Source organism: Syngnathus acus, chromosome 21 (genome assembly GCF_901709675.1).
Source record: "Syngnathus acus chromosome 21, fSynAcu1.2, whole genome shotgun sequence".
NCBI lineage: Eukaryota > Metazoa > Chordata > Actinopteri > Syngnathiformes > Syngnathidae > Syngnathus > Syngnathus acus.
In genome coordinates, this window is record NC_051105.1 from 2,554,961 (window position 1) to 2,838,103 (window position 283,143).

Sequence of the window (283,143 nt, forward strand, 5' to 3'; positions counted from 1 at the left end):
ATAACAATACAATAACACCAACAAACTGTAGTGTGAATAGCTCAACTTTTTAGATTGGTCATTTCGCAACTTTCACCAGTTTCGACAGAGACTGCGGTACGGCTAGCCATTGTGGATAGCGCCAAGGTTTAGGTACCCTGCCACATTGGTTAGTAACCCAACAAAAGGTGTAAGAAGTGATGATAAATACGATTTGCCTAATTGTAAAAGTCATTTTGGAACGTCTTCGGAAAATGAGGGTTAACAAACACCTTTAACACACAAACAGTCCGGTTTTTGCAAGCACTTTGTTCTTATTTATTTATTTATTTATTCATTCATTTATTCATTCATTTATTCGTTCATTTATTCATTCATTTATTCATAAATTTATAAATGTATTAATTTATTAAATTTATTAATGTGACTGTGTCAAAAATGACCTGGGCAATTATTCTATTAGGCTCAGGATATAGTTTTTTTTTTTTTTACTTTCACTTTTGGTAGTGTGTCAAGCTCCATCCTTCAAGTTTTGTTCCAAACCACACTGCTTGGTGGAAACAGGACTTCGGCATAAATAAAAGCACCAAATACATTTGAGCCCATTAGTTAAGTGCTCAATATTGAGCTTTTCTTGTGGCCAAGATCCTGAAGTTTCCTATCGAGCAAATAAATTGCAATAGATGGTGATTTATCTGCCCATTTTGTCCTCAGTAAAAGTGGACATGTGGGAGTGGTCATTTAAAACAAGTCACTGGGACAGTCTTCCAGCTGCTTGCCATGAAACAAAACAATCGTGCATGCTGAAACGTACTTTGCACATAAACCACGCACAAGCTATTCTATCTGTAGTTCAACACTTCAGGTTTATGTGTGTGCAGTGTTTAAGTGAACAAAGACAAGAGATTTTCTAAATAAAGGCTCGAGTTGAAACACCCCACTAATCTTTTCAGGGATTTAGCTGCCTGGGAACACAACACCAGGTTAAATGTGTGCAGATTCGCCAAGTCAGATATAGACTCGTATCACCACGATGGCAGCGAGAGCAGACTGTGAAAATCAGGCTTGGTCAATATTTGACTCAACAAGAGGTGACAAATCGCTATGATAATCTTGAGAAAAATGCTTTGGGGTCAAGCGTATGCTCTGGTGTTACAAATGATGTTATTAAGATTCCTATGAAGGCTAAAGACTACAAAAAAGTGAACCTGAGGAACATTTGATCTTAGATACATTGGTTTGATGCTGCTTAAAGCCGTTAGTGGGTCAAGGATGGTGTTGCTACACCGAGGCTGGTGGGGCATTTATAACCCAGTCAGAAATCTCTGGCCCCCATTAAGGCCCTTCAGCATTATACGTATGTGTAAATATATGGGGGCAGCCGTGATCAAGTGGATACGATCGTCACCTATCACCCCAGGGACCCCAGGTCAAGACCATCCACAGACACACAGCTGTTGTGTCCTTTGAGCAAGACGTCAATCCCCCAAACTGCTCCACCGGGTGCTTAAGCACCCCGTCCCCCCCCGAACATATTTTGTTGCAGCCTTAATTCCAATTTGAGATTTTGGTGTAAAATATATTTTCTCATGGAAACAGTGATTTGATGCCAGTCATTAAGCTTTTGTTTGTTGGCCTAGATTAATGATGCTTACTGACATATTTGGGCCTTCATCAGTCTTATGACATTCATAAGAGAAATTGGTGCTGTATTATTTTGAGCATAATTAAATTAAATATTGGAATCCAATCACATGTTGTCTTCCGAGTTAGTCAAGTTTAATTGATTTGGAGAAATGGTTAGGCTACTTTAATAGACACGGGTTTTTCTGTGGCGACGCCTGAAAGTCGGTACCACTAGAATAAAAGTGCAAACATTTGTGTAGATTTGCGTATTTAATCCGATTTCAATCCAATTCTTGCTCTGGTCACTAAGCGGTTCTCTTGTCCCATGAGCCTAAAAAAAAATCCATCCTCCATCAGATACAATTGCCCTTTGAGCGACCTTCGTTATGACGCTCAAGTTGGTCCCGGGGATCCATTTCCTCTGTTCGTAGTTTTTTTTTTCAGGATGCTCATTTTGGTCCTCGGATGAGTTGCAAGGATTCCAGTGCAATTGGTCTCCTGCATACCAATGATTAGCAGTCCAAAAAAAGACAACGGGGTCCGTCTTTCCTGACCTTTCCACGCGGCCTCTTATGTTGGCAGCGCAAGGACGCGCCGAGCTGAAGCATCACGAGACAGCTGCACTTTTATCCCTTGGACTGCGGAGCTGAGCTAGACACCAAGGAAGGGTCATTATGGGCCAGCTGGATATAAGTAATGGGACATTTTGCCAGACCTTTCTGCAAGACTTTGTCGATAGAATCTCCTATTTGGTATAGGCCACGCGCTTAAACCCTAAATATTTTATTTTTTGCTGATAAATGGTATAAACAGTTGTCAACTAACGTCTAGGTCATTTTGATATTCAGTGCATGTTTGGTGAAAGCTTGAATTTGCTCGAAGCTTAACGCTTGAAATCTGTTTGTGTGGCGATATCCTTAAGTTAAACATTGTACATGAATTTGTTTTTTTATGGCCTCTGATTGGACGAGCAGGGATTCCCGACATCACTCCCGGAGTCTTGCTACCATGGGGTATACTGGCAACATAGTATGTAGTGGCGTTTGCGAACAATTTTCAGATGAGTGATTTGTTAGCATAGCATTTGGTTCGTTTCTTTAGCATAGCTTGTCTTAATATAGAAAATATTTTGGTCGGAGTTTCTGCTGCTGTCAATCACGGCTGACCCTCTGACCCCCATCCAAGTCAGGTAACACCCCCGTTGTGTGCCATTTTCAAATTTTAGTGAAGGGTGGAGTAAAAGTTTGGTAGGGGGTCTTCTTTAAATAGTTCACAGCTGAGCCCATTTAAACTGTGTTGCAAGCATGTAAGAAGCACGTAAGAAGATAAAACAGCATGTTGTCTGTGACACACTTTTTTGAAATACCCAAAGAAAAACGACAACATGCTTTTGACACCATCGCATTTCCTCCATTTTCTTGTTTTACTGATAATACGCAAATTTGATTTATAATTGTATTTATTATTTTATTTATAACATTTCATTGGGAAAAACAAAACCTTTTATTCCTTAGATTACAAATTCTTTCATGTGTTTTTTTAATTCGTAATTTGTATTGTTAATTCATATGTTCGATCGTATGTTCATGATTAAACATGATGGCTTGGCTGTAAATACTGTAGACTTTTTTTCCCTCCTGTTTAGTACTTGCATAGTCAAAATACCTTGTGATTTTCTTGTTTAACAAAGACATACAGTTTGCATGGAAAATATGCCCCATGTCTGTCACAGGAAGAGTAATCCAATCTATTACTAGTCATGTTCTCCTTAATAAGTACAACATGCTGCTCTGTCTTCTCTTCAACCATCTGCCTTCAATTAGGGAGTCAAAAATATTGAGTCAAAGGACATGGCATCCTGTTTGTCCTACTCTCCACATTTGAGTATCATTTTATGATGCATCACTTATTATACACTGTCTTACTTTCATTTCAAGCATACATTGTATATAATCATGGTTTGTTTGGAAAAAAAAAATGCTATTAAAAGTGACAGCCATAATTAGCCCACCCACGAAAACGTGTTGATTCCAAAAAACAATGCCGATTCTGCAGAGAGCAATTCTTGATTCCACGGCTTGAATGTTGATTTTCCACGGGCATTGAAAAAATAACCTTAAGTGACTTGCAATAAAGCACATTAATGTAATAGTGAATATGAATTATGTTAAGAAATCATTCATTCATTCACTCAATCACTCACTCGTTCATTCGTTCATTCATTCGGTCGTTCATTCATCTTCTGAACCAAACACTGTGAAATATTGTGGTTACAAAATCCTCAAAATTCAAATTGTCTTTGCCTCTCTTCGGCAGATGTCTTTAATAGCAGTAAATTAATTTGAAATGTTTCATATCAAAAGTACTTGTGGTATCGGTACTTGGTATTGGTATCTGTGACGAGTCAAGAGCTAAGTACTCTTGCTGGTATTGGTCTGAAAAAAAAAAGCATGTAATATAAGCAAGCCATCGATCAGTCAATTCACGTACATAAATACGTACAATGAACACATTCAGCTGTAAAGACCCCGTTTTTGTCTCCTCACACGAACTAATCTCTCCGAGGTGCACCACAAATAGAGCACTCGGAGCTTAGTCGAGCACTGCTGACGTGTTTCTCACTGGAGGGAATCCAGGGCCCATCGGGTCAGGAAAACCTGAGAGAGAGCCATAGAGGCTTTGGCTGAAATAACGAACTGGGATGCGTGTGCACTGTGCATGTTTCAGCGAGAGGGTGAAGAAAATAGCGCTATAATTTGCCACCATGCGGGTGTCTGTCATCACCAGGCCTGAATACTATATCCGATGCGTTGGAGGTTTAGGATTGTATGTGTCTTCCCCAGTGAGTGGAGGTAGAGACAGATGAGACCTATGAGTGGAGAGAGGGGAGGGGAGGGGAGGGGGGTGACAATCCTCTTGGTTAGACCCTCGACGCTTTGGATGGTGTCCTGTTTCATGCAACAAATAATGTGAAGTGCCGTAATAATTTGCAGGCGTTTGCGTGTTTGGATCATTGCCATCATTTTTCGAGAAAAAAGATGAGAAAAGCTGAAATACACATTTGATTAAAAGGCTTTGCAAAGATTAGGGAGAATATATTGCATTGTGATGGTGACCGTAAACTATCCGAGTGACCGTAAAAGGCCACATGGTTGACTCCGGGAGTCGGTGATTGAATGGGCGGCCTCGGGTTTATCTCTGAGAAGCGCTGCTTTATTTATAGATCTTAAAAAAAAAAAAGAAAAAAAAACCCCAACAACCACCGACCCACCCACCCACCAACTCTTAATATTGCTCCTCCCCCATTTTCAATTAGCCCTTCCTGGGTGGAGTAATGCAATTGACTAGCGATCTCCCAGAGAGTCTTGCCTCAGTCTGATCCAGACTCCGCACAGGCACAAACTTCTCACACAAGAAGGTAAGACCGATCTATCCATCATCTGCTCATCCCCAATCATCATCTTCATCCCCCCCATCAATCCTTTCATCCCACCTCTGTGGTCTTGTCACTATTTGACCATCTTTCTCCTTCACCCGCCATCCCAGCTGTCGGGCCTTCGGGCAGCAGCCTCTTTGATTTTTATCATCCTAAAAGTACTCAACCGAGAGGCCGCTGTCCACCTTTAATTCCCAACATTTTCGCCTCTGAAGGCATCAGGCCTTATTTTGTCTGGTACAGATCGTGATCTCATGGACACGTTTGATTTAAAGTCTTTCACTTGATTGATCATTTAGGTTATGCCATTCATGAGGCTGGAGATCAGACCGCTGCAATCTTAGGGTTGGCAACACACTTTCTATGGCATTTTCATATTTCCTGCATCCTGAAATGTAGAGGTAATGGAAAGAGGGCAGACATGAATGACAAATAGATTGGGATAAAAAGAAAATGGATATTGCAATGTTACAATAACGATACCGTAAGTTTCGATATCAATGCTCTTGTTGACAGAAACATGAGGATGGAGATTTGTTTTTGATAGTAATATTGTGAAGTGAAACATATTTTTGATTGACTGTATTATATTTATCTCCAACCTATTTGGCAATAATATCATATCGTGAGTTATGGTATGGGCAGTTATTTTTGTGAGGGAAGCGTTTAATTTGGGATTTTATTGTAAACGTTTTTACAAGTACACTTTTGGTGAAATGTTTGGAAAAATATGTCTGGTATAGAAAAATAATGTCCTATCATATGGCATCAGTTTTCATGGTCATTTGTTTTTTCCTTCACTTTTTTGGATTATTATCATTATTCTTTTGAAATAATCAGACTATTATGATTAGCATTGGAAAAATATTGTGCTAATATCGTACTGTGATTGCCACCCGTAGTATGCAGGCCTTAAGAACAGTTGGCTGGGATTTGCAGGGATAGACCTTCAGGACCCACATGATGGTTCATCATCTCACTGGCTTTAGTTTGTCCACCATCAAAGGGAGCCCAACTATCTGGGAAACAGCTGCCCATCGTGTCGAACCGAGCCCGCAGACTGTATTTGTGGCACTTCAGATTAGCTGTTTTTATTTTTAGGCAGTAGATAAATTCTTGTGTAAGCTAGGTGAGTCATGGTGGGCAGTGATAGACAATAAGAGAATGTGGGCGGGGTGAACGGAAAGAGAATACCATTCAGCTTTTGAATATTTTCAGAAACATCTAGAGTGTTTTTGATGATTGAGTAGGACAAATTTTATCTGGAACAAACACTGCGGAAGAGTTGGGAAGTTATTTTCTTGGATCAATAGAGAGATGGGATGAAGGCTGTCAAGCTCAAAGCAGGACACCGGATAACTTTTGATCGGGTCCTAACGGCCAATTTGAAAAACCTAACTTTTATCTTTGAAAAGAATATCCCACCCTTGATTTGAATCCATACTGCTCGCCGAATGACAAAAGACACAGGTGAGAGACCCAGGGTGAGCAGCTGTGGTAGTGAGTAGCCATTCAAGCCACTTATACACACAGTGACAAGGGATACTGCAGTGCTGACAGCTGGAGGTTAGCTGATGGATGCATACAGTATAGTGGGGTGAGTTGGTGGTATGCAGAAGTTGTGTGTGTGTGTATGTACGTGCGTGGACCCTCGCTCGCTCACACACACACACACACTAAGTAGACTGATAGGGCTTATTTATAACCTCCTCTTTTGGAGCCAGAACAAAATAGGAGCCTGCTGAGAGAGAGAGAGAGAGAGAGAGAGAGAGAGAGAGAGAGAGAGAGAGAGAGGGAGCGAGCGAGTGGGGAAACATTGAGAACATTGAAATGTTTAAAAGCGTGCCCAGTAACAATAGATGACCTTTCACTGTCATCTCTGTGTTTTTCTTTATAATCCTAAGCGATCAGTCGTGGGTGAAAATGACAGACCGCTACGACTGCCACTACTGCAAGGAATCCCTGTTTGGGAAGAAGTACGTCCTGCGAGAGGAAAATCCCTACTGTGTAAAATGTTACGAGAGTCTGTACTCCAACACTTGCGAGGACTGCAAGAAACCCATTGGCTGCAATACCAGAGTGAGCATGCATGTGGAAACACATACTAAGTCTGGTCGTTTTTCGATGGGGAGGGCAATATCCACTCATGAACAAGCATCCCCTGTCCCGGCAGGATCTGTCTTACAAAGACCGCCACTGGCATGAAGAGTGCTTCAAGTGCTTCCAGTGCAAGCGCTCCCTGGTGGACAAGCCCTTCTCCACTAAGGACGAGCAGCTCCTGTGCACTGAGTGCTACTCCAACGAATACTCCTCCAAGTGCCACGAGTGCAAGAAAACCATCATGCCCGGTGGGGACGGAAATAAAAACACTGTATCGACACCCTCCTAGGTTCTCTTTCTCATCTTGGCGGTCTTTGTTGTTGCTGCCCTGAAGGCTCCAGGAAGATGGAGCACAAGGGCAACAGCTGGCACGAAACCTGCTTCACCTGCCAGCGATGCCAGCAGCCCATTGGCACCAAGAGCTTCATCCCCAAGGATAACCACAACTTCTGCGTGCCCTGCTACGAGAAGCAGTTCGCTATGCAGTGTGTGCATTGCAAGAAGGTAGGGGGGGCAGAAAGTTTTCTTCTCAAATAACATACCGCCAGTGCCATAATGCCACACGATGCTCTATCTCAGCCTATCACCACTGGCGGCGTGACCTACCGTGACCAGCCTTGGCACAAGGACTGCTTCCTGTGCACCAGCTGCAAGCAGCAGCTGTCTGGCCAGAGGTTCACCTCCAGAGACGACTTTGCCTACTGTCTCAACTGCTTCTGCAACCTCTACGCCAAGAAGTGTGCATCCTGCACCACGCCCATCAGCGGTAAACAAATCAACTAAATACATCCTCTCCTCCTTTTTTTTTTTAAATATAGCTTGTCCTCATTAAGTTGAGCTGGAGTCTCCACAGCTCCTCCTCCTTCTTTTCCACAGGTGCCCTGCAACCATTCTCACCTCTTCTCACACACTGAACAAAGGGGCTGCACGATATTTGTTGGCGTGCTTATTGTTTGTCTGACTCTGAAGAGAAACATATGATTGTAGTTGAGGAGTAAAAATATAAAATGAATCCTGATTCATACTCACACATATGGACAATTTAGTGTGTTCAGTTAGCCTAATGTGCATGTTTTTCTAATGAGGAAGGAAACCTGACTACACGGATACATAAAACTCACAAAAGAGTCAAGATATGAGATTTGAACCCATAACCTGTGACGGGGGGGCAAAATAGGCTATATTTCAAAATAAATCGATTTTTAATCCTACTCTGAAAACTGCAGTTAATGAGCAATTTTACGTTTAGCCAAGACTTTTTCATCATTATATTTTTAGAAAAACAGGAGAATTTCTTAGGTCTAAAAAGCTAGATTGATTTGATTCTGAAATATTTCCCATAGGAAATCATGTTAATGGGAATAATATAAAATAAAGGGGAAAAAATACATTCTTATCTCCACAGCAAATCCATTTTAAAAATCTCTTTGAAGGGGAGAATTTTCCCAAAATTTTCATGGAAGTCTGCGCCAATGGAATCTCTGAGGTCCCAAGAAACCTTTTCGTTGCTGATTTCTTTGCATTTAGCAAAGAAAATTTAAAAAAAGACTAACTCGTCATTAAGCAAGACTTAAATCATTGGCAGGTTTTTTTGTATAATATGCTAATCGTTCAGATGGTAAGTGAAGACATTTTTTGTAAAATTCAGATTGATTCAACTTGACAGGTTCCACTACATTGTTGGACATTTTACATATTTAACTCATTAACTGCCAGCTCTGTTAAAATCAATATTTGACGTCCATAGCCCTCAATGAAAAATGATTAAAATCAAAATTGTACTAAAAACAGATTTAAGACATGTTTTTATTTTATTCAAAAACAAAATCAGGTTGAATAAAATAAAGCATGACTCACCTGTATGTTCCCTGTTCCAGGCAAACCTCCCAGCTACACTTTTTATTGTATTCCCATTCATTCCTTTAAGTTCCCATGAGTGCAACTTTTGTTTTTTCAGGCCTCGGAGGCAGCAAGTACATTTCCTTTGAGGAGCGCCAGTGGCACAACGACTGCTTCAACTGTAAGAAGTGCTCAGTGTCCCTGGTGGGCCGCGGCTTCCTGACCGAGCGTGACGACATCCTGTGCCCGGAGTGTGGCAAAGACATCTGAAGGACGCCGCTGCACGCATAATTTGCATACACACACACATAGAAATGCTCATTGAGCATACGCGGCACCACGCTGCAGTCTCGTTACTCCATTCTAATGTTCAATGGGGTACGGCATAGCATATGACAAGAACCGAAGAATAACGCTAACAATATAACTACTTGCATGAATGTAGAGGACATGTTTGAAAATATGAATTATTGTGTAGAATCGACATGAACTCAGATTGCATGCTTCTAATGTTACTAATCTCTTTGTTGCATGGATTCGCCTCTGTGCCATTTGGTGTTAATGACTTGTGTAAAATTTAGAAATGCATGGAGTCAGATTTATGAATTTAAGAATGATCCAAAATAAAGTGTTAACAAAGGCATAGCGTCGCTCGTTCATACTATCCATTTTGGAGATTTTCATACTGCCTTCCGCAAAAGACAAGTGTGCAATTTCTTTCACAATTCAAAACAACCGAGAATGAAACACTAAAGCAAGGTTTCTTATTTCAGGAATTGATCAGCACAATTGCCAGGCAAACAATCAATTCCTGGGAATCAAACAATTGGGAACCAGTTGATTTTCATCCTTGACCGCGACTGTCATTTAGCCTCACGTGGAGCTCACTACCGACTACTGTTCATGGTCATAAATGCAAAATTGATTTCCCCTTCTTTAGTAAAAGTAACGCTGATCATTTCATTTGTCACACTTGATTGATTTTAACAAAAAAAAAAGTTGTGGGTAAAAGTATGAAGTTGGCATCTCTGATCTAAAAAGAAAGTCAACAGTCCACAGAACAAAAAAGGTTGTCAATGTTTATAGCTCATGCCTGGTGCCTTAAAAATGTAATCCCATTTTTGTGAAAAATTTAAGAATGAATGTTGACAGTGAGCCATTTTATTGTTAATTCCATTTGAGCTACTTGGCTGTGAATTATAAAATGACAGCGTTATTACACTAAGTCACCACATCACACACACAAAACAAAAGCTTGCAGAAAATGTCAGTACAGAAATATATAAAGTATTATATATACACACACTCGCCAATAACACATGCTAAACGTGTAAAAAGCTACATGAAGAACTACGAGATGATCTCAAGTGCAAAGTTGTATTCGCCCCACCAGCATCACATAATAGCGCATTACCAGTGAGATGACCGATGAATGAACATTTTTAAAATGTTTATTTGTAGCCAACCTGTGAAATCACACTTAGCGAGTCTTGAAAGGGCTGACGTCATGGCCATGTCACATGCTGAATCTTTTTCTTCACCTCTGGAGACATTGAAACACCCTGAAGACAAAAATGATAAACAATGAAAGAGCAGTCAAGAAAACTCACAACCATAAAATGACTGACTGAACCAATCGTGAAGAATATTTCAAAATACTATGAACATTCTTAATTGGTAATTAATAAATAAATAAATATTTTTAAAAAATCAACACACTCCCAATGCAGTTCTTTTTGTGATTTGTAAACACGAGACTAAAACATAAAGCATTTAAAAAAATTTAGAGTGTGTAGACTTGTTATATCCACTGTATGTCTGGAACGACTGGAATTCCAAAACACGAATAGTCCAATAGCATAACTTATGGTTCTTACAGAGCAGTTTGCCTCCCGCTTTAGGCTTGCTGTGTCAGGGCAGCGTGAAAACCTCTGGTTGGAAGAAGACATTGACGACGATGATGGTGGTGGTGACAATGTAGATGAACTGCCAGATAAACGACGAATGGGGTTGGCCAGATTTAGCGCCGGTGGGGGTTTTAGCCTGTCGGCCACTCCTGATGACGACACTGTACTCATTTCCGGCTTCTTGATTTTTGCTGAGCCATAGGAAATAGAATGAGAGGACCTAAAGTGGTCCCTGGAAAGAAAGGAACGGCACAACCAAGCATTAGAGAGAAACAGTAAACTGTAGCAAACGATCACAGCTCAGCTAGTGAACGCCATGACCAAACTTAGAAAGCTGGTGAACCGTGAGCTGGCGTATAAAAAAACAAAACAAAAGCAGCGAGTTCATATAAACTGGGCTATGGTCTTATTTTTGTCTTCCGGTGAGGTACCGCTAAATTGTAAAATTAAAATTCTTGTTCGATTCATTCATAGTTTATTTTGCATGTTATGATAATTGGTTATTTGTGTATTCATTACTGACACTTTTTGTCATTTCATTGTTTTGAATGAGATGGTGGCTAGTTTGAAATTCAAGTCAAGTTTAAGTGTGTCTCTGGAGATATGATCCTAGCGCAATTCTGTTCCCAGACCTTGCTACACCTCAGTGTGATCCCCCCGCTTGAAGGTGCATTGGTAGGGCGACTCACCTGTCCGGTCGCAGGCCGGCTGGGGCTTGTCTGCCTCGAGTCTTCGCCATCCTCTTTCCCCAGCGGTTGTCGGGTAAAGTGCGCTGAGGTCGCGGGATAACGTGTCGTACGTAGAGGTCTATGAGTTGGTTCCGACTCCCGCAATCTTTGGAACTTATCTTTTTCTAAGCCATAAAAACTGGTGAGACCATCTTTTAAGTACGAACATGACCAGAGGAGATGCATTGAGTTTTTTGACAAGTATGCTAACGCGACTGTTTCGTTCCTCGAACTAATTCATTAATTGAATTGTAATGTGAATGCGTCGTTTTGATATTATATCTCACCTCATTCAAAATCAACTGAAGAAAATCTTGAGACAGCAATTCAGGGTGTAGTAAAATATCCACGTCCGAAGCGTGAATATCTTTGCCGGCTAATTCACAGGAGGTCGCCATGTTGGTATTACCCAGCATGCTCCGCGTCACCGTCGTCTTCTTCTTTGATCGTTTTAGGATGAAAGACTGCCATCTTGCGGTAGCCAGTCAAAACAGCGGCAGAAAACTGAGCAGTCCATAGTCCACTGAAAATTTTAATCATAAGATCATTCTCAAACAAGGGTGGGCAAACTTTGGAGCTCAAGAGCCACATTTGTTTTGAAAATGGACAGATGCCGGTCATTCTTACATGTGGTAATTTTTTTCAAAAAATCATATCTAAAATACTTTGTTTTACTGTAAACCAATACTTTATTTACGAATATAAAACCATTTGTAAAGTTTACATTTGCCCATTATTATTATTATTATTGTTATTATTATTATTATTATTGTGGTCTTTAATGTCAGATATCTGTCATTCAATATTTGTTACTGCTTTGATTGCACTACTCGTACTAAGTTTGGAGTTAATTTGAGGACTTTTGATGTTATATTTTATCAGTGGAATGGGCACAACCCTTATCTAAGGCTTCCATCTATCCCAAACGGAGCCCCCACCACTTATTGGATGTTTAATCCTTTTAGAGTCCAAATAATATCGTTACTCCCATGTATAATACAGAAAGTACATGTATCACAAAATGTGATGTCTGTCCATTTTTGTCCAATAGGAAATCAAAACACCATTTCAATGTATTCACGATTATCCTCACTCTGGTAAGTTCACCTGCCTCAATAGTTTTCAGTCAAGTGGACACCCGTAGGAAACGTAGGTCTATCGTATCCCAGCAACATGGCAATATATTCACATCATATGACAACGACACTGTTTACATTGTGCAAGTGGATGACCTCAATGTTTTGTTGTATTTTTGCCATGACGTTCACCATCACTCCTTTAAAAATCATCTTTATTTGTCTGTTTCTGTTCTTGCTGATACATTATGTATCCAAGTACATGTTTACAGCTTAATAAATGACATTGTTTTCCTGCACAAATGTTTCAGAACACCATTGGACAATAATCACATTTTTCCCCTTATTTTTCATTTGAAACATAACTGACATTATTATGATCGCACTTAGAAATGGGCAAAAGAACCAATAAATTGAGTACATATTATGAATTTTCGCAACTCTGTGGAACTTACTGTTGAGTAATTGTTGGGGAGACTTATCATGGAAACTGAATGTTTGATGGTATACAGGTAGTTGACTTGATTTTCCTGTAATCAAGCAGCCAAATGAATCTTTTGAGAGGCACTAAGTACAGCCAATCCTAGCTTCAGCCAAGGATTCTTTCTTAAGAAGGAAAACGACCCTGAAATTTTCTTTGTGCTAAATTTAGGTTCTGTGCAGACCCACAAGTCAGAACACAGTGTTCAGATTAATATTTTGTTGGTGAAATATGCAATTAAACGGGTAAAACTCACCTGTTTTTATCTATCTCAGGGTGTTGTTGTTGCTGTTGACTTCCCCTTTAACATTGGGGCCAGCAGTATGAAATATTCAGAGACATTCATCCGTCCGTTCATTTTATTCTATTTGTGGGTCGTGTAAGTTGGAACCTATCTCAGGGGACTTTGGGCAAAAGCTCGACTTCACCCTGGACTGGTTGTCAGTCAATCATGGGGTGCACACAGAGACACACAACCATTTACAATCACATTCATACTGTATGTACGTATCTACAACCAAGTCAGTGTCTCCCAAGCAAGATTTTCCCAGTAAAAATAACCATAACCAATACTAAAAATCACTCTATTAATCTAATACTCATCCCTTACCACCACTGTGACTCAACGTACAAAACGGCAGCTCATCAACGATTGTTCACAAACGAGAGAGAAATGTTTACATTGGACAAGATGAAGTTGTTTTGCTTCACATCTGTGTGAAGCTGCCAATATGAAGGAAACATTTTGGACTGGGCTATGTTGTTTGAACGTACTGCAGAGACGTTAGAACGTACTGCAAAAGTCACTCAACGTCATTTGAACGTATTGACAAAGTCGTTCAAACATACTGGTGAAGTCGTATTTCGCCTACTTTTCACCAACTCGTTTTGAACAACTTAGTAGTACATCAAATATACTTTTCGATCGAATGACATAGCCCAGACCATTTTTTTGACTTCACACTGGCAGTTCCGCACTTCTGTAAATCTGAGACAAAAAATCCCAGGACAATTTGTGTCCTTCATACAGCCGACTGAGTCTCGCTGCAGACATAGATGTTGCTGGGTCGCACTCTCCTTCGGCTGCGGCCACCGACCCTGGGACACAGGCGGCAGCTTTTGGGAAAGAACTCCTGGCAGGCTTCCCGGAACTTTCGGATCCTCCAACAGTAAATGATGGGGTTGAAAACTGTCTTCAGGTAGCTGAGCCACAGAGCACCGATGCTGATTGGGTAGAAATTGGGGCTGAAGTAGAACTGGCGGCTGAAGACAGCCAGCAGGCTGACCACGGTGTAGGGCAGCCAGCACACGGAGAAACCCACAAAAAGGATGAGGATGGTCGTGAAGGCACGGGTCTTGAAGCTCATGTCCACCTTAATCTGCGGGGGTCTCTGCAGACCGATGAGTCTCATTTTGCTGACTTGGTTGAGGGCCGGCAGGCAGGAGGGCTCGCTGGCGTGGCTGTGGACGCGTAGGGTGTTGCGTCGCACCGTGTTCAGGATACACATGTATGAGTAGAGCATGACCGAAAAGGGGGCGAAGAAGACCGCCACCGCCAAGAGGACGGTGTAAGCCCGATCGGCCACCGACTCGCTGTATCCCAGCACGCACTGCGGGACCCAGACCACCCCTGCACCCGCCGTGCCCGTCCTCCAGCCCACGATAGACGGTAAGGACACGCACAGACTAAGCAGCCACGAGCCTGCGATCAAAACCTTCGCCCTGTGTGGGGTCAACTTGTCCTGACGCTGCACGATGATGAGGAAGCGATCCACGCTGATGATGAGAAGTATGGAGACCCCCTCCAAGACAAAGAGCCAATAAAGCATGATGGAGGCGCGGCAAAATCCGCTCCCGAAGCTCCAGTCGGTGCTCCCCAGCGTGACGGCGGTGAAGGGCATGCAAAGGAGCGAGAGCATAATGTCGGAGAAGGCCAGCGTGGCCAGCAACAGGTTGATTGCGGAGCGCATGGCCGGTTTCTGGTAGACGATCAAACACACGATGGAGTTGCCCAGGAAACCAATGGTAATCATGAAGATCATAATAGCCGCCAAAGTTACACGCAGGGTGACCGATATGAGAGGAGTTCCAGGTTCGGATGGTGGACTACCGGTGGCCTGATTAGCATCGTCCGGCTCCATGAAGTCACATCCTTCCAGCAGGCTTTCATTGCAAAAAGCCATCGTGGCACTTTATCAGCAAATACTAACGTGGGTGAAGTGTGAGAGCTCCGTCAAAGGCATAGCAACAGTTTGTAATCCATCTGAAACACATCAAGAAAATAGACCACACTTAGATTAGTCGAGAAACTGTCATTGGTCATGAAAGTCAAGGTTTAAAATCAGGTGAACCATGTGATGTCTCCCAGCCAATCAATAAAGACATCTAACAAACATACCCGCTTGACTATACAAAATATGGTTCTCGTTACCTTGACCAAACTTAAACATCATGACAGCCCCAGAAGAAACATATATAGATATAGAATACAAAAAAAGCAAGCTGTTAGATTATTTTGTACAAAACTGAAGAAAATGTATTGTCACACGAGACAGATGTGCATCTCAGTGGCTTTAATTCGGTTGATTATTAACAGTTGAGCCAGCACCTTCCTTCCTCCCACCCGTCACACAATACGTGTCATTACTCACACCTCCAGACAATCGAGGATGCTTCAGGATCAGATCAAATCCGGATGAGACGTAGAGGCGGAGCACAAACAGGACGTGTCTGTTACCATGGTGGATGCCAGCATCTGGGAGGGGAAGGAAGGAAGAGGCGCTTATAAATATGAACTGTTAAGCACATGTGTCAAAGTCAAATTGTCATAATGGCAAGGAATCCCACCGCCAACCTATAAATGTATCGATGTTATTCCTTATATTTACAGGGTTGTACCCAAACTAAGGTGAAAACTGATGTATTATGTAATAGTTGAACAAATCCCCAACCTCAATATTAGTCATCCTTATTCACACACCAGAACAAAGAATAAGCATTAAAATAACATGACAAATAACAGCTTTGCTATTGCGACATTCTTACACAAAACCCTCTCCAAAAGCGCTGCATAGTTTTGCTGCTGTTGCCACGGCAACAGGATTAGCAGCTCCATGGCAACAAGCATCCCATATACTCGTGTTTCCACGACCAAATATTTTCTATAGCACAGCCTACTACTGCCAACTTTATGATTACGCACAAGGTCACCTGATCTTGTTGGACTCGAACAGTAACTAAATTTATGTATTTATAAATAGGAAGCGCTTGCTTATCATTCATAGGATTAAAATAAGCACGTGTGAAATTGCCTTAAATTAGATGATATCTAAAAATCCGAGATAGTATCTAATAACTGTGCCTACATAAAATGAAGTCAAACACAATAATGCAGGTTTTTTCTCACGATGGCCTTGGGGGGCCTATTTTGTCTCCGTTTTATAATTTCACCTGGTGGGGAATATGGGGGGTGCAATAGCACCTACGTGGACAAATGTGTATTCAGTATATGAACAAATAAAATAAAATAAAAATAGACCCACCTTGAAGTGTTCACAGTGGAGCCCTGGTGACAGCATCCTGATTCGACTCCTCAGTAATACGTGAAGTGACTGGCCCCCACTCCGTTGCATATACCTAAAATCTAAATTAATCACGATGAATAGAAATATCCCGAGGAGAACATTTCGGAGCGGGCTCGGTCGTCAGCCTGCCGCCTGCAGACGATGCAGACGCCACACAAAGCAGGTGGACGCACATTTAAAGGAACAGTGCGCGCATGTCTTAAAAAAATACACACACACACCAACACAGCCACTTGGTTTGTTGTTGTTGTTTTCCTTCTGCTTTTCGAAGTAACTGAGTAAGTTTGGATTCCAAATCAATGTATGAGCACCTCATATTATATACAGTAAAAGCTACAAAACAAACTGACAAATAACTCGTTTTCAAATCAGACGAGTAAAAACTGGTCAAATATTAAAAAAAAAAAAAAAAAAGATATCATTAAAAGTGAAGATAATTTGCAATTCTAGTAATGACACGCGAATTTGATGCACAATTTGTCTTCACGGGCCACATAAAATGATGTGGCGGGCCGTATCTGGCCCCCGGGCCTTGAGTTTGACACCTGTGTTCTACAGTGTAATATGTTAAGTGTTAGTAGTTTCGTTGCAGTAATTACTTTAATAAACATGATTAGTGACCATACATTTGTAATTAATAATTCATTGTAATTAATTAATTTACTAAACAAATTGGTTTTAAAAACTATCACGTCTTATAGTCGGGATTTGTGTAGTAATTACTCATTGTAAGGATAGAGTCCAAGTGATAATGTTAGAAACGGTAAATAGAATAATGGAATTAAAATAAAGCCTAGATATTTAATGGCAGGCTCAAATATTAGTGTAGCGTAGTAAAACAATTACTTGCTGTATACTAAACGGCCACATTTTAATTTGTTGGTCTTTAGCCCACCTTTTTAGAACTAATTTTCTTGTAACCTGCCTCTCTGCTCTCTCATCTATCTGTCAGTCTGTCTGTCTGGATTTATAGCTAGCTGGCTGGCTCGCTGTGAATTATACTTTAAGATATAATTTCTACCTATCACACAGTACTTATGATAAAATATTTTTTAAACTCACATGCTATGATAATTTTGTCCAATAGATGGCAGCATTACAACATCCATATTTAGTTCTGCAAACCCCTGACGACAGGTCACATGTGCAAAATAGCATCCACAAAGATGTTTTTAGTAATCTTTGACAATCTTATGAATAGTCTTGTTAGTGTTTTTCCATTTAGCTCAGGCACCAGAATATAGTCCTGTATTATCTTCTCTTCAGAGTGTAAATTGGCACGGTGCCCATATGTTGAACGTGCCCACCTCAGTTCCACTCCACTGATGTGACGCAAGCATGCATATCACGTCCATTGGCAAGCTCATAGGGAGGGAAAATTAATTTCTTTTATTCCACCCCTCTATCGAGACGTTGCCACTCCATCATTCGGCTAAAAAGCAAACACTCTAGCCTGCCTGCATGAAAAATGTTCCTCTCCTTAAATCAGAATATTGAGAGTAAAAAGGAAACACACACACACACACACACGCGCGCGGAACAGAGAGTTACATTTAGGACATTTTGCACAACATCTAACTTAAATACACCTCCTGAATCTTGTATTGACACACTGCTGCTTGTGACTTCAGCTCGCAGTTATGAGAGTCAATTTAGATTCCGCGAAAGGTGTTAATCAATGGTAAAACACTCGAGGTGGTCAAACATTCTGGGCAATGTGAGAATAATTAACAACATTGGGGAATGTGCAAACCTCAGTGGAATTTTAAGATAGGTGTCTGAGAAAAAAAAAGGCCTGTTTCACAAAATAGTCATCTAGTATAGAGACTACAGTGTACTACAGGGGCCACCAACATATTTGAAACTGAGAGCTACTTCATGAGTACTGATTAATGTAAAGGGCTCCCAGTTTAATACACTCTTCTGAAAAAACAAACTTGAATAAATCGTCTTTGGTTGTGTTAGCGTCATTCATCTATGTGGAAAAAATAGGTCATATTTATGTTTTCTCACTATAATTATCAACAATAATTCAAGAAAGAAGGAGATAGATCCATCATCGATATATGCAGCACTTTATTTCTATAAATCTCTCAAATTCACACTTTTACAAAATCCCCTGGAAATCATAATGTCTCAGCTTGTAAGATGACTTTACATTAGGCCCACGTGCTATTACCTGCTGCAACCGGACACCGTGTTGTTGAACCCAACTATATTGCACAATATTACTACAGTATACAAAAATGAACATGTAACCACTTATGTTGTGGCTCCGAGTCACGAGTCACGACGAGGGGCAAGTTTTGGCTTTCAATGGTGTTTTCACTCTTCAACTACACTCACATAGAGAGCCGTCTCCTCCACATTCAGGTACTTCCTTTCCTCTTTCCCAACGCAATACTGATCGCTGTGGTGCCTTTATTGCCAGTAGGAGAAATCAATGCTAAAAAAAAATACATCCAACCTAGTTAAGAAATGACCAGAAAAATCACCATGACGATGATTGTGAACACACAGAAAGATAATAAATAAATGGAACATTACTGAAATATCTGTGAGCCCGTTGAGACTCTCACACTTAAGACCCAAAAAATTGCCAAAGGACAGTGTATCTTGAAAAAAATTCACTCATTGGCTCACTTGTACTGTATGTTAATGTACTGCTGCAATGCAAATTAGTCTATTCCCGGTTTATGAAGACTTTTATTTGGCCAAGCAATGTTTAATTAACATTGTATCATTCCAGTGTATAAGAAAACTAAAATAAAATGACAGAAATTAGAAGCGGTATGATACAATGCGGTTTTGCGCAACACTTCTTAAAATACACACTATGGCATACTGCATTGGAGCTACAATACACTTGATAGCCTCACACTACTGAATATACTTTTAAAAGGTGCATAACAGGCCAAGGAAAAAATGATTCATAACCTGATGGTTATTTTTTACATGTTGTGTGAGTTTAGTGTGACAGCACAAGTGAAATATTAACTTACAGTATTGTTTATTCCTCTTTAGCAGAAACCCTTGCTTCTCGTTGGCTCGACTTCCTGGTTGTCATTGGTAAGTTTCTTTCATTTTGTTGTGATTAGTGTGTGCACTTAGAAGTGTGTGTGTCTGTGTGCGAGTGCGTGCATGTCTGTGTGTGTGAGACTGTGTGCGTGTGAGTGAATATTGATTGGGGTGTGGAAGCACGCACCGCCATAATCCATCATGTGTGGCCAAAGATCTGCTGCCTGGTGTCACTCTGTCACCTTGGCAACCACTTGTGCGTTGACCTGCCAGCTGGGAGCGCTGAACTTTGCTGGCTGGCACAGGAAAGTGCTTGAATGCAATCAGCCTCACCTCAAAAGGCTGAAAAGACTAGAAGAGCACATTGAAGCAATGTGGATAGCTTTTTCAGTGCATACACAGTGTTCATAAACATAGTACACATAGCACGGTCCAACTGTGCGCATGGATGACATTTATTTTCTTTGATATTTTTTGCACGCAGAAAAAAACAAAAAGAGCGTTTGCGCCGTTGTGGGAGTGAACACAGCCAATTTGCTTCCAAGCCAATGGAAACGGCTCCTCTCATTCGCTTTGAAGTCAATGCAGGAGAGGTGGCCGGTCTGCATGGCAAACCAATCCATGCAGGAGATCAATGCGTTCATTGAAAAAGAACGATCACCACTTGCAGATGGTCTAAAGTTGGACTGAGCACTTGGAGACCCTCTTCCACCTTGATCGTGCATCCGGGTGTGACCCCCCCTCCCACTTTACGCTTTACGTTTCCACTGATGTAGCCACTCTAATTTCCCCAGGCATTCCAGGCTACGAGAACCCGAGTAGAGAATACTCTCGAACCTGCTGATTTCTTTTGAGCTCTCTGAGTCTCTGAAGGCCCAGCTCGTTATGACAGTAGGCCAAACTGTGTGCACAACATTCTGTATCTAGTGTATCTGAATATTTAGTACATAGATGCAGTACAGCATGCTCATTTCAGTTTGGGGCTTGCCACCACCAAAGCACATGGCTAAAACAAGACTGCCGGTGTTGGGGTCACTATTAGGGCCCATTTTATTTTCAGTGGTTGAAAAAAATGATGGATATATGTGCATTGCGTTTTTCTGGGCTTGTTCTCACTGTTCATCTGAGGTATTATTTGTTTTTCAAATTGCATAGTGGGTCGGGTTTAATGTTGAGGTCAACAGTCTGTGCTTCCAGCCATTGTTTTAGACTATGTTCTCAGCTCTGTAATTTGTTTGTTTGTTTGTTTGTTTGTTTGTTTCCACTCACTTTATATTTATGTATCTGGTAGAATTAATATGTTGCAAAGAAACCAATAAGTTTGTTATTCTTGTGCAGTACAAGTCTTACACTGCTTAGTTCTGCTTTAAGATAAGAAATAATTGTTTTTAAAATGATAGGCGGGTTGACCATACCGAATTGTGCGTGGGTGTGATTGTGAGCGTGAATTATTTTTTTTGTCTGTGTGTCCTGCATGCGATTGGTCGGCGACCGGTTCAGGGTGTACCCGCGACCCATAATGCAGTTCAGAAAATGGATGGATGGTATTTACCACATTACACGATACGTACGTTGAATATATGCTCACATGCATGCTGTACAATATCAATATATATTTAATTTGCTAGTTTAATGAAATGCAAACTTTAGTATTTACGCCAATGAACCAAATTCAAATAACATAAGTAGTGTTACTTTGCTTTTTGCTTAACTAGACTTTTTTTTTTTATGTTAGTACTCTTGTTGTCCATTTACAGTACATGCATAAAAATGTCATACATACTATGCGATTGATTGATTTTTTTTAACACTACGTAAAGCCTTGACATTCACTGCAAAGGCTGGAAATGATACCTCTTGCTTGCCAAATATTGAGCTCACATTGAGTCCATTTTCAAGCCACTTTTTAAAGTCTTAGTAAATATGCCATGTTGGGATGTTGTGCCCTTTTGAAAGTTCCAAATGGTAATTCAAACAAATGGCTCATTTTGAAACAGAGCCACTGAAAAGATAAACTACTAAGAGTACATTTTGCTCTCAATAATGTGCTTGTGAGTGTTGTTGGCCACAGCTGACACAAAATTGTGGGACATCATCAGTAAGGATTTTTTTTTGCATGGTTACATCTGTCCTTTTCACGTTACAGTTTGTGAATTATGGTTATAATAATTATTGAGCGGTATGAATGAAAAAAAAAGCATTTGTACAGCTGCATATCGATATAAATACAGAAAACCTTTCAGTCGGGTCAGTGCACGTGCGCGTGCGCACGAGTGTGTAATAATGACGTTGAACTCATGTGTCGTCTTTCATGTCACTCCAATTTATTAAATATTTCATTTCTTCACTGCAAATACTGTAAGAATAAGGGGGAAATAAATAGTGCAAACACAATAATACTCATTTAACTTGGAGATGTAAAGGAATGTTTTGAACTAAAACAAACAAACATGTATTTTAATAATAGATGGAAAAACAATTCAAGAAGTTGCTTCCACTGTAAATCTACTACCACAAAACACAGTTATAAGCAACTTAATGGGGTTACGTATATTAATTATTGCTTTCGGGAACAAGTCAGTGCTAAATTAAAGCGACAAGCCTGTTTTATGTTTTCAATATGATGCATAAAACGTGACTTATGTGTGCTGTTTTGAAATGACACTCGCATACTCGCACGCCATAGCGGATTACAGGACACACGGGAGGGAGCTTGTAACAAAACGATGAATATTAATCGTGAGATAAACAAAGACAAAAATGAAGCTTGGATCATTTGGTGTCGCGTTCACGTGTCGCTGTACATCCTCTTGCAGTCTATGGAGGGTGGCGGCGTGTCCGCGCCCATGCTGCCCACCTGCGAGTACGCGTTATCCGGGCTTCGCGGGAGCCCGGGCGGCGTCATGCGCTTTTCCTTCTGCCTGCGGTTGCAGAACCAGACGCGTACCACCTCCTTCTCCAGCTGCAGCGTGTCCGCCAACCCGTTGATCTCTTGCGCCGACGGCTTGGGGCACTTGAGAAAGTGGCTCTCCAACGCGCCTTTGACGCTCACCTCGATGGACGTGCGTTTCTTCCGCTTGCGTCCCTGCGTGGCGATCTTATCGATGCTGGCCGGGCTGCCGGTGGTCGAGTCGGCCTCCTCCAACCACTTATTCAGCAGCGGCTTCAGCTTGCACATGTTCTTGAAGCTCAACTGCAGCGCCTCGAACCGACAGATGGTGGTCTGCGAGAAGACGTTGCCGTACAGTGTTCCCAGGGCCAGACCCACGTCGGCCTGCGTAAAACCCAGCTTGATGCGACGCTGCTTGAACTGCTTAGCGAAGTGCTCCAGGTCGTCTGAGGTCGGCGTGTCCTCATCCGAGTGCGCCTCTGGGTGATGATGCTGGTGGTGATGCTGGTGCTGATGGTGTGCGTGCTGGTGATGAGGATGATGATGATGGTGAGGATGGTGGTGGTGGTGGTGATGGTGGTGATGAGGGTGGTCCAGCTCTGGGGAGTTCCCGCGTACGAGCGCACCGGCGTGCATGAGGCTCTGGGTGCTGAGCATCCCGTTCACAGTGAAGGCGGCGGGTTGGGAGTAAACGAGGCTCTGTTGTTGCTGGTGCTGCTGGGTCTGACCCTCAGTAATGTTTATGGAGCCACCCCAGCCACCGGGGTGTGCTTGATGACCCCCTAAATGGGAGCCGCGGTGGTGCAGAGCGGCGCCCGAATGGATGTCCTCCCTCCCGCCGCCGCCGCCGCCGCCTCTCTTCGTCTCCGGGGGCTGGGAGCTGGCCGGCCACGCGGCACCAACTTCTGCGGCAGCTGCCGCAGCCGCAGCGGCCGCCGCGGCTGCGGCGTGGGGCAACGACGTGACCCACTGGTGGGCATGGCTGAGCATGTGCCCCCCGTTGCTGGACACCATGGTGGCCCCTTGCATGAAGTCATTTTGCACCATCTTGACCGACGGGTCCCCTCTGAAAGCGCTGGAAGACACCGAGGTGACCACACCGTTTGCCGGCTGCATGCTCCCGCCTCTCCGGTCAGTGTGAGCGACCGGGCCGGTTAAAACCCTGCTGCTGGCTAGGTACGGGCTGGAGGTGGCTGTAGCCATCCCCCAAATCATAAATCTGGATTTCTATTTTTTTTTTCTTTTTCTTGACAGTCGATTCACTCACAAATGCACTATGTGGAAAAAGAACAAAACAGTCCTTGGAGCAAAAACAGCCATTAAAAATGGTTGCAAGGGGACAGCAAAAGTTTCCCAAAAAAAGTTTACCCAGTTGTGAATAATCCACAGAACACTTTACAATTTGATCCGTGCCTGATTTTGGATTTGGAGTGTGCGTAAAAGTCTGCCCCTCGTCTATTTTTTTTCTTTTTCCAGAACGCGACGAAATGATAAGGTGGAAAACTCCCCGCTGAGTCGAAGCGCATCCTCCACGGAGCAAAGGAGGCGAACATGTGTTTAACTGAGACCACGGCCGAGCTTCCCTCTCCCCATCACCGGCCAATTAGGTGCAAACTAGCCCGCTGAGTCCTCGCTGATTGGACGCTCAGCCTGAGAGGAGTGCGTATGTACGGAGGGAGTCTCATCTGGGTAGTGTGCGCTCAATTTATTATATACATACAATAACATCATAGTCTGAAAATCTTATTACTTACACACCCAGTGACCATTAAAATATGTGCACTTGTACCTTCTGATAAGTCTATTAAAAAGTCAGCCTTTGATTGGAGGCATTCATTTAACAGCTTGGTTATGGTGAGGTTGACTTTGCTGTGGTGTAGAACCACAATTTTGCAGCGAACTGTTTCTAATATTTTGGCAGAAAACAAATGGTAGACTTTAATACATTGCAGCATATCCGACCAATCCCTGGTATCACACAAATGCCCACTTGAGGTTGTTGGGAAAAACAACATCATGACATGATGTTTTATTTACTTGGTAATTTCTTAGCAATGGTGGTGCATTATTTTCCCCCCACTCATCTTTTGTTGAAAAATGTCCCATCGATTAGTGTTGAGATGGGGGGGGGATCACCTGTGTTGAATTATTGGACCCATATTTTTTTATTGATTGAGTTTGAGGGGTCGAGAGGTTATGCTGCTAAAAATGTGCACGCCTGGAAGAAAAGCTCAAAATTGCACGTATGTAAATTTTGATGACTCCTATTGCCGACCTAAATGTTTTTCACTCATGACAACATACAATAGCAAACCCGCAATATCTCGGCCCATGAGTAGCAATGTGATGACATCTGAGCAAATGTGAGGCGGATAACTGTAATAATAATTTATCATTTATATACTTATATATCCATCCATCCATTTCCTTTCCTATCATTCAGTTCTTTTCTCAATGATTCGACAGAACATTTTCAGAAGTTCGCAAATGCATGATCATGTTGCGGTTGTGAGAAAAGCACAAAACATGCCCAAAGAAAAATGCATTTTGTTTTGATATTGTTGAGTGAATGTGTGGGAAAATGAAAAGAAAAATAGACTTTTTATGACACAAAAGCTGTGTGAATGCTTGTCTCGCAGAATAAATATACAAATATATAGAAGAGATAGCATAATAGCTGGAACTTTTCCCAAGGATCTTCAGCTTTGGACACAAATAAGGTGTGCACGCCTTTCGCATGCTAATGTGCTCTGCCTTTCAAGTTGGAAAGAAAGAACACAGTTGCGCCTCGTTGCTGAAGTGTAAAAAGAAAGCAGTTTGAAAAACCATCTCGGGGTGGGTTTTCCAACACCGGTCCGGTTTACGGGACGATCTGGCGCGTGAACATGCTATAGGATCTTTTTTTTCTCTCAAAAGAAAAAGCGAAACGAACACACGATGCTGCAAATGTTTTACTTGCATGGTCTTGGGTCGACTTAAAATGTAGCTGATGAATTTTGCCTCGACAATATCGCCATAAGATGCCTTTGAGACATTTCACCTCTACAAATTGAAACTGAACTTCAAATTAATTGTATTCAGTATGTTAGCCATTAGAAAGGCACATCAATCACGTTCCCAAATTGGACAATGTACATTCCACTATTGTTTCTTCTATTTCTTCATCTACTACTTCTTTGGAGGGAGTCATGGCAACCAACTTTCAGTTTGGGCAACTACAGTCCAAGGATTTCCAAGGTGCATTCATCTACCGAGATCGTACCTTTGGCTACAATGTGACGCGGGATTCTAGTTAGACATTTTAAAAGAAAAAGAAAAACTTTAACATAGTCGTTAGCCGATGTTTTGTCGTCTGCTGCCAGGGTGCACAACGTGCTATGCTCAGCCGCTTACTTGCTTGTCGTAAACTGTTTACTTTCCTGTTTACTTCCTACACTGCTGGGCTCAATTTTGGGGGGCACTCTGAATACCAAACAACACATTTGAAGCACATTTTTAGTTTCTGAAAGGTCTGAATGAAGCAGTGCTGAGTGTATTCTCAAACACACCAATGATAAGGGAAGAGGGGCGTAACGAGCTTTAGGGTGCGTTGAGAAATATTCTGCGACCGTGCACTGCTTCACGCCGACTGTTGTTGAAATGTGCCATTTGGTTATTCAGCGTACACAAAAATAAGGTGCCGCTGCGCATTTCAGGCTCGCCAACTGGGGTCAAGGTGCACCAGTGTGTCAGGCACTCCAGATGGAAACAGTTCAAGCAGGAGCTGCTGATTTGTATAGAACATAGAAAGGGTCCTGCGTTCTGCCTCTCCAAACAACATTCTCAGAGTAGTGCATGGACATCAGAGTGAATTTTCCAATAAACCTTCAATGTTCATAATCTTGATTTTTGTAAAATGAATTTCCCCTGAGAAAAAAAATCATAATTTCTAGACTGGTCCAACTTAGAAGAAAGAAATATAATAAGAAACCTTGAAAGGGGCCATGTAAAGCTTCAGTAGATGAAGATATATATATATATATATACACAATTGTTTTTGTTTTACAATTGTAATAATAAATGCAAAGTGTCTCAATAGAACGCTCATTCAGTATATTGACATTTGTTGAGACAAATTGACTGAATTGCTGCCATTTGGACAAAGTGAAAAAAAATAACCTTAAACAATTCAGTTAATCCATTTTACTTTATTCGAAGTTTGAAAAGTAACAGTTAAGTAAATGCAGTTTCCAACACTCACAATTTTCTCTCACAAAATGTTAAATGATCAAAATAAATGTTGTCCAACACACAACCTGAAGTCCTGTACATGTATTTCATCGTACAAAAAACAGCAGCTGAATTCTTTTTAAAACTAGTTTGAATGACTTTAAAGTAGTCTTCAAAATAAATTATTCACCAAGCAATAAAAAGAAAAAGAAGAGTTGCAGTTGCATGCACTTCTTTTTGAATCCTTCAACTTGAATGATTGATTATGCTGTGAACATGTTCCAATACTACATGTTGAAGTTGTGAAATAAAAACAATGATACAAACGGTGCGGCCGGGTCCAAAAGCAGCAACCCAAGTTCCAAGTTCGGCGGCAGAATGTTGAGGAAGCCAGATGAGTGTGGAGGGACGCGGTAATGTTTTGCATGTGTTGTGCTGGCTGCCCGTCTTATTTGTTATTCATGAAGGAAGCTGGGTGAAGAGGCCGACTTCTGATGCGTGTTTCTTTCTCACTGCACTCTCTTCTTGCGGGTGTTTGAGTTGCAATGAATTTGGCTGTTAAACTTTGCTTAATAAGCACAATATCGTCAGCTAATTGGCATTGCTGTTTATCAAAGATCATCTTCAAATCAGTTCAACTCTCTCTTACGTCTTTTTGCTCTCGGTTAAATCTTTACGAGGCGAGCAGGCCACCATTTTAGCCCCCAGGCTATTTTTTGGGGTAGACTTTTGAAATATTTGAATGTTAAAAAAAAAAAAGCTAAGTCGGAAAGGGCAGGAAAAAAAATCTTCATCTCGTCTCCTGGAGATTTCGATCAAAAGAAACAGATGTATTTTTTTTTCCTTGTTTGTGCTTTTGTATGTGCCATCAGCCAGTGTAATTAAGAAACACTGTAACGCAAAACACAGAAAAACAAATGTTTTGGATTATTACAGGCCTGCTAACCTCAGGAAAGTTGGCATAGCGTTACACCACTATGTTAGTTGTTGATTTTTAAGTGGATGTCGTGTATTCGAAACCTCTTCTCGTGACAATTTTCCTGAATAATGCTCACAAATGAGCTGTAATGAATAGAAATGATCGTAGAGCTACTTAGAGCAACATTGCTAACACTTCAATTTACATGGCATCCATCACAACACATTTTGTTGTTATCAAATGTACTATGTGGAGCTTATTTAAAAAAAAAAAATAGTATGATAGCCAAGAAAAATGAATGGTAGTAGAACAGTGACAAGTTCTACAATGGAAATTCAACCAATTCACCAGTCAAGTTAAAATTACTTCAAAATTACAACATATGTATTTACATTTTTTGTATAATTTTTTTTTGGAGCATTTTCAAATTTTTGTTGAAGAATATTTGTGAATTTATTCAGGAATGTTGCACAAATGGCTGCTACACAATATTCGCTTTTTTGTTAGTCTGATTGTTTGTTTTCATTTAATCTTTTAATTTTCAAGGTAGTAGGCTACCTCATTCCAGTAAATCGTAATTCACAGAAAATGTTTTGGTGAAAATTAATTGAAAAAAATAATAAATAAATAAAGATGATTCAGTCATACAAAGCAAATATGTTTTTCCTTTTGGTTTTTAGTCAAATTTTTGTGACATTTTTCAAAATTCCACTGTGTAACAGTGTCAAAAAAGGAGAATTGTGATGCTCACCATAGAACAGGAAGTAGATCGACGCAATCGATAGTGTCCCCGGTGTGATCAAATGTGGTCAATTTCAGATCTGCCATCATTGTCTTTAATTCATTGCGGACCCTTATTGTCTGTTTGCAGCCTTGGCTAACAAGCTACTATAATATCCCTGGTGGGAGTTCATATACATTTTTGCGAATGTTGTGTTTAAATAAAGAACTTAACTAAACTGCCACCAAGGGGGAACTCCTTGGGTTTCATCTAATTCAGCCCGCCGTGGTGTCATCCCGTGGTTGCCATCACGAGTGTGTTTTGACCTTCAGCTGTAGCGAAGCTTCACAGCGTGAGTCTCTCTCCACATGCCCCCCGCTGGGCACTTTAAATCAGAAGCAGGCCCCGTTGCGGAGCACGAGAGATGAGCTCAGCGGGGCCAGTCGTGCTCAGACGGAGGGGAAATGGGGGAAATGGAGGAATGGCCAGGGTGGATGTAAATGCCAGGCCCTTATTTGCAGAGGTTAGGAAACACAGCACGAATAGTAGGAAGTCATATGAAAAAATTTGCCTTAGACTGGATCATTTTAGACATATTTTGGTTTATCCTTTTGCCATATGCAGCACATAAACAATACTGGCATCACAGCAACAACCCCCACGAAAGGTCAACAATTTTAATCTGAATTGCATGTTTTGGAATTTTGTCAGTGAGTCACCGAATAATTCTATGTGAAATCAAAACAAATCTTTGAAAAAAAACAACTATTCTGTGGCATGAAATTAAAAAACCTCAAAATTGTAATTCGGCTAACAAATAAACTAGCGATGATAAAGTTGAGAATCTTGGGTTTGTATGCTTGTAAAAAGTGCAGCTTCAAAACCTGACTCGTATTCTCTCCTACGGAAGGCTTGATTCGCTCGTTTGAGAATTCATTCATCTCTTGCCAACATGCTGGGTGTTCCAGCGTACCGAGGGACATCTGTCACCCTTGACAATTTGGTGCCTGAACAGAAACGAAAAACGACCGCAATTTCAGGAATGTCTAACTATTGGCATAGGGAATGGAACACGATTTTAGTAAATTTAATGGAGGTCCCGACAGACAGTTTCTGTACTCCGGCAAAATGACTTTGCTGTGTTCTCGCCCACACTGGTGCAAAACACCCTTTTTAATATGCGCCACGCTGCACCGGTTTACACGGGTCTCTTATTTTTTTTGAATGTTTTCTTTTGAATAATTCCTTAAAATATTTTTTTAATCTGGAAAAAAGAGCAAATATATCGCTGAAAAAGTTCCAGTTGTTCACATTTGCTGTACTTTTTCGATTAATTTCGGATAAGCGGAAGAAGATGGATGGATAATTGGGTTCTTACTAGCGTAGTGTAAAGAGCACAGTAAGGTTTTTCTCGGACACTCTGCCTTAAAATAATCTTGAGTGGTCTTGGTGGAGTGACTTACAGGACGGGCAAAACGAGTGGGTGCAATCATGTTTGCTAATTAGGAACAATTGCCAATTACGTGCCCCTGCTGGGATGTAAGTAATGACACCCGATGGACAGATGTACTGCACAAACTGGTTGGCGGGTCCCCTATTATGCATGAAAGAGGGAGCTAATGTGTGAAAATTACCGCCATCAATCCCAAGAGATAATTTGAAAAGGGCCAAATGGACAAGAAATAGCAAGAGGATATTTCCAGTGAGGGAACGAGAAGAACTTTTCTGTGTGTACCTGTCTTTGCAGGTGTTCAGAGATGCCTTAGTTGGCTCTAAGTGTTTTAAGGTAATGGCGGAACATGCATATTGATGCTGGCGTGAGAGAATTCAGAAAGACGAAAGAAACATCTGCTGCATCAGAGGACAAACTTGGTCTAACGCTAATGCCAAAGAAAGGGTCTCCCGATGCATTTAATTGTCTATCATTTTATTTCAGAACCGATTTTAGGCAATCAACATGTGATGGCTCAACCTTTCCAGTTTTTGTAAATGTTTTTTGCATCGAACGCGGGACTATGTCAGTGTGAGAAGCTTTATGGCTGTCACACTTCTCCCATTTGTCGTCGAATAAAATCGAGCTAGCTAGCTGTGGCTCATTTTGCAAAACAGGATTTCTATCAGCTATCAATTCAGCATATGTACTACAAGTTACAAGTTGTTGCTGTTGTTTGTTTTTTGTCTTCTGCTGTAGTCTTGATTTAAAACAGATTTTGCTTCGAGAAATTTGCCTAGAACAGCATAAATTCTACCATGTGTCGTAGCAATGTGACAATGCGGCTTCTAAAATTGGCACTGAACTTTTTGCCTGATGGCAATTTTGCAACACTGCTCCAATTTCAGTTGGTGTGACTCGGGCTAGGGGAATGATATGCAAAAAAAAAGATCTTAAATGCTGATGGTATAGGTATGAATGACACCTGAAACAAAATAGAAAAAACGTATCGTGACTTTTGAGAAATATAAATAACAAGCTAAGTCAATTCTTAACTAAGTCATTTCACTTCAAGCCTGCCCACGGGCCATACTTTGCCCTCGCCTGCGGTAGTGTTTGCTCACATGGGAGCTGGACAGGAAGGTACATGCTAAAACAGCACTAAAATCACATTGTGTCTGCATGGAGGAATGTTGTCTTCTCGTACTTGCATCTAATGACCGCTTAGCCGTCTCTCACCTAACTTGCATAGTGTATGAAAGAGAAACATTTCAGGAAATACCTGCAGCTCTGCAGCTTGTGCCCACAGACAACTGCAGGCCTGTGTAGGAGTGTGCGGTGGAGAGCCAAGTCAAACAGCAGGTGTCCCCCAGGGACCTCCTCTGGCCAGCTCAGCGCCATTCGTGAAAGGACAGAATTCTCTGTGAACTGAGGTCCATTTGGTCACAGAGGCCCTCTGGCGCCCACCGGGTTCAAGTCATGAAAAGATAGGTTGGTATAAGTGCGGAAAGCTTGGTGGCATTTTGAATGATCATTTGGTACACTCTGGATTGGTCACCAGTCAATTAAAGCAAATAACCTTCACTTTAAGGACAAGCATTTATTTACCCATGTTTTGCGATGTGGGAGGAAGTGCTAGAGTACTCGGCCATAACTTGAACAAGCACAGGGAGAACATGGAAACCTCACACAGGAGTGCCCAAGCTGAGATTTGAACACTGAAATTCTCAACTGCGAGGCAGATGTGCTGAGGTAAATCACAAATAATAAATGACAAATGCATCTCACACACGCACACCTCCACTTGTTCAGATGCTCCCTCTTGGCCCACAATCTATGGAAGTCACATCATTCATATCCCCTCTAACCCGTTTTCGATGCTGCGCCACAAAGTTCTGTCTTCGGCTCTGTTTTCTTTATCACCTCTATTTTTCCTCTTGGTAATATTTACACTTCAAATTTGATCCCGATGACAACTCAGCTTTACCCACCACCACTCCTCCACCTTCCCCTCTGACCTTAAACTGTAGTTTCTATCCATCTTTTTACAACTTCACAGTGATAAAAGTGAAACCGTATAAGTCAACACTAGCTGACAGTTCTATTCTTACAATTAAAGAGGAAGTCAAGTAAAAAAACAGATTTACAATAATATGCTTTTTTTGCCACTGGTTTTGTGATTACCGTATTTTCCACACCATAAGGCGCACTTTAATTTTTGCATGTTCTCCATGGGCCAGCGTGGGTTTTGCAAGATTGGCAAGACTGCAGACACTGTTCGTGGCGCTTGCTTGCTCCCTTGCTTTTACTAGCATCTATTTGTGTTCATATCAAATAAATGTGCAACTTTCAAAACAAAAGCACCTAATATTCAAAGATGGGCCGCACGCCACCATACTAATTGCTGTAATCCACCATAATTCACCTAAAAGAAGACTAATGGCACTAAGTGGCACGATCAAAAACGTCTTCATCATCTCCACAATGTAGCTTGTTAAGTAGTTGTCTCCTGCTCACTTTTGACCCCAATGAGAACAAAGAAAATGATTGGCTCACTTGCTTGATGGTCGCATTCAGAGGGTCAGTTTGACCCATCAGGCACTTGCCATGTGCACAATTTGACTTCCACTCTCCGAGGATGCATCCCGCAGACCCCGCAGCTCACCTTCCGCCATGGAGGCCCAACACCGACGTGCCGACGCCACACAAGTGGGATGAGAGACGACCTTGGCATGTAAAACGCGGTCCGATTCATCGCGTGTCTTTGATGTACATCATCAAAGACCGTCCTCCTCCTCTCCTCCTTGGACCAAAGGCTACTGTTGTTTTTGTTGTTGTTATTGATATTGTTTTTCCAGCCATACTACACAAAGGAGTCTGACCATGACTCTGATGCTAAGGCGGAGGTGGAGAGGGTGTTTTAATTAGCTGCATAATAGATCAGAGGAGCTCGGGCGGGGGCTTAGAGTAGGTAGGAGCCGACATCAAAACATGAGCTTCTGTTTTCCTCCAGCCATGACCTGCTCGTGCGGCAGCAGCCGCTTCGACATTCGACATGGAAAGTTTTGACGCAAGGTTAATCATTTGGAATTTAAAGAAGCACAAGAACAAAACTGCACACACAATATTAATAATGATGATAATAAGTGCAAATGGTTTCTTCATCAACAAGCTTGCTCTTGTGCAAAAACGTTGATGTTGGTGTATTACGCCAACACATGACTGTACATCTACGGCATCGATCAGGAAGGTGCAACTTAAATGTTGGAGGAGGGAGCCCCAATTTTTCATCAGTGCTACTCGTGGGCCATATAGGACCACACCCTTCCTAACTGACGAAAATGCTATTTTGAATATGAACAAAATATATGTGCAAAATAAATGTTCTCAAAATATTAGATTTTTGATCATTCATTCAAAATTGTAATCTTTTTGAGGTACTATGTTTGTCCTGCATATCAAATCAATCTGCAGTAAATTATTACTCCTACTCATATTTTGCTTAGCGTAGAATAAGACATACCTACCTACCATCTAGTGGTGAATGGTGATATGACAACTTAAAACTACAATCGCACCCACACACACAGTTCACGGATGCAAGAGTAATTATAATTCGCCATAAGGCTCGTTATATGCAAATGCAATCATGGGACCTTTAGCTAAGTTTGGACCAAAGTGGTGGCCTGACTGGTACAGAACGTATGTCAACCTGCATTTGCAGATAGCATCAAATTGGCAAAACTTGATCGGCGGTCTCAAAAGTTCAATCTGAAAAGTCGACTCGCTCGAGGCCGAGGAGCACAAGACTTGTTTACCTTTGCTCCCCTTGTGGGTGGAGGTGGGGGGGGATTCATTAGCGGCTGTGTAAATCAATCTGCTTCTCCTTAAAGACCTGTCAATTTGGGCCTGATGTCTGGCAGCCTGACACCACTCACTGGATATTTAACTTGAAAGCCAATTAATCATCATGATTAATTCACTGACAAACCACACGGAACCGTTCAACTTAACCTTACGGAACCAGAACGGAATACTGAAGTGAGGGAAAAGTCTCAGTTCTGCTTGCTGCTGTTCAATACACAAACATGAAAACCATACCAACTTTCATCTTTTGCCTCATTACCTTTTGCCAACAGCCCACAGTTACTTACTTTGCGCTTTAAATACTGCATATAATGCTCTCAGCTGCGCATATATTAAAATAATTATGTATGGGGAAAGTGATTTTCGTCTATTATACTTCTGGCTGCGTTCTGAGAAAGTGGAAAATATGATTTTAATTTCACGTTATATTCTGTGAAAATATGCTAAATCATCAAAAGCTGCAGAAAGAAGATTTTGTTAGCTGCGAGAGAAAAGATGATGTCCCTCCTAATCATTCAATCATCAAACAGTATTTCAAAATTCATAGATGCAAGTGGAATTTCATCCATACTCTTAGTGTTCCGTTACAGTCGTGGCCAGTGCAAATTTGACAATTCAACACCGCTACGCAACTTCCAATGTTATTAAGTGCAAATACAATCAAGAGTTCTCTCTTTGGAGCTAAATGGAAACTTAGTGACATTTTCTAATGCTGCGCTTATCTTTCGATTATGTTTGCTTAAATACTGTTTGAGTCAAACCTAATTCACTCTTGAACAGTTCGCACAAGCTTTTGAAATGTCCGATATATAACGTGGAACATTGGTGTAATATAAATGTAAATACATTCCCTTCAACTCTTTGTCCAGGCGATTTTACCGATACAATAGTTAGAACCGATTTGGGTTTAGAGTAGTGCCCCACATCACATTAGTTGTTATTGATGCATTTTATGGACCAACGTCAAAGCTTCTGTCAAAAACAGGTGAATCGGAACACAGTTCAGTGCAGAGGTCGATTCTCAGTGACTGGAAGGTCAGAAGCAGACGGAGTTGAAAAGGGGTATATTCCATAAAAAATAAAATGTCATTTAGATTTTTATTTTATTTTTTTTTAGATTGAATTAAAAATTGAAAACCAGCCGGCACAGTGACGCACTGGTTAGTACGTCCGCCATACAGTTAGGAGGGTGCGGGTTCGATTCCACCTCCGGCCCTCCCTGTGTGGAGTTTGCATGTTCTCCCCGTGCCTGCGTGGATTTTCTCCAAGGATGGATGGATGGATGGATGGATGGAATTGAAAACCAACAAATGAATGCATTGCAAATGATGGATTCCATCCAGCAATAGCTCCACAAGTGTCAAAGTCCCACCCGCGGTATCATCACATGTCCTCTCTCGACGCATTTCGCGCAATGGGCGAAAGCTGACTCGACAAAGTAATCAAGTCAAAGGTTGAATGATTCATGGCAGCGGATGGCTGACTGAAGACTTCTCGTCGCATGCGGCGCTGCTCAAGCAACTCTGTGAGGACGCGAGTAGCCGATCAATCAATCAATCATATTATCCGTGACAGGAGATTTCCAGCGAGAGAACGTTCTGGAGTTGCCATCTAATCACTTTCAAGGCGGCGAATGATCACTGTCACTGCAAAGTGAGTATACGCGCTGACAGCTGACTCAGCATCTTGCTTGGGCAGCAAAGAAAACACTTTTTTAGTGTGTTTGCAAGTTGCGGCAGTGCAAGCCAGGTAAAATGGAGTTTCAACTCCAAAATTGGGTTGTTGTTTTTTATTTTGTTATTTTGTTAGAGCTGTGTGAAAAAATCATGCTATTTTAAATTGCTTGTCCTATTAAATAACATGTTTTGTGCAAATTAAACATTCTTGTTGAGTTCTTAACTGTGCCATATTATCCTCAATCGAAACATACCTGGATTATTTTGATGAGATTCATCATGTCTTCGTAATAATATAAACATTCTTTTGTTCAGACGATGAAAATGTTCACCTGCTGATCGTTTCGACTGCTACTCCAGTCTTCTTCAGAGCCGTCGGCAGTAGCAGTCGAAACTGTCAGCAGTCTGAACAAAAGAATCTGTTTATACAGACCTGGATTGTTGTTTTAAATTGCAATGGACAAAGTAGTAATAATCTGAATCGGCGTAGTCCCAGACACCTTCTATTCAACTTCTTTTTCCTTTTTATTGGATTTGTCAAATAAGTTAATCAGTGCAACCTTAGTGACCATTGTTTGGGTTTCCTTTTCACTGGCCTTGTACTGCCAATCAGAGAGAACACAAGATGAAGAACTCTGCTTGCAGGCAGTTTATTTGCAGTTAATTTCAAGTTATTCTCACTCAGACAGTATATTTTATGTTGTGCCACAATAATAAACAGCTAGCTGGTAGATACAAAGCTCAAACAAAGCATAATATGACTCTTAGCGTAAAATGTCACTGTACACAATAATTATATGAAAATAACTGAAATCATAGAATAGTATCGATACTAGCCGTTTAGTAATCGATGCTATGCGGATACTCACTTTAGTATGAATTCTATCTTGGATCTCTCTGCACAGCCTTGTCCTGTTTGCCAGATTGTCACTTGTGTTCTGCAGTACTCTCCTCCTTTTAGAACCTGTTTTTGGATTTACCCGAACTTCTGATCTTGCCTGATTACCCGACCGCTGCCTCTGCCTGACTCTTGTTTTACTGGCTTTGGACCTGGGTTGGATTTTGAAATCAGATTTTTGGATTGCGGATCTTGGTAACCCTCCTCGGTCACTTACACTCACCTATCTGCACTTTGTGACCCCTCCAGCACACCCGTTTGCCTTTGTGTCCTCTCCAGCACCCCCATTTGCCTCAGCCAGTGCTCCCTCCAGCAAGGCTTCCCTCTGAGCTTCCACCTTAAGATGGCTTTACCCTGAACTCTTCTGTGAGTAAAGACTTTTGGACCTTTCATTATTTCTCTACTGTTCTCTTCGGAATTCCCGCCCTCCCTTGGGTTCAACTGCCAGTCAAGGATTCATACCACTCTCACTCACCCTCAAAATAAATTTTTTCAAACATTATTTTTCCAGAATTTTAACAACTTCATCCTTGGCCTATGCGCCTACACTATGTAAAAAAAAAAATCCTTGGCTGTGGATTTGCTGGTATTAATGAAAAATCTTTCTGTGGAATAAAAAGGAAATAGTCTTGTTTGGAAATGTCATGTTCAGAGTTTTCCACAAATTGGATTTTGTAGGAATCATCTAAACATTTTCATCATTCCTTTTGTCTCCTAGTCTAGAGTGACTGTGTCATACTGACAATGGAACAAATCCTACAACAATTTGTCTTCGCTCTTCCATCTGTCACACTAATACTACATTGACAAAACATCTATTCAGAACATTGTTTTGCAATGAATTTTGACCCCCCATTAAAAAAAAAAAAAAAATTACAGACAACAACCTTGTCACAAGCTTCTGAATATGGACCAGCAAAAAATGCAAAAGTACTGCATTATGCAGGCCTGTCTGCTAGTTGCTAATTAAAGACAGACTATAAGAAGCTCGACTAGTCAAGGTCTGTTGAGGCGCTGTTGAATAACAACAATACAGTGATCCCTCGCTACTTCGCGTTTCGTTTATCGCGGCTTCACTACATCGTGGATTTTTTTTCCAAATTAAAAAAAACATTTAAAAGTCAAAATAAAACTTCTAAATTGAGGAAACATGTGTCTAATATTTAGGACAATCTAGTATTGCTCCAAATGTTCGTTTACATTCCTTTAGAAGTCCGTTTTCGAGTTTTAGCACGATCGCGAATTAGCATCTCTCCGCTAACTCGTAAGCCTGCCCAGTACTTCCCGTTGGATTTCACTTATCGCGGGTGGTTTTTGGAACCAATTATCCACGATAAACGAGGGATTACTGTATTCTAAATATAAAAGTCTATCTCAAGTGATGTATTTAGTGTGAATTTAAGTTTAGTAATTTGATCTGAAAAATCTTCTGTAATTAAAAAAAAAGTTCTCTTTAACATGCGTTCTGACAACAAAATACTGTTATCATGCAGGCCAACATCTAAAATATTTCTTAATTTTAGAGTATAATAGTAGCCATTTTGAACACGGAGCGAACTTTTGCACCAAAGCGTTTTGATGCGAACCTAGCATCAGCCTCCATTTGAAGACGGGCACATGAAAGCAACCACTCCACGTGGGCTCCTATCGCATCTTAATTAAAAGGCCTTGCATATTATTTGCTGTAACAAAGGGACATTTTTGGGCAGGGGGGGTTCATTTAAATCCAATTAGACCAGTGCTGATGTCCCGGGAGATGAGACAGTAATTGCTGTTTGAACATGAAGGTCTTTGTTCAGGGCTACAATAGATGGATAAAGGCGATACAAGGCTTACAATGTGGAGCAAGGAGGTCCAGCCCGTGGACCTGTCTTAGGACTTTTAACATGGTAACTAGTTGACTATTGCCAACCTGAATAAGTACATTTTAACAATGTCATTTTCTTTCTTCTACTGCAGTGTTTGCCGAGGTGTTTCCCTCACGCTGACCAAATATAGATGGAAGTTGTAATTAATAACCAACACACACACACTAATAGTACTAATACCTTAATTTTCAGAGATAAATGCATTAGTAAAGCTGATATTTGCTTAAGGAATGACCATCAGTCAACCAATGACCCTGACCTTTTGCCTTTAACCTTTGATATTAGTATTGAATACGTAATAGTAGAATCACATTCGAAAGACAGTAATGACAGAAAGTAAATTCTAACGTTTTTTTCCCCCTGAATTCTATGAGGGTTTTTTTCCCCAGACAGAAGTTGCAGATTGTCTTCACATTGTTTTGAATTTTGCTCCACTCCTTTTCTTGACTTAAGCAAGAAGTCACATCTGGCTCCATTTCAAGAGCTGCCCGACGAAGGTCAAAGTTCAACTTTTTGGCTCAGGGCCAACGACAAGGCGGCAGAGGTCAGCGTCTTGACACGTCAGCTTCCTCCTGCCCTTGGCCTTGATCCGATCAATAAGAGCATGTTCTCGGTTTGCCTCAACCAAACAATCAATTAGCTCTGGTAAGCTAGTTGCCAACAAGCTAGCCGCTAACCCGGGCATCTTGTCTGACACAAACTGATGCGGTGATGTTTGGATTGGCTTTCCTAGTCTTCCACGATATTCACACATGGTGCATTTCAAGTCCCAGAGCAATTATACACATGACTACACATGGAGCCCAAAGAACACTGCGAGTGTTTATCAGCAGCCAAAGTGCATCAACGCACGGCAGTCCAACACAGCTGCCCGTCCTCTGCTTTCATTCCCAAGTCAAGACGCAATGTTACGTTCCTTTTAGATTTTTAATCATCCTGACCTTACTGTTCTACGCTGGGTCATTTGCAACTTGTATTCTAAATAAGGACACCGACATACACTCAAAGTAACATAGCTTCAAAGTAAGACGATGACACTCGTTGACTTGAACAAACAGATACATCATTGCGATCCAGTGCAAGAATTTCAACAAAAATTCTATTTTTTTAATGATAATACGTATTTTTGATTACCAATGACCGAGATCTCTATGAACCAAAAATGCTGTTAAAAGAATACTTTGAGGTCTTCAGCATACTACATCACACAGAGATCTGCTCTAATAGAGTGGCAACATCTCAAAAGTTGTAAAACAAAATGTAGGTATACAGTATTATAGTTGATCTTATTCTAATTTAGAGAGCAACGCCGGTGTACTGCTTCACTGTTCAGCAAATGAGGCATGGCTGACATGCTCTTTAAACCCTTAAGTGCCTCCCTGATTTGTTCTTAACGGAATCCCGCAATCCCACGATAAAATGCTCTGCGGCGCTGCCTAATTAATTAATCTGGAGTTTACCGTGTCGATTTCACTCACTGTCATTGATTTGAATCGGTCTTTTGTCACAGATCAGAATGCAGCAGGGCGACAAAGTGCAGCTTGGACCAGGGTCTATTGAAGGGAACAACTAACAGACTCGGCAGACTGACGTAACTTACTAACAAAACCAACAACAGAGACGTGAGACAAAAGACATCAAGACATTGACAACCGACAACAACAATGATCCGAAGGGAGTGAGGGGCAGACAGGACTTATATACACGACAGGTAACAAGCGGAAGGTGAAAATAATCAAACTCATCATGGGCACACAGGAGGGGAGGGGCGAGCACACAGACAGAAACCATGACAACAGAGACACACAGTAACACGGCTGGGGACGAGACGTGACATCTTTAAGTAATGTCACGTACATTAATTAGTCTATCATTTTTCATTTGTAACAAATTCCTTACATAAACTAAAATTAATCTACCTTTTGTAAGAAATTTAAGATGACTGCTGACGGTTTCCCTTGATTGTTGTGGGCCAAAGATAGTGACTTGATTTTTTTTTTTCTTTGTTGGAAGCAGTGACAGAAAGAGTCCAATTGCCTATATTCACCTTCCGTCAGGTAAATGTAAATCTGAGTGTCGTCTGTGTATTTCTAACAGGCAGCACAACTCCATGCTAACTGGCCAAATGGCATGTACAGAATTAGCTAAAGGGGTCAAAGGACACAGATTCTCGGGGGACCCCACAAGTCACTACAATTTGATCTGACCGAGGGTTTCCGATCTGAAAAAAAATATTTCCTGTCCTCAAGTAAGGTAAGTAAATTGAAATTGCACTAACTACCAGATAAGAGGCTCAGGTTTTTATATTGTGGGGATGAGGCAACTCAAAATGTGTCACTCTGTGTTGTTTTAGTCATGCCCCCACAAAAATCAGGTGAAAAACATTTTAATACTGCTATATCATCAAGTACTTCAAGTCATCACCACTTAGTTCTTTGTCTTTTCATTTATTCTGCAACTATCTGCAAACATGTATAGGCCTACTGTATCTACAAGCAAATTTTTAAATGCACACTACACACTCGTAAATACATTTTAATTTGTGACAAACAAAAGACCCTCAAACTAAATTTTGCCCTATCAATCCACATTAAAGAGACAAAATCCTCAGAATTGTCTTCCCGCAATTATTTTTCACATTTTCATTGTCCTGGTTAAGGGAATCGCTGGTATTAATTTGACCACTAATAACATTGCTTTAGTAACGTCTTCTTGTATCTTGCCTAACCGGATTAATCTTGAGCGAACACTAATACTTGCTAATGCATCTTCTCTGAAATCAAAAGTGAATCGTTAGTATGTAAATGTTAAACATCGTCTGCGTACGCTCGTCCACGTGTGATTATTCATGTCTCTCGGAAGACTTGATTAAATATTCCTCATACCCTCGGAGCGTCGGAACAAATGAAGCACGGCGGCACTCTAACAGGAGCTGACATGTCTTTTAAATAATGTTTATTTATCGGCGGTAACATTTACCAGTCTTTTGTGTGGTCCCCGTGGCCCACGATGTCACCGCCCGCGGGCCCGATGCTAGTTCCTCATGCTATACGTGCTGAAACTTTTGCTAAAACTTTCCAGAGCAAAATGATGTCTTCTTCTTTTTAATTGTCCCACTTGTAAGCATTGAGTATGTAAACGGAATCAAAATAAAGGTATTAAGGTATAAGGGCAAGCTCAATTGCTGTATGATAAGTAAAAATGAATACATGAATACGTGAGCGTTAACCATCTGCATGGAGATACATTATTCACCGTGTGCGCTCGTCCTGGGCGTCCACACTTGGGGTATCATTATACTTCAATTAATACAAAGTATACTTTTACCATTGCAAAACTCGACAGTTTGATTTGACTTTCAGAGAATGTCAGCCTCACTCGAGGTCAAAGGTATAATTTTTGCACGTTGAAAGCCGTATATAAAAAGCATGCGGGCAGCAGCCGCCAGTTGAGCAGGAAGTCTCTTGTTTGCCGAACTAACGGCGGATGACCTCACTCTCCTGTTGGGAAAAGTCGACCAAAAGAGGATTTCAAGGGAAACGGCCAGGTTTGTCTTTATTAACGATTTGTTTGTAATGGAACTAATTTCATCTTGTCTGGCGTCGATATATTTTAAAAGCGCTGTAATGACGTTACAATGTACTTTTTTTTTTTTTTGCTTTATCAACATTTTGACCGTACATTTTCTATTTTTGTGTATTACCTCAAGCCACACGCAAGAGAGTTCACCTCCTTGTCAGTGTTGTTTGCATGCAGGAACTAAGTTTAAGCCACACATCACCGACATTACAGCCCGGGCGATGCGACTCAAATGTCAGCAGCGGCGTAGTTCAGTTGTTAATAATAGGGCCCGTATTTGCTTTGCAATCATTTAAATGCCTAATCCGCCATTTTCATAAATGTTGCTCTAATGAAGTGAGTCCGCCACTCTTATGAATACACATGAAGAGCCAGACAAAGGGAGTGGGAGTCATTTGAATAGTTACATTAGAGTTGTACATAATTTCTCTCTATTAAATATGGTAAGCTGTTTTCTTTTTTTTCACTCCCCCAACGTGTTTATACGCAACGACATGCGTAAGACAAACAGATATGACAGCGCCCTCTTGCTAAATGGCATTAATAAACATCAGAACAGTCTGAGGGCGTTCGGGTTCAACACAATGGAAGACCAAAGGTAACATTACAATTTAATTTTTTAGAACAGTTTGCCTGTTTTTAACATTTTACTTGCACGTTATAACATAAGGAGTAGAGCAAATCTTAAAAGTTAATTGTACTTTTTGAATTTTTTGATTCTGGAAAGTTGATTTGTTAAATAGCACTATTCACTCCATGCAAATCTAACATTTTCATTACTGGCAAGGTTATTTTCCTAATCTGTGATTTTCTTTTATTTAAAACAAAACTCTTAAAATATGGCATTATGCAATGTATCTTTATTGAAGGAAGCAAAACAACGTTCTGAAATGTTTATGAAATATATGAAGACCTGTGTCACGTATTTATTCTACATTACAATGTTTGAATATAAAGATCTTTCATTTTAAAACCACTTTACTTATCCATAAAATACATTTGTTTAATATAAAATGATCATAATTAACAAGGAAGAAATTAAAACGATATAAATACACGACTAAAATTATTTAGCAAGTGTACTAAATGTTAAATGGATTACTTGAAAAATAAATACAACCAATATAAAGTTTGATAATATATATATATATATATATATATATATATATATATATATATATATATATATAATAATCTATGATGTCAAAACAAACTAAACATTCTTTGCATTATTCCACAGTATTAATAAATATCAATCAAATATGACAAGACCCTGTTGAGGATTATAACTTTTTTGACTGTATAGTTTTAGGCCAAATAAGAAATAATATGCAAGAAGTATATTTGAATATTTATGGCAGAATCCATCAGCTGTTTGCACCACTGCATTAATGAATTGCCTGAGGTGAGCCTTACGGTCCAAATTAAGAGCAAGGGGCATTAATGCTGCCTGATCCGCCGAAACGAAACATTTGGAAAAAGTGATGAATGTTCAACTCGGCGCAAACTTTCTGTGCTTCTCTCCAAATGTCAACTTTTTTTTTTTTTTTGCAATGAAACTAGCCCTTGATTTTTAATGAGGCGACTTTTTAGGGGGGTGTTGTTAAGCATTTGTGGCTAAATAGTAAAACGTGTATGAATATGCAAGCGGAAAAGCCGGTTGAAGAGTCCAAATCAACTCCTACACTAAAAGAGAAAGACATTAGCATGCCTTTGAAACAAGAGACCTTGACTATGAACAAGAGCCATCCATGCACACTTTGGAATGTCATTTGTATGCACAAAGTGAGATGGGAGGCCAGAGGATGTGAGGGTGCAAGTGGGGGGTTGGTTGCAGGTGGAGCGCTCAGTGGCTCAAATGGAAGTTTTAACACATCAAGGAGTTGCTGTGAACGTGCAAAAGAAAAAAAGAAATGGGAAAAACATATGGTCACTGAACAGTTAAACAAAAAAAGCATCTCCAAATTAGAAAAGCTTCCTTTCGTATATGTCAATATCTTGAATATTTATGATTATTACGATATATTACGATAGCGTGTCACCCAATTTAAATTAAAGGATTTTTAAAAAATATTTTAAGTACACTTATACATTATACATGTGTATATATATATATATATGTATACACACACACGTATGTATATATATATATATATAACCTGTCCACTGTTTACCGTACTGCCATTTAATGAAACACATTGCATGTCAGGTATTGTAATGCTGTGCCTTCAAGTATTTGCTCTATTTTGTTATGACAGATTAATATTGTTAAACAATAACATACATACATTGGTAAACAATAACATACAATGATTTTGACTTATATATATATATATATGATGTTTAAAAAATATTTTAAGTTCACTTACTATACATTATACATGTGTATATATATGTATATATATATATATATATATATATGTATGTATATATATATATATATATGAGAGAGAGAGGGAAGATTTAGCTTTCATTGTCAGCTGTCATTGTCAGATTTCAATCTATGTGACATTTCCCATTTTAAAAGTCAAAAGTATAATTAGGAATACAGTCAAAGCAAAACTAATTTTCACAAAATGTGGCTGTGCACATATTTTCAACGGACAAGTGAAGCATTGTGTCAGAATGCAGTGTTAAACTGTCAGTGGTTTTGCACTAATGAAAGTGTTGATTTCCAAATGTTTGTTTGGTGACCTGAGTTTCATTTTTGGTGAAGCGGGGGATGCAGGAGCACACCCCACGCGCTCCACTCTCTGAATTATGCATGGTGATGACACGATGATGGAGTCCTCTGAATTGTAAATCCTCACAATTATACAGCCCATTGTCTATTCATGATTTCAGTAACCAATGGGGAATTATGTAAAACTATCTCCAAAGAGGACCACCGCGTGTAATGTGACTTGCCATACTGTTCATGCAATGCAAATACATTGGCCGGATGATGGTATTTAAATGGAGCCTGACCTGCGTGTCATGTGGGATTAGGACAGATTTGGGAGAAGAGCTATGATAACTCCTAATTCACACTCACGGCCAATGAGTGTATCCTCATGAACTTAAACAGCCAACATATCACTACATATCATTTGTTTTATCTTTAGTTTTTCCACTGGAAGTATCAATAAATGGCCTCCTTTAATGAAGAATTGTTCACTAGTTGCCAAATTGTTGCGGAAATACGCTGCCAACACTCTGTGTGATAGGCCTTTATGTTACATATACATTTCAATGGAGGTTTGAGGCTAATGTTACATTTGTAGTGTGATGTTACTTTATGTTTCCAATCCTCCTGCGCCGACCTTTCATCATCATGTGTCTCACCTCATCCTCTATATTCTCCTCGCCTCTTTCCTGTCCCTCCGACGGCGCTGCCGCTTCACGTCAGGTATTTGTTTAGGAATCTCTCGGTGGAAATTACACTCCATCTCCGGCGTTCCCTATCAACACACAATTATCACGGGCAATCATGCAGAACAGTGTTCAATTCAGCTGGAACTCCCACTCTGATGACATGGCGGAGTGGAAGGCAGCATGCCACACGGCAGCATTAAAAGCTGTGGATGTAGCGAGACTTTTTTTTTTTTTTTAATCTTATTAGGATTTCATTCAAACCAGGAAGTGAAACAGATAAGGAATATCATCCCCGAGAGACTTTTTTTTCTGCAGGTAAACCCTGAGCAAATCATGTGATCGTATCTTACATTATTTTAGCATCTAGCAACCTTGACAGTCTGATTTGTAGTGACCTGAGATACTCCTCTGCAGTATATGTTGCATTCCATTTTGGATGCAAACTTCGGGCGGCCTGGATTTGTGGCTTAAAAAAAATCTGAAAAATCTTAAAATATTAAAAAAATAAAAAAACATGTGACTATATCTTACATTATATTAGCATCTAGCAACTTTGACAGTTTGATCTTTTTGTGACCTGAGATACTCCTCTATAGTCTATATATGTTGCAATTTTGGGTTGCATTACATTTTGCGTCCAAGCTCTCACCAGCCTGGATTTGTGGCCCACTGCTAAAAAAAAAAAATCCTGGCCCGCATACCATAAAAAATGTAAGTAGTTTTCTTTTCACCATGCATGCATACGTCTATTTTTTTGCATGCTTGTTGGCACCCATCCACTAAAGTTGATTTTAAAAAAACATTTGGCAGAAAACCACTGTATGTTGATCCAGGCTAAATCAAGAGATTGGAACACCACTGAGCAGCTCGCAGAGGTCAAAGTTGTGTGCTAGTTTTGACTACCACACCTTTGTGATTATTTTGAAAGTAATTACTCATCGTGAGAATAACCGGGTTGGAGTCATCACACTTGTATCTCAAGGTACTTCTGATAAACAGTATTGATTATTTTTGGGCATGTCTGGACCTACTAGATTGGCTTGAACATGTTTAATAAAGACAAATATGTGGCACGTCAATATGGCTCCCCCACATCTTTCCGTTTTCCACATATGCAGTCCCTTGGTGGACCTGTGGACTATACATCCTCAGTTGCTTTTGGAGGTGTGAATCTTCTTTTTTTTTTGTCAGCAACACCGACATATAAAAAGTATATTACTAGATGGGAATGAGACGCACAGTTGATTGAGACACATACGATTCAACGGCGGCATCCATTCATTCCTGATCAAATGCTCCATTCATGAGTGAAATTAGCATCCGTCTGTCAGCCAGGAGGTGTGAATTCTTTCATCTTCCTCTCATGCTGCCTCTCAACTTGTGATGAGATGCATAACACCACATGCACTTCATATGGAGGCTGCAGAAGCAAAATAGGGCGTCTGCCTCGCTCTTAAAGGGGCCGCAGGGGAGGCTCAGATGGCACTATACTGCCCTCTTGTGGCGATATGGAGGCATTTTCTCCTCATTTTTCTACATATCAATGTACTTTCTATATCACTTGTCCTCATTAGGGTCATGGGTGGGCTGAAACTTAACGCAACTGACTTTGGTTAAGTGGCAGTAATTTGTAAACAAATGTATTATTTGTATCCACAAGGAGAATCATCCTGCCAAACAAGCTTCATACAATCCACATAAAGCGTGTACAGTTTGGTGTACATATTGCAATACTTGTGCAACCAAGTACTGACTTTACTCTCCGTTGGTCTACCACTTCACAATAGTCCACCAAATGTAATGAAAGTCGTATAAACATTTTTAATTTAGGCAATAATGATGTTATAACAGCTTTGTAAATTAATAAACAGACATAAACCAACGTTTGGTGTTCACTGTGAGAGGCTGGCATCACGTAAAACACACATTTGAAGAGAATCCTTTGGATGCTTACTGACTTCAAAGGTTCCATTATATAACAGTAAAATGAAATGAAACACACGAGGTATAACTGAGATAATTGCGTGGTTAACCACCAGTCATCACGCAAGCTCCAGATGACTACAGGAGTTTTTTTACGACAGGATTCCATTCCATCAACCAACGTAACTTGAATTTGTATGCACGCGGCTAGTCTATCACTAACCTACGATAATGCTGTTGTAAAAAAAATATATTTATATTATTATTATTATTATTTATGTGAAAAACGTTACTAGGCCATGAATATAAAGACATCAAGCATAAAAGGGGAAATACGGTGGGTACTGAACGTGTCTTATTATATCCTGATATAATAAACCAAGAACCATGTACTGTACAAAAGTCTTGGGTCAATCCTCACTACTAACTTTGTTTTAATTTTTCACATCAGTTATTTTGACTTACTGTAGATAGCAGCTAAAATGTTGATCAAAATTTTAAAGAGCAAGGGTGGGTGGGCAAACTCTTGTGCTTAAAGGCCTAATTGTCTTTTTTTAAGGAAAAAGGTTCTATTTGTGAAAGTGCATATTGCACACAAAACAAAACATTAAAAACTGAAAGAAAGAAATGATTCAATGTCCTGAATGAATTGACAAAAAAAACTACATTGGGATGAACCATTTCCAAGCAATGGATTTCAATTGATGCAACAAAATAGAGACAACTCACAATAACCGTCCGGGGAGCAAGATTAAAATTGGAAGCAATTGTTTGCCCACCCCTAGATTGCTGATAAATGACCAGATACATTTGAATAAATAACAGTCATTGTAAGAAGTGAAAGTCCACCCTCAAGAATCTTAATGATCACCATTCAGACCTGTTAAATTATACCTCTCTAACAGTGTCAATCAATCAATTAATTTCTGCTTTTACTTTTGGACTTTATTTTGTCATAAAAAGGCTAAAGAAAACTTTATTCTGATTATTTTTGTTGAATTTTTTAAAAATAATATAAATCTATAAAGATGTATCACAGATTGAAAAAAAATAATACTGCTTTTTTAGGCCTGCCACACTATCAATTGACTGTCTTTGACTCCTCCATGAACAAGGAAGTAGCACTGACTTTCTAGCTCTATATGTCTTTTGCACAGTACTGTAGTTCATGAACTCTAAATGGAAGTGTTTTGAGTTTCACGCATTTCCCTTTTGATTCCCCACAGTTAGTGGATCCTGATGGCTCGGCCAATCAAGAGGAAGAGGAGGCCGGCCAACAGAGAGAAGAAGATGCCGATGGGAGCGAAGATGAAGGAGAGGCCGTAGTTGATGATCAGCTGGTAATCTGAACACACGGTGGAACGCTGGTAGTTCACGTAGACGTCCACCACGTCCAACACCTCAGTCCAGATCACGTCCATCACCACCGCACACAGCAGGAAGAAACCTAATAATGATGATGACCATTGAGTCACTATGCAGCAGGGGTGTCAAACTTATTTTTGTCGCGGGCCGCAACATAGTCATAGTTTGCCTCAAAGGGCCATTAAAATAATAAATGTATGAACGTCTCATATTGTGTATAGGCTACACAACCAACTGATGAATAACTAGTTTTCAAAACAGAGACTAATAAAAGCAGTTTAAATATTTAAAAATGAAATATTGAACTAAAATCAGTGATTTAAAAATAAAAAGTATTTCAAAAAAGGAATGGTAATAAAAATTGTTAACAATATCTCCATTTTCTAGAAGTAAAAACAATTTGAAATTTTGATATTGACAATTCGATGCACAATTTGTCTTCGCGGGCCACCTAAAATGATGTGGCGGGCCGTATCTGGCCCCCGGGCCTTGACTTTGACACCTATGCTAGACAGTATAGAGAAAATGTTTTTGCCCACGTCATTTTTTTTCTTTTTATGACACATAGATTTCAGATTATCAATCTAAACGCAATACCTCACAAAGACAGCCCAAGTCAAATCAGTTTCTATTTTAAAAACAAATTCAAACCTGTCAGCCCTATCTTGGAAAAAGTCATTTTTGCATGCATGGCTTGTCTTTGAATTTAAAATGCTGTGACGATCCAAAAATGATGGAATCTGGAAAAAGAGCACATTTCCACGGCATTATACAGAGATCAACAAGATCCTGTTGAAATTCTCACCAGATACCAGGAAGAAGCCACCTCCTGTTTTGTACAAGCAGTGGCTGGCAAAGGGGGCAGCGCAGATGATGATGAAACCAGCGAGCACCGCAGCCGCCACGCCGATGAGCATGAAAATGCTCCAGAAGCCTCTGTAGACTAAAAGAAGAAACCATATTTATTGCACATGGATCTGCGGAATAATCATGGAATGAAATATACCAAATAGAAATAGTATCTACTTATGGCGGATTCATAGGCCGTGGCGTTGTGAGTGTGATGGGACACTGGGAATGGGAAAAGGTAGGCGTGGATGCACACTTTGGAGTAAGGCTGATTTGCTGTGGAGGAAAAGTAAAAAGGACATTCATGAAAAAATGCATTAAAAAAAAAAAGGCAGAACATGACCATCTTTACAATGTGCAGTAAGACTCAACACTTTCAAAGTCTCCAATCAGTCATACGTGTGAGATTCAATATCACTTGAGGAGGTAAATCGAAACAAATTAAAAGTGAACCGTATTCAACAAAGTGAAAAATATTCAACGTAATAACCCAATTTGTGTTAACCCAAAGTAAAAATGTGACCTTTGGGGTTTATTTTATGAATTTGTTTTGTTATGACTGTACGGCCGTACGTAAGAATGACGATTGAACAGTGGTTTGGGAATTGTAGCTTACTTTACTTTATTCCACAATAGCACTCAGTGACCCTTTTTTGTCTTGCACTTGGCAAATACTCCATATAGTTCAAAAATTACTAAAGTTATGCATTTTTGAAATGAAAAATAAACGAATAAAAATGAGCAAAATCTCTACAAAAACGAATTAAAACTGACCGAATGTTTGGAAAAAAAAAGTCAAAACAAATGAAAAACTAACTATAATAAAAAGTCCCCAACTGTTATAACCTTGGTGAGGTCCAAAACCTCTTGAGTGTGAGCCAGATGTGCTAACCACTTCCGAACCGTGTAGTCCTGTTGACAATTTTAGGTACATTTCTGGAAGTTTTTCTTCACAGGTTTGGCTAAGATATTTGAACATATTCTAAGTTGGGGACTAGACGACTGTCACGCTCTTATTGATTAAAACAACAGCATGAAACGGTCATAAAATACATACACTAATCTTTTTTTTTTTTCATAGACACAACATAAAACTGAACATGTCGCCAATGAGTAGCATGCATCGACATGCCGGGTTTCCAGTTTTTCACAAAGTTTGACTTACTGAACCAAACTGTCCATTGCAAGTCTTCTTCTTCCACACTGCCCCCAAAAGAGCACCTCCAGAAGAAGCCCTCATGGTAGAAAGTGACCCAACTGGTGACGTTCTTTGCCCAAATATCACCATGCTGGAGGGGGAAAAAACAATTTCGCATTATGAGGTGTTCCGTGTCATGGCGGGCAGGTGTGCACCCAAAATTTCGACATGGTGGCCAAAATCAATCAAAAGTGAGCATTATTATCTTTGAATTTGTGACAGTCTTTCCATTGCAATCGTTGGATTGTTTATGTGTCCCTCATGTTTTAGCCATTGAGTGAGTTACACTCACTAACAGCTGTGGCCATGGGTGTATTTACGGTATACAGTATAACCCCATCTTTATATATCTCATAGCTATCGTTGAAAGCAAAAGCAAGTGGTTCTAAAGCGAGACGTGTTCTCGTGATATTTAATCTGACATCATTCCACCGCTGGGACTGCCGGTATTTGTTTTTCTCTCGTGCTGAAAGCTTTGCATAGCTGCACACACACTCAACTGTGAGTGTGATTACATGAAGAAGTCCCATGGCGATGCCTCTCTGCCATGCATTTCATCTCCTGATTGGACATTCCAGACTCGGCAAAACCGCAAGCCTACATGGTAGAGCATCCAAAGTTGAACACAATCTGTTGAGTGATGCAGAAACTGATTGTTTAGATTTTTCCCAGTATAGTATAGACTATAAATTTGTTGCAGTCCTTTGACATTTCACCTTTTTTTACACTTTCTGTTTGAATTCAATGTGTTTTTTATTCGAGTATGCGTGATTTGGCTACCTGGGGGCAGTATAATACTAGCATACAAATTCCCATGGACAGTCTCAGCTCCTCAGTAAGCCACTCTACAGTAATAATACGCAGATAATATTCGTCACAGAAGATGAGTGAGTCTGAGTACTGTTTGTTATGTATGTCTACATATGTTGCTCCACTGTTTGTGTTCACATACTGCCACTGACAAGTATATGTTCAAACTTTACTGATGAACAACAACCGGTAGATGATAATCATGTTCCATTTTAGCGATGAGCACAGCTGCCTTTTTTCTACTACTGATTATTTAAAAATAATAATAATGATGAATAAATGAAAAAATGTTTTTTTTTCTCTTGGTGACAGGAGAAAGGCTATTCTTTCAGTTTGGTGTATTTGTAATCGTTGACCACACTTTCCTGTGGGTCTTGAAAAGAGTGAGTTTTAAAGCAGCACCAGTGCTATTGCCTGTCAATGCCATTTCTTATTATATGTTAGCATAAGGCTAGCAGATTTTTACGCAAAGTTATGTGGTTGTTTGTACGACACAATGCAGTGATTCTATTTCTGGACCCCAATGGGACATTTGAACAACTTTTTTCAACTCATCTACAATATATGGGTGTCATTCGTCTATTTGACAAAACAAATGTGGCCCTTGAGCATTTTCCACCATTGCTGTGGAGGCTCGTTGAACTTTCTCGTGATGTTTCCTGATGTCATGAATGATGATGGTTTGACAGGTTTTGTTTGACATTGGAATCACAAACCCTTTGACTCTCACTCATTTAACACGGGACGAAAACAATACAGTAATCAATCTGGTAATCACTGTCGCTTTATCACCTACCTCCCCAGCGTTGCGATCGTCATCAGAAGGTGGATGGCAACTCTCGGAGGCCAGCAGCCAGTAATCAGTTCCGAATGAGAGGAGGATGAAGACCACCGCCAAGGCCCCAAACAGACCCGCAAAGAACAACGCCAAGCTGAGCTTCATGGCCACACTGGGGGGAAATAATGCGTCAGTGGTTCAGGAAGTGTGCACAATCAACTACACTAGTTGACGCATGTGACAATGTTCAGATGCTGGAGCACATCCACACCAGCGTGTCAAGCTCTATGACAGTCGACTGTTTGGAGCACATGACTCCTCTCTGGACACCCCTGCCCACCCATCACACAGCCCTCTGTGCTATTTTGAGGCCTGAGTGAAGGCGGCTGCTGCCCAAACACTCCAACTGCTGCGGAAGTGTGTAAGGAATGGGACCAGCAGCAGCAACTGGACACCCAGAGTGACGAGGGAATGTCAGGGTGAGACCGTGAGGACGCCACATTCTGCCCCAGCAGCAGAATGCACGTAATTTAGGATATTATCAGTGGTGGGATGGCAGTGGTCTAAAGACCAGAAGAAGCACTGTCGTACATAACATTTGTTCCACAAAATTGCACTAATTTATCCCCAAGAGTCAAATCTCTTCTTTTTTTCCAAGTATTTAGCACTGCTTCCAGTGTTGTTGACCCTTTGTCCAATTAGTGTTGCAATGGTAACGGCAATTTAATCTGCTCAAGGCCTTCAAAATCAGCAGTACACACCGATATTAGTTTCCGATTTCACATTCGGCACTCAATAACATCATGCACGCTGAGATAATTTCAGCATCAAAATGTTATTTATTTATACTATATTTATTTATGTATATTACTATTGTTTATTTTTACAGACAAATGTGTCTTGACCTTTTTGAGCATTCCAGTGGGAACCATTGGTTGTAGAGTATAACATATATAACATAGTTACTCATTTGTCAATACCTGATCAGGATAAAAGGTACAAGATAACATGAACCAACTGGCCTGCAGGCTAAGTAGCGTCTCAGGGGAATATTTAGCGGTGAACCTATATGTAGACGCTTGACTCATTTACACACTGGTGTGACCCGACCACACCCAACACTTGCCCTTGCAGTTATAAATGACTGAAAGACCAAATGCTGATCAGCTGGTTAATAGTCTTCCCGTAACAATTGTTGAGCAACACATATTAATATCAAGTTTCCAGGTAGTAAGGTAATTTTCCCATCCATCCATCATCCATCCATCCATTTTTTTAATGAACATTTGTGTCAAACATACAGTATATGACAATGGCGTGTATCAAAATGAAACACAAAATACCAACAATACATAGTATACACTAGCAATTAAAATACAGGAAAAAAAAGTGCAATATATAAAAAATAGAGAAAAAAAATCAGCTAGGGCTTTTCACACATGTATTTGTCAATTATATAAACAAGATTAACAGAATTTGTATTTTTCATAACTCTTTGGAAAAGAAACAAACTCGTTGTGAAAATGGAAAAAAAATTGTTCCACCTTCAAAACTTTGCAATTGTGTAGAAAAAAAGTCCCAAGGGTATGAATCGTGTTCGTTTGTTATTTTAAAATCATTATTTGTTTACGAAAAGAAACACTTCCGCTTTTAGACGTGACGTCAAGGATGATACCAACCGTTCATGTTAACATGGGGTAGTCGAACTGGTCTACCCGAATTTCTTTGTCCGTACAAAACAAGAACAACCACGGTCTCGCCATCTCGGTATGAGAGTCGAATATTTTATGTTGTGAATTCCGCTTTTTTAGCGGCGAACTTTCCTTTAAAGAAGAAACAAACCGGATTGTTTGTTGGTCACCCCCTTTCAGAGACAACCGCCGAATCTTTGACGTGAAACTCCCAAGTCGGATGTGCGCTTCCGCGTTGCCGTCAGGCGTGCGGTCAGAGACGGAGGATGAGCAACCACAAATGTAGCACTTTGTATCAGAAACCACGAGGACGGACGAGAATTATTCAATCTATCTATGTGGTTGGCTTCATGGTGAGTAAAGTGACAGCAGCTAAAACACACTAGAATGTTTTGTGAACTCTGCAGACACACTTCAGTGTGTAAAACCGATACAACTATCTTATGGAAACTCGGCAAAGAAAATGATCACACATAAATGTACCTTGAAAAAAACGGTCATGCTTATCTGAATAACAGTATGTGCTTATTTGCCTTTTGTTAATTTGACCAAACTAATGTGGTCATGCAGGTGACAGTCAGGTGCATATTTCAGGTTGCCATGGCAACACAGAATGCACTCTGAGGGTCTCCTGTTCCAAAGCATCCCTGTCACTAAAATCTGTTGCAGCATGAGGCAGTTCTGCAATCCTCTTACATTAACACCATGGCAAAACACGATAAGAACAATTCTATGGGTTGACGACTAACTTTTTACCTGCCAAACCTGCTAACCCTGTCTTCATCTAATTGAAAGTGGGGAGGATAAGAAGAGCCACTGGGCAAGGTAATGTTCTCAAAAAACATTAAGCAGTGGCTTCAGAAGACATAATGACTTGCCTTGAGCCTTATATCAAGAGTTTGGCAACAGTTGCTCTGATCTCCGCAATGGAGAATGAATAAAAACAAGGCAGAGCTTCCTTTTTCAGAGTGTTCACCGCCAATGTCCATATTTAGAAAGACATTTTCTGAAAATGGTATGAGAACGTCACATCTTAACAGTTACAAAATCCTATTTGCCATCACCGATCCTTTCCGTGATGACGTCACACAAATTTAGATGTTCTCTTAGCTTTTCTCTTCTATTTTTTTCCCCTTTCTTTTTTGTAGGACTTGTTTGGGGTGAGCATGATCATCCCGCTGTTGAGCCATCACGTCAAAGCGCTCGGAGCAAGTCCGACTGTTGCTGGTATTGTTGGTGAGACGTAGCCACGACCCACCTTACTTACGTTCAAGGCAACAAATAAAAACAAATCGTTAGTCCAATAACTTCAGGCTTCTACTAGAAATCGAAAAGGTCTTATAAAACTTTATTTGTGGTTAATTAATGGCACTATGGTGGCAAGTGTTTGCCTTGTCCCAACATCGATTTTGGTTCACAGCCACACCCAGTTATAACAAGGGGTGCACACTTGCGCAACCACATCCCTCAGTTGTATTTTTTCACTTCCCCACTCAAAATAGTCTATATTTCTAAATTGATGGGAAAAATGTTTTGAAAAATGTTTAAAAAAAGGTTTGAAATAATTTTGGGGTGTTTAGACTATATCTTCATTGGACTCATTTGCAAGAAGCACACGGGAGACAGTATGCCCTTTTAGCACTTGCAAGGGGAGAAAACGTTCGTATTAGGGTTATTATGCCTAAAATATTTTATTCATATATATTATATATACTGCGACTGGCTGGCAACCAGTTCAGGGTGTCTAAAGACAGCTGGGATAGGGTTAGGGGAGAAGCGGTAAAGAAAATGGATGGATATTATATACATTTATGATTTCATGTAGCTTTTCCTGTATCTTGTTTTTAACCCACACTTTTTTTCTTTTTTTTTTTTACCCGTTAAATCAATTGTGTACATAATTGTTCAATTACTCCCTGATCCGAATCTCATGATTTTATTTTGTTTGCAGGGTCCACATATGGCGTCTTACAGTTGTTCTCAAGCACAGTCGTGGTGAGGATCAACTTTTAACCCCCCCCCCCCTTCTCAATTTGACACTGTATAGGCAAAGTGATAGTAGTCCAAAATAGTTGCAAAATTGTTGTCTTTGGAATGTTTTTACAACAATGCGTACTTCCAGCATTGGTGCATATACTATTTCATGTACAAAATAGACACTTTCTCATCTTGAGGAAAGAAATACTCTGACAAAAGATACTGAGTTAAGTATTCCATCTGATGCAAGATTCTCAGGGCTCTGCTCAGCTCCTGACGTGGGCGCAATTGTGGCAGATCATGCGACCAATTAGGATGATAAGGAGGCATCTGTTACTCCCTGCGGCGGAATCTTGACAAGTCTACAAGAGCCTGCACGTGGAACAGGACAAACTCACTCTGTCTAAATTGCATTATTTGTGTGCGTGTGTGTGTGTTAGAGATGGGGTAGAAATCGAATACAACTGTCTGCTGTTGCCTAATAAGAGATTCAGGGTCGCCACTAATTCTGCCTCAATTCCTTCATATAAATGACTAAATACTTCATTAGGAAAACCTATCATGAAATGCAACAAAGCGTGACTAACAAAACGCAAAACGATGTCTTTATAAATGCCGTTCCTGTAATTGACTCAAAATATTTTGTGTGCGGTTTTCAGGGCAGCTGGAGTGACGTGGTGGGTCGGCGTCAGTCTCTGTTGACCTGCTTACTTCTGAGCGCTTTCGGCTACGGCCTGCTGGGAATGTCCACCAGCATCCCTTTGTTTGTGCTCTCACGGATCCCCGTGGGTAAGTGACAAGCCTTGGGAAGAAATCAGTCATACATTTACATTTGAACTTAATTTGGTGAAAGTGTTGACAACCAACCATCTATTCTCCAAAGCCAGTTTCATTTGTAGCTCCTGAGGGAAAATGTAGTACACGACAAGTGGACTGTACTAACCTTAACCCGAATAATTAAATGAATTCAAAGTGTTTTCTTTTACTGATTTATATTTGTCAACACTGTCAGCGAGTGTTTGTTAATGATGCCAGCCTCTCGACTGTCTCCCGTCTCAGGACTGTTCAAGCACTCCCTGTCCATCTGCAGAGCCCTGCTGTCCGACCTGGTGTCTGAGGCAGAGCGCCCCCTGGTGATGGGACACTTCAACGCCGCCTCCAGCGTGGGCTTCATTCTGGGGCCCGTGGTGGGCGGCTACCTGACGGAGCACGAGGGCGGCTTCTACACCTCTGCTCTCGCCTGTGCCGCCATCTTCCTCATCAATGCAGGTGGGTGGATAAACATTTTGAAAGTTACCCTATATTGCAGCAGTCCCTAACCGTTTTTGCGCTATGGACCGGTTATGTGTCAGAAATATTTTCACAGACCAGCCTTTAAAGTCCGGAGGGTAAATACGACGAAATAAAATGATACGACTGGCATAAAATCAAATCTAAATCACTTAAAAATATAAACTCACCATTATGTTGCATTACAACTTGGCTTGTTTCGATTTTTGTCCCTTGCAGACTACTGTAGTTTATTTTAGTTTTCTTTGTAGATGCTACATTTATTTCTATATTTTTTCTGTGGGGCCCAGTACCAAATGACCCACAGCCCGGTGGTTGGGGACCTCTGCTATAGTGCATACAGAGCAGCAAGTTCTTGGTTCTAAATGTTCCAAATGCTGTTTGTCTTTTGTAGGGCTTGTATGGCTGCTTCCGTGGGACCACATTATCCTACATTGTAACGCCACCAATAACCCCAGCAAATCAATCAGCAACGGTTGCTCAACCAAGAGCCACGTCTCAGCACGGACCTACCCAGATATTGCGAGGACGCGGCCGTCCTCCCGGCAGCCTGCCTGGCGCCAGCTGTCCTCGGTGGGCTCCAGGATCCGCATGGTGGCCTTGTCCGACATGTGGGACCTGTTCCTGGTGCGCCTGCTGATGGCCGTGGCCATCATGCTGTACTACAGCAACTTCTCGCTGGCCATGGAGGAGCGCTTCTCTCTCAAGCCCAAGACGACAGGCTACCTCATCAGCTACAGCAGCACTCTTGGCGCGCTGGCCGGCTTCCTGGTGGGACCCGTGACCAAGCTCTACGGAAACAACATGGCAGCCCTGCTGCTGCACTCCACTCTCCTGACGTGTCTGCTTATCACGCTGTACGCCAGCGCCCAGGGCGTGTGGCAGGTGCTGCTCACCTCCACCTTCTTTGCCATCTCCACCACAGTTGGGCGCACCAGCATCACCGACCTGGAGTTACAGAGAGGCGGGGCGCGGGGTAGCGGGACACTGATCGGCGCCGGACAGTCGGTAACGGCCGTGGGTCGCGTGCTGGCCCCGTTACTCTCAGGTGTCACCCAGGAGTTCAGCCCGTGCGGCCCCCCCAGTCTGGGGGTGCTGCTGGCTCTCGCAGCGGTGGCCGTGCTTCTTGTTCGAATCCCTAAATGGAGCAAGATGGGGAGGATAAAAATGGCAACTAAAATAGAGTAACAAGACCAGACTTTTCTTCAAAGCACTGAACTTTTTTCTCATACTGTACAATTTTGTTCAGAGGGGGGGGGGGTTTATATATTTAAAACTATTTTTATGGTTTGACAGTCGTGCTTCTTTAGCTGTACTCTAAGCACCAGTGATCACTGCTGTATCACACTAAACGACCACTGAATCTGAATCTGTGTTCAGAATCCTTCACTTCTCCCTAATCACTAATTAGCGGTGCCTTGACTACAACTTTGTGTTTCATTACCAGGCCAGCGATTCACAACAATCATATCTAAAATCATTCTGAAATGAATGGAATTCATTGCAGCGCCCTGAAAATTTTCAATTTATTTTGTAACAGCTTGTGTTGACTTAAAAAGAAAAACGGAAATCCACACACAACCATGAATTAAAAACAATATTTACTGGTATATATATATTTGTATGTAAAAAAGAAAACAATAGTCACCTTAAAAATTTACATTCAAAATGCTACAGGTAATATTCCTAAACTTTTAAAGATGGGCCCACATCGTCCATTGTTGACTGTCCTCTCAGTTTAAGCTGCGTACTTGCAGTTCTTGAAAAAGAAACAAAATGGCCAAACTGTAAAGCTTTTATGTTGCATGTGTTGACCTCTTCACTTTGGGGGTTTCCATTGGGGCCTCCTTAGCAGTGGGTTCCTCGTGGTGTCCTCTCGAGGTTCTGCAGCCCAGGCAGCGACCACAGTTGAGCCGTCATTGTCGTTTACCTTTTCTGATGGGTCTGCGTTGCGGCGAGGCTCAACAGCAGAAGAATGTGTTCTGGGTAGACCTCTCCGGGGCCGTCTTTCATCCAGGAGGTCCACGGAGGGAGCTTCCTCCAACGTGTTCAGCCGGTGCAGAGGAAATCTCGCCTTGGACGAGGAGCGTGAGGGCGGGGCGAAGTGGGAACGTCTGGCAGGGAACGACAACTCCGACATGGTTTCGTGATTATCTGCAAGCAAAACAATCCAAATGAAACGTAGCGAGTGTCAAAATTAAAAATGATGCAAAAGAATCACAGCCTAAGTACAGCTCACTTGTTTTGAATTGAAGATTAAATGCAGATGCAAGTTTTTATTTTTATTCATTTATGTGCTGTTTTTATGTGAGATACATTTGAATTGAATCATTATTATTAAATTTTAAGAATATGCTCCTGTGTCATATTTTTGGCCATTAAGGTGGCATATAAACAACCAAGGTTTTTGTTTTTTCTCTCAGATGACTTGGTATAAAATGTTTGCACTTAGGTAGATGCGCTTTTCCTTGTCCACTTGCGTCGGGAAAAAAGTGGTGCAAACTGATCCAGCAGATGGCGCTACAGCTACACTACGTACTACACGTTTTATTATTAATAAACTAAACTTATTTAGGATGTTTTGAGTGCCATGAACAATAAATATGTGCTTTGCTCAATACATAATGTCTAAATTAAGTTGTTACACTAATACGTGAATCAATGATTTATCAAGATCAAGTCATGTAATTTACATTTGATCAATTATTTGTTTGAAAAAGCATACAAATGTAGAGTACGTATTGAATAATCCCAATTAGTGATGGCTAATGTGGCTATTATATCACTTCACTGGTTCTTTTATCTCAAACTAAATATTTTAGGTTGCATTACCTGACATGTTTCGGCTTGTACTTACGCCTTCATCAGATTTTGTTTGAGATAAAAGAACCAGTGAAGTGATTAACAAGTAAAAACAAAATGAACTTCGTACAACTAACTGTGGCAATTATAACAAAGTAAAATAATAATAATCATCATAGTGTAATATTTTTGGATCGCTGGCCCCTTGATTTAACATGAAAACTGCCTGCTCAATTTAAATTATGAAAACTGAGTAGCTAGTAATGCATAACATTAAACGTATGAAAACAGTGGTTTTCATTTTCATATTCGCTAAACGGCGTTCTCCCATTTGAATGAAAAAGAACAACGCACCAGTGTCACTCTGCCTCATAGGTGGGAAATTAGAGTCCAGGTTCTTCCCAGCAGGAAGTGAGAAGTACTTGTGCGATTTGGGCACCACCTTAAAATAAAGAAACAATAATAAATGCATTGTTTCTTTGCAGAGCGGGCACAGCAACCTCACACCAGCATGTCAAAGTTTACCGGCGTCTGGAAGCTTCCCGAGCGGAGGCTGCGTCGGATGCTGGAGTGACGTCGGATGAGAATCTCTTTGGCGCGACTGTCGTTGGGCAGCGCGTGCTTGCTGGTGTATGACGTCGTCTGATGGGAGAACCATAAGGAGCTTCTTGGTACCATTTGAAGTCTCCAAAAACCATCACACCAAAAAAACCTAGGAGCTAGTGTAGCTCAAGTTATTCAATTTTTGTCAACTGATAAGGCTTAAGTGTCATATGTCAGTGCCCCGCCAGATGGCGCTCTTCTTCCTTCACTGCAGAATCAGAGCGCCTCTATGGGTTATGCAAAATTGTGAATGAAGTCCTTTACACTGATACCTAAGGAGGAGTCAAATGCTTTGCTTCAGATGTAGAAGAAAAAAATGTACATTACATAATCACTGCGCTGTTCATAATTTCATATTTTTTGGGTGAATATTTGTATTCTAATGTATTATTGAGTAAACACTAAGGCCTCACCCTTTGTCTGATCTTGTACATGTTCTTAGCCAGAATGTCATGCATGCTCCTCAGGTCAGCAGCCAGGAATTTCTTCTTAGGCTTAGCAACTCCTTTCTTCTCCTCACTGAAATATTTTTGGGACAAAGCTCATCAGTTCATCACAACACAACAAATGGAGGGTAAAATCACACACAGAGACACAAGACAGCTTCATACTGCAGCGAGACGATGGATGGCGCGGCACTGATGTCTCCCGACACTGTGTCCAGGATCTCCATGGCGTTCTGCAGCTCCAGCTTCTTGTACAGCGCCACAATGCTCGACTCCGCACGGTTGTCCCGGATCAGGATTCGGCGCAGGATGCGAGTGTTGAACTTCATGAACCTGACAGTGACAGAAAAAGATAAATATTGAATACTATAAAAAAATATAAACATATATATCTGTATAAGTAAATGGCTAATAGAATGAGCACTTTAAGCCGCTGCTTTTTTCATCTGCTGGACTGACTTGTAAAAATTGTCACCGAATGCAAAGGACATTTGGTTTTGAATATGACACTTTTATCTCATGTGGCCTGACCGACGTCAATAAATGGATACTTGACTGACTCAAAAAAAGATAGATTTGTGAAGATTTGTGTTTGAGGACCCCTGGTATAGATGATAAGAGCTTCATTTTTGTAACAGTAAACTGTGAATATGTGAATTGTAGTCAATGAGTCAACAGACAATGAGGATTTCGGTAGAGAAAAACCAGTCTGGCCTGTGCAAAAGTGAACATGACACCACATCTAAACTTCCCACACTGTGCCACAGCAGACAATGGCGGCATGGTTGAAACAAAAGAATAAAAAAAAGAAGAAAAAGTAAAGTTTGACCAAGTATGTCAGTGAGACTCACTTGTCCTTCCAGTAAAAGTGACTCCACTGTCCACACAGGTCCTCGATGCCAGCGACGGTGTGTTCCATCAGCTAAGACCACAAAGGGGGATTTGTTCAGCTCCAAAAGCATACATTCAAATAACACCAATACATACCCTGCAATGAATTTCACCGTTGATGGTGTCCAGATTACGATTGGTTCTGCGCACGTTAATGAACTCGATCAAAGGCCGGATGCTGATGCCCTGCAAAGATCAGAAGAGAAGACAAAAGATGCTTTAACCCGCCCATTTATAACGACATCATCATCAAAATCTATAAAAAAAACAATTTTTAATTGCTTAATCTCTGATTAAAATGTGCTGTTGACCAGTGCAGTGACACCTTAAATTGTACGACTTTCCAATGTGACATACTGCCACCTACAGGATTGGAATGTAACAGCATGTCAGAGCTTTGTCGCGATGCAAGACTTTTTAAAGTCTTGAATTAACCCAACTTTTTTACTGCAGTAGCACTAGATCCTACTTTGAATTGACTTCATTCGTGACATCCGAAGAACAAAATATTGTCGTTAAATGAATACTCCTCTGACAGTCAAAAACAAGCATTATGTTTGTAAAGGCAAAATATTGGATGACATATGAACGCTTAGACAGTGTGTAAAAAGAAATAACATCAATCTCCTGTACTCCAGCATACGTTGCCTCATACCTGTATAAAAACGGTAAAGATGATGATGGCAATGGTGGCGGTGACAAAGAGCTGCTTGCGGCCGATGTTAACCGGAAGAGTGAAGGCCAAGGCGAATGAAATTGCCCCTCGAAGACCACCATATGCCAGACCAAACTGATCCTTTAGGTTGAAGGGTATGGTACGGAAGGGGTTGATGATTTGAGTCAGCACGAAGACACCTGCCAAGGAGGGGGCAAAGATTCAGTCTAAAAGTTGGCTTGAGATATAAAAATGCTCTTCAATTACGATATCAATATTTTTTCCAGCCTTCCTAGTATCAATATCTATTGCATCAATACTGAGCCTTGAGATTTACCATCTATTGCAATATCTTGTATCAACGTCGGTAACACAACATTCAAAAATTCACAACATTCATCATCTGTATTGGGTTAGTATCGATACTAAACTGCAAGAGATCATTATGCTTTTTTCCCCCCTTGCTTTAAAAAAAAAAAAACAGGCAGTGGCGCAAAAAAATCTTCAGCCCCGCGTCCTTACCGAGACCCCTCCAGAGAAAGGCAAAGAGCAGCGTGAAGAGGATGTAGCCCCAGTTCCACTCATGCTCTGTCGTTATGGTGACCACGCCCAGGAAGAAGAAGATGAGCGTTTCCGAGATGGAACCCAGCATCTTGACCACGTGGCGGATGGTGGTGCACGAGCGCTGAGAAACGTTTTCCTCCACATAGTACTTCATGGTGAGTGCGCACGTCACGATGCTGACGGAGAGGGAAGATGTATTGAAACCAGTATCTTTGTCGTTCACAACCAACTTTTGAAAGGAAATACTGTGGTTCACAAGAAGTAACCTACCAAAAAAGACATCTCGCACCATTTTTGTCACTGATTGTCTACTCACGCCATGATGGACGAGATGGCGAAGAGCTCCGCCACCAGGTAGGCCAGGTAGCTGTACATGAAGATGAAGAGCGGCTCGATCTCCCGCACCTTGGAGGTGAACCTCGTGGTGAAGGCCGCCACAATGCCGAACAAAACGCCGAAGGCCATGCCACCCGAGCCCACCACAAAGAAACGGGCCATGCCCAGGAACACGTCCACCGGTTCCACCACCGGCATTTCCGCTATGAAGTTGAACATGTTGTACAACACCTGCAACAAGGGAGCAATTTGCAATATAAAGCTACTGTGAAAAATTGATAGCCAATAATAGCAGGATACAGCAATTATGCAAGAATCAATACACTAGAATAAAATCATCTATGAAAGTCTAATCGGCATATCATAGGATACAATAGACGACAAATATTTGTATCACTTCAAGTATTGATTTATTATGCAATGAAAACAATGTGAAATACATGCGTAGTTAAAACAAATTTAAAAAACATATTAAATGTATAAAAAATAGAAACATTAGAAACACAAAAAAGATCAAAAATGATTTTTTTCGCCACCCAAAATGTGACTGTTTTGCCAAATTCATTTTGTCAATATTTGTAAAAGCGTTTGGATCAAATCTGATCATTCATGCCAATCAGGATTGTTTAGCTAGTCGCCACTTAACAGGAAGCCTCTAATCCTTTATATTTATACGTGCATATGAATGTTAAACTAACTATTGTTTGAGTTTGAAAATAGAAATGTGACTTGATCTCGAAAACAAAAGCAAAACAAGGAACACTTTGAGATCTTTGTGAAGAAATATCTTGAAACAAAACACTGAAGTGTATTCTACAAAACTGGAAACCACATGTATGAAATAATATTTTAATATTTGTGCCCCTATGGAAAGAGCAGATATGGCATCAGTGAAGCCGGTTTTTAGTGTGGAGATCTCCAAAACAATACTAATGATTCAATCAAAAAGGCTCTGTGATATTGTCAAAGTTAGCATTGATATCTTTTTTTTTTTTTTGAAGTCTTACGTTGGCCTCAGTACAGTCTCCAAGTGTACCTAATAAAGTGGGTCCAAGTAACTTCTTTATTGATGACTAAATGTTTGCCTTCATTTTGTCTAGACTACCTGTAGAGTGCATAGCCGTTAAAGACAAGTGGCCACTACAAAGCAAGTTACATGTAGACTACAATAAGATAAGAGGGGGGGGGGGGGGGGCACTGTGGGATGGGGGAAACTTCAGTCCAGTTTCGGATGATTTGCGGGCAAACTCCTCCCATAACATTTGCCAGAGTGCCCTCACAAACTGGTTTGACGACATCTAAGCAAATAAACTCCCAACAGCAAAGCGGAATGTTTATCAACGATGTTTCCAAGAACGTTACTTTGAGCCAACTTCTTTAAATCGAGATGCCCCAAACATTGCGTTACGCACACAAAAGGCAAAACCGACCACAGAAATGCAGCGAAACCTGAGCTAAGCTCGGAGGGGAAAGAATAGAGAAACACAATGGTATGTCTAGCTTTCATGTAATTGACAATAAAAAGGGGCCAAACTGGAGTTTCAAAATGGAGGGTGGAGTGGTTGGCTTGGTGTAAACAAAAGAAACGCAAAAGCTACGTTTGCAAGATGTGCTAGGAAAAAAAAATGGGAAGCTTTTTGTGGTTCCTCACCCAAATTCTAGATTTACTGTCCCCTCAGGTCTCATTTTGTGGTGGGTAAAAACATTGGTACAAACTTCTGTCCACAACCCACATTGTCTCATGTCACCAAAACAAGCAACAGGAGAAAACACCATCAACAACTCACCACAGTGACGGCGTCGTTGAAGAGACACTCTCCGAACACCACGATGTAGAGCTGCTCATTGACCGACACATCCTCGAAGACGCTCAACACGGCCACGGGATCCACTGCTGAGATGATGGCGGCGAACAGCAGATTCTCCTGCAGGTTGATGTCCTGCACTCCGAACGCCTCGATCTGGCATATGGCGAACAGTGACATGCCGATACCGACGCTGTTCCACAGGGTTCCCACCACTGCAAACCACAGCACCTACGTACACACGCAGACATATTAACCTCGGTATCACTGCGAGACCTTTCGGGTATTCTGAACAGACCGTCCCGATGTTCTCAAAGAAAGGCCTGGTGGGCATGAAGTAGCCCGAGTCCAGGACGATCGGGGGCAGCATGTAGAGGAAAAAGACGTCGCTGGTCAGCACGGCGGGGGGTTCCTCGTTGACGGAGTGCATAATGGCGCCCACAATGAGGCCGATGCTGATCAGCAGGCATGACTCGGGTACCCAAACGGTGATCTTGTTGTACACGTGAAAGCCTGAGAGAGGAGAGCAATCTTCTGAAATCCTGTTACCAGCATCATTTTGATCATATCGGCACCATCCGGAGCAGTTGTGATTTATAAGTTGTCAGAGTGGCTGTCATGTTACATTTATTTAAGCGAAAGGACTGTAAATGGTAATACCAACAAATGCAAAATACCATTGACATCATGGTTAAGATTGACATTTGATGTTTTAAAAAGCAGAAGATATTTGAACACTTGTAGACAGATAATGCAATATTACACATGGGCATATATTCTTTATCCTCTCCAGAAAAAAATGCATTTTACAGAGTCACTTAACAGTAGTAGCTTGAAAAATTGTTCTTGGCGTCTGCATGATTATACTGCCGGAACACCAGAAGGAATAGCCCAATGATTGCGACATTTAATTACGATGCACAAATTGTTAAAATTACATCTTGAGTTTCTAAGATCAGTGAAAGCTTTGTATTTTGTGTCAAGATAAGTTTTGCTTCTGTCTAGTTTTCAAAATGCCTATTGTATATTATTGACACTTACCGATCTTGGCAAAAGAGGCGAGTAGCACCCAGAGCGTTATCTCAAAGGGAATTTGGATTCTCAGGTAGTCCATGGTGAAAACGGGTAAATTGTCCTTTTCGGACTCAGGATATGCTTGGGGCCCGTCCGGCTGGACCGGGGGCACCACCGTGACACCACCGCCAGCAGGAACACCGCCCAGCGTGGGCTGAGATGAGATCTCCCCCGCGGAGCCATGCAAGACGCTTAAAACACCACAAATAAGAAGCAAAACGTGCCAAGGTCTCCTGAGGTGAGGATCCATTTTAAGTGTCCGTCGCGGAGAGTTGCGCTCACCCAATCCAGCAGGCAACTAATTAAGGCGACAACTACTTTAAACACGCATTATATTTTCCTCGCTGAAACATTCCAAAGCGACAGCGACATGTTTGCCAAATGTCTGGTGCCTCCCTTTGGTGTGTCTGCTTTCTTCCAAAGTTGAGCACTACTCAGAGTACACCTGTGGAAAAGTCTACCTGGGGCGCGTGCACGAGTTCCTCTACATGGGCGCGGTCACGACTGATTGAATGTCACGTGAACTGATGGGCCCTCACTGGATCAGTTTCCGTGGACGCGCAAATTTCAACTTCCCGTTTTGTTCAACAAAACAGGTTCATCCCAGTTGACTTGTTAGTCTAAACATTTCAGATGATTAAATACACTTTAATGACATATTGCAACCTTTTAGTCTTGCATTTTCTACTAAACATTAGTCCTCGATGAATGGTCAAATCATTTGCTTACATTTTCATGATACTGTAATGTTTTCATACAATTTTACAAATTACTAAGATTTTAGTCAATTGGTTTAAGAGTTTTGAATTAATTTGTCGGCAAGGGCAGACAGGTTTAGTATTGTGCGACAATATGTCATTCTCACTGGTGTATTTCGACTTAGATTATTTTAAAACCGAGTATTACGAAATATAAAGCTCATTAATGATGGAAAATATTTTGAATAGGTTTATCTTCATTTTATTTTTCACAAAAATCTGGCATGAGCATGGACATGTTTACCTATTACATCCACTATGCATGCTGATTGTAATTCTGACATTACTTTTACTAGTTTATTAGTTCCTCGTATGTTTTTGATCACAAAAATCTGAAATATTTACGAAAGTAAAGCATAATTGCTATCACATAGTTCAAACACAATGTTTTTTGTAAAAATAACATGTCATGAATACAAAAATTAAGAGTGCACAGTAGTACAGGAGGCTACAACGTTATCCTCGACTGACTGCTTTTTAAAACCAAATAATAACGGTGTTCTTAAATACGGCAACAATGGCGATGTCACAATTGCGTATGCCACGGCACCATGGAGGCCACAAATGAACCAGCAGCAGTCGAGAACGTTTATGAAGGCAGCTTCAAAGCAGACCTTTAGCTCCCTCTAGTGGCTTTAAAGTGACGTTGCAGGGTGTCACAGGGAGTCGGGGCGAGTCTCGTGCAGCCTGCAGACGCCGTCGAGCAGCCAGGATGGGTGCGTGCAGCAACGCTCGCCTTACGATGACAACACGTCTTCTTCCTTGATTCTCCCAAAGGTCAGATTTCTTACATTTACATGAAATACCTGATGACGTCACGCATTCAGAGCGAGAAGATGCTGCTGCTAAATGAAAAGCGATGTGGCTGTTTTTGTTTTCATCTGTGCTCCCCCTCTCTCCTCCCCCTCCTTCGTTTTGTAAGCATCAGCAGACATCATGACGGAAATTTGTAATAGTGTATATTATTGTGTAACTGTGTGACACTACTACACACAGTAGCCGTTCAAGTGATGCAAGCATCCAAGTAAACAGACGAGATGACACACCATGTTTCATGCGGGATTAAAATCCAGGCCATTGGTTGTGGATTATTAGGAGGGAAGGGGGATGTTTTCATTTATTTACAACTCGATTTGGCGCCTTTGAGTCCTTTTTGGTGGACCAAAAAGACATTGACAAAGTGGCGCTTGAGGGTACCACCCCAGTGACAAATCAGTGTTGCAGAGGTAGTCAACCTGAGGTCCATGGGCCACGTACCTCCCGCAGTCATATTGGATCCGGTCCGCTCTGCTAATATGAAACAAAACACCAAATTTGATTTCTGTAGGAGTGTGAATGCGGAAATGTGGGAAAAGACATGCCATGTGACATTATAGGGCAAAGTTTTTTGCTTTAGTTGGATTTGTTTTTCCTCAAGGGAAATGTGTGTGCTAAGTCAAAGTTCAAACTTAAAGACTGATCAATGATTGAGCAAATAAACACTCTGTAGCTTTTCTCCGCACTGTGATGCTGTGACGTCAAGAATGTGTGACACATCCTGGCGGCATGTTTTCTGGGAGCCTCATGATGCGGCTTAATGTTAATGATGCGTTTCTATTGAGAACCCGGTATTTGGGGGGAACAGCTGGTGCTGACTGCATCTGTAGGCTTCTAGCAGGGAACTGACTGGAGATCTGCAGGCAGTGCTACAAAAAAAACCTAAATAGAAATGAAATGACGTCCATAAAGGTGGAGTGGTGAATGATAGCTGAACCTGGATGAGCCTTAGCTCTGTAGTTGTATACTCCACACTCCACTTTGCTGCAGTGACCCTCAGTCAGTGATGAAATCAGCATCTTATGTGAAGAAGTTACCACCGTCAATCTCCACGATTGTTTTTTGCTGGCGTGTCTGGTTCCAACTAATGCATTCAAAGCAACATGATGTTTGCTTTCCTCATATTTGTGGGGGGGTCGCTTAATGAGCGACATAATGGAGAAGCTCGCCACATGCATCTGAGGATGGTGGTGGTTGTCAAACACATGTCACCACAATGATCTGTGACTCCCTGGGTCGATGTACCAAACCGACTGTGACACTCCTACAGAGCATCCCACCGTGTCTCGGGCAGTTTTATCCCAAAAACCAACATTCACATTTTCTTTTCACACACACAGGCTATATGAGGTATATCATCTGTGACTGAGCAGAAGAGCAGCATGTGTGGGACTGGGCGGGTGACGTCAAAACAGACTCATATGTAAAAATAGAGCGCCATGGCGGATGCTCTTACACATGAACACACAATGACATACGCACATTGAAACTCACACACACACACGCATGATTAAAGCACTTCTGTATCTGTTGGTGTAAAGTCACATCATCATCTACTGTATATTGAAGTTCTGTTTTACAGGACACTAATTTGGATTTTTTTTTTTTTTAAACTTACCTTAGAGGATTTTACAATTAATTAGGCATATTTTTTATTTACAGTTTAGACAGTGGAGACAATCACCATTTTTATGACTCCATTACTCATTTTGTAATATATTTCCCCCCAATTCTTTTGAAATAGTTTTTGATTATTTGTTTTTACCTTTTTTTACAAACATTGTTATTAGCATTTTATTTTTATTTTACCCATCCTACAATGTAGTCAGTGGTCAATGTAGTATTTTTATCATAACAATCATTATTATTATTATTATCAGTAGTAGTAGTGGTACCTTGCAATGATGCTTTTTAAAATTACAATTTATTTTATGAGCTTTAAAAACTTCTCTTCAGACTTCAATTTCAGAAATATTTATCAAATTTCCCATCTCACCTAAGGTTATAGGTGTGGATGGGACCCCATTGTTACTTTATTTCCCATTCCCAGGTAACTAGCAACTGGTCATGTCGTATTGGGAAAAGTATAGGGACACACCTCACTTATGTTTTGATTCATTCTATGCTTCCAATTTTCTGAGCAGTTTGTGGAACAAAAATATTCCACCTTTTAACATGAGCAGATTGAGCAGGGGTATTTTTAGTCATGTGAAAGTTCACACTGGGAAAGCTTTGCCACTGCCTACATTTGCACATCAACAGAGTCGGCGCATGGAAGCAGATAATTTAAATGCAGCCAGCTGGGTGAGAGGATGATGTCAGCATCATTATCATCAGTGTCTGTGTCATCTGTCTCCATGGCGACATCAGACTTACACCCACTCCTCTTCCTCTTTGCCTTTCATTAGTGACTCATGCGTAACTGCTGAGGTCATCGCACGAGACGTCCATATCGCAAGGGAAGTTCAGGTTGAAGGTTCACTTGAAATTTCTTCGGGGTCCTTACCAAAACCAAAAAAAAAAAAAAGGATGCATCCACAGCCGCGACGTGACCCGTCCATGTCTGGGAAAGAGCGCAGCCCCCGTCACAGGCCGTGGTCAGTCTACCGGGCCAACACGTTTGATCTTTCATCGGAGATGATGGGGCTGGCTCTGTCAGGTAACCATGTGACCGTATCCGTGGTAACACTGCTCCATTTATGACAAAAAGCTATTCCAATTGAGCTCTCCATCTCTTCGGTCTACAGGCAACAGTCAGGACACGGACGAGCCAGTGTTAGAGTTCACTTTGGGTAAGAATGTGTTTTGGAGATGGACTTTGGACATGAACTTAGACCTCACAAATCCAGTATTTTGTTTAATTTATGAAAGGAGCCAGGGAAAGAATGAGTGACTGCTCTACAACTTCCTGTTTCCTCCAGTCTGCAGCGAGCTGGTCACACCCACTGTGGACCGTAAGCCCAGCAGCTTTGTGGCCGTCAGCTGCACCACTCCCCCCCAAGCCTTCTGGACCAAACACTCTCAAACAGAAATTATTGAGGTACACAAACCTTCCTCGCTCCTCTTAAGGACAACATAGACCTTCTTCCATGTTGCCTGCAGGGGACGAGTAACCCCATCTTCTTGAGCAGCGTGGCCTTCTTCCAGGACTCTCTAATCACACAGCAGACGCAGGTCAAGCTCTCTGTCTATGATGTGAAGGATCGCTCCCAGGGCACTGTAAGTCACATCCGGATTTTTTGGTGTCACGATCAAACCAAAACGTTTGGTGAACTCTCGGAAATACCGCTTGTGCCTTCTGTCAAACAGATGTACTTGCTGGGCTCGGCCATATTTTCGTTGAAGGAGCTCCTGCAGGACAAACACCATCGTCTGCACCTGGCTCTCAGGTACCATCTCAGTGTTTTCCTCCTTTCAAGTGACCCCCCCATCTGGACTGGGGATCCCGCTCATTGAGTTTACTTCCAGGTCGGCCGAGAATGAGCGCGTGGGCAACCTCACAGTCATCGCCTGGCAGATTGAGGAGAAACATGAGCAGAAAGCTTCGGTCGCCAAACTACAGCGAGGAGACACCGTTAACGGAAGGGTGAGTGGAATTGCTTGTAGACCATACATTGCCTTTTTAAAAAAAAAAAAAGGTCAACATCCAGGGGTGGCAAGTAACAAAGTAGAAGTACCTTGTTAATGTATTTTTTGTTAATCACTAAACAATGTTAGCAAAGCTTTGTGACAGAGTTGTTTCAATAGCTAAAAACCAAGCCGATGCTAGCTGGCTCTCTAACGCTATTTTCTCACTATGAGACTATAAGTCAGGTATCATATATACATTCATTTATTATCAAATATTAGTTTTTTCTTTTGTACATTTCAGTGTCTTTTGTTCCACTAAAATGGTAGGGTATTTAGAAAGTATCTAGACTTCTTCCGACATAGAATGTGTGAATACTTTGCCTCAGTATGTTGAAATGAAAAGTCATATCGGGAATAACAATGGGGATACGGTTCTAGATGGTTCTTCCAGTCGACGAAAGCCTGACTGAATCTAAAGGCATCAAGTCCAAGTCTTCGTCCCTGTGTAAAGACCCCCTGCTGAAGGCCGGTGAGTATCATCAGAGAGCATCCGAACTTCAAGAAAGTTTTGATGGTGTCACGCCGATGTTTCCGGTCAGTGTTCGGAGGTGTCATGTCGCACACGTACCGTTTCCCCACGACGGACGGCAACCATCTCCGCGTCCTCGAGCAGATGGCTGAGAGCGTGCTCTCCCTGCACATCCCTCGACAGTTTGTGAAGTTGCTTCTGGAAGAAGACGCTGTCAGGTAACATTGCCAGATAATTATTTGAATGGTATTAATAATCGTCAGCTAGAACACTAAATAGGAAGAATCCAGCCATAGTGCAAATACAGTAAACTGCTCAGGGCCCTTTACATGGTATCTGGAAATTCGTGTCTACCTGGTTCCACTTCACTTCCTCTTCTGTTTTGATCACCAATTTTCCCCTTTTCCATCACCGGAATCCGTCTGCAATATTCAATTGAGAGTGGCGATGATGTCTCTGAGCGTTATTAACGCATACAACTTCTGGTTGCATTTCATTTCATTTCCCTGAGACTGTCCACCTTTCACCTCACAGGTGTTGTGAACTGGAAGAACTGGGCGAGTTGTCTCCGTGCTGGGAGAACCTCAGGAGGCAGATCATCACTCAGTACCAGACCATCATTCTCACATATCAGGAGACCATTAGTGACCTGCATGAATACAAAGGTAAGAGCCACAAGTTGAATGTATAGCATATACAGGAACACAACATTTAAGCAAAGCCACGTTATTCTAGATAGAAGGAAATAAACACATTACAAAACTTTTACTCTTCATGCTTTGGTAGGTGATCATGTTTTGGTTGGTAACTGAGTTCAAATGAAAATAAGCAGTAGCCTTTCTTCTCTTTCAGGACCTTCTTTTAAATCCAGCACACTGAAGGCTGAGCGCAAGTTGGAATTTATTCCGACAAATTTGCACATCCAGAGGATGAGAGTACAAGGAGATTCCGGCTATGGTAACTCACTCACAATCCAATGACATCCAGTAATTAAGAGCCGAGTATTATTATCTTCGTTAAGGTGGAATTTTTGACACCTTTCTTGCATTGGATCTTATTAGATTGGGCACCTAATATTTTTTGACAGAACTGTAACGTATTTAGCGTTGATGTCACTGACCCTTGCCCCGTGTCGTTCGATCAGACCACACGTACGACGTGGTGACTAACGGCGCACCCGCTGCACATCATCAAGGCTTTAAAGTCTGCGGCCTGAGGAAGCTCCTGCAAAAGCTTGAAGAGGCCAGACAACAGTAAGTAGGACGCATTTACTCCGCGCACCCACATTGAGAATAAACAGCACCCTTTTCCTGTTTTTTTTTTGCACTGCCAGCTCCTACGAGGAAGAAAGGTGAGACTGATGATGTCATTGGTGTGGCCGCACATTTACCTCCCAAATCGAAATGGTTTTGCATAGTTCCGCCGGGCCGAGAGGAATGGCGTACCAGCCGCAGGATATCGTCAGAGCAAAGGAGCTGATTGGCCAAATTAACACGCTGAAGACCCAAGTGTGCTACTACATTGAGCGTCTGACCAGAGCGGCCAAGGAGCGCTCGGCCAACGCGCTGGAGAGAACTTTAGCTGTCCTCAAGGAGAAGGTTTGCACAACAATGAGGATTTGCTTCTTTTGCGCTGCTTTAGAGCGCCTCGTTGTTGTGGGGTGGGGAAAAGCCCTGAATTGTGAGGCGCACGTGCTAACCACTGCTCTGCTGTGCTGCCTCTTACTCAACATTTAAGTTTTACTGAACAATCTATCTGCTGGCCTCTTTCAGACTCGCCAGTTGGTGAGCGTATGCGACTCCAAGCTCTTGTCCTCGGCCATCATCGCCCTGGCCGCCGCACGCCCAGCGTACGCCCTGCAAGGCACTCCGTCCCCTTCCTCATCCTCCCTCTCGCCTTCCTCGCGCTCGCCCTCGCGCTCGCCGGCTCACCACCCATCGTCCCCTTCGAGGGTGGCTACCTCGCCCTCCCGCCTCGCCACCCCCCCTGACAGCATCGACGCGATTAAAAACAAGCGAGCCTCCTTGAATGCGGAGGAGTGGGTACGAGAACGTCCACGAGCCTCATGTGTGGACTTGTTTACGAATCTTTATCCTAATGTGTGTGCAGGAGAAGGTGTGGCTGAATGTGGACAAGAGTCTCGAATGTGTTATCCAGAAGGTGGACAGGATGCTGCGAGGGGATCAGCTACAGAGCGACAGCAGCTCTGATGATGTGTTTGCGTTGGCCAGTGAAGACACTACAAACAGCAAAAAAGGTCAACCTCTTATGTTGTCATAGTCGTCGAGGAGTCATTCACACATGTATTACTGCAAGAATGAAGTATCCATGGTAAACTAACTGTACGTGATTAACATAAAACAGCGGTGCATTGACTTTATCGTCAGCATTAAAATAAATGGAAATACCAGCAATCTGTTCCAGTTCCACAAAAGCACCAACGAAAGAATCGAGCATTTGTTCAAATATGAAACACTGCGCTAAACAGTATCACACAATGACGTTTCCCCTCGTTTGTGCGCCTTGGCCACCAGGGCGAAGTGTCGATTCAAATTTGAAATTGGTGACTAAAAACAGCTTCAATATATATTGAAATGTTTGTCGGCAGCATGGTGTGGCACTGGTTAGCACGTCCACCTCGCACTTAGGAGGGTGCAGGTTCGATTCTAACTCTGGCCCTCCCTGTGTGGAGTTTGCATGTTCTCCCCGTGCCCGCGAATTTATTCTGAAAAACAAATGCTCACATTTTGACCACATCTCCCGGCATGCAAGAAAAGAAACACTTGAATAAACATGTGTTGACTCATACTCCCTCTCCCTGCTTAGGGAGCAGTCCTGAGCGGGGAAAAACATCTCCAGGTAAGGCCTGAATCAAGACTATCAAGTTTACTTCATCGTGCATGATGTCACTCAAGATCTCCACATACTTGACTCTGTGGGTACAACGAAATTTACGGAGTCTGTCTTTGGAATTGTTGGAGGCATTGATTAAAAAAAGAAGGGGCTAATCCAAACTATGGTGTGTTAAGAGGGAAACTCCAACATCAATAAATGAAATGCACTATATACATTCATTTAATAACTATTAATGCTGCGCTTGGGTATTTCCATGGATTTATTTTGTAGGCATAGGGGTAGATTTGATTTTTCCACAGAGAGGTATAGAATAAATATACAATAGAATAATAATGTAACATTTATAAATAAATACAATTAGTGAGTGATTGACACCCCGGCTAAAAAGGTTCATAATTTCTCTTGGAGCATTTCAGAACAAACGGCTAAAACGCGACTAGGCGGGTTTGTCAGCAAACAATGAAGGATGGCTTGGAAAATAAGGTGTGCTGTACCACAAACGTTGCCTCTTTCCCGCAGGCGAGTGGGCCGAGGCCCTGCACCCTCTTCTCTCCACGCTGAGCGACCGCGCCTCGCTAATGAGCGACAAAGCCAAGAAAGCCATGGTGTTCCTCCTCATGCAGGACAGTGCCCCTACCATCGCCATGAGCCTCACACTGCAGTACCGCCGCGACGTTGTCTTCTGCCAGACGGTCAGTTCTCTGCGGCCGCCTGCAACGGGATGAAAATGAAGATTTTTGCTGGTGTGCTTACAGCTGACAGCTCTTATCTGCGGCTTCGTCCTCAAGCTGAGGAACAGCCTGTGTGACTCGGGCTTCCTCAAGCAGCTCCACACCATCGGCCTGTTGGTGCAGTATGAGAGCTTGCTCAGCACCTACGGTAATGTGTGAGTGTGCACGGACGTACGCTTGCTTATCCTAATACTCCACCCCAGCGCGAAAATTTTCAAATGCATGTTTTTAAGATGATAATGAGGGTTAGCCATCCATCCATCCATTTTCTGAGCTGCTTTTCCTCACAAGGGTCCACTTTTACGCCAAGCGTAGATTACGTTCTATCACCATTTGAGCACGTGCGTCAGTGGTGAGACTGCTTTATATCCAATGTGTTTTGGCACCTTTAGGTGAGGAGCTTGCCATGTTGGAGGACATGAGCGTCGGGGTGACCGACCTGAGGAACGTCACCTTTAAGATCACGCAAGCGAGTACGGTCTTCAGTCCGGACATGCTTCCCGTCATCACAGGAAACAGGAACGGCTTTAATGTCAGGGTCCCCATCCCCGCCGCCATTTTTGACGGTCTGCCGCGGGAAATCCAAAATGGCATGCTGCTGCGCGTGCAACCCGTCCTCTTCAACGTAGGCATCAATGAGCAGCAAACGCTGGCTGAGAAGTAAGTTATAGTCGTTAAGACAGAATTACTATAAAAATGCAGATTGAATAGGAATTCAATCAAGTTCAGCAAGTTTCCATGTTCGAGTGGACGAATAATATTGATTCATTTGATGATTGTTGGTGTGCGTGCAGGTTTGGTGACACATCTCTGCAGGACGTAATCAATACGGAGAGCATGGCTCGTCTCAGCTTGTACTACGACCACTTTAAAGAAGTCCTGCCGGAAGATTGTCAGTCCACTCTGCTTTAAAGCATCAAGACGGCAGTAAAAATGTCTCCCTCACCTCCACTGTTGGTTCTCCTCGTAGGTCTTCCTCGCTCACGCAGCACCACCAATCTGCCCGATTTGCTCAAACAGCTTAGCCACAACGTCAACGCCAAAAAGAGCAAGAATGTGGAGATTTTGTGGCAGGCAGCAGAGGTACACTGCTTAAACAAATCGTCAACCTCTGTGACCTCATATTTGGACCCAAAAATATACATGTCTGCTGCAGGCGTGCCGACGCCTGAACGGCGTGCGCTTCACAAGCTGCAAGAGTGCCAAGGACCGCACGGCTATGTCGTTGACACTGGAGCAGTGTCACATCCTGCAGCAGGAACACGCTTTGGCGCCGCAGGTCTTCTACCAGGCCCTGGACTGTATGCGCAGGTCAGTTGCTCGCCAGATGCTTATCACTCCTAAGCTTAACCCTAACCCACTCGTTCTTGCAGCGAGGGCTGTAGACGGGAGAATACGATGAAGAATGTGGGATGTCGCAAATACGCCTTTAACTCACTCCAGCTCAAGGCCTTCCCCAAAGAATATCGCCCCCCGGAGGGCACGTACGGGAAAGTTGAATCCTAACTGGAGAAGAAAGATTGACAAATTTACAGCATACACGCACACGCACACAGTGACAGTTGTTGTGTTTAGTCACCAATAAGGAGATTTGTTTATTTCCAAGTGCTATTGTAGATTGTTTTCTAGTGATTTTGCTTCCTTTCAGTTGAATTACAACAAAGGACTATTAGTGGCAAACTGAAGAAAAAAAAACCACTACAAGATTAGGAGTAATCATTTAAGAACACTCAAGTATTATCCGGGGGAAAAAATGAATACTTTTAAAAAAACAATTATTTTTATTCCTCTTGACTCAAATTTTAACAAGCGGATTTCAAAATTCTCCTATTCTCACAATATTACAACTTTAACAATGAAGATCTAAGACTTTATTCTCATGACATTTTTAATGTTAAAACTATACATATATAAACTTTATTCTATTTTTTTGCTTCAATCTTGAAACTGTCAAACTATTCTCATAATTATGACTAGTCTTGTGAGATTGGTTTAATTTTACAAATCAATATAACACTCATCTAGAAAATATATTACTTTATTCTCAAATTAAGACTAATCTTGAAAATAAAACTTAATCCTCACAAGATTACAATTTTAATCTTAAAAATATGACTTTTATGTCTTGATTGAAAATATGCAGCATAATTCTCAAAACAGTACAAATTTAATCTAAAGAAAATTCGACTCTCTTCAGTTTTCTTTTTCCCCTTCACTCTGTGTCCAAATCAACAGGATGCATCCTCGGTCGGCAGCTTTTACGGTTGCATGACTTCACTTCCGGGACACCCGATTGCAATTGCTGTCGAAATTGATATGGTCCACAGAGACTATGTACATGTGGAGCTTTTGAAGGCGTCCAAAGACCCAGCCTACCAATTGTCTTTTTAAAATCTTTCTGGAACTGACGTCACACAGCTGAAAAATGCTACCTTCACAGACGCACTCTTTGAATTTGGACAGCTTCAGTTTGGTCCTAATACTTCTTCATGCATAGCAATCTACTGATAGGTCTTTATTTTTCTTTACCTAAATGCCACAGATTATGATAGAATGAGTAAATGTGCAGGAAAACAGATTGCATGAAATGTTACAAGCGCACCAGATGTGAATTGAATGTTATTTGATTGCACACTGGAATCTCTTGAAGTGCTTGGAGGATAAGAACCCCATTCAGCATGTATTTGTTTGAGTTGCCGCATTCAGCGGAATTATGCACATTGTTACAAAAAAGTTATTTTGCACGGGATTGAGAAAAAGTTAGTGTTGCGGTAAAGCAGAAATTGTATTAAGCTTTAACAGCACCTCCTTTGTTGCTGCCAAAGCAGGCCCCATGTACCTCACTGTACTGTAACAGACACTGCCAATTTTAATTTAGAAAGTTATTTTGCTTAGCGCTATTTGTGTTCATGTATGTTATTAAGATTATTGCATAAATTACATGCGCATAGGTGGAAGAGCTTGTAAAAATGGCTGCTGAATAAAAGATGGTCAACTTCAAAAATGGGTGAGAAAAATATGTGGCCTGAAATGTTTATTTCTTGTTTTCTTACACACACACACACACACTGACTCACCATGATGTTCTTGTGTTTCAAGTACATGGGCCAGACGTGGCCGGCAAAGAGGCCGGGGTGGTCTGGCACCATGTAGTTCCTTGAAAGCAGCTATTTCCGACCAGATTAAAATTGTCAGACTAATTTTGTTGAAAATTGTGATTTATTTAAAATATGACAATGACGTATCGCGACAGACAACGTAACTGAACGATTTTCCATTATGTGGAAGGTACGGTAGATTAGATCGTCCAGCTGTATCGCAACAATTTGTGTTCAGAACTAGGCCAATATTATTTATTTACGTACTTACAAGTGTATTTTAACGTCATGGGTTTCCACACTTGAGGACTTGACCAGACTGGGATTCCACTCTTTGTTCGGGTTTTTAATGAGCGAAACAATCAAGGTGAAAAGCCTTTAAAACACATAAAATAAAATGGATGAGTTTAAACAAACGGTACAATTCTCTTCCAAATAAACAATGTAGATAAAGTTCAGTTCACCAAAAGAAAGAAAGAAAAGGTCTTGAACATCAAGTTAGCCATTCAAACAAAAGTCAATACACAACTTAATACTTGTCATAAAGACTCAACTAAATGAGTCAAGTTAAGTTAAAGTTAAAGTCCAGTTGAGAACTGTGAGCTCACCGGTAGTCTTTGGTCTCCTCTTCCCACGAGTTTTTTCCTTTACCCGTTTGTTCGGGTTTTTAATGAGCGAAACAAGGTGAAAAGCCTTTAAAACATACAAAAAAAATGAATGAGTTTAAACAAAAAAGGTACAATTTCCTTCCAATTAAACAATGTAGATAAAGTTCAGTTCATTTCACCAAATGAAAGAAAGAAAAGGTCTTGAACAAAGTTAGCCATTCAATACACAACTTAATGCTTGTCATAAAGACTCAACTAAATGAGTCCAGTTGAGAACTGTGAGCTCACCGGTAGTCTCTTTGGTCTCCTCTTCCCATGAGTTTTTTCCTTTACCCGTTTGTTCGGGTTTTTAATGAGCGAAACAATCCACGTGAAAAACCTTTAAAAACACATACAAAAAAAATGGATGAGTTTAAACAAAAGGTACAATTTTCTTCCAAATAAACAATGTAGATAAAGTTCAGTTCATTTCACCAAATGAAAGAAAGAAAAGGTCTTGAACAAAGTTAGCCATTCAATACACAACTTAATGCTTGTCATAAAGACTCAACTAAATGAGTCCAGTTGAGAACTGTGAGCTCACCGGTAGTCTCTTTGGTCTCCTCTTCCCATGAGTTTTTGTTTTTTGCTGTTGCTGCTGCTCACTGGACAAGAGAATGGAGCTGTTTGCTGCTTATGAACCGTGGCGTGCGCGTGCGCGTGCTCCCAATCAGGTTGATTGCGCTCAACTGTTGAGGCGCTCTGAGGAGCTCCACTGCGTGCTGCGCGTTCACGTCATACCCCTGCAGTGCCCCCTTGTGGTCACATGCCCCCACAGACAGGTGCGCACCTCTCAGGTCACCGCAACACTTACTTATTCAGTGAATACCGTAATGATGAAAAAGCATCTCGCTCACGTTAATGAGCTCAAAAGAAAATGCTTTTTCTTTTATTTAAGTCACACACTCACACACATGCGTGAGAATCGAACTCATGGTGCTTGCAATCAAGACAGGCGAGTGTACCACTTCATCATTAACCAGCCCCTAAAAACAAAGTGTTTGCAATTCTAGTAATGACACACGAATTTGATGCACAATTTGTCTTCGCGGGGCACATAAAATGATGTGGCGGGCCGTATCTGGCCCCCGGGCCTTGAGTTTGACACAGGGCAACAACCGGAAATGACGTTTCATGCCGCTGGTCCTCCAGCATGAAGTTGAGCCCTCCGTAATTATGTATATAGTTTTTAACCCACACAAATGTTATGCTACATTTTTAGGATGTCTTAAATTCGAGTAAGGTTTTATTGTGTACATTTGAAAATGCAAAAATGTACGTGCTTCGAAAGTTCTTAGTCTCTTGAGCCTTCTCTTGCATGGCGCTGTGTGTAACCGTCTTGTGCCGCAGCTTTGCACCGAGGTAATCCCAAATTCATTCAATTATTAACATTAGAAGAGAAAATTGTTGCTTTATATGCACTGTGAATTTCCTGTTTTAGTATCGACGTGAGCGTGAGAGAGTAACGCGAGGGTAACCAGATTTGGGTTGCGGAAAAAAGAGGACACCTCATATTTTCGAGGACGCCTGGGGAGGGGATTAGATATTAATTTTATGAAAATCAAAGTCATATTTTGACATGTTCTTGTCATTATACTATGACGTATTTTTCTCAGCAAAGGTTTTCTCAACATTGACTTTTTGGGACCTTATATTTTTTAACTTTATTCTCAGTACTGTGTAATGTTTTGATGTAGTACTGCTACAGATTCCTGCAAAAAAAACGTGACATGCCTTTCAACAACCTTTCATTTTGTAACATTTGACCTTTTCTTTTAACATGAAATCATCTAACTTTATTCTTGTAACATTCTAACAACAGTTTCTTGGCAACAACAGCTATCAACTGTCATTGTTTCTACTTTCTGAAGACGTCAGCAATCACACGCTTCACTTCATTTTTAGATCCAAAAGGTAAGTGTGGTCGCCTAAGTTAGTGTTTCTCCACCTAAAAAAAAATACTTGGCTCTCCAAGTAATGCCATTTTGACAAACAATCAAATACAGTAGCGTAAAAGTCCAAAGTGGATACAAGCAACTGAACTGTACTTGCTGTAAACATAAACTTAACTGGTAAATTGTGCAAAAAAGCCTCCAGAATGAGCAAGAAGCTGCTGATGGATGTGGACTGTGGTGTGGATGACGCGCAGGCCATCATGTTAGCACTAGCCGCCCCCAACGTGGACCTGCTGGGAGTGACGTGCGTGCACGGAAACACCACAGTGGAGAACGTGTGCAGGAACACGCTGCGGGTTTTGCAAGCTTGTGATCGGCTAGAGGTGGGTCCATTTTGGTTTGACTTGGAAATATGGAGATTTGGAAGAGGTTGCATCACATGAGTCAAGTTGACTGCGCTCATGTGACCTTCAGGGACTGACAATGATTTACTTGTCCTCCAACCAGGAAGCCTCAGTAAATGTTTGTTACATTTTTCTTTCCAAAGATGTTTGATTTTGTTCAAATGATGGCTTGATTTTCATAATATTGTGACTTTTTGAAATGTGGCTTGATTTTTTTTAATGTTACTCCTTGTAAATAAATCTTGTAACATTACTTGTTAGAAAAAACAGAAATGATTTTCAGGACATTATGACTTCACATATAATTTGGTGAAAAAATATGACGTTCTTTTTTATTACTACAACTGTTTAATGTACGATTACAACTTCAGTCTGGCAACATTATCACTCCACTGTGGTATTTTCACTGAAAGTATTCTTGTATCATTAACTTTTTTCTGAAAAAAAAAAAAGACTACTTGGATAGGCTTTGACAATACTCTCATAAAGCTAGAATTTTCTTGAAAAAAATAGAACTTAATTTTCAATATCTTACATTACAACTCCAGTCTTGTCAATTTTGTTCAGGTAGAATCTTAAACTCAACCCCTTGAGTGCTTCATTTCATGTGCTAGATTCCAGTGTTTAAAGGTGCTGCCAAGCCCCTCCTTGGCAACACGATGAACGCGAGCCACTTCCACGGGCTGGACGGCCTCGGAGACGCCCCTGACCCGAACGCTCCCAGCGTGGACCTGGTGCAGGACGAAGGCGCCGTGTCAGCTATGATCAGAATTGTCAATGAGAACCCTGGAGAGGTGAGCGACTGCACCTGTCCTAAGTTCCTCCCTAACTAATAAAGTTGTACATTTATTGGTCGTTTATCATCGCATGAGACGTATTAGAAATTTTAGTTGCTCGTGTGAAATTCAATCGCCAAGTCTGTCTGGAAAAAAACAGTTGTCACATCTGCTTGCACGAGAGAAAATACAATCCACGCTGTTATGGGACCTGTGTGTGTGCTTCTCTCCCATCTCTGCAAGGTATCACTGGTTGCCACGGCGCCGCTCACCAACCTGGCTCTGGCCGTAAGGTTGGAGCCGTCTTTGCCGAGCAAGCTGCGGGGGCTCTACATCATGGGAGGCAACACTGAATGTCAGTCAAGTCGTACGTCATCGACAATAGACGACCGTGTGGAGTTCTTAAGTGACACATTTGCGGCTGCTTTGAGCAGCACGAGGGAACACCACAGTGTGCGGGGAGTTTAACTTCACAGCTGATCCGGAAGCGGCGTACATCGTGCTGAACGATTACCAGTGTCCAACCTACTTGGCATGTTGGGAGTTCACGTGCTACAGCAAGCTGTCCTGGGTGAGCACTTTTGTGAAACAAACATGACAGCAGAGTTGATGATTTTTTGAACCTGAACAGCATCTCTCTGCTTTACATGTTCTAAAAGGAGTTCTGTGACGCGTGGCTGGCGCAGCCTACACACAAAGCTCGCTTCATGGCACGCATCTTCCGCCACAGCATCGAGGCGTCACTCGGCGAGCGCGTCCAGAAGGAGCTCGTGGGCGGCAGCGGATTCGTTTCCTGTGACTCGTACGCCGCGGCCGCCGCCGTGGATGACGCGTTAGTCACCGAGACCGACTGTTACCCGGTCAGCGTGGAGCTGACAGGCACGCACACGCGAGGCATGATGGTGGTGGACAAGGTGGGATTGCTCAAGAAGACTCACAAGGCTCTTATCATGAAGAAGGTGGACATGGAGAGGTTTAAGGAGATGATGATGGCCGCCTTGAAATAGTTCTTAATGCTTGAAGAATAGTCGATTCCATCCACCCGCCTCCTTTTTAAACGGAGTCACACTGAACTAGGTTAATGTTTTTCTTCACATGAATAAAATGAGTACACTGGCTCTTTTTTGAGAGGACGATTAAGTAGTGCTTGACTCATAAATCAACTTTATTTTCAGTGTGGCTCTACTATCTAGTTTTCAACAATAGGCACAGTTTCATAATACTCCACCTGCAAAAACTAATAAATGGTAAAAGCAAAAATGTCTGTCTTAATTTGCTTAAGTGTGAAATAACTTGCCTCAAAGTGCACTTTTCTTGAAACTGTCAGTCCTTTGTTGCTCCCTGACATCCCGAGCTGTTCAAGCAAGCAGGAAGAGGAGAAGCTTAACTGGCACAGTTCTTGCAGTCTTTAATATGGATGCCATGTTAGTGCTTTAATATCCCTTTCTTCCTCTGAATCTTGACCTTGTGTCCAGCTGCGATATAAAGAGTGTGGAGAATGTGAACGGACATTTTCAGTGCTTGGTGCCGAGTCTTTTCACAAACTCACCATAGATCTCTTGCACTCAAAGAATGACGTCTGCAGGGCTTTGCAGTGGCCTTCCTTCAAGCATTCGCTAGGCATTTTGCCCTCCTAAAAGGGTGTAAAGGAATATATTCTCAATATGCACTTGCATACGGATAGAACAAGTTCCATTGTTGCAGGTGATCCAGAGCGGAGGAGAGGTACACAATGGACTGGTTTGCAGAGTTGACAAACATACACTCACATTCACCTCCGAGATGCCTACTATGCAAGATTGAGCGTGACTCAAAAGTAGTAAAGAGATATGGTTGAAGATTTGGAGCATAATTCAAGCAATTTTTCTAAATACTTTAACGCAAAAGCGTTCACATTAAAAGCGATGCGGGGGGCAAATAAAATACAGATAGGCAGGTGTGGCTTACCTTAAGGACGCAGTCATTTTGAAGGAGACAAGCTTTAAAGTCCTCTCTTAGCCCAGCACAGGCTCGGTTATCTTCCTCTTTATCGTCGTAATATTTCGGCATTGCAAAATTCTGTTGACAACAATAACACAAATAACCTCAATGGTACGAAACCCAAAGGGGTTGACATCTATTTTAGTTGTCGTGAACGCAGTCCGGGGCCATTTTGAAAACGCGTTGCATGATGGGAAACAGGAAATGCTGGCAGAAATGCACCATGGGAGCAGTTGTAGTTTTCATCGTTTCTGCGAGAGCCAAAAAAAAAAGCATACAACTGTAGGCCAAAACTGGTTTGAGACAAAGATTAATTCGCAGAGAACAAATCTAAATGCACAAAAAGCAAACACCAGGCAATTTGTTTCCTCATTTATTTCTAACATGTCCATGAAAAAAAGATGTCAAAAAAGGCAACATATAACACGATGAAGGCACACAAACCGATATGAGGGAAGGAGGTTTCTAGCCTGAAATCGTTTTTTCGGTCTTTACTCTCCATTAACATTCACGAGGGGTTTTCTGACGTGCAACCAGTTTCATAACTTTAGGCATCAAGACAATCCAGTAAATGTTAAAGAGAAGCTTTGTGGCATCTTATTCTCATCCTTTTCCAAAGTAAACATCCTGATTAGGATCAATTAGAATCAATTGAAACACGAGAAAGTGTAATCCAGAAGCTTGCTGGAGACAAACAATAACACTTGTCAAGTATGTGTGTGTACAGCACACTTACAGCTCTGTCCACTTTTATCAAAAGGCACTTCATTACCTCCTTGACCACTGTCATTTAAATTGACAGCAATACGACAAAAAGTGATGTGGATTTCAATAAACTAGTTACGTGAGTTGGACAAGTGACAGAAAAAGAGATGCTCATTGCTTTTTATACATATACAATGAAGGCGACATCCTCCGCTAAAACTCTACGACAAAAAGGTGCACTCTTTAGATCAGTAGTCGTGACATTCCGTTCCAAAACAAAACGAGAGAGAAATGTGTACAAGTGTACAAGGGTACAAAGGAGCATTAGTGCCACATAAAGATGATTTAAATTCAACAAAAACTTTAGTCGTAATTGTAATTTAGCGAGAAAACTGCAGGGGGGTGGGGGCTGGGTTGTTACAAGACTAATCTTGTATTTATTCTAAAAAGAAATCTACACTCTCCAGGTTAGTTTAATAAAAAAAAAAATGGGGACAGTAAAAATGAGCCACAAATTAAATTTGATTTAAATTGAACTAACAATGCTTATTTTTTCTTGCAATAGTAAGTAGTCCAAGAAAAAAAAAAAATCAATTTACATGAATGGAAGAGTTTTTACTTCACATTCAAAAAGGTTACTCGTATGTGGTCGATCCCAAGGCTCTGCAAGAAAAAATTTTTTTCTACTCTTGTACTGTTTTGCTTTTAAACTACTAACAGTGACTTTTTGTCTTGTAATAAAATTACAATATATTTTCCATCTCTGAAAAAAGTTTTTCCACACATTATGATTTCCATAAGGGTACAACTTGTTAACAAGTTCTCATAATTTGGCACGCCCCCTCCTCTTCTTCAGTATGGCCCTAATGGTCCTCGTACAATGAAAAGATTGTGGTCCCAATGCTGATGCAACCAACAAACAGTGCAAAGCAAGCAGTTTAAAATGTAATGTGATACCACACTCGTGGAGTCACATCAAACACTGTCTGCTATTTTCACATCAATAACAACAATGATAATACTATATCCAGCCAGTGAGATGTTGGCAAATGTGATTGAAACAGCTGATACACACTTGGGGAACACGATATAAGGCACAATTTTCCACACACAACTGAGTCTGTTATCCTCTTTCCTATCTTTGAGCTGTATGAAAATTATGAATAATGTCAATCGGCTTCAAGTGAAATGAAATGGTAATCGTGAAAATGCACAGCAAACGTAAAAACTAAAGTCACACAAGCATAAACATCCCGTAATAGATTCAAAAATATATTTACTTCTTGTAGAAATTAAAAGATCTCTTTTTAAATAAATTAAGTCACCTTCATAGATCCTTATATCTAATTCTTTATCAGTATGTTCCTTCTGGAAAAAAAACGGCATCAAGGCAATCTCTTGAGTGGGTTATATACAAGGACCCCCGTCAGGTCAGACAGGCGGTGATCACTTTTTTTCCTTTCAACAATTATCGCCAACCGTAACCGAGCACAGGCAGGATTTAAAGATATTGGAGTATTTTGTGTGTTGGGGCTGGTGTTGTACTTAAAACGGTATTTCCTCATTGGTGGGTTAGGGTATACATTCCTGGCACAATCGTGGGCACCAGCCGGTGGCGCTAGTCAGAGTGCAATGCCCCAGCACGCCCAAGAGTGGCAGCATTGAGTAGAACGGGAGTGATTTGGCAGCATACATGGACACAAGTGGCCAGGTACTGACGTCATGATTTTGTCCTCGTTCATCCGATTGTGTTCCAAAATGCTTGTGTGGTTCCGTCACACAAGCGTGCCTGTTTTGCCCATTGGCAGCAGAATTCACATTCTCACTATCAAGATAAGTAAGAGAGTGACAGACAGGGGGAGAAAAGGGTGAAAAGAAAAATAATGATGAGCTAGCTCCAAGTGGTCTCATGACTTCATTGCTGCCTGAGGCCCCAATATGAGAAGCCTGCGAGCTTTTCACTGCCAGGGATCGGCAATTCGAGGCCGCCCTGCACAAAATTCAGCCTGCTGTCTTCTTTATATGGATCTGATGAGACAAAGAGAGGATGCTGTCAAACACAGTTAAAGATGCAATGATTACACAGACCATGCACATGTTATTTGGTTTGCTTACTTCACTGATGATGACCCAAACAGCCGAGTTTTTGAGGACAGACAGTCGCAAGGCCACGATGGGATTGAAGGAAGGATCGACAGCCCCTTCAGCCACACCCTTTTCAAACTGACCTGTGTGTTTTAAATACAAAGCACAAAGGCAACGTTGCATGTCATTTTATCTCACGGTCACATTAATAATAGCAGATCAAACGTGCTTGCTGGAAAAAAAAAAAAACATAATTCGTCGGGTCTATGTAGATTCATTCATTCAAACATGCATCTGTCTCTCTACTCGTCTTGCTGTCTGTATCTTGATCCGTCTTGCTGTCTGTCTGGCACAATAATAACCTGCGAACCTGTGGTTGGGGACCACTGTTGTAAAACACCCAAGTTATTATCGCTTCGATAACAAAGTGAGCGACACAAAGGATGCCACTGGTTTGACCTTGAGCCTATGATGGATGATGGCAGTCAGAACACCGTTTCTCCGCATTTGCGTTTGCAACCACATACTTTTTTGAGTTTAACAAACCGTAACCACAGCCATAAATCCAATCAACGACTGCCCTTTTCCAAATCATTTTTTATACTACCAACCTACTGATTGTTGTCAATTGAGTTGAGTTGATTGCCACCATACAGCCCTCGCAGCTCAAATTCCTTCACATCAAAGCAAACCAGTCGGGGTCACTCTTATCTCGAGGCGCCACTTATCAGCGGGCTTCAACTTCCTCTGGGTTTCGTACTCGTATCAAATTTGCGTCATGGACGTATAATTCCGAGTGTGCAATCGATGCGTGTGTCATCTGAGACGGATGTTTACGTGTGTTTGCACACACATCGAGTACACACACGCTTACCGATCCTGTAGAAGCGGTCTTCAGTTCGTTTGTACTTCTCTTTGGTCTGCGGTCCAGGTTCCTGACAAAAGGCAAAAGTTATTAAATGATGCAACAGTCGAGTCAAAGCAAATGTTAATGATGTGGGTCTCTGATCCCTGATCAGTCAATTGCCTCAGGCAGAGCTGTCACGCTTACATTCCGCTTTAAAATCAATCGGCTGCAGCCTTCAAAGCAATCGGTCCAAACAGTGTCATGTAATGATCGCTGTCACTGGTCACATCGCTGTGTGTGCTCGATTGCATGTGGGCGAGTGTTCCCTTACGGAGACGGGCAGTATATCCACTGTGGTGTTTTGCATCTTGTCCCCGAGGTGTTCCTGGTTACCGCTGCGAAACAGGAACCTGCCGACAAAAAACAAAAACAAAAACATTAAGCACTTTTCTAAACTTGATATGGGGGCGAACAAGTGCCCATTCGTGGCTTCTCACATGATTTGACAAAATATCAAAGTGAGGACAAACATCATGAGGGATTTCAGTGTGTTTGATGAGTTTAGGTACGGTTACTTTTGAATCATATTAAAACAAAACAACAGTCAGCTAAGCCCATAAGGTGCATAACTGAAAGGAGTCCCTTTTGCTCTGTCTGTGGCATTTTAGAATGTCGTTTTTGAGGATAATCGCGGCATTTACTTTGAATGTAAGCCTTCTTAAGATGTTTTAAGGATCTGCAGAACCATTTGAAGTAAGTTAGTAATAATAAGTCACAAATGTAGTGCAGAATGTTTCGAGCCAGTAAAGGGGGACTAGCATAACAATGTGAGCGTTAATTTGGAATTCAAGATGTTCATTTCTCTTGACGGACCAAAGTTGGAGACATTTACTGTTAATAAAATATGAGGGGGGGGCTGCGATTCAGCTAACAAGCACAGACAGCAAAAAAATGGTCTTCCTCTTGATAAGATCTTGTCTCATCAGCACAGCTTGAGTCTATAACGAATATCACTCCGACGCACACTGCAGCGGATAGAGTCCCTTCCTGGCAGAGCAACTGACAGCGCTCGGCTCTCATCAGCTCTGCAAACGCATTTGTTAGCAGGCTATCCTGACCCTGCCTCAATACAAAAACTGTGTTAATAAGACACACATCATCTCTGTGACTGACCCGAACATGCTTATCTTAGTTTTCTCTCTTGAGATCCTCGGAGAGGTGTGCAAACACACAGACATGAGCTAAAAACGGGCTCTGTGCAAAGGGTAAGCGTGTGGAAATGAACTTAGCAGAGCAGTGAGTGCCAATATCCTCTCTTCTTACCGCTCTATGCTGATGGGTCTGTCAAATTTAAAGAGGATGTAGTCTCCTGCGGAAGGTGTGATGGCCCAGAAGAAATCCTCCCCGAGGTATGTCTTCTCCAGGGTGTGGCCATGATAAACCTGACAGAATTAACACATGTTTAGAACTCAAATTCTGCAAAACAGTAAAACACTGTAAACCTTTACAGGTATGTTACGAAACGTATGCGTAGGATGGTGTTAATCTTAACGTATCAATTCATATTAAAATCTTTCCGAAAAATATTTCTAAACCGTACGTACGGCTTAAGTCAAGGTCCACTCGCCCATTTTTTATTTTTTTTTAAATCATTGCATGAAACTAATGTAAATTCATCATTTTAAAAATCGAGGAGCTACTTTTTAGAATACTTCCCGCCTAATTTCTAAATTTAAAATGATGTATGTTTGTGTATTTGTAAGTTGTATAAATTTATTATTTTTAATCTGTATTGTTCTCTAAGGGATCATTTGTTTAGAATCGGAGGCTCTACCATATACGTATGAGAAAAAAAGAAAAGCGCCTAAGGATGCTTACCTTCATTGAGGTGGAAACCTCGGCAGGAGGGTTGACATGTATCTTGTGGAGAAGAGGCTTGAGGAAGTCTTTGTCCTGCAGGCACGTGCAGAGAGAGAGAGAGAGAGAGAGAGAGAAAGAGCAACGCTGAAATGTGCGGAATGGATCAAGTGTGTCAAGTGACTGCTTGCGTGGGCACAGGGACTCACTGTGAGCTTTTGGATCTTCCCGGCGAGAGAAGAATGGAGGCCCACGTGTTGAAACAAGGAGGGTCGGAAGCGCACGCGGAGGCTGGACTTCTGGCGCTCGCAGTGTTTCTGGAAAAGTGTTAAAATGGGTCAACGAGTTTGAGCCAAGTGTACACAATACTTACTAAGGTTATTACACGTCAGAGAACGGCATGACTTATGACATGCAAAGATTCTTACGACAGAGCATACCGCATCTTTCTCAGGATTGCACACTTTGACCCAGAGAATGTGGTCCAGCAGCCAGTCGATTGGCTTCTCCTTATAGAACATGAAGATGAACTCGACAATGAGATTCAGGTCTGGTGCCTTGAACATCTTCCCTGCAGGAGAGTGCATTGCAAAGCATGAATGAGATCTGTGCTTCTGGCACAGATGCTCATTAGCGACCAACATTTGAGTCTGATTAACAAGACATCGGTGAATTGTTGCGACACCGTCAACAGGAGAACATAAACAGGTGGGACAAGAAATGCTGCCCTTAAGCAGAAAAGCACAAAGTGAGTTGAGCACTTGTTGCGCCAGTCAGGTGTGTGACTTATCATACCGATGAAGCCGAGCTGAGAAAACTCCAGGATCATCCAGTCTTCGGACGCAAGCTGGAGGGCAAAGTTCTTCATGGTGGCAAAGTAGTTGGGCTTGGCAACAATGTCGTCCTCCAACTGAGAGAGCAGAAGCGCACAGGAGTGAGCCATTCCAAACAACTGGGAGGGTTGGGACTTGCAATGGTCACAAAAGGGATGTGCTATTGGGAATTAAGCAATGAAACCACAGCCCAACGAGTGTACATCAAACTAAAGCGGATGGTTAATACCTCTTCCCTCCAGGTGAGAGCAGAGAACGAAAATGACACACCGCAACCATTAGACGTGAAACTGATAACAGGTATGCATGGTAGTCGTCGGCGAAACAAAACCATCGTAAAACCGTCGAAATATCACGCAAAATCTCAGCGTTCCAACCACGGACAATCGCGTCAAAAATGTCAGTTCCTTTCAAATTTCAATCATTTGGAAGATACACGTTAGGCGTACGTGAAGCAAACAGACTTGACATTCGGAGCAGAAAGTAGTCTGCAGTTGACCATGAGAATGAATGAAATTAATATTCTATTCTAATTTTTAATTTTGAGTTCCTCATCGTAAAATGGCGGCAAAAAGGCAGCCCGTGCTGGTATCGGCCAATGTCACGAGTATCGATACCGTGAAGTAAGGCTGGTATCGGCACGGATTAACAATAGCTGGTATCTGCCCATCCCTAAAATATTTCATACGTTTATTGCCTTAAACTCATCATAGCTGACGTCAGCCGTAAGCTTCTTCCAGTGTTTGACGGTGTGCTGTCATCTTATTTTATCTCGAGATACTGAGTCATTTTAATACTTTTGTAATCTTCAGTTCATAGCCACTTGCCATCGGCCCTTATGCAGTTTGCAAGACCTTATTTTGGTCTTCCCCGACCGACTCCGCATTTCCCATTAGCAATTAGCATTAGCATCTCCATCCTTTCAGGGTTTGTTCTTGCTTGGTGTGGTGCATGTTGAGTGACTCCTTCGTATTTGTTGCCACGGAGCCAAGTATTAGTTACTTAATGAATAGAGCTGAGTGGTGCAGCGCAAGCTATTTTAACATCAAGCAGCTGCCAAAGAAAGGACTTCCGGGAGTATGGGTGCTAGCATGACGTAGACACAAGGCTTTTTTTTTCTTCCCACCAGCCCGGTTAGTGTGCCTCATTCACAGTAGCATGCCGCTGATTTGTGATCTTAAAAAACAAAAACCCCGATCATAAAATCGAGTTGTCTGAGATCACGATTACAACCTTAAATCAAAATATCGATCAGCCCTACTAAAAGGGATTATTACGGTTGATAAAGGATTTCTGATGCTGCTAGTTGGATTGCGGAACAGATTTCGATGGAATCCTAGAACAGATTGTGCTCAACTTTAGCAGTACCACTGTATTGGTGACAGATTTAAAAAATTTGGAGCGCCAAAAAGACAGACGATTGCGGCAGAAATCCAAGAGGATTAAGCCGAGAGTAAGTGAACCGGGCGCGGGTTTTAACGAGAGGAAACGGACGCTGACGAATTGCAACGACACGCATTTGTTTTGTGGCCGCCCTCGTTTTAAATCGAGAGCGGCAGTCAAAGTGAAAGCACCACTTAACCATCATTTAAGGGCTTACCTGAACATAATAAACTCCTTTGCTCACTGCATACATCATGAGAAAGGAATAGTCCAGGTTCTGCTTTGTCCGCCATCTAAACAAACACATTCACAAAAAAAAGAAAAACAAACAGATGTAGAGGGACAGTTTGTGGTTGCTACTGCTTTGAGACCGAAGAGTCTGGCCCAATTAGCGTTTATCCCTGCATTCATATTGAAGCGGTCTTATGCAATATACTTGATTCCACAAAGTTCTGACGCTGCCACACACACACACACACACACACACACACAACCACGTAAGAATATTGACACGCCACATGAAAGCCAGGCATGTTACCCAGCAAGTTAGTGCAAACAAACACTCGCTCCCACACAAACAAGATTCGTCTGCGGTTGAGCTCCATTCCGATCGAGTCCACACAATCTGACAGATTTCTATTAAGCCGTTCGTCGGCTGACGTAAAGAAAAACATCCACGACAAAAGCTTGCGAGAGCGAGGGAGTGCTTCGGGTGCAAGAGGCGGAAGGCGCCTTTACTGATGACCTTGATCCGACTTTGACAAATGCTTGTAGAATACTAAGCAGCTGACTAAAAGCTCTCGCCCGCTCGCTCCCTCCCACTGACTCATCCTTCTGGTTCTGCAGTCGCTGCCTCATATCTCCTATCTGTGCCTCTCAGGCCATCATTTTCTCCTTCTCACTTTGCCTAATTCGGCAAAGAAAAAAAAAGAAAAAAAGGAAAAGTGGTCCCGATGATTCATCGTCATACCTTACTCTGTCTTTGGAGTCACCAAATGTCTCTTTAAGGTTGTTGAGGTCTGGGTAAAAGGTGGCGGGAGGCGAAATGACCTCGAGCAAACCTGAATTCAGCTCTGTTGAGAACCTGAAGAAAAATAGAACCCGGGTGACGTCAGGGAGCATGAACAACGTTCCCATCACAAGTTGCTCTTACTCCTTCTGCAGGCTTGAAACCACACTCTGAACGTACTCCAGGTCAGTCTGCGGGAAAAAGAAGGGTGACCTTTGAGCGACTTTTCGAGTCATGTGAAGACTGCTGCAGGGCGACCTCTCACCTCCCCAACAAAGACAATAACCACACAGTCGAGTTTCTCCTCCGGAGTCAATTTGTCGATGACCGAATGCAGCGTCTCCGCCAGATACGACTTCACCTTCCGCTTCACCGTGGGGATCCCCATCACCATGGTAACTGGGCAGAGGCGCACCGGGGTGAGAACGGATGAGTTTTCATAAATAGTGAATGCGCATTGCTCGACATTTAATGGATTAGATTGGATGGATTCCACAACGCAAACAGATGGCAACCCTGGATGCTCACGGAGAGCCACCTTAAAAAACAACATCTGAGTCAGATATGGATGGATTCTATAAATAAAATGCTTCCGTTTACAAATGGTAGGAGGGCAACAATTGGCAGAATTAAGGACGACACGGGAGCGTAATGCTACTTGGCATCCGGTCGACTGACGCAAAAACCTGCTGAATTAATTCATGAGCTTCTATTATGAATTGAATGGATTTGCCCAAAGGGCACGATGTTGCTCAGATGATCAAATTTGTTTCTTTAGTTTATGAATAAATCAGAATCCATGAGGTTTTCTCAAAACAATTTTAAAAAAACAGAACCACAGGCAGGCAGGCACTCTACTAAAAGGAAACAGGAAGTGATAAAAGTGAGAGATGGGCTGGTCCCATGTGCTTTGTTTCTTTTATCGTACCCAAAAAGTCAGCCGTCTGATTGCTATGAAGCACTGAGTCACAAATTTTGCTTCAAGCCTTTTTCGTAAATCAAAGTATTCAAGTTACTTCATTTATCATTGCAGCCTTAAATCACAAAGTCCCTGACGATTACATTTCTAAACATTTTTGCCCTTGCCTAAAGATAGCTCAAGCCCACATTAGTTTGAAATATATGCTTATAGGTCAGACTACCAGTGATGCTGCTTATTTGCATACTTTGTGGTCCCAATTGTGTCACATTCTCAACTTCTCAATTTCACTGTACGTGGATGTTTTGCTGAACTCCATGTTCATGTTTCTAAATCGAGTTGAAGCGTGCGGATTGATATGTTTGGATAGCGAAGAGAACACGCTGAAAAAAACGTGAAGTGCCGAAGCGAACACGCTGAAAAAAAAACGTAATGTGCCTATGAAGCAGCTTGTGACTATTTTCTGTTTCCATTATTAATTTGTAACATTGGCAATGTTTATTTTCTCATATGTGTGATATTTGAGACTTATCAAAAAGCTTGAATGTGGAAAAAAAAAAAAAAAGATTTTGTGGGTGGGGTTTATACAACTTGTCTGCATTTTACAATACTTGCATGTATTGCTAGGACGATACAACTTGTTCTATTGACCCATGTGCTTATCTTCATACTAACGAATGGCACTTACGATCCCCCACGTCGTAAGGTGATTCTGCACTAAGCAGCCTTCTTGCACCAAACTGTTGTCACAGGGAAACAACACTTGGCTACGGCAGGTGTGTTATCATGGCCGTTGGAAACCGCGACGGGGGGCCTCGCGAAGAGTACGAAAAAAATGAGGTGCAGGAGCAATGAGGCGCACGCTGCAGGCTTGAGAAAAGGGGGCCAACAATTTCCACGGCGTGGAAAATCTGTCCCAGTTTCGCTTTGTGTTTCTCACATCGAACCCCACGTTGTATGGCGACGCCCACCAGCATTAAAAAAAACAAAAAAAAAAACTAGGTCGAAGATGAAAGGAGAGCGTGGGAGACAGGGGAAAAAAACAAAGTGTGACATCATCAGGGATGGTGGTAGACAGTGAATGAGTGATAATGCAGGCAAGTGTGCAGAAGTCTAAAAGCGCCCTAAACTCAACGCAAGCCCCGAACCCCTCCAGCCTGCATCCCTCGCTGATCGCTGCTCAAATGGTTCATTCAAACCGGCCGTTCATCAAATCTTTGCAGAGTTTTGTTGGGCTGCATCCAGAGAAGCTTTTCCGTTCAATAGTAAATGAACTCAGACATTTTCAATGATAAACGCTTTACACGGTCACACTTAAGAGTAAAAATAGCAACGTTTCACACAAGGAGGAGTGTGTTGCTAAGCCAAAGAAGTGTGAAATTTCTGCTGGAAACTAAAACCAGAAGTTCAAAACCAAAAAACATGCTTATCAGAAAGGTTCTTCACTTTCCATGAAAGGTTACAACCTTGTGGACTTTGGATGCTATTGAATTTTGACGGGATGAGGACATCAAGAGTGTTTATGTAATATTACAACTATACAAAGGTCCTGTGGCGTGGGGAGTGTCATCCATCTTGCGTTTGACTTTTTACTCTCGTTATAAACAGGGTCAATTAAACTAGAACACTCCAGCAGTTGGGAAGTGCAAGTGGGAGCACATTGACGAAGCTATCAAAGCGAGGAAGTTTCCTGCATAGCTTATCAACAAAGACTCACAATGTCCTGTACATCGACTATAATTATCTACAGTGTGTAAACATTCCTCGGGGAGGCCTCAATGTGACGTTGAGTCAAGAGGATATTTACAGAGAAGCTCAAAATATGCGTTGGCTAACTACGGCGAGTTCTCACCTCCAGTGCGTCCGAGGCTGACTTGTACGGCGGGGTGCAAGCTGTCCTCATTGGTGAGCAGGTGAGGCATGTGGTGATAGATGTCTGGCACGTGGAGAGGTGCCCTGTTGGCCAGCTGCTTAAAAAGTTTCTTGGTATCCGCTAAATACATAAGGACATAAAATATATCATGTATCGGCCCGGCCGAGCCAGCGCCGGTGACCTCGGTGTGGCCTGACAAGCATTTTGATTTTTGTTACCTTTAAACACCAACGACACTAAAACACCTGCCATCCCTTGGTTATACGTTCCAGGTCATCAGTTACCTGAAAAAGTGGTGAGGGCATCTTTGCTGTTGTTGGTTTCGGCAACGGCGCGCCGAAACTGCTCGAGGATGTTGTTGAGCTCCAACGAGCGCTGCAGTGTCCTGTGCTCGGCGACGCGAAGGCGCTCTTTCAAGGTATGGAATTCCCGCTGGTATGCTACCAGTTTCTCTGCAATGAGGAACAGAAAGTGGCATTCAAAAAAAACGGAACTTTAGCTCGCAGCTCCTATGTGGACTATATCGAGTACAAATGTCACCTGTGGCTGACTTCTATGTTACTGATTGGCAAAAATCAAAGTGGTTGGAATAAGCCACGTGGCGTTCAGACAACCAACAAATTAGACGATATTGCTGTTGAGAGGGATGATTTGGACAATTTTGGCAAAACATAATTACCCGATTATCAACAACATTGACATGGGCCTTTGCTCCTACGGTGGCAAGCCGCAACGTTACATAGTCTATCCCTAATTCCGGAAAATATTTGCAAATGTGCAGCTTGTCTACATATCCTTAATTGCACGTAGGCTTAAGCATTTAAAAAAAAAAATAGATTTTGGTATTTGCCAGTACTGTTACTGACATCTTTTTAAGAAACATGGTGTGAAAATGGTCATCAAGCACGGTTGTCATCTGACAACTACGATAAGATCTGTTTGTTCAAAATAGGAATGACTTGCGAATTCGTCAGCCTGTTAATTGGGGATATAAGAGGATCGTCTGTTTTTAGGTGTCAGTGAGGTTTTCTTCAGGCGCTGTCGTCATGATGTTGTCTCATATGACTCATGGCTACAGGCAGTAACCCAGAAAAAATGAGCTTTTCTGCATTTTTCTGACATTTTGAAGTAGCGACTGAAATTCAAAGAACGGGCCAGATGGAGAGGTTATGGTTTATCCGGGCCGTTTGTATCTGATCTACCAGCGCTGGCCGGTATATTGTTGTGAGCATCAATCAAACAATGACGACTGGACTCTCTTTATCTTTGCTCTCTCCTGCATTCTCTCTGACTGAGCTCTTGTCTGTTCCGGGCTGCTCCCGCTTTCAACACAGATGCAGTCATGTGAACCCGAGCCCTATGAAAAGGGCAGCTTCAAACCCTAAATAGACTTTCATCTGCACAACAGTGCTTTGGCTGCCAGCACTGTGGAGGTGAAGCCACACCTGCAATCCCATGGAGCAGATAAGATTTTTATTTTGTTCTCTTTGGGCAACAAAGAGGAGTATTCAGTTGGGAAAAAAAATCATTTAAACACGAAGCACAATTGAATCATCTGCATATGACAGCCTGCTTGACCAAAAAAACAATGTTTGCATGTTCTAGCGCTTATCTGCTGACGAAACCAAAACAGTGATCCACTTGAATGCAACAATCTTCCACACCCATCATCATTTTTCAAACTTTCTAAAAGGTAACTCAACACTCGACAATTCCTAACACTGTTGAGAATGCAGACTAGGCAATTTGTTGAAATTTTGTCGAGTCAAAAGAGTCAAAGAGTCTTTGAGGCCAAAGGTGATTTTGTCTTCCTTTTTGTTTGTACTGTATGAATTGTATTTATAAGATACTGGAGATGTTAGGTACCGTCAATTCTTAACCCTGGAACACCATTTTTAACATTTCATCCCATTTGTAATTTGCGAGAGACGCCGCACGTGATGAGCTGAGACTAAATCGACGAGCTTTGGCCTGATTATCAGTACGTCTATGCAGTTTATGAACCTTCACGCCATTTCCGTCTACTGATCTCAAGTCAGATTCTATTAAGGTATGCGGCGATCATAAGTGTCTTCATGTATGTGTCCAATGCAGTTTGCAACCATGGAGAACATATACTCGAGTAAAACCTGTCAAGGTTGATAAAAGGTCAAATAAAAATCGAATTGGCCGTGTGTCAGGTACTGTCACTTACGAAAGCAATAGTGGATATAAAAAACGTGGGCAACTGCACAAAATACATTAAACAATTAGGCCAAGCAGAGTCCAGTCCTTGCCAATCTCATTATTCTTCTCCATTTCCCCAGGAGAAATGGAAGGAGGAGCTAACATCCACCGCTGACACAACCTTCCTTCTGTCCTGAGATGAATATTTTCACCAAATTGTATGCATTTCATCTTCTGCTGCAGATTTTTTGATCTATTCTTCTCTCGTGACCGTGCCCTCCCGGAAAACATGGGCGTATTTATTTATTCATGGAGGCATGCGGAAGGAAAGGCCAGTCGAAATGTCCAATTGACATTCGTCAAATGCCTTTGAAATGTACATTAAGGCCTTACGCTCCTTTTACACGACAGCCACAGCAGGAATATAAATAGGAGCAAAAGAACCTTGACACGTCTTATAGTTTAGGATTAGACTATTTACTGGAACATTTTTTTTACTAAAATACAATCTAATTGCAATGTGGAAAAAAGAAATCCTCAGATTCCACCGAGCTGAGACAAGACCTAGATGAGAGCCACATGTACGCCAAACATGCTAGCCTGGTCTGCCGTATGAAACACAACGCATTCTAACGCTAACAAGACTTCAGACCAGCGAGCACCAAAGGATTACCTTGTGTTTTTCTTCTTATCATCAAGTCTTTCCAGTCCAATCTAATCTGTTTGCAAGGCAAAATGACCGCAGCATTAAAACAGCCAATCCCTGTGGCATGGCTCCAACAAAGATTCTTTATTTTGCTTCCTCAACATGAGCTCATTGTTTCTCCCGACCTTCACCCACTCTTGAGATCCTGCTGTTTGCTGTGAGCATCACTGGCACAGCAAGCTGGCACCACATGAAAAAAGGATGCATCTCTATTTTCGGAATATTTTTTTGTTGAATGCCTCTCTGGTTATGAAAGCAAAACGATTGGTGCGTGAAGATGAAGAGTAATTATACTAACAAGTTGCTGAAAACTATTAGCCAAAGGAGGGAAGGAACTGAAAGGTCTACCTTTTCACTTCTTGTTTGTTTTTCATGGTTGTGTTTAGAGGACAGGAGAAAAAAACTCTCCTTTGCAGGGGATGGTAAGCTGTCATTTTACTGTATGTAAAGCAGGAAAAGCTGACTGTACTGTACAGAATGTGACACCACACTGAATTCAAAAGCTGAGAGTCCTCTACAGAATTTATTTTTAGCACGATCAGTTTGTTCTTGAGAAAAACGAGTGCCTTAACAGACTCGTGTACTTGAAAAGATGAAGCATGGATTCAATAGGGCTTTTGTAGCATGACAATGAGCAGCATATTTCGGATAGTAAGTAATAATACCCAGCAAGACTGGAAATGTTCACCTTTATGCTTTTTCCACAAACTATATATATTTGTATAGCGCTTTCACAATCGCTATTGCTGTAACATTGCGCTTTATCGAATATGCTCTGTATCACGGCTCTCAAGTTTACTGAAGCTGAGCTGTGATTGGTTGAGACCTGGAAGCTGTGATGTCATTTTCAGTCAACAGCAAGTGGCAAAATGGCCGCCCACTGAGATGAATACAAAAACAGGATTCCACAAATACAACATTAATCAGAATGTTGTGTTGAGACTAGTTGTGGCACATACAAAATATTATTGTAAAGAAAATTTCCGGGGTTGACTTCCTTTTTAAGCACACAAACACACACAAAACAGGAATGGTGAGTTTTAAGATTCATGCTCAAATAAACAAAACATGCTTTGTCTTCATAATTGAGTCTTGCTTGATTCATCGTTTCCGTACTTATAATCCTACCATCAAATAGAATTCATGACAGAGGCAACTGCGATCACTTCAGCCAAGCGACCACAAAAGCCTCTTCCCGCGACTGCCGAGAGCCACGTGCGTAAACCGATAAACATGAGCACTACTTGAGCAAAGAGTTGCCGTGGTGCACTCTAAAAACGTGATTTGTGGCATTTACGAGACCTTGCCTTGACCGTAGCTGTGAATATTTATGTCAATACGCTTACCATGAGTGCCGAGAAAAGACAGAAGTCCACACCCATGGTCCCGGAAAATGAATCCGTTGAAAGGACAACAAATTACAGCACTCTTAAAATCAAGGGGAATTCTTTCGGGGATCTCTGTGCCAAAATAGAAATAAGAGCATTGTGACTTTGTGAACGGAAGTGTGGGACACAGGATGTTGCCGTTACTATAATGACTTAACAGTGCAAAATGCCCAGTCCTGTTTCCGACAGTGTGAGGAGCGCCCGGGGGAACGGCAGGTAGGTGTGTGTGTGTGAGTGAGTGTAGCAGGACATACAACAAAGAAGGGAACACATCCCACTTGTCTGGTTGCCTTGTCAGCACTCTGCTGCTTTTCACATCCAGCAGCCCACCTCAGGCACTTCCCATTCGCTCTCCCTCTTTTATCATTCGGCCTGCTCTTGCTCTCCTCATCCTTCCAGGCCACTCGTCTGGCAGGCTGCACTTCCTCAGTACGGCGACACACTACCCAAACGCTTACACGTGATTCAAGACACAGGCAGACAAAAAGTGAGAAATGCACATGATTGCGGTTTTTGCACGCGAGTGTGTTTGTCAATCCGGGCAACCGATTTGACGCACCGTGCGTGTGCTATTTTTGTCCCATTGTGTGTGGACTGCTGGGACTCAGGAGGAAAAGCATCAGCCGGTTGCTGGATGGGAGATCTTGAAGGACAGTGAGGAGGAAGTGTAATTTGCAAAGAGGAAGAGGCAAGTTCAACACTGCCCTTAAACATATTATGCGATGGACAACAGTGGCGGGACGTAACAAAAGTGAAATCATTTCATCGCTGTAGTTCATTTTTCAGCTATTTGTATTCAAAACATTCATAGTAAACAATATACGCATTTTAATTTTTGCCAACAGATGCGAATGTTTACTTCTCGGTGGGATAGAGGCTTGATCAAACTTCACGTAGCTATCGAGTTACAACTGATTTCACTTAACGTCACATTATTAACACTAAGTATGTTTGAAAAAAATTGCAAAATTTACGAGTTGTGATCGTGAAAAACGGACATGTTGACATCTTTAGGAAATGAATTTGGGATTATTAATCATGACGTTATTAGTGAGGATATGTCACATAGCATTTCACTCTTTGCTTCACCACGAGATGCAACAAGAAAGAAAGCAGCGCGCACTCGAGAGAGTCACGATGGAGTGTTTGTACAGCTGACTTACATCAGGCCGTCGTCTCATCAGGTCACATGACCAGGGAATGATTCAAGATGTCAAGAGGCAAGAACATCCAAGATTAGCTCTCAACTCCCAAAAGTGGCACTTAACGTATTTGGTTGAATGACATTTGTCAGATACGGATGAAAATTTTGATGACCACTGTCGTGACTCCAAAAATATGATTCAGCGTGTCTCAATCTTTTTTATTTCATAGAAACCCGGAGGGGGCATGGCTCTGTGGTGTGCTCGTGACCTAAGAAACATTTTTTTGGTCATCCAATAAAGTGATTGATGAAAGTCATTTTTTTATTTGGTTTGAATTTTGGGTACATTAGTCTTGGTAATAAATGTATCCTTTGATGTCAAAATAAACAGTATCATTTGACTATAAAAATACTATTTATAGTTGCAGTCGGACAGCAAAATGTTTTCATTTTCATGATAACAACCAACAATATTCCAGTTTCAAAGAATTAATAGTTAATATATCAACTATCAAGTGTGTGCATTTTCACCAGTCAGATTTGAAAGTAAGGGTTAGAGGTCCTATCCAATTTTCAACTTTCCATATTGGGAATATTTCTGGAATTCTAAATACTGATGTAGTTGCTCGCCCCTTTGTTCCACTAATGCGTGCACACTGCTCGGACACACGGGTGGTGCAGTGGGTGGGGCCAGCCGGGCTTTACTCCAAAGCCCAAAGGAGAATCCCCCTTTTTAGTTTTGATCCAATCCCCAGGCCAGGAAGGGCATCTAACTGAGGCAGCAATCTCCGCGCCAACCGCTGCATGGCTCAAAAACTCTCAAGTGGAAGGGAAACTAGGTGTTATCAGAGCCACACTGGTGAGTTTCAAATATGACCTTTAAAATATTAGGGCTGTCAAACTTAACGTGCCAACTTTGGAGATCAAATCTATCACCTCTGCTTACGTGAAATAAGGACAACCGGACATTTTACATGCACAAAGATTGTTGGAAAAAGTAATTGCCGCACTTTGCAAATTCCGTACTGTATGTTCGGTTCATCATCAGAGCAAAACACCAAATTATTTCAACAAATCAACATTGCTGAAGCGTGCTTGGTGCTCCTGGACAGAACTAAAAATTCTGCAAACAAGATGTTTAGAGAATTATTTCTATGGCGAGTATGAAGATGCTAGGACTGCACACGTAATCTAAATGTAGACACCGATGTTTGACCTAGTGCAGTAATCTAATCACAAAACACTGCCGTATTTGTATCCAAGTTCCTACGACACTGGAAGTTTCACTTTTGTGGTTCTCTGGTTCAAAGTATAGCAAAACCTACTTGTTGAGTAAAACTCACAAGATGATTTGAGACATATTTTTCCAGAAAACTCTTGGGGCACTGCACTGTATACACACAATTATGAACTGAATCCTAACAGCAACATATTTGTGTTGTAGTGTTTCATGTGATCTGTTCAGACTATAAAATGTGTCGGTTTGTGTGCACCACTGCAGCTCACCGTGCCATTGCTCTTGAGTCATACGCCAACGTGTTTTCATTCTTTGAACTTCCTCATAAAGACTGATAGCGCAAAGGCACACCACGATGACTTGGCTTGGAATTTATCTTGAGGGCTGCAATTATTTACACTCTGCTGATAAGAAGTCATTAAAGACACAGCTCCAATGCTTCCCACAGGCACTGAAACCTGGGCAAGCAGTCACAATCGGGCCTCACCTTACGCCCAAACAAAAATTGCGATTTGTGATAAATAAGGCTGGACCCAGAATGAGTTAATGATTCCATGATGGTGGGTTATATATTTAAGAGAAAAAGGTGCATGAAGGAAACTTTTCGTAGACTCAAAACAGAAAGTACCCGTATACCTGGTACTTCCGTATACCTGGTACTTACCCACTATTTCAGACACTGTTTGAAGCAGTTAAGTCTCTGACAAAAGTTATTTACCGTACATACTTTACATTCATGTGCCACAAACACGTACAATAGTTTAAAATTTAAAAGTTTTAAAAAATCAATTTGAGTAAAACCAAAAACTACTTTTGGTAACCATCGCAAACTAACTGATGTTCAAATACAAATAGATGGAAACATAATTGAAAGACTCCAAAAACTAAAAATGATTGGTGTAATTATAAATATATAAATTGGAAATATTATATTGGAAACATTGAAAAAAAAAATCTCAATCTTGTATATGGCAAAGTATTTTCTTGATCACAAATCTGCATATATTGTATTGTTCTCTGGTATCACCGTATTTGAGCTATTACTCAGAGACATGGGGAAACAACTATAAAAGCTCTATTAAAAATCACTCGCTTACAGAAGGCCATTAGAATCATAAAGAAATAATATGACATTATGGACATACAGTACTATTTAAGTTCAAGACATAAAAGAGTCTTCAAGCCTTGAAGACACTTTTATGTTTTTAAAAAAAAAAAGAAAATCACAGATACTGAAGTTAAAGGACCTTTTAGATTACCAAACAGGTATTCAAATTGTTTTCAAAGTGCAACACCTTGCCTAAAAACATTCAAAAGCATTTTTACCAACAACAGTTTGTTCAAGCATGCTGACATCCAAAAAAGAAATGTAAAGAACTAAATGAGTTATGAACACAAGGAAATGAATGAATTGAAATGCCTTGTTCTCTTCTTTACTGTACATGTCAAAGTGAAAGTGTGGAGCGGTGAGCAAAACGGCTGAGCATACCTTTGCCATCCTGCCAGGCGGTGTACCAGGACAAGCTGAGGAAAGACGTGAAAAAAATTATCGCAGTGGCCACAGTTCCATTTCTGAGCCTCATCTCATTTCAGCGAAGCCTCGCTTGTGTCGCCGCCGTCCTCCGTGGCTCTCCCCAAAATGGGGGGTGGCGGGGGGCTTGTTAGCTACCGGCGCGCTCCATTTCTTTTGGGGGAGGGAAGGGGAGTCTCCGTTAGGAAGAGTCTCAAGCAGGAAGAAGAAGCATTTCGACTTGGGCTTGTTGCCAGGCGGGTGTCTTATGGTAGTGGGACCCTTCCGTGATAGCCTGCTGGCGACGCCTCGAAACCACGTCGACTCCGCTACAACAAGCAACAGATGAGGGAACCCGAAAACGAGGTTCCGAACAGCAGTTCAAGTGCAGTCACATCCCCCGCTTCTCATAAATCCTCTTCGGTTCGGTTCGGCGGTTGACGCTGCTTATCAGCCGAGCTTGGCAGGACGTCAAGCTAACATTCAATTGCAATTGCTACACACTTTTCTAAAACAACAAAAAGGCATTCCAGGTAATGAATGTCTAAATCTTTCGTCGGGAAACGCCTTAAATGTTAAATTCCTCATGGACACTTCACGCACATTTCCTAGCACACTAACTGTTTGTTCTTACCTGTCTATTACCGTCCGTTTCCAGGCTCGCTTCCGGTTGCACCTTTCAAAATAATGGACGTGAAGGGTCCTCGGTAGACTGGCGCCCTGTGCTCGGTGTAAACACGGCCGCGGCTTCATTTTTGTGCGGGGCAATGGTTTACTTCGGCGTGTTTGAGAATTTGGTAGATGCGCTATGCCTCGCTGATTTTTTTCTGCCTCACCCACTAGTGCGTTTGCAAATGTCGGTTGCAAAAACTACACTAAATTCTAGAGCAGAGAAAAGCAGGAAGCCCTCAATTCTATCAAATTGTAGCAAAAATACTAAAAGGAATAAAACTTCATCTATGCATGAAAATGTGTCATTCTTGTACGTAAGGGAAAAAAAAACCATCTGAAAGATCTACTTAAGTAAAAGTATAGCACAGGATGGTGGCGGCTGACTTTTGCATGAATGTTTCATTTGAGAAATGAAAGTGAGAGTTGCTAAAGGTCAAATAAACTATATAGCTGCGTGAAATTTTTTTTTTTTTTTTTATTGTCTTAAACGGGGCTAATAAACTATTAAAATGATTTCTCAGGAAGTACTGCTTGTGTGACCAAGCGCAACCTTTGTTTTCCAACAAGCGACGCGTGACGGACTAGTGTCCTCTGGCGCCACACAGTGACCATTTGATGTACTACAAAACCTGCCAAACGTTATTGTGCAAATTTGGTTGCAGTTTCCCTTCGAATGAAGGCGCCCAAAGTTTCATTTGGACTTATGTATACTGTATATCTCCATTATTTCCAATGGGGAAGCAAAGTATTGCTGGGTTGTGCTATATCAGGTTTATTTTTGGACTCGAAAGCGAGTCTTGCGATAATGAAAGAATTACATTGTTTTTTTATTTCGCGCATAGGTTACATTCTCCAATTGTTTCAGGTGTAGCAGTCACATTCAAATCCACCCAAAGCTAATTAATTCACATTTCTTAGCTTGTATTGAGGCGTCTAATGTTTTGCGGATGTTGAAAATTGTGTCAAATGATGGTGTAGAAAAAACATGCTGCACATTGCAACATCGACATTTTACATTTACGAGCGTATTCAGACTCCTTATTTTGTAATGATTTTAATACAAAATCCAACGCAGAGTAACTGTATTAAAAATAATTGTATGCATCCCTTTAACATGATTTGGATACATATATTATTTTCAAAAACCAAACCACATGACCACAGCAAAACCAGAGTGGACTGCTGGCCTGAAAATGTTTGCCAGCGGCTGTGGTTATGTAATGTGGATTCAGATGGCAACAGTAGCCCCGCAAATGGCAGCAGCAGAGGATCCCAACCAATTCTTATAAAAGCCCCGCAGCATAAAATCTGACAGTCCACCCCACACCACCCCACCCCTCAGCAGACAGTCCAAGTAGGCTATGCATTTAATTAAGGAACATGATTATGGAAGACGACAAGAAGGGAGAAGATCAAGGCTTCTGTGACAGAAGAGTCTTCAGTGTTGGCCTTGGTACCCTTTCTGGTTCCAGCATCCCTTTCTACTCGTACTTCCATTTTGCATTCTGGCGACCTTCACCGTAGCACACTAAATTGAAAATTTGACAGACACTGATGCGTGTCCCTTAGATGAGAATTTCTTTTTCATAATGCAGCGAATCTTAAAAAGGGGAAGCTTTGAAGTATTCTTCTAGAGGAATGAGCGACGTGCCTCCTATCCAGTCCTGCAGCCACACTTGGATCAGCTCCAGCTTCATGAAGAACCATTTGTGTCCCACGGGCCACTTTGCCATCACCGGATGCCTGGAACAAAGAAACGTGGCATTTTAAAATGTGTTGATATCCAAATACTTCATTACCACAGATGAGATTTATATTACCATAACAAGAATGAACTCTGATTAACTACCTGAAGTCAGCCCCCCCCAGAAAAAAAACAAAAACACATTCATAAATCATAGTGAAACAGTGCAAAACATGATGAGAAGGGAACAAAATAAGTAAAATGAAAAAACATACATTCAAAAAGAAGTTAAAATGAGAAAAATTCATATACCCCATACACATAAATTTACAAAGTAAAATTTAGCTGCCATGATAAACCTTATGCAAAAATTACACAATTCTTTAATTAATTTTAATTTCTTTCCATAATTTTGTGATTACTATTTGCAACAATAACAATACATAACCCCACTCCCTCGCTTTGAATAGTTTTTTTCTTACTGCAGTTTACTCAGTAGGGATTGTCCTCTTCATGCCTGTATGTACGTACTGTATATTAATACTGCCCCCTGGTGGCCAATATGCGCACCAGAGGAAGTTGCAAAATAAATAAATCCCTATCACACATTGTTCAATCCTTTACATTGTACTTTGTTTACTTATTATTGTCGTATTTCTATAAAGTAAGATACTGCTGTTTCCCTCATTAAAAAACAAGTTAAAACATTTTGGGAGGGTTAGGGGGCGGCAGCTAGAATCATTTAAAGGCATTTTCATTCATTTCATATGAGAAATAAGACTTGGTATGAATGTTTTGAGTTAAGACACCACTGAATGTGAAGGGTGTTTGCTCGTACCTGGAGAACATGGCCTCCTTGGCAAAAGCCAGCTCCTCTGGGGCCACCTCCACCATCTTGCCTGTAAGCGTGAGTCGAGCACATCTGGGGTCCTCTGCCTCATAGATCATTTGTCTGGAAAGAGAACAGTACAATCAAGAGAGCCAATACAAGAGTTATTGAATATTGCACCTTACACTTGTGGTCAAATTATAATAAACCTACAAAAAAAAGTTGGAAATAATGTTGCAAGCATTGTCAGAAGTGGACTAGAGTGTGCTTGCCTGCAGAAATCACTCTCAGCCTCTGAGAAAGTGATGGAAGCATAAGGGTTTATTTTCAGGTCGGTTACGGTGTTGTCCATAGGTGTCATGTAAAAATAGATGACGCCTGTGCTGTTGTCCAGTGGTCCATCACTGATGGAGAAAATGTTCCCAAAAGGAAGACCTTTGATCTAGCAAAACACACACATATAAAAATTAGATTGACGTCACCTTGACCCAAATGAAAATTGGTCAAATCGCCTTCCTTTGGGACAAATTGAGCAATCCCACATTACTCGATGTATCGCCATGTCAACGTGTCTCTGTGGCGCAATCGGTTAGCGCGTTCGGCTGTTAACCGAAAGGTTGGTGGTTCGAGCCCACCCAGGGACGGGCAGTTTTTAAAAACGATGATTTTCAATGAAAAATAAAATGGATGGGTGTGTCTTTTTGTATCCAGAGTGGTATTATTTATGCATTTTGTATATTGAAGTAAACATGAACTCGTGCGTATGTTACCTTGTCTTGGCTAGAAATGGTGGCGAGGGAACCCCAGTCGCTGCTGTGAGCGATGTATCTGGCCGTTCTCGCCGTTTCCTGGTGCGGTGGAGGACCACCCCTCCCCACCTGAACCGTCTCCGTCCGATAGGAAAAAAGGCGAGCGGGGCTCTTCGCCGCCGCACTGGAGTCGCCCTCTGGCTCCACTTTCTCCCCGGGAGTCTCATCTATGCCTGCCGGATACGCCTGCTTCCACAGCCCGCCGCCGTCCACCAGCAAAGACGGGGCGACTTCTTCCGACAGGTCGGCCTCCACGTGGTTGGAGGAGACTGCCCAGGAGACGGAGCTCCTCAAAGTGTAGGCTGCACACGCGGTCAGAATGTTGGCCAACACTGGCAGGGTTAAGTAAAAAGTGGGCCTCATGAGTTTTAGGAGCAATGGCTGCCTTCACTAGAAGTCGTTTATCCAATAGTTTCATAAGCATTATCTGCCCCCTGCCGGCACATTCGGGTACTACATAAACATGTCAAACTCAAAAGGCAAAATATTGTTGAGGAAAGTCTGGTGGGACAGAACGAGAGACCAGCCCCTAAATGTTGCCATTGATGTTGTAGTTCCTTGGCACAGACATGCCACATGATGGTGGCAAACCATTACTTTTGTCGAAACAAAACTAATCCACTCCATTTAGCCAGAAGATAATAATCCAGATACTCGGAACGGTAATATGAGATATTTTTTCTATACATTCATGCTATAAGTAACATCAAAATTATATCCAGAAATATTCTTTATTTCAAAGTGTTGGAGTGGCAAATAACATGGACATTTTACAGTATAGTACAGTTCAATACACAACCCTTTGGAAAGAATTACACTTGAATTTAAGTTTTTTTTTTTTTTTTACCCTGTCATCCACTAAATTGTGGTTTGCCTACAGCAGCTTTCCCATTTCTGTTTCCATACTACATTTAAGGAATGCAACAGTTGAACATGTGTTAATTATTACAAATATACATCAATTATTATATCCATCTATTCATTTTCTGAACCGCTTATCCTCACGAGCATCGCAGGCGGTTCTGGAGCCTATCCCAGCTGACTTCGGGCAGCAGGCAGGGAACACCTGAACTGGCTACCAGCCAATCGCAGGGCACACATAAACAGACAACCATTCCACTGTGGTTGAAATATTTTTGCGCTGTCATAAGTTTCTCTGAGGACTTTCATTTGCTCTTAGAGCTTCTTGACTGTCTTCCTTTAAAATGGCAGAATTGTATGTATCCAAAGTAGTAGTGGCTATATAAAACCTCCTCAAAAGAGGCCCATTTTTCATTTCAGCTTTCAAAAAGACAGGTAAGTGTGCTATGATTCTTAGGGAACTAAATAATAAAAAGAATCCTCAGTCCATGGTCTTGTCACTCCACGCCATGGACTTCCTTTTGGCCAGTTCCATCCAGGAAGGCTGAGCGCTGTCAGCCGTGGACCTCAGGATGGGTGACGAGGAAGGCGACAGCGAGGACCCCAGGTTTTTGCGCGTCCATTTCTCTTCGCGAGGTCTGTCAGGCACTCGGATGGGGCTCTGGGACTCTGGAAGAAAACACAAAGTTAGCTCAGAGAAAAAGATTCGACTTGGGAATTGCCGCACCTGGAGGTTTGAAGCCTTCTTCAGGTTTTGTGTCTTTGCCTTGTGTGAGGGGTTCAGTCTTGATTTCCAGTTGCGCTTTCCTCAACTCTACCTAAGAAGATTGGGAATCATGAAAAGAGAAATAGGCATGTGTAACAATGTCATGTCAATGTCAAAAAGTATGTGAACTTCTACTTAAGTACCAAGCGTGAGTATGTTTGCCACTTCTGAGAAGAAGATGGTTAACAAAGAAGTACAAACCCCTTTTGTTAAAGGCGGACAACACCACTCTGCTTGTCTCTCCAAAAACGCAGCTCTCCCGCTGACTGATCCGGCCAAACTGCTGCGGTTGCCCAGTAGTGAGGGGCTCTCCTTTTCCTGCATTGTACATTTGCCCTGGTCCACATATTTGGGCTGCTGTGCTGTAGGTTGGAGACCTCGTTGGCTCCAAGGTAGCGGGTCTGAAGTCTGGTAGGACTGGGCTCGTGATTGAGCGACAGTCGTCCCTGTTCCAAACTGAGACGGGGTGTCTGACTGAGCAGCGGAGCGTGATGGAGACCCGCATTTTGTCCATACGGTTCTTTGCAAGGCCGGTTGACTTGTATTTACATGTGATTGCGGCGCTTCGGGTTCTTTCCAGGTGTTGACTGTCGTCTTCTGGAATGATTCGCCGTGCTCCGTTACGACTCTGCCGCCGCCGCCGCCATCGTGTGCTGGTTTCTCCCATTCTTGCAATCTTACAGACTGAGATTTCTCATTTAACATCTCAGCAGAATTTGCTGTCTGCTCTGGTATTTGCGGAGCCGTACTCGAGCAGTCCTTTGGAAATCGTCTCGCAAAAAGCTGCTGGAGGCTTCTGGTCTTTTCCATTGCCAGACTCATCCAGGATACCTCGGGGGAACTTGTTTGCGGGGTCGATTGAAGCTCCTGAGACTGATTTAAGGAGGTTGATTGGACGTCTGTTGGTAAGGTGGGAGCCTCAAAGATAGACGGAGGGCTAGGCTTGCATGAGAGCACTGGATCTGTGGAGGCAAAACAAATGGAAGCAAAGTTGTTGCATAGTTGGAATATCTAATGACAATGAAAAATATTTTTTAAAAAGTGAAAAAAAAAATAGGATACAGGCCAATTTTCTATCCCAGTTATTATAGTACCGCAATAAAAGATACAAACCAATTTTGGAGGGTAACCAAATGAAAGAGTTCCAAAAAAAGTTAGAATATTCTGGTGACCAAAAAAAAAAAAAAAGAAAGAAAAAAAGGGAACCAAAATCCTGTAAAACCAGTTATTTATTCCTGGTAGGATTATTTTTGTATTCAAATGAGGGCTTGCAAAAAACGGTTATGTTACTGACTGGAGAATACATACCAGTTATTTTTGTGACCCAAACAAAAGTTTCAATAAACAGTAGAGTGGAGGTAAATTAAAAATATATATGTATGACATACATGCTGGTTATTTAGTCATTTGTTTTTACTCGAATTAAAGGGCACCAAAAAAAAAAAAAAACTAGGCTAGTAACTCACCTGTCTGTGTGAAATCTCCTGCATTCGCATTTTTGGACAGGCTATCGCTATCTCGGCTTTCTTGACTTTTCAGTCCAACGCTCGGCTCCTCACTCGACGACTTCCTCGACTGACGCCCGGAAGATCCGTCGGACCAAAATCGCATGGAGTTAGAGGTGGAGCGGAGTTTAAAACCAAACATGGTCTTTGCTTCTTCTTCTCCTTCCACCTTGATTTCCACCTTTGTGGCCACTACGACCCCCTCCACTTCCTGCGATGGGACAGCATCTACGGCTTTAGCTCCTTCGACATTTTTCGCACTATCCTGCCTTTCGCAGGGATGTCCTGAGCTTTTCTGCTCTTGTCTAAGTTTCCCCACTGCAAAAGGCCTACCTCCTGGCTGCAGATCCTTACGCTCATCCCTTTGCCTCAAGCTTGACATCATGTCCTCGACTGGTCCTCCTACCTTGTGTCTGGACCCCGCTTGTCCTACAACTCCCACAAAACTGCCTGATCGCGGTCTGTCTTCGATGCGGCTCTTGGCAGAGGTAATGGAGGAATGAAAGGATCCAGATCCAGGTCTTTTTAGTCCTCTCACGCTGTCTACGTCGGCTTCATCCTGCAGACAAATTGCGGATCTGGACAACGCCGATGCACAGCTATTGGACAGCTGGCTGAAGGAGATGATTTCACTCTTTTTGTGGGTCTTTCTTTCAATTCCAGAATCCGCTGAGTACGGATGTGCTCTCTCGCTTGATACTACAAGTGCTCGCCTCTGAAGCTTCGCTTGAAGCTCTTGAGAGGACACGGGAGAGCATCTGCCAGGTAAAGCGCGGTCCAGAGTGGCTTCCGATCGGAACGCTTCGGGCTGGGTGGATTTCGGAAAGGTTTGTTGTGACACCTTGATTTCGCCTCGTTCTTCCAATATGACTTCCTCCTTAGCGTGTTCATCTGCCACAGGTTCAGGATGGTTGTTCATGTCATCCACCTTAGCATCAGGCTGTTAAAAATGGACACGATTATTTGAGGCCAAACTGGCACAGGTCACTTTTTGAGGGTGATGACCCGTACAGCAAAAAATAAACCCATTCAGGAAATGCGAATATTTCAAAACATTGAGGAAGTAACATTGCATAAGGTGGCGAGGAGGACCACTCACTTCAGCCGCCCTCCTCTTGGTGCTGACCCTCTGGTTGCGGGGCTTGATGGACATACGATGCCGGGCAGCAGACGTGTCCAAAGAAGGGGTGAACTGGGCCGGAGTGCTAAAGTCCAGCGGGAACTCGCCAGGAGAAGTGACAGCGGGACCAGATGGGATGAACGTTGGGGACGGCGTAGTGGCGGCCCCAAATTTGGATGCTGGAGGTTTGAAGATGGGGGAGAGTGGGTGTGATGCCACCTGCGAAGATAAACATGACTGAATAACAGGTGCCGTGTTATAAAACGCTAATGGCTTTATTGTTGTACTAGAAGATTTGTACTTCCAACATTGCCAGTATACGTTTATTTTTGTCAGTTTGAACCTGGAACTGATCTCTATTTCAACTGATAGCCTTTCTCACCTTTCTGAGGGCTCCATGGGTTGGAACATCCACAGTAGAAAATTCAGGGCTCTTGTGAGGAGCAGGGCCCTCATGAGAGTTGCCACCCCCATTCTCTTGTCGCCTGATGGGCAGAACAAGAGGAGGCGGTCCCAGATGCATCTTCTGCTGCAGAAGCTTCACCTGAAAATGCAGCAGCGCTGAGTTGTGGCCTCCGCTTTAAAAAAGAAAAGAAACCTTACCTGCAAAGCTTTGACTTTGCCGAGGACGTTCTCCTGGGATGACACCCTGACTGGCTCATTGTCGTCATCTGTCTGCACCTGGTCGGCCCAGAAGATGCTGTCGTGGGAGAGCGCTCGAGATCCCATAATTCCCTGGGGGCATCTACAGTGGAAATAGATGACGCACCAATCTATGAGACAAGACCCATCGATTTTCTTTCCTGTTTTGTATCAAGGCTGAGCTGAAAACATTCAAGTTAACTCTTCAAAAATAAATGGATGGATGGATGGATGGATGAATCGATGGACGGACGGATGGATGATAGATGGACAGATGGATAGATGGACAGATAGATAGATAGATAGATAGATAGATAGATAGATAGATAGATAGATAGATAGATAGATAGATAGATAGATAGATAGATAGATAGATAGATAGATAGATAGATAGATAGATAGATAGATAGATAGATAGGTACTTCATTGATATAATTGAAAATAGATTAGACAGACAGAGGGGGAGAGAGAGAGAGAGAGAGAGAGAGAGAGAGAGAGAGAGAGAGAGAGAGAGAGAGAGAGAGAGAGAGACACTTCTAAAAATGTATGAATATTTTCTTCTATTTAAAGTGAAGACAATTTGTAATTTTAGTAATGATACAAAGTGTATGCAAAATGTGTCTTCGCGGGCCACATAACATGATGTGGCGGGCCGTATCTGGCCCCCGGGCCTTGAGTTTGACACCTATGCACTAAACACATCCAAATCAAAGCACATTTTCTTTCATATACTTTTGGTCCTCTCTCCATTTTGAGCCATCATACTCACGCCAAATCATCCTCGGATCCCGGCGCCTTTCCTGCAAGGATGTCACTGGCCGACTGGCTGAACTTGGCACTGAACTCCACGCCTGCTCGCTTGCTTCTCGTAAACAGACGAGCCCCGGGAAACTTGACTCTGGATTTTGGTGGTTCTAAAAAATATACGGACATGTTTTAGACTGTCTTTTCAATGTTTGTGCATAAATAGTTGAGTCTCGGAAGTCTCTGTCCAACATTCAATGTCCTGCCGTCTGAATACGAATGAAAAAAAAAATTTCAATGTTTTATGGGCCGCTTATCCGACCTATGGCTCATCTGTACATTCAACAACATTGCAACTCTGCTCATGTTTGGATGGAGAAACACAATAGAATTTTACAGTCAGGCTGAAATCTGAAAAGCTTGCTTTCTGACACATTTTTCAACTTGGACGGCGGCTCGGTCTTTGCTAAGATAATTTCCCACTTGATGGATGGGCGAGGCTCTCCAAAGACCCAACTATTTGTGTAAAAGCAACTATAAAGACACTCCCCCCCCTTGAAGCCATGCACATATGATCATTGTGATAGATTGCTCGATAATCTCACCTGAACTATCTTCAGCACACACCTCTGTATTCGCCGAGAAGGCCTCCATTTGTCTGCCTGGTACAAACTGGTCGGCACAAAAGTCCAGATGGCAAGAGCCAACAAGAACCAGTTCACTGGGTGGGAAAAAAATATAATATTGTTTGCAGATAAGTAAGCCACGCAATAAGCCCTGAGATGTGACGCACGGACTTGCAGTTCAAAGGTTTACTGTTCTTATCATGAACGGGACCAACCTTTGCTGTTAGAGGGTGCGGTGTGCACCCTTTTGTCCTTTTAATGAGATGGCTGCACGCTTGCAGGACATTACATTAGGTACACCTGCAGATGAGATTGAATCAGATTAGGAAAATGCTAGACAAAGTAGCATCCTTTTTTTTTTTTTTTTTTAGTTTCAGAGTTGTGATTCCAACAAGTTTAGCAGACACCCCCCCAGCATGTGAGAAGGGCTTGATGTTTTTAGGATTTTCACTTTTATTCTGTATACTTGAATTTTTTTGTGCACGATGTGTTCCTAAACTTCTAAAAAAACAAACATTTTTTAAAATAAATAATATAGGCCCAAAATTAAACAAAGAGGAAAATGCAATACAAGTGGGAGAATGGACGACATTAAGAAAAAAATATTTCACATCAAAGTCCATTTGGCCAACAACACAATGCATAATCTTCTTCTATATAATCTTTCACTAGATGGAAGATGACAGAAAGAGACCATTCCTCTTTGCACACTAAATTATCCATCGACCTGTTTCCTCTCCTCTAGCCCCCTCCCTGTTTTTTAGTGGGGTTGGGGTCTGGGGAATTTCTACAATTTTCAGAAATCGAATTGAACACATCTTAACCAGGGGTGCCAATAATGATGAAGGTCACTATATCTCAAATTTAACACAACTTTCTTCTCTGTGGTGTCAAATTTCAAAGACATGTTCATTTTCACATTCTAGGGACTTTTCAACGCTGTGGTGGTGACACCTGGAACAGTCTGACTCAGTCTGTTTCAGAAATGTTTCACTCTTCAAGGTACCACTGTATTTACAATAAAAAAAAAAAATCATCCAGCTGTAACACTGATGCAACGCTGCTTCCCTTTTAGTCATTTGTGTACTTTCTCGCCGCGTGCAACACACACTTGCTCCGGATCGAGCAATCCGGCTGTTAGTGCTGTTGTCAACACTGTGCCCTCGTATCGTGATAAAGACGAGATATGTCAGCTCATGAAAGCAAAGTCCAGACTGCACCTCTTGTGTCATCTGACAAACACGTGAGAGCCCAGATGAAAAACAGGCCTAAAGTTAATTTCTTATATGTGTGGTCATGCACACGAGCATGAAGCAAGAAGACAATTTTTGGAGTCTTAAATGATCTCATTGACAGACTTCACATGTCACAGCAGACACCCCCCACCCCCACCCCACACCCCCACTCAAAAACAAAAGTACCTCAACATACCGCGAGTCAACCCAGGACTTAGCTGTCTGTTGTCCCCCGAGTTGTGTTGTCAGCGTCCTGTCCTGTTTGAACCTGCAGGTTTGTCGTCCACATCTGCAGAGAGACAGGAGGGGGAGGAGAGAAGGCGGAGTGAGTGCCAGAGAGAGAGGGAGAAGGTCACTCTATGGTGGGACATGCACAAAAAGAGGACAGAATAGAATGAGACAGAGAAGGCGGGAGGGAGTGTGAGAGAGAGGAGGAGAGATACTCTATTACATTAGGAGCACACTGTGGCCTTCTGCGCTAAGCTCCTTATAAAACACTAACCTGATTTTGGGCCCAGAAATGAGAGTAAAGGAGGGAGGGAGGGGATGCGGAGGTGGAGGAGGAGGGTGTGTGTGTGGAGGGGGGGTAATGAAAGCTCGTAGTTGGAAACAGGGCAGGAATGAATGTCCACACTCACTCTAAAAGAGGAATTAAATAAAAATTCTACTGCTACAACTACTAACACATGTCAAATGTTACATTCCTGCACATTCTCACCATTAAATATTGATCTCTTCGCTGTGGGCTATATAGGTCAGGTAAGCATATTTCGACACAGTTTATATTTGAAAAATGCTTTCAGAAAACAGAATCATATCTTCATGTATATACAATATTTGTATATGAACATATGCATGTTATACACACTTTAGATTAGTAATTTGGCAATATTTTTATATTTTATATACTAATATTATAAAAAAATATAAAATATATTTTATTTTCATTATTTACCTTCACCATAGCATTATTGAAATGTAGATTTATGTAAGCAAAATAGCTATGATTTAATATTTCTTTAAAAACATATTTACAAAAATATTATTACATTAAATCATGGAATATAATTTATTGATGAAACTTTTTAGATTATTCTGAAAATACATTTGTAAAAAAATGTATATAAATATATTTTCCATCCATAGACACATTGTCATGAACATAAACAAAAAACTGAATAATAAAACTAAAATCAAGTAAAACCACTCACCCTTTGAAAGACCTGAAAAGAAAGGTCACCTCACATATTAGAGAATAATTCAAACGTAAAGTTTAAGGTGTTAGTGTAAAAGACATTCCGACACACAAGATGAGATTCACTGTATCGGCCACTGGGCGACAAAAGGAGGAAAAGAACCTGAAGCGCTTGGGGAGCACATCCACATTATTTATATTTTGTTTTCTTTCACGTGTGCAGGCTTCTCTCCCGATAAGGCTTCTGGTCCTCACATAAATCTGCTCTCAGTCCCACCCACGGCACCAAACCAGCTGTTGTTGTGGATTACCTCAGTGAGACTTCTATGTTTTGCTGAATATGACTATTCATGGAATCAATGCATGTTATCGATCCACATTAAGGCCAGTGACCTGTGACACCAATACGTCGAGCTGTAACTCTTAAGGTTCTTTGTGTTAATATATCATTTTTTGGTGGCAGCTCCACCATCCTGCTCGATGCATGCGCCCCTTTCCGGGATTATAATTTCCCCCGGTGGACCACATGCATGCAGATGACATATCGAGATTAAGGCCGAGAGATAATCCGATCACAACGCCGTTTCAACTCTCACGGCTCATGGTTCATTCACACATTTTCCAGACAACGTCAACAGGCCACAGTATAAGAGACGCCTACACAAACAAATGCTTTGGGTAATAAAAAAAAAAAAAAGAACGTTATATAGACACCTAAACGTTTAGTTTATACTTTGTAAAATCACAAACTAGTGACATATATTTACACCATTCTTACTGTAATTCAATACAATTGTGTAACATTATACCACATTTAATCGTAAGTAAATCTAAATTAAATGGCATCAATTCAATAAATTTAGTGTAAATAAAAAATCTATTTTTACAATAAAAGAGATATGCAGATATTAAGAGTTGTTATTTTTACAATATTTTACCAACCAAGCTATCCACTGTTCTCCCCATTTTAAGAGCATGATGAAAAAAAAAGGCACCAGATTACATTCATTTAAATACAAATCTAAGATCTTCTGCTTGATTACATTTTTAGCATGAATATTTTTACAATATGACATTCATAACAAAAATAGATGCATTTGTACAAGTCAATAATTGTAATTAAATGTAAGTGACTGTGTGCCTCATAGGACTTTGGTGTGTTTTGTATGGAAAATGTCTACTGTGGTTTTGTGGCACTGCCTGAGGTCATAGTCACAGTATCCAATCGAAAACCGTCCCTGTGGATGATCACAACAACACATGAGAACGTAAAACGCAAATTTGGAATCTCAACAATAAAATGCGGGTCATGTCTCACCTTGGGCTTTTTGAAGTAATCCAGCCCTCTTCCGATCTTGACAATCCAACCGTTATCAAACCTACAAACAGTCCAGCATGATAGCGTTTGGTGAGTGATGTGAAGGTGATGATGACCATAGAAAACAAACTAAGTATTGCTCATCTCCCGAAGGTCATTTGGCCAAACTCAAAAATACAGATGAGCTATGATTAAGCAAATGTGATGCCATTTTTAGTTGGCAGCGAGAGACAAAATGTCTGCCTCATGATATCCATAAAAAACAGGTGGATTTTGCTGCTCAATTTATATTCCAAAAACACAATATTAATCACGATACGAATCCGTGTTAGGCTTGTGGTGATTTTCATCCTGCACTTTTCCTTCACTCATAGTACCTGATCTCTCTGTCATGGATGGAGGTGGAGTACCGCAGGTCAAGAGCGACGCCGTGAGCACCGAGGCTCTGCTTCAGCTCGGCCATGCAGCTTGCCTGTTGGCCACCATCCTGCACAGCAACGCGCATGAATGCCACCTCAATAAACCTAGAACTAAATTTCAATGATTGTTTACACAGCTGCAGACATAGTCTTTATTGGAATCATTAACTGCTTAACTGCTATAATGTAATTACACTAACTACCTGTTTTCTTCACAATAGGGGGAAAATAATAAAGGGATGGAGGCATTTTTTTTCCCATCTTAACGTGGCGTGAGACCTTACTGTTTGAAAAAAAAACGGAAACTTACTTCTTCGGGTGACGTGAGGAGATGTATGGTCTTCACCTTGCATGACGCTTTGAGTAGCATCTCACAGAACCGCAAGAAGTTGTACAGCTACCATGCATGGAAACATGACTTGTGTTCAATTCAAAGAAATATTAGGAACCCCTGTAAATTGAATATGATCCAACAATGTTGTCATCAATGTGCATTTAATAAAAAATAAAAAAAAGCCAACCCTATCGCAAAACTACTTTGGTATGAAAAGGCATACAGATCCACTGTAAAAAAAACATAAAAATCTGCGCTTTTGTACATTGTTCTAACCTGATGAGTGTGTCGTATGTAAGGATCCTCCACCCAGACCTCTGTAAGAGCACCGCTAATGTACGGCTTGAAGACGGCCTCGTAACTGTAACCTGTGGCATCCTCCTCTATCCTTACCTGCTCGTGGTACTTTCCCTCTGAGAAAACAGAGAGGGAGGAGGACTGTGTGACACAACAAGAAAAGCATCCATTCCTTAATACATTTCCATCCAACCATTTTTCTATCGCGCTCATCCTGGTTGGAATCACAGGTAGATGGTGTTCATCCCAGCAGACAGTTACTTTTTAAAGCTAGAAATCCATATTTTTTCCCCCAAAGGTCAGAATATTATTATTTTCTAATCACAAAGTTGACATTGGATTCAATCAGTCTTAGAAATCCCATACAAAGAAATACAATGTGATTCGATTTGTCTACTTGCATATTAGTGCTTTGGCAGCATGTAGTGTAAATAAATGATGAGTATTATGATAAATCAATTGACCATTTTATGATTACCTTCTTTCGTCTTGTTCACATGAGCTTTGATTTGTTCTGCTCTGTCCATATAACCTTTTATCTTTTCCCTGTAATGTCCTCTCTTCGACTCATCCTTCACTGCTGCTGGTAATACAGAAAATGTAAATAGTGCGGTACATATACTGGTGTGAATAAAACGTGCGTGTGGCGGCGACCTTTTTGGGCGTCTAACAGCAACTGAATGCCTTCTTGGTAGCAGACGAGAGACTCCAAGAAGCGGCCACTCTGGTCCAACTCTACTGCCCGCTTTAGCACAGAGATGGCGGACGACTCCATACCTGGTAGGTGATTTTGAGTCATGTTGTCAAATGTAGGGTCACGATTTGAGGGAGATTGTGGGCAAGGGTGGCATCAACCGAAGGATCGTTAGTGGCAGCATAAGCGACAGTGCTTCACTTCCGTGTGGTTCCGTTGCCAATATATGTCCCGAGAGAACGTAATGGCTGATTTTGTTCCGCCAGTGGTTTGCTTGGGTGCATCGTTAAAATTTATTAGTATGTACCGGGTATCTACATAACAGAAATGACAGCGGAGTTATATGCGTAAAGGTTCTGCTTATAATTTTTAAACCATAACTGTTAACGATAACAAATTAAGGGGCAATTTAGACGGGTACGTCTACAAAACATGTCCCCAGGAAACGTAATGAACACTTCTTTTTTTTTTCCGTTTAAAGACCCAAGGCATTTTTTATGTATATATTTTTGTTAATTATGGCGTTTTTTTAACTATGTTTTCTTCTGTGAGTTGTTAGTGTATATTGCTTACATTTTGACCTTTTTAAAAATAATAATAGAAACAAATGGAACACACGCGGATGTCGCTTGACGTATTTCTGGTTCCGGATGAGGCTTAATGGTGGTCGTGTTTCTCGTGTGGTCTTCTCTTAGCTGTCCAAAATATTTTTTTCTTTAGTTATAGTAATACTAACTGGATATTGTATCTTGTTTTCTAAATTTCGATTTTCGTCATATGATTGAAGCTTGATTGCGCATGTTTTACGCGACTTCTGGCGCACTAACCTTGTCCTGCACCTCGGTCAAAATGAATGTTAGGAGCCACTGAAATGTCTGCATTCAGTTTAAAGTCATCATCCGTCAAAGTAAGAGCTTCGCCCAATATATACTATTCCACGGTTTGAAAAATATGAAATAGTCTTTCCTGTCAGTTATTTTTGGTTCATGTAATGAACTATTGTGATTAGAATTGATCACCTTATAAAAAAAAGCACCTTATAAAATTGATCACCTTGTCCCTTATAAAAAAAGGGTTTTGCAAACTGGAGGTCTGGGCCCAAACTAGATGGGGATTAAAATTAAATGGGATGTAAATGTAAAATGTTATTTCACCATAAAGGGCTGTTTGATTTTTGTTTTTCATTAGTTTATTAACTATGTGTTGTTGTGATAGGTCCTGACAGGAATTTCACGTTGTATTTTGTTTGGACGCAGCAAGTTTACCAGAGCAAAAATTCCACAAGAGGTAAATCTGATTTTGTTCCCATTTTAACATTCATTCTGCTTTATAGTGCTCACAACCTCCTCTGTGTCTTGCCCTAATAGCTCTTTGAAGAGCGGTCGAAGGAACACGAGAAATATGGTGGCGACCCAGAGCAGCCTCACAAACTTCACGTAGTGACTCGTGTCAAAAGCGCAATGAGACGGCCATACTGGGAGAAAGACATGGTGAAGAACCTGGGCCTCCAAAAGGTGAGGCTGCTCTTCAGATGACAGTCTAATTGGAGTTAAATGTGAAATTGAATGGCCTTGTCATTGTCATACAGCCACATGTGCCTGTGATCCACAAGAATATACCTGCAGTCAACAGCAAACTCAAAGTCATCAAGCATCTTGTCAGGTATGAGATGCTACATTTGAAAAAGCATTTGGGAATTTTTAGTGAGAGCCTAATAACATGAGTATCTAAAGCCAAGTCGTTTTAAATTGTACTTAAAGATGATTAAAAAATATATATAAATTTAATAAAAGTCCTCGTACTGATAACCTGCCCCCCCCCCCCACACACACACACACAAAAACTATAGTTGGCTTCTCCCCAAAAACATTTTTTTTTTTTAAATATCCTGGGTGGGTGCCCAACTAGGAGTATGCGGTCGTCTGAGGTGATAGGGAGCCTTTTTCTTTACTTAAATTTTGAGTAGATACCATATAATTACATTTTTCTCTTTAAATTGCTGATTAGATTGTCATAATGATATTTGTATTTTATTATTCCGTCAACAATGTCGTAAACAGTTTTAACGAAGATAAATGGAGATGACATGACAATACCTATATAAAGAATACGCAAACTTTTCAGGATTCAGCCACTGAGGACACCGTACGGGCTGCCCACCGAGCAAGACATGGCTGACAGCTACATCAATAGCAAAGGCGAACTGATTGTTCGACGCCTGCTCACACCGCTCCAGCCCAAAGCTATTGAATCTTAGCGCATCCACCCAGGCTGTTCACAGTACCATGTTTGATCACCTTGGTCAATCTTAACGATGGATCACCCTTTTTTTCTATTATCTTGTATTGCAGCATTCAGTCAAACTACATGACCACGGTTACCCAGTTTGACTGGCAAATTAATTTCAGTCATCATTAAATTAATAAAATAATTGTGAAAGCACATATGGTCTGTAGCATTATTCACCCCATCAAGGATATTTTTCAAAAGTACAAGTTTGCTTGATCAACTGGGACCTGCCAAAGCTATTTCCAATACTGCATTGTAGTAATTAAATTTTATCGTTTGACATTTTCATACTAAACTTTGATCAATGTGTATTTGAAAAAGCATTCAATTCACTACAATGAGACTTTCTGGGGAAAACAGTACATAAATTACAATATTACTGGATATATTTTTAGATGTCCAAATTAGATTTGTTTGCATTAGATGCGAGAAACAAAAATTAAGACCGTACAATTAAATACTGTAAATCATTTTTTTATTTTACTTGACCAAAAACTAAGATTTTAATCCTACAGAGTATTCATCAATAATTCTCAGTCGACTTTAAGTACTCTTTTCTCTTTCTGAGCAAGAACTCAGTTAAAGTTCAAGCCATCCATCAAATATTAATTTCAAGGTTTCTAATCCCTTCACAGTACTGGGTACCTCCACAGCATTTGATACATGTTTTTAATAAATTAAGTTTCCAAACTGTTGTTTCGTTAGGCAAAACCAACAATCTTTCGATTATCTTTTCACTTGTGTGTGAAAAGGCCTGATGTCAAGAAATAAAACTTATTTAGGCAATAGAGAATTAAATTCCTTACTATGATGGCACAACGCACTTACCAAGCTGTGTAGACACGCCTGAAAGACGATTTGAAGTAACTTCCTATTTATCATGAAAACGTTTCAACAAATCGTAAAGGGCAGAGTAATAAAAGAAAATAGGGCTGGCTGAGAGATTATGAAAGAGGTAGCCCAGAGAGAGAAACCAAGACGGCTGTCAAAGTCCCTCAGTCGTCATCGTCAGAATCTGTTTCATAGCCCCGCCCCCTGATGGTCTTCTTCTCCACTTTGGTGAACCTGGAGTGAGGCTTCTGCGTGGATGTGGGCGGCTCCATCAGGTTACCACTAGGGGGAATGAAGATGAAGGAAATGTTTACTTTCTCAAAAAGACAATAATAATGATCAAGTGCGATTGCAATGTACTATTTTCAAAGCGCACTGGCAGGAGGGTGATCGCTTGCATTTGAGCATTTACACATAAAGGCACAATTCAGTAAACCTGTGAGAAAAAAAAAAAATGTCTGGTGTGTTGAATTACTCATTTGCCACCCCAAAGAGGATGTACCTGTAGTTGATAACATCGGCGCAGCCCAGTCGCCATTCCAGGATCTCGGTGCTGAAATCGTCAGTGTTCCCCAGGTCGCCGAAGCCGACCACGTAGTCCTTGGACTTGCCGTCGATGAGCAGCGCCAGGGTGGGGATGACTTTGATGCGCAGCCGCTCGGTCAAGAAGGGCGCCCTCTCCACGTTGAGTTTGATGAATTTGGTCTCGATGTGCTTCTTTGCCAGGAGGCCCAAGTGTTTGTCCACGATCCTGCATCTGGATGTGTGGATGTGATACAAATTAGCTGCCTCTACTTAATGCTGTTCTATTTATAGGGAGACATTTGAATGAAGACCTACACGATACCATGACATCAAAATATGCAAAAGTCAAAAAATCCCATATGGTACTGGACAATTTTGGCTACAATGCAACTCTGTCTGATAAGCTTCTCCAACATTTACACTGCAGGTCAACGTGCCAAATTACAAATGAACGAGAATAAAACAGTGACCTCACCTGAAGGTGGTATTTCTGTAGAAATGGCAGACAACTTTCTTGCTGTCCTTGACCTCGCCAAAGAATTCTTTCTCACTAGAAATTTCACGGTACTCTCCGTGTCCTTTAGACAACCACTCCTGTGATGACAGAAACATAACATCGTCTCACTTTTAAGTTTGCATGGGGAAAAAACAGACAAATTAACATGAATAACAACAAAGGAATTAATTATTATATCTACGCATAGCGTCCGGCTTATATGTATTTTGTATCTTAGTGTGTGGGCTTCGGTGTGTGTATTTGGTAAGTTTGTCACCTGACGTGGCTCTTGCTGTTGGTTGTGATGCAGAGGTGGAGGATGCTTGTGTAATAGATGACTTTAAAAACAGCTAAGATGTTAAAAAAACATTGATATAGGAAAATAGTTGTGTGATATGAATTAGAGTAGTTCCTGTTATGTTTGGATTTAAATGGTTTACAAAATCTTTCACATTTTGCCCTTTGTCATTTTATCTCCATTAAAAATCTCCTGTATAGCTCATGTGTGCATAAAAGGTCAATTTAAAAAAAATAAGGCATACTTGTTTCTGTTTCTGTGCTTTCTTCAGTGCCTCTAGTCGTCTTTCCCTCATTTTCTCAAAGTCATCTTCATCCATTTCAGTGAGTTTGGTCAACTCCGCATCCACCTGATCCTCCACCACCTTAGCGGATTGCACCAGAACCTTTGTGATGCTGTCGATCATGTCGTTAGCCATAGTTGCCTGTGCTGTATCAACCTGAGAGTGCAAACGGTACACACAGTCACATTTTAAATATCCAAAACATTGGCGCAACATCAAAGTAGTTTCAAACCAAGCACTGATAATGACAAGTCAAGTCAAGTCAAGTTTATTTGTATAGCCCTAAATCACAAGCAGTCTCAAAGGGCTTCACATAGACAAAAATTGACAATTATTCTCAAAGCATCCCCTGATCTTAAGCTCCCAAACGTGACGTGTAATACGTTGGTGTATTTCGTGCCATATTATTCTTCCACCATTTTAAATTCTGAAGTTCTCATATTCGCAATGACATTCATACCAACGAACTGTTTAGAAGTTGTGAACGACCAGCAAACAAAGCCCGTAGGGAAACATGGACACGCCTCAGTTAGCCGATACTTGCCAGTAAAAGGCCATTTATAGGTCATATTTCGCTTCTAGTTTAAATAACATTATTCTTGTGAGACGACACGAAAAAGATAATAAACAACAGTCATGTATATGGCGCTACCAATGATCTACGTTACTACGAAGGAAATAGCTAGCGTTAACCTAGCAACGCGTTAGTAACCAGCAATAAGAGGCCAGCGAAAGTTCCACATTGAATTGTACGTTATGGAAAAACAAACAGACAAACATCAAATCGAATAACATAGTAAATTTACCAATAAAATTAACAGAACTGTAACGCCGGTGTCGTTCGTTGCCGGATAGCGACGCAGTAACAATAGTAATACTATTGCGGAAATGACGCCAGAGTTCCGTGAACGTGACGGATTTACATTTATGTGGTCTATACCGCCACCTACTGTACAGGAGTGTGCAAAACTGACTTTGCAGGCTTTGTCTTCAGTTTAAAGTACTGAGGCAGGAGAAAGAAAGGAGAAGGCAGATGAGAATTGATTAGGCCAAGGAGGAGGAAATGACTTAAGACTAACTCAACAAAATTAGAAGTTAACATTTTATTATTATTATCAAGCTTTAGAAAACTTTCACAGCTTCAGGTCTTCAGGCACAAGCCAGAATTATAGACAAATGTTGGCCCGTTCACATCAATGGGGAGGAGAGGAAAACATGAGAAGCAACAACTTGGAAAGTGAACAGATACTTCTCAAACATTCATATGCAGAAATATTACACTAATTTGATTTGCATATATAGTTTTTTTTTTCTTTTCTTTCCTCCAACCAAGCACAGCATTTCTGAATGATGAGCGCTGAATGTCATGCAATACAAATTTACAATATAAAGTTAAAAATGTAACATTGTTCAGATCGAACTTGTGTCCAACGGGACATCTTCACGATATAACACAAAAGAAAAAAAAAATTAGAGGTATTATATTGATAAGAGTGACAATCAACAGTTAACCTCTTAAGTGCTCTTTTTCCCCAAAGACCCAAAAGGTCCAGTTTGCAGTTACTAAGAATTCATTAAATGTAAACAATGCAAGAGGTAAACCCTTCCATTAAACAAGTACATTGAAAAACTTTTTTTTTTTTTACATATTTTAATGACAAGGATTTGGCACTTTTTTTTTGCAAAAAATGTAAAATGTCAAATGTTTTGCAGTGTTTTTTTCTGCTTTTTTTAAAAAGTAGTATCAGATATGATCAGATATATTAAAGGAGAAAAGAAAAATCTTACATTGGACAAGCCGTGTACCTTCACAATTTGTAAAATACAGAGGAACTTACAAAGCTCAGCTGTTTTTCTTAGGGGGGGGGGGGGTGCCCTCTAGTGTGTTTTGAGTCATGGAAAGAAGTCAACCTTTGAGTCATGGCACCACTGTAATTTGAGCAAACACCACTTGGTGAAAATAGTGCCGTGCACCTTCCTGCCCTCCCTCCAATAAATGTGTCAGGCACTTCCAATGAGTCGTTTTACTTTTTATTTTGCAGTTAACTTGCAGGACAGTTAAGAATGTTAAAATGTTACTTAAAACATTAACTGTGCGGTTAAAAAAAAAAAAAAAAAGGAGGGGTGGGAATTATGGAGAGAAGGAACTAATTCACTATATCCTATGTGATAGATATGTGACAAAGGTGGACTGTGTTCCACTTTGGAGGCCCCATTGATTTCCGAGAAAGAATACGACCTACAAAAGCCAGTCTCGAACAGTTCTGCCCTTCAGTTGACTTGGTCTTTAAAAGACAAACAAATGCTGCATGTGTACAAACTTCAAATAAATTCGTGGCTTTTGCATTTCTTCCTTGGCTCATGCTGTACAGGAAAGCTGTGACGTCTAAGCAGCTTACAGAAGCCAGCAGTTGGCCGAATCGGAAGAGTTCAAATTTCGGAAAAAAGTGGAAACGTTGATATTCATGCAATCTTCAGGGTGCTACCGTAGGTTTGCTGCACAACCACCTGCACATTGTCCACAATGAAGTCAAAGGCCATACTCCACACAGACTCCAGCGACTGCTGCATGATCCTGCGCACACAACACGGTCACCGGATTTGTTTTCAGATAACACTAGGAGCAATGAACGACTTCATTAGTCGTCAAACTTGCCTCTTCATGTATTTTATGATCAGATCCAGCTTCTCCAGATCCTTGTCTTCTATTAGATCAGTGCAATATTTCACCACCTGCAGAATGTCCTCTTCCATGGGGTCTGACACAAAGTTACAAGTCAATACAATCCTTTCACAATGACTCATTTGTCACTCAAAAAAATGGACTGATGCTAGATGTCAGGAAATCTCGCATCAAGATGATTCAGATTGTGCAACCTTTTTTTAACAATATTGCAGAGTCACATGTATACCTGTCATGGTGGTCACCCATTCCCGTAAGAGTGTCTTAATATCCGGTAGCTCAGAAGCTCCGGCCAATGCTGGAGGAGGGCGAAGGATGCATTTTGGCAAGGGCTCTTCGAGGTCCTGCTTTGAGGAGGATGTGGATGGACCATTTTCACCCTGTGCAAGCAAAAGTGAAGTACAGCTATGTTAGAAATGTTCCACTTCCACAAAAAAATCATTGCAAATCTACCTTGAATACATTCATAGGCTCTTTTAGTTTAGTAAAAGGTGCTGCTTTGGCAGGGCTGTTCATTAAGCGGGGCTTCTTTTGAGGCGATGGGCCCTTTTTGGCAGGGCTTACTGCGTTCTTCCTCTTGTATCGCCGCTTCACTCGTCCGATGCCGACTCCTACAGACTGCTTCAGCTGCAAAAGGGCATTCTTCTGCTCCACTGCGGGGAAATAAGAATGAGAAACAGAGTGAGGTGGAAAAAAAACAACAACCAACAACTGTGCTGCAAATAGAATTAGAACACTTCAAAGGCGTACATATTTTTGTCTGAGGCTGGTTATTAGTAGCTCGGTTGTAGGCAGACTTAAGTTCCTCCTGGAGCTCTTTGGGGAGAGCGGCGAAAACTTCTGGGTCAACCTGCAATCACACATTAGAGAAGAAATATATATATTTTAAATAGATGTCTTCTAATGAGTAAAGAATATTGTCACCTCCTTAAAATAATGTCTTATGTCAATCTTTGTCATCGGTGCAAATGATTGGAGTACATAAACAAAGTGGTTGGTTTCCCATCTTTTTTTTTTTTTTTTTTTTTTTAAGATGACACTGATCAGCTACAAATGTCCACATACCTGGGAGTAGTTAGGCAGCTCCAAAACAATTCCAGGACTGCCCGGCTGGTTTGGAATCTGCAGTAGAAGCGCTCCAGGCGGTGCAGGGTGGTTGTTCAGTGCAGGAGGAGAACAAGTGGAGGAGACCGGCCGTGACTTGGGACTCAAAGGTTGTGGACGGGCAGGATGGCAGTGGTTTTTTTGTTTGCCTTCTCTGCAAGTCCACGACTGTTCCACTTGTAATCTCAGCTCTGCGGGCAGGGCTTCCAACACGGATAGATCCACCTTGGACATCATATAAACAATGTTTGTGTGCGCGTGTAGGAAAAAGCACACGGTGAAACCGAGTGCCTACCTGTGAAGGTGACGGGATTTCGATACTGACGTCGAGACGCGTTCTGGGGTGTTTGGGCGTTTGTCTGCATGCTTCATGTTCCTTGCTAGTTCCTGGAACTGTCGCATTAGGAGACTGAGGATGCTCAACGGTTCCAGGTACTACAGGTCGGGAAGGGGGCTGATCTTTGTCGTCCCCAGCATCTGTGACGTACATATGACTCTTTCTAAAGTTTGTAAATACTATACATCAACTGAAGCAGCGTCAACGAAAGAGGCTGACCTTTGCTGGTGGACGCATGGCCGAGCAACATTTCTTTGATGGACCGTGTCCGAAGCCCATTGACATTGTTGTGAGCGGAGTGACTTCCCTCGAGAAGTTGGACCTGGATGCCGAGGCCTCGGAGGTCCTGCGCTGGCAACTTCATAGTGTGGAACATCTTGATGACCGTAGCTGCAATCAGCTGGCCACTGGCCGTGGACTGTGCTAGCATCACTGTCCTAAACAAAAGACGAGAAGAGATGAACACAAGAAAACGTAATGTCGAATCGTTTGAAATGCAGCATGTAGGCAACCCCCCTCTTACTTGGCAAAGTTGTCGCAGATGCCATGGCCGCCGTATTTCGCCGTCTCCTGGGGTGCGCCCTCTTTGCGGACCATGACTTTGAGCGTCACTCTGCGACCTTGCAGCCCGGCTTCTTGTAGGCGTCGCTCCACCTCCATGGACAGGCTGGATAGGAACGACTCCGCCTCATCAACCTGTAAGAGCAATAAGTAAAAATACATGAGACATTTGCACACCGCTGCAAAATACAATCACTATAATGCACATAATGTTACAGGAAACATGTCATTAAAAATGGTTATGGTTTGTATAAAAACACAGTAGGACCTTTACGGACGGAATGCACAGTTTTCGGAGACATGAGCCGACACGCGACCGATTTTTTTGCTTTGTGTTGCAAACTAAAATTTGACATTCAAGGCAAGCTATGGTGTGTGTAAAGGATGCTATAATTTTTCAGAACTGGGTCATTCCGACAGAAGCATGTCACAGGATGCTGGTTGAGACACGTGGGAATTATTATAATATGAAAAAAAAAAAAAACGCAAAACACATCTCCTTTGAATACATTGCATTGGCTCTCACTGAAACCAACTAAAGAGTCCAGTGAGTGTCGCTTTTACCTTTTTAAAACGTATATTGTAGTTCATCTCTGCCGACACGGACTTCCTCTCCTTCTCGTAGCGGACGGGTCGGTCATCGAGACCCCTGCAGAAACGGAACAGCGTCTGTCCCGATCGAGGTCCAAACTTCTTCTGCAGCTGAGTCAGAGAAACGTTCCGGAGGTCTCCGCATGACTTGACCCCAATAGCTGCCAGCTTTCTGCCCATAACAGGCCCCACACCTGGGAAAAAAAAAAAAAGGCAAATATAAAATCTCAAGAACACTGAGTGGAACCTATAATTCTAATACTCACCTGGTAAACTGGTCACTAGTAGGTCCCGGATAAAATCATCCACATGCTCTGACTTTAAGAAATACTGCCCGTCGGGCTTGGCTTTGCGCGTGGAAAGCCTAGCCAACAAGATATTGGACCCTAAATAAGATGATAAGTAAGAGTGAATTGGAAATGCTTGCTTCAACTGATCCGAAAGGCACACTCACCCATGCCAATTGAAGCGCAGCATCCCGTTTTCTCCTTGATGTCTGCTCTGATGGCTTCGGCCAGATCCTCTGGGTCGACCCCCGACTCGGCCATGAGAGCAGAGGCGTCCAGTAGGACTTCGTCACAGCTTAGGGCTTCGATGTCATGGGTGTAACTGCAACCAACAAAAACAATCTCCAAATCATATCAAATCTCCATCTTGGACGGACACTACAATAAAACAATGACCAATATTTGTGTCCAGTTTCTGACATGATTTCACCAAATTAGTAACCGAATCATAATCAACTCAGGTGGCCAAGGCATGCACAGCAGAAGGAGCTACACAACCACAATGAATCATTTATTGTATGTTTTTAGAAGGTACAAAAATCAAGGCGTTTCCATTCATTCCACTGGGGAAGATTCTTTGAGATATAAATACGAACATGGTCTGGGTAGGAATTCAATGTATATTTCAAAGCACCACTGTACTTTTCAAATGAGCGCCTGAATCGAGCAGCATTTCCTCTTACCTGGCCAAAGTCTCGTACATGGTGAGGGCCACCTCTTTATAGGCGTCAAAGTCGTACGGGACAGACTGCAGGCTGGGGCACAGCTGTTTGGCTTTTCCAAAAAACATCCCGTTCTTCACACCTGCCTGCCTGCGAGTGAACGCCGACGCAGCAGCGAGTCAGTCGGTGAATGTTATTCAGAAGATGTAACGTGCCATGTCTCACCTTGCAGCATAGCTACAGGATGCAATCTCCGCCATAGAAAGAGCAGCGTCCTGGTCCACTCCGTTAGCATGGACCTCTGTACACTCTTGAGGAGCATCATCATGTAGATCGTCAAACTCTTTCCCTGTGAGGCAAAGCAACGTGTGTCATTTCTAATATGAAGCACACCTTCCATTGGACAATTTCAACATGTATGATCGTTCACACCAGGTGGAGCCAGAGTGTGTTTCCTCTGGTAGTACTGCTGCTCCAGCTGTGGGTTGGCCCCTGGTCTTAAAGGCACTCGCATATGCCCACGGTTACTAGTCACAGCTACGGGCTTACCTGTGAGAGGGAAGAAAAAAAAAAACTGAAATTCTAATATTTTGATAACTTTATTCAGCTACCACAAAGTCCAATTCCACTACAGCCCTATTCCAATGCATGGCACATAACAGCTTGATACATTTCAATGACTGAGGTTGAAATCATTTTCTTGCACTGAGTCCTTGAAGCTTTTTTTTCTTTTCTTTACATGTCGTTCGTTTTTTTTTTGTTTTTTAAATGCTCTTAAATATTTTACTTTTGCGTATGCTTGCGTATGAAATGTGCTACGTATATAAATAAAGCTGCTTTGCCTCTACTCGCTATTGAGACAATTTCCATCCGAAAAAGCAGGCACTACACTATTCAAATATTATATATACGTATACATATATAATGTGCTAAAAAGTTGAGTCAAAATACATTTACGAGTGACATTGTTAATATTTTTTTCTCTAATTAACAGCGGACCCTGACCTTTTTAGTATCACAGATTGGGTTGATGTAGAAGCGTATTTACACAGACTGGTACAGAAACAGATGAACACAAAACGTATGCATTATGTCGTATTGTAACGTGGGGCGGCGAGCAATTATTTTAGACAAACCTCACCCTTGAGTTCAGGTCGATGTCGGATCCCAACAGACACAAAGAAACAATCCATGTCCACATGGAGGATGCAAGATTTAACTGCAGAGTGTGTCTGTGTATCTGTCAAATGAAAACAAAAATCAGGAAAGTTTTTTTTACAAACTTACTGTACACATTTATCGCTTTTTTTCTACCTGGGCTTCCAAAAGTACGTTGCTCCACCAATTTCCGAAGTCGCTCTTTGCCCGGAAAGGAGGCTCCGCCCGACGCCTTCCGCTTGTTGTGCAGTTCGTTGACGTACTCGGAGAAGCCCGTCCTCCATGTGGAGATCTGGTGTAAACGCGAGTGAGCGTAATACTCTGAGATCAGGCCGCCCGTCTGCGCCGACAGCTGAGCCGCAGTGGCCGCCTCGTTGGGAGATCCAGACGCCGCCGTGCTGGGGTGAGGTCGGTCGGTTGAGTTGCTTTCCAAGGCAGGGTGGAATGAGAAGGCATTTTGGTGACTTCCGTTCAGACGCACGGGAATGTGTGGATGAGATGTTGGCAAATGAGGAATTTTCTCAGGACTTGAGTCAACTTGACACGATGTCTGTTGTGATGAATCGAGCGCATCTTTCGAACACGATTCCTCAAAACAAACGGGCGACAGGTCGGGCTGTTTTGGAGGACTGCTGGGGAACTCATACGGGTCTAGTTTGTTCAAGGAAGCGTCTTTATGTTCGGGGCTCACCATTCTGCATTTACTCAGGTCCTTGGAAACAAAATGTTTGTCTGTAAAAAGGTCCTTTGATTTTAAGGCACCATTAAAAAGATGAGCATGGCCATTGGTGAGGGGCGAGGGGGCGTTGATGCACTCGGGTGTCAAGTCTGAGGTCTGCAAGGATCCATTCCTGCAAGTTGATAACAAACTGAATGAGAAAAGAAAAAAAAAAAAAAGGAAGCAAATTTAACAGTTCACTTGGAAAGTGAACACACTGAACTCCCCAGTATGTCTTTATGAATAATATATTGCTTTGTACATTAGCGGCAAAGTCACACACACACACACACACACACAAAAAAAAAAAACATTGGCATAAACAGACATACTCACACTCTTATTTCCACTTCCTTGTGACTCCTCTGATGCGTACTGCAGAAAGCTTGAGGTTCATGTCGGTCTGCACTCTGTGGCTGGAGGGTATGAGGTGAGAACACTCCCGACTGTGGGCGCTTTAAGGGGCTTGATTTAAATAGCGGGTGGTGGGAATCGGAACTGCTGCGGTGTCTGGGTTCGACACTAAAGTGGCTGTGCTCAGGGTCTGTGTGCGAGAATGCGGAGGTGATAAGATGTGGGTTCGGCGAGAGGCTCTTCTGGTGAAAGTCTTGCTTGTGAGAGGGGGAAATGGAGTTAGATGAGTCTTGCTTAGGAACACTGTGATGACTGTGACTGGGTCCAGCGCTATCTGAGGTCTGATGCTGCTTTAGAGCCGGAAACAGTGGCCCTTTGTGTTTGGCATACAGTTGGTAGTGCAAGTAAGGGAGGCGATGCCCTGCTTTTATGCTATTTCGAAGAGAAAAACAAAACAGGACAACATTAATACAGGTCATTGATTCTCATATGCGTTACAGATGAACTCACCTGTCGGTAATCCAGCCGGGCTTGATGACTTTTTCCCCTTTCAGCTCCTGAATTTTGTTGTTTGGCAAATTGTTGGCAATTATATGGGTGGTCTTGGAGCGGGAGTAGTAAACGTGGAACTGCCCGCCGTGCAGCATCATCAACCTGCGGAGCTCGTCTGCACTTGGTTCTGCCCGCAAATCACAAATTTGGACTTGACATTTTGGCCCAGTTTACAACCTCAGGTACTGACTGTTCCAAAATCTGTTACCTGTGTAGCCGTTAACGTAGATGGCCACCCCAGAGAAAATATTGGAAGAACTGTCCCTCTGTTTCTCCTTGGGGGCATCGCTTTTGAACTGCTCCTCCAACTTTGACACCTTGGCAGCCATGTAGCCGCCCTGCAAACAAGAATGGGAATGAGTGACAACATTGTAAGTGGCTTCTCTTTACGTATTTCATATGAAAAATAATGTTCATCTTATGTGACACAATTGACACTGTTAAAAGGTGCTCACCCTCTCAGCCCAACCGTTGTCATCGCTGGCATTGGCTTTCTTCTTGGTCCACACATCTCGACTCATACTGAGCTACCTGAAAACACACGTTAAAAATGGACAGTGCAGAGAAGACGGTGGCAATTTGTGACTTTACTAGAAATTAAACATTACAATTTTGAGCGGGACGTAAGAGAAATGAAAATATCATTGTGATATTACAAGCAGGCTAAAGAAGTCCTAAAGATTTCTGTAGTCCTTCAGGGAAACAGTCTGATTCTCTGTCTAACAGTTACCAAATTTGACATTTGAAAATAAAAGGAATCATGATCAATTTGTTTGCACATTTTCTGCAAAGTCAATTTCAAATAATGTCCTGTTTTTATTAAAGGGACAGAATAAATACATTTTATTTGACTCGTCAATTAATCGAAAATATAGTGACAGAATAATTATAAGAATCATCTTTAGTTGATATTTCGTGTCTTTAGCAGAAAATTAATTTAAAAAAAAAAAAAGTTCCCGTGTTTGCGTAGGAAAGCTACAGATACGGATTGTTCCTACTTTCGTACAAATTTGGGGGAACTCAGTGGTAACACGAGAACGCCTTGCTTCTGTATGTTGTTCGCAAAGTCTTTAGCAATATTAAAATATATCAATCTTCAAACGGCAATGCATTAATAGCAATGTATGCAAGCTTTGTGTGGTACTCTCGGGGCATATCTGGAAACGTCCGCAGCTCATGTAAACTTATTAACGAAATGCAAAAGCACTTTTGTTAGCTAACATTAGCCTAGCACGAAATCACAAAGGGCAAATCGCACAGAGTTCACGTCAGTTCAAGGCAAATTATTCCAAGCAAGCGTCAACTAATCGCTGGGGGAACGTTACTACCGCACAAAAAAGAAGAAGAAAAAACAGCAAGCAAACAAGCAGCAGCTGAGCGCTCACACGGCGCGTTGTACACAAACGGGGCCATGTGACAAACATGGAATGTCGTGTTCCTTTTGTGCTGTCAAAATGAGCACACGGCAGACTTGCCTCCGCATGTGAAGCTGTCCGCGAGCCCAGTCGTCAAAGCTTCGGAAATCCCCCAAGACAGAACCAGCCTTTTATTGTCCTTGTTCGGCTTCAATAACCTTTTAGAGTCATGGCGACACACCGGGTAGTTGGTCATGTTCTACATCCCGTCAGGTCTCCATTGCTACCGCTTCTCGGATGGTCCCTTTTGCTTTCCATTCTATCTGTCTGCGCTTGGAGAACGTGTAGAGAAAGCATAGTTCCGGTATGTTTTCAAAATAAAACACAATCGAGGTTAGGAAGCCTGGTATGTTTTATTGTTGGATAGTTTTTTGGCCACTGCCGGAAAATATTTTTAAAGCGAGTTGTCGTTTAGCTTGATCTAGCTCGTCGCCCATTCACCTAAATTAACTCTTGGCCCATAACTCACGAAACAATGGCCGAATGCGTCGTGGCTATGAATATGTCCGTTTCCAAACACTTGATTGTCGGCCCTCACCGTGATTTATTTTTTACAACGTCAGCAGAGTTTGCTGATGCTTCCATGCTATTCTTTCACCCGCTCGCTTTGCAGACAGTCGATGGGACTGTCTGGGATGTTTTTGTCCTCAAATGAACCCACTGGCGTCGCACAAATATGTGTAATTATGGGTTGGAATGTGACACCGACACATCATGATGGATCAAACAGTACGTACTTAATCCATAAATATACGTTTAAAATGACAATTATCTGCAGTGCACGTGCTCACAGACTCCGAGGATTAGGACGCTTTGACCTATAATGCACGTGAGCGCTATCATTGGCTGTTCACTGTTGCCATGGCAGCAGACATGAGATGCTGATGATGCTGAGGTGTCATACGCCTACTGTTTTTGCAAGTAGGAAGTATCGATGGAGAGGCTGACGTTCGTGTCCCTTCACAATTATATAATGTGTTCAGTTGGTATTTTATTTGAACTTTTTTTTGTAGTTTCAAGTAGTTCAGTACTGCTATGCATCACACAGGGATGTTTCTAATATTTTGGTTGAAAGGAGTGCAATAAAAAACAGATGTCTTAAAATGTATTTGATTGTTATCCTGTCAAAATACACAAAGGATAAAGAATAACTAGCCATTCTACATCTACTTGTGACTGTCACTCTATGTCCCTTTGTCTCTATTGTCAACCCCACCACCACCACCACCCAGCAATATTTTTGTTTCAATCAATTAACAATTAATAAAGTTGTGCTATAGATTTCTGAATACCCCCTTCAACGACAGATGTCTACCATTCTGTATCTTGAGTCAGGATGCAGAAGAGCTCAGTCAGGAATCCTGACTGCAAATTAATAATGTGCTCACCTATGCTGATTCAATTGACTGAGAGCCACACTTTATTTCTTTGTATTTGTTTCTCTTAAACAATTCCAAGAAGTATTGCACAGTAGAACAAATATTTAAATATACAAAAAAAAAACATGAAATCTTCATTAGCGCACAATGCAAAATTGTAGAAACGGTTTTGTACAGCACATATTGAAAAAGTACAACTGTAACTAACATATGAAAGGCCTTTGCGCAACAATTGGCTGACATTACAGTGACTGAGTCCTGTTTACTATGTCGCTATTGGATATTTGGCAAAGGATTAGAGGCTTCAAATCACTATGCACATTTTTCCAGGTTCATTTAATGAGGAAGGAAGTGGATGAGTCCTCAAATTGGTCAATATCATTTCTGCAGGGATGTTCACAGTTCAGATCTCTTTTGTTCAAGGGTTGGGAACCTATGGCCCGAGGCAAAATGCTCGTAATATATAATTATAGACATTTGCTCCAGTTCTGCAGCATACTTTCCGTAAATGATAGGAAGAAGGCTCTTCCCGCTGTCCTTGTTGACAGATTGGGCATCTTGTGCATGTTAGTTAAGTTTGGCACTGATGCGAATCCACTGAAGAGCTTGTCTGGTGTACTGCACCGCATGAACGATGCTGCTGTGAAGCGTCAATGGCCCGGACAGAGTATTCAAGTAGTTAAAGAACTCTGTTTGAGTAGAAAAAGAATATTTTTAAAAAAAAAAAGGCAAAAAAAGTGATATTTTCAAGTTAAATAATGTGCAATGCAGGTAACACTGTGGACTAGTGGTCAGAGGAAGGCTGGGCAAACATTTATATAATTCATATACATTGTTTCCTTTTACTAATAGAATAGTAATAATAAACAATGATGAAAAAATATTTGATAAAATAGATATTTTAACTGTATATGTAACTGTTCGAAAATGTTTCGTTTAAAATATTTTTTTAATATATACTCACTACTACTACCTGTACTACAACTAATCATTAGTAGTTTTTTTTACAATAGTAACTAATGTAAAACTCAAAGAATAAGAAATGTAAAATTGTTTACTTTTAGAATAAAATGAAATCTAAAGTGACTTTTTATTTATATCGAATTCAAAATAAAATAAATATTCTAAATTACAATCATTTCAAATATAATAATTAATTCTAATTTTTTTACTTGATTTTCCATAATCAACTCAGTTCTAATTAGTGAACCAATTATTAAATTAAATTAATCAAATGTACTGTGTGTTTTTTGTTTTTAAATGACCAACATTTTTCATTATAATATACCCAATAAATCAGTTATGTATGACGTTCAATGCACATACCTTTACTCTCTTTTGCCAGGTTGTCTGCAACCTCCCAGTACTCATAGCTGTACAGGACACTATTGGTGATGTTTAGGTGATTTGCCGCCATCTGGTGGATACGTTGAGGTATGCTTATGAGTGACGGGGAAGCACTGTCCCCATGTGAACCCCGCCGGATGTGTTTGGTGGCATCGGGTAGTTGGGGAGGAGAGGGTCCTCCTGTATCCCTGCACGATAAACGCAAGAGCGGTCAATGGAGTCTGATTCTTGGAGCATTAGACTTGTTGTCTGCTTACTTTCCGGTGTCATTCCAGCAGGATGGCATCAGAGGCACTTTGGGAGAAGTCTGTAAGGATAACAACAGAGTCAGTCAGGAGATCCTTTTTCTTTAGTCTATGGCACAGGTGTCAAACTCAAGGCCCGGGGGCCAGATACGGCCCGCCACATCATTTGGTGTGGCCCGCAAAGACAAATTGTGCATCAAATTCGTGTGTCATTACTAGAATTGCAAATTGTCTTCACTTTTAATATCTTTTTTTAAAATATTTGACCAGTTTTTACTCGTCTGATTTGAAAACGGGTTATTTGTCAGTTTGTTTTGTAGCTTTTACTGGATATAATATGAGGTGCTCATACATTTATTCGGGTTGACAGTCATAATGGCCCTCCGAAAGAAACTATGACCACAAAAAAAATGACTGACACCCCTGTTAAGAACAAGCTTGTCGCTCGCCTAGCCGCAATATGCTAGCTCTGCCGACCGGTTATGAAAGTCAGACAGTTCCGATTCCAGCACCGGCGATACCAGTCGTGGCTTACCTTAAAGTAGTCGAGTAGTACTTTAGAGTATTTCAGTGCATGATCCTTCTTTAAACGAAACATCTGCCAGTAGAGGAGGGCGAGACATCGAAAGCTGCCAACAAACAAGGACGATTGAAAGTCCCTTTGAATAGAGCTTCAAAACCCATCTTTGTGAGTGAGAAGCAAACTTACGCACCAGAGGACTGCCAGCTGTTTGTCTTCTTGTCGTGCACCAGGACCAGAATGGCTCTTTAGCCTCATAGCATACCTGTAAACCCAGTCATTTGTTTTCATTGGGGAATTGGGAGACTATTGAAAGACAAGCAGTCCACCCAGTTCACCATTACTGAACACAATCAATACGGTGGTCCGACAGGGTAAAAGGAAGGCTCAAAACAAAATGACAAAGTGAGCAATACAGGTTCACGGGTCACTATAAGCCACAGGTGTCAAACTCAAGGCCCGGGGGCCAGATACGGCCCGCCACATCATTTTATGTAGCCCGCGAAGACAAATTGTGCATCAAATTTGTGTGACATTACTAGAATTGCAAATTGTCTTCACTTTTAATAATATCTTTGATCTAGTTTTTACTTGTCTGATTTGAAAATGAGTTATTTGTCAGTTTGTTTTGTAGCTTTTACTGTATATAATATGAGGTGCTCATACATTTTTTTGGGTTGACAGTCATAATGGCCCTCAGAAAGAAGCTATGACCGCCAAGAAAAAGAGTTTGACACCCCTGCTATAAGCCATTAACTTATTAATTGACTTGAATCATTTCAATGCCACAAAGGGAAAATCCAATGCATATACTCTGCTGTTAATATCTTGTCTTTTTTGATAGAAGTACTGTATGAGTATTTTTTTAGCTCACTCACCTTATGAGCTCCACCGTCTCCGCATACATGGTGTAGGGTGATTTTGCCTCCAGCGGGCCATCCTCCATGGCTTTGCCACATTCCATAAATGAGAGAGCAGCATCGACGTAATTTACGGCCTTCCCCAGCTTGTCCACCTGGAACACATGGAGGGGAGAGGGCTAACATTAGCAATGATGCCATTTGGTGGAAGTTTCTTAAAATGAAAAACAAAAAAGAAAGAAAACATGCACTTCTAAAACCCTTCATAACAAACAAGATCACAAATAAAAAATAGATAATAAAGTACATGTCCTATCCCTTTGCTCTTTTCACAAATTGCACTTTTTCTGTGGAACTTATGTGTACTTTTCAAAATTCATTCCAGCCACACGAAGCCACACATCTATCTTACTTTTTGACTTTTCTCTAAAATGCTACTTTTGTGATCATATTCAGATTGTAGACTCACCATGGCATCCGCACGGTGCTTCATCCTTTTGGCTTCGTGTAAGTAGTACTCGGCGTGGTGAGGCCTGGAAATGTGAGAAATGAAAACGTGTGTTAATTAACGTTTGTTAGTAAATCCTAATGAGGTCGCTCACGTTTCTGTATTTGCCACGGCTGCTCTGTGTCCTGCGGGGCCCCAGGAATCTGACAAAGGCCGTCTGGACACTTTCACATAATCCACCTCCTTTTTTGGCTAGGGGAGTAAGGGAAAAATAAAAATGAAGACAATCGGTTGCAAGTAGATAAATCGCTCCTTTTGTGTTACCTGGAGTGCTGAATCTTTGCTCTTATCTTTGTTCTTGTGATAAAGCTCGCCATTTTTTGCTTTGGATGTAAGTTGGGTGGTCTCAGGGCTGTCTGACAGCGGTGACAGGGGAGATAACGGCTGCTTATCGTCTAAGTACTCTTCCAAAAATCTGTCAACAAACAAGAAGCATTGCTGTCAAATGTCGCAGCCATTTTATTAGGAACACCAATTTTATACACAATACATGGTACATCCATTTTCAAATGATTTCATGAGGTCATACCGATTGACTTCAAATTGAGATCAGCAAAAAAAAAAAAAAATCCAACTCTTACCCATTATGCATGGTCTCAGTTGAAATGCTACACTCAGCCACATGTAATGAGGATTTCGTGCCAGAGGCAGCGTCTTTGGCTTGTGGCGTGTTCCTCTTGCTTTCTTTATGTGAGACGCCATTCTCCAACTGTCACACAAGGGCGCGTGCACACACACACGCATGCACACACACAACCAATTTACTTGCCAGGAATTAGTGGATGTCTTCAGTTCCTACTCCAACACTGACTAAATTGGGGAAGTAGCCTAGTCTATTTTCTTAAAAAGAAAATGAGGCTGACTCTAGGTAAGAATTTTTGATTCGTCAGATCGCGCCAAAGTAATAAATCCCAATGTACCTTTTGGAGTGCTCAATCGGCCTACCAAGCAGGTTTTTGGGATGTGGGAGGAAACCGGAGTGCCCGGAGAAAACCCACGTGGGAGAACATGCCGGAGGTGGAATCGAACCGGCACCCTCCTAACCGTGAGGTGGTCGTGCTTGGTGACTTTATATGAATGTAAAATCAATTTTCATTTGAAGTCGTTTTGCATGAAAGTGCTTTGACAGGTTGTTAAGTGCAGACTTGAGGAAAGCACCACTTTGGGCTGAGGAATTTGCATTTTGACTAAAAGCTCCAAAACGGTCATTTGTTTTGAACACGATCTGGCTCCTTTAAAGTTTCGAGTCGAAAGTGCTCATTTGAAACGGTATTGAAAAAAATGCTTACCTTGCGTTTTCTTTTGCTGTCTTTGGAGAAGGCATCTGCCATGTAGCGATGTTTCATCGCCTCTGTTTGCTTGTTTTTTGTCTTTGACGAAGAGGAGGAGGAGGAGTTAGTGGCTTTAACGGTGGAATTAACAGCTGTGTCCGGGACCCTCTTGAGGAGACAGAGGTCTATGTGCACCACCAGGTTCCCCAGTCCACGTTGGGAAGGCGCCGCGGCCTGTTCGCTTCGCCCGAACGGGACCAGAGTGTAGAGTCTGTGCCTGGTCTCACTCTGCCGCCCCTCGCCTTGGCTTTCGGAGGTCTTTCCTCTGGGCTTGCTAGAATCCGGTCTACCAGAGACGTTTTGACTTCTCCTGCGAAGTTTCTGGAGTGAAGTCGAGTCTGCCGGAACCTTGGCGACTTGTGTCTGATATTCCGAATCGGAATTTGTCAGAGCAGAGGATGAGCAAGACTGTCCTTGAGGAGGCGGGCTGAGTGAAGATGAAGAGTCTCGCCGCTTGGTCTTCTTCTGTGTTCTTCTTTGGGGCTGCGTGTGATGGTTCTGAAGTTGTCGCTCTTTGAAATGGATTGTTTGGCACTCACGGATTTGTTGTTTCTCCCGAGGCCTCCTCGGCTGCTTCTCGATAACTACCGCCTCCTCTTCCTCCTCTTCTGCGGAAGTCTCGATCCAGCGATGTCTCAGGAGCTGCTCCTCCGCCAGCCTCCTGTCTTCCTTTCTCGCCTCCTCCCTGTGCCTATCTTCTCTCCTTCTGTCTTTCCTCCCCTCGGCTTGAGGAACTTCTCTGTGGACCACGTCACGTTTCTTGTCCTGGGGCTTCTTGTGTGATGTTCTCGAAACATTAACAGCACTCGGCTTGGCCCAGGGTTGTGGGTTAGGACATGGTCTCGGGCGATTAACAGCTTTGGCGCTCGGGCCTTGACCGATGCTGTTTTCACGGCCAGTTGGAAGAAGGTGTTGAGAACTGTGCCGAAGCGGAGAACGAGCCTTGCCGTCTGCGCTGCGGCCGGGTCGGTCTCCCTGAATGCGCTCGTATTGCGACGGCTTTTTATTGCCTGGATGGGAACGGTTCTGCGGTCTGTGACTATCACTGCGGGTTAAGACGGCTTTGGATTTGTTTTGTTTTTGGTCTCTGGGTTCTGCGGGCCTCGCCTTGGAGGGAGGCTTGGTGCTATTTGTGAGCTTGGTTTTGGCCTCAGAGTTAGACAATGGGTCAATCCGTGACCTAAATTCTGTCCTGTGGGGAGGTGGTGCTGCGTACAGATGACTTTGAACCTCAGGGTAGTGGTAACCCTGCAAAGGAGATGAAGTGGGACTTAACTGAGGTCCTCTGTGACTTGGCTTTGGGCTATGCTGCACTCTTGAGCTCCCGCATGGACTTGGGATTTCACTTGGAACTGGACTCAGTATGGAACTGCGCCTGCTATTGCTGGGACTTGGGCAGGTGCTCGGACAGAAGCCGTAATCGGGACTCAGCAGGGGGCTGCCTGGCCTGTAGCTCAATTGCGGGCTGGGAATGGGGCTTTGGCTAGGGCTGTATTCCTGATTGCTGTCCCAGCATCTTGCCGGAGACGGTGCTTTGCGCGGGGAGGGCGGATCTCCAGAAATGCTATGGTAATGGTCACTTGGAGCTACCTTGTTCTGGGACTTCTTCAGCCACTTATCCAATTGCCACTGGGCAGCTGTGGAGCGATCAGTCTGCAGAGATCATTGAAGAAAATGTAACTTCAGCGTATAAGCCAATCAAATACATTTTGTGTTTTATGTAACTGTGTTTGAGAGTGAATACATCTCAAATATGCACAGCAAACATTCCAAAGCAAGCTGGCTGCTTATCACCAGCACCCCAGTGAATATTTGTTCTTAAAGCGACACATACACATGTAATCTCAAAGATGACACACAGTTTGCACTGTGATTCATTTTTGAATTTCGGAGAGAATAAAGGACATATTGGATTCCATGAACCTAACATGTATTTTTGTTTTTGGAGTCCCCGCAACCACGGAGAGAAAATGGAGCCAGTCACACAAAAAGACTGAGACCAAGATTTGGAGCTGTACGGCAAATGTGACAGTACTGCCAATCAAGAATAAAAAATAAACCAACATTAAGATGTTGAGAAAGCAAATTCATTTTATCTACCTGACATGTCCCATTTTCAAACCTTTTTTGATCTAACAAAACGAGATTTGAATGAATCCGTTTGCTATACACACTTTTGATGCTCACTGAACTGAATTTTTTTTTTCATGATATAGCTGACAAACCTCAGAGACATATTTCAATCCTATCTTTAGAAGTACCGCTTCACTTGGAATAAGCAATCTCCCAAACTATTTGTGCCGAACACTTTTATTTATTTATTTATTTATTCCTTCTGTGATCTTACGACATGGATAGACACAAGGATCGGTCACTGACACCCGTGTAAGTTCCAAATAAATAACATGGAGGTGATCGAGTTTTGAACTCCGATCACCGGATTCAGAGTCTGGAGTGCTAACCGTGACACTACAACACAACAAAAAAGTCTTACCGCTGTTCCTCAAACTCACATGCAGACTGCCAGCGACACAACCCGTCCGATGCTTTCAAAGAACTCAAAGTTTACCCAACAAATGAGTGACAGGGCAAGCATACGAGTGAATATGGGGGGGAAAAAAAGTTTTGGGAAAAATACTCACAGCTGCAGAGCAAAGTTGCCCCTGCTCCCTGTCTCTTCGCCTCTCGTCTTCTCCCTTCCCTCCGGCAGCCAAGCAGCAGCGCTAATATTAAACTTCCACTCCTCAAGTCAAACAGCGAGCCCCCTCCTACTCGCCACATCCCTCGACCTCTTTCCAGGGAAGACACTACATCGCTTGTACCGTCTGGACTTCCCTCCCCTTTTCTTCTCTTCTGGTCCACCCTACCTCTTTCGTACCTATAACTCTGGACTGGCCGCCTGAACAGCTCCAACCTCGTCTCGTCCTTTCGGAGACACTCAGCGTAAATGGAAAACACATGGTCTACCCCCCCCTCCCCCCTCCACAGCCTCACATAAACTCCACTCCCCATTTTTGCCATAGAGGCCCAATGTGTTGCATGGTGGGACATCTACAGGGCCTTGCTTTCATGAAAGAGGAGCAGGTTGCCCCTTCGTCCCCCCACATACCAAGCATCTCAGAGCAGCCCACCACTCTCCACAGGATTCCACCCACAGTATACCATGCTTAACACGTCAACACTAACAATGTAATCGGACACTTGGAACTGGAAAGATCCAGCTCATTTTGCCCTTTGAAAAGAAAATACGGTCCTAAACTAGAATATAAAACCAGACCAAAAAAATAAATAAAAAATGCTGCTATATAGTCCTCATTTAAATTGGTTTGTTTTCGGCCTGAACAGACTTACCCTGTGTGCTAGTTATGTTTTAGGATGGGACACATTAACAGTGAAGTTAAAATGATGTGTGAGTTTTTCTGCTGGTACTCCAGCTTTCTCTCACATTCTAAAAACAAGCATGTTAAATGAAATGAAGATTTTAAATTGACCATTTGGGTGAATGTGAGTGTTAAAGGTTGTTTGTTTTGTGCTCTACCCGCCTGCCACCAAAAGTTAGTCAGGGTGGAAGGGTGAGTAGGTAGGTAGGTAGGTAGGTAGGTAGGTAGGTAGGTAGGTAGGTAGGTAGGTAGGTAGGTAGGTAGGTAGGTAGGTGGGTAGGTGGGTGGGTGGATGGATGGATGGATGGATGGATGGATGGATGGATGGATGGATGGATGGATGGATGGATGGATGGATGGATGGATGGATGGATGGATGGATGGATGGATGGATGGATGGATGGATGGATGGATGGATGGATGGATAGATAGATAGATAGATAGATAGATAGATAGATAGATAGATAGATAGATAGATAGATAGATAGATGGATGGGTGATAGATATGTAGATAGATAGATCGATCGATAGATAGATCGATCGATCGATCGATCGATAGATAGATAGATGATAGCTGGATGGATGGATAGATAGATAGATAGATAGATAGATAGATAGATAGATAGATAGATAGATAGATAGATAGATAGATAGATAGATAGATAGATAGATAGATAGATAGATAGATAGATAGATAGATAGATAGATAGATAGATAGATAGATAGATAGATAGCAATCACTCCACTGTGTACCCTGTCATCATCTGGGATAGGTTCCAGCTACACAACAACCCTAATGAGGTCAAAGGCTTTAGGAAATGGATGGATGTGTAATCCTAGTTAGTGTACGCTGTTGCCGTGTCTGATGTCAACATGACTTCCCTTCCTGGGGGCTTTTGTTCCGTAAGAGTGAGCCTGTTGACATGACACCCAGGCAATAATTCCCAAAGCTACCGCACAGCCCCTGAGCTACTTCCTCCACCTTTTTTTTTTTTTTCAAACTCACACTTGCATTCCTCCCTCCCTCCCACCCACACCTGCCGTCATAAGTGCCTCCAGGCCACCGCTCCCACATCATCCAGACAACCGAGCAAGACACAAACAGAAAAGACAGGGATGGGCGATAGGAGAGGAGGCAGCAGCGGCCCTTTGTGCTTACCTCCTTGTTGCTGCTGCATGGGGACTGTGCATCTGTGGGCCAAGCAGCTGGGCTGGAGCTCCGGGAATGAAGGCTCCCGCTGAGCGACTCCACGGAAGAGTGGGATTGCGATGAGTTCGAGCTGGAATGTCTCACCCTCCTGCCATTTGTGCGCGACACACTGTCAGTCAGCACACACGCACGCACGCCAGCAGAAGGAAGGGTTAGCAAAGTACTCCTTTTATGGGTACACAGTGATACGAACATTCAAAACGAGCAAAAATTGAAATAAGTAGACAAATCTTTAAGGAGGTACATCCATGCCTCGAAACAACCATTCATACACAAGATGTTTTAACCTTACGGGAAGGTTTTCGGTGTGCGGGAGGAAGTTGGAGCAAAGATTTGAACCGAGAACCTCTCGACTCTGAGGCAAACATGCTAGCCACAACATATTTACAGCCACGTTACAAAAGTGATTTCGAAGAAAGAGTCATTTAGGAGCCTTTACATTCAGGTGAGGATCAGAAGAGAGGTGTCATTATGTCATCAGCAAGCCCTTTCATACAATTTCTGGGAAACCAGTATTTATCCACCTCAGCATTTCACACAGAACCCAGTGAAGGTGAATGCAAGCGCAATTTCAATGGAATCCTGCATTTAGTGCAGTTCATTCTTTGGTGATGTACAAAATATCGACTTTACGTTCAACATAACAGGGTAGGGAGACGTGATTGCCAGGTATTAAACCACACACACACACACACACACATACAGGTGTCTGCCATGCATGAATACCTGTGTTCTTCCCATGAAGCTGATTCACGAGTTGCCTTTCGAAGCACAAAGCAAAAAAAACTGAAAGTAAACATCCTCGATCACAGAAGTCAAATATAAACACATTGGTAACTTAGTTTTGCCCCAAACCTTTTACAGGCTTGTTTGGCCTAATGTTAATTGTCAGTGTGCTTCCTAAATCCACGCATTCACTACAACTTGTATTTCACCCAATAGGCAAATAGTAATCCCACCTACCCTTTGCGCGTCATCCTCATCGCTGCTTAATCTTAAATCATCAACAAGCATTCTACAAAAGGAAAGAAAAAGAGAAATTCAAAAGGAACACGTTCTTTCTTGTTACTGTATTGGTCAAACTAAAGGACACGGGTTTGTGTGTTCTTACCTACACAGCCAATAAAGATGATTGTGATCAATGTGTTAGATTGGCATGGTTGTAATATTTGTAATTTATTAAAACTACCGTAATTTTCGGACTATAAGTCGCACCGGAGTATAAGTCGCACCAGCCATAAAATGCCCAAAAAAGTGAAAAAAAACATATATATGTATATAAGTCGCTCCTGAGTATAAGTCGCCCCCCCACCCAAACTATGAAAAGAACCGCGACTTATAGTCCGAAAATTACGGTATATCAAATTTAACACTGGCAATTTTACAATGTGCCTTATTGTGATGAATAATATTAATAATCATTAAAAATAACAGTAATCTGAGCAAATGTGTTGTTTCAGAGTGTGTAACAGACTTTGCATTAATCACTAACCGAGAAGAAGCTCAAAGGGGGTCGGTGGCCCCTGAGTTCCACACTGACATTTGTGTTTGTGCCTTTGAGGTTTAAGAAGCTGCTGTGACTTATGTTTTCCTCATGTGTCACTTACGACTTGTGAGGCGCCACATGGGGATGACGGGTCATTCGCAGCCCCCAACCTGTCGGAATGAGACATGGACAGCGCATGTAAAGTCATGTTACGATGATTATAACACATTTAAATTCCCACATCCAAACGGATACCTTGCCTCTGTTGTGTTGTCGGCTGTTTTCCATCCTTTAAACAGATCGGGAGTAGAAATGTGACTACACAAATGACATTGAAATGAAATATAATTGAAAATAAACAAATGTACCGCAGCGTTGAAGAGGATTCCCTGGTCACCTGCTAAGGCTTGTTCTGATGGGCACGACTGAGTCATGTCCTGTTGGATCATACATTATCTTTAACACACACAAGAATCTCAGGAATCCTCAAACGTTTTTGTTTACGATGAATCCAACCAAGATGTTCTGGAAAAACATGTCTCAAAAGTCAAACAGGTTTGAAATTTGTGTCTTTTGTGATGCCACTATAAATGTGTAGGCAAAATGTGATGATAACCACAGAATAAGAAATGGAACCACTGCAAAATACATTAGGAAATAGACTGGCTCCTTGGTACAATGAATGCAAGTGAATGAAGAAAAAAATCAAACAGAAGTTGCAAAGTTTAATCAAGTTTCAATGCTGCAGGTTTTACTATTCAAATTTCCATGTGTTTTCTTCTTCACTAGGGTCACGGGTAAGATGGAGACTACTCCAGCTGACTTTGGTTGAGAGATTGCCCCTGTACCGGTCGATAGCCAATCGCAGGGCATAGATTACAAAAAATTAACTATTTAGACCAGCGGTGTCAAACGTATTTTTGTCATCATAGCTTTCTTCGGAGGGCCATTATGACTATTAACCCAAATAAATGTATGAAGGCCTCGTATTATATACAGTATAGACTACACAACAAATTGATGAATAACGAGTTTTCAAATCTGAAATAAAGGAAAAAATGTTCAAATACTTTAAAAAGATGAATCGTAAAAAATGCTAGCAATATCTCTATTTTTTTTAAAGTGAAAAGAATTTGCAATTTTAGCACTGACATAAATTTGATTTGTCCTCGCGGGCCACATAAAATGATGTGGCGGGCCGCATTTGCCCCCCGGGCCTTGAGTTTGACACCTATGATTGAGACAATTCAGAGTCTTAGTTAACTTGCATGTTTTTGGAACTGAAACCCAACATGCAAACTCAACAAAACCCCAATCTCAAAACAGTGAGGCAGGTGACCTAACCGTTTTGTCGCCTGCAGCTGAAAGTTAACATGGAATACACAATTTGACATATTCAGATTTTCAGTGTTACGTACGATTTTATCACATTTTATTCGGAAACAGTTTTTAAAAAATATATATTTTAACATGTTCATTTTGAAAATGTGAAATTTTACACAGGCTGCTTCTAATCTTTTATCACAGTGATTCTCAGAGTGTGGTACGCAGGTTCTCTCTGGTGGTATTTTAATGATGATCTCCAGGATGGTATGAGAGCCTATTCTTGAAGTGGTGCATCGTGTACCAGGTTTAGGAACCACCGTCTTAGCACATCACACCTGACCTACTTTTGATATTTCGCTATAGAAATGTGATGTTTCATTAAGCGTCTGTAGCTATTGTGGATTAAACTTCTTTATTTGACTTTGCATTTGAGCAAAGGACATCAAATTTGTTTTTGGTGTGTGTTTTGGGGGGATGATATGAAAACTCAGGAGGTGTAAAGGAAACCTACCGGCTCGCTCCTCCGTGCTACCCAGTTGCATGGGTTCAGCACCTTCTAATAGCAGAGCAGTCCCAGGTACAGTGATCTTTTCAGTAAACATTAAACATAAACCTAAAGTGCTCAGAAGTTTTGTGGTTTGTCATCCATATGCATTTTGTCAAATTCCAGCGTCATCACGATCAAGTTATTTCAGGGACCTTTGTTGGTTTTTCTTTCTTTTAACAGAAGGGTACCAACGATGTGATGGGACTGTTCTCACTTCATTTGTTTTATCTCATATTTAGTCCCAAAAAAGAGCGGTGTCAACAAGTTTCTGTCAAAACACACTTCATCTTACTGAGAAATCTTTCTAATAGTTTTGTGACCTTATTTAGCAGTATGAAAATAATATAAATATAATAAGTTACTAGTATTATGAATATAAATGCTGCAATGAATATGCAATTAGTCAAATGTTTTCATAAATGCGTGATATAATAAAAAGCGGGTCCTTACCCTCCAAATATTTTTGGCACAGCTGTGTTGGCCTCTCTTTACCTGTACACAAGAGACATACCCGTGTGTGATAGGAAGAGCAAAGGACAGTCAAAGGTCATCACTAATTATAAGTGATGGTGCACACACGCACGCACAGTAGCCAAACTAACAATGCAAACCAACTAATTCACACTTAAGATGTTTCAAAGTCACACTCATGCTGTCTTAGTTGCAGGTGTGCAGGTGAATGATGAGGAACGAAGATATTAGTCACTGTAAGAAATGACAGGGAGTCAGTGAGTCATACTGTCTGCTTGAAATCACAGCTGCAGATGAGTAGGAGGAAGGGGAGTGTGTGCATATTGCAAAATGATCTTTCGCTTCCCGCCCTTCTACCCCATGCCTCCCCCGCATGTTACTCGCCTTTTTGCTGCTCCCCCTTCAGATGTACATGAGAGCAGAAACCTCAGTTGCATCCAACTATCTATTCTTCTACAGGGCTTGGGGTCACAGCTGACTTTCGGGCAGGGATTGTCAACCGCGGCCCTCTAGTGGTCAACCCGAATAAATGTACGAACGCTTCATATTATAAACAGTATAAGCTACGAAATAAAACTTGTTTTCAAATTAGACTAGTAAAAACTGTTCAAATATTTGACAATTTTGATTTTTAAAAGTGAAGACAATTTGCAATTTTAGTAATGACATGAATTTGATGCACAATTTGATGTGGCGGACCGTATCTGGCCCCCGGGCCTTGAGTTTGACACCTGTGCACTACTGTATCTTACCTGTGACCCCAATGAGAACAACCGCAATAGAAAATAGATGCAAGGTCTGCTGACAGCCATTGCTAGTGTAGGGGTCCACATAGCTCATTTTCATGCAGCGAGCATGAGCTTCCCATTCAGTGCCACCTTTAGAATGAATAGCCATTTTAGTAAATGAATAGAGTGTATGGAACTTCATTGTGCTTTAATTTTCGTCCGTGCGCCGTCTGTTCAAAATCATCACCCGCGTGTGCCTATGTCTGTGCATGTATAAATGAATGACCCATTTTGCCCTCCTTCATTCATGACTCACAAAGGTCACTTGGCTAGACCGGAAGCCCACGGAGGAGAAAAGGGCTCAAGTGTGCCATCGTCAGTTCATCAGTGCCATATGAGGTCAAAGAGAAACAGTTCTTTGAGTTCCAATTAGCAGGCTATTATAACACATGGGCCATGCTGTAGACTTGTGGCGCAATACCCTGATGAACGGACGAAGCCACGAGGGATAGAGTCAACCGCAACCCAGCAAACAAAACACCTGCCAAGAGCTGCAAGACTTTTCAAGAGGCTAACATTCTTCAAATACGTAGCTGCCATTTGGTGGATAGTGTACATAAAAACATATATTCTGGATTGCAGGCGGAATGCTCCTTTAAAATAAACTTTCTACAATGGGTAGCATGAAATGAAGCAAGACTTTCATCCAAAAGAAAAAGAATCAATTGTTGATGACTAAGCTGACAGACTCTGATTCCTTTGTATTTCTATGAAAGTCAATTCCATGTGGTTTTTGTTTCATACAAAATCGTAAGTTCATGTTGGATCAACTGAATATTTTTGTGTTAAACTGATGACTGACAAATAAAATATACTTTGAAAATATTCTAATTTACACGTGAAGAAGCTATGGGATGCCTCTTTCCAATGTAATTACGTTGATTTTAATTTGAACAAATGTTAAATTTGATTTTAATTTAATAATGCACATGAAGCATGGCTCAGTTCTGGATTGAATTTGGTTTAAGTTAAATTTATTTAGGATCATAAGTACCAAGTTGTTTCCGATAGACTGTAACCCTGGAATTTGTAATTATGACACTATTTATTTTTATTTTTAATCGCTACATTTTTAAATTTGAAAGGTTTTGAATGTTAACTTTATTTCATAGTATTAGTGCAGAAATTCTTACTTGAATTTAATTAGGATTCCTGGAATATTCCCAAAAAGTTTGGATTAAAAAAAATATTTGTTAAAATGTTAAATAATCATCAGATAACCTAGTGCTTGAACATCTTAATTGGATTTGATTTTATACTGCCACTACAAGTGCAATCAGGAATCAATCTGGATTAACCTTGATTTAACATTACAATTTAGGAGCAGGCAGACAAGTAACCTACCAAATTTCAAATCAATAATCATTTGACATGAACAGATGCATTTACTTGGTTATTGTTTGGGGTGAGTTTGTCCATTACAAAATTGCATTTAGGTCCTTTTCTGAAGTCATCTGTGAATTGCATTAGAACACTTCTGGAACATTACCAAAGAAAGCATTAAAACCCAAATCATGTGGCCATTTTAAAAAGTGGAACCAAGAAATTGTACACTACACACGCACACAGTTGAAAACACACACGCACACGTACGCCCGCCCGCGCGCGCGCACACAACACCCGCCTTGTCGGAGACTTAGCTCTTCCTCACCTGAGAAAAAAGGCATCGGTGCAGCAAAAAGCCAAAGGAAAGTTTCCCCCTGCCACTGCACAGGACAGTGGGCATTGTTCCTGCCTGGATGCTCAGAGCCCCGTGTGCTTGTCCATATTAAGCTCAAGTCGCGTGACGACACGCAGCCTGCTTTTTTGCTCTTGCCGCTGTTGAGGAGGAAGATGATGAGCAGGATCATGATGAAGCCCCGTGTGGTTACCGTGGAGGGCAGTTGGAGGCGGGCTGGTGACGTCACAAAGACGTCGGGATGCTGGGGACGATCACGACCCAGGAGAGTGGACTGTGACTAGTCTCCAACTAACAGTGGTGGGTAAATTCCTTCCTAAATCGAATACATTACTAGTTACTTGTGTTTGAAAGTCGGGTTTCTTTTCAATATTACTGCCTGTGGAGTCATGAGTTACCATATTTAAATTACTTTTGAATTAAAATCGGGATTCATTTAATTGATAATGAGTTGACTTTAAAACGAAAATGCAAAATTTGCAACCATACTGTAGCTGGTTAAGTTAACGTGTAAAGAGAATCTTTTCCTACACAGCGTGTCGTATAATGTTAAATGTTATTTATTTATTGGACCAACTATTAGTACTGACATTTAACATTCAACTCTGTGTATTAATACTTATTAGTTTAATTATAGATATTGGAACTGATATTTGGTCCAATAAATAAATAGGTAAATAATACCATAAATGAATCCCATAAAAACAAGAAATATGAAACACAAAGGGTACATTGTCAATTTCCTAAAAAAAATTCTAAAAAATCTACCAAAAACTAGATATAAAAAATACAGCTGAGTAACAATTTGTAAAGATAAAATGCATAATAGGGATGGATGGATGGATGGATGGATGGATGGATGGATGGATGGATGGATGGATGGATGGATGGATGGATGGATGGATGGATGGATGGATGGATGGATGGATGGATGGATGGATGGATGGACGACAGACAGACAGATGGCCGGGCAGATGGACGGATGATTAATATCATTCAAAACATGTTAAAAAATGAGAAAAGTATGTTTCACCTGCACAATTGACACACTGGTGAGAAGCTGGTCAAGTAGTTGATTTTTACTCGACTCCATCACAACCATGATTGTTGATTGATTTTTGTAGTTGTAGAGAACTGTGCTACATCATACTAAGAAGGCTACCTAATCATTTGCGAACTGTAATGTGATGGAAGAAGATGAAATTATTAGCAGTAGAACCTCAGTACTGTGCCTCTGTTTACTTATTTCTTGCTTTGGTTTCCTTCACAAATGAGACATAGTATTATGAGACATAAATGGTTCATCCTTTGAAATGTCTGTCTCTATGGAAAGTGTGTTTGTAACAGAAAACAGGCCTTACTGAAAACGTCTGGGCTTTGTAGCCCGTATGAATAGCAAGTTAGCATTAGAAACGGGATGCTAAATTCAGTTGGGCGGCTTTTTCCGTCAACATAATCCCCGTGGCGGGATTATAGCGAACATATGTCCGACCATCTATCCCTGCATGCTGGCCTTGTCTTCTTGCCAGCATCATCCATTATTCCTGCTTCCGTGCTTGATCCATTCTGGCTTCGAGTGGGAATAATATTTCCTGCGAATAGATCACAATCCAGATGTGAAAGCATTTGGTACCAATACAATGTGCACCACTGACCTGAAATGAATAACGTCAACTTTTCCCAAACTGAGGCTCGAGAACCAAAATGGGTTCTAGAACCAAACTCATTTACATAATCAATGGGATTCAAGTGGACTTCCTCCAGCGTGTTGATATCATCATGTGGTGGGACTTGCTTTCAGAACAGCTGTTGAGTGAATAGCAAAACAGCAGCATTTCCCAGTGGAAGAAGCGGAAATGTTGGAATTTCGGGTGAATGGAGGCATAGAACATGCCTGGGGGCCGACCCTGGATCGCGCCCATGGTTACATAGGCATGGCGACGCCACCTTCAAACTTACAAGCGTATCCCCAGACGCTCACCTGTGTGGAGCAGCGCCATAACCCCAAAAGAGTTAGTCCTCCTGACAACCTTTTCTTCCTTAACATCCTCTCATATGAAGCTCAGTCAAAAATGTTTACACCACATTGGCAGTAAGCTTCCGTGCTGCCATTAAAGAAATATGTGTTTGGGATAAGTGAACAAAATGTTCTCATTCAATTTTCAGTGAAATAAATTCCAATGTGACATCATGTTGATGTCACTGAAATCATTTGATGTGAGTAATAGTACAGGCATAGTCATCATACAAAAGATGCAACCTTTAAAAATGGTCACAGGTAAAGTTTTTCATCAGCTTACTCTGATCATCATCATCCGCTGTGCTGCTTCCTCCCACATTCCAAAATGATGCATGTTAGGTTCACTGAAGGCTCTAAATTGTCTATAGGCATGAATAGTTATTAGTGGTTTGTAGTAGTACTAGTAGTTGCTACATTGGAGATAGTTGCAGTGTGCAAAGAGCCCCACCCTGTGGCCTGAAGTGAGGCCTCCAAGTAGCGCTTTCACTGCAAGTACTTGCTAGTTGCTACCTCATAACAATCAAATATTTTTAATGTATACATGAAGAAATTATGAGATGCCCTTTTCCATACTAGTACACAACCTGGACATATTCCAGTTGGAAAAACATAGGCGTGGATGAATAATAGAATGAGTGATGGCTGAATTGCATTGAGCTGCTTCGCCTCTGCTGTTACTGACTCACCGTCGTCACGCACCGTCATGGCTGACTCCAACAAAACGATTATGGATGTGACTCATACCCTGGGCAACAATAACAAGGGAACGATAGGACATAGTTGATCAATTCTGAGCAATGGTAATAATATTGCTCTGACAGTAATCAGTGAGTTGGATTGATGATAATCAATGATGAAATTTGCAAGAAGAGCCAGGCTGAGATAAACTCTGAATCTTGTCAGTCTTCTGCTACTGTTGATATAACTTTCACTTTTAGTCAGACAGTTTTGTTCTGATGAGATGGTTATCATAATTTACCTGTCGAGTATGAACACTCTTTGGAACACAGCCTGATCTTCAAAATGCCCCTCCGACAACAAATGATATAGCCCAGCTGTCAATCAAATGCCATTGCTACAACCTGGAAAATAGATGCTACTTTGTGTAGCATTTTTCTCATGCCTACACATCCCATGCTGGATGTCACATCAGACACCCCCCCTCCCTGCACACACACACACACACACACTCTTCCGCCTTCTCTCCAGGGCATGCATGCATGCACTCAGGGCTAACAACGCTCTAAACTCTTGTTAGCGATTGAAAAAAACTACAACGCTTTTAATAGCGTTTTTTTTTTGTTTGTTTTTTGCATTGGAGTAGTCCGTGGTGGTGTACCTAATGTTATGTCCCGCAGACGGGAAGTGGCACGTGAAAACAGTCAATTCCCCCCTCCCCCCTCTCCCACACGCGTGCGTGACATCATCGAGCGGCTCGCGGCATCAGCAGAGTCTGACAGATTGAGGGAGGGGAAACACACCATCGAAGAGGGGAAGAAACCGGAGCACCTCCTCCCCCCCGCTCCTCTCTATCTCCTATTCTCCCCGCGTGCATCATCATTCCTGTGGATGCTCCGGGATGACAGCGTGAAGCGGGGCCAGGAGCTGTCGAGGTACACACACGCCCGCCCGCCCCCGCCCCTCTTTCTCCCTCCACGGCCGTTTTCATCGACTCGGATGTGGACATGAATTCGGCGGAGCAAACGGTGACATGGCTCATTACGCTCGGCGTGCTCGAGTCGCCAAAGAAGAGCATTGCGGACCCGGAGGCTTTCCTGCACAGCTCCCTCAAGGATGGCGTGGTGCTTTGCAGGCTCCTGGAGCGCCTCAGCCCCGGATCCACGGAGAAAGTAAGAGCGCGATTGTTGTACGCCTCCCCTCCCTTCCCCTCCTCGCACCCTCCCTCCCTCCCTCCGCATACGGTTCGGCGTGTCTGTGTGCTGCCCACATCCGTGGAAGCGACGCGGGTTGTTGTCTGGCTTCACTCCCTGCCCACTGGCCCATGAGGAGATTTCGTTAGTAGGTCACGTCACGACGTCATTATTGTTGTGTGGAGAATAACACCAATGCACATGCTTTGAAATAATAATTTCAATCTTGCAGTATAGCGTGCAGTTTAATACACGGACAACACATTTGAAGGGATTTAAAATGTCATTTAATACTGGGTGAAAATAATATGCTGATGTGGACCATATACTGTAGCTATAAGCCGCCATTGACTTGCCAAGTCCAACGCAGATGGACCCCCTCCCACCCACCCTCTCTCTTTTTTTTTTTTTTTTTTTTTTTAAAGACACAGTGTGGTGTTTGTGTCCGTCAGCAAACTGCCCGGGCCCATTTCAACAGGGGCCCCCAGGGTGGTAACTAAATCAGCCTGTTAAAAAGCAGCAAGAAATCCTCCACGATGCACCAAACTGGAGAGACAAATATTATTTATTTTTTGTCGGTATCTATTTAAGCGGCCAATTCCGATTTAATGCCCATGGCAGCCCCCCCCCCCCCCCCCCTCACATAGTGTGGCTATGTTTGGGTGGGGGGCTGTTTCACTCATCTTTATTGCGCCAATGCATATATTGTAATTTACATTATGCAAAAAATCTTATTGCACCAAAAAGAAATGTCACAAGTGTGTGGATACACAGATTATATCCTCTTTAATGGAGCTTTAATTGACCAAATTCTGCACTGGATTGCAACAACTCATTGTACGACTCAAATAACTTGATTACAGAGAAAGGTTGAAGCAAAATCCCCGCATCGGACCTTTGCACCATTTTTCCACAGACTAATGTTACTGTGATCGCAAAAACCAATCTGTGTAGAAAAGAAAGTTGGTGTGATGGTGGTGAGCCAGGAGGAAGAAGTCCATAAAGATAGAAAATGTTCAAAGTTTGTGATCCATTATTTTAACACATTTTGATACCCTTAATATGAAGAACAGGATTGATTTTCTTATACAGACATTTTTTATTGAATTATATTCAATTTATAGTCACACAACTAGCCCCTCAACAGTCCATTCTAAGAATTCAAAATCCGGCCAATATAAAAAATATAACATGCACATGAAATGTAAACAAGGATTCAGCCTATAGTGCAACAAAACCATTTTTAAAGTTTGTTTTGAACTTAACAGCAATATAACGGTCTTGATTCACCATATTAATCCTTTTTCTGATTTCTCAAGAAAGAATGAACAGACCTCTCTCTCGCCGTGATGGTTTTATTTCTAAAAACGGATGTTTATTTCCGGTCTCGCAGATCCGGTGAGGTGTTGTAGTTTTTCTGCGGCAGCAGCACGGGAAAAAGACTACAACTATTAGGCCTTAATTGCGCGATTAAAATAAATGGTGGCATTAAAACGGGGTCGAATTAATCGCGTTAATAACTTGATTGACTGACACCACTGATATATACGTATATATGTATACATACTGTTGGTGGTTGATAGTCATTAGTATACTTTTCGTTTTCTAAACGTGAATGTCTTGTGACGTCACTTCCGATGAGACTCTAACCCAGCTCCTCTACGTCTTCAGTTCGCTACGGGAGCTCACAGCGGGACATGAGCAAAGCACAAGCTCTAGATATCGGAGTCGTTGTGGATCTTATTGTTGTTTATGTTGACCATTTTCTGGGGTTATTAAATTTGAGAACGTGAACTAAAGTGACCCCCAAGCCGGAGAAGTGGAAATGTGTCGCTAATGTTGGCGCTCCTCGTCCCTTTTAGATCTACCAGGAGCCCAAGAACGACAGCGAGTGTCTGAGCAACATAAAGGAGTTTGTCAAGGGCTGCACATCTTTCCGCGTCGAGGTAAGAGTACGGCGTACGTAATATTGAAACACATCAGCAAAACATTCCCCAAACTTAGTTTTAAATGCGATTATAAAACGCTTGAAGCGGAGATGTTGAAACAAAGCTTGCCGCTGTGCTGGCAGGGGGAGGAGGCTGCAGCCGGGGAGCAAGCACCCATCGCCCGGCTGCCTCGGAGCAGTGTCGCGACCACATTACATTAGTAACATTTCTGCAAACTTCTCTAGATAGCCACTGACGGTATTATCGCCCGCTTTGCCTGTCTACAGCCTCACGTTTGGTTTTACACACCCAGAAGCTTCAAAGTATTAATGAATGCAAATCGATGTAGTCATGCGTGGCTTTGTTGTCACAACTACTACTTCAAGATCATTACAAATCGCATTTAATTAGTACTAAAAATAACACTCTGATGTATTTTCCCAACATTACTCGTTTCCAAAACAATATTCTGGCATGGCCTTGCCAGAAAATCATAATACTAAGCAGCTAATAAAATTGGGGTATCATCACAGAAGAAATGCGTACAATCCTTTTTTTTTTGACCTGAAACACAAAGAAAAATCAAAGCTTTCTCGCCACAAATAGAAGCACGAAACCTTTATGATTTTTTTTTTTTTTTTACTGGAGACATTTTTAAGTCTATATTGACAAAATGAGTGCCAATGTAAGTACTATAATTATAGTAAATACTGTATGTGTATGGCAAACACTCTCATGCTGTAGGTTATATCAGATTTTTTTTTTCCTTTGCTCACATACTGTATCTTATTTTTTGTGACGTGCAGTGATTTCCACTGGATGGTTTAAGTCTGATATTTTGTTACAATGGAAACATAATAAAAACTGCACCAAAATGAACCAAACCATTCTGACTTGTGGAAATGGGGCCTCAGCCAATCACGTTGCTTGGACTGATTAATCTGTTTTACTTCCCATATTCGAAAGAGGGCATGTCTTCAATTGATATCATTTGTTTGGCATTTCGACTCAGTCTTTCGGCGAATTGCAATTTATCGATGTGGGTTCGGACCGATAAGAATGCCAGAATAGCACCTGATTAAATGGAGGGGAGTGTGCCGTGTAAGGCGGTGCATTGGCCCTTACACACAGGGTCATTGAAGCACGCTCCTCCTGACAATGCCAGTCAGTGTTCTTCAGCGCTGCTCCTCTTGGCTGGTTCTGAACAAATGAAACGGGCCCTTCAGCAGTCCCACACAGCTGAAATGTCTGCAAATGTGTTTGGAGAAGGAAGTCCGTTTATTTAGGCTCTCTGCTGGAGGTCAATGGGTCTGACACATTTATACGGTATCGTGTTCCAATCTAAAGGGTCCTAGATCGTGTATCTGTTCTGTCTAGCTTTTCACAACTTTTTTTGTTGAGGTACCGGTTGCAGAGCGGTGAGAGCTAAACACTCTCCATTGATTGCTTGACAGAACTGTCACCTTTGTGTAACAATGTCATGCCAAGAAATTTCACCATCTTGGAAATACAGTGGAGGATGTTTTTTTAAACAATCATTTTTTGTTGTTGTTGTTGTTGTTTATAGACAATGTGAGAAAATTGGGTTGTTAGGAGTCTTGTTATTTCATTGCCGTCTTTCTGCTGTGATGTTACGCTATCAAATTAGTCGGTGATTGCCATATTGTTGCCAATTTATCATTATATAATATTCTAATCTATTATCCAGGAGATTTTCCAGGTAATATGTGCCCACAAGACTCAGCATGTTCAAAGACATGACTTGATTCTTTTGATTAAAGTTGACTGAGCAGGATTACATGTAGTTTGGGACTTTGCCATCTGTACAACCCAGTTGGATCTTTGTCAGACTTGTGCCGCACGCACCCTGCTGGCTGTGAACCCACGTTGCTCCATCTGCGGGGAGTCACACCCTCTACCTACCGGTGTGTGTGTCGCCTCGCTCCACACCTCCGCCTCTGTTAGTTTGTACTTGACCCGGCTGTGGACGATTACAGAGATGGACGATGGACCTCACCTCTGCATCTTGCCACCATGGGGATGGGACACCATGTCCGCGATTTTTGAGAGTGTGTGGGTTGGTGGGAATAACATAGATGTGAACGTGTGGAGGTTGGGAATGGGGAAAAAAGGCGGTGCTTCAAAAGCGCTTTGGGCACAACAAGACAAGGAGGACATGCAAAACACACACCTCACGAAACGGAGGAACCAGCTCGCGAGCCCAACTGACTACCTTAGTGCAATGCACAAATGAATTGAGTGGAGGAAAAAAAATAATTTATCGTACAAATGATTTAATATTGACTAACACAAAGCACTTAAACGAAAAACCGGGGACTGCCAAGACAACACGCATCTATTTTGGACGGAATGACCATCAATGGATGTAACCCAATTTTATACATCAGTAAGCACAGATACATTCAAATACCATGAAGCAGTCCTTGTTGGAAAAAAGGCTGAGTACCACTGCTGTAATTCATAGACCAAAATGTCAACCTATTTATATTATTCATACCAATACAGGGATGGAGGTATCTTACATGGTTTGTGGTATATGCATTTTAGATTTGCTTGTGTGATCTGGACAAAAAAAAAAAATCATGAGCATACGGCTCTGCAGACGGATTTACTGGGAATCGTGGAGGTCAAGTCGAGATCTCAAATATTCAATCTTATTGAAGTGCCTCTGTGTGTATGGGCTTCGTCATGCCTGATTTGATGATCAAAAAAATTCAAGGTTACATTTTGATTCGGAACGGTGGCTTATGGCGGACTATTTGCAAATTGTACTTATTGAAGTATAAGGGCAGTGATGTTTTCATTGTTTCAAAATAAATATGCATCTAGTTTCACACACACAGGAAGGAATGAGCCTTTAGTCCAACTTTGTGACATTCAATGTTCGCAGGGATAGGAATATATCGTGGCCATCGTGGTGTGCTTTGTTGTACGTCGTACTCAGTGACAGTCAACATTTGCTGAGCCAGAGAGCGATTGTTCTTGAGCGGGTTCAGCTCCAGGTGGTTTTGGCTGCACCAGTGGACCAGTTTTCTGTGAATCCTGCAGTCCGCAAAGCATACACACAAATACCGTCGACTTGTTGAAAAACACAAAGCCACATCCACACATCACCTTGAGGCGTATCAGCAATCAGAGCGGAAGATTTGAATCTCAGTCACTCATCTTCAGCATTATTGAAGCACTAGCAATATAACCAGTGCTCCACAGGAAGAGCCGCTCCTCGTCATCAGAGATACAACCGCTGCCATTCAACCCAACTGGCAGGCACACTGACATGAACGTTGAGGTTTAATGGCATCAGTCTTCATTTTTTTTTTGCGACTGTCAACATATTCCACAACAAGTCCCGATTGTCCTCAGTCCTATCACTGATCGCACTGGGCTTCTTCACTCAGACGTCAGCGCAGAATTCAATGTGGTGTAACGAGAGTCGACTGCTGCAGATGTTCAAGTCTGCTGACTTAGTGTTTTTCCTCCGCCCTGGTCCTCATTAATTCTGTGAACGAGGACAACCAGAAGTGTAATGGATTTCTCTGTGTTGTGCTTGGGAACAATTGGAGTTTTGTGACACTCAAGCTTCCCTCCCTCTCTCATCTACAGCCATTTGAGGCCAGTGACCTCCTGCTCGGTCTGAACTTCTCCAAGGTGCTGAGTAGTCTCGTGGCTCTGAATAAAGTGACTGCAGGTTAGTCCAAATCTATGTGTACAAGTGGGTGTTCATAATGGCTAACAGCTGAGTAGTCAATGAACGTGTTTCGGTACTGACCGCAGCAACCAGGTCTGAGATATTTTTATTCTCGCCCACTTCTCTCCAGATATCGGCGTGGGCAGTGATTCGGTGTGCGCCCGACACTCGTCAGCCCACCGCATCAAGTCCTTTGAGTCTCTGGCCTCCCAGGCTTCACTGGCTCGATCCTCCAAGCTGCTGCAAAACCAGTTTCGCAGTCTGGTAAGTACAGTGATTGAAATAAATTTACTAACACGTATTGTTCAAAGCAATAGACATGTAGTTAATGCTGGCACTAGGTTGATAGCATAGCATAGCATAGCATAGCATAGCATAGCATGTCTTGATTGTCATTGTACAACAGGTATACAGTAATCCCTCGTTTATCGCGGATAATTGGTTCCAAAAACCACCCGCGATAAGTGAAATCCACGAAGTACGGTCACCAACAAGAAGTACTGGGCAGGCTAACGAGTTAGTGGAAAGATGCTAATTCGCGGTCATGCTAACACGCGAAAATGGACTTCTAAAGGAATGTAAACGAACATTTGGAGCAATACTACATTGTCCTAAAGGTTAGACACGTTTCCTCGATTTAGAAGTTTTATTTGGACTTTTAAATGTTTTTTTGATTTGGAAAAAAAATCCGCGATGTAGTGAAGCCGCGATAAAGGAAACGCGAAGTAGCGAGGGATCACTGTACAACAAAGTTGATGCTTGTTTTACTGGTCATGAGGTGCATTGAAGATGTCATCATCGCCTGTATTCATGGCTCCTTTGTTATTCAACATTTTATATTTTTTCTTCTGTGGATTCTTTGGCCAACTAATCATTCGCCGATGCTTTCACAGCATTTGCAGTGAGAACTAAAAATGAATTCATCGCACGTTTCAGTGTTATTCCACTCTGTCACACTCTTGTATCTGTTTTCAGGACATGTCAGAGAACAGTGGGCAGCAGCTGCTGGTGAAGGCGCGTTTCAACTTCTTACAAACGAACGAGGATGAGCTCACCTTTAACAAGGGCGACATCATTGGCGTGACTCGTCAGGAGGACGGGGGCTGGTGGGAGGGGACCCTCAACGGCAAGACGGGATGGTTTCCTAGCAACTACGTCCGTGAAGTCAAAGGCTCTGGTGGGTGCCCTCACTGTGTACAGACGTTAGGAGACTTGAATTGAGTTTTTAACTGCTCTATGCTGATTGTATATTTCTGTATTTGTCTGTCTTTCCATAGATAAGCAAGTGTCACCCAAATCTGGTACCCTTAAAAGTCCTCCTAAAGGCTTTGACACATCTGCCATTAGCAAGACATACTACAACTTGGTAAGCATGTCGGGCACTGTTTCAACGTCATTGATCATGTCATTCTCCTGCTTGGGTTTATAGGTGTTGCAGAACATTTTAGAAACAGAGACTGAATATTCCAAGGACCTTCAGGTCCTCCTCACGAATTACTTGCGCCCCCTTCAGAGCTTTGAAAAGTACGTCCGCATTGGTTCAGTCAAAGTATAAAAGGAATGGTGCTAAACAGTCACAAACTGTCTCCACCTTCAGGCTGAGCGGCTCTGATCTATCTCTGATCCTGGGAAACCTGGAGGAGATCAGCACCTTTCAACAGATGCTCGTCCAATCACTGGAGGAATGCACCAAGTAAATCCCCCACTCCCACCCCTCCAGCACAGTCTCACTGCAGCAGCAGCAGCAGCAGTGGCAGCAAGCAACAGCCCAGCCCGTTTCATAACAAAAATGCAGAGCCCTCTAGCGTTGGCCCTTTGTACTACAAAGATAGTTGAAGTCAATGTGCCCAGGTTCGTTTTTTTCCCATTTGGAGGGGACAAAAATGCCTGAAAAAGCCAGCATCCTGATACCTCCATTCCCCAGTATTGTGTGAGACCTAAATGTTACACACTTACACTACCGTTCAAAAGTTTGGGGTCACAAAATTGTTTGGGTGACCCCAAACTTTTGAACGGTAGTGTATATATTTATTTAGATAATTATTTATAGATTATATATATAATCTTCTGTGTAAAAATCTTATAATATATATGTATACTTATATTCATAGATTATATGTAATCTTATACAAATATAAGATATAATTTATAATATTTAATTCATAATATTTTATTATAATAATATTTACGTTTATGTTCAAAAGTTTGGGGTCACCCAAACAATTTTGTGACCCCAAACTTTTGAACGGTAGTGTAATTCAAAACTTATTGAAAATATTCAAATCTATCAGTTTAAAATCTAAAATTTGAATATGAAAAAATAATTCACAAAATAAAAATGAAACAATGGTAACTTTTTCTTTTCTCTTTTTAAAGATGTCATCCATGGCATTATTTAAAGGGGACAACGAAATCAACTGAACATGCAAAGTAAAAAATAAAAATCGACACTAACTGGAATTATCCATACTTATCCAATTATGCAAAAACGTGTTCTTTAAAAGAACAAGGTGGACATGCCATTAGGCACAATTTTCTTATTCATCTATTGGGCACAATATTAGACATAGTTAAAGTTCTATGCTCATGCTGCCAAAATATTGTGCATTTATTTTTGTGTCATTTTATAAAGATGGCACCGAACGGTATGACTGGTGAACGAATCAGCACAGTTCTTGTTATTTTTCCCAGGCTTCCAGAAAGTCAGCAGAGGGTGGGCGGTTTCTTCCTCAACCTCATGCCCCAAATGAAGGCTCTTTATGTGGGCTACTGCTCCAACCATCCCTGTGCAGTGAACGTACTGACGCAACACAGGTCCGCACCAGTCGATCACCAGTCAATGGAAAATCAAGCCACTTTTGATTTAAAGCGAATTTAAATGTACAAATTGTTTTGTGTGACTGCAGCGAGACGTTGGGGGAGTTCATGGAGGGCCGAGGTGCCGTCAGCCCCGGGATCCTCACTCTGACCACTGGTCTCAGTAAGCCTTTCATGAGACTCGACAAATACCCCACCCTGCTCAAAGAGCTGGAGCGCCACATGGAGGTATGTATGTATGTATAAATGTTGACACTCTACAAGGTCATCTTATCTCATTGTGACACAACACATTTGATGTCTTTCAGGAGAGTCACCCTGACAGAAGTGACATCCAGAAGTGCATGGCCACTTTCAAACATCTTTCCGTAAGATTTTATCTTCACATTCTTACTTGGGGATTTGGATTCCGACCGCTTGCCTGTTTCTGCTGTGTCAGGCGCAGTGCCAGGAGGTACGCAAGCGGAAGGAGCTGGAGCTGCAGATTCTGACCGAATCCATCCGGCTGTGGGAAGGTGACGACATCAAGACCCTGGGCTCTGTGCTCTACATGAGCCAGGTCCTTGTGCACACTCCTGGGGCGGAGGTAAAGCTACACTTTGTCCATTTGTCTTTCAAATGTTTGAAGCATGCCTTTCATTTTGGCATTGGATAGCAAAAACGTTCATTTTGGAGATTGACACCCTAGAAATGTAAGTTTTATCTATTGTATTGGTTGAGTAAGCATATTTGGATTTCTGGTTTAATGTCTGCTACTGTTTGACCATAAAACTGTGAATCTGGACTATTTACAAGCCAATTGGAAACCACATTTCTCTCTGTGCCTTTTCCTTTTCATCCTTCAGGAAAGGAGTGAGCGTTACCTCATGCTTTTCCCCCACGTCCTCCTCATGTTGTCGGCCAGCCCCAGGATGAGCGGCTTCATATTCCAGGTTATTGTTGAGGAATGCGCTCCTATGTTTCATATTTATTTTGGTCTCCCTTCTCATGGTGTGTTTGCTATCCACAGGGAAAACTGCCTCTGGCCAGCATGTCGGTGAGCAAGCTGGAAGAATGTGAAACCCATAAAAATGCCTTTGAGCTCAGCGGTAAAGCGCCTCGACATGGTGTTTGCAACAAGCAACGTTTGGTTGTCGTATCATAAGGTCTTCAACAAGTCCTTTTTGGGCAGGCCCCATGTTTGAGCGTCTTCAGGTGTCGTGCACCAGCCAGCAGGATCTGCAGGACTGGGTGGAGCATCTAACGCGGCAGATCAAGCACACTGCAGCTACAGCGCCGAGCCACAAACCTCTCACTGTTCCCTGCCACACGGTCAGGATCACACACACACGCCTTTTCTCTGTTTGTTTTCATTCCATTTCTAATCCATTTGAAACACTGGCTCCTTAGCTTCCATCCCATCCTGTCACACCGTCCCGGCACGCCGAGGGAAGGGCCATGACGGTGGCCCCCACCTACCACACCCTCCCTCACCCTTCCTCCCATGGGACATCTCACAGCACCATGATGTGGGGCCCCCTGGAACCTCCCAACACCCCCAAACCCTGGAGTTTAAGTTGCCTGCGGCCCGCACCCCCGCTGCGACCCTCTGCGGCCCTCTGCTACAAGGAGGTGAGTGGGTTAGGGTTAGAAAGAAAGTCCACGTATTAGCAGTTATTGATTGGTAATTTGAATTTGGGTTTGCTACATGACTCTTTACAGTAGATTGGGTATTTAGTAGGGAGCTAACAACCCCCCCCCCCCCCCCCCCCCCTAAAAGGAGCTACGGCGTAAATAAGTGGTCAGGTGGCACAAGGACTCGGTCAACCATGTACTTACTATTTTTCTTTTCTGTGGCTATGACTTTACCGCACTGCATTAGTGTAGGTTAGTGACGGAACACGGCTCGTTCCGACTTGCAAATTCGGGTGACATCACCATTGTATGAACGGAACTCCGGTGTAAACCAAGGACACCTTGTATGAAGCGTGAAACTTGTATTTTCTCTCAACGAATCACTGAAGAATTTGAAAAAACAACTCACTTGTATTGTCATCGAAATATAACTATAAAAACAACAACATTAGAACGTTAATGTTACTGAACCTCAGGCGACAAGCTAAATGTCTCATCTGTAACAAAATAAAATTCCATCAGCCTCTTTTTTTTTGTTGAGAGGTGAACACGTCAGGGCAAGCTTAGTTGGTCCAGCAAAGTTATTTGCGGTATCGACATTCAAACTAGAGCTGGAAGAAATGTCGACTAATTCAACCAAGTCGACTTCAGAAAATTGTTGCCCCGTATTTATTTTTTGACCGAGATTTCCTTGTACGCCAGCTTCAGACAGACATTTGCAGTTCACATTCTAGTCTACGCTTGTTAAACCAATCCTGACTATTTCCACAGTCTATTAGCACTTGACACTACATTGATGAAATTGATGACTTCACCAGCAAGAGTTTAACATGTCTTCTGTACTATCAGTCATTGTAGTCTTCTTTCTGTGTGTAGGATCTAAGTAAAAGTCCCAAGAGTGTCAAGAAACTCCTTCCCAAGCGCAAGCCAGAGAGGAAACAGTCTGAGGAGGAATTTGCCTTGAGGAAGAGTATGTTTTCTTTCCTTTTCATATCTGCAGGTTGTTTGTGTATGATGGGCACCTGATACTGTCACCAAAATATTATCTCTCAGTATGATGAGGTCTTAAGCAAGCACAATTATTGTTAATGAAATGCTCCTCCTGCAGTGTCCATCAAAACAGACCTTCTCCAGTGATGGAGAAGCAATAACCTCTAATTATCTTTAGGTACCGCTGCCCTGGAAGAAGACGCCCAGATCCTAAAAGTTATTGAGGCCTACTGCACCAGTGCCAAGACCAGGCAGACACTCAACTCCAGTAAGAAAAAAACATTTATTTAGACCACAGTTTCTTGATTTAGACAAATAGGTGTAAAACGCGCTCTTTCGTCAAAAGTCACTTCTGCCGAAAATCAATTGACAGCAGTGTCTTTAGTGACACCTTACATAATTACGACAACAAGCATGCTGGACCATTTTTTTGGTAAATGAAGAAAAATGTGTACCATACCAAAGAGAAGCAAATCATACTGCTTGTGAAAATCCCTTTCCCACTGCACAGTGCCTACTCGGCGCTACTGGCGGCAAAGCACTAAAATTGGAGAGGATCATGAAGTATCCACACCTTGCTTCGAGCATGTTACATGAACCCATGTGATCATATGAGGGTGGAGATGGGCGAGTACCGATAACGGCAGGTATCGGTGCCGATACCAGCCTTATTTGAAGGTACTGGCTGATACAACTATCAACCGTACTTTTGTGATTGTTTTACAATCAGGAACTGGAGATTAGAAGAGTAGAACATTGCCATTACCTTCATGTAATTAAAAAAAAATCTTATATTGGAATATGTAGGTCTTTCAATTTTTTTGTCATTGTTTTTGAGTGAAATTCTGTTTCAAATGTTTGTGCTTGGTATCAGTGACTACTCAAGAATTGAGGACTTGCACTTGTGTCAGTCTGAAAAAAAAAGAGTGGTATCGAACATCCATACTTGAGGGCTGAAAAAGTCTAGCCTAAATATAACATGCTAGCACAAACGGACGGGAGGTTGCACATGGGCTTACTAAAGTGATATGTGCTGCTCTAGCACTTTATAATAAACAAAATCCAAGTTTTAAGATTGACACAAAATAATCAAGGTTAGGGAATGCAGCTCAATTTCAATGTCAAAGTAGTAAACATCAAATGCTATTAGTGGCTGCTTTGGGAAAGAAGCAGAAATATACTTTCAGTTTCGCTTTTGACTGTGCATAAATTCCATCGAAGCACTGGCAAATAAACATTAGATCTCAAACACATTTGGGAAAAAAAATCAATTAATACCAATACTAAGATTCCAACAGGTGGGGCCAACGTATTGCTTTAAATATTTTGGTTTGCGCTCAAAAATAACTCCGATAATATTTTCAGATATCGGTTCCCCCCCCAAAAAACCTGCAAGTCTACCAATTTGCAAATTCAGAACCACAAATTTGTGAGGCTTCACAGTGCTTGCCTGGGACCACTGTCATTGCTGCACCATTGTAACTCTTAAGGTTATGACTTAAAATGGAAGTATGTCCTGGATGCCCGCTGTCTCCACTTGGATGTTCTTGCTCCTTTCAGTCTCCTCTCAATGAACCTTTTAACTGCCCAGCCACATGCTGACAAATTTAGGAGCTGCTCGTTATTCTTCATTACTGTTTGTTTGTATCCCATTCAGACGTAAGTGTTCAAGTCAAGTTTATTTGTATAGCCCTAAATCACAAGCAGTCTCAAAGGGCTTCACATAGACAAAAATTGACAATTATTCTCAAAGCATCCCCTGATCTTAAGCGCCCAAAATGCGGTATAGAGCTGGACATTTTTCCAAGATGCAGCGTTACGGAGAAATAGCCAAATAGAATAGAAAACAACCACTCACGCTCATCTTCACACCCACGGACAATTGTCCTCAATTAATGTCTCAAGCATGTTTTTAGAATGTGGGCGGAAACTGGAGAAAAGCAGAGCTGAGATTCAAACCATGAAGCTCAGAATTGGCAGACAGCATCCTGCTCGTATTGCAAAAATGAGATTTGTAAAAAAAAAAGACTCGTTGCTGTTGAAATGAGCAGTGTTTGGGTTTGTTGACCTTTATTAACACTGATGTCCTCAGCTGTGCCTTCTAACAGTATCTTTTCCTTCTTGTATCTCCCTCCTTCTCCTCATCGCTCCGGTTGACCTTTATCCATTCTTGTGTTCTGGCCATTCTCTTTGTTTGCATTCGCTCCATTGTCCCATCCTGCACCCCCCCTCCCCGATTTTGCCATTTGTTGTGCATGAAAAACCTGCGCAAACTTCCCCTCCGCTACATTCCCACAACTCCCTCCCCCCCCACTCCCCATACCAGCCTGGCAGGGCACCGACTTGATGCACAACCACGTGCTGGCCGACGCGGATCGGCCCTCTGTGGACTCGCCGGGTCGCCGCAGCAGCGTGTCGCGACCGGAGTTGAGCTCCGACCTTTCGGAGGACTCGGACTACGACTCCATTTGGACCAGCCACTCTTACCGAATGGGCTCGGTGTCACGCAAGAGCTGCTTCTCACACCAAAACTAAAGAATTCTCCGTGCTGCCACGTGGCATGCTTACCTCTTTTATCATCTCTATTCGTTTTTTTAAAATCTATTTATTCTGTTGTTTTTGTTAACTTAATTGGCTTTATTTATTTCTGGACAGTTTGAGAAGGTTGAATGCAGCTCCCTGTTGCCTTTGCCCCTTTCCCCTTCTATGTGCCTCCTCTCTTTCTGTAGCTGTCATGCAGTAAGCGTTTGCCCATTCCTGTTCATTTGTTCATCTTGAATGTGACCCCCTCGTTTGAGCACAAACGTGACATGGGCAACTCTCGTTTTTGCCCCGTAGAGTGAGCATGAAAGAGAGATGGTGGAATTAAAAAAAAAAAAAATAGAGGCTCCTCTTACCCTGTCTGATATTCAGATGTAGTTCAGGAAGGAGTGAATTCTCTTGGATGGTGTCTGGCTTCTATTTCCATTGGTGGTTTTGGAGCGTGTATGCTTGATGAACACTTAGCACAGATGGCACTTGTGAACACAACTTCAGCCATGATCTCTGTCCCTGCTGCCATTTAATACGGCAGCATGCCAATTGAACCCCACATGCCCCTCATTCCAATCTATAATCACAATGACTTTTATTGAGGGGACAACAAAGCTGTAGGAAACCAAATGCCTTTTTGGTGATAAATGATGGTGTTCTACAATTTCAAATGGAGTGAGATCTTTTGGAAATGGACACACACTACTTTCTTTCATGTCCTAGTTCATCGAACATGATCGGGCCCGATGCTGACTTTAATCATAAAAGACAAAAAGTGCAACATTTCGCTCGATAATTTGAGTTTGGAGCCCACTTTTGCTAGCAACAAAATTGGTAGGAAGTAACCCCTTCCCCCATGGGTTTAAAAAAACGACTTAGCCAGACTAGGTATTTACCGTATTTTCCGGACTATAAGGCGCACCTAAAAACCTAAAATTTTCTCAAAAGCCGACAGTGCGCCTTATAGTCCGGTGCGCCTTATATATGGACCAAATTCCTAAATTTAAACTGGCCCGAAGCATTGTGTCATGAAATCAATCATAAGTGGCCCGCTGAAGACTATGAATCATGAATCAAAAAGACTATGGATCATTATTTTGTGATTATAAAGTAATTCGTTGCATCTGAAGTTGAAATAAAAAAGATAAAATGGAGAATGATTTGATTTGGATTAAAAATCTGACATGATGCATTAATGGTGCGCCTTATAGTCCGGTGCGCCTTATATAAGGACAAAGTTTTAAAATGGGCCATTCATTGAAGGTGCGCCTTATAGTCCGGTGCGCCTTATAGTCCGGAAAATACGGTAACTCTCCTCTCTAGTTTGGATGCTAGGCTAAATTATGCTAAGCTAAGTTATATCTACCTCCAGCTCTGTGAAAACATAAACATTTGGAATACAAGATTTAAAATTGTGGTAGAGACTCGACACTTTCCCCAAAATGTCCAAAAAGTAATAACTTAAGTAGAAGGCTGTCAAAGTTTGACCAGATTTATTTACACTTTAAACAGACAACCATGGCGAGCTAACATGCTAACTGCTGTTTAGCCTCATTAAAAGTCCGGCATGCCTCCGTGTTTTCTGGCTTGTCACTATTTTTCTGACAAAAGTATTTTTCCAGTGTTGGTACTAAAAATTCTGGTTGGCTTGTGTAGCCATATTACATATAATGGTCCACGTTACATTTTTTGTTCTATTTATTTTTTGTAATCTTTTTAATTTATTTAAATTTTTATATCAGTTTATAAAACCATTAAACCTTGATTTTGTTTTATTTATTTGGACAAAAAGTGAAGTGTTATAAATTATTTTTGCACAATCATGTAACTGGACAGTGGGTGGAGTGAGAATGTGTCAAATGCAAAAATCTTTTGTCCTCTACCTAGAGTGTGAATGATGTAGTTCCTAAAGGGAGACTTTTATTAAATATTGTGTGTTTCTGTAAAGTAAAGTCATGTGGTGTAATGCCTTCCTTCAGCATTGTGTAAGAATTGAAGGGCCACGAAAAATATTTTAACAGAAACATTTCTATGGACGTACTGCTTCAATCTCAAAATGTGCTCCGGCTGAGGATTGAAACGGATGTATGAACATGCTGAAAATTTAATACGACCTTGAAGTGTATGTATGAACTCCCTTAATCTCACAATATTGGTCCAAGGCAGGCAGATTTGAAGTGTTTATATGAATGCTCTCAATCTCAGAATAATGCTACAGTAGGTTTAAAAGTACATCACCCGTCTTCTGTAAATAATATAGTTGTTAATTACCTTGGGGGGAAAAAAAATAATTTAGTGAGCTGTAGGAATATCACTGTCCTGTATCGTGCTATACTTTGTGACAGTTGTATTCAGTGGAATCCACATTTGGGACATGCAGAGTGAAGTCTGTCTTGAACTATCATTGTCCTTGACGTACGTGTCTCAATAACTCATTAACGGCGCCTTGAGAGTGTTTGTTAAATACTTGGGGAATTGTTCAAGTCCTAAAACGGCTGGATTATGAATTTGGAATAAATCTGTCTTTTGGTAGACGTGTTTCATTGTGATTTTGTCTTAATTCTATTATTTTGGAAGGAGCACTACCTCTCTCTTTTTTTTTTCTTTCCCTTCAACATTTATGTCTGGTCTCTGCATAACTAACACGTATGCTCTCAAAACTGTTCAAAACTCAGCTGTTGGAAAAGCTAAGACAAAGTGAAGTGTTGAATGTCTGAGCTCTTGTTTTTGTCTTAAAACAGGACCACGAAGGGAAACAGGGCTGCATGCGATCATTCCCAGCGAGGAGAAAGTCCTGCTCGACGACCCCAGTCGCATTAGACAAAGCGCAGCGGAAGAGAAGTATTTCTTTTTTTCATTTTCATTCTTTATAAATTGCCTTACCTGAGCTAGAATACCACAGATATAGATATACGTAAACAAAGACTCAATGGCTTCTATAGTATACCTGCTGTGAGCCAATCTGAAGCAACGTTGCCACGGGGCAGCCATTTTGAGACAGGGCTATTCAATCATTGATAACATTACAGTCATGGATAGCAGACTTTAAAATAACCGTAAATTGCTCAACACAACTGATTTTCAAACGGCTTGTTTTGTCAGGTAACCGTCAGAAATGCAATAATTGACTATGCCACGTCCGCCCAAAAACAATCTGCAATCTAAACATTCCGTCTGAATCGTAGCGACGCTACTATGATTTGTAATCAACTAATCAGTTTGTAAATCAAGTTAAGAATTCAAAGTTACGAGTATTTAATTGAATAAATCATCCGATTTACCACAGAATACAGTAAAACGCACCAGAGCAGTCCTCTGTTCTAAAATGGGCGACCGGTGATAACATCGCCTTAGGTCATCTAGCCTTTCCGTACCTCTTGTTCTTCCATTTCTTCTTTAATGTAGTGGTTGGCAGACACTTTTGGTGCTGGCAGTAATGCACCAAAAGTATTTGCAACCCTCCAAAAGAAATTCAACATGATTTACGAATGGGGATATTTTGGTGCCAGCCCAAGCTCCAATTTGAACACATACAAGTCTCAGATATCTGAGTGCAAGTTGAAAAACCAGCCAAACTAGGAAAAAAAACATGACATATAGTTTGAAAGAATACGGTAAAAACCATACATGCCAAATAATTTGATAAAAGTCCATTAGCAATGCTAAAGAGCTACATATTTTGTTCTCTTTTCTCTTTTTCAAGGAGCCTAGTGGATGTGCTGTATGCCCTAAGGGGCGAGGTGCAAGAACTAAAACAGGTAAATGCGGAATGAAACGATGCTTGAATTGTACAAGTTAGTGTTCAAATAAATATTTGAACATCCTGAAAGGTCATACGCCAGAAAATCGAATTTACCAGCTGGTAAGACTAAAAAACGTAACATGACGCAAACGAGATAAGGTGAAGTCTCCACACATCACACATCCTGTTCCTCTTTTTGTCTTATTGCACTGAGCAGCCAGGACAGAGTTATGAGGAAATAGTTCCATTGCCTGTCCCGTGGTTATTAGCCATTCTTATCCTCTTTACTGTCAGTTTTACTCTAAAAGTATTAAGGTGGTCCTATCGGCCGCTACTCATTCCGATACGGATCTCATGGATAAGCTGCACAATTTTTCAGTTTTTCAATTTCAATTATTTGGATAATCACTTAATCTGTCAATCATTTTCATTGATTAATTGATGAATCAGATTTACAATAAAAACATTCTACCCAAACTTACAATGCAGTGATAAAGACAATTGTGGAAAAACATAACAATTACGATTAGCAATAAAAATCACGATTGCAAAGGTTTGTATTTATTCAGCTGCTAAACCTCAACTGCTCAAAATGATCAGCATAACCACGTCCCCATTCATATGTGCACATAGAATCTTTTTATCATAGTCAATTTATCTTATCTTCACAAATCTTGAGACCTAACCTGAGATGTCGGATATTGTTTTTTGTCCAGCGTCGTGGAAATGTGTTTCGGTATGTTTATTCCCCTTTGTATACAGTTCTATATGTCTTGTGAATGAAATATCTGAATCCCCTTTTGGGTTTTAAGCATGCACTTTTTGTTGTTCCTGTGTAGGACAACAAAAAGATGAAAAGGTCACTAGAGGAAGAGCAGAGGGCCCTCAAAGATCTGGAGAAGGTCGTCAGGAGGGTATTGAAGAGCATAAATGACCCCACTTGGGACGAGACCAACCTGTGAAACTCTGCTTCAAAACCTGCTATCAAGAGATGGTTGATGTGCTCTGTTTTACTATCCCGTGTGCATTTGAATTGTTTCAAGACATTCCTCAAACATGAACGTCATCTCCAGTCTGCCCACGAGGGGGAAAAGACAACTCGAGGTCCTGTTTACAATCATTCCACTGGATGCCCTCTGGTGCTCCATACATGGTACTGATACACAATGACATTTTGGACCAGACTGCACCTCTGACATGTATTTTCGTAAACATTTACGTATTTTGTTATTTCATTTTTATGACTTGTTGAGTCGTTTGACTTGTTGCATAAGCTTTTTTTATGATTATTTTCTTTGCATGTTTATTTTGCTATGTTTGGGCATGCTGAGGGAAGTGCTCCATTGTTTAACTTGAAGTGTATAGTGTAAATATGGCAAGAAAAAGTTTGGGGAGGAATAAAAAACAAAACAAAAAGATTTACCTTTCGTTCTTGAATATTTCCCCTTTTTTCATACACTGACTTATGAACATAGTGTGTTCTTCAACGGTGTTGCTAAATTGGGGAACGTTAGCTGTCAATATATTCTACATTGCGAACTACATTTTTAATAGCAAAAACGAAGATACTAACTCTTAGACAAAACAGATTTGAATAAAAACATTTTACGTAATAAATCTCCCTAGATTGTGCAAGCCTACCTTAGGTTCTGATTTCAGTTTTGCTTCAGGTTGTGACTATACCATCATATTGTGACCTTCCTAAAATAGGCCTAATTATGTTCTTTTCAGAAAACAGGAACAAAACTGAGCCAACTACAGAATATATTCTACTGCATCATTTCAATTCCGGTATGGCATTTAAAGGGGAAATCATCCCAAAATATTTCCGTACAAGAGCATGTTGTATGTGGCCCCACTGGTCTAAAAAAAACATTCTAATTATTGTTGCGTTTGTGGAATATTAATTAAGCAGAAAAATTCACCCATTTTATACATCTTAGAGGCCGGCCATTGAAAATATTCAAACCTGTTCTCAGTATGCTGCTTTCCTACGGCATGGCAAACGGCGACAACAATAACAATCCTTCATTTACTTGTGTACCTAATGAAAGTGTCCAGTCGTAGATCGGCCTCAATGACATATTTTACGTGTTGTAACTTGCATGTTAATGAGTTGCGTGATCGTATCGCCACGGTAACATAGCATGTGTGGATACCGGCCGGCACACGTTTGTGTGTGTTTGCAGCCGGCCTATTGTAACCTATTGTACGACAAGCTTTGTTTATCGGAGGAGTTGGCTGATCCAATCCGGCCTCGGTGGTATGAATAAACGCAGATGTCAACCTTTTCACAGTGACTCTGACCTTGTCCACTCGTTGGTAATGAAAACGGTTGTCTTTTGTTTCACATTGAATACTAACCTCCGTGCCTCATAGGGGAACAAAAGCCTTACTTCACATTCAACCTGTGAGGCAGATGAGGTCAGATAAAACCAAAGCATGATCATGTGAATCCATTTTTATTTTTTTTATTTATTATTTTCCTTGGTAAGTGAAATCAAAATGCATTCATAATGGTAAAAGTGAAATCAAATGATCTGAAAATAATTGCTCAACATAATTCTCCTGGTCTTGTCCAGCCACTTGTTTTGCAGTGGTCAGAGGCATCAAACATAAATCAGCAATGTATTAGGGACCCAAACGATTCAGTTATTTATAGACCAGTAGCATAATTTGATTCAAATAAATTGACCATAAATAAGTCACATTATTGTCAGTTGTCTGTCATAATGGCGTTTAGAGGAAAGGCCTGCATCTGCTGGTGTGGCGCTCCACCCAGCTTGGTAGAAACTGGTCAGCCTTGCGCCTTACTTTTAGTTCCAGGATCTCAAAGTTCCAAGAAGCATCAAACCTCATAGGTGGAAATACAACTATGGGCTCACTCTACAAGTGCAACTTGACAAGAAGGCTCTTTCAAGAGTGTGCTATTTGAGAAAGTTGTGAAGTGAGGAGGATTACGATCACCTTCTGACCCGCCTCAGGCACTCACACACGCACGCACGCACGCACACGCACAGGATGGAATGACAGCCTGTCCAACAATTCAACTTGGAAGCTGCCGCCATTGTTGCATCTATAGAAAAAGCATCAAGGTCTTCTTCTTCTTCTGGTGTGTTGGTTCTTTCTTTCTCTTTTGAACGCATGGAATCAATCAAGCACTCACTCTCACACACACTCTCTCGTACATACAGGAGACTCGCTTCCTGCTATTCAGCGGCCGACGATCATTTAGACTTGACGTGCATTGTGGAAAACTGAGCTCTTTTCTTCTCCTCTTTCTCCCCTCTGCCTTTCTCTCTTTCAACTGTCTGTCATTAATGTCCGCAATCTCGCGGTGGCGGCGGAGGAGAAGAAAGCCGTGAGCGAGGGATGAATTGATGGGATGGGAGGATAAGCACTCAGTGTCCTTTTCTTTAAAGATTTGTTATTGTACAGTACTGTCTCCCAGTCATTTTTGGGGTGGCTCTTTCCGTCTGAAAGCTCGTCCACGTGCTCTTTTGTACGGCGAAGCAATAAGGCCCCATTGAATGCGGCTGAATGGACCTGCCATCCTTAGGGGCTGAGAGGCCTGAGGACTCCTATTCTTTAGCACCCCCCCAATCTAATTGGAGCTGAAATGAAATGGATGTTTCTTATGAAAATAGGCTTTGTTTGGCCGCGAGGCTGGTAATTCATAAACAATAAGCAGGGCCCCATTGTGCGGATAATAATATATTCATGCTGCTGGAGATGGGGAGAAGGCAAAGGGAAGGCTGAGGGATATATAAGGACGTGAGGCGGCAGTGGCGGCGGCGGCAGGGATGGCGAGCGCAAGGGACGACCAAATGGGACCAAATTGGTAATAGCGGGGTCAGGGCGGACCGTTCATCAGAAGAAAAGTGCCGGAAAGGAGATGATGGGAGATGAAAAAAAAGAGGCGAGGCGGAGAAAGTGTGCATACAAGGAGTCCATCGGGAGTGAGCGGGAATCGGAGGGGAGGGGGGGGGGACCACAGGTGATGCTTGGCTCCGTCCACTTGCTCGCTCACAGTTTACTGACTGCTTCCCGACTCCATATGTCCTCTGACTGGATTTCCCCTCCCTCAAGCTCTGTGGGATTCTTACTAAACAAGGAAGGAAACATCGAGGAATCGTTCTCCCCACCCTTTAACTCCAGGACACTAATTGGGGAGCTCGTCGTTTGAACTTTAGACTTTTTAAAAGTAAAGGTCAAAACTCATGGTGAGTAATCTAGGGATGGCACGTTTCGGCTGTGCATGTATTGTGTGTGTGTGTGTGTTGTCTCTGGAATGAGTGAAACTTTTGTTGCATGTATGTGAAAACACACGAGTCATCTAATGCCACTAAAGACTACAAAAGTATTTTTTTTATTTATAAATCACTTTTAAGCCCTGTTTGTGTGATACGTGAAATGTAATATTGTGTATTATGTAGTTGTATTTATAATGTACAATAGACTGTTTGAAATTGAAAGCATTTTATTGTTGATTAACGTTGGCATTCACGCAGCCACGGAAAATAGCTGTCAGTTTTCCCTTTTCTCCCCACGTTTCATCTCACGATGGGCGCTTGAATATTTAAAGGTGCGCCTGATGCAATGTTGACTTTCCCCCTCTAGATGTCAGCATTTATCAACACATTTCATTACTTACAATCGGCTTCAGACTCCCTTTAAATACAGTGGAAAGTCCACGTATCTAATAGTTTTTTTTTTTAAATAAGATAATCATGAATACAAATTTTTTTAATTTACTGATGCTACTTAATATTTTAAATGTTTATGAATTGGATACTGTAAAATGCCTCACTCCGGTAAAAGTTGTGTATCATATATGATCTGAATTGTACTGGTTCCTACCACGAGATGGCAATGACACATAATGGAACACGTTCCAGTGTGTGTGTGTGTGTGTGTGTGTGTGTCCATATGTTTAACCTGCAGTCTTTCACTGCCAGTAAAGTGTCAGCGCAATTGTCAGTGGCGTACGCACTCCCTCCTTCTCCCGGGGTTCTTTGTTTGTGTTTATTTGCAAGGCGCTAAAGTGGCTGCTGGCGGTGCTGGTCACTACAAGTGGCTGGCACTGGGCGCCCGCTAATCAGGCTGTGGGCAAACTTGGGTGGCGGCGCTCCGAATGGGTTTGCTGGTTGAAGATTATCCCGAAATTATCCACGAATTATCCCTCTAGAATTACGCCATTCCAGTCAGGCCTTGTCCATCTGTGGGAGCAGGAGTTTTTGGTGTGTGTGTGTGTGTGTGTGTGTGTCATGATTCTGGCAGCATTGGTGCATTGGATGTAATGGAGCATGTTAATCCACATCAAACAACTATTAGCAGCTGAAATCGCTCAAATTACGACAGTTTCACAAAATCAATATTTTGGATATTTTTCACTTCTTTCTCCGAATGGCAAAAAAAAAAAGCAAATCATATATTAAAATGTGAAACGTTCTATTGGTTGATACGAACCATGTTGCTACTGTGCCATTATTTTCCTCCGAGATTTGTTTGAAAAGCGGCACAGTTTTGGAGCAATTTTCGAGCGCATCATTAAAGTGATTTCTCCCATGCTGTCAGCGTCTGGGCAGGAAATCGTGGCGACTGCTCACCACTTTTGCGCCACCGACCTGCAACATGCTGCTTGTATAGCTGCGCTAAGCCTCTCCGCGGTAAGTGTTCACTAAACAGGTCACCGAATTGCCCCTTCGGACTCAAACGGAGCGATTTTCCGACTGGGAACACAAAATATCCTCCTTATTTATCGCCGACTACCAGCAGCTGAATTTAGTTACCCAACGTGCACGCAAATGCTCGTGCACGAGATCGAAAGCTGGCAAACAAGTGTTGTTCATCTGGAGAAAAATGTATTTGTCGCGACGTTTACTTGTGTCCTCCGAGGATTCACCTTGGCTGAGGTATGTTGACCTCCGCTGCCATAGATGGGGCTTCTTTACAAAATTAACAATCAGGCTCGATCAAAACAAACTGCGACTATGGCAAAACGTGAGTTCGGCCGGATTGACCCTGCATGGTTCACTTGAAGTGCCCCATTTCTGGAACTCAATCCTAAATTCACCCTTTGAGGGTTAGTTATATTTGGTATGAATTTTTGATGACGTTTTAGAATCAGCAGATTGGTCAGAATACAGTGATCCCTCGCTACTTCGCGTTTCGTTTATCGCGGCTTCACTACATCGCGGATTGTTTTTTCCAAATTAAAAAAACATTTAAAAGTCAAAATAAAACTTCTAAATTGAGGAAACAGAAGATCATTTTCGCGTGTTAGCACGATCACGAATTAGCATCTTTCCGCTGCCCAGTACTTATATATATATATATATATATATATATATATATATATATATATATATATATATATATATATATATATACATTACCGTTCAAAAGTTTGGGGTCACAAAATTGTTTGGGTGACCCCAAACTTTTGAACGGTAGTGTATATATTTATTTAGATAATTATTTATAGATTATATATATAATCTTCTGTGTAAAAAATCTTATAATATATATGTATACTTATATTCACAGATTATATATAATCTTATACAAATATAAGATAATTTATAATATTTAATTCATAATATTTTATTATAATAATATTTACACTACCGTTCAAAAGTTTGGGGTCACCCAAACAATTTTGTGACCCCAAACTTTTGAACGGTAGTGTATATATATATATATATATATATATATATATATAAAACTATATTTTTCTTTCCATATTCACTGTAGATAAAGAAGCTAATAATCACCCACTGCTAGCATTTCAAACAGTCGTTTAGACACCCATGTTTTTTTTTTTATAAATTAGAAATGTGTGGAAAAGTTTCTCATTCTTTATTTTTGATGAATTTCTGATTTTCCTTTATTTCTGAAACATTAGTTGACAGTTTCATTGAATCCACCTCATTGATGGAACTTAAAATTTCAGGGTACTGTTTATATTGCAGGTGAGGTCCTCTGTTTATAACGGTACAGCTGTCCAGATTACAAAAGGCATGCAGTGAAGTAGTTTGCACATCGCTGCTCAAGTCCCCAGCTCACGCTCAGGTATTATTTATTTATTTATTTTGCTTTTGAATGTCATCGACTCTTTTATTTGTAAACGCTTTTAAATGTTGTACGTTTTATTATGTGAAGCACGCTGAAGTTACCTTGTGTATGAAATGCGCTACATACAGGAAATACAATTGCTTTGCCTTGCCGCCGCACTCACTCTTTTTCATTTGACATGCAAATGAAATCAAATATATGAATGAAAATATTTGCTGTAACTGGGATTTAATAGTGATAACTGTAGTGTAGGTTAGTGACATATAACAGATAATAGAAAAATACTCAAAGGCGCATATTTATTTGATCCAACTTCTATTACTGCGGCATATTGAGAAGCTGAAGACTGCTCAATGTGTGATATATCCTTCAGTCTGAATTGGCATGCACCCCAGAAAGAGTAGCACAATGTCCATTGAATAGAAGTAAATATGTAGCAAAACATTTTATTTTCTTGACATCCTAATGATGTCGATACTGTTCTTTTTCCCAAAGTACAATATTATAGGCTGCTATTTGAATGATTTTTTTTGGGGGGGGGGGGCAAAGAGTATTTCCATTCATTGTAATGAGGAAAGACGATTGGAATCTCGAAACACCACAGTCCTCCTTGTACCTTCTTCCGTTCGTGCGGGGCGGCGAAAACCCGACAAGAACAACGGACTCCGCAACCAAAGCCTTTATAAGGTGTCCTAATAGTCAGTAAGAAAAAAAATCCACTGTTGACATTTTTTATGTCCATCTTATGAATCCACTTTTAGGTGGAGTTCTCGAGCATCATAAAAGAATTGTTACAGAGAAATGACAACAGATGATAATAATTATGCCGTGAGGCCACATGGGGGCGAGCAAGGTGAGGCACACTGACAAGGCAGAGAGAGAGAGAGAGAGAGAGAGTGCAAAGGTTAAGTGCTCATTTTTGGGGGACACTGTACTTTCTGCAGGGCCTCGATCCCTCACCTGTAGTGCAGCGCAGGGAAGTGTAAATAAAAAGTGTCAGCAAGAGAAATGGGGGAGAAAAAGGCTGAAGCGGCTTGTGAGGTCTCAAGGTGAGAACGTAAGAGCTAAAAAAAAATGGACTTGGGGGAGGAGTATTTGCCTTTGGCTGATGGTGAACAATTGGACACACGAGGAGGTGCGCACACACCCTTGAACCGCCAACTGAAATGGACTTTCCCACACGCACACTGCCACACACTTGCACACACTTAGCGCTACAGTCCCAGCAGGCTATGAACTTCAATGCAGCTGTTGCCATGGTGATATGCCGAGTTTCTGACCCCCCGACTCCATTTTTCCTGCCGTTTGGGCTATTGAAAGAGATGATTGACAAGTGTCCAAATGTCAGACGACCCAGGCCGGCCACACAGATGGGGAATGACGGAGGTGGGGAAGTGGGGTGGCTGTGGAGGGCATTTCATGCTACTTTTCATTCACAGGGAAGGGAAGCCGCTGTTTGTGTACGTGCGTTTGTCTCATCGCAAAATTAGATATGCCTGCACAGCTGAATGAGATCCAGAATGACAAATGACAAAGATAATAGTGCTCTCTTTTGCTTGACTCTGACACAGTATCAATTTAACTATACATTTGCTGCAGTTAAACTAGTTTTAGTTTTTAATTTCCAAGATAGACTATGGGAATACATTGTAAGCAACCATAGATTAGTATCTGCATTATATTTACCAATTTAGTTATTTTTAGAATGCATTTTTTGTACGGCAGAAACTCGAAAAATGTCTTCCACTGCTTTGTTTTTGTCAATGTCTTTGTTTATTTTTTTTACAATTGTTTCAACAATTGCAATTTTTTTAATGGTTAAATATGAAATTGCTTTTAAATCAAGTGAGGCATTTTCATTACAATAAAATGTTATGGCTGCACCCCCAATAGTCGAAACAGGAAGGGCATTCTTATCCATATCGCATTTGTGGAATATGAAATAATCAGCAAAATCCACCCGTTTTTAGCCATCTCAGGAGTGGCCATTTTCCCACCTGCTGGCCAATGAAAATGACGTCAAAGTTGCTCAGGGCTCAGGTAACGTCCATCATGGATCACCTGTTTTCTGGGTTTGGTCATGTGACCTTCACTAGCTGAGCCCTACGGCTTCGGAACAACTGTCTAGATCTCCACAAACCGTGACAATAACCATATTCTTAATAATATCTCTCATGAGATTGTGCCAGTGGTACCTAATGTTATGGCTACTTGTAAGTGCGCACACGCACACACGCACACGCACACACGCACACGCACACACACACACACACACACACACACGAACGAGCACGAGCATGTATTCACAAAGGAGCCTTACAAATGAAGGTCTTTTGTTTAGCAGACAGGGTCATATATATTTGCTGTGTGCTGATAACACATTGAGTGAAAATCTAAGCTTACTTTTTTAGTGCTTTCTCTATGCCCGACTCCATGTGAATGAATCCAATTATGACCCACATTAAATACTGTTTGAATGAATATTGTTGGAAGGCTTGTTTTTATGTAGTTTTTGGAAAAAGAAAAAAAAAAATCCTCACCTGGGCTTTGAACACTCGCTCTCTTTCTCTCTCTCGCTGTGTCATTGTGTGCGAGCTTGAAGGGATCGTTTTTATCTTGATCATCCACAGCAACACATTAACCTCTCCTCTCTTATCTCTGCACTGGTCATTAGTGGCAAAACCCTCAACGTCCTATTGACAAGAGACACACAAACTCGCCTCTGTCCGTGTGTGTGGTGTGAGTTATCGCGGGTGACATGCGGTTTGAGATCTGCTGAGCTAGTGATCCGAACCGATAACATTATGTGTGTGTGTGTGTGTATGTGTACAGCATTAATAATTCTTGTTGAATGTGATGTGCTTTTTATTTGGCGTTTGAAGTGGAAACAATTCTTTTCATACCACGGCCGTGCATAAGATTTATGTCTGTTCATGTATTTACAGCTGGATGATATTATTGATGCTTCTTGCAAAGGCATAAAGTACTCAGGAGCATCCCTGAACTGATGCTCGGCTATTTCTGCCTGTGTTTGTGTGTGCACGTGTTGGTGGGGGGGATGTTGCCTATTCAAGAGGCGGTGGCGGCGACATTATTTGGCAGAAGTGTGGAATTTAAAAAAAAAAAAAAAAGGCTGCTACCTGCCTGTGTGTTTTGAATGTGTGGTGACTATCACACTCCAATAACATGATATCACAAAATTGCATCAAGTGAGAAACCCAATTTTATCATGGCTTAATTTTTACTCAGCATCATTTTAGTATTTTATGCTGTTTACGCTTTTTATGTTATTAATTGTCTTTATTTTGGGATGTCAAACAGTAATTTAGATTGGAATAACTAAAATATACATGATTGACAAGAATTTGAGTTCATATAACAAAGCAAGCAAGCTGTTTGCGCCAAAACAATTTACTGAGCTTTTACTACAACTTGTTGGGGGACAATACAAAGTACCATTAGTTATGTATACTAGTGTTTCTTTGTTAAAAATGCAGAAAAAACAATTTTCACATGAGAAAATTCATTATAATTTGCTGAGTTATCCAGCTTAATAGTATTGAAGTTTTGGGTTCAGTCAACTTTTTGGAGTGTAAAAATGGTTACAATGTTATAGTTTTGTTTTATACAAAAAAAAGAAAAACCCTCTAGCATAAAAATCTGTTGATGAAGAATTTTGTCAAATCAATTATAGATGAATGCTTTCTTGAAGATTTTGAACTAAAACGGACAAATGTTAACACCCATGGACACGTTTGAGTCCTTCATGAACCTAATATGCATGGTTTTGGGCAGCACGGGGGAGAACATGCAGACGCCACGCAGTCAGGTTGGAGCTAAGATTTGAATCCATAACCTCTTGACAACGAGACAGACACTAACTACTAGGACTCCATCCTGCTTGTTTATTGCATCTAAAATGATTTGAAATTGCTTGTTTTTTAGGGGGCTGGGTTTTTGCAGATCCTTACTGAAACGCACCGCAAGCATTAGCAACATGGATGCCATCAGAAAGGAGCCATTTTACAAAAGCACAGTTGCTGTTTCTTTGCAACTTGTTCAAAAAGTGTTAAATAAGAGACAACATGAGGCGAAATAATTTTCAAGAGTTTTCTGTATGACAAGAAAGTAAGGCAATCACCGAGGCCGTTGCGGAAGGTTAGAAAGTGGTGATTTATCAACATGCTGGAGACTTTTGACCTGAGGTATCTGCTTCCAATCCGAAAATATTTTGCAGAGGTCACTTTTGACTCACCTGTATAACTCAATATAATAAAGACCGAACGAAAACTGGAGGAGGGATGGGGATGGGGGGGCTATAGACATGAAGCAGCTGAGCCTTGCAGTTTATTGGCTCGTACATTTACATGTTGAGCAGTTTATAAAAACATTTGAAACAAAATTGTGCATTCTGTGAGTGGGTGGCGACCAGTCCTGGGTGTTGTCTGTCTCTCGCCCAAAGTGATCGGCTTCAGCACACCTGTGACATTGATGAGGATAGGCAGTTTGGAAAATTGATGGAAAGAACATATGTTTTGACAAAAAAAAGGTTTTTCAAGGGGAATAATCTGTAATAAAAACAGTATTTATTTATGATAGTTCTGTGGAAACTGATGCTCATGAAAATACTCCCTACAAAAATTAATTCAATTAATTGTTTTGAATAATGTGATTTTTTTTTTTTTTCCTTTTATTATACTAAGTGCAGGAATAAGAAATCAATTTTAAGTCTGACGATTTATAAAGTAATAGTGATCCCCTAGTGTTGCACTTGCGATTATTTTTGTTCTAATCTTATTTACAATAAACAATGCGATCTTGATTTGATTAATGCCAAAAATCGGGCCCGCGGGCCAAATCCAGCCCGTGTCTTAATTTAGACCGGCCCGAAGCATCGTGTCATAAAATCAATAATATGCGGCCCGCTTTGCACCGTCGCGGGGACCTGCGCCGCGGAGCGCGCCATAGAAATAAAACGCGTCCAAACGCGAACGCACACATAAGCGATCGCTCATGATCGGGTGTGCGCGCGTTTCCCCTGTCCCTATCGAGTTCACGCAGGTGTCCGTTCGCAAGATAATCAGTGACACAGACGCTTCCTCATTCAAATGTCCGCACACCAAGGACTAAGGCGACGCTAAAATGAGAGACGTTGCAAGTGACGCTGCACAGGAAAAGGCCAAATAACCCACGGGCGACTGGTAAGAGCTGTCTCCTCACTACTAATGCTACAAAAAACACTGCGAGTCTGCGTCGCCCACTCACAGTGATTGCAAACAATAACAAAATGATGGATCATTATTTTGTGATTATGAAGTATTTTGTTGTGTATAAAGTTACAATACAACCTTTCAATATATGTATTTTATCTAGTTTGTTTAACAAACTAGATAAAATACATGTATTGAAAAATGCATTCAACTTTCATAAAATTGTTCATTTGTATTGAATTTATTATTTTCATTTGTAACTATCCTAGTAATGTCATTGGCATTAGATTTTCTCATTCGCAATATCAACCTATCTGCTGACAGCAAAGGTTAATGTTACATATTTACAAGTTCATTTACGATGGTTTGTCATTTTGCATCTAACCAAATAACGAGTGCAAATATTCGAAACACTTTGTGGTATGAAGTCACGCAACCAATTGCGCGATAACGGACCGCCCTACAACCAGCAGAGGCGCTGTTGACCCTCTCCGAACAGAAAGCACATGCGCCGTCCTGTGGGAAGTTGAGCTCCGTCCACACTGCGGTTTTCACACATTGGCGACTTTCCACTGAAGTGTGGCCGAGTGTTGGTGCTAGTGACACTCTAGTAAGGTTAAAAGAATAATTGCAGCTCTATTTACCCTCCAAACAGCCTCTCCTCATACACATAATTACCGTCCACGTGCACACATGGGACACAGCAAAATGATTGAGCCGCAGCCCCTCGACTGAAAGCGTTGAGAGCTCGAGACTAATATTTAGGTAGTAGCAGTCATGTGTTTGGGTGAACCGTCCTCTTGTGCTGCTCTTCAACGCAAAGCACTGTTAACCAGCGCCACTCACCCTGAGAGCGCCACGGCCCGCAATGACCCGGCCCATTGTGGTGCACTGTGGGTGTGCGTGCCGATGTGTGTGTGTGTGTGTGTGACAATATACAGTATAGGGTGGCGTTTTGGCATGACTAAAATAACCATATACAATTCCGAGTCCCTTTACAATCATAATAATAGTTCTTATCGAATTAAATTGCAATTATTTAGCATGAAGACTAGCCATAACTAGAAACCTCTCTTAAACCAAAATGTCACAGTGAAAAACATATTTGTTGTATTATTGATTTTTGTATTATTATTTTACTGAGGCAAAGTGACTGCTGTTGAGATGATGGCTTGTGAAAACTTTTGCTGAGCACTTTGGAATGATTGCCTATTATTGTCTGATATTTCCTGATTTGTGATATATACTATGATTGTATTACATTCATTCTTTTATATATGACTATGTATGTATTTTTCTTATCTGTGTGTATAATTTTAACCCCCTTGTCCCATTTTATTATTTAGTCATTTATATTTAGTTCAAGACGACGGATTCCACGAGTGAGGGTTTGTTCAAATGTAGACCACAAATGAAAGAGGTGATAAGGTAAATAAATGTAAAAATGAAAAAACATTAGAGGCCATCATGTAGAGATTTAAGGTTAAAATACTTAATGTATTTAATAAATTTTCCAATACACGTTTATGCCAATTTACCAAAGGGCAGAAAAGATGTACAAATTAGCTCATCAAAATGAACTAAAATCATGAAGTCCTTTTGCTATTATTCCACAAATACTAAAAAGCTTCAGCATAAAGTTCCTTTTCCAAACCCATCTGATGTGGTTGAGACTGAAGATTCCATCCCTGCAGTACCGGTGTTCAGACATTGGTGGCGTTGCTACTGCATTGTGATGAGTGGCCTCATACAGTGGGGCATTACATTAGGAGACATTATCTAAATACTCAACAAACTTAAATTGAATTTAGGCCTCTTCTCCACGTTTTCCTCCTTCATCCGACCCCTCCCCCAAATGGAGGATCGCATTCTCTCCTGATTGTTGATGTGAATCCTCAGCTGCTTAAATCCAATCTGTCTCAATTTGACCTTTTTTTTTTTTTCTTCAAGAATCTGATACTGGCTCTAGAGCTGAACAGATGTACAGTACGTGCATGTTTGACACACACACACACACACACACACATGTGACCCCAGCCCCCTGTACTCCCCCCCCCATCTCCACAGTAGGGGTAACAGCATCTCCCCATTTGTTGCAGAATAGACCAATTAGTGTGGAGCAACGGAGCAGGAACCGGCGTGAATGTGTCATTGATTAGCAGCGTTTTGACTAATCACCACATCTCATAAACTAGGGGCCACCGATGTCAGCTGGAGCCCGAAAATCTGAGCGTGCACGCCCCTACCCATTCCTTCACACCAAACCCCCCATTCCTCGCCCCAATCTCCGACGCTTCTCTCTTTTCCTTGCTTCCTTCCTCCCCCCCCCCCCTTCCTCCTTCCTACTCAATTTCTTCCTTCCTCTCGTCTACGCTCTTACTTTTTTTTCCCCCTCCACCCCATGGAGGTTTGGTGCCCCCAGCCCGTACCCTCCTTCCAGCAGTACATCCAGATACAAGGGCTGGATTAGTGTTGATTGTATTCTTTTTATCTTTCTTTTGACTATACTTTCTTATCTTGTACTGTTGCTTATGTGTTAAAAAAAAGAAGGAAAAAAGTTTTATCAGTCACTAAAATAGTTAAAAACTGCATGCTTTACGGTCAAGTTGCTTGGATATTTTTTCCAATCGGGGCAATTTTTTTTTTTATCTGACTGTACATCAACCCAACATTCATTTCAAATATAACAATTATAAGGTTCAACTCTCAAATTGTTTCCAAGACCAGATCATAAGGACTAATGTGTATTGAATAGAATAGCTGCTCAGATGATTGATGTATTAAAAACTGACATGTAAAAGGAATGCATACTCTTGGAGACTTTGGTTTGCTCAAAACAAAAGAGGGACGAAACTTTAAAAACAATTGTCAATAATAATGTGTGAAGCAGTGCAGTTTTAAACTCTCTACCACAGTGGACATGATGAGAAATAAATGTAGTATGATATTAGTTTTGGATCACAGGCAGGGCTGCCTAATATGTTGTCAGGTGCTCATATTATTTTGCATCATAAAACGAAACACGAATAATAATGTACTTCAGATATTGTTTAGGTTTTGCTATATTTAACCAATCTAGTTTTGGTTTTATACCACCTAACACTGTCTTAGTTCCTCATAGTGTGATAGCATATTTGAATAAACCCCCTACTCACCTTGTTGGCTGAGAAACAAATAGGAAGATGCGTCTTTTTTTTCTCGCTCCTTCTCATTCATCTCAGCTCTCCGCTTTTAAATAAGAGGAAATTAAATTAGCGCTTTTGGACACCCGCGTGTTGTGTAATGGGTATTAGTTATCATATTAATTAGCATCTGTTTGACACCGTGTGCGGCGGCCAGCTGGGAGCGTGATGGAGGACATGCAGCGCGCACGTTTTGAGGCCGGGCGAGGGAGACTGGCAGTGTTTGATTTGTTGTGTTGCTAATGTGACACTGATTATACAGGTCATGGTGAAAGGGAGCTTGACAGACGCTCACACTGTTGCTGTCATAGCACATGCAAATGCTGTCAAAGTATACGTTCATTTGTAGATGCATGCATTCCAGTGCAAACATATACTTCTATAGGCAGAAAAAAAATTAATTGGTAAATGTTTTGATTGCTGCCTGAAAGGGCTGAAATTGAAAATAGGCATACTTGTGGAAAAGCATGTCTTTAGCTTAATGATGTTTGCGGAAAAAATGTCATTTTTTTTTCAAAAGCTACCTAAGTGGGTTGTAGATGAAAATTTAAATTGGGGGGGGGGGAAAGGAAACAGCTGGGTGATATCTTTTGGTGAGAATAACGTCCATTTATGTTTATGTATATAAATGTTTGGGTTTAATACCACAGGTTGAAAACACGTCAATTAAAAAAGGCTGCCTAAACAGGCTGTGTCACAAAATAAGTGACTTCAAGTTTACGACTTACTTAAAAAAAAAAATAGTAGATGAGAAATCGTAAAAATGGAAAGCGCCCATCCAAGTCTATGCCAATACCGAACACACATTTTTAATTTAAAAACAAACACATTCGCACTCACAAACACACTTCAGAGTGGGTGTGAGGTTTGTGCATAAACGTTACTGCTTACAAAGATTGTAGTAGACATAAAATACAACAATATAACTTTTAGTGAAAAAATAAAACATGTATCTAAAAGTAGGCAATGATAATAATAAGAAAGATGACAGGGGAGGTAGGAATTTAGATTTAAAAAGGGAAGAAAAATTATTAAGAAAATTACTTTTTCTTTTATTGTGGACTTAGCTGAATAAACAATAGACAGAATGGGAGTTTTTTTGAAACACTCCTCTCTTTACAGAAGTACAAAGAACTACAGAACGGGCTGCTGTAAAAAATGAAAATAGAAAAACAAAAAAGCACAAAGCTATGCAGTTTTTGTGGGGATTCAAATTTTTGGTCTGGGGGAAAAAAAAAAAATACTGCCTAAACTTGACTGCTGTCGAAATGGCAAAATCAAAATTTGTGAGCTCGGTGAAGTTTTCAATCAATTAAAATTGCTGCCTGAACGGGCTTGGTGTTGATATGGAAAAGAGCGCGATGCAAGCAAAAACACACCTCTTTGGGCAAAGCAAGATAATAAAACATGAGCTTCTCGAATCTGTTGCCATGGAGAGAAGAGGTTAGTGAATTTGACCGAAGCTATCATGCTAGCTTTGCTCCCACAGCTGTAATTTCAAATGAGTGAGCGAGAGAGGGGGGATAAAGTGTTTCTCTGTGAATTGATTTGTCCCTATGTTTATGAGTAGGTAAGTGCACTGATGCTGAAACGGAGGGTTGTTTTCATGCACTGACTCTTTTGTATGTATTGTGTTTATCTAGGCCAATGTTGACGTCGCCAGTACTGTAGCTCTTTTTCTCCCAGCGGGGGGTTCCTCTTTTTTTTTTTTGCACTCCTGTCCATGCGCGGCTGTAATTTGGACGTCGCAGGTAAAAGCGAATGCATGAAAGACATGTGGAAGACGCGTGATCACGCTGCTAGGCGGCGGTGGCACAACCACATGACCACCAAAAAAAAAAAAAAAAAGTTACACATTTGCAACAATGTCATCAACATGATTAGGCCTAACATTGCAAAGGTAGCATTGTAGGGGGTCAATTATGATTGCTTGTTAAGGATTTTGCAGTTTAGTGGTTATATCACATAGAACGTGGGTGGGCTGGCTTAATTTGAGCCAACTAGTTTGCTGCCGCCCGCGACCCCCGTGGGGACAAGCGGTACAGAAAATGGATGGATGGTTCGTTTGCCGCCTCAACAAGCTTCTATTGAAAACAAATTATGGATGCCTTGAGATGCATTCTGTTCTGTGATCACATTCACAACTCAAATCCCTCGTATCTCAAATCATCTTTTAATGGTCTAACTTATGGTAACGTTTATTTTTTTTTCCCACTGATGGTGTAGGGCAGGGGTGGGCAAACCTTTTGACTGGCGGGCCGAATTTGGTTCTAAATTTTGACCGGGGGGCCGAACCAGGAGCAGATGGATGTAGTGTGAAGTAATAGAAATGACATGTAAAGGTCATTGCATAAAAGGTTTGTACTTTTAGTAGGTAGTAAAGCATGGATAGTCAAAAGGAAAGGCCACAAAACTCACGGTTGTTTATAAAGGTGTGCAAATTTTCTATACAACAAATGTGGAAAAAAAAAAATTTACATTAAACCTTCTGAAAAGGATTCATTGTTGATTTAATCAGTGAGAAGAGGAGCTTGCCTGCTGGCAACCTGAATTTGATCGACTTTACAAGTTTTAGATACAAATGTGGACAAAATGTTGGAACACCTCCGTTAATGAAAGAAAAACCTACAGAGGTCACAAAAATAATTGTTTGCGTAAAATAGACCTTTTTTTCCATTCTTGGGTACATATAGATGTTATGTGACGTACTTTTATCACTATCTAGTTATATAAGTGCTATTGCAGGTTGCTGTGTGAATCCGGCCACCTTCGTGAACCATATGGAAAATGACTAGACATTGATTTGTCTGACTTTTCAGGGTAATTTGTCAGCTTTGCCAGCGAGTGGGTGTAAATGTGTCAATCACCGCTTTGACAGGGCCTCGAATTGCTCGTCATGTTGCCCGGCAGCCACCCGAGTGGATGCGTGGACCTCGGGGGTCAAAATCTGCCCACCCCCACCGTATATGCTAGATGAGACGTGGCTCCGTTGGAGGTCAGTCGGAGGGGCTGATCCAATTCCTGTGTGTTGGGGTGTCGCACAATGATGTGCTCACCTCTGTCACGTACAGGTCAGGAAAATTGGATCGAGGCGCACAACAATGTGGCGGAAGGTGTGGGGGGGGTTAACCTGAGAGGCTGACTGAGTGTAACCTGTGTGTGTGTGAGAGGGCATCGATGTATAATGCATGGAGACACCAAGCAAGGTTGTGTCCATCCTTTCTTCACTTGTCACAATGTACCGGACACCCAGTTGACCCTTGAAGGCCCCTTTAGGGAGGTACTGAGGGGGTGACTCCGTATTCATCGTTGCCTCGCTTCTTCTACCCATTATGGCTCTTTTTATGAACTGTACCGTGTTGTACAGTGGATTTCTCCGCTGCCGTCATCAGGGACGCGTCTCACCTTGGTTCTTGGTGCCAATGAGGTTTGTTTGTGTTGGGTACTCCCATGGGGCCTTGTCCTTAGTGTGCGGTATATAATACAAATCCATTAAAAGCTATTTTTCCTGCTTTACCTTCACTCGACGCACCTGACGACCAACATGCTTGTGTGTCGGTGCTGTACGTTCAAGAGTGTAAAGAATTGTGGCCATTTATGGTGGTTCCTCAGCAAAGGTCATAAGGTTAATCAACAAGTAGGGAAGCTGCACCAATGGATGTGATGGAATAAGGACAAGAAAGCACCAAAAAAAAAAACTATTATGCAAAATATTGCAATTGAGCGCTTTGCCAGAAGGGTCATTTGGAATTCAATTGAAAGAAATGAAAACAGGATGGGCAAATTGCTTCTTGAGGACTGCTAAGTCAATACTATGTTGCATCTGTGTGGCCAATATTGCATAGGAACTGTTGTATGGTGAACATGTTCACTCGATGAACGCCAACTCTGTCATCAATGTCGTGTCACTGATGTCAAGCCTTTGTGCGGCACACTATTGGCTGCTCTGATTAGCTGAGAGGTGTACCTCAAGGCTATATCTCTTCAATCTGAATGTTTTACTCTTTTCTGGCCCAGAGGCTCACATATAATGTACACTAAGTGTGTTTGTGTGTGTGTGGGCGGCTGTGTCGGTGTCTTCGAGTGGGCGAATGGGAACTACCATCTGTTGATGATGGTCAGGAGACCGTTGGTCGTGCCTTGTCACTGGCAGCTGTGTGTGTGCTTGCATATCCACGTGTGTGTGTGTGTGTGTGTGTCTATTCTGGCCATAACAAGTTGTTACAAAACACTCAGCAATGGGAGTTATTTTTGGGCAATTGTGGTCCCACACTGCAGGATTCTATTCTCTTGAGAATTGAGTCGGATTTTGTACAAACATTTGAACCCTGTTGAGAGAGAGACATACCGTAATTTTCGGACTATAAGTCGCGGTTTTTTTTCATAGTTTGGGTGGGGGGGCGACTTATACTCAGGAGCGACTTATATACATATATATGTTTTTTTTTCACTTTTTTGGGCATTTTATGGCTGGTGCGACTTATACTCCGGTGCGACTTATAGTCCGAAAATTACGGTATTTGAAATATTAATTTTCTGGTTAAATGTGACATTTAGCCAGGTCTGCGGACCGTCTTGCTCACGTTCCGTATCCTATGTTGCGGTGCTCCTCCACACCACAATGTGGCAAGTTTAAGTTGACTGAATGAAAAATGTATTCTTAAAAATGGAATTCATTAAGGGCATTTATTTTGTATGTGTGTAGGAATATTGCCCGTATTTAAGATAGTTCATTATTAATAATAATTTTTTGTCATACATCTGGTAAGGAGGTATGTGGTCCTGTGTCACTCCCCCCCCCATAAAAAAAAAAAAAAGAAAATGCGGCCCCTCCAGCCCATTACTGGTCTAAGGTACTTTTTTGGTTGGCAATAGAATCCAAATGAGCTTAGCAGTTAAGGCTTTCATATGCATGAGTTAACATCCATCAAAGTGAATGTGAAAAGTGAATCTAATTGTGTGATGCTGAATGTACCATTTATTACTCTCCTTTGGTCTCATCATTTCTCCTAAAGAGCAGACTCTCCGTTTGGTATGGTTTGGTAGCCTCTCCAAGATCAACAACACATTCAAGGATATTCAACACTTGAAATATTAACCTCGGAATTGCAAGAAAACTTGCAAAAGTTTTTATTATTTTTCAAAGTCTAAGAGTACAAAATGAATGGTCACAGCCAAGGCTGGAGAGATGTGTAGAAGGACAAATGCCACCTACTACACATCCAACAAGAACCATTTTAGGAATGGAATCATATTTGCACATTCACACTTTTTGGCTTCGTATCTGAGGCAACATTGTGAGAGCGCTTTCTAATAATTTAACCATTTCTTAGCTAAATAAGACAAAATTATAAACAGCTCTAAATATGATGCATTGCTGACTATATGTTTCTAAACCTCAGATAACACAATAATGATCGGGGGGGGGGGATTTTTTTTTTTTTCTTTCCTCTCTTGACTCTTAAGCCCCCCACCCTCCAGTGCAGGCAGCTACTGCGCCCACTCCCACTCCCCCTTTCCAATCCCAAGGGCAAGCCAGTGGCTGACAGCTTTGTTTGTGTTCTTCACTAAGTGATTTTTAATCAACTTGTCTGTGTGAGTCCTCCCGAGGGCCCGAGCGTTTAAAGACAAGCAGGCCTGCTGCTTGGACGACTCGGAGCAACGCCGGACAGCCTGGGGATTCATATACATTCATTATTTTTTCATATATTTTTCAAAATGATCGATCAGACTATCCAAGTAATCACCAAGGCCCCTGTGGGTTCTTAAACCAACATGGTCTCCGTACAGTTGAGTCGCTGGCGTCATCTATACACTTATATTGTTGAACATAAGAGACTTCATTCCTTATTTAATTCATTTATTATATTAATGGAAAGCCTAAATTGTCAGCAAGCGGTTTTTAAATCATTTAGTGGGATTTAATGTGAAACAATACGCTGTATTGGGATGTTTATAGAAAAAGCTGGATTTCTTCTCATTTGATTATATTTGTGTGCATTTATTTAACTTTTATAATGAGTCTATTTTCAGTTCGGCGGCATGCTCAGAATGTAACTGGAAATAATAAATATTAAAAAAAGAGTGCCTTGGTTATGTGGTTAGATTTAAAAGTTATGCCTTTTGTTTTTTTTGTTCTTTGTCCTTGCCAACGAGTAGGTAGTTCAAGCTTTATTGACGTAGTATAAAAGAAAAATTCTATTTAAGCGTCTCAATGAAGATGAGGGCGTTTACCGCTGGCCCGAGACGAAAGTCGAAAGCTTTCGGGGTCAGGGACAACATAAGTATGCTCTGTTCATCTCACTTTTACCTCTTCCAACAGGAACATTGGTGAAGTTGAGTGGTATTTAATTAAATTTAAATGTATTTTTTCACTTCCTTGAAAGACTTCGCTTTGCTTTGGAGGACAATGTCGCGAGTAAGAGCTTGTATTGCTGACTCTTTTCTTAGCTTTAGCTTTATCTCCCGTTACTGATCAAAGCCACCTTTGAGCAGAGCAAAGCAATCATAATACTTTTACAAAGTATGGTTGCACATCCATTGTTTGCTGCAGAGTAATTAAATTAGGCCAACGACAAGTACGGTTAATAAATTGTAGCATGTATTGAAGGTTTATGCCACACAGCTGCCCTAAATGAACAGAATAAACAAATCATTTTGTGATTCCGTCATTCACCAGTATGAAGGCAATGACAAGGTTTTAAAATGACTTCTCATTCTTAACCATGTTTTCTTAAAAAATACCAAAACACAGCATTTCTTGATTAAGATGTCACTTTACAGTTATCCAATTGCTTTTCTGAATGGAAAAAGTAGTTTTAGTGACTTTTGCTTGATCCATTTGTGATACTCACAATGTCCGGGGGGGGGATTTTCTCCTTTTTTTTTTTTCAATTTTCTACTTCCAAAACTATAAAATAAGTACCGCTGTACTGACCTTTGATTTTTCAGTCAGAGGTCAGATCAAGCTGATGCCTTTGTTATTCTTGAATCTTAATCCTGCATTGTACAATAATGTATTGTACATTGTATTTCTTCCTTTAAATGACATTTGATGACTTATTATTTGAAGGCATTGTAACAGTACTTAACTTCGTTTGCACATATGAAAGTTAAGTTCGTTCATGGGTGACTTACATTTTCCGTCCAGTTTGTGATAGGGACATATTGTTGATTTATTTCAGTTATCATGTGAGCTCATATAGCCTTTTTATTTATTAAATATTCATTCAATCATTGTCCGAAGCGCTTATCCTCATGAGGGTTGCTGCACGCTGGTGAGCTGGAGTGTTTATTTTATTTTATTTGATATAAATCAGAATAGAGGTGGACCAGTTAGTTGAAACAGTACGTTGCAAAATATATGACGCCGACTAAATTATGATGGATTGTCGTCTGGTAAAGATGTTAAACCCGTCGTGCTCCTTATTATGGGGTGGGATTAGTCGACAGATGATGTGTATTATTATATTATTTACATGTTAAATCCCAGACAGCGCGCCAACCTTATCAAAACAATCCAGCGTGTATACAGGTAGAACAAAGACGTGTGGCTTAATGTGAGACGCGCACGTGATGCAGGATTAGTCTATTTTTTGCTTTATGATTAGCGGAGTGTCACAACTGTATCAGGAAGACAATTGAAGGGACATTTATGGATTTGTATTTATCCATCTCAGTTCTGAACAAGTCAAGGTCTCTAGCCTCCTGAGAAATGGGCGCTCAAGCGACCAGTCTTACTTCATTGTTAAACAACCTTCAGGGTGGATGGCTACTGCGACCATTATTACCCACGCGTACTAAAATGAGGACTGAGCCATGACGGACAGAAAGAGAGCGCACTCCTTCTGAATCTCTGTCACTCTTATGTTAATTATACGGGTTTCGGTTTGCAAAGGGGGTGGAAATGTCTGATAAGGTTTTCATGGGAATTTAAGATGAAGACATTTTGGAAATATTCCAAATTCTATGGGAATTGGGGGAAACATTTTATTATTCATCAGGCCTTACCAATATGGATTTTTTAAAAACTGAGTCCAATATTTGGCAAAACTTATAATTCATCATTATTAAAAAAAAAATAGATGTATAAAATGACATTATAATCACATTTATTTTCATAAATTCCCACTATTTTACAACCCTCAATGGGATGTACAATGTAGTTTAGAAAACAGTCAGTGTTTCAGCTCTGAGGGCAAAAGGAGATCTGATATGAAGTTATAAAATGTTTTCACATACTAAATGTTTGCAGGCTTGCGAGAAAAGATAGGAATGTCATTTTGTTATAAGTTGTCTTTGGACAGCCACCCTTTCGTATTTCTCAAATTTAGGTGTGATAGAAGTGAGAGTAGCTTTTTTTTTTTTTAAAGAAGGCATCTGCAGACTGTGGCACGGGATAAAGTGAATGCATTCAGCATCTTGCTTGCGCACATTTGTCCGGTTTCTTGCCGTCCTATGTAGCAAGCTTCGGCTGTCTCTGGCTCTTCCAGAAGCAGCTGCGGAGGCTGGGAGATAACTCTTAACTTTGTTTTGACACTTTTGATTAAGGACCATTGAAGGAACACCTGTATGGCGGGCGGGAACAATGCGGCCAGCCCATAGAGAGATTGATTTTGTGCATTAGAGAAGCAGCCTTTGTCTAAAGCCACGAGGCCCTTTGTTATGCTAACCAGCCGTGGAAGATTTCCAATTCAATTTCACCTGAACGCTGGTCAGCCGCGCGCTCCATTGTATGGCGTCCCCCGGGCCCGGTACCCCACCTCCATCCACCCCTCCACTCACCCACCGCCGCTGCTCCCCTGTCGTCTTTCAAACTGCAATTCAGCTGCTGAGAGGTGTACGAGTGTGTGCGTGGCTTAGATTGACAGGCAACCGGATCCCGTTGCCACAACATCCGCGCCATCCCGTCCTTGTGCGCGCAGCGGGCCGCAGAGAGGATGGCAGCGAAACGAAATGAGATGATATTAATTATCCTAATCCCGATAGTCCTCTCCGGAGCCCCCCTGCCTGGCATCTCAGGAGAGGACCCTGTACGGTCAGACAGAGAATGTCAGGCAAGTGAAAGGAAAAGCCGATAAATTCAGTGGAGAATTTTGAACAAAAAACGCTGCCTATACCGAATAAAGTCAAGCTATTGTTTGGCCTTTCACGGTTACTTTGATTCGCCTTCCGTCCCCTGTGTACCACTTTACTCCCACTGGAAAAATGAGCTCTTCTCGGAGACAGTTTTTGCTATCTCAATTTACTTAATGAATGTCACGTCTTGGTCTTCTTTCTGAATCGCTGAGGATCTGCCCTAAGCGCTCGTGAGGAAGTATTTTCCTGTCATAATTGCAGAGGCATACAGCAAAAACATTCCAAGATAGAAAAAATTAAATCTTTTCAATCTTTGGAATATTTTTTACAGATGAGAATATGCAAACAGCAAAACGATTTTTAAAGGATTACAAGAAGTGAATGCTTGTGATCTAGTCCTCACGGTTGATGGCAAAAAATGATCACGGTCATCTTCTTCGGTTGCCATTTGTTCTTTCTCCAGTTGTTTGCGGTTGCTGCACACACCGGATGGGAGAAGCCAGCAAAACTACTATGTGGGAGACACCAAACACATTAGTAACGATAATTGAAGACTGAATACTGTCTAAAATTCCATCACATATCGCGGCAAAAAAGAATTCCGCTCGTTCCGTTATACTTATTGAGAACATTTATTAATTGTCATATTCAAATGAATAATATGTAGTTGCTTGTTTTGGCACTTTGTGAAAATACAAAATATTTGGGGGTAAAACTAATCAGTTTAATCACATTGGTGTTTTCACTACATGCAATTGCATTTCAGTGAATCAGAAGATGGAGAAAGCAAGTGACGGAAACATTTGTGTGAATTATATTTCATGCAATAATTGATGTTCTTGACATTGGCTTGAAAACATTTTCCAAGAGCCTTGAACCTCTGTGTCAGAGCGTAATACAACGATCAACTCAAGAAATGTCTAGCTCAACTCATTTTTTTTGTAGGATTACATTTTGCAGCTTTGGTCGAGTGTGGACTCGGGCTATACAATTCCTTGTCATTTCTCTATTTCTATCAGAGGTTTCGAAATATTAGGTCTATATGATCTCTTAAAAAAAATCTGATAAAACTAAAGGAGCTCTTTTTAATTGAATATCTCTCCTGAAGAGCGGCAGATAATTGAACCAGAGGAGCAAAGGCTGCTAACATGAATGAACCTGCATTACACAGAGATTTGCATTAAGATCAACTTTGTATGCAGGCGACGTTGCGCAATGGCCTCCAGCTTCGCGTTAAGGAAAAACGTATTAACTTCTTCATTATGTCAATGGGTTCTTAATATTCAGTGTTATCTGTTTGCTGACATGATTCTTCATATTATGGATTGGTAAACAACAGAAAAATTCCAGCGGCTTTTTTTCCTTCCTCGCAGCGCCGACTGTGGGTCTCGTTGTCCTTGTCGCATTAATTGGTTTGTCATTTAGCAGCGCGTTTGCACGCTCGTTTTGCATCGTGATCATTCTTTGTGCCGTAATGCGGCACATCGACACAAAGTCCTAATCCTGGCCTCAAGTGCAGGGTGCGGTATATTTAGAGTACGCTCGATTGTGTAGCTTATTATTGAATCTGAGCTGTTCAATTATGATGCGCTTTCGTGCCGTTTGGTTCGGGGCTAAGAACGAGGAGTGTACTAGAAATCGTTTCATGCGGTTATTCTGCATTTCTTGTTCTTTGAGGACTTTCTCTGATGAGATGAGACCCCCGCAGGCACTGAAAAGTGATACCCTAAAACATAATGGAGAAAATATACATGCAGACTGGCTCTTTCTCACTTACTCAACTTTTTCCCCCCTGTCATCCCAGGCAGACCGCAATGGTGTGAACAGTTACCGACCTAAAGACGATATCTTAAACAGAGTGGTACATGTGGACTGAGAGAAAGGAGCCCCCTTTGTCGTTGTCTGTAAAAGCTTTTATTCCTTGAGTTGCTGACACAGAATAGGGGAACAAGGTCATTAGAGAAATTTTCCAGTCGACCGTGCGGCGAGTCGGGACTTTAACAGAAATGCACAGAGTGGAAGAAAACATGCACACACGTTTAATGTTAAATGCCAATAGCTCCAAAACAAACAGCACCAACAGGAATAGAGGAACAAAAGTACTTCCACTAAACCACCTTTCAGAGCCGGAGTTTAAAAAAAATGGTTGACGTGCCCAAAGAGCCAATGATTACGATAGCAGTAACTGAAAACATGGCCAATGACGGACGGTAAGGTCAAACCATGAAATTGAGGTGAAGTTTTTTGATTGCGTATGAAGTCTATTTGCCAGGGCATGGTACAAAAATACACAAAAATGTGGTGAGTTTTTTTGGCCAAATAGCAAAGTACAAGATAAGATTAGTGAACCGCAAATATCCGGAGTTTTGTCGCACGTACCTCCAAATTTTGATATTTTTTTTTCATCTGCAAAATGATAAACAGCACTCAATATTTTGATGCTTTTCATTGGACGGCAGCGATATCATCCCCCTCTAGCCCATAGCCCCCCCCCTCCCCTACACACTCTCAATAGGCTTGCAAAGTGTGAAGTACATTTTTGTTCTCGTGTTTTTTTATACCAATTTTAATTCCACAGCTGCATATCTGAGAAGCAGGATTTTCTTGGTTGGCTTCCCAAAACATTTCCTTTCTCTCTATGGTAGCCCCCCCCCCTCCACTTCTATCCTCCCTCACCCATTCCATTGCCTTCTCCTTACCCCTGCAATCCCTAACCTCTATCCCGCCTCTCTACCCCATCACTGCCACCCTTCCCTTCCGTTGCCGGGGGGGCTGATTATTTTCATGGATACGCCGGCATCCGCTGCCAGATCTTACCAGCCCGAGCCTCTTCTCTCCGAACCTCCCCTCCCCGCCTCCCCCGCCTCCACATCGCCGCATACCTCCGCTTAGAATAACCAATCTGATGATGTGACAGTTTCTTTCTCCCCGTAGAAAATCTGCCGCTAACCCTTTTTCACTCTCCCTCTCGTGCTTTTTTTCCCTCCCGGATTCCAGCGTTGTTTGACATGTTATGGAAGGGTTTCAGCTTGCCACCTCCGCAATCCTCATTCTATCCCAGGGAAGCGGTTTGGCATGGGAATCTTTAATACTTGGCAGAGGATGCTGAAGGAGGTGGTGATAGAGGGATGGCAACTGGGGGATGATTTAAAATTATTTTTGTCAAAACACACTCCCTGTCTGTCGAGCTGTTCTAGTTGTAGCATCATCTTTGATGTATTCTAACATGTTTTTCACAAAAAAATGCGAAATTACGCCAAAGCAAAGTACACGGGTCTAAGTTTGTTGACACGAAACAAAGGTGGCTATTTGATCTTTTCAGGGGGCCGTTGCCATAGCGCTCACAAGGAGGAGAACGTTTGTGACATGGAGTCTTGCGCTGTAGGACTTGGTGCCTAATTTGAATCCCTGTAGTTTTGGTGTTTACCTCTAAGATGCCAGTCAGAAGTTCTAGACGAAGTTTGTAGTGCAATTAAAGGTGAAGGTCGACAAACCTTTGCTTGGTTCTCTAATGTAATATCATATCTAAGCTATAGCCTCCGCTAGCTGAATGCTAACAGAGTACAATGCCTAACTCCATCAGGCTAACAATTAGCATCTATGTTACGGTTTTGTTACCCTTCAAACAACCGGGATATGCGAACACAAATAGGGCCATATAACAAGACTCGCGTGCGTATATTCTTTATCCTCAGTAGATAACTTCTAATCTTACTGCCGTACTGAGAAGTTGAGAGACAAGTTGAGCCCCAGTACAGTATATCCGTATTTCTGCCTTATGCTGCCTCCAGGTGGCCACTGTTGGCCTTTCTGTTTTGTTTTAGACTTTTCCATTTGACATGAATTGAAACAACTAGTAACAATTTGTAGTATTCCTCCAGATCTGATAAAAAAAAAAAAAAAATCCTCTTTGAATTTTCTGTGCTTTTTGTTTCTGCAATGTATGCCTGAACGTAGCCACTTGAGAGGATTCAATTGGAGCTATCACTTGAACTTGCGTAGTGTAAATCCAGTTGCATGCGGCCTCATGCCAATCACACATCAACTCATCGCTTTGCCCAGCGGTGTGACGGTGGTCATTAAGTCGTCCATTGTCATCACCCGTCATCAGCGTCATTGTCACGCAATCATACAGTTGGGATTTGCCAATTAAAATTCGCTGCTGTTTAGTTTGAATCTGGGAGTCTTGGAGGAGGTTAATCAACACTCTCTTGTTTCATTGTCTCTCTTAATATGTGGGCCAAAAGTGGCCATATGTTTTTTTTTTCTTTTAATTTATTTGATATTTTATCAGACTTGTAGCAAGATCTTTCCCACTCCTTGATGACTGATGTCATTATGCAGATATGTCATTGCATTGTTCACAAATGTCTACTTGCGTCATTTACGAACATTGTGTGCTCAAACTGATGGATCAGTTTTACTGTAAAGCAGATTATCTCTTCCATAAAGGTCATGTCCAATTTTAGGTTGCGCATGTGAAAAATGGTGCAACCTAATAAGTGTAAAAAAAAAAAAGACAAATAAATAAAAATGAATAAATAAATAAAAATAAATATGCATGTCCATCATAATGCCACAATAAAAATGAATAACCTGAAAATACAATGGGCTCTACTACAGATGGACACGAATGGTCTCCAAGTGCAACTTTATGACCACCTTCCATAAGAAGAGTGCATTTATAATCGCAAAGTGCTTTAATGCCTTTCAATTAACTCTTTCAATTTCATTGAGCTCTCTACATTCAACCAACCTTTCTATGCACACATTTGAGTGAGGTCACGCTGTTTCTTTAAGAGCACATCAATCAAGAACCTTCAAAAGAATATTTCCGTAAACAAATCAAAGTAAATAACTCTAGTTTGACATCTTAATAGGGAAATCTGAATGTACTTTTTCAGTAGCAGTAATAACTATAAAAAATAATTTCGGATTGAAACTATAATTTGAGTCCGAGAGCTATAACACAGTAGTGCTCTGCGATCTGGACAAAATTTGATGCGAAAACGGTACACAAGGCATGCATACGCCGTGGCCAATATTAACATGTATGGCAGAGTAGATAGTCCCATCCACAGCGAGCTGTAACAATGTGAGGCTCCTTCTCAGCATGCAGAGCAGCCATTCCCTCCCCAAACTCCCCCCTAGTGTGAGGCGGAGCAGGCAGAGCTGTCATTGTTTAACGCCTCCCCTGATTAGTTTACTCTCGCCTGATTAGAAATTAATTAAAATGATGACACAGATCCCACGATGGGGTAGTGTTGATGGTGTTGGGGGGGAGGGCTGATGGTGGAATAAATGTAAAATAACTGACGGACAAGGAGGGTAAATTTAGAAAAAAAACACAGGGGTGGATTGGGGGGGTTTATGGTAACTTCCACCGGGAAGGGAGCGTAGGGGTGACTCCAGGAGGTTTTAGATGGGGGTGTGGAGTATGTGGCAAGCAGGGCTAAGTGTTTTGGGACTGGGGGTGGCAAACAGGACTTAATGAGTGACTCTTGTCGCAATCAGAACATCATTTCCTCATGCATTCTAATGAGCCGGAGAGGAGATGGGCTCCGTCTCTTTAATTTATTCAATATATTTTGCATATTCACCGTGTTTATTTAATAACATGGTGGTGGTCGTTTAGTGAGTGGCAGGGAGGGGTGTGTGTGTGTGTGTGTGTGTGTGTGTGTGTGTTTGTTATTAATCAACAGCCTTCATCACATCACGCTGCAAATATCCCAGAATGACTTTTCTCATGTCACATCTCCTCAGGACACCATCTCTTCCTTGCTTCATTGCATCCGCACACACGGAGAAGTGCAACAAATCGGAACAATAGCTGCGGCAGTATTACGCCGAGGCCCCGATAGCAATCGCACTTGTGCAAATATGAGGCTCCTAAACAAGGCTAACACGTACGTCGCCTACGCATGGATGAGCCGGTAATTCTTTCTACTAATAACGCTCCCCCCCGGAGCCCTGTTATCCCATCGCATCACGTTTGCTCCTCCCTCCCTGGTCAAGAATACTCACTTGTAATTCTTTGCAAGCTCAAAAACAAATATTGGCGCAAGGTTTTGGAAACAATTATGTTGTTTACATTTCAATAGTGAAAATGTGTCAGATTGGAGTATGTGTATGTAACGTATAGGTGCTTTAGATTTTTTTCTTTTTTTTTTTGAAAACTAGTTGTCTAGTTGGAACAAACCTAGTTTGGTGTGGCCCAACTCTAACATTCCAAACGAGGGGCAGAGATGCGAGCTGCTCAATGTTCCCACCTTCCTCAAATGTCAGGGTGATTACAGTTGTCATGAGATTACATTTAAAGAGGTCAAACATTTTTTTTTTTTGTACAATAATGTGATCTATGCTCCCCCACTGCTCGAAACAGGTTATTCTGATTAACATTGCGTTTGTTCAAGTTGTGTTATACCCAACGCCAACCAAAGTATACATCCAATCGCTGATTTAATACGCAAACAAACTAGCTAATTCCTTACTCTAGCATTGATTAAAATGATACCAAAATGGAGCCAGCGACAGCCGTGTGATCCCGAGCCACCACTGTGCAAAAGTAATGAAAACAATGAGCCAACCAATATTACCATTATAATACCAGTATTAAGCGGATACTAATATGGAACAGAGACCTACCCGCCTGGGTCACAAGGTTCTTTCCGCAACGTGGAAGTAACAGCGATCACAAAACAACCCAACTTCAATGTAGCTAACGTTACTATTTTCAATTATTATTATCTAAAAAAAAAAAAAAAAAAAACATCCAGGCGAAAATTACACCACGGCTTCCGTAGAAGTTTGCAATCAAACATAATTTGCATTCAAGTGGTTGTATTTGTTTTCAAGCTTTTTTTCCACCACGTCATATTGCATAAAAATAAGAGATGAAGTAGGGGGAGACGATTAGCATTAATTTGTGAAAAAAAAATGCGAATTTGGACATGGGGGGTGTTCGGCACACAGCGGCATAAACATACAGAAATTCTCCCAAGGTGTCTATCACATATCAGTTTACTCTTGTCACATCTCCTCGTTTTCTTTCTCCCCTTATCCATGTTGTAATATAATCAAAGTATTGTGTGTGTGCAGGAGTTTTTCTTGTGTGTGTGTGTGCGTGCGTGCGTGTGTGTGAAGAAGGGGCGATGCAGAGCCCTGTGAGTTTCCCATAGTGATGAGGGCCCGTCGTTCTCCTGGTAACCTAATTGGCATGTGTTTCCTGGCAGGTCTTATTATGGCCTCCTCCTAATCACTGTCCCCATGCAGCCCCTAACAAGAGGCAGCTACAGTGTGGCCGCCACCGTCGCACTGAAGGAGCTCGTCTTTTGTTGTTTTATTTCTTTCTCCTTTTCTTCCTTCTCCTCCGCCTCCTGGACAGACAGCCTGATTATACAGTTCCATAAGTACAGGAGCGCCTATGAATGTTTATGTATTTTTCTATGTATATATATTTTTTTTTCTGACAGTGGAAGACTGACTCTCGTTTACCGCCTGACTGTGTGTAGACCTTAATTGGGAAATGCTTTAAATAATTTCTAATTACAACAAGTGCGACAATAATTGGCGGGATAATCTGTGGATTAATTAGCTGGGTAGTGTACGTGTGTGTGTGTTTGGTCAGCATGCATGTGGGTCATTTTGTCTGTTTGTGTGTGTGTGTGTGGGGGGGTGTTTGTGTGCACCCCCCAACCTCCACCCCCACTCCCGCCAACTGCAGACACACACACTGACAACACACTCGGCAAGGGCTGCTGAATGGAGGCCAGGTTGTGCAGCTTGCTAATGGAATCCTGCCCACTCGAGGAGGTCTGTCAAGGAGGAGGGCCAAGACAGAAGCAGCTTTGTTGGACAAGTTTTTTTCATGGGTGGCCCCCACCCTCCAACCTCCCTGAGACCCCCCTCATTTGTATCACAGCGGGCAGCCCCCCCCCCCACCATCGTATTTAACAGCTAACCTCACCTCGCGCAGCCGTCCCATCCCCAGCCAGTCCCCTTCTCCCTTCTTTTCTTTCTTTGGCTAAATGACACATTTTATTTTCTTTGACCCAATGCGCTCCCAAGCCAGAGTGCCGCTCCCTCCCCCCTTCCCTTTCTCTTTTTTTCCACCACTCTCTCCTCCGCTTCAGCCGTGTTCACCCTCTTGTGCCCTGCTCCACCTTTCCCTCCTCCCGTCTTCCTGTCGTGGAGAGGGCTAGCTACGGCGCCCTGCCTCTTGAGTGGGGTACTTCCACCTGGTCCACCCTCTAATTACTGCACTCTTCCCTCTTGGGAATACAGTAAAAAAGGAAGAAATAGAGGAGAGAGTGTGTGTCGGGGGGAGAGCACTTGTTGCACCAAGCATTGCATTTTGCTCTGAATTACCACAACTTCCCCCTTGTTCAATTATACACGAAGAAAGTTCAAGGTTGGTATCATACTTGCTGGGTATTACTTTTTCCGTTTATCTTTTTCTGCTTTTTACCTTGATCACACGATGTGCAGCATTCCCCTCCTCCCCCCTCCCCGCACCATCGCTTCTCCTTCGGCCTCGCTGACAGATGGCTGTCAAGGGCGTCCAAATTGGAAGCAGGAAGCAAGTAAACAAACGAGGCCCAGATCAATATGGCATCTTAATTGAACAGTGACACAAACATGATGCCGCCGCCTGCTAACCAACCTTTTTTTTTTTTTCTTTCTTCAAGGCTTCACAAAGCCTTAACGTTCTGGGCACTTCATTAGGTACACCTGCAGATTCTTGCTAAAAGAAAAAAATGGCTGCCTAAAGCTGGTTGTGGATTAGTGAGATACATTAATTTACAAAATGTGTTGAACTGCATCATACTATAGGTGCTGATATTTCACTCGTGTATTCATTTAGTCCTCGGCATTCTAAAATGAAAGGCCTTACTTATTCAATATATTTAACAGTAGTTTTTTGATTGAATTTTTTGGTTCAAACGTGATGCAGTGAATTTAGTTAAAAATGGAGAAACTAAGAAATTAGAAATTTACAGTAGAAATATGCACGAGGGAAACACTGTACAGCAGTGCTGTTCACCTTCCGATGTTGCTTTAAATTAGCATTGAGCACATCTAAAAAGACAGAATTTGCTAATCCATCGTGAGATTGTGCTGGTGTTGCGCTTTTTGCTCCATTCTCGCAGCATGACAGCTGCAGATGGAGAATTTGGGGGTCTCACCTGGGTGTGCAGCCCCAGTCTGACATTTACTGGGCCAGGACAAGGACATACCATCTCCCGTCTCCCTCCCAGTTAATCAGACTGGTGTGAAAGGCAGGCTGATAAGGCCATTGTCTGCCTGACAATGTCTTGGTGATAGGCCCGCAGTGGCCAACTGGATGGCGCGTCAAACCGTCCCGTACGCGCACCCCCACCGCAGCCCTCACCCCCAAACACTTTTCTCAAAGCTCGCTTCCCAGTGCCCCCGCTGTTGCCTTTGCCTCCCACCGCCCCCTCGCTATCCTCTCCTGACCTCGCTCCTTGGCTCCGCTCTTCTTCGGGCCTCCATTGAGCGTCCGCAGGGCCACCAGAGGGAACTCATTAGTGCTCTGCTCCCAGGTTAATTGGCTTGCCGCAAGAAAAGGAGCCGGGACCGAGACATGAATGAGAAGAACACCCACTCTGTGTGCGAAGAAAAGGAAATCGACCCGTGCGCTTCTCACGCTGGCAGCTCCTCTAAACAGTGATGCAGCTGCTGTCAGGCCAGATGTGAACCCAAACGACTGATTAACGCCGCGAGCTGCGCTAACTGCGTGTACGGAAGGGGGGAGAGGCCTTGGCCCCTATTGTTGGTGCTATCTATCGTGGCGCTGCGCAACAAATCTGCAGGGCGCTTGGTTCGACAGGTCCATATTTCCCCGAAGAAAAGAAACGCGATAACCATCGGGCTGAACTGAAAAGTGTTATCCGTAAGCTATCGCAGTGCAGATAGGGCCTGGATTCGTGCGCAGTGAAGCCATCTGATGGAAGTGACTCTTGAGGGAGCATGTTGGAGCACCGGTGCTTGTGACAATGCCAGGAGGCCCGCAAGTGCACTCTAAGCGCTGTCGGGTCTTTAATTAACCACGCCGCTTCCTGTCACCTCCGACCCCCGCCCGGCACATGGCGGCCGGCAGATGACCAGTCAGACCTTTTCGCCACACTAGAATGTCAAGGCCTGACCTTCACCAAGGTCGTTCTGTATGTTAGCAGGCCACTTCCTGGCTCATGCTAGATGACTATTTTTGATTCGGAACGGTTTGATACTGCCTCAAAGAACAAAGGATTTTGTCAAATATTTTGTCATTCAGTCATTGCTACAAAAACAAAATCTTATAACCAAAGTTGATAAATTGTAGGAAATCGTGTTTTTTGTCTGTTTGGGTGACCTGAAATGACAGGGCAACACTTTTTGGGTGGCAGAACAGTTTCACTGTGACTGAAATGGTAAAAAGACAAATGTTCTTTAACATCTGTGGAAAAAAATGTGAATATTATATTTAGATATAATAATAATATATTTTATATTTTTCTTTATTTACCCCACCATGTGTTATGGAATGTTCATTAATGGAGATAAGACATTTTCACTCCAAGGCGACCGAGCCGTAACAAAAAAAAAAACATCTTCCAAAGTGAAAGAATAGTAGCACATATTAATTTAGTTTTTATGTCTGCTGCCGACGTCTTTGTTCATGGAGTGTCATGTGAGACTGTACCATTTTTAATTTAAGAGTTTACTTACTGACTTGAGCTGGACTGGACATAAGATAGGAATGTACCATTCATTATATTATTACGACAAACTCACTGGCCTCACAATATCTCTATTTCTTCTCCCTGGAGCCAGTTTCCGAGAAAAGCTGGCCTTTGTACTAGAACTGTTTTCCATCCTCTCCTTTCTTCTTCTGCAGTCAATCTTTTTTTGCCGTCTTTTCTCCCCCGGTGAGATGATAAGAGGATCAGTGTTTGGCGCTGTGCTCGTATATTTGTACGAGAAGGCCTGAGACTCCTCACTCGGGCCTCACCTGACACACTGACGACGAGGATTATACCAACGCGGTAACTGTTTGCCCCGCCTACCTCCTCCTCCTCTTGGCTCGGGTTCTGGCTTAGTGCGTTGTTGGACCATTACTCCCTTGTAACCGCCATTCTCTCTCGTGCGCTCTCTCGCTCTCTCTCTCTCAACACGCACACACACACACACACACACACACACACACACACACATGCTAAGCACCCCCACCTGCCTCATGCCCCTTGTCTTTTCAAATGGGAGAAAGCAAAAGATGGAAAAAGGAGGGGAGGGAGGCATCTGCATAGATTTGCTGCCATTGTGTGTCAATCATTTTCTGCGTGTGTGTGTTTGTGCGTGCTTGCGTGCGTACGCTTATCCACTAATGATAATACAGTAAGATGCTGAGAAGCACAGAGTGGGCTGGAGAGGTTCTGGTCCATGGACTCAGCAGCTGTTGCTGTGTGCGCATGTGTTAAGTGCCTTGAGTTTGTACAGTGTGCGCAGTAATAGTACAGTAAGAAGACCTTCAATAATCCACAGGGGAGGAGAGAGGTTCTCTTCCTGGTCCGTTACTAAATGTTGTCTCCGGAGCATTAGAAATTGTTTTAGTGTTGATTACTAATTCTAATGATTTTTCTTTTGTCTTTGATTCATGATTAATAGCCCAACCTAATGTGCTTTGTAAATAAATACATTTTAAATTAAAGTCTGGACTTGTCAGCTTTTTCATGTTCAGGTGAGCTCAAAATCACAAGCAAAACTGAGCAATTAATAAGCATGCAGAAGGATAAGAGGTCCTTCACATCCGAACCAAAACAGTTGACGATATTGTGAACTGGCAGGAGGTCCAGGGTGTGATTCACTTGAGGTCAGGTGGGCCAGACCCAGTCTCACGATTGCCATGTGACAGGTTGAGGTGTCATTGAGGTCACATGAGGTGGCTTTCTTTGGTACTGCTACAATCAAAAAGTTGCATCTTTTCTTGCGTCAGAGGACCCTTTGCTGGAGGCCAGACAGAATTCCTCTTGTCGTTGAAATTCCCGAGTAGTTAAGGTGATCTAATAAAGCATTGTTATGCTAATTGTACGTCGACATTTATGTTGGTTAGATAGTCAAACACAGCTAGAATATATACTCTCATATATGACCCCCTCAAAATAAAGCACTTCCAATATTTTGGAGTGGCAGGGGAGCCATATGCAAGCTTGTATAGCGTAAGAGCAATTTTTTCATGATAAGTTTTATTTGTCAATTTGAGTTATTCCCTTGTTCTTTGTAATCTAAAATAGCCTTGCTGTTCGTTTGTGTGTGGAAGATCTCGAGTGGTTCCAATGCAGGGCTCTTGCTGCTTCTCCACTGTACCGGTGATACAGTAAGTCGTCCTTGAGGAGGACGGAGGGTCGTGCATGGTCATAAGTGCGTGTTTCTTAGTGGTTCATTTGGAATGTAAAAGTGCAATTGCTTGTAAAAAAAAAAAAGTCATATTTTTTAAAGCATAATGCTGAAAATAACAGACTTGTTAAAATGTTCCTCCCTTTCACCTTTTTTTTCTAACTCATCATGTCCCTGCAGGAACACTCATGCACCCATCCTCCCCCCACTTTCAGTTTTTTTTTTTTTTTTGCCGGTGTCATAAGTGGGTGTGCAGAGTATCGCCTTGAGCTGCAGCTGAACATGAAATCAACACAAACTGGGGCAGTGACAGTCTTTAAATCGGCTTTAGATCACTATGAAAAGGTAAAGGATTAGGACGCTTTTCTGCCGTCGCGAGGAGATAGGATGGCGTTCTTGGAGGAGCGCCCACTCCTCGCAGCCCACTTTGGGGCCGGGTGTCTATCTTCTAATCTTCTAAAGCACTCTGCTTTTGTCGCCATTTGCATGGAGTGTGGCCTACATAGTTACTTAGCATACGCTCGTGTTTGCTGGGCTTCAAAGCTCCCTGTGATGGAGGATGAATGTGACTCTTCTACACAATTTCAACATTTCCTACCCTTCTATTTATATGCCATTGTCATCTGTTTAGTCGCTTTTCATTTTGCATCACTTTTTTACACCGCAATTACTCAATATTTATTTGTAAAATGCTATTTTTTTTAATCCTTTTAAGTCATTTTTTGAAATGTCCAGATCTGCTTCCATGAAAGTCGCTTTTGTGTTTATTTGATTTGATTATACACGAGACGCATTTTTAGGAATTCTTTTCTCATCTAATTTACATGAAAATATTTTTTATTTGTGAGAGATTTTTTAATTACATTAAATGTATATATTATTTTTTTTTTGCCTTGCTTTACTTTACAGTTACTGTTTTGAGCATGAACATCTTCCCCGAGGGGTCCTCATGAGCTACTTTGTCCCAGAGCATCTCCAAACAACATAAATGAAATTTCCCAAAAGAAAAACGTCGCTCTTGTTATTCAGATGCTGCGTGGAGGCTCTTTTGTGCGCCTTTAATTATTCTCCGCTATCAGGACGGTCCACAGGGTAATTAGTCACTTCTCTCCAAAGAAAACTCCTCCGATTCATATCAGCCTTAACTCGGCCATTTTAAAAAGCGACATGTCGGTGGAGTTCATGATAGCCCTATGAGTTGGTTTATTTATTTATTGAATCACATGCATTTACTCAATTTTCTTTCTTGAGCATCAAATGTGTGGGCAGTTAAAATGTTGCGGCATGCACATTTCATCGAGAATACAGGACAAAGGTGTTGGCAAGTGTCTCTCGAAGGCGACCGCGCACTCCTTCTTTTTACAAGTCAACACAAGCTGTGCAAATGCTTCAATTAACGGGGAGGGAAAAGAGCTGAGTCGATAAGGCTAAAACATTTCCTTTTTTTAATTTCGTTACATAGCTAATCAAGTTTTTATTCATTTTTGCCTCAGAGTTAATAGTTCAAGGAGTGTTAAAAATTGTATCATTCCATTTCCAGCAACTCAAATTAGTGAGAACATTAGGTACGGTACTGCGAATCTGAATAGAATTCAATAAAAAAAAATCTGATACCTCTTTTACTAAAATGATAGGGCTCACTTTTTGTGGATCGTGGAGTATTTGTTAGGGTTTTTCTAGATTGCATAATTTAGTACAAACTATAATTTTATTGCCTACTGAAATGAATGAATTGTTAAATTAATAACATCAGCTTTATGCATAATTGTTTGGGCGCGGTGCCTTTATTGGATCTCATTCGGTTGTGCCGGTTTACCTAATTGCGTGGCATATGTCTGGCATTTTGTCATAAATTTCTAAAAACAAATGCAAGGAATTCTTATGAGAAGTTTGAAAAATGTGAACCCATTTATTTGATCAGAGCATCCATCTAGCTCAGTTCCTATACACATTTAATATGGCCCAAGGATTACTCTCGAAAATGATTCCCCAGGCCTGCTCTTAAGGCATCAACAATATTTGATGGAGCGCATGATGATTTAACAGTAATGAAGATGGCAACACAAAGTGAGTGTGCGCGCCTTGTGCAAACAACCAGTGACCTAGTAGGAGCTGTGGATTGATAATGTGTCCTTTTTAGAGCCTGCTCAAAGGGGGTGTTTTTCTAATCAGAGTCGCTGTCGTCGTTTTTGTTGTCGCTCGCTCACAGACAGCAGACAAAGTGGCATTTCCTGACTCTTCCCATCCATGTCTGAGTTATCTGACACCCCCAAAAATGCGACTGCCGGTAGCTGAGGGGGAGAAAGGGGAGGGGGGGTGCGGTCAGACCAGGGCACACCATCACCACCGCCGCCTTATCCCGCTAAGGAGATGGCTTCTTATCAGATGAGCCGAGGAAGTTTATTTTATGGACTAAATCTGGATGGAGGGGGATAAAGAAATGACACATCCCTGGCGGACACAAAAGGGGAGAATGAGATTAGTCCTCCAGCAGCATATATGGCTTTAGTTCAACCTGACAGGCAGCGGATTGAAAGGTCATGAAATAATAATCCCCCTATTCTTCCGCTCTAATCCTACCAGGGTGTGTTTCACTATGGGAACGAACGTATGGAGGGGCTGCTGCAGGCTGCGTGTTCATTTAGTCGTGTCACTGTGCTTAGATAGGCATCCAGTGCTGCTTTAAATTAATTAGGCTAATTATGATTGAAGAGGGGGCTTTTTTATGATGAGTGCCAGAGCCTCTGTTTTTTTTTTTTTAAATATGTAATTTATGTTTAAGCACTTGCTGTAGGATGGTGTTTTTTTTTTTTTTTAGGTAACTGAATCTGTGTGTACAGTGGAATCCTCCCAACCAGGGGTGCCGCGGCATCCTAGTGTGATAATAGAAATGATCCAAGCGCGCCTAATTTGTCTGAACATGATCTATTAATTACAAAAAGGTCTTTGTTAATCTATCCCAGCGACGTGTAGCGACGAGTCGAAGAGTTCAATTTATTAGATGGCGAATGTACAATAAAAGCTGTGTATCCACCTGTTGCAATTAATACAATTAACATGGCTTTCAACGTCAAGTTCATTTGTGAGTGTCAGTGACTTGAAACGAGGTCACCGGCATACCTTTTGAGACATGTTTATTTGACGTTGTGCTGTGAGATTTTTCTCATTTCAAACGGGTGCCTCACTTCCTCTGCGCTAACGTTGAACACAATAAACTCGATGACTCCAGCGAGACTACAATTGCCGGAATTTGGGAAAAGAAATAGCCTGTTCTGAGGTTAAACTGAAATCATCAGAATGTCCTTTTGATTTTGAAATGAGTTTTTCAATAGGAAATCATGGAAATGTAATGATCAGTTCTAAGGTCTACATAACAACAGTCAATCAAACAATTAAGTAGTCGAAACAGATATGTATTTTCTTTTCCAAAGCATAATCAATCATAAGAATAAGGGAGAAGCACACCTGAAATGTGTAAGCAAATAAGTATCATGAATGTAATTTCAAGAGCAGATTGGTACGGAAAAGCTCCCCAAACAAGACAAAAACATAGATTGAAATAACTGCACATACAAGTTTAAAAAGTTGCTATCCACTTTTTACATTGACATCACAAATTATATAGATAATCCGTCTCAAACTCAAGGCTTTTTTTTTTACCATTCATCTTTTCAAAGTATTTAAGTACTTGTTTCAGATTTGAAAATGAGTTATTCATCAATTTGTTGTGTATTCTATACTGTATATAATATGAGGGGTTCATACATTTATATGGGTTGACAGTCATTAAGTCAAAACTATAACGATGATGCGGCCCGCAACAAAAATGAGTTTGACACCCCGGACTGGTCCCCTCAGGAAATAATGATTAATTGTCCATTCCAAGGTCAAACTGTAGCCAGCACAAAAACTTGAACTGTTCGTGATGCAAAAAGATGTGATTCTGGTCATACACCATTTCACATTATTTACTGATCAGACAAGTGTAAACAGAATTACCACTGTAAGACACAAACCCGGTAAACTTTTACACGGATTCCACAAAATATTTGTGGCAATTAATCTGTTTTGCGCCTGATATTTGACATTTTTAAATTGGTGTATGAAATCTTTGGCTTATTTTATGTGACTTCCTGTCCATATTCACTAAAAGCCAAAGGAAAAAAAAACATCCTTTTTGATGCTCACTGAAATTAGTTTTGCACTCATTCTCGGACTCTTCTTGAAAACGTACATCAAATTCCAAATACATCCTACGATGACTCGCAAAACATCATGTGTCGCACACCTGAGTGTCCATGTGTGCACAAAACCCGGCAAGACAGACATTATGCCGCTTAGTGTTGCAGTTTGGGGGAAGCACGCAAGCTTGTGTTTGCTATTTCATTTTTTTTTTGAGGGAGGTGAGACGCAATTCTGAAAATCAAGCATGGGCGAAAATAGGAGTGAGAAATTCAATGCCAACGTATGTGTTGTGTGCAATTATTCGATTAATCATTCTTATTCCATTACTGGCTCGCTGCAAAGATGCGAGGAGAGTGGTTTTTAGAAAGTGGAAAGGAGACAAGAGGAGGAAGGGAGGGGGGGGGGAAGGAGGAGGAGGGGGAGAGGAGGAAGAGCAGCATCAGGCTAGCAGATCTGCATTGGTTGTATATTTCCCATTGCCCCGTTAAAGCTGGCAGACAGAGGTCAGGAAACTTAATTATAGCCTAAGTGGATAGAAACATGCAGACTGATTGGAATGGCAAGGACAAGTTTTAATACTGCGCCCCCCTCCCTCAGCCCGTCCGTCTCCCACAATGCACGGCAGACGTGCAATCACGCCACCCGAGCCGAGACCCCCCCCAATCCCCTTAACCCGACTCGCCGGCTGACAATAACACTAATGCATATCAAAATTATATACTCCACAAATGTGTGCAGTGCCATTACTTTCCAATTTTGCCAGTTCAATAAAAGACATATCCCGTGTAATGGCGATATCACAGCAACTTATTTCCATGCGGCGCCACAGATAAGGCCTCACCTGCGGCTCCGCTACGAGACTTATTAAAGCGGCGCCGTCCAAATTTCTGCTCAAGTCTAATTTTTCATTTTGTGCCCTTCTTTTATTAATTTAGTTATTTTCCCTTTTATACCGCGACATTCCGACTCGGGGTGTAATTTCTTGATTTGGGATTTCAAATCAGCAGTGACTCGACCCAATGGGCGGCCTTTTTTTTTTTTTTTTTCTCCACACCTCTTTTTTTTTCCACGCAATCTATTTGCACTGTATAACATTTGCATATCTGCTGCTCATGAAGCAAGGCTTTAATTTCCTCCTGCCGCAGATAAACATCACCTTGTTGGACCAGATGGGTGGGGTGGGGAGCGGTGGTCGGCTACCATGGTGGGAGTGGGGGGGTCATTGGAGGGGACGCCGCACAATGCTGCCGGGTCACGCATTCCGTGGTCTGAAGTAATACGATTGGTACATTTCCATACGGTGGGCAATTTTATATTTATTTATGCTAAATTAGGTACAAATGGAAGCTGGTATGAGTTGGAGATGACGATGATGATGACGTGGGTTTTAGGAAGACGACTGCGATTCATTGTGGCGGTGAATAGATGGAAAGAAAAAAAACTTTATTATAGATTTCAAGTGATATTTCGACTCTGACTCAGTTCTAACAAAGTTTGGACACTGAAATTCCTGTCACCATGTGGAAGTGGAAAAAAAAAACACGAAGCTGAAGATGCTGTATGTTACATTTAGGATTTTTTTTATGCGTGAGAACATTTCATTCTTTTCCATCCTTTCCCATTAAGACACAATGTCTGCAAGTATATACTGTTTTCAAGATTTATAATCATGCTTAGACTGCATTATTACTCTTGTTGCTACCAATATCAAAAATTTCAGGAGCGGGTGAACGACAACACAGTATTGCAGATGTAACAGCCAATCATAAACAAGAATACATGTTTCTGAATTTTAGACATAAAAATATGATGATGATATGAACAAAAATACAGTATTTAGAAACAATATCCCCATTATCAAGGTGTGTTTGGTTAATTTAGCTGCGTGGGATCATTAGAATAAAATATAATAGCCGTAGTCAATGAAATTGTTGTTGAATTTAGCCGGAGTTGTACAAAATCTGGTGTTCGATATCGTGTTAAAAAAAAACAAAAAACAACACTCTGATGACATGAAATGTGTGTAATTGATTCACCCTTGAAGATGAGTCATCAGCTAAGAAAAGTTGAGCTTTCACAGTGTGGAAACAGGAGGCTAGAACATTCCCATTCTGCTTTTCATTTTGTAACATGACGACGATGATATTGTGGCAATTCTACTGCTAATTCGAATCCAATTCTATCGCTGTTATCGTTACTATTAGAATATGGGCCTCTACACAACTCATCTCTCGAAATGCAAGTTCTAAAACTGATTCCAGCAACATGTTGAACCGAGTGTCAACTGACAGAGCGAGTGCATTATGGGATTTTGCTCATTGTTTGCGCGTCATTTGTATGTGCAAAAGGAGGCGGCTCGTGAATAATGAGCAGCTCACGCGGGACTTGTGCAAAGCTCTTGTTATTTGAATGTCGGAAGCTTGTAATTTAAGCGCTTCTGCCGGGAATTGGAGAGCGAGTTTGAGGTTAGAGGGGTCAGAGGGAGGGAGCACCTCTGTCCTCAATTCGCAGGCGTAGCATTTTTTTTTTTTGCGGTCATGCGAATCCCCAGGTTGGGAACAAAAAGGGAAGACGTGCAACAAGTCGAGCTCACTTTCAAAGACGACGAGGCCGTAAAGGCAACAATCAGAATCCCGGTGTTAATTGAATCAGACTTCAGTAATTCCTCCCCCCCCCCCTCCTCCTCATCCTCATCTTCACTCCCGTGACAGCTTTGCCGTTTTCCCCCGCGAGCTTGCAGAGAAGATGAAGGGAGCTTTCAGGCTCTTTTAGAAGATGAGGGTTCAAGAACAGAGATTAAGGAAGCGAGTGAGAGAGCGAGTGACTGAAAGGAGAGCTGGAGATTATGTCATATGCAATTGATGTGCTCCCTTAATGTTCCTTTTAAACATGTGCCACCGCGGCCCGCCTCTTTACGTCGTCTCTTCTCATACGCACGTGCACGGGTTAGAGTATTAACCCAGAAATGCTGCTGTGACACAGGTGGGGCGGCTCGTGTGTCATGAGAGGAGTTTTAGCCGCTTTGATATGGATATGACACGTGTATCCACGTATCAGCTTTCCATACATGGTCATATCCATATCAAAAAAAGCCTTTTATAAGCATCGCCAAGGACAAAATGGACCAACAATGAAAATGTTCATTTTAGATGAATCAAAGGGGACATAATATGGAAACCTGACTTTTTAATTGCTTTTATACAATCTGCAATGGCTGGCCACCCATCAAGTGTGAAATAATGCAAGCAAGGAAATATTTTGCACAATGACATCAGACGTGTCCAAATGAATCGATTAATCGGTTGGAGCCGTGAAAGTTATCCACATCCAGTGATTTCAGCCTCTCAAGAGTAAATACTCACTGATCGTCCGCCCTGAAAGCAAAATGATTGTCGGTGTTTTAATAAAAAAAAAAAAAATTGCTCAAACAAAATCTGCTTTTACTTTGAAGAACATTTTCCCATTTTTGGAGTCGGTTTGATTTAGAATTTTATAGCTAGCTTTTGTGATACAGTGTGAATGCTTAAAAAAAAAACACATGAATTTAATTCATGGTTTTGAAGATCGACCTGACGGTCTTGTGGTTCACATGCATGGGTCCTGGGTTCATTTTCAACTGTACAAGATAAAATGAATATTGGATTTCTGTCTATATATGGTGACCTCTCCAGGGTGTTCAGCCTTTTGCCCAAAGTCAGATTGAATAAGATCCAGCTTTCTGCAACCCTTAAAATGATAAGCTGAATAAAAAAATGAATGAATGCTGTTTTTAGTGTGTGTGTGTATGTAGTATGTGTGTGCGCGCGTGTATTTGTGACCACACACTCGAAGTGTCTTCAGTGTGTTCAACCATTCGATTAAAGCGGCAGCTATCACTAACAGGATTAGCCGAGTGGACAGCAGAAGTCTATCATTGCTTATTGATTTCCTCCTGATCCCCCCTCTGACATCGGTCCATCAAGGCAAACTGTTCCATGAGTGGCCCCATTGGGAGAATCGTGAGCGGTGGGACAACGTATCTCCAGAGACTTCAATCGGGGGACAGCCATCTTTCCGCGTCAGGGAAAGTCAAATAAGTCAAAGCTATCGGGCGGTAACAGACGATGTCGTGGCCCCGCTTTCCCCTCCCCTTTGCCTGAAAACGCCAGGTTGACTCTCTTTCAAGAAAATCAATTCGATCGATTCAGCGTTCGGTGGTGAAGCAAGTGAATCTCTTGGACACCAAGAAAAGATTTTGTGAAGCAAATTAATCACTGGTTACTTGAGTTACACGTGTGATATCTTTTGTCAAACAGTATTTGAAATACAAAAGGTGCTTCAAACACGAAAGTTACAAGAAAGCTATTTGATCCCATTGAAAACGCATCACAGCATACCTGAAATACTTCAAGACGTCTCAAATCCTATTTCGATTTTTGTATTATGTTTGAGTAGCAGTTTTGATAACAAATGTCTTCATTTCAGGAGCAATTTTCTAATTATCTGCAAGTTAATTTTAATTCTCATTTGTCATTTTTATTATTCAGATGAAGTACATTTTTGTAGCAATTATGAACACACAGGAGAAAACAAGACATCTCAATAGGTAATGATGACCAATTGCAGAGCTGCCAACCAGCAAAAACTTATTTCCAGAACAATTGATTAGAATTTCTCTATTTTGTACATGTACAATGAATGTACAAGAACCGTATTTTCTGGATTATAAATCGCTCCAGAGTACAAGTCGCATCAGCCATAAAATGCATAGTAAAGAAAGAAAAGACATACCATATAAGTCGCACTGGAGTATAAGTCGCATTTTGGGGGAAATTTATTTGATAAAATCCAACACCAAGAACAGACATGTCATCTTGAAATGCAATTTAAAATAAAAATAGAATAGAGGCAACAACAGACTGAATAATTGTACAGTATTCTAACATTACATGACAAACAACAAACTGAGAACGTGCCTGGTATGTTAACATAACATATTCAGATAACTATAGCATGAATAACATGCAAACAAGTTTACCAAACCATCCGTGTCATTCCAAATCGCAAAATCCAACGAAATCTTCTTCTTCTGTGTCACTTTTAAACAACAAGTCTTCCACTATTATTTCTGGTACATTTGGTCAATCTGTACTTCAGATTGATTTTTTTTCCGCCCGAAAGTGTGACGCATGATCACAAATTAGCACTAGCTTTGAATTCTCGCATGACATCAACAGCAATCTTGTAGCTATGTTTGACTCCATTGTCACTTTGACTCCATTGCTGCTGTCAAGTGAAGAAGTAAATAAATAATTATGACCCAGCCCTGGGATTGATGCACTACATTGTTAAACATACAAGTGAAAATATATCACAAATATGGAGATTTTCAGCAATTAAACTTTTTTGGGGGACACATTTGTGCAATTCCTTCCCTTCCCGATTCATCACAAAGATAATTCCAAATCAGTCCTTCCCTAATAAACTCAACCAAGAACAGACTTTCCTGGAACAGAAAAGGTGAATAGTTAGATGAATAGTTACAATTTTGGTGAAATCTGACAGCAGTTCACTCAAGTCAGGGGTTAAAAATAAAAGGTTTGCGGAATATTGCCAAATTAATAACAGCCTTACGCGAAAGGCTACGAAAGACACGTGAGGCATTTTTAAAAGTCTTGCTGCAGCTGTGACAAGATCTGAAGTCCAATTGAAAGTGGTAATTGCTTTGCTAATTTCTCCTATTAATTTCTCAGCGTGTACCAAAGGGTAGACGCATAATAGGTGAAATGTTTTAACCCTTCGACGCTTAGATTGCCTCCCTCTCCGCCTCCGTACTGATGCCTGGGTGCTGTCCTTGTGGTTTAATTGCTCATCTCTGCTCTCCGCCTTCTTTGCGCCCCTCTAACTCACGCTCTTAGACCTGAAACATCCCCCAAGACTGTCAGCCTGGAGCAGTGTAGGGAGTAATTACAGTAACTAGTGCAGTAATATTAGGCATTACAAATAACATTTCAACAATATACCGTTTCTGTAATGCGGTGTATTTTTACCTATAGTTTCATTTTTAACTTTAAATCATTGTGTATAAATGACTGTTTTTATAAATACAGACCCTTGTTCAAATGGCAGATTTTTAGCGATATTGGATGCGAAAATTAAATTGCTTTCCGGCATGTTTTCGATTCTGAGCAGTGGTGGGTACGGAATAACAGCAATAACTTTCCCAACCTTGGTCGAGAACCTTTAGTCGGAACTTTCATCCTCCAATTATTTTCTTAATGCTTTCCTCTCTGAATCAAGGACACCCCATAGAGTGTCAAAACCATTTCAAAGAGTACATGCATCTTCTTGTTTGCTGACAAGATGTCCAGCAAAGTCTTTTGTTCCCGCCTGGCTCTGAACGTACAGAGAAGGCAGTCCATTGAATTGTCATCCGTCATGCTTAGTTAGACGCTTGTCAGCTGCCCAGTCGTGCAGCGGTCACCCCTGACCTGGAAGCATTATATCCAAATCACATTACACGGCCCCGGCTTCTTTATTCCCCTCTTTTGAAGTCACCCCAGCGAGACATCTGTCCGGCCCTGTTTGTGTTGACTTCCCACTCGAACGTCACGTCTTAATTAGCTGATCGAATTTTCCGTGGGCGGGCGCCTTTTGTGCGAGTCGAAGCTCGTTTTGGTATTGAAGGTTTCTCCTGTGGACCAAGGTTTCCTTCTGTTGCTTGTATATGTCGGTCTTCTGGTATGTGCAAGAAATCTGTGGCAGCCATGCACAAGCTCAGGTTCATAAAATGCGGTCATGCACTTTTGCATGCAAGCCTAATCATTTCTAGCAGATTTTGTGGGCATGTTTCTAGAAGCTTTCCAATTTCTTGTACAGTGGTGCCTTGACACTTACAAATCATTTCTTCAATTGTCAATTGTACAGTGAGAAATAGAATTAAAGGCTTTTCCAAAAAGTATGACATCATAGCAGACCAGCGACGAGGCAGGTCATTGGATAGTTAACCGGACGATGAAAATCATCGGCACATGGTATGGCACGTAGATGAAAGGCTCAGTTCATGTCAGGATAATTTGGGACCCTTTTTACCGTACCAGACCAAACACAAATGTACAGCTTGGAGGGAATGAGGTTTAGTCTTCAGAGTGTGGAGAAATTCATAATGACGAGGGGAAAAATTCCTCAAGGATGACAAGTTCTCAGGGAAACAGGAGTGGAGCCAACTGTCTTTCAATCGCGAGACGTCCACTCTATCCCCTCAGCCATGACGCCCACAAGACTACTTCCAAACAATTCAAATTAATCTCCCTTTTTTTATTAATCAACCACTTGGCGGCTGCCTCACTCTTACTCACTCATGTAGTCAGGCGACGTATTCTCTCAAGGATTTAGTTGGAAATCATACAAACAGTTAAGCAGCATATTGCATTAGTCATTCGACTATCTCGCAGCGACGTCGTCGTGCCTGACATAAACACACATACTCAGAAGCGTCGGTCACACAACACCCCGCAAAACATGACACATTCTCTACACTATAGTTAGCAACTCAAAATTGTTATCCTTTGCCATATAGTCAAAGCGTTTCGGTAGTTTACGTTGTTAAACTTTCAAACTTGCAATGTTTCTTTCTGTGCAAAACATTTTTCAACTTGTCAAGAGGCTGTGCGAGGACATGAACAGGTCACTTAGTACACTAAGGGAATTTATTTTCATTTTTGTGGCAGTGGTGGTATGTATACGTTGTATTCTGTATTCATTGTGTTGAAATAAATAAATATTTTGTAAATAAATACATGTTGAAATAGTTAAAAAATTAAATAAATAAAAGTGCAAAAATATACTGTACTTCATGACACATTAGATTGTTTCGTCATTAATACTAGAATCATTTTTCAAATTTTGACAGCAGTGGTCCGTCATAACTTATTGGGTTTCTTTACGTACTCGCGTATAAATTGGATAATTAAACTGTATCGATAAAGTCAGATAATAATGTTACTCTTGTTGCTTGCACAAACAGTAAAAGAGTAACCAACTTTGTTTATTCGATGTAAAAATCTGGTACAGTTTGAAAATTAATTTCAGAAAATAAATTGTCAAGAATTCTGGGGGAACTTGTGGAAATGTCAGAGACTCTCCTTGGTTTGATGCAATTCTATTGCCTCTGATGAAGAAAAGAGAGCTAGCCCTGAAAAGCTTCTGAAAGTCAGGCCTTGGCACAAATGGGCTTATCTATGTGATACAGAAATCATAAGCTAGGAGTGCAAAAGTTTAAAGATTTCAAGAGTTTTTATTCGCCATGTCTGAGCGTGCCAAACAAGGAATTTGACTTCACACAGCCTCTGTTCAACATTTAGGTGACTAACAACACTCAGGACATGTGAAAAATGGCAAATATTCTCAAACATCCCCTGATCTTAAACTCCCAAGAGGGCAAGGAAAAACTCAAAACTCCAGCTAGGGGAAATGAGAAACCTTGAGAAGATGACCACAGATGGGAGGGTCCCTCTTCCAGGATGACCAGGCTGCAATGGATGCAGAGGACACATAGTACAAACAGTGTCGACAATTCAAAAAAGGTGTGGAGAGCAGGATGTTATTGCACAGTAATGACTCTGAGACTCTAAGAGTGGTGTGAGTTCATCAGAGCAACAGCCTGGGAGAAGAAGCTGTCTCTGTGTCTGCTGGTTTTGGCGTACAGAGCTCTATAACGCCGTCCGGAGGGGAGTAGTTCAAACAGACTGCAACCTGGGTGAGAAGGGTCTGGAGAGATGTTCCTTGCACGTTTCCTGGTCCTGGACAGGTACAAGTCTTGGATAGATGGGAGGTTGATTCCAATGATATTTTCTGCAGTCCTGATTGTCCGTTGCAGTCTGAGCTTGTCTTGTTTGGAGGCTGATCCAAACCAGACAGTGATGGAGGTGCAGAGGACAGACTGGATGATGGCGGTGTAGAAGGTCTTCAGCAGCTCTCGCGGCAGGTTGAACTTCTTGAGCTGTCTCAGGAAGTACAGCCTCTGCTGGGCCTTCTTCCGGACAGAGTCTATGTGGCCGGTCCATTTCAGGTCCCGAGAGATTGTGGTTCCCAGGAACTTGAAGGTGTCTGTGGAGAGAATAGTTATACTGCGGATAGTGAGGGGTAAAAGTGGTGAAGGGTCTCGCCTGAAGTCCACAGTCATCTCCACGGTCTTGAGCGGGTTCAGCTCCAGGTGGTTTTGGCTGCACCAGTGGACCAGCCGCTCCACCTCCTGTCTGTACGCAGTCTCATCACCGTCCTGGATCAGTCCGATGAGAGTGGTGTCGTCTGCATACTTCGGGAGCTTCACAGGAGAGTTCTTTCTCTAGCTGAATAAAGACACAAATGGAAATGACATATTTTAGAAAAATATGAACTCAGGGGAAGAGAGGCAGCAAATAAATGAGCATAAAGCAATATATAACTGAAATAGACATATTTTTTGAAAATTCCATAACATTTTAATTGACATTTTCGATACTCTTGGCTGGGGGAGATTTAAAATGAAAGCTTCTATATTCTGTCTTGTCCAAACACCAACACATAAATCAAACTGACCTTAAATCAATGGGTGAGTTAAAGTATCTAAAATGATCATCTCAAACTCTAGAGCTAATTACGTATATACACTACCGTTCAAAAGTTTGGGGTCACAAAATTGTTTGGGTGACCCCAAACTTTTGAACGGTAGTGTATATATTTATTTAGATAATTATTTATAGATTATATATATAATCTTCTGCGTAAAAAATCTTATAATATATATGTATACTTATATTCATAGATTTTTTATAATCTTATACAAATATAAGATATAATTTATAATATTTAATTCATAATATTTTATTATAATAATATTTACACTACCGTTCAAAAGTTTGGGGTCACCCAAACAATTTTGTGACCCCAAACTTTTGAACGGTAGTGTATATATATATATAGTGTGTATATATGTATATATATAGTGTGTGTGTGTATATATATATATATATATATATATATATATATATATATATACAGTATATATTTGTGTGTGCGTGTGTCTGTGTACACGACAGAAGTACTCCGTTTAATCACGCACACATTTGAGCAAATAGCAGCTCACCATGTGTATTTCCAAGGGTGTCCTGTAACCTTGGTCTAGACAGGGGCAAGGGACATTCATACACATTTATTCAAAAGGACGCTTCTCATTCAATTCTCTCCATATTCATAAGCAGTTTCGCACCCCCACTCTCGTTTTTTCCCTTTCAGCTTTAAATTAAAGGTACAGGAACGAGCCAGGCCTTTCATCTCCAGCTGAAGGAGGGGGGGGAAGTGGTGGGAGAGAGCGAAGGTGTGCGTGTGTGTGTGAGTGCGTGTTAGGTGTGTGCGGTGGCGAAGGGCAGGGGAAGGGAGGGAAGGTTGGACAAGGGGGAGACTCCGCTCTCTATTTATTAGTCCCCCCCCCCCCCGACAACTCACACGTGTACGCTTCCTAAACGACACCTGGCAAAAAATGATTCATTAATTCCAAAATGTTTTTTGAAAGCCATATTTCAAAGGCCTAGACGGGAAGGAGAGAGGAGCTGAGTGGGCCCGGGTGAGGAGGAAGTGAAGGGAGGGATAAGAGCGGCAGCTAAGATGCATTGGAGTACCCTTCAAGTTTTAGGTCAGGCTTGGGGAAGGGGGGAGCAGATCGCTTTTTGAGCCAGGACATAATCAAATACAGTGGAGCCTCGGTTTTCGAACGTCCCGGCTCTCGAACAAATCGGTATTCGAACAAAAAATTTGAGATTTTTTCGTTTGTCGGACGAAATTCGGTTGTCGAACCTCGCGAGATGAGCCGAGAGGACCCGCATGCCAACTGACTCCGTCAGTTATTACGTTCTCGTTACTCTGAGGGTTGCATCAAGTCGAATCATGCCTCCAAAGGAAGCAAGTGGGAGCAGTAAAGCCATCCTAAAACACAAAGACGCTCCTAAAGCAATGCGACACTGACTTTTCATGGTTTATGAAACAAGGATATGTAAACATGTGGACTGCACTTATTATGTGCTTAACCTTTCTAGAACCTATAAAAATAAATGATCATATTTACATAGATCTAAAAAATAAAAGCCCACCGACCAACCGAAGTGCATCATCCCCTCCCTCGCTTCAAATTGTGGCCCTTACAATTTTAAATTCTATTCTACTACAATAGTGTCAATATTAATTTGACGAATTGTTCAGCCCTAATTTTTGACCAAAAAAGCTGGTACCACCATTTTCTCGATAAAAATCCTTCTTACTAGCCACTCTGTTATACTCATTTATCCTGTAAATCTGTTCTGCAGTCGGGTTAGGATGGGTTCGATTACCCTGTTGCTCTGCTTTCACTCCGCACCGTATTATAGTCCGTAGGCTCAACTGTTTTCTTGCCGCCATTGGATTAAATGTAGGTGTCTCCTTCCTGTGGAGATTTGAATACAGCAGAACTTTGTTTTCCTTTTGTTCTTGATGTTGTGTTTCTTTGGAACGTGACATTAATAAAGCATCCTTTCATATTGCTCGTAGCATTGTATTGCTAAGTTCAGATGCAGTTTCTACAAGCTGTTCTTGTTCTACCTGTTGGGCTAATTGTTCAAACTCGTCGAGCGCTGTGTATTTATCCACATGAGCGGCGAACGGGTCGGCAGCGCGATCGTGTGTCGGCCACTCCCGGTCCAGCTGAATCTTTCATACGACCGCAGATGATGTGCTTAATTATAGATGGCAGGACAAGGCGGGATCCTTAGCCTCAATTAGACGGGGCCACGGGGTGAGTGACCTGTAGCACGACTGTCAGTGCCTATTACACACTACACGTGGCCAGTGACAGCGAGGGGGCGGAGGGCAGGGCCGGGTTACGAGGCCTTCTTCGACTGTATTCTTTTCTCCATCGAGCTACACGCTACATCCAGTCACACGCAAATGCCGATGTGCGTTTTTTTTCTTTTCAACTATTGTTACCGGTAAAATCAATTGCATTGATTGTGTCATTGTGCGTATGTTGCTTTTCCAAACACACTGTATTTGGCTCATCGTTAAGACAAATTAGACCTTATTATCATGACGTCACAGGTAGCAGTAGCTTCGATAGCACCACTTGTAAATACACCAGAGAAGTTGAACTTTTTGAGGAACTGCTAGACGTTTGTAGAGGCAAGTGATAAAGGCAAAAATAAGGGCTCACATTGGCAAAATTATTCACAAAAAAAGAAACGCAAGTACGACAGGGTAGGCCAGAAGTTTGCATACATAAGGAAAATTTATAATGTATATTTTTTATATTTCAGAGACACTTTTATGTATGGAAAACCTGCAGCTTTATTTGACTTGTGTATCCATTTCTGTCAACACAATCAACACATTAGAGCTCAAATTCCTGTGCTTAGGAGATAACATTAGCAATCAGGCTAACTATTGTTTTTCTAAATGACTGAGAGACAGCTCAACCAAACAGACCAGTGACAATATTGGTGATTTTTCTTGTTACATGGAAATTTTGAACATTTTCTCGCGACAAGAAAAGTACAGGTGAACATCTACCGAAAGTCTGTTGAGCCTTTATTTTAATATTTGACCTGACGAACGCACACTGACAAACCCTGACAAAAACACAACATTCGCTGCTTTCGAAAAGACTCAGTTGTTCACCGCTCAGTGCGTCAGGGTCTTCATTTGTCTTTTCTTGAAGAAGTGGCTACTGCGCAACTAACCATTTATTTGATATTCCATGTACTGACTGTTCATGACATCCAATGGATTTATATTCCTTACACATAGGTTCTATTGGATTATTTGTTTTGTTTCAAACAGAAATACGAAAAAAACAAAATAAATTGGTATATCTGACAGGTCTAGACACTTTTACACACCCAAAAAAAAACGGTACATAGAAATGACAAAAAGCGATCGTAACCATGATATAGCTAACAGATTTGTTAATAGTTATCCGAGCTTCTATTTCTTCCTCGACGATTCTTTTGCCGTGTTGCACCGTCGCAACAAACCCTTGATTTTGGGTAGGAAACCTGATGAGAATTCATGAGAGTGATTGGCCAGTGGATGACAACTCAATCAAAGTCTAAAATATGTAAAGTGTCCTACTACGAAATACATTGTTGAAATATGTCGAGTTCCTACCCTTCCCACATGATTTAAACACTTTAAAACACACCATCGAAATTATTTCTTCGTGCCTGTCATTCTGTCGCTGTCAACAAATGGAAGACTATCGAATCAAATCACTTTGTTCAAGTAAGAGTGTGCTTGTTTCAAGCTATTCCGTTACTCCTATTTGTTTACTGTGAAACTAACATAGTTAAACACAGCATATTTAATCACTGAAATATTCATCTGACCATAATTTTGTCCAACAAAAGTCTGCTTGCTTAATGCTAAGAAATAATGAAATGCTAACTGAGATTAGCATCGATATTCCAGTAAGTAAATAAACATTCCAACAATTTCTACTTTAACATACGGTCTTCAAAAACACAAAATGTAGTAACCTCTTCTTATGACTGTAAATTGTGCAATAGTTCTTCGAGCAGCGCTGGGCAGCATGTTTTGACACAACATGGTACAACAATTCTCAATTTGGACTGCAAACTTGATAATTACTGCACTCAAAAGACGCTATCAACTTGAGATGTACTTGTACTAGTATTGACGTGGCAATGATGTCATCGCGAAGCAATCCAAACTTTTCTTTCTTGTATTTCTAAGACTTTCCTGCTCCTGTCTGTCAAGTCCACTGTCATGTAATTGAGTCACTAACAAGCAGCAGCGACATGTTTTTCTCACGGAGGACACTGGGTGTCCTGTGTCTCTTTTCCCAGGACCCTCCCATGCAGGCCTGCTGTCTCCTTGGAACAAAACCAGGCAAATAGCCCTGAAATGTATCATATAATGAGCCCAACTTAATGACTGTGGCTTAGGGTGGCGGATGGCCTCTCGGCTCACCTCATAATGGTGCCGCTTTATGTTATGATTTCCACTGAAGTGACATCGCTTCATTGGGACATCGTAAGATGAATGTGGATGATCCAGCCTCACCTGTACTAACTCACCTGTGTGAACACCGGGTAATCCCACATGCCCTTTTCTCCTTTGCGGACTGCTGATTAGGGCATTAAAAATAAATGGGGTTCGGTTTAGGGGGGGGGGGGGGGGGGTTGCTCATATGGCGGTATATATTTCTGTTAATTTTTCCTCATCCACCTCCCACTGCACCGTGTGCTAGGCCCCTCCCCCACCCAGGTAGACAGAATATGATAGCATGGGTCTGTCGCAGCAATGATTAGCCCTATTTTCCATGAGGTCATCTTACAGGGACGCCGGACGGCTGTGGTTCGCACACTGGCAGCTCTGTGCTGAACTCCCCAAACAAGCAACTGCCCCCCCAGGACATGATGGTACAGATCTCATGAACATGCTCGTTGTTTATGTATTCGTATCATGATTCTTTTATTAATTACCCGATTGGGTATCTGTACTAAAATGAAACTGGGGAGTAGTTCAATATTTTATGAACATATCGCTGGTGTTAGGCAGAATCTTGTTCATTTCTAGAATGATTGCCTAATGTTTGTTCAAACATGAACAATCATCTACAAGTGCAAGCCACTTTCCACATTTAAAATTGGTGAGTAGTTTGCAAAAATAGTAACATAGTAAAATATTGATTCAACTTTTACCCATCAGTACAACCAATGTAGAGCAATAGCAGCAAGTTCTGATAAATATCTTAAATCTTTGGTACTTGCGCATGATCAAAAGGTGGCATGATTGATTGCTGCTTGGGTGCTAAACTGTTCAAATGACAAAACCGATTCGTTGAGTTTTTGAGGGCGTCAATCGAGGTTTCAAGATTCTCGCCAATGTTATTTGATGTGGACTGAGCGTAGAGTCAAATTTTAATTTTTACATTGAGGAGACGGTGCAAGGGCCTATTCGTCTGTACTTATAACTTTAATTTCCATTGTTTGCCTTGGGACAACAAACTGTTTGACCTTTGACGTTGGAGCTAACATTAAACTCCTGATAAAAGGGTGGATGAAGCCATCAAAAGGATGGTATGTGATGAATTCCAAATGAAGGATGCACGCCTGTTTGGAGATCAAGGCTTTAACTGCCACAACTTTACAGCCGGCATCAAAATAAAATCCTTTAAAGTGTGACGTAGGCGTGACAGAGTTTGGTTAGCGGCGCCGCACGGTGCCAAGTCGCAATGCAATGACATATTTTCAGCTTCATTCAAAAAAAAAAAGGGGGGGGGGGGCGCGTCGGTTGGGTCAACAGCTGCAGGCTAGAATTAGAAATCAATTATTCAGCTTTCGACAAGCTCATTAAGTCTGTGAATAGGTTTTTTTTTTTCCTTCGGAGTCTGCCTGCTCATTTCTCCGAGCTTGCAGTTTTTAATTAGTATATTTTTCACTTGAAACTTTGAAAAAATCCCTTAAAAAAAAAAAACAAGAGGTAGCCGTTAATTTAACACTTGCTGAGCTCTCTGACAGTGTGCGCTCAATGTGTGTATGCACATATTGGAGACCACTAGGGTTGTTTGGACACTGTCTAATGACTGGAGTCATCAAGCTAAATTAGGCATTAATAATCCAAGAGGTGTAATCTGTGGAAATTAGGCATTAATAATCAAAGGATGCCTGGAAATTATCCCGCAAGGCCGCAAATGAAGCTGCACTAATCAGCGGAAGGTGCTCAAGAAGACCAAAATGGGGGAAATGGAAGGATGCATAAGAGTTTTATGGTGAGCTCGAAGGAGGGGAGGCATCCACGTTGCCCTGGAGACGACTATCAATCAGCATCATCAAAGTACGCTTACGTTTCCTAAAACTGTTACAGTGCAGGATGGCTTATTAGCAAACGCTCCTCGTCCACACCCGCGCACACACACACACACACACACACACACACAAATGCACACACACAGTCTCCTCCCTCTCACTCCCTTTCTCCCCTCTTCAACTCCTCCTCCTCTCCACATTGTGTGTGTCTATCTGATCCCGTGGCCTTTTGTTGCGCTATGAAAGGCCCGATGCCACACTCATTATTTTCTCCTTTATCTCTCTCCCCACTGCTCTGATTAGAACAGTCGCTCCTGACAGACGCCCTCAGCCTCCTCCTATCCATTACATTCTCCGTGTGTGTGTGTGTGTCTGCGTGTGTGTGTGCGCAACACATGTAAAGCTTACCTACCTATATAAATCGTATGTGTACTCACAACGCTAAAAGACGGCCAAGTGAAAACATGGCTGTCAATGGCCGGGATTAGATGCGTTTAGATCGGTGTGTCTGGATCGGTTCTGTTTTGTTTTTGTCGATACCAAAATGTACGACAAAAATCCCACAATATCATTTCCTTTTCCAATTATAAAAAAAGTATGTCATATTTTGACCTGTATGACCTGACTTCAATACATGAGTGAAATGATCTGTGAAGAAAAGTCAGCACTCTGAGAAGAGCAACCCAACTTGTTGTTCAAATTTGACTTTTAAGAAACCACCACGCGCGAGGAGAGACAACCAATCACCAATAGAAGGCATTGCTGACAAGGTCAGAATGCGTTTTTAATCTATTAGGATAAATCAATCAGTGAGGCTTACCATGTATGAATCAACAACTTGTGCTACTGAAAGTCGTGCTCATTCTTGTTAGGTATGAGTAACATTTAGTGTACTCGTTTGGTTACAGTTTTTATTCTTTTATTATATTTGGATTCGCTTATTAATCTGTATTTCTTCTTAATGATTACTAATGATTATTCTGACTAATCCTATTCCACACACGTGCACACACTCAAATTGTGATGCCTCACTGCATATTTGTTTTTTCTTTGTGTTTGAGCATTTTACAGTAAATTCAATCTACTTAAATACTCTCCTAAATTATGTTTTATTCAACTATTTATTTAAATGTATGTTAAAGTGGAAATGACATTTTAAGGTCCTATTTTGTTGTTGTTATGAAAGAAACGTTTGAATATTCTTAGTGCCTTGTGTGGCCTGACTCACCTTAATAAATGGACCGTCAACTCTGAAAAAAATATTTTTGGCACTTTAAGATTTGTTTTGGAGTACCCCTGCTTGTGTTTGGTGTCATTTTACAGCCATTCAAACTCTAATCTCCTATAAGCTGTTTATGGCTAAAGATGAATTTATGCATAAATCAATGGTACAGAATTATGAACAACACTTTTTAAATATTTACAGAGGCATCTAAAATATATTTTTCCCCATTGGGAAAGTGCTCTGAATATGTAATTTGCTTTTAAATCACATTATCATACGCGAACCAAGCAGAAATGCGGTGCGATTCACCTGTGAGTTAATGGAATATGGCTTTAAGAGGAAACTAATTATACCCGTTTAACAAGAATTGAATGGCTCTTCTTTGGAAGGCCTGATTCCCAATGTAAACATTAATGGCCTCCTTGATTAACATAAGAATAGTGTGTTATTGTGCTGCCGCCCATTGGATATGTATCTGTGCTGCACCGCACACACTGAGTGAACGCCCTAATACACTTATTACCTCCCTTATCTGCCAAAAGTGCCATTTCTGTTTTATTGTTTGACTAATTTGTGTAAAATTCATTTTCTTATTACAGTTATAAAGCATGCGCCCGTGGGGATTTTAGCCGAGGCTAAGTCAAGCTTTTGTCTTCTTCTTCTTCTTCTGTCGTGCAGGTCTGCCTTTGGAAGTCGTCAACAAATGAAATGCACCACAAGGAGCAAAAGGAAGCAAGATGGCGGTGGAGGACACAGGAAATAAGGTGAAGTGTTAAATGGCGACGTGGTGAGCTAAAGGGCACGTGAAAGGAAGGCATGCTTTGACTTGAGGGCCCTCCCGGGGATGATGACCTTCTTTCGCATTCTGCTAACTTTGACAACTGACAACGATCCCGGCCTGCCGTCCAACACGCACACACATTGAAGTCCTGCAATTTCCTTAAAGGCCAAACTGATGCTACTTTTGTTAGCATAGCTACACTACAAGTGGAACGCTACACTGGTGGCTCGCTGAAATTTGCCCTTGCTAGCTTTACGAATGTCACAGCTCACCTCTTTTCTCGGTTCGGTTATGTTGTCTTCACAAGTTTGGAACAACAAACCAATCGTATATACAGTGATACCTCGCTACTTCGCGTTTCGTTTATCGCGGCTTCACTCCATCGCGGATTATTTTTCCAAATTAAAAAAACATTTAAAAGTCAATATAAAACTTCTAAATTGAGGAAACATGTGTCTAACCTTTAGGACAATGTAGTATTGCTCCAAATGTTCGTTTACATTCCTTTAGAAGTCCGTTTTCGTGTGCGAATTAGTGTCTTTCCGCTAACTCGTTAGCCTGCCCAGTACTTCTTGTTGGTGACCGTACGTCGCGGATTTGACTTATCGCGGGTGGTTTTTGGAACCAATTATCCGCGATAAACGAGGGATTACTGTATTGTGTTAAAATTTGGTGGTTTTGGTGTAGACAGATTTTATTGGGTTCAGGCAGTGATATCAGAGATTGGCCCCAAAAATGATTGATTTGGCAAAGCCTTAGCAACCACAGTATCTTACTTGCTTGTACTTCCCCTCTCAAAAACCTTTTGGTTTTTCATTTGAGTTGCTCAACTCATAGGCCAGGAAACACAGGGACCAAGTGGTCAGCACACCCGTCTTACAGTTCGGCGATTGGGGGCTCAAATCCAGACTCCAGGCTTTTGTCTGTGAAGTAACATGTTGCTTTTTGTTTACGTGCGTTATTCTCCGGGTTTACGGTGTCCTCCCCCAATAAGCGATATCGAAGATGGATGGAAGTTATCGGCTAAATTTTGATGGCAAACTTTTAAAGGGCTTTATCTTGGCCACATAGTTTTTATACCACAAAAACCTGGCATTTGTGCTTCATGTATACTTTGTACCGTAATTTTCGGACTATAAGTCGCACCGGAGTATAAGTCGCACCAGCCATAAAATGCCCAGAAAAGTGAAAAAAAACATATATATGTATATAAGTCGCTCCTGAGTATAAGTCGCCCCCCCACCCAAACTATGAAAAAAAACGCGACTTATAGTCCGAAAATTACGGTATATAGCTTCCCTGTCTATGTTGTTATAGTTACACAGCAATTTAGTGGCCAAAAGGTGCAAAAAGCACAGAAGTGTTTATTCAGCAAATGGGCTGAGGACGTCTGTGCTACAAAGGCAGTGCAAGTGCCTAAGTGGTTAATTTGTGCGACCGCCTTTGGTACCTCAACTCAACCTCGCTGTCTGGAATCTCATACCCTCATTTTATATTTCACCCCTGAACTTATGGATCCTGAAAAACGATAAGAGATTTTTTTGGGGCGGCGTGAGTATAGAGTGAGCACTAATGGGCTCTGACTTTGTCTGACTGTTGTTCTTAAAAGTGGATTCAAAATGCTTCACCCTTTTTCCCTTCCCCAGTCCATCTCCGCTTCTCTCACCTCCATACATTTTTCTTTCACTTTAAAAGACTCCCGCCCTCCCCCCCCCTGTGCTGTTTGCTGGGGTTTGGCCTGATAGCCATTAGTGTTACACCCTATTACATCGGTAATGACTTACTGTGAGCTCTAATTAGAGATGTGTTAGCGAACTGTCTTGCACCCCTCTCCTCCTTAGCCGCCCTCCCACCCTCCATCACCGTGGAGACGCTATTAGCACCTACCAGTTGCAGCTCCTGCCTGTTACTGACCAATTGGGGAAGTAATGCTATATGGCTAATTGATAACCAAAGACGCTCCATAAAATCTCAGCTCTAATTGTCTGGTTGGAAGAGGAGCTAGCGTGCCCATATATATATATATATATATTTTTTTTAAATGGTCAAAGTGGAGAATCATTGTAGAATAAAGCAAAAATGACTATTTGCTGGTGTGACGCCTTCCAGGAAGCGCACTTTTTTAACACCGAAGACTCTATTTTCATGCCCAGTGCAAATCTAGCATAACGCATAACGTCTACCTGTGTGCATGGGTGGAGTTTTCTTCAGTTCGGCATTTTCATCAATGTGCTCACTTCGAAACAGGCGATTGTTCATCTGTGTGTGACAACACGTCCACACCCCTTGCCCACCTGTGCTGCAACTTAGACCTGCTTTTAGCTGGTCTAAAGATGAGTCTACTTTCAGTTGCCCAACTGTTAAGGTTTGTAAAAGAACATGGCTTTGGTCCACCAGAGTGCTCAACATTGTGCAGTGTGGTCTGCCAAATTCCCAAATGTAAGAAAAGAGACTTGCACCTGCTGATGCTACTTTTGGAAAAAACAAAACGAGGTTCGGAAGGACCTCTTATCTCTCGTGTAACACAACTTCAGAGGTGTATTTTCCACACATTCCACTTCAGAGGGTTAGTTATATATCGAACCCTACCTTAATATCGAACCTTACCTTTTGTGGAATACCCATTTTGTCAAGGTTTTCTTTTCAATTTGCTCTTACTGTGATGCGTATGTCATATAACTTCCTGTTTATCTATTTTTCTTAATGCCCCTTGTTGAGTCTGCTCCTTCATCAGAAATCAGTATTGCAAAAAAAAAAAAAAAGTACAAACATCCGGTGAATCCTTTGATGCTCACTGAACTAAGGTCCATCTGCGGACTTTCAAAATAATAACAGTTTGACTTGAAAGTGTATTAAAAGACCAACAGCAATTCACGGTGACTTAGATTCTTTCTATCCTGCATGGTGTCTCCACATGCAGAGGGTCGTGAAGCACTTAGCAGGACGTGAGGCTGTCACAAGCACATGTTTGCAAGCTGTGCATGTAAACGGAATTTGGAATAAATAAGGATTGATAGGAATGCCTCCTGGATCATTGTCGTTTTTGGGGATGGGTAGGAGGGGTCACGCCGAAGCTCATCCAAGACCCCCCACACTTTCTTTCCCTTGCTGTCATGGAGGTGGATATTGGGGGGGCTGCTCATCAAGTTTTGCCCGGCTTCTCAAATGCGGCACAGCTGCCTTTCCTAACCAGTGCAGCTCGAGCCCAATCATCCTGGAGAGCCACAATCGCTCTATTTATTAGAATACGTGTTTGCTATTGTTCTGTACCAAACACACAAAAAAAGACCCCCCCCCCCTTCCCCACCCACCCCGCCACCGTCATGTTAGCAGCGACCCCCTCCCTTTTTTCCCCCCAGAGAGCAACAATAACTTGGAATAGTCTTTTTTTTTTTTTGTACGTGTGGATGTGTGTGTGCGTGCGCGTGTATGCTTGTAAAACTGTCATTCTTCTCTTCTCTGGCCCACAGTGGCGCGGTGCTGTTGGCTGTTGTACGGGGAGCGGGAGCTCGGATGCCCCTGGCACCGCTCGAGCTTGTCGATTGCGGCCGTGCATGCGCGTGTCGTGCCGCTTTATTTTTGGGGAAGGGTGCCACATTTAGATTTGAGGAAATCTACCGGCTTTGTCTGCAGTGGAGGGAAGTGGACGTGCAGATAGACGCGTAAGTAGGGGGGAAAAAAAGGCGTCCTCGTTTTGGATTTTGCCGCTACCCGTGTTGCGCGTAAAAGTCATTTTACGCAGACGCGTGGAGGAATTGGCGCGCAGAAACCAGCGTTTTATTTGCTTTTTTTTTTGGGCTGTGTTGTGTGTCAAGGGATGCTCTTTATATATTTTTGTACTAATCACGCGAAATTGGTATTTTTATTAACGTTGTGTTTAAATGTTTGACTCCTCCAACATGTCAGGAAGATTTGTGGTTGCCGTCCTGTGATGCTTTCACATAGCGTAAATGTTGTTTCGGGGCAAAGTTAGATCACTCCTTAAGTGCGTGTGTGTGTTTTACGTTGTAAGCAACACAGCCATGACAGCATGGAGTAAAGGTTGCCCCCAGGGTGCTTTTGTCATCAATCATAAAGGTTCAATCCCAGCATTGTGTCCAATCCTCAACAGTTGTCATTTGTCATACGGAGAGTTATCACTATCAACGTCGATTCTTGTCGTTTTATTTACATTTGTTTGTGGACTCATCCAAAGATTTATTATGTTACGCCGAAATTGAAATGTTATTTATTTTTTATGTTTAAATACCAGTGTAATTTGATCCATAAATATGTTTTAGTATAATTCTGTCTAACCCTATACAGAACATCTAATTATAACACTGACATTCCAAAAGTACTATGAGTGCCTTCTATGGGGTGTAAACACCAAACGGTTTGCCCATCTTACGCAGCAGAGTCAGTCATAAACTGGTTAAGATTTTTCTTTTTCTCCTGTCCATGACCCCTTTCATCGTGTGACATATAAGAGTAAATATTAAGATAATCTCAAATGACTGTATAGTGGTTAAGTCATTAGTGTCAAGACAAGAAGTGGACTTGTTTTCTTATTTATTTCAAAATAGTGGGTTAATTGGACTCAATGGAGTCACTTCTAGGGATTGGTAGATTGGAATAGCGCAAAGGTCATCAGTCGCTTGTCTTTAGAAAAGTACATGACCAACAATACAGTGGGCAGTGACACTTGTCCCCATCCAGCACCTCATGCAGTGTTCTGTTCGTGTCCATGCGCTGCTAACTTATACATTTTTTGTATACCCTTAAATAGACTATGTTTTTAAAGGATTTGCCTGTGGAATACACTATCAGTATCTGCAGACTGTTTTAATTTAAGAAGTTTGTTAAAAAAAAAAAAAGGCATTTACAATTTAAAAATTGTTTTATGTAGCGTGACTTCATTACCAGGAGCTCAAAAACATTTGGAGAGTTTGCTCACTAAGGTTTATTGCATGGCCACTGCCCTGATACAATTGACAAATCAAATCTAAAGTTAATATTAATGATTTTGTTGGTATTTTGCTGGCACTGCCAAATATCTGTCTGTCTGTCTGTCCAGCTAGCTAGCTAGCTATCTACAGTATCTATCTACCCCCTACCATTTTACCTACGAATGAAGGCCAGTGGGATCCTAATACAATCAAAAAATTTAAATTTAAATTACATTAAAATACTGTAAAAATAAAAGATACTAACCTGTGACCCTTGTGAGAGGAAGCGGTTTAGGAAATGGATGGATGTAAAAAAAATACAGATGAAAAAAAAATGGTTAAAATCAACAGTTTGGTGAATTCTTAAAAAGAAACCAAAATACTTGAGACTCATTCAGGAACTTGCTCACCCATGTTTTAAGCTCTCCCTACCTCTAAAATTGAGGTGCAGGTATAAAAATGGCCATTTCAATTGTACATTTTTGTGAAATCTCTGAAAACAAACACAATTTGATTTCAAGTGTATTTGGTGGTGCATGGCAACCATATTGCTATGACGTATAGTTCAATTCCACAATGCCAAGTAGACGTTCAATACCAATTCTACTTTGAACAAACAAAACCAAAACACTTACTTAAGAGTGGAGTGAACCCAAAGTTGATTATTGTTGTAGTTGCTGCTGTTTACTTGATTTGTCACGATGCGCAGTCATTGGAAATGTTGAATTCCTTATGTTATTTGTGGGATCGACCGACACCCCCCTTCTACTTCATTCCACTTGTGTTGTGCTTCTGGAGTCAGCTGACCCAATATATGCAAATGAGGCCGCCAGCTTGCTCCTCATTGGCTGCCCGCGCCTGATTTAAGTGCTGTCAGTGCGCGCGTCACATGGCCGCCGCTGCAAGCAACTTGTCAACTCCGAGTGGCTCCAGTGTGCATTCTGTCACAGCGGATGTGAGGCAGGCAGGCAGGCAGGCAGCAGGGCGACGGCTTGGAGAGCCCTTGTGGGAATATTGCTTATGCTTTGGCGCGCTTTAAAGACTCTTGCAGCCAATCTGGTAACCCGACTTGTTTTGAATTTGCTTTTTCTCGCTGCTGAAGTTTTTCCAAACACGCCGCTCGAATGTATAGCATGATGATGGAGACCGACCTCCACTCCCCCGGCCCCCAAAGCAACACGGCCGGGGGGCAAACGGGGCCCAACGCGGGCTCCAAGGCGAGCCAGGAGCGGGTGAAGAGGCCCATGAACGCATTCATGGTGTGGTCCCGCGGCCAGCGTAGGAAGATGGCGCAGGAGAACCCCAAAATGCACAACTCCGAGATCAGCAAGAGACTGGGGGCCGAGTGGAAGGTGATGTCCGAGGCGGAGAAGCGGCCCTTCATCGACGAGGCCAAGAGGCTGCGGGCCATGCACATGAAGGAGCACCCGGATTACAAGTACCGGCCCAGGCGGAAGACCAAGACGCTCCTCAAGAAGGACAAGTACTCGCTGGCCGGCGGTCTTCTCTCCGGAGCCGGCGGCGCAGGAGTGGGTTTGGGTGTCGGCATGGCGTCCTCCTCGGCGGCCCAGAGGCTGGAGAGCCCGGGTGCGTCCCACGGAGGATCCGCGGGTTCCGGCTACGCGCACATGAACGGCTGGGCCAACGGCGCCTACCCGGGCCAGGTGGCTGCTGCCGCGGCGGCCGCTGCCATGATGCAGGAGGCGCACCTCGCCTTCAGCCAGCACCCGGGCGGGGGCGCGCACCATCTCAACCACCACGCGCACCACCACGCGCACCCGCACGCCCACCACGCGCACCACCATCACCACCACGCACACAACCCGCAACCCGTGCACCGCTATGACATGAGCTCGCTCCAGTACAGCCCCATCTCGAACTCGCAGAGCTACATGAGCGCCTCCCCGTCCGGTTACGGCGCCCTCAGCTACACGCAGCACCAAGGCTCCGGCGTGTCTTCTTCTTCCTCCTCCTCCTCCTCTTCGTCGTCCTCCTCCGCCGCCGCCGCCGCCGCCGCCGCTGCCGCTGCCTCCTCCTCCATGGGTGCACTTGGCACGCTGGGCTCGCTTGTCAAATCGGAGCCCAGCGTGAGCCCGCCGGTCAGCGGAGGCCCCCACGCGCGGGGCCCCTGTCCGGGTGACTTAAGGGAGATGATAAGCATGTACTTGCCCACTGGGGAGCCGGCGGACCCCGCCATGCAGAGCCGGCTGCACGCTTTGCCGGCGCATTACCAGAGCGCCGCGGCAGGGGTAAACGGGACGGTCCCGCTCACACACATCTAATCCACTTCGAACCCAATCATTGGAAGTGCAAAGGAACACATAACCAAATATTTACCTCTTTTCTAGCCCCCTACCTTGCAAGAACTACCTGTATTTTGTACAGAATGTTTATCACGTGTAAATGAAGGCGCTTTTTTTTTTTCTCGAGGAGGGGGCATAAAACTGCTGATTCTTTTGGGTTATCATGGTATTATATCATCGTTTCCAGTCTAATTTACACCTGGTGCACCTTAGGCTCCCCCGATTTTTTCCTTTTACTGTAAGTTATTAAAAATGTTATTACAATAATACAAAAAGTGCTTTAAAAGAAATGGGTACAAAAAAAATCCCCGTTTTAATATTTAAAGCGTTTGTGTTCCAAGCCCTCGTTTTATTGTTGTAACACTCTCCATTCTTATTATTGTACAATTGTGAATAATTTTAATATTTCAAAGAAGGATGACTTGGCAACGTGCTGTTGTAATTTATGTGCTTTTCTGCTAGTGAAAAGCCTTGACTACTGCAATGATAAAAAATGGAATAAATTTCACAAAATGTTGCTTTGAATTATTACGAAAAATGACTGTTTGAATCTGAAAATGTTTCAAATGTTTTAAAATCTTAAGCCATGGATGCCACGAGATTTTCAACGGCATTAATTGCTCGTTCTGAAAATTAATTGCTCCATCTGAAAAAATTATTTATATTTTTAAAATGTTTTGTGATAACCAACTTTTATTTTGCGGCATTTAAATTATAATAATTATTTATTTCATTCTATCTTGCTTCCTTGTCAGTGCAAATAGGCCAAAATTATTGTACTCACTTTTTCTTGCAGGGTCCTCAATAAATATCATCATTAAGGCCTCATATGACAAACCACCTGTTAATGTTATTGACGGTATTAGATAAGTTTCTGTTATTATTCTTTTACTTTAGCGGGGGTAAGTCACTTTATTTTTTATTGTCTTTCCTGGCAATTTATTCAAACTGGCCTTTAAGTTTTTTGTTTGTTTGTTTGTTTGTTTTAGGTTTCTTTTTTTCCACTATTGCTCTTGACTATAAATTTCAAAAAACGTTCAAACCTTTAGGCCAAATATTTGTTATATTAACCTAGAATAAGAATGTAAATGTTTGATTTTATATAAAGGGTCAATGAATAGTGCCCTAAAATAGACGATCAATTGCATCATGGTGTTTCTAAAAAAGGACTATTTTACATTGAAAGAAAAAAACCCCCAATACATTTGCAGCTAAACATGCTTTGTTCCGTTTAGTCTATTTTAATTTGATCCCAACACTGTCGTAATTATAAACTCAGTGCAAGTGACATAGGTAATAATTATGGTATTTCAAATATGATTAATTTCAACTGGGCCAACTTTTAAAGGTGGGAAAAGTCGGGACAAATTGCATGCTGGGTGATTGACTATCAATTTCTATCGAGACGTAGATGACAATTTGGCTTTTATTTCAAATTTCCCCCAGATATTAATAGACGCTCATGCCAATTAGATAATCATTTTCTATATTTTTTCATAATGAAAACTGAGTGCATTGCGTCATTTTTGTGACAGGCCTGCAGCTGGTTTTGACATTTACATGCTAGTTTTTTTAATTGCCTGAAGACTAATACATGCAAATGAGGGTAACTTTATGCCTACTTATGCATTTAAAAAAAAAATCAATTAATGTGAAATCCATCGTTAAAGGGCGGCTTGGTTGTTTCACACTTGATGATCAAGACTGAAGCGTCTTGTCAATTAAAGCTGCGAGGCCTCGCATATGTGTAAGAAAATGTCGTCGAACCTGGTGTGGATTGAAAAAAAAAAAAAAAAAAAGAAGCAAATATTTTGAGCCGTTGAGCGTCTTTTTCGTAAGAGACGTGGGATACAAAGCACGTTTAACCCGCGTAAGTGACACCTCAAGGCAGGGGGAAGCATATGTATGTGTTTTGAACGTTGACCATTCCCAATAAATCTCTGCAAATGTGCGCCACTGTTATCTTGTACGCATGCAGGCCACTGATATATTCCCTGCTAGGGCTCCCGTTTGCTTAAAGCTCCGATCCCTTGCACTGCCATGTCCTAAATGGGGATAATTAGCGTCACTTTATCACGCCTCTGCATATTTTCTGCACGTCTCCGCCTCCCCCTTTTCCCTAAAAAAAGAGAAGGGGGGGAAAAACAGGCAGCAGCCTGCACTGCTCTGTCACAGAAGATTATGGAGACAGATTGCACAGAGCGAATGTGGCGGGCGAGATTAGCGTGGAATAGAGAAAGCAACTGGGCCAGTGAATGCCTCCGAAGGGGCCTTATCGTGCAATTACACGTTGACATGTTTAACAATCTTGCTGCCTCTTAATCCCGCGGTGCTGCTGCGCTATCTGAGCGCGGCGAGAGCACCCAAACGCCGCCGCACCGACGTGGAAGAGCGTCATAATAAATAAAAGTTTGCTGGGAATTGCTTTATTTGGCAACTTTTGCCCTCAAACAATGTTTTTTTTTCTTTCTTTCTATGTCACTTGCAATTTCTTGACACCGCATGACGTCTTATCGAGACATCAAGAAGTGACGAGTCAGGGAGCGCACCATGTATAATATATAGATTTTCTTTTTTTTTTTAAAGGTCACACAAACACAAGATAAAAATGTTGTCAGCCCGCAGGCTTGAATGTAAACGTTACAACTTCCATTCCTCCTGCTTGAGAGTGATTGTGGAGCATCACTGTTGGAATTTGGCAGCCCCACACTGAGACACCCTCTGCCCCTGTTTTTTAAGCAAGGCTGAGGTTGGGAAGTTTTTTTTAAGCAAGGCCAGGGCGGTGTGAGGTTGGGAAGTTTTTCCACTGAATGGCTCCCACAATAGAGATTACAAGCCCCAGTAGATTTCTTGAAGGGGACGTAGGGGTTATAAACGGTGCAGGTGCGAGAGAGGCTCCGGGGTGACCCCCTCCGTGCAAGACAGTGCTCAGACCACACAAAACCTCCGCAGGAGGAAGGAAGAGAAAAGAAGGTTTGGAGAAAATGCTTTTGGAGAAGTTGGTGTGAAAAGTTTGCGTGTCACCAAATACAGTCGTGCCCCACCTCTCGCCTCAAGCTGGGGCTCACCCTCAACCCGAAGGAGAAAAGGCGCTGTAGAAAACGGATGAATGATAAATTCACCAGAAAACAGTTATGGGCGGTGAAGTTCCTGAATGGCTGGTGAGGCATTGAGTTGGCTAAGTGAAACACACAGTGGCGTATTTGCCATTAAAATAGTTGCGTGACTTAGAAAACTAGTTACTCATTTCTCTTCATTCATTTTTTTATATATAGCGTTCTTTTCACGCACTTTCTTTTTGATGAAAAGGGAGTGAGGACACACATGTCACCCTTTCAGGTGCTACTGATCAAACCTAAATAATTGAGCTGTACTTGTGGGATTTTCTTGATGTTATTTTTATTTCTCATGGAAACCCTAACATTCATGCTGTGATTTGACACTGTTTAGAATTTCCTCTATCTTGATGAATACCTCAATTCCAGCTGAAGACAAACGGGTCCAAAGCATGGTCAGCCAGCACTTGGCAGAAATTCCCTCAGCTTCTTCAATGCTGCTGTTGGCTGCTTCACAGCCTCCCTGACTAGTTTTGTCAGTTTTCGACGGGTGTCCATTTTTTTATTTATTTTCTCCATCTTCACTGTGTTCCACTTTAATGCCTTGTAAAAATATATATGTATATTATACCTTTCTTCTGACTGACACATTGGAATCTATCTGAGCTGTGAAAGTTCTATGCCAAGCATGGCTTGTGCTGTAAATGGGATTTCAAAAATGTCAGGAAAGCATGCTCCATAGGAACTTTATTTGAAGCTAATTAGAGACGTTTTAAAATAAGAGGCTCAATCTGGCTTTTATTCGAAAACAACACAACTGCTTTTGTGTCTAAATTTCCAAGAACTCGTTTTTTCCAAGACTTCTCGTTGAGTCTCTATCTACTTACCAGAGTCTTCATGCGGTAAATCACCCCAAATTAACATTTTGACAATAGTAAATCGGAAGTAATTCTTCTTTTATTAGTTACCCTCCTCCTTTTAAAGAAAGATTTAATGTATTTGTTCTTTGGCCCCAGCACCCCTTAAAAGTTTCACGCAGGAATGTTTGTGTGTGCGTGTGTGTGTGTGTGTGTGTAATCCTGCTAACGGTCATTTTAGCAGTCAATGGTTATTAAAAAATGAATTTGATGGTATTTAAAAAATGAAGGTTCTAACAGGTATTCGTGATGCCAAGTGCAAATTATCCTTTTTTTTTTAACTGCGAGGTCAGAGCCATAGCCAAACCTGACGGGAATAACTTCTTTTGACAAACATGCCTGCCATTCCACTTTTCCTTGCATCGTTTTGCAGAGATGACAAAAATGAATCAAAAAAACCTATTGAGTCTAAAATGTCAACATACCATGTTTTGAGATCAGTAAAACAGCTTACACATTTTCATCTTGACCATAAAATCTTATCCAGGAATAATTTGGGGTGCTGCTTCAAGTCTATGATTTTTCTACTATTTGCAGATTTCCCGCAAATTTCTTATGTGCTTATGATCAATATCCTCATCGTGGGAGGCCCTACAAGGTAATACAACAAAGAAACGAGACAGTGGAGGCTGCACTCTGACTCAGTTAATTGGTGAACTTATTCCATCATGTTATGCAAAGTTTTCCCACGACTCTGCTATATATTGGGGTTCAATGCTAGTAAACCCTAACCTGAAAAAAAATGGTGTGAAGAAGCATGCCCACCTGAAAAAAGTGACAGAATGACAAAAGGCATCAGCTATGCAAAATACCACAGCATCATGCATCAAGAACATGAAAAAGAAGCACAAATGATTGATAGCTTTGATTTTTGCCGCACATTTATACTGATCAAAAACATCGACAGCTGTGCGGCACAAGAAAACCTGAAAAAAGGAGCACAGAGCAGGACAATGTACGACAGACACAGTCTGACAGAGAAGCACACAGTGGAGGTAATGAAAAATATTGTAGCAGAATAGTGGTGAGATGATGCGCAACACAGTGGTATAATTAGTCCAATCAGAGTCCCGACTTCTTTGGAAATCAGCTGAAATCTCATCTCGGTGTTTGCATGCCATTGGGGCCACAAGTCAAGTGGATCTGATTGGGCGATAATGGATGAGATAAACAGAAGGCTTATTCAATCACCTTCTAAGTTACAAAAAAAAAATGTTAAGAATTGAAGAGAGATGGAGGCAGAGGACACAAACAAGTCAGAGTCCACCAGAGCACTAATCAGACATCTACAGTGGTGCGATGTAACTCGGTCACATCTGCATTTCAGTCAGAAGGTCTCATTACAACAATGCAGGTTGGAAATGCCTGGCCTTCTCCTCCTGGCCTGCAGCTCAACTCCTTCCTGCTAGTCCAGAGCCAGCAAGACCTTTATGAGCTCTAGCAATGAGTAAAATAGAGTGAGCAATTTAGTCACGGAATAAAAATATACTCCTAAGTCACCGTATAAGGCTTTTAAGTACCGTAATTGCAGTAAAAAATAATAATAAATAAATTGTTAGCTGAATCATGAGTCATAAAGAGCAGACGTGTGTGCGAACGAGGATGATGGCATCTGAAATACCTCTGCGTAAAGAAGAATAGACATTCTTGGAAATGTTTCAACTCGAACAAGGTCAAAAACATATTCTCCGAGGTAAAGTATATGAGTATATGAAATACATCTCAAGTGTCGTAAGAATTTAAATTAAAGCCAATTAATTACTCATCTCCATTGCAGGCATGTCGCCGGCTTACAGCTTGCCTTTTTCCAGATCATTGTATGATGATCCTCTGTGTTTATATTGATGACACCGATGAAGACTGGAGGTTTTGTTTTAAAGAGAAAAAAAATGACACCATTAAGGAAGATGTTTACTGAGGTGAGTGGAAAATTTTCAACACATTTATTTTCATATCTCTGATTTTTTTTCTTGTCCAAAATCTACATTTGTATGAGATTTCTCATATCTCAAGCAGTTCCATGATTTCTAAATGGTGAAGTATCTTTGACAAAAACAAGTCTTTGACAGAAAATACCCCAAATATGAAGAATTATAGGACACGATACTATCATTTCATAGGCAGGCCAAGCTTTATTGATCAAAATGTTTTTTTAAGCAGTAATCTGCTAACACTCTGGCTGTGCAAGCTTACCTTGAGGAGACAGATCGTCGAATGTGAGCGTATCACTAGTGCACACGTAGGGAAGCCACCGGATGCTGTAAAGGATTTTTCCTCCCTCCTGACAGGCGATCACTCTCAAAGCCACAGCAAAGGTTAATGAGGGGTCAAAAAAGTTCTGATAAGAAACATCCCCACCCCTCTCCTTTTTTTTGGTTTTTTTTTGTCTTCTACAATGCCCGCTGCAACCTGCCACGCGCTGATAGCCCTTTGAGCTGGTTGACCTCTGACCCCAAAGAGGTGAGGTGAGAAGTGAGATAGGAAGCAAAGTGAAGGATGTGTGAGGAACTCGTCAATGGCTCCTAATGGTTCTAAACCTACTCTATTTGCTCCCGTTGCTGTTTTAGATGCTTGTCGCCTATCAGACCGTTAACATTTGATCCATTTATAATTTCATTGATAACCCACCCGCTATTAGCTATTGAGCTGGATGAACCCTGTGTGATTCCCCTCTAATGATTAGATAAATGTTACTACACTGTGTTTTCTAATCCAGTCGCCATTGATGTTTCGTGCGCGTGTGTGTGTGTGTGTGTGTGCGTGTGTGTGTGTGTGTGTGTGTGTGTGTGTGTGTGTGTGTGTGTGTTTGTACATGCGTACGTGCGTGTGTGTGTGTGTGAGTGCATGTGCAGGTGTGCATCTATGTAGCCACAAAAATATGGAAGCATTGCTTTTAGCAAAATATTATTTTCAATGACAAAAGCATAACACAGAAGTGATTCAAATCACAATACGGACCATTTTGAATTAGAGACCAAGTGTAAAAACATCTTCTTAAGAACCAAATGTGACAACTAAGTAGTTGAATAACAGTGGTAGAATAAGTGGAGCAGTTTTGTGAAGTCATAGCTTTCATACGTGTTCAAAGACATTAACGAATGTGTGTAAAAACGAGTTACTTAACCAAGAAAAACATTGATTCACTCACGTAACCTCTGAAGGTCAATTTTCAACTTACTTGTTAAGTGCAAAATGGAAGCTGACCACTGTGAAGAATAAATACAGTGATATAAAAAGTCTACACACCCCTGTGCAAATGCAGTGTAGTTGTCATATGAAAAAACGAGACAAAGAAATAATTTCAAAATATTAGTGACCTCACCCTTTAAAAATGGTAAGTTTAAAAACAGCCCAGTTTGAGTTAAAAATTTGGAAGTTGGTTGTACTGTATTGCCTCTACAGCTAGTTTTAAGAGAAGGGAAGTAAAACTGAACAACGGCGGCAATGTAGTTGCATAAATGCACACACCCTCTTCTAATTGGATGCTGTGGCTCACAGCATCAGAAGGATCTCTCGAAATGATATAAGAAAAAGTTACAAAAGAATTTCCAATAAAATAAGTTAATTTTGTCATTCCAAAGGGACTTGGTGCAAACACAACACTGCTCATTATCAAAAATCAAACAAACAAAAACAACGTAAAGCATGGTGGTGGCGGCATCATGTGCACATTTGTGCAACCACATGGTCTCAGATTATTTTCATTTCATTTTTTTTTTTTGCCAATTGAGTTGATGGAGATCAATGTATCAGTGTTGTGACCCTCCAAAAAACAACCATCCCCCTTTCCATGTCTAAATCATTCATCATGGCAAACATGTTTGACCATGGAGATGATGTGGGAAGATGTCAGTTCTGGTTCTCATCTTTCCAGTTTTGGATTTATTTTATTTGGCATACCTGATGGTGCAAACAATCCTCATTCCCACTCATCTCCGCAAAAGCATGCAGCATGATAAATAACAACAACAGTAGTGTCTCCAAAATCCCCCCCTCCTCCATCATTTCATTTCACTGGAGCCAGCTCCTCGGTCTTAATACTCTTAGTCCCTCTCTTGGCATGTTTTCCAAGAACTGGCTGTATTTCCACGTCTCTAGACGCCATCAAAATTCCTGTAATGAATATTCGCGCAGTCCCGAGTGTGTTTCATGAGCCGTTTGACCCGCTCAAAGCGGCCGTGTGCGAGATCCGCCGCTTGCGTTTGTCAGAGGTCAAACTCATCTGCTGCCGCAGCAAATGTTTACACGTGCTGTACAATTGTTACAGCAAATTTGACCTACTACTCTAAATAAGACGCTTTTGTTATTCAAGTTTACAAGAGTGCTCGGGAGGAAATTCCTTGTCGTAGCGTCTGACCAATGACCGACATCACAATGGCCGACGAGGAAGCATTCCAGACGTTTGGGACATTTGATTGCATTTGCATTTTCACACCAATTTAATTGTGCTGAATGGATTAGTTGAATTTGCCCCAAGGTTATCAGTTTCAAAAACTGAATTCTGTTCCTACTATTTTTGATCACATATCTTAAAGTTTAGGGTTTGAGTCTTTCTTTCGCCCGATGTCAGCCGGGATGGGCTCTAGCACCGCCCGCGAGGATAAGCGAACAAGACAAGCGACGTTAAAAATGGATGGATGGATGGATGGATGGATGGATTGGTTGGGTGGGTGGATGGATGGATGGATGGATGGATGGATGGATGGATGGATGGATGGATGGATGGATGGATGGATGGATGGATGGATGGATGGATGGATGGATATTTTAATTGCTTGCATACAAGTTGGGTAGCCGCAGTGTCTGACTAAAAGTGTTCAATCAAACAAACGTAGAAAAGTGTGATATCCTTTTTGGGGAAAATACTGTCTTTGAACAATTGGTTCTGAACCTTGCTCAATTGTGCTATCACAATTGACTTAACAGCTAGTCAGGGCAGAGATTCGCCACTTTCAAGCCATACCCAGACATCACTGTTTGAAACGCTGTCATGCCAAAGCCAAAAGGTGTTTGCGATAGCAGTCTGTACATACGTACGTGCAGCGAATGAAGTGCTGCTTCCATGAGTGAAAATCCTGTTTTTGTGATCTCTTTTTTTCCCCCAACCCGCTGTGCATTTCTTCCACAAGTCTGTCGTCATGGAAACAACAGCCGTACTTACCATTAGCTTCAATGAGCCTAGTTGGCTCGCTTGCATAAGGCTGGGCCACCTCACTAATTAATTAACTAATTTGACTCAAACTAAAGTGCAATAAAAGCAAACACCTCATCACCGGGCCCAAATTTCCCCCTACCTCTTTACAGAACTATTCCCTCCTCATCAATGTAACCCCCACTCTCTGTTAACAACTTTGGCATCATTATGGACTACTAGAGTCTCTCATACCAATTGCTTATCAACTACATCACAAAAACATCTGTCCATAACTTTCCAATTCCATCTTTTTAGCTTTTGTTGCTAATTAGAGGTCAATAATCCGGCCAATGATCCAAGTCTGCGCGAGGCTGCCAGGTATGGCTGTGAACCCGACTGCGTATACACGGAGAATGACTGATATCTCTTTGGTCCTGCGTTCTTTCCCTACAGTCTCACAAAGGCCATTCTTGTCAAGGCACAGTGTTTTAAAATAATAATTCAAGGTTCAAGAATTTTTATTGGCCATGTTTGAGCATGCCAAACAAGGAATTTGACTTGACCTCTGTTCAACATTTAGGTGACTAACAACACACGTGCGAAAATTGACAAATATTCTCAAATATTTAATTACAATAAAGTTAGAGGCAAAAGATACCGCCTGAATTTTTTCTCCAAAAATCATATTATTTATAGTTGGCCTAATAGTCATATTGACAGTTTCAACATATCTGACAAAAATGCTCCATATTTTATCAAACAGAGTCTGTCATACTTTTACTTATTTGGGATAGGGACTGGAATTTTTTTTTATAAAAACAAAAAAAGGTTGCTCTTCGTCTATATCTATATGCTGTATACGTTTAAGAACAAATCTTTTTTTCATGATTTGTTTGTATCTTGTGATACCTGCTCAATGAATAGAAATCCATTTTGGTTTAAAATTTGGCCAGAATATGAATCTTTTTTAAATTCATGAGCATTTTGTGTGAATTTAACAGAACATACCTCTACATGCGAATCTTGATGATACAGTTGCTTTGGTGACCTATTTGCGTTTTAATATTTTTAGTAAAGTCCAAGGCCATAAGTGTGGCCTCAATTATTTACTGTAGCCCCAAAGTAATTGATTTTTGTGAGTAGTGAAAGAAAAGGGAGGGTAGCATGGGGCCGCTGCTAATGTAAGAAGGCAGCAAATGGAACGGCTGACAGAATAATTGGTACTTGCAATTTTACCTTGCTCTATAGAGAATTTGGCTTGGATTAAAATGATGCCGCTGCGGTGCTTGTTCTTATAAGAATTTGGTAGGATTTCCAGGAACCTTCACTTAGCAGACTTTTTAGAGGACAGAAAAAGCTTTTGATGTTTTCGTTTATTGACACCTTTACAACAATAAGTTGATGTGGTCAAGACCATTTTCTCACAAAAATGTCACATTAGTATCCCAATTATTTACTTATTCCCTTCCCTGCAAAAGGTTGACTTGAGAAAAAAGAAAAAAAAAACAACAGGTTATGTTAGCAAAACGCTACCATACAAAATCTGCATTTATATTACGCACAAACGGTTTACTTGCAAAAATATTTAGTGGATGTACTCCAAATTGAAATAATACCAAAAGTCTAACCCTAACCCATAGCGTACCACATTTAACGGGAAGGAAAGGAGCTGCTTTGATTGGCCAGAAGTGAAGTTATCTTTGACCAGTCCTCATCTCTGAAAATAACAACAGGTAATCCTGATTCGGAAACGCTTAGCAGTTTCTCCCAAAATAAACTGACGCATTTTATTCCTCAACGATGTGTGTTGTCATCAGTCATTTTGTGGGCACGTACTTCAATAATGACTCACAGTTTCACATCACAAATTCAAGTTTGCGTTATGTTGGGTATAGCAATCCAATTCACGGGAACTTTTAAATTCGTTCCAAAAAATAATCGAGAATCTTTTGGAGGAGGGCTGGAATGAATGAACCGACTTCCTTTTCATTTCAATGGGGGGGAGTGAAAATCTGCATTTATTTGACATTCATTGACATTGATTTCCTTTCAATGTGCGCTTTCCACAAAAAATAGGAGGTGAAGAGATTTTTTTTTTAATATTTGCAAATATTATTAAACTTATGTTGCATGATGACATGCTACATTTAATGACTCCTGGTGATGTTTTACACAGGTGCTCTCTCTCGTGACCGTACAAAAGAGGCGAGTCCGGTCGGGGTGTCTACTCAACGGGTGTTGGGGGACAAGATAATGAAGCATCTCAGGTGACTACATGCTGGGATTACCAGCTTGTTGGCATCATATGGCACAGACATACGTACCCATTACACACACACACACATGCACTTGAGAGATCCTTGGTTATCACAGCCTTCCAGATTGTTCTCAACTACTTATGGAAAACACACACATCTCAAGATGTGGCCACTCGTGCCAATACAGGCCCAGCGTTAAGAACAGTTGTCGTGGTGGTGTGTTTTTTTTCCCTCTTTTTTTTTAGCATCTCTAAATTCCGAGCGTTGCTAAGGTGCTTTGGGAGGGGATTAACAGAGGCTGGCGCCGATGAGCAAGCCTTGCAGATTTCCGAGCAGCGGGAGAAAGGACAAAGAAAGACGGCGTAAGAAAAGGAGGCGGAAGAGCAGGCATGAAAATAATGCGAAGAGCTTGTGAGATGATGACTTGTGAGAGTTAAAGAAGGTAAAAACTAAACAGGTATCCTAAACAAGAAGTTCCAACTCTCTACATTACAAACATATCAGAGTCCAATGCCAGACAGGTGCCAACTTTGGAATTCAAATGACATTTTCTGGAAAACTACGCCAAACAAAACATTTCTTTTCTCAGTGTGTGTGTGTGTGTGCGTGCATGTGTGTGTAGGTCATTATGGTAAATGGACTGCACTCGCATAGTGCTTCACCGTATGATGCCCAAAGCGCTTTAAGTAGCCGAAAAATATGGCATTCCTTGTTTAGTTTGTAGAATATGTACTAATGGAAGCACAACGACCCAGTGGTTAGCACGCCGACTTCATGTTTCGCATGTCTGCCGAGGTTTTATGCTAAGAATAATAATCAACCTTTGGTGCAAAAAAAAGTCCCAATAGAACAAAATCACTGTTGTGCGTATCGCAAAAAGGCGACATCAACTCACGAGATGTTTACTCTATTGCGCTTATCGCTATCACCTCTCTATTTCTTGCCTTTGACTTGATTCCCTCCCTCAAGGGCAACACCAGTTTCCCATCCAGTCGCCATTGTCTCTTTTTTTTTTTTTTTTTCCCAAGCTCGGTCGCAACTTCAAACGGCGAAGGTGTTGGGGTCACGGCGAGTTGCCTAAAGCATTAGCGGCTGAGAAGCGTCTCAGGTGTGCGTCTCCCAGCGTGTCCTTGATGACACCCTTTTCGCCCATATTTTTAATTAGCCACGGCGGAAATTATAAAGGCATGCCTGCAACACATTTTTGCGATTATTGACCCGGTGGGGAATGCCTTTTGTAACATGAAATACAATTATACCTGGACCGCCACTCGAATAGAATCGTGTACGTGAGTGTGTGTGTGCATGCGAGTGTGTGTGTTTGTGCTCAGAGTTTCAATGAATCCACATGGATATAAAATCTCCATTAACTGAAGATGGCAGAAGTGACGAGGAGGAGCAGGAGGTTGAGGTTGTCTCCGCCGCTTCTCTGTGAATTCTCTCCTCTGGGTCAGCTTCTCAGGTAGAGTGCAACCAGATACGAGCCGTTTGCGGGATTCGAGGCACTTGACCGAGGGCCAACACCGCTCCTCCTCCCTACCTGGCTCAGGTTACCCCCCAGCTTCATTCACTTTCCTTGACTTATGGCCGCCGGTGTGTCTTTGCATGGATTGTGAGTCCCTATCCGGTCCGCCCTGACTCATGGGAGCGCTGGTGACAAAGTGCACGGGTGGATGTCTTTCACCCGCCCATGCTTAGAATTACTCATCTGATCAGGCGGCATCAGCGCTCCACGGCTGCCCGGGTCACACAAGCCAATCCCCCGGGGGCCAAGCAGCTAATTACAGGCTTCTGTAGCCTCTTTCACCACCGATGATATCAGCGTGAGAGAAGAAGCCACTGTACGACAAAGAATAGTGACATCAGTAGGTCACTAGTGACTATGAAGGCTACCAAAGCGGAGAAAGACGACACACACACCCCAAAACATAGACTGGCCAATCACAGTGCAGCAAATAACAGATGACACTTTTCTGGCAGTGCTCGGTACAATTCAATGATGTGGTCTCGGATTTTGCTCCATTAAAGGAGACATGTTGTGCTTTTTTTCCCTAGAGTTTAAAACAGATCCCAGGTATCTTAGTAGTATACAGTCAACCCCCCTTTGACGCTGGATGATATTTTCCATATGGGACAATCACAAAGACAGTGAAAACAGCTCATTAAAAGGCAAATTAATATAAAGTAGCAGAACAGTAAGCCAGTCAAAAGAAAAGTCAAATTAATACAAAGTAGCAGAACAGTAAGTCAGTCAAAAGCCAGGGAATAAAAATGGGTCTTCGAATGAGTTTTTTTTAAATGGTCAGCGCCTAACATTCAAGGGGAGGTCATTCTAAAGAGTAGGGAACAGAAAAGGCTCGATCCCCTCTGAGGCTTCGCTTACTCCTCAGCTCTTCAGTGTCTGGTCTGCAGACCTGAGGCAGGTGAGTAAGGGTGAGCTCAGAGGTAAGCTCGAGGGTGGGGTGGGGGGTAACAAGCCAATTTGAAATATTAGCAGAGTGATAGTGTTTGTTTGCCGCTTCCATAATTCCAATGGCGTGTGGTGCTGTCTCGTTTTTTCCATTGAGACCACTAGGGTTCCATGATATTGGGGTGGAAAAGATTGTACTTTTTAACAGAGAAATAAGACAGACAGACAGACAGACAGACAGACAGACAGACAGACAGACAGACAGACAGACAGACAGACAGACAGCGCATCATTAAAATTGATGTTGCTGGGCATCGTAGTTTGAGACTTCTTTGCTTCCTCTGGGCCTGAACACAAAAGATTAAGACTTTGTTTTTCAAGACAACTTAAAAGTGTCTGCCAACTGGTTTAACAAACAGTCAAGAAATTGACCTAAAGGACAGAAGTAAATCAACAATGGAATGGCTTCAACAGAAGAAAATGCTGTTTGTCCAGAGGAGCTCTGTCGAACCTGACTGAAGCAACCTGTGGTGGTATTGCCGTTTAGATATACCAGCCAGACCATGAATAATTTTGTAAAAAAGAATAGCCCAAAATTCTCCTGACTATTGGCCAGGCCTTATCTGCAACTGTAGAAAACATTTGGTCAAGGTTATTGGACTGACGAAGGCTCAAGGATTTAATAATTAGAGCTTCCTTTTTATATCCTGCATTGTGATATTTTGATATTGTGTTTAGTAAAAATATGAAAACATAATTGTTTCTACTGTATTGGTTCAGAATCAGGTAATTCACAAACTTTTTCTTGCAATTGTAGTGTAATTAAATCACCATTGTGAAATTAATCAGCCAGCTGGACATTAATCACAGACACGATCCGTCGTGGTCAGGCGTACAACAATGCCATCTGATTTAAATGGGTACCTCCAGAGTGAGTTAATAATGCCACCTAGGGCCTGGCAAAGCTACCTCCGAACAATAATGTACATGTATGAAAAGTGTCTAGCAATTTCCTTGTGTGTCGTGCTGATGCACATGGCAGGGGGTTGGTGGGTTTTATTTTCTTCATAGACTGACCACTGAAATTACCCTTTGTTAACTTTTCTGTTTCACAACCAATCTGAAGTTCTACGAGAAAGTTTTGTCTTAGAGAAATAAAGAAGAAAAACTGTCTGTATCAAATGTTTGTGTAAGAGGCGGTAACAGTAGTGGAGTAGCTAATTACAATTTATTGAGTTCATCTTTTAAATGCACTTCAAGTTTATCCTGGTGCGGTAGGGAAGGATATCTGCCTACTATTTGGTAAGGTTTTGATCAATAAATCACTTACCGTATTTTTCACACCTTAAGGCGCACTGGATTATAAGGCGCACCCTCATTGAATTTTTATATTAAAATAAAATAAAATAGAAGCTATACTGCAACAAACTGAGGTTGACTAGGGTTGGGGTATGCATCCACTAGCCAATAACTAATGAGCCCTCTGTAAACAATCGCGTTTCTCAAACTATCTCCTATAAAATGATCGGAACTGACTAAAGTTCGATCTAACGCATTGATACTGCTTACTTAAGTTTCCCTTCCGTATCGATCCGTAAATTTATTCGAAACATTTACGGGGCAGCCGATTTTGAAATGAAATAGCCTCGTGCGTATAGCAGCTATCATTATAGCATTAGCCACCCGTTAACCTACAGTATTTGATAACATGAGAGGGACAGATTTTAAGACCCAGATCACAGTGGGGTGTAGTGCAGCAAATTATACAACCATACAAAGAAATATTTGGAGCCATACTGTAAACATATAAATATATATGATGTAAAATTTGACCAAAACAATAATTAGGTCGATAATCCATTTATCTCTATTTCGCAACACCAACGTGTGCAATAACAACCGACCCAAATTCTATTTGAGGTAAGCCAGTTGGAACCATAAAAAAAAGTGCATAATAAGATCGATCCAATGCTTAATTACTATTTAGGAATTTCTTTTACGGGAAATACATATTTCTTCACAAGTTTGGAAAATTCGCTGCTTTGGCTGCTCTCCGGGCCTTTGTGTGGATTATCTGAGCGCGACGTCCCGTGACCTACACGACTCTGACGGGCAACTCTGATAGACTCATATCGCACAAAACAAGGAAACCCAAGACAGGGCCTAATTAGCCAGCGGTGTACGAATGACGGGGGAGGGGGGGGGGGGCTGAAAATCAAAACTTTATTAACATGGCCTCAACCCATCTTATTTATTCATGGGATCATTAGAGAGGACTTTGGAGACAGAATGATACACCGAGTTCCCTACGAGCAACTGGGCTGGCTTGTTGTAGCCAAACTTGACACCTTCCCCGGTTTACCCACCTGTCCAGGTATTCCAGTTATTCAGTCCAAACCTTGTCAGGTGGAAGAAAGTCTATCCCAGGGCAGAGGTGGGAGTAAGTCTAGCCGGTGGTGAGGTGCAAGAGGAGGGAGGAGGAGGTTAGGAGACAAGGGGGGCAGGTAAAGGCTGGGGATCGTATTCGGGCTCCTGGGGACAGGCGGCTTGGCGTGGCACCACACTGCCCACCCAACATCAACGCTCTCAGGTTCCCAGTCTCAGATGGGCCTGATAAACACTCCACAGGGACCATCTGGAGGCAGCCAGGAAGGCCGCAGGGGCTGAACATATTTGATTTCAATTCAACCAGTGGCCATTTTGTATTTGTGGCCAAGTGATGCAGTGCCCTGGCAGAGCGTCTTTCCTATTTGTATTTTATTCTTCATAGTAGTAATTAGGGCTTGGTATCGATTCAGATTTTCAAACAATCCAAATAACAAGGGCCCGATTTGATTCGACCCTATGATTCACTTCGATTTTCGATCTAGTTAAGCCTTTCATGCAGGACTATTTTTTCTTTCATATGGAAGACATTCTCAGAAGACCCAATGCTGCAGATAGAATAAACTTCTTGCTCTAACTTGGTGCACCAGTAACAATACAAAGATTTACACTAAGAATGGAACACAATGCAGTTACAGTCATCATCAAAGTTAATGACCCATAACAATCATCAATATGACCCACAAAAAGAGCGTCAAGGGAAGTTAGTCATAACAAAATGATTTTGGTACTTACAAAAAATTATTCCAGTGTATCACAACTACAATGTATCATTCAGATTTCACATTCTGTATTTTAATAATTGACGTGAATCATTTTCAGTGAACGATGTATATTTTTAAAACAAATCAACTAAGATAGAAAGCAGTTGAGCTGAGTTAATTTCACAAATAGAAGCTAACAATGGACATTACATGAAGTAGTGCCGCTAACCACTCAGAATTATCTTTAGCATCAGCACAGTATCATCCTAGACTCATTTTATCATAGTATAGCATGATAAAACATAAAATAGTGTTCATTGCTTACACTCCAATTGGTTTGAACCAAATACAGACAAATGAAGACATGTTTAAAGAGACATTAAACTTGACTGAACATTGGCACTTAATTGATGTAAGCACTAAAATTCACGCCATTAAGAGAATCTGTGGTAATATAAGGGGCTTTTTAGAGGTGAGATTTATGGTAAATTGGCCCACCAACTTTTGGAGCTCGCTTCCTGATTGTTTTCATCTCATCAGCCTGTCAACGTCATCGAAACCAGGCAGGCATTGCGTGTTGTTTCCTGGTTTGTTTTGTCACGTTCTGTTGTCACTTAGTGTCTGAAATGGTGATTAATTACCTTCTTCGCCAGAGCTGTCCGTCGTAGCCGCCCGCCGTCCATCAAGCCAGAGCAGAAGTTCCAGCAGCGTACGTCCCACTGCTCATCAGCCGGCCCGTGTGGTCAATTTTGGATAAATAATGGCGAGGCAACCCCTGGAGGTCAGCTTGTTGAAATTGAAAAGTTGGGAGTACTGGACTTCCAACAAGGAGGCCCACCCTTCGGGTGAGTGTGGCTGCTTCAAACACCTCATTTTTAGAAAGGTCTGATCTTCAAGAAATATGTCAAATTAACCCTTATAGATTTCCGTTGAATGTATAACCACTTACGAACAATTCGATGTCCAAAAAGCCTTTCGGAACGCATTATGTTGGCATATCTTGGTAAGTGATGAAAGAAAACACACAGACGTGACAGAAATGGCACTTTAGCTGCAGGGAGGCACACTGAGGTCGACTACACTTCACTTATAGCATTCAACAGGTTTGACGGCACCATGCTTTTTTCCACCTCTCGCTGTTTCCGAATCAACTCACACATGACCACAGTAATGGTGGACAATTTGTGCGCTTGCCAGAGGCGGTCACGTACTTAGAGTTGCTCTACGGAACTTTTTAACCTCTGTAAAATATTTTCATACCTCTTCTGATGACACATCGACTTAAATGGCCTGACAGCGTCTGTATTGCTTTCAGAGGCACATTTTTGTAATAATAAATATTGAAAACGTTTAACCTCTCCTTTATTAAGAAATACTCATAAACATGAATAAATAATACAAACATCAGAATGAAAACAAAGAAGGAAAATGCAACAACAACAAAAAAGATTGTTAGACTGCACTTGACCCGGATAACACTGACGGTCAAAAAAAAAAACACTCGGGATTTCATGACACTGCACGCTGGCACCCGTGAAATGTTGTTGACTTCAGGCAAAAACACTACCACTTTTGCCCAAATGGTGCCGCCATAATCAAGAAAAATTCATAAGTTCCCTGGTGGGTCTGTACAAGTACAGATAGTTATGTAAAAATAATACTATGCTACAAGTAGATGTAATGATTCAATAATTTTATTAAGTATTGCCAATTATATACAATACTGATTTTGATAATGATGAAAAATATACAAGAAACATTTCACACAAAATTGTTTCCCTCTTTTATTAACTTCCATAGTGCTTGCACTGAGGAGTGAAATGAGGTGGCTAGCATTGGTTCAGACTTTTATGCAGACTTTTCCCATCGCTTTAATTGCATTGGGGAGTGACTAACAAAAAAAATATAAACCACAGTTGACTGTACTTCTGTCATCATCTGCAGGTTAATAAAGTACAATTTTGACAAAGGAGACAGTTTATGTTTTAAAATGAAAAGAGTACATTAAAGTGATCAGAAAATAAATATTCAATTAAAGTACAGAAACTTTAAATATACACCTGATACAGGAACAAGGTATAAAAAAAAGTGAAAATAGGTGCAATGTTCAAATGTTTAGTTGTCAGTTTTACAGCAAATATAATCTGAGATGACAAATAAATAGTTTGAAGCAAGCGCGCTGTGCCTCTTATTTGGAAAACTGGGCAAGTGACTGCACTCAAAATTACTTTTCAAAAAAAATCAGTTTTACAATACAGTGGAAATAAAAATAAATAATATAAAACAGTATTAAACACCAAGAAATGCAGTGAAAAAATTACCTAGTAAGTGTGTGTTAAGTCAAAAGCATGTTGGGTGTTTAAGAATAATGGTTTTATATGTTTTTTGCACATGGCTTTTCACCTATTAAGGGTGGGTCTGGAATATACACCCCGTGATAAAGGCTGTTGTGTGTGGGGGCACATATGTGCATGAGTGTGTGCATGTGTCTGATCACATGGAGCAGGAGGACCTGAGGTGTGTGTGTGTGGGGGGGGGGCCTCAGGGCTGCCGGCCTCGATAACAAGGGCTGTAAAATCAATCACCTCCTTTGACAGCCTTACGAGTAGCCCCGCCTCTTTATTTCCCATCTTTCTGTTCCCGGACCTGCAGATGCTTTGGACAAAACACAAACACACTGAGTGGAACCTCTAAGGTCGAACGAAATCTGTTCTGAGATGTTGGTCAACATCCAATTTCTCATCAGGATTATTGGAAGTCAATTTAATTCAATGTGATTGGTTGTGACTAGGGTGGCTAGCACTGGTTAGCATGTCCGCCTCACAAGTCAGAGGTGTGAGCTTCAATTGTATTTTCTATCCGTGCCTTCGTGGGTTTTCTTCAGGTTTTTCAGTTCCCTCCCACATTACAAAAACTTGCGTGGGAGCTTAACAAAATTTTCCAGAGATGTGATTGTGAGTGTGACTTGTTGTCTATATGTGGCCTGCAATCGGCTGGGAACGGGTTCAGGGTGTACTGCCTGATAGGCTCCACCTCCTCGTGAGGATAAGTGGTTCGATGGATGGATGGATGGATGGATGGATGGATGGATGGATGGATGGATGGATGGATGGATGGATGGATGGATGGATGGATGGATGGATGGATGGATGGATGGATGGATGGATGGATGGATGGATGGATGGATGGATGGATGGATGGATGGATGGATGGATGGATGGATGGATGGATGGATGGATCCACTAGTTAACACAAACAAGTCTACACGTACACAAGCACGCACAAGCCTAAGTAGGGTGCACCTGGTAAAGTGTTTGCAGGATTAGGAAGTTGTTTGAGATGGTTACACATGTTCAGGTCAACTCTGTGACAACAGGGTTGTCTAAACACCTCTTCTTGACGTGCATTTGTTCCCCTTCCTTTCCTTGTGTGTGTATGTGCAAGGGGTGACGGGATGAGGAGGAGTGATTGGAGGGGGGGGTACACTAAATCTGCAGCGAGGACTTGGCAGCGGCTCCCCTTTTTTCTCCTCTCGCTTCATTGCTTTGGTCCTACCCAAATCCTATTTCACGGTGCCAAGTATGCGCTCCCTGGGATCTCCTCGGCTCCCATCTCCAGACGCAGGTTTTAAGCCTCTCCTGGCACCCGCAGAGGTGGAGGCATGTGACGTACATCCAACAGAGACACCCCCACCTCAATCTCTAAACCTGGCATCCACGCATTCACTCGCTTTCCAGTCCAAAAGTCCCTTAAGTAGCCAGCGCCACACTCGGTGACGCTTGACATGAGGTCACATTAGAAGCTCACTTGCGCAATGACGCAGTCTTGTGCAGACGTGTTACGTCAGTCAAGCAAGTTCCTAATCATGTAGCTGTGAACATGAATAATCATAGAACACGCCTCATTTCATTCCCCTCGCAGACACATTAATGCTCCTCCAATTACACACAATCAAAGTAATTAAGTGCCAAATTACCTGAAGACACTCCACCAGTCACACACTGGTTACTGTGGCTGTGTTTTGGCATCTTAACCACTAGATGGTGTTGTTTGATTAAAATTGCTCTGCTATCATTTTTCCCAACATCCCGTTAACCTGTAATTCTGTAATTAATCAGTTCAGTCGTTTGCCAAGTTATCACGGTAGTGTGTAAAAGTATGTGGCCGTGGCATGAAGAGTATAAAGAATATGGATTGTTAATATTAGGGAATGGTAAAGTGGAAGGATTGTTAAGTTTTATTTTAAGGGTAAAATGTAGGACTTTTACTTCCTACTCTATTTTGGACCAGGTGCATATACTGACTACATTCAGCATGGGATATAGGATTTTTTAAATAAATCTCACATTTGTTTTATAGGAATTGCACGCAAATTTGACAATGTTTTTTTGTAGGAATAAAACTATTTACATGATATACAACATACAAGAAAATGAGAACTCATCTATCCATCCATCCATCCATTTTCTAATACACTATACCTCAATTTATAAATAAAACATAACGATAAAAAAAACAATTAACAAGGACATACCATACAATTCTGTAATTCATTCATCAATACTGAATTGCATGAAATCCCTAAGACATAATTTCTGATGGTAGTGTGTTGCACAATTTACAGCTCTAGAAGAAGGTTGTCCTGCAAACGCTGATTAACCATGCATTATTAACAATAATTCATTCATTAATCATCCAAACTGCTTACCCTCACAAGGGTTGCGGACTTTAAAAATAATGGATGAATAAAACAGTCACAAGAATATTACTTCCTAAGCTTTGACGGCTTTTAGTGATTTATGTTTTCTCAAATTAATTTCCAAGTAGCCTTGGAGCCACTCGGTCAATTTATTGAGAGAAAACAGCCTCACCACTTTTTATATATATATACATATATCGCACTTTACATTAAGAGCCTATTAAGTTTCCCCATAGTGCTGACAGTGCAGTGCAGAGTCAGCTACAAAGAAGCCAGAAATATCATCATTACGTGGCGCAAACGTGAAGCTGCATCAACCCTATTGTTGGGCTTGACCAGCATTTTTTACATCAGCTATATTGCAAAAATAAAAACACTTATTGAGGAAATATATTCAGCATGAGACCATATGCCCCAACTTCTTCACTCGATTAAAAGGGGGGGGGGGGGGGGTGAAGGGAAACGCTTACATTGCCTGGGCAACAAGTTGGCCATGTTCACACTCACAACCGCGCAAACAGCCCTTTCTTATTGCGCCCATCTATGAAAACACCAAAAGAAGGAAAATTCCATCTATGTTAAGACTGAGTATTGCTTGAGACGTGTGCTGGGCATGGAAATTGTGTTCTTTATAAAAATATATAGTAATGAAGTGATGCATTGAATGAAATTGAATGTAAAGAATAAAAATACATAGAGAGAGAGAGAGAGAGAGAGAGAGAGAGAGAGAGAGAGAGAGAGAGAGACAATGTACAGGTGCCACTTCAATAAAGAAGTATAAGTTCCATACTCAAAGACCGAACATTATTTAAACACTTGCCATTACATAAGCCATTTTGTATTTTCAAGTAGCATTGTGTGTGAGTGGTAAATATGCATCACTACCATTATTAGAAAAGATGGCATAAAGCACTTAATTCTCGTAGCCCCATCTGTGCATGCAAGAAGAGTAGTCATCATTATAATGTACCCTAAGGCCTGCATGAAGGTAAACAACAGCATCATTATTCATTAGTGGGTCACAGAGTACTGTACCATGCATTATTGATCATGTCTGCACTAATTGAAAGATGTTCCGTCTGCAAATGAAATGGCTGGTGCAGACATCCCACCCGGCCACCTGACTAACTCAGAACCCTCCTCGCCGCACCCGAGGGGGAGGTGGGGCTAATTGTAGAAGGTTCTGTACATCCAACATGTCACAGAACTCAGTTGCACAACATACTGAAGATTTAGGCAATATTACTTTCCAGAATTGCACAATGAATAAAATTGAATTTTAAATTCATTTTCTGAATTTAATGTTAGCATGAAGGAGAAGTACACAACTGAAAAATGTCCATTGTAATTCTGTCGTAAAATACAGATGAGAAGACTGTCGAGATCTGTCACAGTTTGTTTCAAAGTCAAAGTCTGCTTTATTGTCAATTTCTTCACATGTCAAGACATGCAAAGAGACAGACAGAGAGATGTTTTAATGTCATAGTTTCGGTTAGTGTGTCTGTGTGCATTTGGTCGCCCTGCTCCATTCACTTCATGACAATGACATTATATATTGTGTGTTGTGTAATTATAAAGTATATGTTGGAAATAGTCATTCAAGTTTATTCAATGGATGGAATACAGTATATTTCATTTGTTTATAAACATATATTGGAATACAGTATTTGGAACCATCCAAACCAAATAGTTTACTAGATCTCTACAATCAATAAAATACAATATTACAGTTATTGGTCGAAAATAAATGTTAAAGAAGCACAAACTAAACAACAATGAAACACAGATGATACTAAAATACTGAAGGTCTATCATACATTGTGTATTTAATAAACCAAGGACACAGATAGTCTTTTCCCCCCCAAAAGTGCTCCATAATGTGTATTTACAGCATATTTTATTTATATTCGTGATAATGTATTGGAATATTTATGTATTTATTGTACTGAATTGATGCCTGTACTATGTTTTATGGAATTCATATAAACCACGATTTATGATTGTTTTTTGTTTTTTTTGTTTAGGTCTTTACTTCACGTGTTCGTGCGCGCGCGCGTACAAGAGGCGAGCTCCAGTACGCATGCGCGTTGTAGTCGTCTGACGGCTGACGCTCTTGCGTGTTTGTATGTGTGTTTTTGAGTGTAGACTCCATCAACGGCTGCAGAACCGGCGCTTGCACGGACTATAAACTACCTCCACACTGTACCAAGACAGAGGTGAGAGTGGACCGCATCGAGGGGGTCCTGTCCAACGCATTGCACGAGGTGCCATATTTTCCCCCCGACATGTAGTCCAGCAGCGTGGGAAATCACAGCGGTAGAAGAAGAAGAGGCGTGTGGGAAGGATGATGCCATGAAAATCACAACAGCCCACTGAGTAAGATCACGGACAAGGCGGCGGCGGTGCACGATGATGATGGAGCCAAGTGGGGCGACTCGAGGAAGGTAGCGTCCGCCACGAGAGTCCACCGAGACCTCTTGTAGTCGCTTTCGGGTGGAGGATGGATTTCAGCCGGCTCCGGAACATAATCAGCAGATACGTAAGCACTCCCACGAACATGCAACAGTACATTAAAGCCTGAGTGGGCGAAAATCATTGACCTAAAATAGCCCATAAGAAGTAGGTATGTTTAATGACATTTTTTCAAACCAATATGATACCGATATGCGTTGCATAACTTAAAAATAAGAGACAAACGGCTCACAGACTCAAATTGTAATAAATGCACAAAATGCAATCTAAAGCTGACCGGGTTTTTGTCTTTGCTCACAATAAATTGGAGTGCCAAATGAGTTCTACTGTTTGATGTTAAACATAGGGCTGGGCGATGTATTTCATAACAGCAATATCCAATAATGATGAATGAACGAAGTTGGATAATCAAAGTTCTTTTTGTCTCAAAATGTTGATGAAAAGTGACTTGAGTGGGTATAAAGCTCATTCCCATCAGCATGTGCCCACATGGGCAACTAGTGGCCTGAAGTAGAGGGTTCAGAATGGTCATTTTGTTCCATAGTCCTATTTGGAGCCCACCTGTACCCCCACCAAAGGCGTGAGGTAGTAGAGTTCCCAAATATGAGAATAAATCGACAGAAATCCCACCAACACAAAAAAAAATCCAAGACATGGACCCTCAAAATAGGTAAATGTATTGCATCATTATTAAAAAAAACACTTTGAAAAGGTTAATAATATTGCAACTAATAATACATTTATTCTATTTTTAAGTGGCAATTATGATGGGCAGGGTAGATTACATAAATATCATAATTTACAGGTCTGTACCTACTTTTAAACAAAAGCCGAGGACAACCAAATATGGTCCAAGATTACTGGGTCCCAAAAGTGGGTGTGGCACTTAAACCAACAAGTCATAACTCAAAAATCATTTGAGCTTGGAGGCTCAAACTTGAGATTTTTTCATTTGACATCATAAGGCACTGATAGAATAAAGATCTGGGGATTTGCGACAAGGAATGACCCACATATTAGCAGTTCGGCCTGAGCAAATTCACATATTTGCGGCTTTTGAAGGGCCAACTTATCTTCTCTGTCTGTTTTTGCTCTCAGGTTATTTCTCTGCTGCCAACTAGTTTCATCTTCAAGAAACTGTGGTGGAGTTGAGAGGTTTAATTTAGAGAAAAGTAGTGCTTTGCTGTGGGATTTATAGCAAAAAATATAGCGCGGTTCGGGGGGGGAGCGTCAATTATTTTAGATTTTGATGTAAAGGATTTCTGCTGAGTCATGAAGTGGCTTTCACCCAAAGTTAGTTGGGATAGGCTCCAGCTCACCCATGACCCGAATAAAAGTGGATAGATGCATCATATTATTTCATAGGGCAGTAGGTAATATGTCTGCTTCACAGTTCTGAGGTTCAGGATCAGAATTTGGACCTTTTCTTGTGGAGTTTGTGTGTTCTCCTCATGCTTGCGTGGATTTTTGGAGGTTAGGTTAATTGAAGACAACCACCACCACTTTCATCCACAGCCCTAATGAGGAAAACAAATGGATGGATGGATGCATGGATATTATTTTAAGCATTGCAGCATTGAACAGGTCCATAATAAGGGAAAGCCACGCCTATCCATGATTTAAAAGCGTCATTGTGTGAAATGCATATTTGCTTTAGGTGAATTAGCTGCAGGCTGCTAAAAACAAACCCCAAATGTTTGCCTCTGAGTTGGGACCATTGAGTTGTGCTGAATAGGGAACATGCCAGTAAATCCCCACATGTAACACCGCACGCTGAATGTGCAGAATAGAAATCAACTTGGCTGGCCCACTTTTTACGTTGCTAAAGGGAAGCCCACAACTTGCATACAAAATTAGCACCACTCGGGCCATTATATTAGGACCACCTGCATAAACAAATGTTTTGTTGTTTTTGCATTTCACCGCAGATCACTTCTTTTTGCCCTTTTATGACAGTTAACCCACACATCATTTTACAGATAAATGTTCAACAGTGGTATGTGTGTTTTTTTTGTGTTTTTTTTTAACATAGTTGATTATAAAAAAATAAAAGCTCACAATTCCACTAATACAACCAGATGATAAGAAAGGAAACCAGCAAATCAAGGTAGGTACCCTGGGTAGTTATGGTAGGGGGAAATTTTATGGACGGTGTGTCCTGTAGTAAACGTTTTTTTCTGATTCTGACAGATTAATCAATTATTTAAATAATCTTTAATTGCAACCCTAATAATAAAGGTTAGTAGAGCACACTCGACACGGCACAGATATGTTTTGTTATTTTTGTGTTTAACTCATCATCTTTGTCGAACTGATAAACGGTGTTACTGTTCATTTGAACACTGGTGTATTTTTTGGAAAAGACATGCACTGGTGACATTGCCTCTATAATAATAATAGTTTTATGATGACCACACTTTGACTCTGGAATTGATTCATAGTTTATTCTCTATTATTTCCTCTGAGAAATACTGTTTTGTAGCCAACATAACAAAAGGCAGCATAGCCTAACTTGTTCGTGTTCATTAAGGGTGCAGCTGGTCGCTCGGTGTGTGATTGTGACACATATTAAACTCAGCGCATGACCCACGACCTTTGAACCTGACCTTGAAGTGTCTCAGGTGCTTTGAGGATGACAGTCTTGCTATTATTATTATTTTTGTATTATTATTTTTAGTTCAGCATGTTTGGTATTGCGAGCTCTACAGCAGCCCATAATAGTGTCACAACCACAAATACGGCACTGCAGAGAGCGGGTGGGTCATTGAACGCACCCCCTCACCTCATCTGTCACCCGCCTGGCCGTTTGCATCCTGGCTGTGACATTACACAGTTGACGGGCAATGAATCATGAATTCAATTATGCAGATATTGACGGGAAGTTTGGAGGGAGAAGGATGATGTATGTCTGTTTGACCCCGTAACGTTAAGCATTACCGTGGCATCATTTCCAGCAGACGCTTCTCGAAGTTGGCTGTGCGAAACAGTGTGCTGCTAGATTAGCTCGACCTGAGACCTGGCAGCGGTGATGTCATTTTCAGTTGACAGCAAGTGTCAAACAGGTCCAATTTGTTTCATTCATTTTCCACAAAGGAATCAGAACATTGCGTTTTGACATATTATTACAAAGAAAAATCCTTCCATGTATTTCCTCACAGTCTTGAATGTTAGTTTTAAAGATAACCTTTCAGATGATGCAGGTTAAATCGTATCTTTTCGAATTCAGGAAATGTTACATGTGCAGCTGCAGGTTCCAGAACCAACGTTGACGCTAATGAGATTTACTCTATCAGTAACGGGACCTCTGGTGAATGTTGATGTGTTAGTGCACGCTCATTTGTGCCCTTTTGTCACATGGTAATAATAGCTGTGGTGTGATGCTTCAGCGGAGCACCACCTGTGAAGACTACATAGAAGGGTGATGATCTGTATTACAGTGATGCTTATATATATACATGACTCACAAACTATATCACCCGATCAAACGGGTCCAACAGAACCAACAACGTTGATAAACACTCGACAAGAACAGATGTAGATGTGTCTAACATGGCAGCTGAAATAATATTCCGATTAGAAATGTTGGGCTTTGCAGATCCTACTGAAATATTACCAGGAAGTTTATTTTCGGAAGAGTTCCTGTGGTGTGAGTGCTATCAAGTTCCCGCTAAAATTAGCTCCAGGGTGAAGGTACTGTAGTGTATAGGGAACAAATTTGAGTTTGATCTAGAGCTGCGACGATCAATCAAATAACTCAAATATAGCTGTTCCAAAAACACTGAAGCAAAATCTCTGCATCTAAGCTTCACAGGAATAATTTTTCCACACATGCTGTTCACTGGAGTCAAACGTTGCCACTATGGTGCCAAGCCAGGATGAAAGCGTCAGTAAAAGACAGAGAATGTCCAAAGTTATGGATTTTTTTTCACACAGGAAGCTCAAGTGCGATGTGTACCACAGCAGTATGTTATATGGCCTAGCATCACTAGTTATGTTTTGAGGCTCCATCTTGCATAAACTGATGGTCAAGGTGTCTTACTACAAAGATTGGAAGTGAAAGTGGAATAGATAGATCAAGACCCGCCACCCCCCCCCCGAAGGAACATCTTCAAAAACGATGATTAACATTCATTATAGTTTTCCTACTGGGGGGCAGAGGGAAATGTGAGTTACAAATTACAGCCAAAATCGGAAAACACCCAGAAGTGTGTTACCTGGCCTGGCACTGGGCGCAGGTTAAATTCTAAATAAACCAGTTTATTACTTTACATTATATTCCCTTGAATTATATTTTATTATATTTATTATGTGCACTATTGTATTGCATCAAGCCTTTGGTCCAGTAAAGTAACGCTGCCTAATGTTGTTTTCCTTCGGCCTCTTTCAAGTAACTGTTTGTGGTCACAATGTGGCTCATGTTGGTAACAGTTGGCATGTTGACCTTGTTGAAGAAAACAGTCATGTCGAAAATATTGACACAAAAGCTTGACAAATGTTTCGACGGCTATTCATCATTTGCAAATGTGTTAACGTGTTCACCGACTGCCACCCTGGGTCATAAAACATGTCCACCTTTGATCCAGTGGGTTCCAGACAGCTGAAGAGCCTTGGAAAGGTTCCTCACGCCGTCACAGCCCCTCCAGTCTCCTCGCCTACGCTTAAAAGATAAAAATGACACATTCCCGTTTTAGGCAGTTCTTTTCCTGTTACACGCTCTCACCCTATACTGTACGTCGCCCTCCTGGCACGTAGGAATAACTTTTCACAGCTTCCTACCAGGTTGTTAGCTGTGTCGAATTTGGATGAAAGGAAGAAGAGGGTCATGGACGGCGCAGATTATAGTGGTGGTTTAAGGGGGGGGCGGGAATTGAAGTGGCGCTGCCAAATTAAAGAGTTACATCATAGTTGGTGTCGAGCGGGGGATGAAGCAACAGCGTGCACATTTTGACGGTTTCTTTTTTTAAAGTAATCCGACTATGTTGTCTTAAATCCTGTGATGCCGCAGGATGTTTGCATCATGAGGGGAGTTGAGAAAAAGGTTACAGCTGTGAAGATAGTTCAGCAGACTGTCTTCTAATTAAGGATGTCACGATTAATCGAAAATCGATTGGAAATCGGCATCAATGTGAAAAATAAAACAATGGCTTCGCAATGCCATGTTAATCACAGACGCTCGCTGGTGTCTGCTGCAAACTACAAACAAGACAGAAAAATACTTAAACAGGCAATTTTAGTGCATTTTCAAGTTTTTTTTGGTAAACTTACAAAAACAAAATGCAGATGTTAAAATAAAAACGTCTTTTGCTTGTAAAATGAGTCATTCATTAAAAAATGATTTAAAAAAAAATTGTAATTGAACCAAAATCGAGAACGGAAAATCAAATATTGAATCCCTAGCTCTAATTGGGCTTTTATACAGGGATATTTCAATTGAGTTCAACTGAAAAGAACAAGTGCTCTTGTCTTTAAAGGAGACATACAATGCATGTTTTCACATTTCCCATTTCTTAATAAATGATTTTTGATGCAATTACTCCAGCTACAATCCATCCGTTCTGTCTCACACAAATGTCAAGTACAGCTTTTCCTGTTATAACCACCATGGTCAACCCTCGTGAGGAGAAGGGCTTCCGAAAATGGATGGATGGATGGATGGATGGATGGATGGATGGATGGATGGATGGATGGATGGATGGATGGATGGATGGATGGATGGATGTTTTTGTTTGCACTTACATTTATTTTAAATCTTTTGTATTATTTATTTTTTGCTTTCAATGTTTATTTTGAAGAAAAAAAAAACCTAAGTCTGTAAATGAAAACCTATCCATTAGTTGTTTGCTGCATCACACCATTGTGTCTATGGCTTTTAATGGTGCACATGTGAAGGCATTCAGCATGTATAATAGATTATCATATGTCATATTTGGTGATATATTTCACCCTATTTTTAGCTCCTCCACAAGCTCATTTGCAGGTTTCTAGGTGAAGGCAAATGGAGCTAAATGGCCGGTGAGTGAATGATAACACAAAAAGATACGGCTCCAGTCTTTGCCCGTTTAAATATGAGGAGTTCATCCCAAAAAAAAAAAAATCAGAGCTCGCTTAATGAGGGATGCTAGCTCAACATGGCGCTCGTCTCTGCGACACAGCGTGGCGGCGACGTCGAGGAGGGACAAGACGCGACCGTTTAATCGAACCACTTAATGGTCTGTTACTTTTTATTGCACCTCTGCTGGAAACTGCTCTGTAGAAACTGCTCGGGGTCAGAGGTTTCTCTTATTGGCGCTACCTGAGACCGTCTGACTCAAAGTGTGAAGATAAAGATGTGGCCAAGAACCTTTTTACGATTAAGGCGAACAGCACTTTGCTGCAGTAAAACCAGCCTGCCGCCATTGTGTTGCTGCTAATAAAGACAAAGTATTCCATGTCAGGTGCTGACTAGCCAGGCCACTCTGTGATAGAGCGAAGGCAGAGACACGAATGGAACAGTGAACCAGAAGTTGATTGGGATCAGTGAGGATTAATGATGAGATAAGTGCAAACTATAATCTGATCTCTTCCTCCGCATACCCGAAACCGTAAAGCGCTTTAGTCATGTCAGTATGAAGGATGGAACAATGCGCATTTAAGGAGATGACGTTTAAATGGCCTCTTCATGATGCAGTGGAACTTTTAAGGTTGAGCATCAAAGATTCCGAAAATCGGAAGGAATCTATGCTAAGTTTTAAAACCAACAGGAATGCCTGTAACCTTCGATCACTCAGGTTGCACGGAATAGAAATTGTACCCTTCTGTGGTGGCATTTTAAGAAAAGAAAAAGAGAAAATGTTTGGAAAGGTTTTTTGTTTTTTATCCAGCTCGGGTACTGGGTCTCATTAGTGTATCACAGCCTTGTTTTTCTTCATCTCTCATACTCGCGTCTATGTTTCTGGGTCATGTTCCACGCACCCTCTCAATGTTTTGATGGGGTCTCAAGCCAGCTAACACTCTTGGCAGCTTGTCTATTTTTGTCCCCTCAACTCACCCGGCCGGCTCCTGTTGATTGTTCTGTGTATACTTAGAGATGTGCTGCTCCATCCTCTTTTAGTTTCAAAGCTTGCTGTTCCTGTTTACATTGCGAGCGCAAGCTTTTATTATGCAGCGCATTCTGTTTTTAACGGTTCTGAGTTCGATGTGTGTATTCCAGTACGTTGGTGTCCTGTGAAAAACACGAATGTCCAATGTTGTCGTTTTTTTATTTTTAATTTGACTTTAATTGGGTGTCCGCGTTCCGGACATCCCATTAACGTAGAGATTTTAAAAATGATTAAAAATGGACATGAACTTTTTCACAGACATCCATAGCAGTTCAAGCAAATTGCACAACATTTTAATGATGCCTAATAAAAATGCATTGTAGAAAAAAAACATTTAAAAATACTGTTAAAGATTCAATATGTGCTTTCATTTTCACAATAATTTCTTTAAATATTACAAAAAAAATCAAGCGGGTGCCGAATCACGATTGTTTGTTGCGCTTTATGTGCGTTTGATAAATCAAACAAATTGCAATGATTTACACAAATGCTATTAATGCTGTGAGGAACATCATTTTACCTTTAACATGTAATTGTGAAAATCCCACCCAAAAACATCCCATTTATTTGTGGCATCTGTGCCAAAGTTGTGAGGGCTCATTAAAACAATGAAGTGCTTGTTCCAGAACTTTTCAATGAATGATCAGCAGTGCACATTTGAGCTGTGTCAGCCGGGTCACTCTGCCAACGGATGTTTTCATCGGGGCCAATGTGTTATGAGCCTTGTCCAATATGAAGAACACCTTGGAAAATGCACTCTGCTAACCAACAGATCTGTTCATTGACCCAATCAAATTTTCCAAACGATGCGCTTGCCAACCTAGCAAGGATAAGCGGTTCAGATAATGGACGGATGGATCTTGTGAGAGGTTAATCATAAAAAGGGTTGCGCAATAATTGAATAGCAATATATATTGCAGTAGACACCTGGTCATTATCAATAGAGATTGCACTCAATATTGATTTTTTAAAAAAATGTCTAGATACAAACCCTGACCACGTCATTCTGCGTGCTGTTGGCAGAGGTTACACACAGCATGATGTTCCTTCCATTTGTGGCACAATTACAAGCACCCAATTTGGAGCACAAAAACAGGCTTTTTTAGATTAGATTATTTTTTTAGAATAGATTTGTTTTGATCTATTCGGTTTTCTGATTTGGAATAAGTCAAAGAAAATCAATAATTATCAATCGACTTCAATGAAATAGGTTCGTTATCATTCTTCCAGCCCCACTAAGCACATTTTGTCTAAAAAGATATTTAGTCATTAAATTGACCACTTTATTTGACTTTTTCATCGGTTTGTTGCCCTGTTGTATTTTTAACTAAAATGACCTAAATTCAGCCTTTTTTTCTCTGAGTCCTTATTTTGAACAGTTAAAGAAAATTCAATATGAATCAATATCGACTGATATGAAATATTTATCGGGATACACTTTTCAACCGCATTCCCCGCCTCTAATCATAAATGAGCAGTAGAGTTGAATCAATCTTCTGTCTTTACCTGTGCTTCTATTTATATCTGCTTTTCTCTCTCTCGCTCTCTCTATCAGTGCGTGGGGGAGGAGATCTGGGTCGACAGTCGGACAGTCTACATCGGCCATAAAGAACCCCCTCCGGGAGCTGAGGCCTACATCCCTCAGCGTTACCCCGACAACCGTATCGTGTCCTCAAAGGTCAGAAGACCCCAACTATTATTTCGAACTGCCAGGGGAACCTACTGTATCAGGAGGCATTTAAAGATCAAATGGAGATACAGTATTGTTTATTTTATAAGTAATGGTGGTTTTGTTTTTCACTTTCGACAGTATACCTTCTGGAACTTCATCCCCAAGAACTTGTTTGAACAGTTCCGAAGAATTGCCAACTTTTACTTTTTGGTCATATTTCTTGTCCAGGTGAGAACGAGTAGTATCATCATGCATGCGATTCCATCAACCTGTATACCGTATTGGCCCGAATATAAGACGGTGTTTTTTTGCATTGAAATAAGACTGAATGCGAATGCTAAACTTAACTCCCAAGGTCACGAAGAATAAAAATAAAAATAGCGGTAGCATGAAGAAGAGCAATAGCAGTAAGTAAATAGCAGTAAGAAAGAAAAGAGAAGAAAATAAGAGAAGAGATAACAGAAAATGGAGAAATTATGATTATTGAGCCACATCGTGAGTGTGAGTGGAATTACATTACTTAACTAATTCATTAGAAATAGTAAACAACAACTGTTCAATTACAATATGTTATCTTGTTTCTGTGTTCGGCAAGATTTCCAATGATATCAGTCTTTTGAAAATAGGATGAACATCTAGCAATAATGAACACAACTCAATAATAAGACCTTGGTCATAAATTGCTTCATTTTCTTCCCTTTTGAAGAGTCACAACGTTCATACAGGAAAACGTTGCGTTTACCCGTATTACCGTAATCATCTTTAAAAGGCATATCTGCTGCATAGCTGGAGTTTGCTTGGAACATGAAGCAAAAGCTTTGAGCAAACCACTGATCCTGTCCTTCCCTCCAGCTCATCATCGACACCCCCACCAGCCCAGTCACCAGTGGCCTGCCCCTCTTCTTTGTTATCACTGTTACCGCCATCAAACAGGTATACAACACACACACGGACGATCGCTCGCTCACTCACTGACTCACTCACTGACTCACTCACTCACTCACTCACTGACTGACTGACTCACTGACTGACTGACTCACTCAGTCACTCATTCGCTCGCTCTCTCGCTCGCTCGCTCGCTCACTCACTCGCTCGCTCACTCGCTCACTCACTCACTCACTCACTCACTCACTCACTCACTCACTCACTCACTCACTCACTCACTCACTTTGAGCCCACACCTTACAGCGAGGGACTCCAATCAGCTGTTCTATTATCTGTGCATACACAGATTCCTCTCTGGGCGCATTGAATATGTCTGCTGATGTGAGAAATATGGTAATGAATGCTCTCCTCTGTTCATCACTGGAGCCCCAGGGGAGATGTAGCCTCCCCCCGCGCTACTATCAATGATAGATGGGGCCGCGCCGGCTAAAGAGAAGCGAAATTTAGCGGGACATAAATCCAACGTGTGACGTGCTGGCTCGAAATCAAGCAAGCAGGTCGCCCAGCTCAATGTGCGCAACGCTAATGAATCACACCCGGTTCTACTTTTGCGCAATCATCTGTCCAGCGCTCCCCCCCCCCACCTCCTCCTCTTCTCCTTCTTTAACAATCTTGTCCTCTCAGGGCTACGAGGATTGGCTGCGGCACAAAGCCGACTGTTCCATCAACGAATGTCCGGTGGACGTGGTGCAGCGGGGGAAGGCGGTGAGGACGCAGAGTCACAAGCTGAGGGTAAGAACCGGCTTGTTAAATGCAAACGGCACCTGAGGCCACGAAGCCGACATTGCTTTGTCTACATTTCTCCCCTGGTCTGTGGCTCTCTTGCCAATTCTACACCGGCAAGATAATGTGTATGCATTATGTTATAAAATGTACAGTATACTACACCGTTGTGCCTTGACTCATATTTCATTTCCTCCATGATCTTGCGCCTAACTCAAAATTGTCAAATCTTCTGCAATTGTGTGTGGCGTTTTGCATTGTATGTTAGCATTAAGTCTGCGGACGTTCGAAATCGACAAGAATTCTTCCAAATAAGTGTTGAAACAAAGGCTTCAAAATTGTCAAATCAAAACGTTCCCCCGCAAAATGAGGCTTCAAAACAATGAAAAATCCACTCAGTAGTTTTGAACGACACTGCATCATACCGAGAGGTGTTCCTAATATTTGGACGTTTCGGTATCCTTGCTTAGCTGCACAAGAGGGTCAACATAAAAAATGTACTAAATGATGCCCTGTAAACTCTAAAACTGAGCTTTGTTTCATTGCTTACTGTTCTACCTTGAAGTATTACCACCACTATAATCTTCCTCACTTCTAATGGCTTATGGGGAAAAAAATAATAATTCCACATCCACGTGCAGGGTAATGTGTCTCTGTTCGTGTTATTTTCTATTCTGCGTCTGCTCTCCCACTTTATTCCCCTCCTCCCTGTCATCACGAGTGTCTCTCTTGTGTTTTGCGCCCGTGTTTTGTGGATCAAACGGAGCGGATTAGCGCGTGAGCCGGCAGCAGGAATAATGATGAATATATTAATCACGCAGATTCGCAGAGCATGTGTCATGTGTACGGTCACCATGACGATGGGATTTTATCCGTGCCACGTAAGCTGCTCGTTTGGCATTATCTGTTATGCAACTTCGCAATCCTTTCCAAAAAAAGTGTCTTCATGTGGGGCCCGTCATTTATGATGGATGTCGCTGTTGTGTTGCCGCGGCAGGTGGGCGACATCGTGGTGGTGAGGGAGGATGAAACGTTCCCATGTGACCTTATCCTGCTCTCATCCAGCCGACAAGATGGCACCTGCTATGTCACCACCACCAGCCTGGATGGGGAGTCCAGTCATAAGGTGCCACAAACAGAAGGCAGCTTAGGTTCACTTTGCTAAGTAGTCAATGCACAGTGAATAAAATACTTTATCAACAATTATATTATTTAATTTAGTGGCTAAAGGTAGCTAGCATGCAAGCTAGCTAGAATTCTTTTTATTTTTGCCCCTCTCCTGCACTGATCTCCACTAATGTTACTCATATCAATATGACCGAGACACACGTACAGGACTCCACCCAGCCTCTGCTCAAATGGGACCCCATGATGAGCTCCCCTCCAAGCAATGCTCCACTTACTTTGCCTGTCCTCCTTCAGACCTACTACGCCATACCAGATACCATGGCCTTTAGGACGGACCAAGAGATGGATTCCCTACATGCCACCATCGAATGTGAACAACCTCAGCCTGACCTCTACAAGTGAGTGACAGTGTGACACCTTGGGATTTGTGAAAAAATTCAAGGTCTCCTTCCTTAATGGCTGCTTGTCTTGTCTCGTCTTTCTGCTTATCTCAGATTTGTGGGACGTATCAATATTTACAAGGAGAAAGAAGAGCCCGTTGCTAGGTTGGTCTTCATTTGATTCATTGTATGTTCATTGGGATGCTCTTCCAGATTTATGATTTAAGGTTAGGGAGAGTACATTTATGTATTCTTTCCAGGAACACATAACTCAGATCATATTTTCCTATTACAATGAATGTGGATGCCATTAATCAGTTCCAGCCGCCAAAAAAACATCAACAAAAATGTCGTTTTTTTTTTTAGTTAGAAAATAATGCTCTACAATATATTACCAGAACAGTTTGTGCATCATTATTTCGTGTTTCAATGACCATTGCGCCTTCTGTTGTGTGTGCCTTGACCACCTGGGAGCAGTTTTGTAACAGACATACAAAAAAGAATTCTCAGCTATATGACTCAGTCCGTTATTGTTATTAGTTTTTTCCCGTGGATAAAGAATATGTACCCGTGAGTATTCTCATATATATCCATCACTTAAAGAGTTAGAACATTGACTTTTAACTTTAGTGATGTTATTCCGTCAATGGTGTTTTGCATTGTGTGCTAGCATTAGGCTAGCAGACTTACGTTATGTAGTTTGGTTTAATACACGTAATTCACTTGTTTTATGTTTTAGAAAATGATACATTTTCATGGTCATCACTTACTTCACTCATGTTTGATATTATCATAGCTTCACTTTTGGGAATGTCTGCCTTTATTCTCGTAATCAGTTTTGTTTCTTTCTTTTTACTTCTTTATTTTTTTGCTTAAGACCACTTGGTGCCGAGAACTTACTACTCAGAGGTGCAACATTAAAAAACACACAACATATTTATGGTAATCATTTATTCTTATTAAAGTCTCTTCATATTAAGGGTCGTTGCCGTGGTAACCCATTTTTCTGTCACCTCTTTCCTCAGCCGTTGCCATCTATACCGGCATGGAGACCAAGATGGCGCTCAATTACCAGTCGAAATCACAGAAGCGCTCCGCCGTCGAAAAGTGAGATCTCGCCTGACCGCATCCGAATTTGTTAGTGGGAAACACTCTCATCTGACTTCTTTCTCTCTCCCACAGGTCCATGAATGCCTTTCTGATTGTCTATCTGTGCATCCTGATCAGTAAAGCAGCCATCAATACTGTTCTCAAATATGCCTGGCAGTGGTCTCCAGATCGCGACGAGCCCTGGTACAACCGTAGAACTGAGAACGAGCGACAGCGACACGTGGTGCGTTTAGGGACGTTTTCACAGTCAGTTTTTAGTTGATTCATTTTTTTCCTTAAAGTAATGCACATTTGTTTTTGTAAACATTACAAATTTAGACTTTATTTCACATAATAATACAAACGTATTCTCATAAAATGACCATTTTTTTTAACATTTCAACCTTTTTTTAATTATTTTATTATTTTATTTTGTGTGCCAGTAACGCTCCATCTTCCAGTCCTATCTTATGTTCCCATAATTCTTCTAAAACGTCTCCTTTCCCGAAGGTGGTTCGAGCTTTCACCGATTTCCTGGCCTTCACCGTGTTGTTCAATTACATCATCCCCGTGTCCATGTACGTCACGGTGGAGATGCAGAAATTCCTGGGTTCCTACTTCATCACGTGGGATGAGGAGATGTTTGATGAGGAGTTGGGAGAGGGGGCCCAAGTCAACACCTCTGACCTCAATGAGGAACTGGGTCAGGTACTCGCAATCCTTTTCCTATTTGTAAGCATTTCTTTTCCCCCGGCCTCATCCCCATTCATCTTTCTTTGTTTCCAGGTGGAATATGTTTTTACTGATAAGACGGGCACTCTGACAGAGAACAACATGGAGTTCATCGAATGCTGCGTAGATGGGAACGTTTACATTCCGCACGCCATCTGTAACGGTCAAATCCTCAGCGCTGCCTCCAGCATAGACATGATAGATTCCTCACCTGGTGGATACCGCAGAGTAAGTGTGTGTGCACTCTGCAGTCAACAAAAGTGAAGACATGACTTGTTTGCATTTGATGAGCACAAATCCCACAATGCAATCGTTCATTATTCTGAAAAAAAAAATGTTCATGGTCATTTGACAAGAATAAGTCGAATATTACAACTCAAGAAAAAAAATCTTAATATTCAGAATTTTTCTCGTAATATGACAACTATATTGTTTTAAAATTGTGACTTTCTTGTCCTTTTCTTATGTATTTATTCTTATAGAAATACAATTTTATTCTTTTAATATTACAACCTCTTTCTTTTGAATATTGTTCTCGCACAAATACAACTTTCAGCTATTCATTTACCAATTCAGTTGGGCCAAATTTTCAAATCATGAAATGTATCCGGTCCATACACATTAGGCGCCCAGTAAACAGCTGATAATGAACAATTTCAAACCAATACAGATGAAAAAACTCTTTATTTGTTTCTCGATGTAGTGCCTCCGGATATTGAAATCTTTTAGTATTCTGACGCACTCATGGCACATTAATCACATGGGTTTGGCGTTTAATGGTAAAACAACTTTTGGCAGTCCATACAATGGTTCAATCCTCGGGTTTCATTGTCAATTTTATGTTTCAAAGTTGAAACGGACATGTTTTTGTCTTGCCACTACTCCTATTTTTAGCACCGTTAGCCACACTTCAAAACAGCACCGTCAGCAATGTGGGTAGGCGACAGCAGTGTTGCATTCACGCTATCAAACACTATTGGAATTTTTGAACTCTTTGGTTAAAAAAGAGGCTGGACTGCAGCCTGGGCCACTCGGCCGTTGTTTCTGGGTGGCCCACAGACCGCTAATTGAATAACACAGAGTCTTGGCGAGTCATCAATTTCAAACTTTAAATGTCAGAGCCAAGTAATAGTCAACTTGTTCAATAGTAAAGACTGGAGTTATCAACTGCAACTAAAATTAAAACTTACCAGAATTTCTGAATTGTACTTGTAACCACAAAATGTAGACCGGCTCCCAGTATAATATCGTGGCCTTTTACTCAAACGCTAATAATAAGCATTTTGTTAAATTAATATTTCAAAACTGATCATTACACTCTTTATGAAAGTGTAATGTTTCTATTAGATTTCTTCAGCTGGAAATAATCTAAAGTTTAGTTCACTGGAGAAAAAAGTGTAAAAAAAAAAAGAAGAAGAAAATGTATCAATGTTACAAAAATCAAGTTACAATCGGTATCGCAAGTGTAACATGAGTATTAATCCTTCATTCTGTAACTGTAAATCCTCAATGTAGGTTTTTGAAGAAACGTCCCCCGGTACACATAAAAGTAATGGCGCACTTTTTCTGGCAACTGTATTCACATTTCGAAAATAGTTTGTCAGCAGTATCCATCATATAACATAAGCCTGCCAAACAGTTGAAATGTGTGTAAAAGTACATAAAATATATGTCATATTTTATTGCCTCATAGATTTGGAGTAAAACATAGCGTTAAGAAAACTCGTTAATTTCTCCTTTTGATCGCTGACATTTACTTTATTTGTATCCATTAAATTCTGCGGTTGCAGGAGCATGAGGACCTGTTTTTCCGAGCATTGTGTCTGTGTCACACGGTGCAAGTGAAAGAGGAGGAGACGGTGGACGGCATCAAGAAGGGCATCCATCAGGGCCGACCCACCTCCTTCTACATCTCCTCCTCCCCGGATGAGGTCGCTTTAGTGGAGGGAATGAAAAGGTCAGTGAGAATTAAAAGATGAGTCATATACTGTATTTTCAGACACACGATGTAACTTGTGAGTGACATCACCGCCGTGCCGACTGAGGTGGCATTTAGTGAGTCATGTGACCAAAAACAAATGGTACCGAAAATCCAGCATTAAGACCTGCAAACACATTCAATTAGTTGAAAGAGGACAAGCTAAAAACATTTAGACAAAAAAAGAAATCATTGTACGTTAATAAGCAATTTTCCTTAGCATCATCCAAGCTCGTCAAAACCAAATTAGCTAATGCATCGACATCCTGATGTTGACAACTGCGCTGAGTTAAAAATCGGTCGGTTTGTAAAAACACAATCCAATTTGTTGGGTTGTTTTGAACAAAAAAAATAGTTGTTTTGAGCTAAACCATCCAATTCTGAACCCAAATTGGATTGTTTTAACTCAGCTTTTTTTAAGGGTGTAGATAGCAATCCTCTCTATCCAACACATCCACCAAGGCCTAAATAGATGGACTCCACACCTAAAAATCTGAACGGAAGTAACCTTTTGGATTAATAGCAAAACATCCTCAACAAACAAAAGGAATCCAGTTACAAATTACAAATGATTATGACTTGGATGACTGAGAATGTACACAGACAATAAACAAAATTGTTGGCAATAGAATAATTACACTTTTCCTCGGTATTCGCATATCTAAATACTGTGCAGTATGCCTGATATTTGAACTGTATAACCCTCCACAGTTAAAAACTAAATTACCAAGTACATAATATGATGAGGTCAGTACACCCAAAGCAACACGCTGTTCTATTTTAAGTGGGTCCATAAACATGGTCCAGAATGCGGCGTCAGAAGGTCTGTTGCTTTCCCAGACGGACTGTTCCATGTACATGTGATCATGTTTCCATTCAAAATAACAAATGCATCTTGTGTTAAATCATGCATGCATTCATTTGCCCATATCTCTTGTCTCCAGGCTGGGTTACACCTACCTGAGACTGAAAGACAACTACATGGAGATTTTGAACAAAGACGACGAGATTGAAAGGTTGGTGTGCCAAGTGGTTGCTGTGGTTACACCGCAGGAAAGCCATTGATTAGACATGGGGGATGGGAATATGATGCAATCATGCTCAAGCGAAATAAGTCGCAAGAGTTCTTTTTAGAAAAAAAAACAAAAACGTTTGATTTGATCGGACAGAGCAGTCGATAAAATAAGTAGTCTCAGTCTGCCTTATTGCTCTATTTTCACATTTCACACTTACCAAATTTGTTAATAACAAAAAGAGAATTGAGAAGCACTGAGTCAGGATGACACTGCAGTCTATTTTAGTCAATTTATGAATCACAATGCACAAGAAGCCTCCAGGAACATCTGTTTGGTTCTATCGATCAAGTCCATATCACACTGAAGAGCCTTCATCAAAGGTGAATGCCTCTAGTCCTAAGTGCATAGTTGCCCTAAAAAAGATGAATTGTCCTTCCTCAAGAAAAAAAAAAAGACACTGAATTAAATGATCAACACATTTGAAGGAGTTTTTATGCCAACTTTTGCTTTCACTCAGGTTTGAGCTGCTTCATGTGCTCAACTTTGACTCTGTGAGGAGGAGAATGAGCGTCATTGTTAGGACAAGCTCAGGTAAGTCACACAATCACCGTCATTAGAAAACATCGACATGCTTTTGAGGTTAAAATGCTTGCTTGGCATTTTGTTGTTTGTATAACATAACAGTATGCTAACAGTGTTTAGCACCCTCTGTTGTTTTTTCTGTGATTAGCAAGTGCCATCTCTGCCAATTCGGGATTCTGTTTGCTGCTTGACTGTGCGTTCCTGATGTAGCTAGATGATTTATTTGAGTCAATAAATAATTTTCAGACCAATGAATTAAAATCGGGTGATTTACAGCAGCACACCTGATTATTACACAATAATGCAACTAAAGTACACACTGGTTGGAAGTCATTGTGCTAATCTATTAAGAGTAGTTTATTGTAGCTATAATTTTCTACATGTTTGTGTGCTCTTAGGAGAATACTTGCTCTTCTGCAAGGGTGCTGACTCTGCCATTTTCCCTCTGGTGGTATCTGGCAAGGTGGAACAGGTGAAGGCACGGGTGGAGCAAAATGCTGTGGTAAGAATTAAGGCCAAGATTACATCATCTTTTTTTACCGCAGTCTGGCTAAAGGCTGCAATTCTGAAGATGAAATCATGAATGTGCAATTTCAATGATTCTGAAGGCAATGCATAAACAAGTCAGTGAGCAGCTAATGGCTGATTCATTTGTCGCCATGGTAACAGGAGGGCTTGCGAACCCTGTGCGTGGCCTACAAGAGGCTGTCGGAGTCCGAGTACCAAGAGGCGTGTCGGCATCTGACCGACGCCAAGCTGGCCCTGCAGGAGAGGGAGCAGAGGCTGGCTGAGGCTTATGACATCATCGAAAGAGACTTTGTGCTCCTGGGTGCCACGGCGGTAGAGGACAGGTTGGTTGGACAAGCAGAGGAAGAGGAGATGAATCATGATGTTAATAGCGTTATCGTGACTCAATGAGAAAAACATGGCGTGCTGGTTGCCTTTGGGAATATGAAAACTATTTGGCCTCGTTGGAGATCTGGCTTACCAATTTTCTTTGTTTTTACAAGACCGAGGGGATTGATTATCAGGCAGCTCTCGAGCTGACCGATTGGTGGTCCACCAGTTTGACTTCCTAATAGATAAACCGGAGATGTCGTGGGACAGTGGGTAGTCGCACATTGATAAGTTATCACCACTCGTTCGCGGATTGATTCACGTTTTGATGAATGCTTTAACCTCTACAGCCCACACTCTCCCCACTGCTGGAGGCTGAGGCATTTATTGACTTATTGACCCGCAGGCTCCAGGAGAAGGCGGCAGACACCATTGAGTCACTGCACAAGGCGGGAATAAAAGTTTGGGTGCTGACTGGGGACAAAATGGAGACGGCGGCGGCCACCTGCTATGCCAGCAAGCTGTTTCGCCGGAGCACTCAGATCCTGGAGCTGACCAAGAAGCGCACAGAAGAGCAGAGTCTGCATGATGTTCTTTTTGAGCTCAACAGGACAGTTCTCAGACAGCGATCCATTTCTGGGTAAGGGCCACAAATTCTGCTGCAAGATAATGCTCGGTATTTGATTGACACCGTCAGAGACGTGTTCTAATAACGTGTTTAGTGTTGTGCTTTGCAAGCTTTCTCATTGCCTCCCGTTGCCACAAGATAGCAACAAAGCACGACGCAGTTCTTGACACCAAGATACCAATCAGTGTTTTGACTTGAGTATAACGCTGAATATGTGAGTTTTTCAGCAAATGACAAAAGATAATTGGATTTGCAATTAGCGACTGCGAGGAACCACAAGCAAGCAAAATGTCTGCATTCGTCCCAACAATGATTTCCAATCCACTAAGCTGTTAGATATTACACATTACCAATTACACATAAGTGGTGTAAAAAGTATTTATTTGATCATGAATGTATCTATGTGACCCTTGTACAGCATATCGTAAGGCGGAACAATTAAATGAAATGCCGTTAGATGGCAGTATAGATACAATTAAAATGCGTATCCACCTGTTTCCATTTACACATTTGAATGTCAATTTGAGTAAATCATCATTATTTCAGTATTATCTATTTAAATTAGTGTAATTAGCACGTTGCATACAGTCAGTCAAAATCAATGACTTTTTTCCAAACCTTTTTTCAATGGGAAAAAAAATGACAGTTGCGTTCAAGTCAATAAGGTGTGACGCTAAATGACTACAACTACAATAGAAGATTAAATGAAAACCTTTTTGACAGTGTCAATACAAGGTCAGCCTTACTGCCTTTGTTTAGTCTGAATATAATAAAGTTAGTTTAAAGCTCTGACTTCTATCCAAATGGTCCCACAGGCTGTCTGTGGACTGCCTGGATTTCGGTCTGATTATTGACGGGGCCACGCTGTCGGCTGTCCTCAAGCCCAAGCGGGACAGCGCCGGCCACGGCAACTACCGCGAGATCTTCCTGGAGATTTGTCGAAACTGCAGCGCAGTGCTGTGCTGTCGCATGGCGCCGCTGCAGAA

The 283,143-nt window shown here is 41.6% G+C and overlaps 21 protein-coding genes, 3 long non-coding RNA genes and 1 other non-coding gene across 44 annotated transcripts in view; 10 read left to right on the forward strand and 15 right to left on the reverse strand.

Annotated features, from left to right (window-relative positions):
- Positions 1-4,915: 4,915 nt before the first annotated feature.
- Positions 4,916-9,623, forward strand: fhl2a (four and a half LIM domains 2a). Its single transcript, XM_037239606.1, has 6 exons — positions 4,916-5,023; positions 6,946-7,120; positions 7,215-7,389; positions 7,476-7,645; positions 7,721-7,907; positions 9,099-9,623. The coding sequence occupies exons 2-6, from the start codon at positions 6,965-6,967 to the stop codon at positions 9,248-9,250; spliced, it is 840 nt and encodes a 279-aa protein (XP_037095501.1). The 5' UTR covers positions 4,916-5,023; positions 6,946-6,964; the 3' UTR covers positions 9,251-9,623.
- A 498-nt stretch (positions 9,624-10,121) lies between these two features.
- c21h2orf49 (chromosome 21 C2orf49 homolog) lies at positions 10,122-12,052 on the reverse strand. Its single transcript, XM_037239607.1, has 4 exons — positions 11,903-12,052; positions 11,577-11,740; positions 10,858-11,119; positions 10,122-10,542 (listed from the first exon to the last, which is right to left on the reverse strand). Exons 1-4 carry the CDS (start codon positions 12,029-12,031, stop codon positions 10,486-10,488), a joined length of 612 nt encoding a protein of 203 aa, XP_037095502.1. The 5' UTR covers positions 12,032-12,052; the 3' UTR covers positions 10,122-10,485.
- A 2,075-nt stretch (positions 12,053-14,127) lies between these two features.
- gpr45 (G protein-coupled receptor 45) lies at positions 14,128-16,915 on the reverse strand. Of its 2 annotated transcripts, none has more exons than XM_037239875.1 (3): positions 16,715-16,915; positions 15,826-15,927; positions 14,128-15,435 (listed from the first exon to the last, which is right to left on the reverse strand). In XM_037239875.1, the coding sequence occupies exon 3, from the start codon at positions 15,353-15,355 to the stop codon at positions 14,195-14,197; it is 1,161 nt and encodes a 386-aa protein (XP_037095770.1). In that variant the 5' UTR covers positions 15,356-15,435; positions 15,826-15,927; positions 16,715-16,915; the 3' UTR covers positions 14,128-14,194. The 2 variants fall into 2 exon arrangements, with proteins under 2 accessions (XP_037095770.1, XP_037095771.1); XM_037239876.1 differs by lacking the exon at positions 16,715-16,915 and adding an exon at positions 16,124-16,217.
- Positions 16,916-22,076: 5,161 nt separating this feature from the next.
- Positions 22,077-24,268, reverse strand: pou3f3a (POU class 3 homeobox 3a). Its single transcript, XM_037239850.1, has one exon. The coding sequence runs from the start codon at positions 23,877-23,879 to the stop codon at positions 22,563-22,565; it is 1,317 nt and encodes a 438-aa protein (XP_037095745.1). The 5' UTR covers positions 23,880-24,268; the 3' UTR covers positions 22,077-22,562.
- Positions 24,269-48,255: 23,987 nt separating this feature from the next.
- On the reverse strand, positions 48,256-52,525 carry tmem182a (transmembrane protein 182a). Its single transcript, XM_037239832.1, has 5 exons — positions 52,129-52,525; positions 50,490-50,613; positions 49,502-49,600; positions 49,281-49,418; positions 48,256-48,557 (listed from the first exon to the last, which is right to left on the reverse strand). Exons 1-5 carry the CDS (start codon positions 52,273-52,275, stop codon positions 48,337-48,339), a joined length of 729 nt encoding a protein of 242 aa, XP_037095727.1. The 5' UTR covers positions 52,276-52,525; the 3' UTR covers positions 48,256-48,336.
- A 1,251-nt stretch (positions 52,526-53,776) lies between these two features.
- On the forward strand, positions 53,777-58,580 carry mfsd9 (major facilitator superfamily domain containing 9). The gene is made up of 6 exons (XM_037239609.1): positions 53,777-54,154; positions 54,950-55,037; positions 55,753-55,796; positions 56,438-56,567; positions 56,838-57,047; positions 57,463-58,580. Exons 1-6 carry the CDS (start codon positions 54,068-54,070, stop codon positions 58,254-58,256), a joined length of 1,353 nt encoding a protein of 450 aa, XP_037095504.1. The 5' UTR covers positions 53,777-54,067; the 3' UTR covers positions 58,257-58,580.
- A 70-nt stretch (positions 58,581-58,650) lies between these two features.
- Positions 58,651-66,718, reverse strand: slc9a2 (solute carrier family 9 member 2). The gene is made up of 13 exons (XM_037239608.1): positions 66,212-66,718; positions 65,469-65,683; positions 65,153-65,401; positions 63,346-63,596; positions 62,988-63,205; positions 62,466-62,665; positions 61,907-61,996; positions 61,771-61,841; positions 61,085-61,252; positions 60,887-60,992; positions 60,396-60,512; positions 60,225-60,312; positions 58,651-59,222 (listed from the first exon to the last, which is right to left on the reverse strand). The coding sequence occupies exons 1-13, from the start codon at positions 66,492-66,494 to the stop codon at positions 58,888-58,890; spliced, it is 2,391 nt and encodes a 796-aa protein (XP_037095503.1). The 5' UTR covers positions 66,495-66,718; the 3' UTR covers positions 58,651-58,887.
- A 930-nt stretch (positions 66,719-67,648) lies between these two features.
- On the forward strand, positions 67,649-77,675 carry inpp4aa (inositol polyphosphate-4-phosphatase type I Aa). Its single transcript, XM_037280912.1, has 24 exons — positions 67,649-67,779; positions 70,227-70,477; positions 70,566-70,610; positions 70,740-70,858; positions 70,921-71,037; positions 71,128-71,207; positions 71,287-71,404; positions 71,827-71,917; positions 71,988-72,135; positions 72,452-72,582; positions 72,770-72,874; positions 73,062-73,170; positions 73,251-73,268; positions 73,335-73,515; positions 73,690-73,959; positions 74,027-74,174; positions 74,744-74,776; positions 75,293-75,465; positions 75,529-75,652; positions 75,897-76,164; positions 76,299-76,396; positions 76,475-76,587; positions 76,661-76,815; positions 76,878-77,675. Exons 2-24 carry the CDS (start codon positions 70,348-70,350, stop codon positions 77,008-77,010), a joined length of 2,907 nt encoding a protein of 968 aa, XP_037136807.1. The 5' UTR covers positions 67,649-67,779; positions 70,227-70,347; the 3' UTR covers positions 77,011-77,675.
- A 900-nt stretch (positions 77,676-78,575) lies between these two features.
- On the reverse strand, positions 78,576-79,710 carry LOC119139872. Its single transcript, XR_005101470.1, has 3 exons — positions 79,600-79,710; positions 78,870-78,978; positions 78,576-78,660 (listed from the first exon to the last, which is right to left on the reverse strand). It is a non-coding gene; the product is annotated as an uncharacterized LOC119139872 (long non-coding RNA).
- A 667-nt stretch (positions 79,711-80,377) lies between these two features.
- Positions 80,378-83,470, forward strand: si:dkey-4e7.3 (uncharacterized protein LOC402865 homolog). Of its 6 annotated transcripts, none has more exons than XM_037280920.1 (8): positions 80,379-80,611; positions 80,691-80,783; positions 81,118-81,163; positions 81,340-81,527; positions 82,163-82,342; positions 82,568-82,679; positions 82,759-82,895; positions 82,984-83,470. In XM_037280920.1, exons 4-8 carry the CDS (start codon positions 81,348-81,350, stop codon positions 83,329-83,331), a joined length of 957 nt encoding a protein of 318 aa, XP_037136815.1. In that variant the 5' UTR covers positions 80,379-80,611; positions 80,691-80,783; positions 81,118-81,163; positions 81,340-81,347; the 3' UTR covers positions 83,332-83,470. The 6 variants fall into 6 exon arrangements, with proteins under 6 accessions (XP_037136811.1, XP_037136815.1, XP_037136812.1 ...); XM_037280917.1 differs by lacking the exon at positions 80,691-80,783 and having other exon boundaries at positions 81,072-81,163; positions 82,984-83,069; positions 83,103-83,470; XM_037280918.1 differs by having other exon boundaries at positions 80,380-80,611; positions 80,691-80,781; positions 81,066-81,163.
- LOC119139871 (cytochrome c oxidase assembly factor 5) lies at positions 83,468-84,505 on the reverse strand. The gene is made up of 3 exons (XM_037280922.1): positions 84,272-84,505; positions 83,874-83,957; positions 83,468-83,799 (listed from the first exon to the last, which is right to left on the reverse strand). Exons 1-3 carry the CDS (start codon positions 84,371-84,373, stop codon positions 83,758-83,760), a joined length of 228 nt encoding a protein of 75 aa, XP_037136817.1. The 5' UTR covers positions 84,374-84,505; the 3' UTR covers positions 83,468-83,757.
- A 156-nt stretch (positions 84,506-84,661) lies between these two features.
- On the reverse strand, positions 84,662-104,624 carry mgat4a (alpha-1,3-mannosyl-glycoprotein 4-beta-N-acetylglucosaminyltransferase A). Of its 3 annotated transcripts, XM_037280914.1 has the most exons (17): positions 104,362-104,624; positions 103,946-104,295; positions 96,100-96,267; positions 95,795-95,935; positions 93,289-93,422; positions 93,168-93,214; positions 92,985-93,098; positions 92,232-92,307; positions 90,594-90,708; positions 90,239-90,369; positions 90,008-90,115; positions 89,820-89,894; positions 89,265-89,383; positions 88,273-88,351; positions 87,969-88,029; positions 87,125-87,237; positions 84,662-87,037 (listed from the first exon to the last, which is right to left on the reverse strand). In XM_037280914.1, exons 2-17 carry the CDS (start codon positions 104,037-104,039, stop codon positions 87,011-87,013), a joined length of 1,602 nt encoding a protein of 533 aa, XP_037136809.1. In that variant the 5' UTR covers positions 104,040-104,295; positions 104,362-104,624; the 3' UTR covers positions 84,662-87,010. The 3 variants fall into 3 exon arrangements, with proteins under 3 accessions (XP_037136809.1, XP_037136808.1, XP_037136810.1); XM_037280913.1 differs by having other exon boundaries at positions 103,946-104,624; XM_037280915.1 differs by lacking the exons at positions 103,946-104,295; positions 104,362-104,624 and having other exon boundaries at positions 96,081-96,248.
- On the reverse strand, positions 99,760-100,940 carry LOC119139873. Its single transcript, XR_005101471.1, has 2 exons — positions 100,635-100,940; positions 99,760-100,528 (listed from the first exon to the last, which is right to left on the reverse strand). It is a non-coding gene; the product is annotated as an uncharacterized LOC119139873 (long non-coding RNA).
- A 1,338-nt stretch (positions 104,625-105,962) lies between the features above and the next one.
- On the reverse strand, positions 105,963-108,386 carry creg2 (cellular repressor of E1A-stimulated genes 2). Its single transcript, XM_037239657.1, has 4 exons — positions 107,922-108,386; positions 107,424-107,593; positions 107,161-107,274; positions 105,963-106,381 (listed from the first exon to the last, which is right to left on the reverse strand). The coding sequence occupies exons 1-4, from the start codon at positions 108,321-108,323 to the stop codon at positions 106,240-106,242; spliced, it is 828 nt and encodes a 275-aa protein (XP_037095552.1). The 5' UTR covers positions 108,324-108,386; the 3' UTR covers positions 105,963-106,239.
- trnan-guu lies at positions 107,722-107,795 on the forward strand. Its single transcript has one exon. It is a non-coding gene; the product is annotated as a tRNA-Asn (tRNA).
- Positions 108,387-108,672: 286 nt separating the features above from the next.
- On the reverse strand, positions 108,673-116,214 carry cracdla (cracd like a). 3 transcript variants are annotated; one of them, XR_005096118.1, is made up of 12 exons: positions 115,656-116,214; positions 114,440-114,524; positions 114,204-114,319; positions 113,624-113,768; positions 112,816-112,957; positions 112,595-112,756; positions 112,192-112,431; positions 111,054-112,032; positions 109,789-110,549; positions 109,549-109,639; positions 109,209-109,490; positions 108,673-109,166 (listed from the first exon to the last, which is right to left on the reverse strand). XR_005096118.1 is itself a non-coding variant. In XM_037239655.1 (11 exons), exons 3-11 carry the CDS (start codon positions 114,250-114,252, stop codon positions 109,303-109,305), a joined length of 2,757 nt encoding a protein of 918 aa, XP_037095550.1. In that variant the 5' UTR covers positions 114,253-114,319; positions 114,440-114,524; positions 115,656-116,214; the 3' UTR covers positions 108,673-109,302. The 3 variants fall into 3 exon arrangements, 1 of the variants encoding a protein (XP_037095550.1); XM_037239655.1 differs by having other exon boundaries at positions 108,673-109,490; XR_005096119.1 differs by lacking the exon at positions 108,673-109,166 and having other exon boundaries at positions 109,472-109,490; positions 109,549-109,635.
- Positions 116,215-117,111: 897 nt separating this feature from the next.
- Positions 117,112-119,950, reverse strand: mitd1 (MIT, microtubule interacting and transport, domain containing 1). Its single transcript, XM_037239815.1, has 7 exons — positions 119,677-119,950; positions 119,501-119,602; positions 119,002-119,138; positions 118,702-118,788; positions 118,350-118,459; positions 117,973-118,033; positions 117,112-117,892 (listed from the first exon to the last, which is right to left on the reverse strand). The coding sequence occupies exons 1-7, from the start codon at positions 119,819-119,821 to the stop codon at positions 117,797-117,799; spliced, it is 738 nt and encodes a 245-aa protein (XP_037095710.1). The 5' UTR covers positions 119,822-119,950; the 3' UTR covers positions 117,112-117,796.
- Positions 119,951-120,331: 381 nt separating this feature from the next.
- On the forward strand, positions 120,332-122,160 carry mrpl30 (mitochondrial ribosomal protein L30). Of its 2 annotated transcripts, XM_037239691.1 has the most exons (6): positions 120,332-120,623; positions 120,932-121,003; positions 121,084-121,230; positions 121,305-121,378; positions 121,841-121,974; positions 122,124-122,160. In XM_037239691.1, the coding sequence occupies exons 1-5, from the start codon at positions 120,570-120,572 to the stop codon at positions 121,971-121,973; spliced, it is 480 nt and encodes a 159-aa protein (XP_037095586.1). In that variant the 5' UTR covers positions 120,332-120,569; the 3' UTR covers position 121,974; positions 122,124-122,160. The 2 variants fall into 2 exon arrangements, with proteins under 2 accessions (XP_037095586.1, XP_037095585.1); XM_037239690.1 differs by having other exon boundaries at positions 121,841-122,156.
- A 298-nt stretch (positions 122,161-122,458) lies between these two features.
- txndc9 (thioredoxin domain containing 9) lies at positions 122,459-125,359 on the reverse strand. The gene is made up of 5 exons (XM_037239689.1): positions 125,245-125,359; positions 124,400-124,594; positions 123,837-123,955; positions 123,339-123,593; positions 122,459-123,118 (listed from the first exon to the last, which is right to left on the reverse strand). Exons 2-5 carry the CDS (start codon positions 124,571-124,573, stop codon positions 123,001-123,003), a joined length of 666 nt encoding a protein of 221 aa, XP_037095584.1. The 5' UTR covers positions 124,574-124,594; positions 125,245-125,359; the 3' UTR covers positions 122,459-123,000.
- A 167-nt stretch (positions 125,360-125,526) lies between these two features.
- rev1 (REV1 DNA directed polymerase) lies at positions 125,527-135,145 on the reverse strand. 2 transcript variants are annotated; one of them, XM_037239653.1, is made up of 22 exons: positions 134,921-135,145; positions 133,901-133,976; positions 133,654-133,783; positions 133,404-133,572; positions 132,876-133,325; positions 131,978-132,690; positions 131,805-131,903; positions 131,096-131,212; positions 130,889-131,012; positions 130,685-130,813; positions 130,169-130,323; positions 129,981-130,100; positions 129,688-129,908; positions 129,086-129,258; positions 128,782-128,999; positions 128,521-128,702; positions 128,187-128,450; positions 127,872-127,971; positions 127,575-127,774; positions 127,351-127,501; positions 127,095-127,197; positions 125,527-127,013 (listed from the first exon to the last, which is right to left on the reverse strand). In XM_037239653.1, exons 2-22 carry the CDS (start codon positions 133,964-133,966, stop codon positions 126,902-126,904), a joined length of 3,996 nt encoding a protein of 1,331 aa, XP_037095548.1. In that variant the 5' UTR covers positions 133,967-133,976; positions 134,921-135,145; the 3' UTR covers positions 125,527-126,901. The 2 variants fall into 2 exon arrangements, with proteins under 2 accessions (XP_037095548.1, XP_037095549.1); XM_037239654.1 differs by having other exon boundaries at positions 131,978-132,672; positions 134,921-135,144.
- Positions 135,146-136,257: 1,112 nt separating this feature from the next.
- Positions 136,258-152,124, reverse strand: aff3 (AF4/FMR2 family, member 3). 2 transcript variants are annotated; one of them, XM_037239769.1, is made up of 19 exons: positions 151,910-152,120; positions 149,450-149,491; positions 147,495-147,563; positions 147,382-147,415; positions 147,248-147,296; positions 146,604-146,655; positions 146,367-146,401; positions 145,590-145,749; positions 141,009-142,703; positions 140,301-140,428; positions 139,984-140,134; positions 139,814-139,911; positions 139,681-139,744; positions 139,230-139,366; positions 138,545-138,616; positions 138,367-138,460; positions 137,844-137,893; positions 137,566-137,774; positions 136,258-136,928 (listed from the first exon to the last, which is right to left on the reverse strand). In XM_037239769.1, exons 1-19 carry the CDS (start codon positions 151,982-151,984, stop codon positions 136,807-136,809), a joined length of 3,336 nt encoding a protein of 1,111 aa, XP_037095664.1. In that variant the 5' UTR covers positions 151,985-152,120; the 3' UTR covers positions 136,258-136,806. The 2 variants fall into 2 exon arrangements, 1 of the variants encoding a protein (XP_037095664.1); XR_005096131.1 differs by lacking the exon at positions 136,258-136,928 and having other exon boundaries at positions 137,693-137,774; positions 138,541-138,616; positions 151,910-152,124.
- A 3,292-nt stretch (positions 152,125-155,416) lies between these two features.
- On the forward strand, positions 155,417-174,581 carry arhgef7a (Rho guanine nucleotide exchange factor (GEF) 7a). 4 transcript variants are annotated; one of them, XM_037239634.1, is made up of 22 exons: positions 155,417-155,806; positions 157,690-157,773; positions 161,380-161,464; positions 161,595-161,728; positions 162,440-162,641; positions 162,742-162,830; positions 162,894-162,988; positions 163,062-163,157; positions 164,156-164,278; positions 164,371-164,509; positions 164,590-164,649; positions 164,721-164,867; positions 165,127-165,213; positions 165,291-165,369; positions 165,453-165,592; positions 165,671-165,892; positions 166,772-166,865; positions 167,064-167,153; positions 169,212-169,391; positions 172,159-172,258; positions 173,121-173,175; positions 173,999-174,581. In XM_037239634.1, the coding sequence occupies exons 1-22, from the start codon at positions 155,642-155,644 to the stop codon at positions 174,119-174,121; spliced, it is 2,589 nt and encodes an 862-aa protein (XP_037095529.1). In that variant the 5' UTR covers positions 155,417-155,641; the 3' UTR covers positions 174,122-174,581. The 4 variants fall into 4 exon arrangements, with proteins under 4 accessions (XP_037095529.1, XP_037095526.1, XP_037095528.1 ...); XM_037239631.1 differs by lacking the exon at positions 169,212-169,391 and having other exon boundaries at positions 155,642-155,806; XM_037239633.1 differs by lacking the exons at positions 169,212-169,391; positions 173,121-173,175; positions 173,999-174,581 and adding an exon at positions 172,396-173,087 and having other exon boundaries at positions 155,642-155,806; positions 172,159-172,339.
- Positions 174,582-177,333: 2,752 nt separating this feature from the next.
- Positions 177,334-232,303, forward strand: LOC119115416. The gene is made up of 3 exons (XR_005096136.1): positions 177,334-177,382; positions 180,134-180,233; positions 231,921-232,303. It is a non-coding gene; the product is annotated as an uncharacterized LOC119115416 (long non-coding RNA).
- Positions 232,304-237,141: 4,838 nt separating this feature from the next.
- On the forward strand, positions 237,142-241,284 carry sox1a (SRY-box transcription factor 1a). Its single transcript, XM_037239806.1, has one exon. The coding sequence runs from the start codon at positions 238,155-238,157 to the stop codon at positions 239,310-239,312; it is 1,158 nt and encodes a 385-aa protein (XP_037095701.1). The 5' UTR covers positions 237,142-238,154; the 3' UTR covers positions 239,313-241,284.
- A 21,583-nt stretch (positions 241,285-262,867) lies between these two features.
- The window catches only part of LOC119115033 (probable phospholipid-transporting ATPase IH), a 27,991-nt gene continuing 7,715 nt past the window's right edge, over positions 262,868-283,143 (forward strand). The window contains exons 1-21 of one of the 4 annotated variants that reach the window (XM_037239170.1): positions 262,885-263,112; positions 263,188-263,435; positions 272,003-272,125; positions 272,258-272,347; positions 272,972-273,052; positions 273,689-273,796; positions 274,785-274,913; positions 275,210-275,313; positions 275,410-275,460; positions 276,173-276,237; positions 276,321-276,402; positions 276,478-276,628; positions 276,895-277,092; positions 277,171-277,344; positions 278,907-279,073; positions 280,039-280,110; positions 280,628-280,701; positions 281,091-281,194; positions 281,362-281,543; positions 281,936-282,169; positions 282,973-283,143. The exon at positions 282,973-283,143 is cut by the window's right edge and continues 7 nt beyond it. In XM_037239170.1, the coding sequence (XP_037095065.1) occupies positions 263,397-263,435; positions 272,003-272,125; positions 272,258-272,347; positions 272,972-273,052; positions 273,689-273,796; positions 274,785-274,913; positions 275,210-275,313; positions 275,410-275,460; positions 276,173-276,237; positions 276,321-276,402; positions 276,478-276,628; positions 276,895-277,092; positions 277,171-277,344; positions 278,907-279,073; positions 280,039-280,110; positions 280,628-280,701; positions 281,091-281,194; positions 281,362-281,543; positions 281,936-282,169; positions 282,973-283,143 (2,399 nt within the window). In that variant the 5' untranslated portion in view covers positions 262,885-263,112; positions 263,188-263,396. Of the gene's footprint in view, positions 263,436-272,002; positions 272,126-272,257; positions 272,348-272,971; positions 273,053-273,688; positions 273,797-274,784; positions 274,914-275,209; positions 275,314-275,409; positions 275,461-276,172; positions 276,238-276,320; positions 276,403-276,477; positions 276,629-276,894; positions 277,093-277,170; positions 277,345-278,906; positions 279,074-280,038; positions 280,111-280,627; positions 280,702-281,090; positions 281,195-281,361; positions 281,544-281,935; positions 282,170-282,972 lie in introns of all 4 variants that reach the window. The other 3 variants (XM_037239171.1, XM_037239173.1, XM_037239172.1) reach the window with 3 other exon arrangements.

Coding starts and splice junctions, on each gene's coding strand:
- fhl2a (XM_037239606.1), top strand. CDS start 6,965: ATGACAGACCGCTACGACTGCCACTACTGCAAGGAATCCCTGTTTGGG. Junction 7,646..7,720: donor AGTGTGTGCATTGCAAGAAG/GTAGGGGGGGCA, acceptor GCTCTATCTCAG/CCTATCACCACTGGCGGCGT. Junction 7,908..9,098: donor CTGCACCACGCCCATCAGCG/GTAAACAAATCA, acceptor TTGTTTTTTCAG/GCCTCGGAGGCAGCAAGTAC.
- c21h2orf49 (XM_037239607.1), bottom strand. CDS start 12,031: ATGCTGGGTAATACCAACATGGCGACCTCCTGTGAATTAGCCGGCAAA. Junction 11,741..11,902: donor TTCAGTTGATTTTGAATGAG/GTGAGATATAAT, acceptor TTTATGGCTTAG/AAAAAGATAAGTTCCAAAGA. Junction 11,120..11,576: donor GCCGGCCTGCGACCGGACAG/GTGAGTCGCCCT, acceptor CTTTCTTTCCAG/GGACCACTTTAGGTCCTCTC.
- gpr45 (XM_037239875.1), bottom strand. CDS start 15,355: ATGGCTTTTTGCAATGAAAGCCTGCTGGAAGGATGTGACTTCATGGAG.
- pou3f3a (XM_037239850.1), bottom strand. CDS start 23,879: ATGATTTGGGGGATGGCTACAGCCACCTCCAGCCCGTACCTAGCCAGC.
- tmem182a (XM_037239832.1), bottom strand. CDS start 52,275: ATGAAGCTCAGCTTGGCGTTGTTCTTTGCGGGTCTGTTTGGGGCCTTG. Junction 49,419..49,501: donor GGCCTATGAATCCGCCATAA/GTAGATACTATT, acceptor TTCTTCTTTTAG/TCTACAGAGGCTTCTGGAGC. Junction 48,558..49,280: donor TGGCTTCTTCCTGGTATCTG/GTGAGAATTTCA, acceptor CATCATTATTAG/GTTTCTTCCTGCTGTGTGCG.
- mfsd9 (XM_037239609.1), top strand. CDS start 54,068: ATGAGCAACCACAAATGTAGCACTTTGTATCAGAAACCACGAGGACGG. Junction 55,038..55,752: donor GACTGTTGCTGGTATTGTTG/GTGAGACGTAGC, acceptor TTTTGTTTGCAG/GGTCCACATATGGCGTCTTA. Junction 55,797..56,437: donor TGTTCTCAAGCACAGTCGTG/GTGAGGATCAAC, acceptor TGCGGTTTTCAG/GGCAGCTGGAGTGACGTGGT.
- slc9a2 (XM_037239608.1), bottom strand. CDS start 66,494: ATGGATCCTCACCTCAGGAGACCTTGGCACGTTTTGCTTCTTATTTGT. Junction 65,402..65,468: donor TCTTTGAGAACATCGGGACG/GTCTGTTCAGAA, acceptor GTGTGTACGTAG/GTGCTGTGGTTTGCAGTGGT. Junction 61,997..62,465: donor TCTTTACCGTTTTTATACAG/GTATGAGGCAAC, acceptor TGATCTTTGCAG/GGCATCAGCATCCGGCCTTT.
- inpp4aa (XM_037280912.1), top strand. CDS start 70,348: ATGCATCCACAGCCGCGACGTGACCCGTCCATGTCTGGGAAAGAGCGC. Junction 71,918..71,987: donor AGACCCCCTGCTGAAGGCCG/GTGAGTATCATC, acceptor GTTTCCGGTCAG/TGTTCGGAGGTGTCATGTCG. Junction 74,777..75,292: donor GCGGGGAAAAACATCTCCAG/GTAAGGCCTGAA, acceptor TCTTTCCCGCAG/GCGAGTGGGCCGAGGCCCTG.
- si:dkey-4e7.3 (XM_037280916.1), top strand. CDS start 80,568: ATGGCGCTGTGTGTAACCGTCTTGTGCCGCAGCTTTGCACCGAG. Junction 82,343..82,567: donor TCAATGAGAACCCTGGAGAG/GTGAGCGACTGC, acceptor CATCTCTGCAAG/GTATCACTGGTTGCCACGGC. Junction 82,680..82,758: donor CATGGGAGGCAACACTGAAT/GTCAGTCAAGTC, acceptor TGCTTTGAGCAG/CACGAGGGAACACCACAGTG.
- LOC119139871 (XM_037280922.1), bottom strand. CDS start 84,373: ATGCCGAAATATTACGACGATAAAGAGGAAGATAACCGAGCCTGTGCT. Junction 83,958..84,271: donor AAAATGACTGCGTCCTTAAG/GTAAGCCACACC, acceptor ACACCCTTTTAG/GAGGGCAAAATGCCTAGCGA. Junction 83,800..83,873: donor TTGAGTGCAAGAGATCTATG/GTGAGTTTGTGA, acceptor TTTATATCGCAG/CTGGACACAAGGTCAAGATT.
- mgat4a (XM_037280914.1), bottom strand. CDS start 104,039: ATGAGGCTCAGAAATGGAACTGTGGCCACTGCGATAATTTTTTTCACG. Junction 95,936..96,099: donor TGCCCTCACCACTTTTTCAG/GTAACTGATGAC, acceptor TTATGTATTTAG/CGGATACCAAGAAACTTTTT. Junction 90,709..92,231: donor AAGGAGTTTATTATGTTCAG/GTAAGCCCTTAA, acceptor CTGCTCTCTCAG/TTGGAGGACGACATTGTTGC.
- creg2 (XM_037239657.1), bottom strand. CDS start 108,323: ATGAGGCCCACTTTTTACTTAACCCTGCCAGTGTTGGCCAACATTCTG. Junction 107,275..107,423: donor GCTGAGAGTGATTTCTGCAG/GCAAGCACACTC, acceptor TTCTCTTTCCAG/ACAAATGATCTATGAGGCAG. Junction 106,382..107,160: donor AAGGAGGCCATGTTCTCCAG/GTACGAGCAAAC, acceptor TCTTTGTTCCAG/GCATCCGGTGATGGCAAAGT.
- cracdla (XM_037239655.1), bottom strand. CDS start 114,252: ATGGAGGCCTTCTCGGCGAATACAGAGGTGTGTGCTGAAGATAGTTCA. Junction 112,958..113,623: donor GGATCCGAGGATGATTTGGC/GTGAGTATGATG, acceptor TTTCCACTGTAG/ATGCCCCCAGGGAATTATGG. Junction 109,640..109,788: donor GTCCGCCTTTAACAAAAGGG/GTTTGTACTTCT, acceptor CAATCTTCTTAG/GTAGAGTTGAGGAAAGCGCA.
- mitd1 (XM_037239815.1), bottom strand. CDS start 119,821: ATGACTCAAAATCACCTACCAGGTATGGAGTCGTCCGCCATCTCTGTG. Junction 118,789..119,001: donor ACATACGACACACTCATCAG/GTTAGAACAATG, acceptor CATGCATGGTAG/CTGTACAACTTCTTGCGGTT. Junction 117,893..117,972: donor ATTACTTCAAAAAGCCCAAG/GTGAGACATGAC, acceptor GATCATCCACAG/GGACGGTTTTCGATTGGATA.
- mrpl30 (XM_037239691.1), top strand. CDS start 120,570: ATGTTAGGAGCCACTGAAATGTCTGCATTCAGTTTAAAGTCATCATCC. Junction 120,624..120,931: donor TAAAGTCATCATCCGTCAAA/GTAAGAGCTTCG, acceptor TTGTTGTGATAG/GTCCTGACAGGAATTTCACG. Junction 121,004..121,083: donor GAGCAAAAATTCCACAAGAG/GTAAATCTGATT, acceptor TTGCCCTAATAG/CTCTTTGAAGAGCGGTCGAA.
- txndc9 (XM_037239689.1), bottom strand. CDS start 124,573: ATGGCTAACGACATGATCGACAGCATCACAAAGGTTCTGGTGCAATCC. Junction 123,594..123,836: donor TACAGAAATACCACCTTCAG/GTGAGGTCACTG, acceptor CCACACATCCAG/ATGCAGGATCGTGGACAAAC. Junction 123,119..123,338: donor GCCGATGTTATCAACTACAG/GTACATCCTCTT, acceptor CATTCCCCCTAG/TGGTAACCTGATGGAGCCGC.
- rev1 (XM_037239653.1), bottom strand. CDS start 133,966: ATGAGTCGAGATGTGTGGACCAAGAAGAAAGCCAATGCCAGCGATGAC. Junction 128,703..128,781: donor CCATGCGTCCACCAGCAAAG/GTCAGCCTCTTT, acceptor TGTACGTCACAG/ATGCTGGGGACGACAAAGAT. Junction 127,502..127,574: donor AGCCTATGAATGTATTCAAG/GTAGATTTGCAA, acceptor TTGCTTGCACAG/GGTGAAAATGGTCCATCCAC.
- aff3 (XM_037239769.1), bottom strand. CDS start 151,984: ATGCCCACTGTCCTGTGCAGTGGCAGGGGGAAACTTTCCTTTGGCTTT. Junction 147,297..147,381: donor GACAACACAACAGAGGCAAG/GTATCCGTTTGG, acceptor TCATTCCGACAG/GTTGGGGGCTGCGAATGACC. Junction 138,617..139,229: donor GAGACGGTGGAGCTCATAAG/GTGAGTGAGCTA, acceptor CTGGGTTTACAG/GTATGCTATGAGGCTAAAGA.
- arhgef7a (XM_037239634.1), top strand. CDS start 155,642: ATGAATTCGGCGGAGCAAACGGTGACATGGCTCATTACGCTCGGCGTG. Junction 157,774..161,379: donor GCACATCTTTCCGCGTCGAG/GTAAGAGTACGG, acceptor TCTCATCTACAG/CCATTTGAGGCCAGTGACCT. Junction 169,392..172,158: donor CCGAATGGGCTCGGTGTCAC/GCAAGAGCTGCT, acceptor GTCTTAAAACAG/GACCACGAAGGGAAACAGGG.
- sox1a (XM_037239806.1), top strand. CDS start 238,155: ATGTATAGCATGATGATGGAGACCGACCTCCACTCCCCCGGCCCCCAA.